General features: G+C 47.4%; 2 protein-coding genes across 6 annotated transcripts; both read left to right on the plus strand.

Annotated features, from left to right (window-relative positions):
* Positions 1 to 108460: 108460 nt before the first annotated feature.
* CLNK (cytokine dependent hematopoietic cell linker) lies at positions 108461 to 241460 on the plus strand. The gene is made up of 19 exons (XM_045182762.2): positions 108461 to 108569; positions 118778 to 118830; positions 164517 to 164588; positions 173340 to 173368; positions 182640 to 182677; positions 184284 to 184425; positions 185613 to 185704; positions 190720 to 190765; positions 201723 to 201748; positions 201959 to 201978; positions 202989 to 203108; positions 210180 to 210207; positions 213730 to 213748; positions 215504 to 215585; positions 219088 to 219128; positions 224994 to 225130; positions 226792 to 226869; positions 230412 to 230567; positions 237740 to 241460. The coding sequence occupies exons 2-19, from the start codon at positions 118820 to 118822 to the stop codon at positions 237884 to 237886; spliced, it is 1284 nt and encodes a 427-aa protein (XP_045038697.2). The 5' UTR covers positions 108461 to 108569; positions 118778 to 118819; the 3' UTR covers positions 237887 to 241460.
* A 13378-nt stretch (positions 241461 to 254838) lies between these two features.
* ZNF518B (zinc finger protein 518B) lies at positions 254839 to 271869 on the plus strand. Of its 5 annotated transcripts, none has more exons than XM_024573776.3 (4): positions 254849 to 254937; positions 255336 to 255539; positions 257345 to 257694; positions 265232 to 271869. In XM_024573776.3, exon 4 carries the CDS (start codon positions 265429 to 265431, stop codon positions 268648 to 268650), a length of 3222 nt encoding a protein of 1073 aa, XP_024429544.2. In that variant the 5' UTR covers positions 254849 to 254937; positions 255336 to 255539; positions 257345 to 257694; positions 265232 to 265428; the 3' UTR covers positions 268651 to 271869. The 5 variants fall into 5 exon arrangements, with proteins under 5 accessions (XP_053778848.1, XP_024429544.2, XP_053778846.1 ...); XM_053922871.1 differs by having other exon boundaries at positions 255369 to 255539; XM_045182845.2 differs by lacking the exon at positions 255336 to 255539 and adding an exon at positions 255568 to 255829.
* The last annotated feature ends 16489 nt before the right edge of the window (positions 271870 to 288358 follow it).

A 288358-nucleotide genomic window follows, 5' to 3' on the forward strand; every position in this document is an offset into this window, starting at 1 on the left:
AATAAGACAGAAATATTACCACTAAGGCAGAAAGAATCCCTTTCAACACCATCCTAGAGTCTTTTCTAACAAGTTCACTAAGGATCATCTAACTTAACCTTTGCTTAACTTACTACTTACTACTTATTAGGATCTGGAAATAGTGAACAAGAAAGCTCTGGAAAATATATGTTAACTCTTGGAGGTTGATAAGTTGCACGTGATTTCTATCCAGTAAAAGAGATAAACCCATAGTTTATAGTTTTATGGACCTGTAGGACATTAGAGGTTTTTTCTAACTTAGCTATTCTCTTTCATCCTTTTTTATTTGTTAACTTTATACTCTGGTCTCTCGCCCTGTTTTGAATCAGTTCTGTCATCTTACTACTTCCCTCACTTCTGAGTTAAACGCAGCGTGAACATGCTCTCACTACATAAATGCACAGAAGGGCATGGTTTTCACTTTTTTTAATTTATATTTTAACAAAATGTGTAAACAGGTAAAACTCAATTAAATCTTATTTTAAGGCTATTTCCATTTTTAGTAAAATTGTAAAGAAAAGCACAGGACTGACAAACAAATTCTGGAAAGCAGTGGCTTCTTGAAAAGATGGAGAAAGATGGGAAAGGTGGGGTCCAGGGGAAAACAGGATGCTGCTTAACCATGGTCTGTTGCTTGACCTGGGTTTGGGCACCTGGCTCATTTTATATTATTACTATAATTAATAAGATGTACTCATCCATGTTTTTATAAGTATAATATTTTAATATAAATATTTAAAATGCATATCAAAATATTTCATTTATTGTGACTATTTACCAGAAACCAATTTTTAAAATTTAAGTGTGTATCATGTGTTTATTGAGACATCAAAATTATTCCTGTCATTTTACATTTTCTTGTCAAATTATACATTGTCATAGTTGTAACTGTACATTTCAAAAGAGGTTCTATCCATGTAAACATAGAAAACACTGAAAGCTTTAACAGCCCCTGCTGCCTCTCGCCTTCAGTAATTGCTGTTGTGAGCCATCCATCCATCTCTTCATCCATCCATGTGTTCCTCAATCTACTCATTCTGTTCACCTACTAACCACTTAACCATCAACACTTCAGGCACATATCAAGTTCCTGATTTTTTAAAATATACTTTCACAAGGGAGGTAGGTGTTTACAAGTAATTAAACTGTGATAAATGTTAAGAAAGGGAAATGCAGCAGAAAGCCATAGAACATAAAATGGAAGTTTGGGGAACCAGAGAAAGCTAGTTAATGCCTAATTTTTAAGTCCTTCACTTCATAGTTTTTAGATGAATTGGCATCCCTCCCTTTATAAAGTTTCCTCTTACCTCCCACGTCTGACAACGTGCAATGTCCCTAAAATCACACAGTCGGAACACAGCAGCGATGTTGCTCAGCGCGTCTGGGCCTGCAACCCAGCTTCCTACCAAGTGCACTTTGGAAGCTTCCGATTTCTGCCGCAAAGAGCTGGAGTCATAGAAATGTTCGACAGACTTTTCCTGAAATCCCTGCACGGTCATTTGTAGAAACAACTATCTCGATATCATGTAGTAGATTGGTCAAAACTATTTACTACGATTCTACTTTGCAAACAAATAATTGGGTGCTACAGAGTATTGAAATTGAAAATAAAATTTTAAGAGATATGTGGGAACAATATTTGAGAGACTCCTTTGTGTAAGCCACTTCGAATTAGATTTCCACATCTCGTGGCCAGGAAAGGCAATCTACCGATGCAGGCAGCTGCAGATCTCAAGAGGGGGAAGCTGAGCTCCAGACGGGGAGGAGCCGGACCCTAAGATGGCACCCACCGTGTCTGCAGGCATGCACGCAAGTTCTCGCACTCAGAGCTTACGCAGGGCAGACACATGTAAGGAATTGTTTGTCGGCACTTTGAAATCATAGGCAGGGGTCAGTTTGTTAATTATTGATGGTGGGGTTTTTTTTGTTGTTTTTCTGAGAAAATAACAGAAGGTGAAACTTATCCTAGCTCTCAGTTGGTTACAGCAAGAGATGCCTGAGAGTTCAGATGTAAAATCTCACTACCTCGGGCACCAGGGTGGGGGCTCTGACGAAATCCCTGCCTCCTCCAAGTCCTCACAAAGGAGTGTTAACCGCAGGAGGGAGATAAGAGAAAAACTCTGCAAAGGAACTAAAGCAGTGAGAAGCCTTTTTTTTAAGAATCTATTTTCTTGCATAAAAGGTGACAGACTGAACCAGACAGCTTCATTTGCATCACCAACCACCAGCAGAAGTGAACTGGGCTGAGCAACTGTGTGGTGGGCCCTGCAATCAGCAGAGGTGCCCACACGCTTTAATGAGTTCCAGGTTCGAACCTGTGCCTGTGCCTGGGTACGTGGGAATCAGCATGAATGTGGCAGTCAAAGAAATGGAATCTCCGGCGGTGGGTCTCAGTGGTGTTGAGCCTCAGTCCCTCGCCTGCATGGTGGGAAAACCTACTCGTCTGGTCACCATAGCAAGGCAGTCTTCCTCTCTGTGCCTCCAATCCTGTCCGGTAAAGTGGAGGTGATAACACGCACCCCCGAGTTCTTGTGGAAATTAAGTGCAATGACAAATGCAGAGGGCTTTCTGAAGTGTAGGTTCTCAAGGTGAGCCTTTCTGCTCCATCCCAATGTTAAAAATTAAAAACTCATTTTTAACATTGGAACATTCAGCATGGACTCCTCAAGGATTATGAATTCTATTAATATTTGTCACTCAAATAAAAGAACAATTGGGGGGAAAATTGCATCCAGCCAAATCTATTTGAAATGGATGAGAGTTGAGCAGTAAATAATGAAGAAGAATGTAGACAGACACAGAAAGGGACTGAGACCATTTTGCCACTAATAGGTGCCACAGACAGTTCATTACTGATAAATTCAGAATAATGATGTCCTTAATGAGACTTTTCACACACAAATTCATCATAAAACTAGAGAATGAGGTAAAACAAAAAGTCTTTGAATAGCATTCTTTCCAAGCATGCAGCTTGGAAAGCAAGGAAAAATTCGTGTCTCAAGAAGAGCTAGATTTAATGCAGCCTCCTGAGATCTTCTTCATTGTGTTTATAGGCAACTTCCCACCTTAATAGCTTTTCTTTTAGTATCTTAGGGGTAAATTTCCACCTGCTGCTCAGTTTGGAGCCGTTGGAAGGGCTGGGAAGAGGAAGCTCTGTAGCCCCGTGCTGAAGTGCCTCTGTGTCCCTCATTACCCCCTTGGCCTTGAGCCATTTCCCTCTGCGCCCTAACTTCCTCACTAGCATCCAGAAAACAATGACTTCTCTTCTGTGTGCCTCACACTTGGTTGCTGTTATGGGTTGGATTTTATTTCCCGGCAAAATCTGTATGTTGAAGCCCTAAGCCCTTGGATCTCAGAATGTGACTGTATTTGAAGATCAGTTTTTAAAGGGGTAATTAAGTTAAAATGAAGTCATTGGGGCTGGCTATAATCCCATACAACCGGTGTGCTTCTAAGAAAAGGAGATTAGGACACAAACACACACACAGAGGGATGACCACATGAGGGCATGAGGAGAAAAAGGCTGTCTGCAAGCGAAAGAGAGAGATGTAGACAAAACTAACCCTGCCAACATCTTGATCTTGAACTTCTAGCTTCCAGAACTGTGAGAAAATACATGTTTCTTATTTAAGCCCCCAGTCTGTGGTACTTTGTTGTGGCACCCTTGGAAACCAATACAGTTGAAATGTTGAAAAAATTAGGTGATAATTCTTGTGTACCTACTCCTTGGTGAAGTGGCACTTCACCAAGCCAGTTCGGCAACTACAGATGAGGATGTCAGACGCAGACTTGGTGCAGAAAGGCTTTTGAATTAATAGTGCAAAGAGGATAACCACTGTACAGGTTCTGTCCACTACTTTGCCCCGCTTTCTGTGTGCATTTCATGTAAGATCTTTCTGGGCCATGTTCTAAATGGGGAGTTCTGTAAAAGTGATAGAACCAAGTCAGGTTGCCCTAATTTTAGATCAATACAACTTAATGTCCGTGGCAGGCGGAATTCTAAGCCTCTAACCACCCTAATTCCTGACCCTGTAAAATCTGACCACAGACTTCTCCTTTTTTATAGAGAATCAGAAAACCTGATGAAAGAAACGAAAATTCTCTCTGCTTCGCTCTGATAACGAGGGAAGGTTGAATTGTATATTGACAGTACAAGTCTGGGGACAGCTTACATAACAGGACAGGCTGGACTAGATTATCCTCAAAGAGCCTGACATTTATCACCAGCAGGCGTTCCTGGTCAAGTGATCAAATGCCACGTGGGTGGTCCATGGGAAACTTGGCTTTGTAAGTGGAAAAAAATAAAGATAAAGATGAATCCTCGCTCTACCCATTGCTATCTGAGCGTGACTAAAGTCTTTCATCCAAATCCAAGTTTTCTCATCTGTAAAATGGGGACAGTTAATGCCTGCTTCATGAGATTTGGGGCTTTTTATTGAAATATAATCTCATACCTAAAATTCACCATTTTAAAGTACATAAGTCAGTGTGTTTACAGAGAGTCATCAAGTTGCACAACCATCATCACTATCTACTTCCAGAACATTCCATCACTCCAAGGAGAATCTCTGTATCAATGAGCAATCATTCTTCACCCACGCCCTTCCATAGTCCTGGCAACAGCAAATCAACTTTCTATGGATTTGCCTATTTTTGACATTTTATATAAATAAAATCATATAATATATGGCCTTTTGTGTCTGTTTTTTCACTTTATGTTATCAAGGTTTACCCATGTTGCAACCTTATTAGATATTTGTAATTTTTTTAGTGTCTTAATTTAGAGCTTTGCTCACTGTGAGACATCACTAGGTATCAGTAATTATTGTCTTAAGACAAATATTATAGAATTACAGACAACTAGCTTTTGAAAACTATAGAGATCATTGCAACTGATCATCACATGGACTGCAGACATCCCTGCTCACAACATCCTTAGCTGAATATTCTTCAACTTTTTTTCAAAGCCCCTAAGCACTAGGAACTCACAGATGAGAAAGACAGACCAAATTCTGACTATTAAAAAATTAATTCTTACATCGAAACAAAATCTACCACCTATCAACTTCTACCACTTAGTCCTTGTTATGGGTTGAATTGTGTGTCTCCCTCAGAAAAGATATGGTGAATTCCCAACCCCCAGCACTTCAGACCTGGGCCTTATTTAAAAATAGTCTTTGCAGGTGGAGTCAACTTAAGATAAGACTATCAGAGTGAGCCATAATCTAAAATGACTGATCGCCTTTATAAAAGGGGAAGTTTGGAGACAGAGGTTGCCATGTGAAGATGAAGGGCAGAGTGATGTTTCTACAAGCCAAGGAACACCAAAGATTGCCAAGAAACTACCAAACTCTAGGATGGAGACCTGGAACAGACTCCCTCACAGCCCTCAAAAGGAACCAACCCCACCAACACCTTGATCTCAGAATTCTAGTTTCAAGAACTAGGAGAATAAATTTCTGTTGCTCAAGCCACCAAGTTGTGGCACTCTTACAGCAGCCCCAGGAAACTAATACAGTCCAGGGGTTTGCTCAGGTGCCAAGCAGGTTGCCTCTTCCTTCACTTGACATAACTTTTTGAACATATGACATCAGCTCACCTGTTCCATCCCAAGAACTCTTCTTCTCCAGTGCAAGAGTCATGTTCTTCCAGCCATGCGACTTCCACTGCTTCAATCGTCTGCTCTCCTCCAGTTAAGTAATGACTTACATGTAAACACGAGTTTTCAGAATGCTTATTGAGCCTTGAACAGTAAATGTTCTTATTATACCAAATATTCCCTTTGACATTTTGTTGGAATTTTGGAGTCTGCCCTCTGCAGAGGAAGGACCCATGTTGTTCACAATGTGCTGGAATTTGAGCAAATTCAATCAACGGGGTTGGCATGGGAACGATGGGGCTGGCCAGAGTGGGACTTTCTCAAAAAACATCCCAAATACTAGGATTCCACCATTCTTACTCTCTCATCCTAGTCAGGCAACCATCATTACACACCTAGATTCCTGCAACAAGTGCCTCAATTTGCTTCCTAACCCCACTCTTGTCCATCTTATGGTCCATCCTCCCCTACAGCCAGAGTGATCTTTGTAAAGCACAAATTTCATTGGAAATTAAGACCCCTCTGTGTTCATTCTCACTCCAATAATACTAAAATCCTTGCCGTGGTCTCCAGGGTCCTACGGAGTGCAGCCCCTGCCACCCTTTCCAATTGCATCTCCTGTCATTCTCCCCCATTCATTACCATATCGCCTCTATTCCTGAACACACAAGATTGTTGCCACTTCTAGATTCTTATCTCTGAGTTTCCCTCTTTGTGTAACATTTCTCCATTGTCTCCTCTTTGTAGCTGGCTTTCTCATCATTGAGGTCTCAACTCAAATGTCTCTTCCTCAGAGATGCCTCACCTGGCCTCCTAACTAAGGTAGTGACTCATCACATTACTCTAACCCAAGAGCCTGAGAAGTGGTGTGTGTGTGTACATGTGTGTGCCTTCCCATAATTTCCCATTTTCCAAAATTGTCTCATGTATTTATATGCATATTATCCATTACATTTATGACAGTATTCTCTGCATTTAGAAAAGTGTCTGTCATATAACAGTAGTTCATTAAATAGTTGTTGGGAGAAAGAATAGAATAAATATATGATTCAATGAGAGTTGGTGTAAGAAGGAATTGGGAGAAGAGATCAACCTTGGAGCAAAAACACCTCTAAATTAAACACAAAACTGTTGTATCTACCAAACAAGCCCCACAAATGTTCTTGGAGGGGAGCTGCATTGGGACACCAGGTCTGATGGGATAGATTCCTCTGTTGTGTGCCAAGATATCCTCCTCTCTACCCTTTCAACTTTTCATGTGACATCCAAGGGGTTAAGAATGAGGAATCTGGTATAGAGCAAGCAAGTTCAGGCACCCCAGTAGTCCAAATCCTCAAACACAGGGCATAAGCAGAAACACTTCCTTTACTCTAAACATTCCCCAAGGACCCAGGTGAGGTCTTAAACCTGTCACATGAGGAAGATGAGAAACATGACGTTATTCATTTTCAGCACTTCTCTGACCACAGCTTTCCAGGAACTCCTGAAGACCTGGCAATCTGGCTCCTTAACCATCAACAAAATGGCTGGGCTTCTTTGCAAGAAATCTTCTAGGCAGGGAGTATCTGTTAAAACAGACCCAGACAATCCCAGAACAGAGGGCCAGCAACCTGGCCCAGGGGCAGCCCAGCCTCAAACAAATCAGCTCCCAACGAGACCAGGCTGGGCGGGAAATGGCTCGCCGCAGACCACCTTATGCTCCACACCATCTGGCTCCCCGCACGCCCTCCTGGCTGAGTTTCAATTTCCAAACCAGATGCACTGCCACAATTATGCTTTACTTCCTTTTATGCATCCTGCTGGGTGAACACAGAAGCTTCTGGTAATTAAATGTCTACTTTGTGAACAAGGGTGAGGAAGTTTTCACACTTAACCATTGTTCCAGTTGCTAAAAATCCAGCTGGGGGAATCCAGGATTTTAACACCTTGGGTAGATCCCGGATCAGCAGGACACTGACTGGCCCATTAACCCTGCAAGCAAATCTACCGTGAGAGGAAGGGGCACTTGGAGTTTGATGAAGTTCTCACTTGGCCTCTTAGGAGCTGTGAGCGGTCCTGAGCCATCCTGTCTGTTCTGGCAGCCCATGTAAGACAGAAGGAAATTTCGGTAAGATAGAAAGTGCCAATGTGCTTTCTTGACATGCATTCCAAGCCTCACTCTGTCTCTTTAAGCATATATAGCCAACCAACCGCACTGGACCTATGAAGTCTACAGATGAGTTTTGGTACTCCCACCCTTAACAGAAATAAGTCCAGCATTTGCAAATCAAAGGATTATGTGTATGTTTTTGGTCATTTCCAATTTCTTCTGAAAAACTGAAAGATTTCATAATGTGCCCAACACATTTTTATCTAGCAACCATCAGCTGAAGCTGAGGCTCACTTTTAGCACAAGATCCTCTGGACCAGCAGTTTCTCCAAATTTTACGTGCATGTTAATCAGCTGGGCACCTTGTTCAAATCCAGATTCTTACTTAGTGGATCAGGAGTGGCACCCCAGAGTGTATTCCTAACAATTGTTGGAGATGTGGATGCAGAGGTGTATGGAGCTCTCCCTCCTACCTGCACCACATTGACTTTCAACCTGGTGCCCACCAACAGGTGCCATTTATCACTACACTTGCTCTAGTGTCTTTTTTATATGAGGGACATATTTTTCTACACATGTCCCACTTCACTCATTTGTCACTGGCCAACCTAAGAATATATGTGAATATTTCAACTTCAAAAACTGTTTGGTAACCCTCATCTGGCTGAATCACTCAAAGTTCCACCAGGAAGAATGGTATCATCAACTATTTTCAAAGGGGAGAAATTTTATTGCAGAGGTAATGGAGAAGCTGATGGAGAAGGTAGATGGAACTCTGGGTTATTTTTGCAACTTCTTACAAGACACACTATTTTAAAACAAAATGTTATAACATGAAGATTAGGTCTGGACAATAGAGAAATGATTTGGGTAAAATAGCTCACCCTGGCAAGAAGTCTTTGGTTCATTTATTTTAGGTAGGAGAGCAATACTGGTGATGGGTTTTAGGATGAGCACTCTTAAGGATTCAGAGACTTTAGTAATGATACTTCAAAAGCTTATTCTTATGTTGATACAGACAATTTCATAGAGGAGAGGCTGCCATCCTCAGAAAAGGAAACTACGGAGGTGTGGGTCTTTGGTACAACAGTGGTTTGAAACAAACTAGTAAAACGCAGAAGTGAGTAAGGTTTTTGGTGAGGGGTTTTTTTGGACACTCAATAATACCTCAATGCCCTGGGTGCTTTTTCAGTTACAATTTCTTCAACCTGTCCTTGTGGATGGATAAAGATTTCAAATATATGAGGGTTCGTTATTTACTTGGGGGGCTTTTTGCAGGTATCTGCAGAAGTTTTCTCCAGTTTCCCCACTTCACCCCAGGTTGTTAATGAGGTTTGGGAACACTTCTGGGCATGTTATGAGAGGGGCAATACAGGATTGCATCATCTTTTATAAGCATCATCTTCCTACAGACACCTTGTCCACACTGGACAAGAGAATGCTTTCCCTTAGTTTGCTTTTCCATGGTTCAGGGGCCATCAAGGGAAGACAGTCCTGTGGGGCCATCTATGGGGAGCTTCTTTCTCCGTTAGTGCATTTTATACATAGGGGACCATCACACTGTAACAAAAATTGAGCAGGTGTAAGGCTCCTTAATAACTCAAAGATTCAAAACAATCCATTTGTGTAAAAATCAATATGGAGCCCACATAAAGAAAAATACCCATTTTTGAAGAGGGGACGTGGGGTCAGACAGAAGATAGAAAGCCAGACGGCCAGACTCAGGCTATGCTTGCCACCTAGAAAAGCAAAAGTCTTCCAGAACTTGAAAAGGTTTCCTGGATAGCTCAGAGATGGAGTTTGACTTCAGCATCATTCCCTGGCTGGCAGAGCACAGGTAAAGAGAATGATTTACAAACAGGAACATCAAGGGACCTCACCACACGTACACTCAACTTGCACCTCCTAGTCCTTTTCCCATGTTCTCCAGATCTGGGATGCTCCACATCCTGCCAATGCGACAGCCAATTGTGAAAATAAGATGACAGCGCAGAAATGGTAAAAGGTGGCGTTGTCATTTACTAAGCTACCTGCATGTGGGAAGAGATGACAGGAGAATACACCAGCCACGAGTCAGGGTATGGCTTTGTCTCACTTCCTAACACTCCAGCTGTCTTCAGGTTTGTTTTCTTCATGAACAGTATCCTAGATTCCATGCCCCCCACTCTTGCTCCCCAAAATGAACATATTTTGTTTCTGCATTAGGGTGGAGACCCATTTCAGAGACATCCAAACTCAAAAGTCTTATAAAGATTCAAAACACAATTTTGAAAACAGGAAAAGATCAGTGAGTAAGGTGAAGTGTATATTGAGAAATAGATTTAAATATATGTCTTGGAAACTAGGGGAGTCACAATTAACAAGGTAAGGCACCCTTCTCAATTGATATGCAAATAGATTCTTAAAAAGGAGGACTCAGCAGTCACCAGGAGAAGCCAGGGGACGGCAGTGAGGGGCACACATTAGGGGCGGTTTTGGTTATTTGAGTTTTTAGGCTTTAGAATACGTGGCATAAAGTGTTCTGTCTGTTGTTGGGTTCTTCGTGGGGTTTTGGTTGTTTGAGAGTTTATTCTCCTTATCAAAGAAAAAGGTTGTAGGAATTACTCTAATCAATATCAAGGTGTGTAGTATTATAAACATACAGCAAATGAGACAGAATGGCATGGGCACAAAGGGAGATGAATTGGCATAGAGGCAGTTCCACACAGACATGAGCATTAAAGTTATGAATGAGATAGACCTGTACGATAGCACAGAAAGGCGTTTTTAATGAATTATGCTAGGTCAATTAAGTGTCCATATGGAAAAAATACATTTCATTCTTACCTCATTCTATGTACAAAAAATGAATTCCAGGTAAACATTGAATCCTCTAGAAAACAACACTTGATACTACTCCCATGACCTTGAAGTAGGCACAAGTACAGACAGAAAAAGTAATAGTCAAAAGAGAAAGACTGATGAACAAGATTACACTAAAAGTAAGAGCTTCGGGTTATCAATAAACACATCAAGGGCGCACACAGGTACGTCGGACGGAAGGAAGTGTCTGCAGTCCATAGAGCCAACAAGGAGTCACATATAGAATATGGATGCGTATGTGTTCAGATACATGTTGATATTATTATGTGTAAGTATGCACACCTTATTCAGATACACTATATATATATATATTAAAAGTATGGTTTAATATATATATATATATTAAAAGTATGATTACCCACCTGTGGAACATGGTTTTAGAGTTGCTTGGTTTAACTATTCACAGCTTATTTTGTTGTTTCTTTGTTTTCATTAGACTGATGGCAAAGATTTCAAATGTTTTTCCCTAAACATTCTAAAAAGTGCAATGTAAGAAGAGATTTAAAGACATTCACTGACTATTATTTCCCTGGCTTATTTACTTATGCACCTGTTTGAACTTACTAAGAAAACTTATGCCTCATTACAGTAAAAAGGAATTGTAGAGATCGATATGTTTTAAAGATATACAAACTGTTTAAATCAGCGCTTTAATCAAACAGTTTGGGCAAACTTTTGATAATGAATATTTTGCTTTTATACAGAAAGTGCTGTTGATTTACATTTAGTGCACAGGAAGTAGCTTTTGGTGTGTTTAACTTTCTGGTAAAACCCCTTACCTGCATTGTCTTCTTTTAAATATAGCTGGTATGCAAAGTTACCGTAGTTTCAGGTACACAATATAGTGACTCAGCGTTCGTATGCCTTACCATGTAATCACCGCACTGTCTAGCAATCCTGTGTCACCAGGTAGAGTTACCACAATATCGTAGGCTGGATTCTCCTGACCTTCTTCACTCCTCCCCCATGCACCCCTCTCCTTTGGCAACCCTCAGACTGAGGTTTCTAGGAGTCTGTTTTTGTTCAGTTTTGTTTGTTTGTTTGTTTTGTTTTTTAGATTCCACATGTAAGTGAAATCACACAGTATTTCTCTTTCTCTGTCTGACGTAGTTCACTTAGCATAAAATCTCTAGGTCCATCTATGTTGTAGCAAATGGCAAGATTCCAGTCTTTTTTATTGTTGCATAATATTCCACTGTCCATGTGCTACCACATTTCCTTGATCAGGTCGTCTATCTGTGGGCATCTGGGCTGCTTCCACATCTTAGCTATTGTAAACAACGTTGCAATGAACAAAGAGGGTGCATATATCTTTTCAAATTAGTGTTCTGAGTTTATTTAAATAAGGTGGAATTTCTAGGTCTTGTAGTTTTTTTTGAGGAATTTCCACAGTGCTTTGCATAGGGTCTGCACCAATTTACACTCCCACCAACACTGCATGAGGGCTCCGTTTTGCCCACGTCCTCAGCAACACATGTTGTTGGCTGACTTTTTGATAATAGCCACCCCAGCAGCTGTGAGGTTTTTAGGTTTGTTATTGTTGTTATTTGTTTTTTTGTTCTCAGATCCACAGACCGTGAGAATCCTTTTATGACATGCCTTGGGAAGCTGACACTATCTCTTTTCCCCTCCCTCTGTAGAAAGGATACATTTAAATGGATGCCAGTCTGTGAAACATTTTGTCAACTATGGATATCAGGTGCTTGACTGTCTATTATTGCCATTGAATGTTGTATATGACTTTTAAAGCTGATGTCGCTAAACGTTTTATCCTCATGTGGTGTTGTACAGACAGGCTTTGTAGAAAACTACAATAGCAGTAATTTTCATACAGGACTGAGGGTTGATTGCAGAATTTCTTTTCCTGTTCTCTGTTTTGTTTTGGTTTTTTTAGTAGAAGAGTTAGTATTAACAAATGACAAGAAATAGAGAAGTCAACATAATGATTTTAGGAGAACTTACAAGACACAAATTTGTGATTCTTGGGATGCATCACTATTGAATATGATTCTAAAGCTTTTATTGAGCATTGAGAGATATGTAAGCTTCATAGGGCGGACATCTATTCGTAAGGCCCTTCTCTATGTGCTGCTATACAAGTGAGATTCTTGACCTTAATGTCATCTTTGGAAGTGTTAGAAAATTCTATTAGCTTACATTTTATGAATTGGCATTTGAAAAAGTTCCCTCTAAGCATAGTGTCCACACCATGAAAAATAAGGTACCCCTTAAAAATGGGTAGATATTCCCCATCCCCACAGAGATGGCAATTTTTTTTAAAGGGAAGAAAATGAAAATAAGGGCTGCTGAGGATGCAGAGAAATTGGAACCCTTGTGCATTGTTGGTAGGAATAAAAAAATGGTGCAGCCACTATAGAAAGCAAGATGGTGATTTCTCAAAAAAAAAAATAAAAATAAAAAATAGAATTACCATATAATCCAACAATTCCACTTCCGGATATATACCTAAGGAATTGAAAATAGAGTCTCAAAGAGATGCTCATACACCCACGTTCACAGAGGCAGTATTCATAATGCCAAAAGGGGGAAGCAACCAAGTATTCATTGTTGGGTGAATGGATAAGCGAAGAGTAGTCTACGTACATACAAAGGAATATTATGGAGCCCTAAACAGGAATGAAATTGACACATGCTACAATGTGGATGGACCTTGAAGACATTATGCTAAATGAAATAAGCTTCTCACAAAAGGTCAAATACTGTATGATTCCACTCATATAAAGTACCTGTGGTCAAATTCATAAAAACAGAAAGCAGAAGGGTTGTTGCCAGGGGCTGGGAAAAGGGCAACATGCACTGTTGTTGTTTAATGGAGTTTCAGCTTTGCAAGATGAAAAAATTCTGCACAACAACGTGAATATATTTAAAACTACTGAATTGTGTCCTTAAAGTAATTAAGATGGTAAAGTTAATGTTATGTGGACCATATCACATTTTTTTAAATGGGTGGAAGTCGCCATTGTCATTTAATGGATGGGTGCGGTGGAATAATTCTGGGTTATTCGGTCTGAACACTGGCACTGCCCTGCAAACGTCTGCTCTGGGAATGAGCTCTGCGTTATCGTCCGTGGCCTCCTGCCACCTCCCCATCTTCTGCTCTAGGTCCGTGCGCTCCCATAGAAACTTCTGCAATGACGAGATTGTTCTCTATCTCGGCTGCCCAAGGCAGGAGCCACCAGAATCATGCAGTATTCAGCATTTGAAGTATAACCAATGAGACTGAGGACCTACATCTTGTATTTTATTTAATTATAATTATTTTTAATCTAAGCAGCCACATCTACCCACCAGTGGCTACTATATTAAAGCAGATCTAGATTTCTTACCACGGAATGAACTCATCCTGGGATGATTTTGAGAAGCAAAGCTCCAACCCCAATGGTTTACACATTTTGCTCTTTTGCCAGATTGCAATTATTCCAGGTGTTGAAATCACAGCCACTAAACAGTATGCATTCTCCACCTTTACTCCATGAAGGGCCTCCCTCCTCTGTGGTCTTCCTTTTTATCTGCTCTGCTCCAAACATTTGTCATTGTGAAATAGCTGAGAGGCAATTCCCAGGGTTTTCATTTGTTTATCAGATGACAGTGCTGTGGGGGACCACTAGTGAATCTCAAGCCAGGACAGTTTGAGTAATTTGGGGGTAACTCCAGCTGCTCAGGTCTAATTAGCTGCTGCTGGGGTGCCATTTCTTTGCCCAGAGAAGTCAGGCATTCAGAAAGATGGCTGGCCTGATTATGGAGTAGACCCCTCCCGGAAGGCAGCCAAGCGACATTTTGAGAAAGGCAAGGACAAACGAGCACTGGAATCAGAAGGCTCTAGGTTTAATTCCATTGATGGTGCATGCCATTGATCACCTTGAACATGGGGAAGACTGCTCTGATCCCACCATACTTCGCTTCTACGTGAGGATAATAATACATTGCAGATGATTAAGCCGGGTGGACTATGATCCATCAGTAACTGCCGTCTTAAAAGCAGCTCACTCCAGGTTCCTGGCTCTTGTTCTCACTCCCTCATCTTCATCTCTTCATCTATCTGTCTGTTGTGGAAGCAAAATTGTTACAACCCCACTTGCCTTAAGGAAAGTGTCCTTGTGAATTTGGCCCTTTATTTTGCTTGGAAATACAATGTTGTAGAAATAAATTACTGGGTAATTTATTTAGTTGGAAGGAAGCTGCAGTTTTTACTTGCTGTTTAATTTTATTTAGTTTTGTATTTTGGGCCTAGAGGTGGGTTGGGGTATAAGGGAGCCCAAGCAATTAGAGATGAGCCAGAAAAGTTGCACCTGCCTGAGGCAATGACCAGATGGGAGGACACCACCCTGGTACAACCAAGCAACAATGCTGAACACTAGAAAAATCTTAAGGAGTCAGAACTTGTTGGTTGACAAGCATGGGATGCAAATTTCCTGCTTTGACACCCCCATAAATTCTTTAGTAGAATTTGCTTTGCTTATCGGAAGTTTTTGCACGTATGGATGCTTGTTAGGAAATTCAATGAGAAGCTCGATTCTGCATCTATGTAAATGTGGGACGAAAACCAAGAGCGTGAGACGGTGCACATCTGGGCTGCCCGTTCACCCACCCATTCATCCACCCATTCATCTAGACTTTTAATCAACCAGAATTTATTGAAGTTACTTTCTTAAGCATCTCATGTGAAATATCACCAGGCCCAAAAGGAGTTATAATCTTTGCCCTAACGGATCGTATGGTATAAGAAGGACACGTATGATCACAAGAAGCCTGGAAGAAATGCTGCATATCCAGTACATCTGTCTCAAGGCTCAGAGGCTCAGAAAGATAACGTGATAATGACTTCATGTCAGAGCCGAGGCTCAGAGTTGTGATTTGGACACGTGGAAAAATGGTTGTGCTGGTGCACTGAGAACGTCGAATGAGGCATCAGAGAAAGGAGAGATGGATCTTCCCTAATCACCTCAACCAAGTGAAGGACACGGTGTAACCTGAGCTGGGCTGTGGCAGACACTGTCTGTAGCTGATTTCCAGTATCTCTTCTCTTCTTCCTCACACGAAAACAACAGCAGCAATGGAGCTAAGACGGCACTCTCCAGCTTCCCTTGTGCTTAACTGTGTGCCCTGTATGTGAGTTTTGGCTGGGGAGGGTGAGCTGTAAGTAGAAGTGCTCTGAGATCTCCATGAAGTCCCACTGAAGGGATGCAATGGACCCCCTTGGCCTCATTCCCCACCTCCCTAGGACAAGGTCAATTCAGAGTTTTATATACAGAATGGTGTAACTACCTCTATGCCTCCCAGATATGTGTTTATTTTTTTGTTCTAATTTTTGATGCCATGACCTCTCCTTTGAACTTGGAAATCCTATTCATCCTTGATGTCCCAGCACAAACCCAACCACTCTAAAAAAATCTTTGGCTAACAACACCAACCTTCAGTGATGACTGTGGCCTATGAACACCTAGAGCACTTGCTACCTGTGTCACTTTTGTTGAGGGTAAGGACCTGGAGCCCACTCACTCACTCGGATGTTTCAGCCCCCAAGGCTTCTCCATAGGACTTTTAAGCCTCTGCAGAGCACAGTCTGTGCATATGTGTGTGTGTCTGCCAGTGAGACGGAGGCGCATGGAAGGAGAAAACATACATTACTGTGGGTAATCGAAAGTGACCAGAGAAATGTCCTAAAGCCAACCAAAATTACCCATTTATAGGAAGACATTTGCACGGTGGTTGAGGGGAGAAAAACATATAAGTATTTGTGCAGTGGACCACTAGATCCTCCATGGAGACAAAAGAAGGAAAATATGAATATGCTCCCTACATTGTATACAAAGCCTGAACTAAATCTTGGTGGGAAACTAAATTTATTGGGTGAACCAGTATAAAATAAACATGTGTCAAAGACTTTATTTAATTCACTAGTTAATGAAGGAACTGAAAAAGATGTTACAACCTGTGCAGATGAAAAGTCAAAGAACCACAAATTTACATGGAGTAAAAAATGAATTTGCAAAAACTATTCAATTTATAGAGCAATAATCAACAGCATTCCACTGGACACAATTAATTTACTTTTATCTAGGCAAAATTATTTGCAGTGTTATCAATTTTCTATGAGTTAACCTCTATCTTCACAGAATGGTGCAACAGCCTAACACAGATGAAAGCTCACAGCCTGATGGAATCAGATGATCCCCAGAGGCTCCAGCATCTGTGAAAGGGTCTCCATTAGTTTCCTTAGCTCATTTCAAAGTCTCAACTTGTTCACTTCACTAGGTATTTCTCCAACAAACCTCAACTGCCTCTCACTCCATAATTTGTTCATAACCTTACCTCAAACAGGTAACTCTTCCTTGCCTCCTAGGCCTTGAACTGCTGCCCTCCCCCTCCGACCTTTGATATTCTTCCCTCTCCCCCAGCCCATCTTCAACTACCTACTTGCCTCTTTCCCTTCATAGTCTCATTTCCAATGTCTCTTTCTCAGATAAGCCCTCCTTCTTGACCTCCCAAATTAGAGAAACCTCTCTTTTTGGTTTTTTCCCACATTTTTAATGCTAACTAATGCTAGATGCTTGCTCATTTTACTTTGGTAAGCTCCAGGGGGACAGAGACAAGGTTGAGTGAGAAAAAAATGAAAGTAAAGAATAAAAGAATGAATGAACTGAACTCCACTTCCGTCCTCAGGTTTAAGGAGGGAAAAGATCCTTGCTCTGCCTACTCTCAAGAATGGGGTATCACATGAGACCTTTAGACAATGACAAATGAGCCTGACAAATAAAAGGGGTTTTCTGTTTTACTTTTTTATTAAAAAAATTCTTTGGCAATTTCCAGCTCTGACAGCCTTCTATGCTATGAAACAAACTCCCAAACAGTCAATGATAAGAATCAAGACAGAATGAATATTTAGAAGTTGACTTAAAATAAATGTGGTTCATAGGGGAAAAGCAGACATTCTAGGCATCATTGAAAAAATAAAAGTTAAAATAATAAATGCAAATATGAGGTTGGCATATATTGGTGAGCAAGACTCCATTAATTCGGTAAATATTTATTTCCTTCCGACACGTGCACTGTGTTATTTTGGGGGTATTTATGGAAGAGACTGTAATGAACTGTTTACTTTATCATGAGCTAAAAACAAACCGAGGCACATGTGAGATGCAGCGCCCTAATTAAGGAAGAATAAATAATACCTCATTGCCAAAGCCTCCCACCCACCTGAACTCCAGTCCCACCTCGGGCCTTTCCTTCCAAAGTCACTTAGAAGCTGTTTACTGCCTGCGCCATATGATGCTCACATGGGAGACAGATCTACTCACTCGTTAAAGTGCACTGATTATTCCACACTTTTGAAAGTGAGAACATATGGGAACTGTTTTCCTTGTGAGTGTTTCTGCTTCAAAAACAAAGTACATGAAACCGAACAAGAATTTTTTGTAATCTATGCCATTTGCAAATGGTATTCAAAGTTCACCAAATTCATTACGATTAAAAGTGCTTCACTTCCCCCAGGTCAAAGGCTGCCTGATATTTCATTCCTCTGCACCTGACGATTTACTTCCATTGTTCTTTCTCCCACTGAGCTGTATCGAATATGCCTGTCTTTCACAGAAGCACCCAAATCCCAAACTAACACTGAGTTACTTGAAAACTAAACCAGGTGATAGGAGTGTGAAGCTGAGATTAATTGTGATGTTTACCTAGATAGTCATCGTTACATTATTAATGGAATTTGTATTCTTCTGCTGTTCTGCATACATGACCTGTGTCCTTGCCAGCTTGCATTTGCCTGGGGCAGATATGAAAACTTGTTCCAGACAGAGACAGATCACAAAGAAAAGGAGCGAGGTAATACATGGCTTTTAGCATACAAAAACAGGATTGGACACTAAGACAAAGGCCCTCAAACCAGGTGATGGTCTTGAGAATAGGTTTTTAAGTCTTTATTTATCCTCCTTTGGCTCGTGAACAACTGCACCTGAAAAACCCATCATCATAGTGTTCTCCTGCAACTTCAAAGAGAGAACCTTCCACCTACAGAAGCAAGGAGAGGAAGCCAGTCATTCCTTGATAAAATGCATGCCATATGAGTACTGTTAATGGTTAAATTGTGTCCCAAACAATGAATGCTGAAGTTCTCACCACCACTAATGGTACATGAATGTGACTTCATTTTGAAATAGTCTTGCCCTGGCTAGCGTGATTCAGTGGACTGTGTGCTAGCCTGTGAACCAAAGGGTCACTGGTTCGATCCCCAATCAGGGCACATGCCTGGGTTGTGGGCCAGGTCCCCAGTAGGGGGTGCATAAGAGGCAACCACACATTGATGTTTCTCTCTCTCACACTCTCTCTCTCTCTCTCTTTTCCCTGTCCCTAAAAATAAATAAATAAAATTAAAAAGAAATAGTCTCTACAGAGTGAATCAAGTTAAGATAAGGTCATTAGGGTGGGCTCTGATCCAATATAATTAGGGTCCTAACAAGAAGACAACCATGTGATCACACAGAGACATGTGGGCACAGGGAGAGCACCATGCGACAACGGAGGCAGAGATTGCAATTAAGCATCTACCAGCCAAGGAACCAAGGATGGTCAACCAACACCAGAGGCTAGGAGAGGCAAGGAAGGGTTCTTCTCTTCAGGTTTCAGAGGGAACATGGCCCTGCTGACACCTTAATTTTGGACTTTTGGCTTCCAGAACTAGGAGATAATAAATTTCTGTTGCTTTAAGCAACCCAGTTTGTGGTGCTTTTTGAAGGGAGCCCTAGGAAACTAATACAGGGCTACAGGAAGACAAAAAGGGGAAGAAAACAAGAGGTCAATATCTGTGTCCTTATTTCTCCTCTGGGATTCTCCCTAGAAAATGCCACAACATCAAGAAAGTACAAGTGACCCTGAGGACTTGGGTGGTGGCAGGGAGTCTCTCTCTAGCCACGCTTCTCAGAAGACTGGGAAGAGGCTACCTCACAGAGGTCACAGAGGGCCTGCACCAACCTGGCAGAGGCCTTGCCAGGTAAAGCCACAAGGCCAATGGTGCAATGTCACATGTCTGATCATGGGATGCCCAGAGGGTTAGCTTTCCCAAGGCTCCCCTGGGGCCAGGAAATGCTGGAACCAGCAGTATTCTGTGTTAGAATTCCACATTTGTCTTAAAGTCCCAATTACTACTCTTGCTTATCTCTTCTTTTCTGTCTAATAGACTTCTTTGGAATGAGGTGGGAGTTCAACTCCTGATTTTCCCATGAAGAAACTATTGTACAAGTTACTTAAGCAATGATCATTTTCTTTGTCATCCCAACTTCCGTTAATGATGTGACCGTTCATCGAGTCACCCAGGCTTGATACATACATTCCGCTTCAGTGCCTGCCTCTTTCAACTGCAATGTTCTCTAGATCATTCCTCAATCTGTTAAACACCCTACAGGCCTTCTACGATCAGCCTCCTGCCTGCTTCCTTCATTCAAGAAACCAATAAAATTAATGCTTATTAAGCAAGAGTCATCATTTTAGGTATTTGACGTTTAACAATGAGCAAACTGAAAATGATGCATTCCTCCATACAGCTTATATAGTCTATTAACAAGGGTGGATATCGACTAATTAATAACCTAGTTAAGTACCTAATTAAAATGTTGAACTTGACTCCAATCCGCCCCACAGCACTACTTTCCACGTACAAAAAACATGGGGAGGATAAAAAATATGTTCAGCGACACCATCAGGAAGCAACCAGAGAAACCCAAAACATGAAATTGTCTCCAAAACATCTAAACCAGAATCTGGGACATAGTATAACCAAAAGAAAAATAATGAAAGTACATAAACGGTATTGTCCTAACGATGTGTTATTAATTAACTGACAATGTGTTATTTGTTCGAAGTTAGGCAAAAAGAGCAATGGAAGAGAAATTTCGGAAGTTGGTAGTTCATAACCTCAGGAGTCCTTCAGATGAAATCTGAAATGGGCCCCCATACAAGAGGGTGAGAGACGGAAGGAAGAGGCAGACCACTCCAGGGGGGTACGTGGCAGGTTTAACAAGCGAGGGGACTTACACATGAGGCGTGGGTGGCCCACAGTGAGCAGACCTCCGCACTGCCCACCAGAATCCTAAATTCTATACAGAGCTCTTCACTGGGGTCAGTCCTGTATTCACTCCAGATGGTGTCAACATCAACACACTGGCCTCTCAAGGCTGTGTCCTCGAGAACAGCGCCCACTTTGGGAGTGGGGGCAGAATGTGCATGCCAAGGAACACGGTAGGAGTGCATTGTGGCCAGGAGCCCCGACTGGCCAGGTCCAGCTCAAAGGTCAACGGGCAGTCATGTCCTCTTCATGACCTCCTCCAACAGACGTCCATGGTTTATCACATAATAAAGTTTGTGGGTTCAAGTCAGTGGGAATATCATAAAATAGCCAATAAATGCTTTTGTGAAAATTAGATAAATATTTAAGAAGTTACAATAATAAAGTTGTTCCTGCCATATCATAAAAAAATAATTACAGATGAAGTAAAACCTATGCATAAAAATAGTATTAAAAGTGTAACAAAAATAAAGGAATACTTTTATTATCCTGGAATTGGAAAGGCCTTCCTCATTAAAACACAAAATGCAAAATCCATAAGTGGAAATGCTGATCATTTAAGAAAAATATTATTAAAACTAAGGTTTGATTTTAAAAGTAAAAATCAAACAGTTAAATAGACAAAGCATTAGTTCATAGACTACATGAAGAACTACAAACCCAAAAAAGGGGGATACAAATAACTCTAAGGAAAAGTGGGCAAAGAATATATATAATAAATCAGTTCATACAAAAGGAAAAATGTGAGCATTTAACATGAAAATATATATGCAACTTCTCAAAAATATGCAAGTAAAAATAATAAGTATGTATAAATAATACTAGCAATAATAGAAATAAATGATTTAGGTTCAAGGGTGGGAGGCAAGGATGGGCAGAATTGGGGGGTGTGATGGGGTGAAAATGGAGACAACTGTACTTGAACAACAATAAAAAAACTTAAAAAAAAAAAAGAAATTGAGAATTCCAGCCAAGATGGAGGCCTAGGTAGATACACTGTGCCTCCTTGCACAACCAAAAGCAGGACAACAACAAATTTAAAAACAAAAACAACCAGAACTGACAGGAAATCGAACTGTATGGAAGTCTGACAACCAAGGAATTAAAGAAGAAACACTCACCCAGACCAGTAGGAGGGACAGAGACAGGCAGCCGGGTGAAGAAGACTAGTGGCAAGGCAGCAGCTAGAGGACTGGGGTGGGCAAGACAGCAGCTGGAATGGTCCCAGTGGTCCCACATTTGCATGAAGATAAACCAGGAGGAACAACTGGGGAACGAGGTAGACCGCACAGCCCAGGGTTCTAGTGCGGGGAAATAAAGCCTCAAAACCTCTGAGTGCAAAAACCTGTGTGGGTTACGGCAGCAGGAAAACTCCCAGCCTCACAGGCAAGCTTGTTGGAGAGAACCGTGGGGTCCTACAATGCACACAAACCCACCCACTCCCCTAGGGAATCAGCACCAGGAGGACCCAATTTGCTTGTGGGTAGCAGAAGTGATTGAAAGCCAGCAGAGAGCCAAATAAGCAGCATTGTTCCCTCTCAGACCCCTCCCCCACAGACAGTGACACAAAGCAGTGATGTGGGTTGTCCCACCCCGGGGGGAATACCTAAGGCTGTGCCCCTTACTACATTACGGGTGCTCCAAGTCAAAAACAAAAATGGCCCAAATGAAAGAACAGATCAAAAAAACAGAAGAAATACAACTAAGTGATGAAGAGATAGACAACCTGTCAGATGCACAGTTCAAAACACTGGTAATCAGGATGCTCACAGAATTGGTTGAGTATGGTGGCAAAATAGAGGGAAAAGTGAAGACTATGAAAAATGAATTAAAGGGAAAGGAACCAACAGTGACAGGAAGGGAACCGGGATTCAAATCAACAGTTTGTAGCAGAAGGAAGAAATAAACATTCAACCAGAACAGAATGAAGAAACAGGGATTCAAAAAAATAAGGAGAGGCTTAGGAACCTCCAGGACAACTTTAAACATTCCAACATCTGAATCATAGGGGTGCCAGAAGGAAAATAGGAAGAGCAAGAAATTGAAAACTTATTTGAACAAATAATGAAGGAGAACTTCCCCAATATAGCAAAGGAAATAGACTTCCAGGAAGTCCAGGAAGCTCGGAGAGCCCCAAAGAAGTTGGAACCAAGGAAGCACATACCAGGCACATCATAATTACATTACCCAAGATTAAACAGAAGGAGAGAATCTTAAAAGCAGCAAGAGAGAAGGAGACAGGTACCTACAAAGGAGTTCCCATGAGACTATCAGCTGATTTCTCAAAAGAAAGCTTGCAGGCAAGAAGGGGCTGGAAAGAAGTATTTAAAGTCATGAAAGGCAAGGACCAACATCCAAGATTACTCTATCCAGCAAAGCTATCATTTAGAATGGAAGGGCAGATAAAGTGCTTCCCAGATAAGGTCAAGTTAAAGGAGTTCGTCATCACCAAGCCCTTATTATATGAAATGTTAAAGGAACTTATCCAAGAAAAAGAAGAAGATAAAAAACTATGAACAGTAAAATGACAACAAACTCATAACTCTCAACAACCAAACCTAAAAACACAAAAACAAACTAAGCAAACAACTAGAAGAGGAACAGAATCACAGAAATGGAGATTACATGGAGGGTTATCAGCAGGGAAGGGGAGTGGGGTAATGGGGGAAAAGGTACAGAGAATAAGTAGCATAAATTGTAAGTAGAAAATAGACAGGGGGAGGTTAAGAATAGTATAGGAAATGTAAAAGCCAAAGAACTTACATGTATGACCCACGGACATGAACTAAGGGGGGGAATGCTGGTGGGAGGGGGTGAAAGTGAATGAAGAGGGGAAAACGGGACAACTCTAGTAGCATAATCAATAAAATATATTTAAAAATTTAAAAATAAAAGAAGAAATGATTAATAATAATATATATGATATATCATACAAATTACATATATATAACTGCAAGTAAAGATATATCATATAATAATATACAACTTTTCAGCCCACAGAATAGTTTTTCATAGTATTTCAGCTCTGTTCCCAGGGGTTACTTCCCAGGAGACAGGATTCCATGAGACCCAAGTAAAAGCTGCAAGTCCTTTTACAGCCTAGATTTGAAGTTCCCAAGCATCACTGGTGTTACATTCTTTTGCTCAAGGCTGCCCACCCCAGATTCCCCCCAGGTTCAAGGCAAGGAGACTTAGGCTCTACCTTTGGACGAGGAGAACAGCACGTGAGTGCAGGCAGGAACAAAGACGGTGGTGGCCGCCTTGGATTTCTGCCCCACACAACTTTTTTCTCATTATTCAGTCAGGTCAGAATCCAGACAGGGAAGAAGAAAAGCTTTTTACTGGGCTTCCACAAACCTGCAACAAAGCTGTTGATGGGAACCTAAATGCTTCTATGAAGGGCAAATTGGTTGATTCAATCCCAAAAAGAAGCAGCAGGTATACCAATCTAAATTGTAGGATCTGAAATGTTTGACTGCGAATATATAACCACAGAGCTTTGTACAAAAATGTCTTGTCTGCATCATTCTGTATGAGCAAGCAACAGGAAGGGTGGGAGCGATCACCACTGGGGTGATCCCTAAAAGCAATGGCACATCCATACAATGAAATACTGCACAGAAGTTCCAAAGAGTCAAGTAGATATATATGCAAATGATATAGAAACCTTTCCAAGACTTAACCTGTGACTTGCGTGTTACATACAATAATGGTATTAGTAATGCAAAGATGTTACTAAGTTATATGTACATGTGATCTGTAAGACTGACTAAGTAATTTTAACAATGTTCTTTTTCTTGGGAGAATAATAGGGGAGGGATATCAAGGAAGTCTTTAGCTTCATCTCTACTCAATGTTTCATAATAAGAACATATTCATATGTTACTTGTGTAATTATTAAATAAATTTTAAAATATTTAATGAACTGGAGAGTCAGAGATTTGAAGCAAGACACGGGTTTGCCGTGGTGCTGCTGGCTTGATGGAGAGGGGGGTGGTCCCTGTGGGAAGAGCTGACGCTGCCCCCTGGTGTTCACCCAGCAAGGAAATGGGAAACCTCAGTCCTAGAGTCACCAGGACCTGAATTCTGCCAACCACAGCTGTAAAAAGTGAGCCTGGAAGCAGGTGTTTCCCCCAGATCTTCCAGATGAGACAGCCCAGTCAATACCTTGATTGAGGTCTGTGATACCTAGCCAGGGCTAGTACCACACCTGACCTACAGAACTGTGAGCTAACACATGGGTGTTTTCAGTCCTTTGGCTTGTGGTAGTTTGATGTACAGCAGTAGAAAAAGAATACACAGAGGAAGAAGACAGGAAGAGGACGAATGCATCAAACAGAAAAGCAGAGGAGAGACTGAGGGGAGAGAGGCCCCCGCATCACTGCTGTGGAGGTTCCCCTGCATAGAAACGCGGGAGGGGAAGTACCTTTTGCCCACTAACGTAGAGGTGGGGACATTTGCCATCAGCTCCCAACTGAAGCTTCCCGATCGCTTAGCCCAGTGTTCTCAACAGAGGCCCCATGGGTACCTGCAGCGGGACGAGCCGCAATGCTGGACTCTCTTGTGCATTACAATAGACTCACTTTCCCCGGACCTCAGCCGCTGACTGCCAGGTGTGTCCCCGCATCATCGTGACACCCAGGGACACGCTCTAACACTTCCGCAGGTGCCCAATGGGGGTGACAGCACCATTGGTTGAGAACCGTTGAAGCTCAGCCCATTATTTTTCAGACAATGGGAGTGAATACTTGAGAAAGGGCTCTAAGAACGTCTTTCCAGCCCCTCTCAGCCAGCGTGGGATTCCAGTGCCCTGGCGGGTGCACACAGGTTGCGGACGGTAGTCTCTCAGCAAGTCACTTCGCATCGAGTCTATAAAACGATCTGAGCTCCCACGCCTCCCCCGCCACTTCCACTAAGTGTTTGAATGTCACCTGCTCAGAAAACTCTTGCTGGTGACCTTACTGTTTTAAACTGAGAACACCCATTAGCAGCACTCAGGACTCCTCATCTTCCTTCCCTGGTTTTGTTGTTGTTGTTGTAATTTACGTGCCACCTAAGACTGATTGTGGTAACTTGCCGTGGAATTCCTGGGGGTGGAGGGTAGGGATCATCTGGCACATACTAGACAATAAACTCGAAAGTGAAGGGTTTTAATGTTTTGTTCACTCTGATGGGTTCTGTTCTGGTGTTGTTGCCTGGCACCTACGTCTGGTAGGCACTCAGTGTTTGTTGAATAAATAAATGAGTAAAGCTATTATTCTAAGTATTTCATATGAGTATTTATTTTCTCTCCTGTTTGGGGGAGGGGAATAAATAAATCTTACAATGTCATTAAGTGACATTGTGTTTGCTAATAAATACTTCAGCAGAATGACTACAAAAAATATGGTGAAGCAATTTATGGAAACAAAATATATCCAGTAAGGAATTTTTGTGTAACATTTCATAAAATTAAAGTGTGTCGTGAAATTTGTTTTGTTTTTATTAATCAGAAATATTTTACTTTCATATAAAATTGAGTCATGAATTATGTATTTATTTTATACAAATTAAGTATTGATGAGCTCAGCAAGTAATAATATGTATTCTGATTCTTTTTAATTTTGCAGTAAATTATTAGTCTACATGTTTTTCTCCTTCCTGCCCCCTCTCTAGACTAACAAGGTCAACAGCTATGTTTTTTGTTAAAAAGCAATGCTGAATTCCAAATAAGCGGGGGTCTCATCAAATTAGTCTATTTTTTAAAACAATAAGTACTTAAGAGATGTCAGTATACTTTTTAGGGGGAGGGGAATATAAAGATAAATTTGATTTGGTACTTGACCTTGAACAGGTTGCTTTTTGTTGGCGGTAGGAAGACGTATGCATAGGAAATTTGGTTAACAATTGAGAGTATATATGATTTGCCCAACCAATAGACTGGTTATGTACTTTGAAATCTTAATTGTAACCATTTGAGAAGTGTTATATGTTCTTTAAATTGATTTTATTATTTTAATCTTTAACTAGATTCATTTTTTTACATAATAAACATTCTTACTTTAAAATAGAATATAAAGTTTTTGCAACATATTTTCTCTTCACTGGGTTTCAAGATTGTTTTGAATAATACATCTGATTTTGGTAACTTGCCATAATTCATTGGCATTAATGTTATGTTCATATCTATCTTTTTTCTTATAAATGCAATTTTTTCCTGAAAAACAAAAAGAATGCCAAGACATAAGTTTGCTGCCCTCCTGAATATTTTAATCTGAGAGTTCAGTATTAAATTGAATGAAATTGCACTAAAATGTCCTCCATAATTTATAAAAAGTAATTTGAACATACCAGGAACATTTTGTTCTTACATAAAGTCTGCTTTTTTTATACATTAAATCGATTTTCTATTACATAGGGTGGCTGGCAACTAACCAGTTATTTGAATTGTTATAATGACATTTTAATACAAAAGATCACGTTGTAATCAACCCCAGGAGCACTCGCTGTGTTTACCAGAAAGGAAGATGATTTTTCCAAGTAATTGAACTCAAAAACCTGGCGGTAGGTGTTCACAGGAGGGAAGGGGCTTGTATTTCATACGCTGACACCATCTCACAGTGGAGAATAGGAAGTCAGGGAGAATCTTTGTCTTCGTTCGACTAGGAATCACCTGCTATGTTTTGAGGTCCCGGTTCTTGAAATGGGCAAGGAGGTATTCTTGGTGCCTGAGGGAACATAGTTCATGAATTTATGGAATTAGGGGGATCCTGGTAGGCCCAGCAGATATGAGACACCTTAGAGGGGAAGCAGTCAGGAAAATAACAGAGCAAGACCAGATCTGGGTTAGCTATGGTCCTCAGGGCTGAGGAATTTCTGTATCGGAGAATCCAGCTCAGGACGGCTGCGTGTTGCAGGCCCAGGGATGATTTTACATCCCACATGGTGGGGACCCCGTGAGAGGTTACGCAGAGGGGAATTTTAGTGAAGTGAGTATCTGGGCCAGAAAGCAGTGGGAAAGTGAAAGGAAAGAATACATGCGGGCCCAAAAAACAGGGCTGGGGAAGCGACCCAACCCCCTAACGCAGTGAGATAAAAGGTTAGGGAGCCCAGATGAGTCCCCCTGAAGGGATGTAAGACCAGAAAAGGGAAATAGAGAAAATAGAAATGCTATTTTCAGCACAGCATATTTAGAAGCGAGCAAGAGACTGTTTCTTGAGGAACATGGGGCAGAGGTGTGAGAGCCCCGGGGGGCCCGAGGACCAGGGAAACATCAATGGTTTCCAGTCGGAATCTGCTGAGGGTGTTTGAGTCCCAGCTGAAGCAAGACCTTTCCCAGGAAACAGATTTCACAGCCCCAGGAGAACGGTGGCCGAGTTACAGCCACAGACTTCTCATCAGGACAAGGAACATTTGCTTAAGAGAGAACAGCCCCCGTTCCATTGGAGAAGTTCAAACGCAGCACAGCGGCTCTGGGTTTCAGAACCGAGAAGCTCAAAGGGAAAATGGAACTCGAGACGCTTTGGAGGCGTGGGAAGGAAATGAAAGGCGTTTCCATCAAACCCTGTGATCTGGTTGACACCACGTGGAATTCTACGCTTTGAAGAATAATCGCTAACATTTATTGCGTGAGGGCCGAGGGCTGCGCACTGTTCTGTTTTACACAGAGTAGCTTGTTTACTTCCCACAACACTCTGAAAAGGTGAGAACCACTTTCACTCCGTTTTACAGATAAAGAAATTTGGACGCCTAGCGCAAGTAGCTTGTCCAAAGTCGCACGGCTAATGAGAAGAGGAGCAGACATCCAAGCCCGGGCTCCTGGGTACAGAGTCTGGCTCCAAAGACCACAGTCAGAAGCACCACACTTTGAAACAAGGAAGGGATGAGCCTACAGGAGAGCAAGCAGTTTTCTGCCCTGCCTTGGGACAGGCATGGTGCCAGATGAAACTCTGTCAAGAGACATCTTCCCCTGAGATAAGTTACGTGTTCCAGAGAACGCACAGGCTGAGATCTTGGAAAACTGAAATGAGGATGCTCTCTTCTTGTTCTGGCAGATGCCATGGCTGACCAACCCCAGATCCAATTCCATCATCTCCCTACTCTCCTCCTAGCTGGAGATTGACCTGTGGCATCATTCCAGCCAATGAGATTCAAGTAGGACAACTCTGGTTGCACCTGAGGAGAGGAAATTTTCACTTGCGTAACACAAAGGGAAATGCAGCTGCTGTGGCCTTTCATACATTGCCCTGTGTTCTTCTTCCATCCTGGAATACAAGTGCAATGTCCGGAGGAGCAGCAGCTATCTGGAGGCCAGGAGGGAGCCACAACCTGAGACGGCACCACAAAAGTAGAGGATCCTGTGCCCTTCACAGCATCATCCAACATCTTCCCCAGCCCAGCACTAGCTGCCTCTAAACCTTTAGTCTGGGGGACAAATGAACTACAATTCTTCAAGAAAAAAACAAACAGAATGTTTAAGATTATTTAGAAGTTCCTATGCCTCATGCCTTCTGCCCACCTCCCCTGCCGAGATAATCACTACACAAAATGTTGTGATAACTATTCCCTTCTTTAACATGTCCCACCCAAGTATGGGTGCCTCAGCAGATGGCGTTTTACTGAGCCTGCCTTTGAATTATAGTGAATGGGTCCTTTGGAAGTTGCTCTCCTTCTGCATCTGACAACCATTCATACTGATGCATGCAACTGTAGCTCAGGCCCACTGCTGTATAGTTACATGGTGTGAATGGGCCATGTGCGGGGCGGGGCGCAGGGAGAGGTGGATTCATTCCACTGTGTATTGCTATTTGAGTCGTCTCCAGTTTTACTATTGCCCAGCTACAGCAACCACTACTCTCGGCCAAACTGAGCTATACATACTGCCCCGCCCCTCCAGCCACACACGATGATTTTGAAGCAATTCAAAGGTTCATACCATTTCATCTGTTACCTGTAAAGATCCTTTGGAGGGACAGAAATTCTTAAATTCAATGTGGTCACATTCACCAAGCCTATTTGGGGTGGGGTTTCTTTTAGACTAAGTTTTAAAGGAAAAAAAAAATATGTTCTACTTCAAGTGTATGAAGAAATTTTTCCCTGGTTTTTAAAACCATCTGTAATTGGTTTCTGTGTGGGGAAACTTAATTTCCTTTTTGTACAACGTGGTCCCCAAGTTGTCACAAAGACATTCGATGAAGACTTCCTCAGCTCACCACTGGTCTACCCTACCACATCTGCCCTGCTTAAAGCTTCCGTATCTATGGGGTTTGGTGTAGGAGCTTTCTGCTATGTCTACATGCTCACGTCTCAGCCCTTGCACCAATAACCCGGGGTCACATGCCTTAGCTTTACAATCTGGTAGAGCAAGTACTCAACTTCTTTTTTGTCTGAGGGCAATGGCTCTTCTTCGGCTTTACAATTCCCATCTAAATTGTAGAATCGGCGTCCCCTTACACGGTAATTGTGACATTTACTATGATTGGCATGCATAGTACTAAATCAACTTTGGGGGAATTGATCTCTACATGATATCGACTCTATGAATCCATGAACATAATGTATATCTTCATGTTTCAGTTCTTCTTTAGTATATTTGAATAGAGTTTTGTGATTGTCTCTTTAAAGAACTTACATGGCTTTTGTTGTATTTATTCTTGGGTTATTACATCTTCATGCTATGTAAACTTTTAAAGTTGGCTTGTGTTTGTTATTAGTATGTAGAAATATAATTGATTTGTATATTGATTTTGTATCCAGCAGTCATGCTAAATTCTTATTAATTCTAATATTGAATCTATAGTCTCTTTTAATATTTGTAGTATCTACTGGCGCATAATAAATTATCCCAAAATTGAGTGGCTGAAAGCAGGAATAATCATTTATCATTGCTCATGCTTTCTGTGGGTCAGAAGCTCAGACAGGGTACAGCGGAGATGGGGGTCTCTGCTTTGTAACACCTGAGCTGGACAGCTGGGGGCTGGAAGCATCTGATGTCTTGTTCGCTTTCTAGCAATTGATGCTATTAGCTAAGCCCCTCGCTGAGGCCGTCAGCTGGAACACCCCCAGGTGTCCTCGCCATGTGTCCTGGACTTTCTCCCGGCACGGTGGCTATGTTCCAAAAGCGGGTGTCCTGCGAGAGAGGCCTAGCATTTCTTCGCTGGATTCCCTTGGTCTGGGTGCTCACAAGTGCCCCTCGCATTCAAGGAGAGAGAACCCAGACACCACCTCTCTCTGGAAAGGTGCCGGTCGCAGTCGAGGCAGCACCATATGAGACGGCATCGTCAGGGCTGTACTGGAACATACAACTTGCCACAATGTTGTTTATACAGATAAACCATCCGTAAATAATGACAGTTTTATTTCTCCTCTCACAATCTATTTTTTCTTTCTTTCTTTCCTTCTCACCACTAGCAGGAACCACTAACACCATGTGGAATAGAAGGGCTAGGAGGGAGATCCCTATATTTCCTTCTCCTCATTGCAAAAGGACTGCTTTTAAACATCCCACCATCAAGAAGGACCTCCATTGTAGGTGTTCATCTTGGAGCACGTGATGATTTGAACCCGTGTCCCCCGGCCAGGAACCTTTGCCGCCCACCTGTAGGAATGAGATCAGCAGACAGTCTCCAGCTGTCGGCCCTCAGGGGGCCTGAGCGAGGTGGGGGCTGAAGGCGTGAGGAACAGCACCAGGTCCAGGGCTCGCCACTGTGTTTTCAGAAATGTTTCAGGCCGATGTGGTGTGAGGAAACCTGAGCATGACCCCTGGCTGCCACACCAATGAGACAGGAGCCCCAGAGGAGGCTGGTCTTCACTGTGACGACTGGAGGGACTCGTCCACATAATTTGACTTCCAAGCAGAAGCCATCAAAAAAGATGGTGTTTAATACTCTCTTTGACGCCCCCCAACTGGTCTGTTTCCTGCTTCCTAAGTCCTTGGGGAAGTTGCAGCTTGGCAAGAATTTCATTCAAGGAGGTGACGGCAAAGGACAATGTCAGGGTTTTACTCATTTGGATAAGGAAGATTCACACAGGCCAGTGCTCTTTGCTAAGGGAGTAGGGGAAGCTTCTGGGACAGGTGACAGGTGCCCGATGCCACACAGAGCTGGCCGTTATTTTCCTCAGAGCACTCTGGACATTGATATACTAAATCAGAAAATACCAGCATTCACGGGGACTTTGGTTACCAGTCACCTCTCCTAGTATAAGAAGTTGGTGGCCTTTTTCACAGATAAATACAGCTGGACACCAGTTAGAGTGACAAGAACAGATTTCAATAGTAGCACACTATTGTAATGGGGAAATGAGGCCAGCATGGCCCGAGCTCGTCTTGGATTTGAACAGAGGGGACTAACTTTTCACTGGAGAATGAGGGACCAGAGAGAGCGGTGAGAGTCAAAGAAGCAGAAAATGACAAAAAGTGGGCAGGAGGCACTGGTCTACATGAAATCACCCTGGGTTTGCTCCTACCCTCCCCCAGAGGCCAGGAGCCGGGACCCTGTCCTCAGGGGGTTGGTGGAATAGTCAAATCTCCCGGCAGCCCCGAGTTTGCTCAGGCAGACAGCTCCCATGGGGCCGGCGTCATCCTGGGGGTGTGGCGTCACGCGGTTAGAAAACATGTTAGCCTCTGTTCAAGTCCTTACAGACCAGGGAGGACGCGTTGTCAAGAACAGGGATGGGAGGGTCCTGGCTGGTGTCATTCAAGAGAGAGTCGTGGTCACCTCTAAGGATCCAACACCTGGTCCAAGGTCACCCCAAAAATACAAGGAAAGAGACTAGACCAGAACCCGCATTTCCCGACTGCCACTGGCTGGTAACATTTTATTGGCAGGAAGTGTCCACTTACAAAGATAAGATCCCCAGAATGCAGAAAGCCAGCTCCGTGAGCCATTCCAGCTGAAATAAAATAATAATATGACTCTTTCACTCACTCTGAAGAAAGTGACATTTGGGGTGGCCTCTTCTCAGCACACAATCCATAATTCAAACAGAAGTGCTACCTGCCTCCTCATTAGCTGAATCGTATTCATTGCAGAAAGCAGGCTTTGGTAGCAACATCGACCCACAGGAAGGAAGATGGAAAAATCGACACAGCTCGAAATCTCCAGTCTCAGGTGACTCGCCCCACATCTGGGAAGGACGTGCCAGGAAAGGAACGAGGAAGCCCTGCCCCTGTGTGACCTTCCCGTTGGACAGATGCGGTCAGTCCTTCTCAGTCCGAGCCGCCACCACGGACTGTGCGACGGTTCAGAAGTGACGTGTGCAGCCCGAGGGTTCCGAGTTAAGTAAGACGCTGAACTTGGGACGTTGGGTTCTAAGGCAAGCCAGGTGTGTTTCCCTCCACTTCTTTCATTGTTCTTATTTGTGATCCTGTCTATAGCACTCACAATGCATACACTGGGCAAAATAAATATATCAAATTGCTTATTTAAAAATTTCTCACGTTTCCGGGATTTCATCATTTTACGCCCATTTCCTATTTTTAAATTAATACCACTTTATATGATAAGAATAACTCCCTCTCTGTTGTGTGCTGTTTTATCTCAAAAACTTCTTTCACCTAAGTAACACAGAGGTATTTTTAAATAAATGGTCAAAGTAAAAATGCAATAAAGTGAACATCTTACTCACAGTACCCTCCTCTGACAAATTCACGGAAAAATACTACATAAAGCATTTGTTAGTGAAGATCCACATTTCTTCCCTTTCGTCTGTTCTAATAACTGAACAGTTAGCACTCTGAAAGTAAATTTTAAGAATTACTCCCTCCTCAATCCATTTTCCAAGTTATTTTCAATAATTTCCTGTTTACTTGCACCTCAAAATTGTTTGGCTTTCACCTTGTTTTTTTTTAAATCAGTTCACTCCTCCAGACGAAGCTTAAATGGGTTGACTAAAGATGCCACTGTTTCTAAAGAATATGAATTGACCCAAATAATTGAGCAGGAATTTGAAGCTAATGGAAGAGAGAATCCATCATGAGATTGGAACAATAGAGGGAGGTAAATAGCATATAATTATTCATTTCTCCCATTCACACTTCTTCTGGGTTTGCTATAAATTTCCAATTTCTTGTGAAGTGATTTCAAATTAAAGCTAATGACCAACGATATATCAGTGCTTTTATTGCAGCAAATATAAAATAAAAATAAATGTCTCCACGTCAGAACGCTATGTTAAGAGAAATCCAAAGAGAAACCAAAGAGAAATCCTGGCATCTGAAGGGTTTGTGTTCCAGTCAGGAGGGAAATGAATGCAGAAATAATGGATGACGGTGTATCAGTTTCCTGTGGCTGCTGTGACAGATGGCCCCAAAGAGGGTAGCTTACCACCACAGAAACTTACTCTCCCCTGGTTCTGAAGGGCAGGGGTCCAGCACCTCCAGAGATGCTAGGGGAGGACCCTTCCTGCCTCCCCCAGCGTCTGCTGGCTCCCAGCCACCCCTGGGATCATTGGTTTGTAGCTGCGTCTCTCCAGTCTCCACCCCCATCTGCACAGGGCGTCTTCTCTGCATCTCAGTACATCCTACCATCTTCTTTTGAGGACACCGAGTCATTAAATCTAGGGCCCACCCTCATCTAGTAGGAACTCAGCCTCATTTAATCATACTTGCAAAGACCTGAGTTCTCAGCAAGGTCACATTCTGAGGTTCTGTGTGGGCATGAATTTTAGCGGGACACTAGTCAACCTACTGCAGGTGGTAGAAACGGTGTCAGGGAAAGAGATATGGTGTCTGAGATGGACCAAGAAACCCCATGAGGTCAGAGCAAGGTGGAACAGAAGACATCATGCAAGGCATCATGGGAAACAGGACTGGTGGGCTTTTGTCACCTGGGCCCAGCCTGCCAGCCCAGCCCCACGCCTTGTCCCTTATGTGGCCAAAAGATGTTTACTCTGGCCACACAGGACTTCTCATTTTTCCTGGGACATACGGCCATCTTTTAAGCCTCTGCAAAATGATGCAAATGTATGTGTTTATTTGTCTCTGTAATTTCTGTCAGGATCCCAAAGCTCAGACACTAGAGGTCAGTTGCCTGTACATTCAGCTGGAAGAGTTAAGTCCATCTATGCTGGACCTGCTCAGAGACGGACGAAACACATCCTGAGACCTGTAGCTCAAAACTCACCATCCATCTGTCTATAAGGGAAGCCCAGAGACTCATTAAGTGGATTGACTGGAGAGCTGCTTTCAAGAAAGTTGCCATTCTGGAAGGATGGGTAGAGGCCTGTCGGTCCTCCTCTCTGTGGGGAGGTGAGAACAGGTGCGTGAGGGAGCCCTGAGACCCAGCCCTGACCTTGGCTCTGCAGATGGCAGTGAGAGAGCACCCTCATAAATTCACTTGTACCTTAACGAATGGAAGGGTGCAGGGATGGTGTTGGACACGCACCTGCGGGCAAGAGGCTGCCTGGGGCTGCCCCAGCAGCAGACGGAGGAGAGAAAGCTGAGGTGGGAACAGCACTTCACCCACGAGTGTTCAGGGTGCCCTTCCTAAGTGTCCAGGGAACTGCAGGGCAGCGGGACCCGGGCTGTCTCCAAGGGCCCTCCCCAAGACGTCTGCCTGCGCGGAAAGCGCACACCAGCAGGAATCCCAGCAGAGGTGGGAACTGAGGTGGAGTGAAAAACTGTCATTGCCCTTGTCATAAATGCTGCAGGGAAGGGACCCGCCATTCTGCTGTCAGGAATTCCCGAAACGCCCAACGAGGAAACACTCACTATGTCCAAGAGCCTTTAACCGCGAAGGGGGGACTGCAAGTCACCACGCACCTGCAACTCCCATTGTTTCCCCCCACCCACCCTCACGGCAAGTAAACCAGTCAGAGAGAGCGAATCTAACAGGCATGGGGACAGGGAGAGAATTATCAGTGAGGCTAAGCTAGGAGATATACAGGAGAGAACGAAAGAGGGAATGGGAGAGAAAGGAAAGAAGGAAGAGAGGAGAGAGGAGGAAGGGAGAGAGAGAGAGAGGAAAGTAGCTGGCCCTGTTGCACTAGAACGCTGTCCTCGACACCTACGCACACCGACGATGAAGCACACTCACATTAACGGAGACTTTGACCGCATCACTTCTACCAGTTAGCATGTGGCACACAGCAGTGTTGTTCAAATGCGAATTCCACACGATACCAGTTGGAAACTCAGAGGAGAAAGCCCAGATCACTGCCCTGTTCCCCTGAGGATCGCCCCCACCCCTCTGGAGGCAGCATGGGTGCCCCTAGATCCTTTGCGCATGAGGCGTTCCAAGTGCATGGCGCATAAGATAGGGGCTCACCTTTGCCGGGTGCAGAGAGGTGACAATGAAGTAGCCAGGACCCTGGGGCAGAACAAAATGGAACAAAACGGAAGCACAAGTGCCAATATCCAATTTCCCAGTTATGCAGAACAGACTCCTTCACCCTTCCCAGATTACCATGCCCCCCTCTGCTCCATGAGGACACGGTGCCATTCCCCAGAGGACTGCGGGGTGCACTGCCCATCAAGCACTGGCCATCCAAGCACACAGCTGGCTCTCGGTGTGCAGCCGCGAGAGCTGGAGATGGTGGAGCAAAGGCACCTGCAGAGGGGGGGTGTGCCCTCTTTGGACATGGTTGTGGGATCTGACAATAACAACACCCAGGTTATAGTTCGAACTGTGTCCCCCAAAAAGGGGTTGAAGCCCTAACCCCTGGAACCTGTGAGTGTGACCGTGTGTGGAAGTAGGGTCTTCGAAATGTAATCAAGTTAAGAGGAGGTCCTTAGGATGCAACCTCACCCCATGTACCTGGTGTCCTCATAAGCAGACGGCCACGGGAAGAAACAGAAAGACACAGGGAGAAGGCGCGTGAAGACAGGCCGGGACGGACACATCCACAAGCCAAGGAACACCAAGGACTGCTGGCAGCCCTAGAAGATAAGAAAAAGGCGGGCAGCCAATTGTCCCAGAGCCTTCAGAGGAAGCACAGCCCTGTTGACACCCTGGCCCCAGACTTCAGCCTCCAGAACTGAGAGGGAATAAATGTCTGTTGTGTAAAGCCCCAGTTTGTGGGGTTTTGACTTGGCAACCCTGACAAACACACAGTGTGTTAAGCATTTAACGTGGTTGGTATCCACAGCGTCTCCCTCCTTCTGCAACGTCCCACCCGCAGCACTGCTATTGCCAGGGGCCGACTCCTTCTGTGAGCCTTGCATCCCTGCCCCGCAGTGTCACTCCCTAAAGGTGTGACCACGGGCACAATGACAGTGCCACACCATGGCTCACCAACGGGTGTCCCCACGGCTTCTCTCCCCCAACCAGTCTCTTTGAAGTCTGGGTCACAGTTTCAAACCGTAAACAGGTTATCAATTCACCTTCCATCAAACCCTTCCCAGACTTATTCATGTTTGTAAAATAAAGACAAAAAGCTCCTCCTGGTCTGTGGGGACGACCCTGCCCACCTGCCCCATCTGGTTTCCCACCCCTCTCTGCTGCTGGGTCACAGTCCTGCAGCCACAGGGAAGGAACACGGTGCAGGCGAGGAATGGAAAAGCCAGGTTCAGGCCCCTCCCACGGGAGGACCTGCGGTCCAAGGTGGTCCTCACATCTCCCTTCTCCCAGTTAGGGCCCAACCCACTGAGACCAAACACCACTCCCCCGTGGGAGCCTCGTTTATAAGTTATTATTGCCGCAGGTATTTTTTTCTTCATAGCACTTACCACAATTCATACATATTACATATATGCACATATTAATATATGACTATTAGATTAATGATTTTTGAGATCCTCATAGATTATAAATTCCAAGAAGACAGGAACTGCGTCAGTGTGCATGGAACTGAACCCCCAGTACTTAGCATGGCAGCTGCCCTGTGAAAAGAGCTGGACACTGAAGGGTGGGTGGGTGTCCTAACCAAAAGCATAGAGTAAGTTTTTGGCCCGGGGGGTGGGGCACCTCATTACTAAGGATGGGGAGGTACAAAGTGCCCTGAACTAGGTCTGCCTTGCCCGCTCATGTTCCCCAGACATAGTGGCCTGGGACTCTCTACCCCACCCGCTGGCATTTCTGTCCTCATTTCTACCCCCTCGCCTGGCGGAAGAGCCCTCTACTCACTAATAATCTCCCTCACTCTCCTTTTGGGGGATAAATAGAGATTTGACGCTGGATCTGTCTGGGTCCAACACCCAGCTTTCCCAAGCAGTTGTTGTGCTGTTTGGGCTGGGCTGTTCGCACAGCTTCAATCCTCGTAATAACTAGGAAATTATATATTATGATCCTCTTTTTGTAGATTCCGAGAGATCACCAATGTGAAAAAAGAAGGAAACTCTCTTTCAGAGAACTTAAGTGACTTTCTCAAGGTTAAAAAGGAATGGCATTTAAAAGAACATTGGAATTTCTAACTCCAGTGTTTTTTCTCCTTCTTAATCATAGTTCCTGTGCTTTTTAAACCCCGGGCCATCTCCCATTGTTATCCAAGGATTATGTGGCCCACTCGGGCACGCACACATCTGTTCCCAGTCTGAATTTAAGCTTTTCTTCATTTCTGATGTTCAATTTAAATCCTCTGCTTTCACCAACTTAAAGAAGAAAAAAAAAGAGTAAAATAATGAGGAGATGTGGAACAAATGAAAAGAGACATCATATCACAAGAAATCTTGATTACTTTATTTTAAATGCTGTGTTATTGCAGAATGGGCATGGCGAGCTTTAGAGAGAAGTATTCAAAAAATTAGCCAAGGTTAAATAATGAGGGATGTGCTGAGCTCAAGAGAGTCTAACATTCGAAGAGAAGTGTTACACAGGATGGAGAAAAATGTTATAAAATTAAAGTTAAAATAAATAAGCTTGGCATTCCTGGGTTACCTCAGACCACCTTGGACCTGGAGACAACGGCATGTCCTGCGGGGAAAGGGAGGTGGAAGCGCCTTCCACACGTCTGGAGCCCTGTCGACCCTGCACGTAAACACTCACACTGTCTTGGTCAAGTCCAAGTTGCTCACACCTCCCGAGCTAGGTCCATTTCTTTTCCCCCTTTGTAGTCTTTCTGTTCTGTACTCAGAACCAGCCATACGACACTAGACCAGGACAGTGCATTTGAAAGGCAGAGACTGACAGCCGAGTGGACTAGCACTTGTATTCGGGAGTGGTCTGGCTGTGTGACGCTGTGTTTTTCAGGCTTAGTCTCCTTGATTCTATTATGATGATAAGAAGCCCCTACTGCAAACGTCTTGGGAAGATGCATGGCCATTTATTGCATTGTAACAATATTCCACACATAGCCGGCCCCTTAATTGGAGGTCTTGGCTGCAAGCAAGGGGGAGGACTCTGGACCCGGACACAGAGAAAAAGGTTTTTTTAAGATTTTGGCGCAGCTCCTTCATTTGCAGGAGGAGGGAGTTAAATTCACGATAGATTTCCCACAATGCCCTAAACAAAGCCTGGCGAGAAATCGTTGCTGCCCACAAAGAATGAGAGCCAACTGCCCCTGCTGCCTCCAGCCCTGCGACTTCTGCCCCCGAAACCCCACCTGGCCCCCTCCAGTGTGAGACGCAGCGCAGTCCCTGCCACTAAACAGCTGTGTGGCCTCGGCCACCCCACATGCCCTCTCCGCTCGGAGCTTCCATTCTCCCTCCATAAATAAACGCAGTGGCTGAGACCCTCTGCCGCCAGGGGCTGAGGACACACACCCGTGAGCAAGAGCCACACACACCAGGCCAGACCTCAAACCACGCCTGTGGTCTGCTTCCTTGTCTGTCACACAGGCTGAGTCAGGAGGAATGCCAGCTTCTCCCCTAGGAGAATCCCGATGGGTCCTTTCTCTGTCCATGAACACGACAGTGCATTCCCTTTTTATTTTTTTTTCTTGATTTCTCTTAAAATCTTCTCTATTGTATTCATCTTCTGCCTGTTTGCAAGGAGCACATCCAGCCTTGGACTGAATGGTTCTCTGCATCTGGGGAAAACGGAGCATTTAGACAGGCTGGATTTTCTTCACATGTTGGGGTGAGGAAAAGGAAGAGGCCTCCAAGCCTAAGCGAGGACATTAATGACGTAAACGGGACTTTAGCCCACCCCACCTTCGACTTGCTTTTTTGCATAGTCCCAAATCCTTGTAATAAATATGCTTCGCTTTTAAACAAAGAAGGAAAGAACATCACGCACAACACTCACGCTCCGGGACTCTTCTCTGGGATCCTTAAACTTGATTGAGAAAAGGCTGGGCCTGGGCAGTCCCTGTGGTTACATGGCTTCCCCGTGAGTGACAGCACCGGGCTTGGCAGAAAGCCCCACCCCGGCTGCCCAGCTCTTATAGCTCGGCCACACAGAGTGACCTCAGCTGATGGAAAGGGAGTAAGGACGCACGTTACAGACTGAGACTGGATTTCACCACTGACCAAAGCCTGGCCAGGCCCCTGACTTCCCTCTGATCTTACTTCCCAAGCAAATCGCTTAAGGCCTCTGAGCTTGTGTTAGTTCCCTGGGGACAGAGTAACAAAGTACTGCAAATTGGGTGGTTTGAAACAACAGAAATTTACTCCCTGAGTTCTCGATGTGAGACTTCTGAAGTCGAGATGTTAGTAACACTGTGTCCTTCTCCCCTTGCTCCTAGGTGTTGCCGGCAATCCTCGGCTGCTAGACCCCTCACTCCAGACCTTGCTTCCCTACGGTGCTCTCCCTGTGAGTCTTGGGTCTAAATTCCCCTCTTCTGTAAGGACACCAGTGGTTGCATTGTAGCCCATCCTACTTTAGTACCATTGTAGCCCATCCTACTTTAGTACAATTTCACTTTCACATGCTGACATTTCACGCGCAGGACACCCTATTTTCAAATAGAGTCACATTCCTGGACACCTACGGGTTAGGACTTCAAAGTACCTTTGGGGAGAACACAATTCTACCCCCCATAAAGTTCAAGTCCCCTTTCCTAGTTTACCTCACAGTATTTGTTGTGAGGGTAAATGACAGGAAGTCGTGGCTGTACAGGCTGTGCAATGTGGGTATTTATAGACCCAAACAATAACAATTTTTGTAGCACTCAGATTCCAAATTCACATGATGGAAACACGCGGGTCCTTTTATCACGTGAAGATATTTCAGTTCCTAGGATGTGATAAGCACAGTGCCTGCGGCCAGGGATCATGGATAGCAGGAGCCCCTGGCGCTTGGCTGGTGGGAGAATCCACAGTTCTCCCCATCCTGACCCAGATGAGGGGTTTGCTCAGAGGCTGGGATGGGCCCACACAGCCCTGTCTTCTGGCTGGAATCAGGAGTCCCGCCTTGTCAGCACTCGGGTCCAAGAATGCGGGCTAGGACTGCCTCCTTCCCTTTCCAATTGCAAGACGGCTGAGGACGAGGTTCAGAAAAGAGTGCAGAGGATCTGGTTTTGGATGGAAGGCTGAGGAAATGGGTGCAGAGCTGCTGTCTCAGCTGAGCACCATCCCCCTCAGAGCCCCCTTCCCACGTCCCACCTCTGCTTTCCCCATTGCTCCTCCCTCGGCCTCTCTCCATCTCCCTGCATTGGGCTGGAAAATCTTCCTCTGCCTGAGGATGCTTTAGTTTTCATCTCCTTCCCCCGGGGCTCTGCTGCCCAGGTTGCTTCCCTTCCCTCTTTCCAGGGGACCACCAGGAGCCAGGCAGCCCCTCCCCACCAGCAGTCAGCCATCTGACAGGCCTGACCTGGACTTGGGGAAGCTGTCCTTGGCTGGGGGAACTTCCTCCCTCCTTTCCCCTCCAACTTTGAGGCTTATCGAAAGAGTCACCAACTAAACAAGACAGTGGACTAAAATTCCATGAGCCCTTTCTAAGTGCCCAGCATTTTGCAACTTCCTGCAATAAAAAAATCTAAGTAACTTAGTCAAATTCAGACACAAGCAGGCAGTGGGTCCAGGCTCAGCCTCTCACACTCATCTTCTGCTAGATCCCAGACCAATGCCCAGCTGGTACCCAACAAGGCAGCTCTGAAAACACACATCATTCTCACACTGTCTGACCCTAGTCCAAGGGGACCCCTTCCAGCGGCAGTCAGCCACCCCTGCCCCTCCCCCACTGTACTCAGCGGCAAGAAAAACATGGGAGGAATCCATTCGCACAAAGTGTGTGGAGTCCAGCCAACATCTGCACTTAACCAGGGGAACTTCTGAAGCTGGATTGTTTTTGTTTCATTGAAGTTGTAAGAGGGGGGTTCAGCACCTGAGCAATTCCCCTGGAGGAGCTGGGTGCTGACCTCTTTGAGGTCCCTCTGTCTCAGAGGGGGGTGTCTCACTAGGGTACTGTCAAAGGTCCCCTCGACTTGAGATGAGTTTGCTATTTTATTTTTTTATTGTATTTTGTTGATTTTGCTATTACAGTTGTCCTGATTTTTCCCTTGCCCCCCTCCACCCAGTGCCCCCCACTCCCTCAGGCAATCCCCCCACCATTGTTCATGTCCATGGGTCATGCATGTAAGTTCATTGGCTACTCCATTTCCTGTACTGGACTTTACATCCTGTAGCTGCAGCGTAGAAAGCTTTCTGCTGGGTGCCATGCCTGGGGTGATACCTGGTTTATATCTGTATCCATAGCGCCCCTTCCCCCCACATCCAGATCACACCTGCCCCCAGAACCGTGGGGTCTCTGATTGTGTGTCACGGGGACTCCCTTCCTGCACTGCTCCTGCTAGCCTGGGCCTCCGGCAATTCCCACCAGCCCCTGGCTCAAGGCCACTGCCCCAGCCCAGCCCCTCACCCTTGAAATCCCTGTAATGAGATGTTGCCCTCGTTAGTGTTAATAAAGCCCAGCTCCAAGGCCCAGGACAGAGAGTAGCATCAAAGGGCCCTTCCTCCAGCTAAGAGTATGGACAAGCTGGCGTTAGCACCCTTGTAGCAATGTCTGTGGAAGTGAGAAAGGGCTGGGTTTCACATTCGTAAGCAACAGAAGTGAGGAGCCCGGATTGTCCAGACAAGGCAGCCCTTCGCAGCCTGGCATTTTGGGGAACCGCCCAGCCTGGTTTCAGAAGCTGTAAACCCCCATGGCTAAGGCTGAGTGAGAGACCTTGGGACCCTAAAATCTCTTGGCTGCTTTACTTGCCCTCCCTGACTTAAACCCAAAACAATGCCAGAGGTGGGTGTAGCCCTATGCTGGAAAGGGCGGGTTCCCTAGGGTGATCAGGCCTAAGAAAGAATGCATAAAATCCTATGAAACCTACTTTGCTAATACCCTCAGTTTTCTGATAAGGGTCCATGCAGGGAATCAGTTTGTTCCCCAAAGTTTTAGGGCCCTTTAGCTATCTGACCCTGACTCAGAATAAGCCCTGAGTTCTTTGAATGCTATCTATTATTTGATCATTTCTGCCTGACAATGATTGATGAGCTTTACATGTGTGTGTGTGTGTGTGTGTGTGTGTACGCCCTGTATTCCTATGCAAATTAAACCCAATAAAAGCCCATTGAGGAACAGGTTCCTGGCCCTTCTCCTTTGAGTGATTGGCCACCTTTCCTCCCCAAGCAGATCATGTCTTGGTAGACTTCTTCTCTTCCGTGGTGGCAGCCGGGGCGGGGGGGGGGCCTGCATTCGGAGCCCCCCCCACATGAGTGACCTTGAGCCACAGCCACCTGCCCCACCACCACCTGGGGCAAGTCCAGCCAGCCCTCTCTGGACCTCACAGGTCAGAGGACATGACTGACACCCGGTGACAGGTGAAATGCCTGGAGCCTAGGAGGGGCGCAGTCAGGGACACATGCCTCTTTGCAGACAGAGAAACTGCCTTCTATGAAAGGGTGCTCCTCGGGAGACATTCACACCCACCTGCCAGGTGTCTCTAAACAAGGCTGCTTAGAACTCACTTTCCTGCCCCACTCCCATCCCTATTGGCATAAGCAACTCCTTCCTTGAGCCACCCACTTTAGGGGACACTGCCACTCCAGTCCCCTTCCAGGCCACCAGGGGCTCTAAGCACAGAGGCACAGGCTATCAGCGGGAGCAGGAGAGCGGAGCAGGAAGCCGGCGGAGTGCTCACTCTAACCAATGGCCACGGGCATCTGCACACTCCCTGCTGGAGACCTCACCCCGCTCGCCGGACTCATACGCGCAGACGCCAAAATGCCAAGCGTGAAAATAAGAAAGAAAGAGAGGGGAAGAACAAAGGGAACAGCCCAGGATCATAATTTCACAGTGGGGCCCTCAACCCCAGCCCCACAAGGGGACTGGGAGAGAAGCACATGCAGGATGCCACTCCTTTTTTTTCTTTCCTAGGGTTGACACTATAACAGATGTTTCCCATCGCCCCCTCCCCTTTTCTTGAACACAGAAGAGGAAGCCAAGAGAGGGATGACCCAACGCAAAGGACCCAGAGCCAGTCACAGGGGCAGCCCCTGTTCTGGGGTGGACTATGAGTGTGCAAGAAATTATAAGAAAACATCCACATGTTTATACATAAGTAAACATTTACATGCCTATAGCTTGTAAACAAAAACCAAAAAAATAAGAATAATAAAACCCCTCAGTTTGGAGACAGAAAAAACAAGCCCCCAATTAAATACAATCTTTGCCACTTACTGAGTTTGAGACTTTGGGTGGAGTCTTCTCTCCCCACATCCTCCTACTTAAAGTGGAATTAGCAGAGCAGCGCCCAGAATCAGGTGGCCATTACTTGAGAAGTTTAGGTAAAGTCTCGGAAACATGCTAGCCCATAACAAATAGAACAACGGTAAACGCGAACATAAAAGGCATAAAGCCATGTCATTCGGTCAGCCACTCGTGTCTCAGAGCCCACCCGTCTACAGAAGAGTTCACTTAACCTCAACATGTCAGATGGCCTTTGCCCAAACCTAGGTAAGCATCAACCCTTAACAAGGTAAGCCTGGAGCTGAGCACAATATTAAATATTTAAAGTTGTTTTTTTAAAAAGTGAGTTCCAGTTCAGGAACCCACGTCTCCCTTTTTAGGAGATTTTGATAAGTTGGCCAAGTGCCCGTGTCCCCTTGCTGGTGTTAAGAGGTGACTCATACCTGACCTTATTCCTCATTATGTTGCAACATCTGTGGACGCCCCGCCACCCCTAAGTGATGTACTGAACTTGGAGACAAGACCCTGACTGGTCCCCCACGCACTTCTGGAACCTCACCACACAGAGTGCCTGGTGTTAGGATGAAATAGTGCACTTTTACCAGCCTATCAAGAAAATAAGTCAAATGTTTTTTAGAGTAGGTAGCACTGCTCAAATAAATTTGATTCATGGAAAGTTTTGAGGTTCCTTTTGATAATGTTTTTCTGAGCTTTTTTTTAAGAGTATTTTTTAAATGCCTCACATTCGTGAGAGGCTGACTGGCATGTTTGCCACACGAGACAGAGGCAAACGAGGGCACGGAGTCTTAGAACTGAGTTTCAATCCCAGCCTTTTAATTTAACCAAATTGCAGATATTGGAGAGGACATTACATTCTCCCAGTGGTTCAGAGGCCAGCCTCTGGTCCGAGCCAATGTGGCAGGCAGTGCTGGGATGGGACAACCTGGCGGGGCACCCTGATCACACCCCTCAGCCCAATACCTTGGACAAGTCACCTGACCTCTCTGAGTTACTCATTCTTTGCATTTCTGAACCAAAAAAACATATCTACTATGAGCATAAAGTGGCCCTTCAAATGTCAGCCCCATCCTCCCCATAACAGAACAAATCCAAAGAAAACAAACAAACACAGAAAAAAGCCCTCTCTGCTCTGCACCTGGCACTTGGGCTGGAAACAATGGTTCCCCAGCCCGGCCCCTCGCTGGCTGGCGCGGGTGAGACGCAACAGAGCGGAGTGTTTTTTCAGCTGAAATGGTGCTGCTTCAATTAGCCTCGCAGTTTGCTGAGAAGATTCATTCAAAACACTGAAGAGCAAACATTGGCAGAATGGAAAGTTATTTCCTAGCTTCTTCTGGAGCTATTTTGAACGCTGAAGCTCAACAGAAAAAAAAGAGCGACAAGGCGGCTTCTTGGTCCAAGCGAAGCAGAAATAGCCGCAGATCAGATGAATTCGTGGAGAAGTGAGAGTTTGGGCTTGGGCATTTTACTTAAGTTCCCGACTTGTGAGATGGTATTAGCATATTGAAATTAACTGTGCATACTCTAATCATTTCGCCTTCTGAGCCAGCTTACCAGGACCAATTTGATAAAATTATAGTGCCCCCTTGTGGGGTTACCTTTGTCCCTTACCAGGATGTTTCGTAATATTACATTTTCTGAAATCTACTTCCACCACGATCAGTGGCTATCTGACTAACCTTTTCTAAATTATAATAAAATCATGAGAAAATTTTTAAAAAATAAGATGCAGGGTTTCAGGGCCTGGTATCCCCTCATGTTTGCTCCTTCTATTTAACAGGTGTCTTCTTCCTTCCTTTATATTCAGTGGTTATCCTGATAGCCCCCCTTTACAAGACCAAGAGCCACTGAACATAGAATACCTTACTTCTAAATCAAAGTGTGTAGAGCACATTAGCAGTGATGAGAACAAAGCAGGAATTCAGGGCTCGTGGGTGAGTCAAGACTGATAACACACTCGTTAGAGGGGTGTGTCTGGGCTGCCATCGCCGACATCTGGGTTTCAGCCTCAGCTCCAACCCATGGAAGAGTCACCAGGTCCCCCTGAGCCTCAACTGTCCGCCCATGAAATGACAATTCTGTCTCCCCGCCAGGAAGCTCTGTGCAGACGTGAGGAGAGGTGCGGCATGCTCAGAGTTGAACACTTGATGACTTCTGGTTTTCCTTCCTCTCCAAGAAACAGGCAACAGATGAAGAAATGGAAGGGAGTCAATGACAAAAAGATCAAATCTTTTGGGGCACACCTGCTGACTACCTACTGTCTGCAGGGCCATTCATGCATCGAATCAGGCCAGGGCTCACTCTTGGGCCCCTGCAGTGGCCGGCCTTGTGGTTGTAAGAACCTGAGTGCATCTGGCTCCTTACCTGCTGGTGCTGCCTGCCTGTCGTTGTGACCCTAGTGCCTGCCCTGCCGACAGTCTCTTGGCTCCTGTACTTGTTTCCTCCAGCTGCCATAAGAAATGCCACAAACGGGGTGGCTTACAACACAGATTCGTTCTCTCACAGATTTGGAAGCTGAAAGTTCAAAATCTAGGTGTTAAAGGGCTTCTATCCCTCCAAAGGCTCAAGGGGAGAATCCACCCCCTTGCTTCTAGAGGCTCTGGGTGCTCATTGACCACAGCTGCCTTCTTCCAGTCTCTGCCTCTGTCTTCACATGGCCTTCCCCTCACTCTCTGTGCATCTCTCTTCTCCTGTCTCTTGTGAGGACATGTGTCATTAGATTTTGGGGTCACCAGAATAATCCAGGAGGATCTTATCTCAAGATCCTTAATTCCAACTTCAAGGACCCCTTTTCCAGTCAGTTTCTGGGGACCAGTACATATTCATATGTTTTCAGAGGCTGCCATTTAACTCACTGTGGTTCTCTTCTCCACTCCGTCCTTCTTCTCATGCTGCTTTTCTGAATCCTTTTTTCTGTAATAACAAAAAAATCTCACCGTCACCCATGTTTGTTAAGAGCTGACACAGGGAGTCCAGCTGAGATGGGGAACATTTATTTTGACAGGTGAGAATATTCACAGCACATCATAACTCATTTGCAATTACAGCACCCATCAAAAGTGTAATTAATTTTAGATTGTAAACTCAGTGAGCATAGGAACAGGGGCCCTTCCAAGCATTAGGTGTAGCGCCATGGCTGAGGAAATGCCTCTCAAGTCCATAGGTGGAGGAGGGCTGGGAAGGTCCTACAGCTTCTAAGGGCAAAGCCAAGGACTCACACTCACCCACCTGGTTTAGGCAGACAAGAGCATTCTAGAATGAGCTTTGGACTGGAACTCAGAAGAGCCAAGGTTTGATCATGTTTCCAAGTCCCAGCTTTTCCTCTGTAAAATGGGGAACTATTTCCTGTCCTACTATTCCCAAAGTTCTATTATTATTATTATTATTATTATTATTATTATTAATGCATCTGAAGTCATTGGTTCTGGCCAGAAATACACTGAGAGCAAGAGGAAGATCTTACACCTGTTTGGTGGACCTGAGCCAATTATTTTGTACAATATCCAGACAGCTGACTCCTCCCTCCTGCAACCTTTCACGGGGAAGTCTACCAGCAGGCTGTGGATGACAGGAGATGGGGAGCCCGGGCCACCATGCCCGGGAACCAGGCCAGGTGCCAAAGCTGCGTTTTTCTCTGCAGCCAGCTTCCTCGCTCCCGCCTTATTCGGCAATGGCGTGTGCAACATCAGCACGTGGTGAGATGTAGTTACAGTGCATGTCGTGGAGCATGAGTATCTTTACATTCTAACTACAGGTCAATGGAATGGACCAGAGAGATCGCCTAATTAACCTTGGGGGGAGATGCGTGTGTGCGATGATCCTTCCATAAAGGATCTATGTTCCCCCCATGAGGATTGTATTGAAAAGAAGTTAAATGCAGGTAGGGGATTCATTTCTGAACGCGTGTGTACCATCCACATGAAGCTCACCGAGAACTAGGGTCTACCAAGTGTGCATCCATCCCAGTTCACCCATGCCGGTACTGGGGAAGTCTGTATCCCCCCTGCCCCACATACACACACTCCACATTTGCTTATTGTAAAATATTGTTATGTTAATCTCGCTGCCACTTGCACCTCCCAGGAATGAGGCACATAATTGCTGAGTACATTCAGCTTATAACTATGGGCAGGAACGAATTTTTGGTATGTCAGAGTCCCCTGAATCTCTGTGACTCTTCTGATCTACTATGTCACATCCTAAACACGTGCCTCTTGCTCAAGTCTCTCCCAGTTTCAATCCCAACACAAAACGAGGGCCGTGAGCCTGTCCGTATGAGGAGAACATTTCCCCGATGGAACGGCACGGGGGTCCTCAGGGCCCACAAGCAGCTCACAACTCCTCAACCCGGCCTTCTAGAACTGTTGAAAGGTCTTGAAGTGCACCTTGAAAGGATCTTCTTAGATCTCCCACAATCTGACCCCCAGTGGTTTGCCCACAGCATCTCCTGTCTTCAGTCTCCTGCTTTCACCTCACAGGCAGTCTCCCAAACTGTGGGTGGCTGTGCACAGCTGCATCCGAATCTCTGAGCTGCTGGACTAAAAGGTACATCCTGGCCTCTCGGCCAGACAGGCAGACTCTGGACCTCCCCAGCTGGGTCTGTGAAGATGCCTTTTGATGAAGAATTCCAGGTAATTCTGATGCCACTAAATTCCGAGAGCCGGCGCTGAAGGAATGAACACTGAGTATTCATCCAGTTTCTGAAAGCCCCATTCATTCCACTCCTCCCCTCTACAAACCCACTTGTCCCAGTTTCTCTGCTGGGACTCGGCAGCCACTCTCCTTAATGAACTCCTCTCATCTTCCCAGGCCTCACACAGCAACAGTGTGGGGAAAACTTCCTGCTTCCTTCCATTCGGAGCTCACCTAAGTCTCCCTGTCCTTTGGGGTCCCTCCCCCACTGCTCTCCACCTCCACTTTTAGTACCCAGAGTGTTTCACTGAGGAGATTCATGTGCTTCACCATCTCTCCAGTTTCTTGCAGAGAAAAAAGATTTATTTGTCAACATTTTCAGCTTGAAGTGCAGAGCTTGTATTCTTGACCTACTAAGTATCAATGATCCTTAAAATTAAGATGTCGGTAAAATAAATGTGATGTGGATCTAGAGAGAGCTAGGTTTGAGACTCCACTCTACCACCATTTAGTTGGAGGGGGAGGTATATAAGCCTCAGTTTCCTCATAAAAGTTAGATTGGCTTTACCTACTTATTGTAGACTTATTTCACCAATGGTCATAATTCTTTATCTTCCAAGTAGCCACACCCTTCACTATGCAACTGAAGTTTCTCAACATAGATGTAGAATTGGTTCTTCCACTCCGCGAATCTGGACCAGTACCGTGATAGGCTTTGACCAATGAGATGTGAAAATGTGTAACGCAAACAGGGGCTTGGAGAGGCACCTGCACAGGTGAGATGGTGCTCTGACCCTTCTGCGCCCCTCACGAGAGCGTGTCCTGGCTAGCCTGCTGGGAGACACAAGGTCCAGGAGCAGACTCCCTTTTGGCAAAGAGTACAAGACCAGTCAATATCCAGCTGACCCGAGACATGAGTGAGCTGGCAGAACTCAGCAGAACTCATCCTTGTTCTCTCTCATCTGATCCTAGATGCATGAGCAATGATTAGCTCTTACTGAGGGTTTTGTAGCTTTCTGTCGTGCAGCTGTAGATAACCGAAAGGTAAAACCTCTGGGTTGTTGTAAAGACTAAACGGGCTGGATGTGAGCAGGTTTAGCTCAGCAGTTGGTATCCTTAGAGTACTCAGTAAATAGTAGTTATTGTTGCCATTATCGACACGGCCCCGGGTTGTTTTCCAGGATGGCGTCCTTGGAAATTTGGCTCACAGTGTCCCTTTCTCCTTGGTTCGGCTCCTGCCTTTTGGCCCATGACACAAAATAGACCCTCAACTTCCAGTAATTTACGGTCACAAAAGCAGGAGGCTACATTTAGACTTCTCACTGGGAACACTAGGAAGCTCTGCGTCCTGAAAGGACTCATGATTAACTCCACAAACGTTTGTGGAGTCAGCGTTACGTTCTAACACCTCATGGGTAGAGAGCCAAATGGGACAGAGCCCCCGCCCTCTCAGAGCAAAGAGAGTTTGATGTACTGGCGGCTCCACTCAGTCATTCATTTACTTCTTAATTCATTCCTCACACGATTGAGCACCACTTGGTCCTGGGCTGCAGTAGGTACCCCTATCGTATTTCAGTAAGACCTTACAGATAGCCACATTGTAATCTAAAACTTCCAGATTTGGAAATGGGGGCACCAAACTGAAAAAAATATGAAGGCTTTGTGTGAGTCAAGCAAAAAAAAAACAAAAAAACAAAAACGAAAAACCAAGGACTATGGTTTGAGACACTGCCCTGCAGGTCTTGTAGCTCTGCTGGAAATCATCTGTGTGCATCTCCTCTCCGCTTTTGGGGTGTGAATTCATCTGAGGTGAGACCAGTGGGTTCACCTTGGTGTCTCTCCGCTGTTCTGCTCTGTGATGTCAAGCAGCAAGTGTCTGTGACTCTGCATGAAACGAGTGGAGAGACACTGTCTCTGTAATCAGGGAATCACAGAGTGACCGCAGAGGGGAGACGGACAAGCTGTGCTCACAAACAATGATGACACGTTGACAGCTACACTATGGGAAAGGCAACAGCAGTAACGACTGCCAGTACTGAGCCCCTACGACGTATTCTGCATCATGCTAGGTCTGGAGATGGTCTCTCTAATGTACCCACCCCAGCACTTCTGCAAAAGGCCATAACCCAGATGACACTTGTCTCAGAATCCTCCCGTGCTCTTGTCTTCTGAGATCACCTGTCCTGAAATTTTAAATTTAAAATGGCTCCTACCTCATTCTTCGGAGAGCACAGACAGAACCTGCCACCCACCACTGGAGATGATGAGGACGCCACTTCGGATTCGATGCTTGTGGCCGTTTTCTGTCCCTAATGGACCCGGGCTCTCTCTTGTCCCGTCTCCCACAACTTATTCATTCTCACGCAACTCACACATCAAGACAGCCCCTCCTCCTGTGTTTCTCCAGAGCAACCACCAAACAAATACTTTTCAGGGCTCACCGAAGATTTAAGACTAATGGGTAAGGATTTTATTAAACACACTCTAGAACGAAGTTCCTAAAATAATATTTTGACATCCTTTTCTTAAAGTCTCTTTACCTTTCATAATACTGGGGAAATCTTACTGGCTTCTTCTTCTCCTCACTCCTGATTACTTTCTACCGAGGGGCACAGAGCCCCCCTTTCTCGAGATCGTCTCAAATATACCTACCGCATTTTTTTTACTGCTACTCCAAGTTTCTCACACTGCCCCCAGGGATTCCCACTTCCTATTAAATTCTTAGCAGAACAAACCACTTCTTGAGGCTGTGGTTAATTTTATGTGCCAACTTGTCCAGACTATGGTGCCTAATTCTTTGGTCAAGCCTCAGTCTAAATGTTGTTATGAAGGCACTTTTTATTCTACTTTTTCTCTCTCTCTCTTTTTCTTTATTGTTGTTCAAGTACAATTGTCTCTACTTTCCCCCTACCGCTCCCAACCTCTCACCCCCACAACTTTCCACCCTTGATCCTACCCGCTGATGACTTTGTCCATGAGTCCTTTATACATGTTCCTCCATGACCCTTTCCCCTTTTCCCCCATTATCCCCTCCCACCTCCACTCTGGTTACTGTCAGTTTGTTCTTTATTTCAGTGTCTCTGGTTATATTCTGCTTGCTTGTTTGTTTTGTTGATCAGGCTCCACTTATAGGTGAGATCATATGGTATTTGTCTTTCACCACCTGGCTCATTTCACTTAGCATAATGCCCTCCAGTTCCATCCACGCTGTCGCAAAGGGTAGGAGCTCAGAAGGCACTTTTTAGATGTGATTAACATGTAATTCAGTAGATTTTGAGTAAAGTAAATGACCATCCATATTGTAGGTGGGCCTCGTCCAATCAGTTGAAGACATTAAGAGGAAAGGCTGGCATCCCCGCAATGAGGAGGGAATTTTGCCCCCAGACTGCCTTTGGAACCAAGGCTGCAACATCAACTCTTGCTAAAATGTGCAGACTGTATGCCTGGAGGTCTCAGACTTCCCAAACCCAATAATCCCATTCACCAATTTTTAAAAGCAATCTCTTTGTATGTATTTTGTGTATGTGCATTTGTGCCTATGTCCTATTATTTCTGTTTCTCTGGAGAACCTTGACTAATACACCTCTTTGTCCTTGCTCTCCCCTCTTGGTTCTGCCTGGGGCAGCGAAGGCCATTATCACTCATAACCAGTCGGTCCTATCAAGGCGTATTGGCAAACAGCCAACTAACCCTAAAGATATTTTTCTAATCCCTAAGAAAGCAGAACAAACCGGAGGCAGAGGGTTGTTGAAGAGCATTTTCCCTCTTGAAGAGAGTTCAGTTTTGCTTTTGCTTGTTCATTTGTGAAGTGCAGAAGATGAAAATCAGAGGGGTTGGCCTAATCAGGGGTTCCCCTGAGCTGTTAAAAGGCCACCCTGGACTCATGAACGTCAAAGTTCTTGTCCCTCCACCACACATCGCTGCTCCAATAATGTCAAAAGAACTAAGAGAGAAATGCAGTATGCATCTTGGTTCACTCAGGGAAAGCTTCACTGAGAGACGCTGGTGCTGGGACCGCAAAGGATGAGTTGTCATTTCTAGGGATGGTGGGTGGGACAATGGCAGGAGAAAAGGCAGAAGATTTTTATGTGGGACTAGAGAATGAAGAAATCTGGCTGAAATACAGCATTCACTCTGCACCTGCTGCCTCCTGTCCTCACGCACACCCCGCACTGACCACTCCGCTGCCTCTCCTCTGGTCCCCTTACTTGGAGCCCCTGATATCATACACACTTGTTACAACAGTCTGGAGAGCGAGGATGACCACAGCTACGAACATCAATGTCCGGACAACAACTAGAGGGGGAAACTAACATGGGTAGCAACCGTATTCAAATCTTAAGTACCCTGTGTCTAGCGTCCCCAGCCCCCTAACTTTGGCACCACTTAGAAGAAATAAAATGAAGAGCCTTAATTGTGTAAAAATCAAGATAATGACAAAGACATAATTCATAATTTGCAGCCCCTCTCACATATTAAGTAACCTGCAAAGCATATCAACTTTGAAGGTCGTTGGTAGAATGTGAAAGACACTGAGCAAAGTTAAATCATTTTTCTCTCAAGATTCCAAAAAAGTCTTGTGCAGACATGTTACTGTTTATCATCATGAAGAAGTTACTGATGAAGAACTGTCTAGAAATGGGTGAGACTTCAACAGGCTCTGTTGACCTCAAATTGCTCCTTCCTGCAAGATGCCACCTGAAACCCCACAGCTGCAGTGACTTTCTCAGTTTAAGGCTTTGATCCCCGGGAATGTCCTCTTCTGCGCAGAGTCCTCTGTGGCTTCCCACTTCTCTTAGAAGATGAGACAAATGAAGCAGACAGGAGCCAGAAGGCACAGAGTCTCGAAGGCCATGACAAAGGCATTGTTGGTCTTCATCCTGATAGTTTCCCTTGAACTCTCTGTGCCTGAGCCTGGCCTCCAGGGTGCGCATCAACTTCCATAAGTACTGCGTGCCCTCCACACCCCCACCCCCACTGAACTTGGCACTCAGTCTTAGTTCTCTGCCCAAAATGCTCATCCCCCAGTCCCCTGTCCCATTTATTGCCTACTCATCAGTCAGATTCAGTTAGAAGGCTGCTTCCTTCTAACAACAAGACGATAACTTTCACTTGCATCAGTGATAAGAAACACGTGCAGACACAGCCTTGCTTCGAGGTACTGTGACTTCCTCCCCATCACAAGGCGAGGTCTTCTCAAGGAGAGGGAGCTCACCTCAGCCACTTCCATATTCTCAGTCCTGTCACGAGGTGAACACGTTTGGGGGGCGTTTTAAAATAACTGCATAAGTGAGCGAATTACTGAGTCTACTAAAGGTATTCTTATAGATTTTTTTCTTGCTTGTTTAACTTTTTCAGCAAATTGCATATTTTGTTACATGTAGGTAACACGCTTAGGGAGAAGTACACATATCATTGGTGCAGAGCTTGATGAATTTTCCCAAAATGGACACCCCTGGCTAAGCACCCCCAGCTCAAGAAACAGAACATTAACAGTGCCTCCAGAAGGTCCCCTCGTGCCCGCTTCTGCTCCCTACCCACACCCCAGGGGTCTCCAGCAATTTCCACCACAGTGTGCCTCTTTTTCAAATAATGCATTCATACAGTGAAGAATTCAAATGTTCAAAAATACATACAGTGAAAATTAAATGATTTTGACCTTGTTCTGTGCTGATCTTCCCCAGAGGCAACTGTTGTTAACAATCCATTGTGAATCCTCGCTGAAGCTTCCTTTGTGCACGTCAGTGTATACCTATTCGCTTTTGAATCGCTTTCTGCAGAAGGGCTGTCTTTGGGCTAACCGTTACCTTTAATTTTGGCTCTAAGCGGGCATGCTAAAGTTCAGCATTTTGCATGCTCGTGAGGGCAGTGCGCTTCTCGAGAAAAACAAGCCCACCCTAGCACCCAGGCTGCCACATTGCTTTGCTCGCCAGCCTAATGTCCATCTCCGGTCCATCCGTCTGCCTGGAGCACCTGCTGACGGACAGGATGTGAGCATGTCTGGAAAGAACGGAGCTCTTGAAAGCACATGAGTAATCGCTCCTTGGAGGTGGAGTTGGCACCCAGCTGCAAAAATCCACCTTCTGGTAAAGCCGAGATGACACAGGTGAAGGATTCACTGGCCGTGTAAGTGTGTGTGTCGGGTGTCAGATTCCAACTGCGTGTCCGAGGTCTCTGATCCCTGGAAAAGGCCAGGTGTTAAGTGAGCACCTCTTTGGAACTGCAGCCATTCAAATGCCGAGGCTCTGTGTCAGCTGACGGTCGATAAACCCAAGGCACTGCCGGGCCGTTGTCCTCACAGCCTGGGAAAACAGCCAGCCTCCCTCACCCTATATGCTGATGTGGTGCATTCCAAATCACCTGGCCCCAGAATGCACTCTGTACCCCAACAGGCAACCAAGGGTGATGGACAAAGCATGCTTTTTCAGGTTAGGGAATGTGGGTACAAATTATGCTCTACAACTTACAAGCCCTATGACCTTGAAGAGGTCACTTAGTCTCAGAATCTCATAATGTGTCCAGAGAAAGGGAAAGGATGACTCACCTTGCCAGGTAGTCAAGGCTGTTCAATGAGATAATGTGTACAAAACCACCCGGCACAGAAAGAAAATGGGAGTTCTACAGGTTTAATATATACATTACTTTACTCATTTTACCTTCCAAACAGGGCTATTGGAATTAAATTCAGGTGTCTGTGAGCTCAGGTATTAGGAGATGGTTTTCTTTAATTGAGCTTGGGGCACAGTGGGCACTCAGTAAGGATTTGTAGAGCAACTATAGCTAACCTCAAAACAACTGTTACCCTGGCTGCTGTGGCTCAGTGGATTGAGTGCCGGCCTGCCAACCAAAGGGTCACTGGTTTGATTCCCAGTCAGGGCACATGCCTGGGTTGCAGGCAAGGTCCCCAGTAGGGGGTGTGCAAGAGGCAACCACACATTAATGTTTGTCTCCCTCTTTCTCTTCTCCCCTCTTTCTAAAAATAAATGAATAAAATATTTTTTAAACCTTTTTGAAAAGGGGACCTGCTAATATTTGTTGAAGTTGTTACATTAAGTGTCTCACCTGTGATAATTCATTTTATCACCACAAATAAACATATATCCCTGTGATACATTAGAAAATGCAAGCGTTCATTCAACCTGGTAAGGGTTAGTCAGGTTCTCCTGGGGTTTAAGGACCGTGGGAGACATTCACGAAAACAAAACAAGGCCATTTTTTTTTGCTCTACTACAAGAGCGCATCTGTGGGGCCGAGAACTCTGGACTTAAATGCATGTTCCAGCTTTTCTTTCCCTCCACCTGGACTGAAAGGGAATATCAGTCTGCTGTCTACTGGAGCACATGCAGGGTCCCCGTTTTATTACAAGATCTTTTATTACAAAATCATAAGCATGTAATTCTGTAACGTAACAATATCACACTCAAGCACACCCTATGACAGATTAGGTGAAGTGGTCAACTTAACACTATAAATTACTACACACGTATTATTACCCTACCAACTCCACTCAAGCAGGCGTTACCTCTGCCCCACCCTGTGTATCTTATCAAGGTGTCCAATGCACTAGCCCCATCTTGCTCCTTTGGTCTAATTAGGATGACATGGTCAGCATTGTGGACTGGTGCGATGTTCTGCAGACTGTCCAGCTGGTCATGGACTCTTCATACTAAGACCGGATTTCACAACACAGGGTGGGAGAGTTTGCGCAGCCCTGGGGCAAGACGGCAAATACACACTGCTGTCCAGTCCAGCTGAATACATCTCTTCCTGATGGGAATAAGACTGGACTTGCCAAATTGATGGTTACACACCATGTTCCTGGAGACATAGTGACCTGCTGTCAGAAAGATCCCACGTCCAGCCCAACAGCTGTAATTGGGGTCACTATTTGGATGAGTTAGCAGCAGTCTACTGTCACCCGGCAAAACCTTTCTGGGTTTTGCAGGAGCCAGTCTGGGCAATTAAACTGTGAAAGTCTGGGAACCACCAGCCCTGCATGTTTTAAGTATTTAAAGGTGATGCTAATTTCTACCATTCCCTCAGTGTGTAAATTGTTTTATGTGGATTGTTTCACCTGCGGAGCAGGCAACTTCAGAGCCTTCTGCCATTCTTCCCCGTTACAACAGCTCTTTCCCCACAAGCCCAGGGGTCAGTGTGCAAGCTGTGGCAACTGTTTGTGCTGCGGTGACAAAGTACCACATGCTCTGTGGCTTATACAAGGGAAATTTATTTCCTCACAGTTCTGGAGGCTGGAAGTTAGAGATCAAGATGGGCAGGGTTATTTCTTCTGAGGCTTCTCTCTCCTTGGCTTGCAGATAACTGTCTCCTCCCCTCTGTGTGTCTCTGTGCATTTATCTCCTGTTCTTCTAAGGACGCTAGTCACATTGGAGTAGGATCCACCCTGACGACCTTATTTTACCTTAATTACTTCATTAGAGGAGCTATTTCCATGTACAGTTACATCTGAGGTGCTTGGCATTAGGACTCCAACACATAAATTTGGAGAGGGTATATTCAACTCATAGGAGAAGTTTATTCCAATGTGATCACTGGGGACCAGAAAAAGTGACCACCTGGTGTGTCCATGGATCAGTCATTGGATGCAGAACCACCTGAGAAAGAAGCATGACCTTGGCTAACAGGACTTTCTTCAGCTGAAGCCGTTTTCATAGGGGATTGGAAGCTGAGGGCTGTCTGTGTGCAGCACTTCTGTAACTGCAGGATTTCATTCTTTCTTAAGTGGCTCTTCTGTGTGACACATCACAGCATCCATCACACAATGCTTGGGCACTTCAATGACATTCACACTGACTAGTCAATGTATTTGTTGACAATTTTCTTGAACGTTGTACAAATTGAGACTCTAGTTAATGAAAAGGCATACCACTCCTCCCAAGGGATAAAGGGACCATCATCTCTCTAAGCTGTTGTGGTTTTCAGCAACAAGCGACAATCCAAGTGGTAAAATAAAACAATAAACACAGGATCAAAAACTCCTGACTTCTTTTGCCCCTTGTGGAATGTCCTTGCCACTCCCAGAGTGGCCCACAGCCCAGCAGCAGCTGCGTCCCCTGGAAGCTTATAGACATGCAGAATCTCAAGTCCCACCTTGGACCTGCTGAATCAGAATCTGCATTAAAACAAGGTCTCCTCTGGTTGATTCTTATTCTCATTCAGTTTGAGCAGCTCTGCTATAGATGACCTTGGGCAATTAATTAACCTCTCTGAGTCTGATGTTCATCTGTAAAAGAAGGCAATTATAGCTGGGAGACCCTTAGATTCCCTTCAAGTGCTCAAATGCCAACAAATCCGAGCAGAGTTTGATCTTTAAAAGTAACACTCTCATAGAAAATGCATTGAACTTTTAGCCCTCCTTATGCATGAACATTCTGCTTCCTGCAAACTTGACTTCCATCCGTAACTGGCCATTAAAGTTATGGTTGAAGGGAGACAACTGAGAGCCTAAATGTAAAAGGCATTCTTGTTAATATGTCAGCTCTGCACCTTAAGGCTAAAGCAATTTAGAGGTGCCTCGGGGTGATGTGTAAATGTGCTAGCCTGGTGAAGTTGGAGAAGTGATTTGGGTGAGACCTGCAAGGACTATTACCGGTTTTACCATTTAGAGAATTGCCCCTCAACAGAGGACGAAAAACTCCAGGTTAGCTGGTATCATTTATGGCAATATTTCATTTAGATCGAGCCATCAGCAAGCTAGTGAGGGTTTGGGGGGAAGAAGACCTGGGATTAATGGAAGATGGAAGTTTTAAGGTTGAACACCAAATTGTCATCCATTGTCTCTATAAGAATCATCTGACACCCCAGGCCCCCTTCTAAACTGAAATTTCCCAAATGATTACAAACCCCAAAGGCCTTGAGTGGTGACGGGCACATAGAGTTTGGTATAAAAAACTGTAAGTCTAAGTTTACCGTTGAAAGATGTGCCCATTCTTATCCCCTCAGGTCGGTGACCATCCGTGAGCACAGCCTCACTGCCACTCGCCAGCCTCCAGGCTCTCTCCCTGAAGGCCTGGTTGTTTTTGTTCTGTTTTGTTTCATTTTGGCAGAAAACGTCCCTCCACCTGCAGGCCAGGCATGTCAGCAATGTGGGGATGTACTCAGGGGCCAGATCTGGGAGAGACTTTTAATTACAACAAAGATTAAGACTTTATCCTCAGGGCTATGGTAATCTGTTGGAGGTTTTAAACAAGGCAGTGCAAAGAACACTCTGGCTAGAACATGGAGACTTGATAAAGAACAATTCCGCTGGAAGACCAGTTAAGAGATCTCTGTCTTCTAGTCCAGGCTTTGATGAGACGATTTGCTTCATTTTGATGACTGCACCCCCTAGGGGTTGAGTTTAGCATCACACAAAGAAAATCCATATTATCGTGGCTTTAACAAGTTTTTTTCTTGCATAACTAGAAATGCAAGAGCAAATGTTTTGGGGTTTGGTTAATTGGCTTGAGGATGTCAGGATGAAGTCGCTGTGGGTACCTTGCTATTGTCCTCCGGGCCACAAGGTATTCCAATCTGAAGCATCCTGTCTACAGGCCAGATAAGCAAATAAGTAAGGGAAAGTGGAGAAATAGATCCTGGGTAGCCACAGCCACTTCTAAAGGCTCATTCATAAGAGTCCAGCCAACAATTTCTGCTTGTATTAAAGTCATCCCAAATCGTGTCACGTGGCCATTCCCAGTCACTAGGGAAAACGGGGGATGCAGCTAATATTTGGAGGAAACCCCCAAAGTTCCATTAATAAGTAAGGAAGGGAAAATGGATGTTGGGGAAGCAATTAGCAGACTCCACCAAATCTTTGTCTACGATAAAATGGTCAGATTAGATGGAACAGCAAACCCACTAATTATAGTAAGAGAAAAACTCGTAACGGTGATAATAATTCTAATACTGCCTCTGTTTGCAGAGTGTACTTTTCAAAATACATTTTGTGGATTCAATTCCCCTGTTTAATATACTTAATAAAAGAGTGAAGCATAAAGATATTGATGTTTCACTAAGGAGAAATAAGCCAAGAAAAGCTGAAAACATGATAAATTGGAATGGCAGAGAAAACAACTCGTCACAGAGACTTAAATTGCTTCCTCACCACAAATTCTGTTTTTCTGGGCTTTGACTTACATTTGCAGTTGGTCATGTTTTCCTGAAGCGGAGGTATTTGGGGTCATTTAAAGAAATAACCAAAGAGGTAGTAAAGGGGAAAGGGGATCAAATATATGGTAACAGAAGATGATTTGACTTTGGGTGCTGGGCACGCAATGCGCTATACAGATCGTGTACGGTGGAAATGCACACTTGAGTCCTGGCCGGTGTGGCTAGGTTGGAGCATCACCCCATAGACCAAAAGGTTGTGGGTTCAATCCTTGGTCGGGGTGTATGTGGGAGGCAACCAATCGGTATTTCTCTCTCACACTGATTCCCTCTCACATCTCTCTCCCTCCCCCTTCCTCTCTGTCTAAAAGCAATGAAAAAATGTCCTCAGGTGAGGATTAAAAAAAAGAAATGTACCCTTGAAACCTATATAACCTTATTAACCAGCGTCACCCCAATAAACTTAATGAAATAAAAAACGAAAAAAGAAAGAAAGGACCGAAGGCTTTGTGGTGCGGGAGGGAAGGAGAGATCGGGGCAGGTTTGGATCTGACCTGTCATTCCGGACCTCTGGGAAATGGGCGAGCTAGTTCTCCTTTGAGCCTCAGTTTCCCCTTTTGCAAACCCTGGTAATGTGTACCTGCCTTCCAGGCTTCAGAACAGTTCCTGCCTCAGTATATATTAATGCTAGCGCTTGTGAATTCTCCCTCAGTGTGCTTCTGCTGCGGACTGGACCCCAGGGAGAATATTAGGGTAGCAGAGTCGCAGAGCAGCGAGGGGCAAATTCTAGGTGGCATGGGCGGACAGGGTGGTTATGTAACCTGAAGCCCAAGTGTGGCTGCTCGGGTGTGCAGTGAGGAGGTTGGAACTATACTCCACACTCGGCAGAGGGATTGGAGCACAGCGGGGGGCCAGAAAGAGAAGTCTCCTGACCCCAGCAGGTTCCTGGGCGCAGAAGCACCGACTGCGTGCAGGGAGAGGGAGCAGGATGGGAAAAAGCCTCCGAAAAGAAGGCCTCTGGTTTAATTTTCCCTTGGAATGGCATATTTGAAGCGTGACCAAAGTCTACATTAACTAAAATAGTCTCTTTCCCCGGAAAGGGCCTTTGGGACATGCGGTTGCCGCAGTGGCTCAGGGCTCCTGAGGAGACAGTCCCCAGGGCCTGAGGGATTGGCCGGGCAGGCAGCCCCTCTCTGTGCCTTCACGCTCTGGGTCCACGGCACTTTCTCTGAACCACTGGGGCCTTGCGGCCCCCATCACATGCCTGCAGGTCTTGAAAGAGAATTAGCTGGCCCTGGGCTCCTGCTGAGTTTGGGGGAGCTGCTCAGAGTTGCGGGGAGAAGACAGGGGAGGCCCGGGCATGTCTCTGACATTCGGGCCGGGCCGAGCCAGGGAAGGACAGTCATTTACCAAACTTCGGGCCAGGCTCTGAAGACGAGAAACAGCAGAACCCGGATCCTTTCTCACAGTCAAACGGGGCGGGGGTCCAGGGGTCACTTAGACTGGCGGAAAAAGGAGGTGGTATGTATAGTGAGAAATGCCAGACTGAAGTATCAGGCTGGTGGTATTGCCCAAAAGCACAGAGGAGGGACAGAGCTCAGCACGGTCTGGTGGCTAGAACAGCATGACCAGAAGCCAATTTTTGGAAAGGTCCGCAGGAAGTCGATGACACATGTTGACCAGGGATTGGGTAGGTACAGACATTCGTTCACGATGGTCGTTCAGCAGGGTGGAGACAGAATGAGAGTAGTGCTGCATGCTGTGCAGAGGGTGATGTAGGAAGTAAGGTCAGAGTCCCAGGGAATCCGGAGGGACTGTGAGGACCTCTGCCGGCCAGCACGGTGGGCATTGGATGGGAACCCGAGAACCTTTGACAAAGTGCTGCCTCAAGTAATGTCCACGACAAACCTATTTCCATTTCACAGATGGGAAGACGGAGGCACCCACTTCCCCCAGAGGCAGGCTCAAGACTCCTTGCACACAGCTCCGGTCTGCCAGTCCAGGGCAGCCTGTGGCCTCAAAGTCTGCAAGTGAGGCAGAACTTAATGGCAGAAGTCATAAGTTGTCCCTGGAATTCCTGCCAGGTTGGCGAATATTTTGAGTGCTTTTTAAAAAGGTATACCTGGGGCCGTGCATTTACTCTGTCTTAATTTTGGGGACCCTGGAAGATAGATTTTTTTAATAAAGTCCCCAGAATTTAAGAATCTTTACTTAGTCCCCTTCCTAAGTCACCTCTTGCTTCATCAACTCAAGTCTGAAGCAGATGTGTTTAGAAAGTATTAGTGACATTTACTGGAAAACCTAATCACTTCCTAACATTCGTATTCATTTCTCTGAGCTGTTGGTTTATTTCTGGATATTAATTTTAATCCGCTCCTAATTTTAATTAGAGGTAGGATTTAATAGTGTTGAGTTTTTCTACTTCTTCTTCTTCTCCAAGGAAAGAGTGTTAACTCCAGCGACCCAGGATTTAAAGTATCTATATTTACTCGGGGACGTAACAACCGTACGTGGGGGGGTTAATATTTGGAGAGGGAATCTAGGAGTGCGTTCCCTATGCCCTTTGAAATTAATTAAAAATGTTTTACGATTTTCTAGTAGTTTATTTAGTTAAACGACTCTGAAGTAATGGCGTAGTGTAAGCCAAGCTTCCATGTAAGTCTTAGGCGTTCAAGTGTGTCTTAGGGTCTGGTTCTGTCCCACTTTAATAGTCATTAACTCATTTCTCCTCTTCTCACCTTGCGTGTAGCCGCCCAGCACCCACCTTTCCTCCCAATGCACTTTGAACAGTGCTTCCCCCCTCACACCCCCCTACCCACCCACACTGCTCTCCCTCTGCTCGAAGCCCCTCCCCTTGCCCGCACACAACTGCAAAATCCCTGCAGGTTATTCGAAATACCTCTTCTTCTCAGCAACGCCTTCAATGAATCTCCCAGACAGAATTTATAACCCCCCTTTATCATTTCTACCCTTCAAACAACAATATTTACAGTAAGGCCTTGCACATTTGAGCATACGAGCCTGTCCCCTTTTCCAGACTAAAAGCTTTTCAAGGTATTGTTTGCTTCTGTGTCCATCCCCAGGCTTAGCACCGTGTTCAGAAATCGTGCTGACTCAAACACCTGAACTCAGCTCCCCCGTCTAGACAATGAAAGCTGACTCCTCCTAACTTGCCAAGTAGATTATACTTTCAATTTGTCAACAGTATGGGTTGAATTCAGTCTTATGTTGGGGATTGATTTAGTACAGTTATTAAACGCCGACAGAAAGAAAGGGCAGAAAACTCTATTGATTTATAGCTTGGAATGTACAATTTTCTGTTTTAAGGCACACCACTGATACCAAGAATTGAAATGAAATGACAATGAAAAGGTCTAATTAAACTCTGCAATGTTGCAGAGTATTTTCTGCACTAGGAGTGTTCCTACTTTTTGCTGTGATGGAAGCAAAAGTGGGAACTCGGATGCGGGCCAAGCCCCACCGTTTGCGTTCTTCTTTGGCTTCCGATTGCACCTGGGGACCAGCCCGTCATGCACAGCAAGGACAAGTGTGTTTTAGAGACGTGTAAAGAGAACTAGAACCAGTCACAGGCTAAGTGGGCTTTTTCAAGCTCAGAAATATAACAAACGTATCTAAAGTTTACTCCAACAGCAAAGTTCCAGCGAGAACCCTCATAATCATTTTTTGGGGGGGAACCTGGGATTTTATAAGACTTACTGTCAAAATTATTCTCTAGACTCAGAAGCATCTTTTTCACTTTCCCTATTCTCCATGGTATTGTCCTTTACAGCATCACAGGTCACACACCCCCACACACACACGAGTCAGGGTTCATGGCCCAGGTCGGTCCCATGTCATGGGATGGCTGGCCAGCAGCTCACCTCTCCCCGATTCTCCTCATGCAATAGCCCACAGCAAGCACCTTGTGTAGTACCTGCCAGGTAGAATGTGATACCTGCCAGGTAGAATGTGATTAAGAGAGGCAAGGTCCTTTCTCCTTCCAGCCTTCCCACCCTTTCCTCCCTCGAAAGGGAATCAAAGTAAACTTTCCTGCTGAAGCTCTCCATGCTAAGGAATGCTATATTCTGACCTATCTTTTCATCCCCTGTGAATTGAGAAGCCAGGTAACCAAATTTAAACTATATAGGAGAAAAGGGAAAATAAAGTTGATGAAAACAACAGAAGAAAATTACCAGAAATTTAAAGTCGTATACCCAGAATAAGGCCAGGAGTCAGTAGAGTAGCGATGAGGCCACATTTAACAGCTATCATCTTATATAAATCAAACATTCATTCAACAAACATTTTTGCTTGGCCTCCCAAACCCTGGCTAACACACTGGGCTCTGTGGATTCAAAGATGAATAAAGAGAGAGGTACCCTCTCTGCAGTGCAAGAACTAACATCTTGGTGTGGGGGCAGGGCCGCCAAGTTTAGTAATCCTGTACCTTCCCACTGCTGTAGTAAAGCAGTCATCAAGTGGGACAGGAAGACAGAGGAGCATCTAAGGTTCTGTGTCACTCAGCTCTGTTAAGGGAAAGTGGGTGAGCGTAATCAGAGAATGCTTTGCTGAGGAGCAAGTGGGAAGAGGCCTTGGGAGACAGCCTGGACCAGGACCTGAAGGGAGTGACCATTACAGGGAGGAATCCACAGGGTCCAGGCTAGGGCAGGGCTGCAGAGCAAGGCCCAGTCTGTGTTTCAGAAATGTGCTATGCAGAGTGCTGACCCTTGTGTTTTTATGAAATCTTTGTAAAATCTCTATAGACAGCTGTATTGCAATTTTCCATAACTTTAGTACACAGTATGTTCTCATTACCTAAAAATAACATCAGTGTAGTGAGAGATGTCATTCTTCAAAGTGACTGCCATCTAGCGCCCGTGAGTAAGGTTCTTGGGGAAAAAGATCTATCCTGGAAATGAGGGCAGAAGGCGTCAGAGGATGGGAGGAAACAAAAATCTGTGGGCAGCTGAAATAAATAAGAAAGGCCTGCTGCTTCTAGCTTTGTAATGGGAGAGATTTCAAACCTATTTGTCCTCGATGTTTTGTAGTTAAAATAAAACTTTCGGGAGATAATGTCTTTGTTATGATTTCTTGCTTTGCACATCCTCATTTGTCTGGTCATTCGTTTACTGGAAAGAAGACATCATTGATTAAGTGCCTACTAAGTACCAGGCACCGTGGGAAGACATTTTTACATGTTTCATTGTATTTAATTTTTCCCAAAGCCCTTTGAGATAAATGTTGCCTCCTCAGTGTTATAGATAATGAGACTGTGACTCGGAGTTCATGTTCTCTGTTGAAGTCACAGGATTGGTCAGTCTTGGTTTTCAATGACCATTCCTTCCTAGGCCGCCATGTTTGTTCAAATGGGTTGTGAGTGGCATCCTGCAGGGTTGAACAGTGTGGCAGCCCAATGACACCCCTGTGTGACAACCAAAGGCTGGTATGAAGTGCCACGCAGGATGCTTTTACACCAATGGTCATCATCACAACAATCAGTTGTGTTCATTTATGGCACTAAAGTATTGGCAAAGGAACTCCTATACTAAAAAGTCCACAGATCCACGGTAGTAATTCATTTGTTGTGAATATTTGTCTTGTTCTCATAAAAAACCATCTGTGTGCAAAAACAAAGCATAATAGCTATTTCAAGGCTTTAGTTAACAGCATCCAATCCTTTGGGGCTTCATTCTATAGTTCCATCTCATTTACCTTACCCAGAATAGCTAAAAACACAGGAAACGGCAAGTACACCCCCAAAGCCTCCAGAATACCCTTCCAAAAGTTCACGCTCGGAAGCAAACCATCTATAGGGCAGACTTACGTCTCCCCTTAGCCCCTTTACTCATTTCCCACTGACTCTTGACTCAGGAAGGGTTCTAGCAAGCTCGGTTATGGATTGACCAGCCCACAGCACAGAGGAGGTGTCAGGTTAAGGGGTCTCAGAGGTGCTGAAGCGGGAAATGATGGTGGAAACAAGAGCGATGAGAAGGCAGACAGACAAGACACCAGAAAGCCTGGCAGCTGGCTGGCTTTCTCCTGAGGGCAACATCCACCCAGACAATGGACCCCGAGGGATTCACTTAGAGGAGGAGTTGACCAAATCCAGCCAGAGCCTGTTTGTGCAGATAAATTTAGGTACTGGATTACGAACAAACCCCTTAATCACGGCTGCTTTCATGCTGCGGTGGAAAGGCTGAGTAGTTGTGAAAGAGACCCAGTGGCCTGTAAAGCCTCAACTATTTATTTTGTGGCTCTCGGCTGAAAACTCAGGCCCACTCTAGAATCATCAGTGTTACAGGGGTCCCCCAGCACCAGGTGAAACTCAGTTCTGTGAGTCCCCCTAAGGCTGTAACTGGGGCAGCAGAGGGGTCATCTCATAACCATGGTATTCAGAGCATCATTCACTGAGCAAAGATTCCCCCTGTACAGTTAAGTCCTTAAAAACATACCGATGCTTCAACTACTGATCTCTCCTCACAGGAAAATTGCCATAAGCAATGCTGATGGGTCTCCTCGCCTGGCAGGTTCTCTCGGAGGCCTGCATGGCACACGGTTGCATGTCCTCTGGGACTGTGCACAGATGACACTGCCTCAAGGGGCCCTCCCCTGCCCCTCACCTAAGTAGCCACACTGTCTCCTTGTTCCCCTTACTCTGCTTTATTTTCCTTCTAAGGACTGAACGCCAACTCCCCCGTGCTGTGGAAGCCTTTGTGTACTACCAGCTCCCACTCCCCAGAATCCAGGATCCCCAGGTCAGGGCCTTGTTCCCATTGTCCCTACTACACCCCAGGCCGTAGGGAACTACCCTGCGGGCTCAGGAAATACGGGTGATTGAGTGGATCAATGAATGGAGTCAGACAATGACACCGAGCAGATGAGATGTCACCTTCTTCTTACTAAGTCAGGAGATTTGGAAAGAAAAACATTTCCCAAATTAAAACATGAACTATACATTGAATTCTATGATACGCTAAGAAGTCCAATGAGACCATGAGGGGAAAATATTTCTTCTATTCTACGGTGGAACCCCGAGACAGAGTGGCTACTGCAGGGAGCGCCGGAGGCCCGGCTTCACACCCCAGGTCTGCTTCTGAGTAGTTGGCCTTTTATGTATAAAATATTTGAGTACATGTGTATGTATATATGTGTATTTTACATAATCTTATCATATATGCATATATTTATGTAATTATATACATATTATATGTCTGCTTTATATATACACCCATATAGATATGTTCAAATGTTTTATATGTAAATATATACAAATACAAGTATACTTACATATGTAATGTGATTACAATTAGTTAGCACAAGGGTTATTATGAGGAGGATTTGACATTTGTATGCATAAAATACTTGTCTACATATAAATATCTTACATGTAAAATGTCCACATGATGTATGTGTATAAAGGGTGGTTACAATCAGTTACCACGGGTGATCGTGATCAAGGATAACGAGTGGGAAGTTGCAGATGAGAGCTGGCCCTCGGAGCACCTGGTGCTGGCTTTGCTTCTGTGGCCGCGAGGTGGCTGCCTGTTGCAAGAGTGAGACGTTGCTGCTCAGACCTGCCTCTGTGGTCCCTCCTCAGTCCTCAGTTCCTCACTTTTCATTCTGAAAGTAAAAATGAGAACCGAGCACCGCCTGCTTGGCTAGCCCTCCTTGGGTCACTGTCCCCTGCGTCAGGTCGGGCACACTACTCTCCTCCACAGGAATTCCAGGACATCTTTGGACAAGAACTGTAGTCTGTTCACTGTTCCCCTCAGTCCCACCGGTTGCCAGAGCTGGACTGGAGGCCGCCCCGTACCAGGCGCCCCATTAAATAAAGCCGGCTCTGTGCCTTCAGTGTCCGGCAGTGGTGTCTGGAAGGGGCTGGTCACCCCCGACCCTGGGGACCGCGGCTGCAGCCAGAGGGCACCGACCTTCAAATCAAGGGTGGGTGTTTGTTTCCTGTTCTCAACCCCCTGCCAAATAGGACAGGCGGTCTCAAAGGTTTGGGGAAAACATATCTTTCAGCATAAAAGGCAAATCTTATGCTCCAATCAAGATAACTGCCAAGTCTTTCTTGTTTTGAAGGCCCCAGTTAAAAGGCGTTCTGTGAAGAGGGTGCTCTGGGAGAAGGAACAAGAAGTGGAGGAATGTTCTCACCCAGACACTACCTCACTGTGGTAAGAAAAACAGAGTCAAATCAAATCAAATGAAAGACTGGCTTCTCGCTGCACAGAGAGAGCAGCCAGCTCAGCAGACAAAGAGCCCTTCTGAAGTTTGGAGGACTTCTAATTACGACAAATAAGTGTGGCCTCAGACAAACGTCCATCCGTAAGATTTACAACCTCCAGCTGTTTGGAGAATTTTAGTTCTTCAGTAGGATCCTTCCGGTTGATCTAGTCAATTCTTGTTTGTCCCCAATGTTGAGAAAATGGGGAGTTTCTAGTCTATTAATTAATTCAGGTCAGTAGTGATGAATAAAACTAGACATGGTTTCAAATCCTGGGTCTGCCACTTCACAGCTGTGTGACCTCTCTAAGCTCAACTTCATCATTTGTAAAATGTGCAAGATGCTGCCTAGCTGTAAGGCTGGCAGGGAGAGCTACGTAAGAACCTATTTTCAAGGTGCCTCGGACAGCATGGCTTGGAGCAATTCCATTATATTCCGTGACCTGCACACATCACACCTTAAGACACACGTCGGGAAATGGGTCAGGACCATAGCTTGAGAACCAAAGACAAAAGTGATGCAAATTGAGACGCTGGATTAACGTGAGGAAGAGAAGACTTAAAAGGCATATGAAAACCAGGTAGGAGAAGGATTGGACCTGTGTAAGTAGCGTGAAGAAGAAGAAAAGATTATCAATTATAGGAGACATGCCTTAATTTATAATTGGGCTCATATGGAATACTAATGACAAGTACCTTGTGAAGTCAGCTTAACAGCTGTTGCTGTTACATGTAAGTCTCATCCGTCTTCAGTCGATGCTCGTGTGTGGTGTGAGGCAGGGAACCCAGCCCCATTCTTCCGCAGGTATACATTCGCGTGTCCCAGAACATTTCTTGGGAAGATTTATTCCTTATTCATTGAACTGCCTTGTCAAAATCAATTGGTAACAAATGCCAGGGTTTATTTTTATATTCTTGATTCGTTTTCATTATACTATATGTCTTTTCTTAGGCCAGTGCCTTGCTGTCTTGATTATTGTAGATTTGCAGGAAATTTTAAAATCAAAACATGTGGGTTCCTCAACTTTATTGCTCTTTTGCAGGACTGTTTTGGCTAACCTGGCTTTCTTGCATTTCCATATAGAGTTCATTATCAGTTCATCGATTTCGTTAAAGAATGCCTCTGGGGTTTTGACAGGGATTATTATTGAATCCATAAATCAATTTTGGAAGTATTGTCATCCTAACAGGATTGTCTTCTGATACATGACCGTAGACTTTTTTTTTTTTCCATTTATTTATACCCTTCATTTTTAAAATATTATTATATAGTTTTACAAGTCTTTTATTTCTTTTATTAAATTGACTCCTAATTATTTTGATTTTTGATGCTACTGTAATCGTTTGGTTTCTTAATTTAATTGGAATTTTCTTAAATATAAGAGGAATTGTTTCGTGATTTCATTTTCACATTGTTCCTTACTAGCGTATAGACACGCATTTCTCGTTTTGTGAGGCGAACGTGATAACCGCTACACTATGGCAACTCTTCAATTTCTAGTTTTGTATCTTCTGGATCTTGGAAAGACCTTGCCAGAGGAAACAGAAGTGTCAGTGATGGGTCAGAGGAGACAGGTGAGAGTGACAGCGTGCCCAAGGACTCGGAGACAAAAGCAAGTTTTGCTCGGCCTGCCTCCCAGTGAGTGTTACGCCGCCTTCCCAGTCTTCCCGTGAAAGACCATCGCACACAGAAGCGAATTACTTCCCTAACAATGGGCTGGAACAGTGAGGGGGAAACCCTGTGATCTCAGTCAACGTGTTGTCCTCAGGACAGTGTCTTTGGATTCTAGTAAAAACTACAGAAATCAATGATTTTTTGTTCAATCCGTGCTTCTTGTTTCGCTCAGTTTCAGTATTATTCTCCCCAAGCCACTTCTGCTGTTGTTCCCCAAGGATCTCATTCCATTTTCAATTTTAACACCACTCTCGTTTTCAAAATCATTCATGCAGCACAAAGAAAGAGAAATGTAGGCCGCCTGAGTCAGCCTGAAAACGTAATTACCCAGCACAACCCCACCTGTAAGTGACCCTGTGACACTCTAACACTTTGCACACCCCTCCCTTGCAGCCCTTTGCACACAAGTCACAGCTACCCATCCACATATCCATCCCAAAAAAGCCCTGGGGCAGAAGGAGCTTGCCGTTTACATTGCTGTACCCCTGGAGCATCCGGCGCATTGTCCGGCCCGTCATAAGTGCTTAGAAGATGTTTTCCAAGTGTGTCTGCAAGGGAAGTTCTTTTCGAGAGTCTCCTTTATCCTTTCTGAGTCTCCAAATGGCCTTACAAATATAACTGCTTGGGTATAAATTTTCTAGGCAGTTCTTCTGACATTTCTTTGGGGAAATAATTTTGCCAAAAGGCAACAGAGCACCTGCTGTGTGGAAGACTGCTTGCTATATGTTACATGGCACACAGAGAACAGAGCTTTCTCATCTCGCTGGGGGCATGATTTACTCAGGTGACAAAAATAAGTGCAAACGTTGACCAAGTACTTACTATGTGCCAGGCATGGTGCTTTGATGAATGTAACTCATTCAGTCCTTGCAACAAACTCCTGAGGCAGACACAGGCCTTGTCCTCTTTGACAGGTCAGGGGATGACACACAGCTGGACTGAGTAGCTTGCACAAGGTCTCCCAACTCATCAATGGCCCAGACAACCTGACTCCGGAACATACTCACTTAAAACCCAGTGCTTGCCTCTGCACGTCCAAGGCTGCCAGTCACCACTGACAGGTAAAATTTTCGTTTCTCCAGTGATTTAGGGGAGCAGGTGACCACTGTAGGCTGAGGTATTCATTGGAAGACTCACAGAGATGGCAGATTTGAATTGGCTGCAGCAATGTGAGCCAAAATTAGAGATGAAGGCAGGGAACTCTAGACAAGAGGGAAGAATGGGCAACACTATAGAGGCCGGGGAGGGCTGCAGCCATTCTGAATGGTAATGCTTAATAGTGCCCAGCACACTCTCTGAGCAATAAAGACCAAATAAGACAAAACCCCATGCTCTCATAGGCCTTATAGAATGAATAAATTCAAAAATAAATAAAGACTTATACAGTGGTGACACAGGCTATAAAAAATACTAAAGGGGACCAAAAATGACAAAGAAGATGTTGCTGTTTCATACAATGAATGAAAGAAAAAACCTCTCTGAGAAGGTGACATTTCACCAGACACCTAAAGGAAAAAGAAGCGGGGACACGTGGAAACCTAGGGGTGAGCTATTGACAGGAAAAAAGAAGCGAAAATCCAAGGGTCTTGAGATAGAATATTCTTACTGAGTTTGAGGAAAGTAAGGAGGCCAGTCCAGCTGGAGTGGAGCAAGTGAAGAGGAGAGAGGTGGGAAGTAAGACCCAACAGGTAGCCGGAACCAGGTAGACCAACACAAAGGCTTGGCATTTTCTTCTGCTCTAGACTTTCCAACAGCTTTCTGTCTGACTCATGAGGGCCACAAGACAGGTCTTCCATCTTACAAGGATCTCTCTGGCTGAAGTCTCCTTGGAACAAGGAGTAAATGAGCAAATAACAAGGAACCATGGGGGAGCAGTCATCTGAACATAAATGTTTATGGGCAGAAGCACTGAGACTTGAAGGTGGAGAAAGTAGGTGGGGGCTGGTCTTGGTTGCCACACTGGCCAATCTTGGCTTTGACCTTACAGTCATCAGACAGCACATCAAATACAGATTCACTGCTCGCACTTCCTGTCTCAAATGTCTCCTTGTTCTATGAATACCATGGGCACTGGCGATATCCAGAATATTTTTTGAAAGTATATGCAACAAGATGAGACGCAGGAAACCAGAGGAGCTCGGAACTAGCAAGGATATAGCCATCAGTGATCCTGGAGCAGGTCAGATGCGTTCCAGACAATGTTAGTGTAACGACAGCAGACATCTTCCGAGCGTTTTCCATAGATCAGGCTCGCTGAAGGTTGCTGGTGTTGTATTATCTCACCGAATCTGTGCAAGACCCCAGACAACCTTGACGTCACAGATGTGGAACCTGAGACGGGGAGGGGGCGGATAACTTAGCCACGGCCACACAGCTAAGAAGGGGAAAGTCTGGAAGTGTTTTCACTAATATTTTATGGTCTTTTTAAATCTCTCCATACACTAGTGTAAATACTTACATTCAAGTATTTAATCCAAGGGTTTTGAACGATTCCTGGCAATCCCTAAGAAATTGTGTGTAATGGACAAACTAATAGTTTCTCTGTGATGTGTAAACTGAAACTCTGTGTTAGGGGTTTGGAGAGCAAGTGTGGAGAGAAGGTGGGTTTATTGAGACACAGAGGAGACCTAAAAGAATGTAAGACCTGCATCCCCCAGTCCAGCCTTAGTGATAGTGAACCAAAATAATGATAATAAAAATTGGTCATAAAGTCAAATGTAGAGCTTTTTAAGATAAGACAAAAACTTCAAATGCACACTTTCCTTTACAGGAGCTTTAAAAACAAACAAATAATTACTCAGAAGGAAATCCAGTGAGGATTTAGTCTTCATTCCTCACTGTCCAGACGGGGACTAGGAATGACTTGCCCAAGGTCCCACACCTGGTGAGTCTTAAACTGGGTGAACCTCAGGCGCTCTTCCATCGTCCCGGGATTTACTTTATCACCGACTCTGAATTCCATCCCTGATCAGCAGCAAAGCCACTGTGAGAGGAAGAGCCAGACTTCCCACAGTAGCTTTCCTTCAAAAACCCACATTTCACTAAAGAACACAGGATTCCTCTGGCTGTTGTGTTTAGCTTTGTGGGCTGGAGATTTTTCCTATCAAACGTGGCTACCTCAGATTTCTGCATAGATATCAGACATAAGAGTGATGCATCCTTCACACTAATTACACAGTATATAAGCCAGGAACAAGGTGTCCGAAGGCTTTCTCTTGGTAACATATTTGATCCACCAGTTTAATGTTATTTAGCAACAGAGACATCAAGGCGAGGGGCCAGCCACCCCTTCCAATCCTTCTGTGACCAAAATGACTCCCACTGATGAAGCTCATCTTAAGCGGATAGCGATGAATTCCGACCACCTGGACATTTAGTGCGTAACCTAACAGATATAGTTCACAAAAGCACTTTGTTCTCTAAACTAGCTCAAAGGGGCGGAAATCAGTTGCAGATGACTTCGCAAAACCGAGTGCAGATTAAATTCAACAATAACAAAGACAGTTCTACCTTGTACCTTTTCAGGCAGGGAGTAGAGACAGAAACCAACTAATTCAATACAAATAAGAAGGAAGATTCTTAGAGCTTTCCTTCGGATTGAAGGGAAAGGTCATGAAGAATGAAATGGATGAGATAAGGGAGCAATGCTGGCCTTGCACCCTTGTATCACACCTCCTCTCACTCCATCTTTATCATCCCCTACGTATCCATCTGCCTGTCTACCCCTGGCCATTGTCCTAGCCATGCCCACCCATCACCTACCATCATTATCCGCTTATAAACTATGTTGCAGGTATCTACCCACCTATCTCTCCCTTCTTATTTTTAGTTTTTCTTTATTTTTCCCTGGGCACTATGGCATCTGTGAGTCCCTCTATTACAAGGGGTATCACAGCCAATGAAGTAAAGACCTGCCCTCAGCTAGTTTACAGTTTATATGGGGAGAGGCTGACAAGTGACTATAATGACCATTCATTGGGATTAATGCCACAAAGGAGGTTAGCACAGGTTCTCCGGGGACTTAGAGGGGGGGAGTCTGAACGAGCTCAGGGGATGGATAGGAGTCAAACCATCAAGCAAGGAGGAAGAGAACGCCCCGAGGTAGGGAGAGGTCTGTACAGAGAGGTCAGGCTCAGGTCAATCGGGGAAGGTGCATGTAGGACCAGCCTAAGTCTTTGGTTCCACTTGGAAGTTGTTCTTCAACACCGTCCAGGAATGCAATTGGAACTCTGCCCAGAGCACCTGCTGTCAAACACAAATACTGCGGTGTGGCTGAATCATATTCCCAGAAATCGGTGCATGCTGATGTCACGTAAAACACTGTCGGTTTACATTAGAAACAGTGTGCTGGGATGCCGTTCGACACTGTCTGGAAACCAAGTGCCTGTTCAGAGAGGAGCTGGTGGGGAGAAGAAGGAAAGACAAAAGGGGAGAGGAAACACGCCCCCACTCCCTGCTGCAGATGTGTGTATTCCTTATCACTGCTTGGATAGTTCGCTTTTCCACGGGCCCCGCTGTTATCCCAGGTGAAAACAGCTGAGCATCTCCGTTGTTATCCATGTAGGATTAGGAACCCGTTGTCCACACCGAAATGTCAGTATCACACACTTTCCTCTTTGGATTCAGTCTTTTAAACACAGCTTATTAAAAGTTGCTTTAATTGGCATTTTGTTAGAAAGTTAATGTAAACTTATGAAAAAGAGCTAGTGAGAGAAGCAGATAAGAACCAGGGAAAAAAGTGTTCTAATTGCACAAATTTTTCTTTCATCTAAGCTTCATGGCAAAGCAGTTTTACAAATGGCGGCTCCCTGACTAGCCTTGGGGGCCTTGTCTTTCCCGCCGTCTCCATTATTCCTTGAGGGATCTCCTTCGCTCCTGGTCTAGTCTTCTGTTCATGGATTGTTGGTGAGAAGGCTTTCCTAGTGTCCCACCTGGTTCTACTGATGATGCACTGTGTAATTCTCCTTGCCACACACAGCCTCAGCTGGTTTGGCTCTCTTCTATTTACCCCTTTGCCGAGAAGCTACGTTTTCCTGCGTGTCCTTTGAGAAATGCTCATAAATCCTACATTGGAGAGGTTTCACTACGGCAGACTTGCCTTCTTCTTACAGGGCAAAGGGTCACGTTGCCTATCTTATGGCAGCTGTCAAAGGTAAAATGTACACTGAGTTCTTACCTCCGGGAAGTTCATTGTCTGGCGGGCAAGATAAATAAAAGGAAATTACAATAAAATTCAGTATATGAAATGTTAAAGATCTCTATGGAGACAAAGAGAAAGTGACAGAACCCAGAGAGAACCAAAGGAAGTTTCCAGTTCCCCCATCCAAAACATGGAAGCTTCATACGTCACAAAATGATACTCATCGTGTGGGTCATACGTCACAAAATGATACTCATCGTGTGGGTTACTGGACTTGTCCAAGGTCTCTCTACTATTTCTTTTATTTGCATTCTCTTCATCTGTATACAATCTTTGCACAATAATGTGATTACCTTTTTCTTGAAGCCACTGAGAAGTCATTGAATATTTAGATAAAAATCTGCTTAATTTGGCTTTTTCTCTTGCGCTAGCTGGATTTCTCTTCCAGGTCTGCCTGTCACTGTTACTGACACGGCAGAACTGGAAGAGAGGACATGGGTCTATGTCCTTCACAAACCCACTCACCTGCTCTTCTCTCTCCGGGGGTAGTGGGCCAGTGAGGCCACCGATGCGTGACTCACAGACAGCAAGAGGCCCTCAAGCACCGTGACTCACAGCAGCCGCCACTGCAGACCACTTAGCAACGACTCATGCTCTTAAAATAGCCTCGTATCAACTCCTCCAAGTTGGGATTCTTCTCTTTGTTGTGCAGTTGAGAAGTAGGTGCTCAGAGAGTCCCCATCCCTTCATCACGGTCGCCCTGAGGATGAGAGCTGAGACCCAGGCTGGTTCCTCAAAACCGGAGCACAGAGTCTGGCTCACGAGACTGGTGAGTCCAGGAAGGGCCCTGAAATTGCTCCAGTCTCTCCTTCCCGGTACAACTGTGATAGTCCTGGCTGCGGGTGGCAGAGGGGAAGCAGAGGGCAGGAGGTGGGTGGAGCCCACAGAACACCCTGAGCCCGACCCTGCTGCCGGGAGAACTGGTCCATTGTCTTTGCTCCCCAGACTGCGCACTAACCTCATTGACACGCCAGGGCTGCTCAGCCTTTCGGGGAGCAGTCAGCTCTGCTCCACCTCTCAGAGACCCAAAGTGCCTCTGAAGCACTTTGCCCCTCCCTGTGCCCCTTTGCTCTGCAAGACCGCAGGCAACACGTTAGCTGAAAGCACTGCGGGTCAGGTCGGCTTGCCTCGTTGCATGGGACCTTCTGCCCGGGTTTGGGAAACAGTTTTCTTGTCATCTACAAGGCCAGCTAGCTGCCCACATGGTGGCCCAGCAGTGGTGCCAGCCAGCTTCAGCCTCTCTCCCTTCCCCTTTTCACCAGGACAGAGAGCTAGATGACTCTCCCCATCCCCAGGGCCCAAGGCCCTGTTAATTACCCTTCAACCTCATTATCCCAAATGTTTTCAACAACTCAGTTCCCAACTCTCCCTTCTATGTTTCCTTCCTGTCCTCAGACAGAAGGCAGTGGTGAAGCTTGGGCCCAGCTCCCTGACGTGTGACCCAGTTTATGCCATTATCTTACTCACCCCCTGCTCATTGCTAAGCGTTTCTTAGCTTCAGGTTCCTATCACTCTGTCTCTCTCTCGAGCTGGTTTAGTATCTTGCCCATGTCGGTCCTGCTGTTAACGAAAGACAGAAGCAGAACCGGACACCCCATAGCCTGTGAGTCAAGTCTGACTTAACACAGAGGGTGTCCATGGTGACCTGGACCCCAGCAACCTGCCCAGTCTCCTCTCTTACCATCACCTGCTACACCTGTGAGGAGCCGAGATCACCACGCTGCTGGGCCTTCCCTGAGCAGGGCATTCTGTCCATCCCACTCTCCAATGACACTTCTTGAAATGGTCTGTGTTCTACTTGGTAAATTCCTGTTCGTCCGTCAACTCTGGAGCTGACGTGACCTCCTCAAATGAGGTGAAATCTGCCCGCCGGGGGAGCGGGAGGATGTGTGCTGCCTTCTGTCCGCACAGAGTCTGTGCTATCCCTGCTCTTTTCAAGAATTCTTATCACTCCACTCACCTGTCCCCAGAGCACCCTCCCATTCTGCCAGCTTATTCCGGGACTATGAGTTGACAGCCCCGGGGGCCTCCTGGTTGTCAGGCACCCTTTATGGATCGCAGTGGTTTTCCTGCTGAGCCCGCCCAGGTCTCAGAACCCTTTGTAAAGTGGCGCTCCAGGCAACCACCGCTAATCAGCATGAAATGGAAGATGGACTGCTGATCATCAAAAGGTTCCAGGAGAACAGGAGAAGGCAAGCCTCGTCCTGAGAGAAGGCATTGGCAATGTACATAGCAAAGCTCAGCATCCAGATCTTAGACAGGGTGCTGGCAAAGAAAGAAAGAAAAGAAATTGCTCTAAGAAGGAAGATTCCTGCCTCGGGTGGAAGGAGACTGGAGCCCCCTGAGCTCAATGTTTAGGAGCCTGAGCAAAGAGCACCACGGGGACACGTAACTGTTTGATGTCAACAGCAGCTGTGAGTCGGGCTGTGGCCCCTCCTGGGTGTTGCTCAACTGCTTTGGCCCTGAGCCAGGGAGTTCAGGCTCCTGCTAACCACTTCACGTCCTTGCAGGTAGCTAGCAAGGACGTCAGCCCGGGTCAGCTCTCCTAGACCACTGTACCCGTGTATGGACAGACCAGGATGCTCGCAGGGAAGCCAGAAAGGGGGGAGCTGTCTGAATAATCACTCACACAAGACACCGTGACAGTGAAGACAATCTGATGGGTGTCTTCGTCGCGGCAGCTGGGACTTGGCCGTCACCTGGAAGATGCGTGGTGACCTCCCCGCGCCAGCCATTCAGCCGTATCTCCTGCTGAACTGCGGTGTTTTTAATGGTGAGTCCATCAAAGTTTTCTTTTGTTAAGCTGACCTCAGCTATGAAAGGGACAACATTATCAACGGAAGGGCCCCCATGTAAGGGGACCTGAACAGAGAGGAGGGAAAGAGTGGGCTGAGTGACACCAGGATTCCCTCTCCTGATGGCTCAACACTATCACTTTGCTATGAGGACCCAAGAGGGGACACTTTGGGCATCAACCCAGACGGTGGGGCTGAGGGACTGCTGGTAGACTGATAGCGTTGCATGCAGAAAGAAGGACAGGCCTCGGTGTCCTTGCAAGTCCTGGGCTTAGGGACAAGCTCCTTAACTTGTCTGACCTCTAGCTAACCCAGCTCCAAACCCAGGGGAAGGATGTCTCTTCCAGGGCTGGCGTAGGGCAGAAACAACACAGTGCCTCTAACCCCCCGCAGGGTGGGCACCAGGGACATGCCTATGACGTAGCAGTCTGTCTCCCCCCCTCGTCGGCACTCCTAAGAAAAAAAGGAGAAGAGTATGCTTATCTGGTGGGCCAGTCATAAGAGCCGCTGACTCACTTTAAGGATGCACTTTGAGGAAGTGAGCAGGGCCGATGCGCGTCCAGGAAGACCGCTTAGGAATACTGCACCGATGTATGGTGGACACGCAGAATGTCCTCTCTCTGGGGCCTGGGACACACTAGTCACTCTCTGTATGTGTGTAGCCCTGAGCTCCTCAACAACACAAAGCTAATTTACTCTGAAAAGTGAGGAAAGCATCTCTGAACAAATGTAGCAGACCTCGGGTAAAGAGCCCCCACGAATTTCAGGCCCAGCAAGAGAATGTAGATGACACGGTGCCTGGTACACAGCGGACACTCGGAATGAAGGAGGGAATTAACAGCTCTTTCAAAAGCACAGGGACGCAGGCCAGGTGGCAGAATAATAATCATAGACGTGAGATGTCATCATTATTGATTGTGCTGGGAACTTTGACATGCTCACTTCTTCCACAGTAACCTGGACAAAACGGGGTGTATTTGTATCCCCATTTTGCAGATAAGAAGACTGAGGCCCAGAGAGGTTCCCTAGGGTATGCAGTGTCACATAATGACGCAAGAATTTCACGTCTCCAAAGCCACTTTTCTTAAGGCTAGTCCCGACCAGAACTGACAGGGACTTCCTCAGAACAAGAGGGAGGGGACGAGGTGAGCTGTTGTCAGGAGTGTCCGGGGTGGAGGTGGCCTGAAGGATACAAAGCCGGGGGTGGTGGGTCGTGGCACAGGGTCCACAGGCAGACACGGGGCTCCTGCCGTGGGGGAAGTTCGAGCACCCCGAGACAGGCGGCTGTGGAGCCAGGCAGCGGTGGCTGCCACCTGGAGGGCAGAGGAGGCCGCAGAGACAAGGCCAGGGCCACAGCCACACATACAAGGGAGCCTCTGGCAGGTCGTGTTCCCTCCTCCGCCGGTTTTGGCGCCTTGGGTCGTGCTCTCAGAAACCTCCGGCCCAAGGAGTTTCCTAAAACAAAACGTGGCAGCTTTTGCCGTCTTAGTCACTCCTGTCAAGAGGGAGTGGCCTGGATGATTCACATTATCCTTTTTAGGGTCCTGTCGGCGAAAATGTATCAGCAGATATAATTGTCTGGCACTCTGAGGAAGTGATGTTTCAGAAATAGAAACCTATGAAGAGAGAGGGAGGGAGGAACACCTGACTTGCTTTGCTTCCTGTGGCTATTTACTTTAAAGATAAGCCTAATTTTAGGAGGGGGGGCTCAGGTTGCTGGTATATTTTTATATCTATTTCTAATGTGCAAGACATCCCTCCATGTTCTCAAATCACCAGTTGTCTCAAATCACCTCTTCCATCTGTCCTCAGAAACTTCCGTCTTTCTTTGACTTTCATGGAATTTCAGAATTGAGGGGAATTTCAAGGGCGTGTCGTCCCCATTCAGAGCTTGGATCCTTTCCCTGCATTTTACCCAAATCCAACCAAAGCCACTCAGCAGCCATGGAACCCCTGCCCTCGCTCCTCCCGCCACAGGCCTGTGCCAAGTTCGGCCGAGCACGTCACCTCTGCTTGGAAACCTGCAGGGCCTCACTTGGTATTAGCAGCCTCCGGGTCCTGGCCAGCACCCCCCCCCCAATCACAGGACCTTTGCACATGCTGCTGCCTCTCTCTACTTCCCTTTCCTGGTTGAATCCACCCAACCTTCTGTGCTGTGTTGGAAGAAGCCTGTATGGGTTCACAAGGGCTGCCTTAAATATTTTCAGAACTGTTGTTATTAAAAAGCGAAATTACATATACTCATGAGTAAATTCTATTGAAACGAAGGTAACAAATTCTCAAAATTCTTCATTTCCTGATTATTTTGCTACACTGTCCAACTTGCTACGTTCTTTTTCTCAACTTTATTGAGACATAACTGACACAGAACAAGATGTACATTGGATGTGTTCGGTGTGCTGATTTCATGCACTCACATACTGTGAAATGACCACCACCAGAGCGTGCATTGGTATCTCCACCCTGCCACAAAGTTACTGTTTCTTTTTTGTCCTGAGAACGTGTAAGATCTCGTCTCTTAGCAACCTTCAAGTATGTAATACAGTCTTGTTAACTATAATCCCTATGTTGGACTTTGATCCCCAAACGTATTCATGTCATACCTGGAAGTTCACACCTTCTGACCGGTATCTCCCCATTCCCTCCCTCCCTCCCTCAGCCCTGGTACCCACTATTCAACTCTATTTCTCTGAGTTCGGTTTTCATAGGCTTCACAAATGAGTGAGATCACTGGACTCTATGCATTTAAGGTCATGTCCACGTGGCAGAAATGCTATACAGTGACCGTTACTGCACTTGTCTTTCCAGCTCCACGTTCAGACACGCCGAGTTGAGAGCGGGAATCAGACACAGAGGGAACATTTACGCATCCGGGCTTGTTCCCTCCCCGACCCCTCCTGCCAGAGAGCCAGTTGTTAAGCCTTCAGCAGCACACCACAGCTTCCAAATCAGCCCCACCCTCACTTCCCAGGGATGCCTTTCGTGGGTCCCCGTCTAGGGCAGATGCTTAGGTGGTGGGATTTCATAGCACTGAATTCCTTTCCCGCAAAACCTTCTTTTTCGATTGCACACTCACAGTGAACGGCACTCCGAACTCCGCAGGACCCACCCTCGATGAGAGCGGAGTTCTTGCTGGGCTGGGCACACAGCAATGATCTCCCAACTACAAAACGGTGCCGAGCTCTGAAGAAGTTCTCAATAAGCGACTATAGGATGAATCTCAGACCCAGATGATTAGATGTGCTTAACCTCAGCTGAAATCTTCAGCCCCATTGAAGGGACGATAATAATGTATTATCTTAACACGTAAAGGAGAGTTCCTCTTAGGAAGAAATGACTTCTTGTCAAAGTAACACGGCTAAACTCAGTGAGGTTAAAAGGAACGTCAGAGGACGGGGCATTAGCAGGAAATAAGGTGCACAGGACGTGGCTAACCCCTGCGAGACAGGAGAGGACTGGATGGACAGGGCGGGAGGCTGGAGGACTGGGAGCTGAGAAGCCCCCGGTAGTTGGTGGCTGGAGAGTATTTAAGAAAAGAGATGTCTGGTATTTCATTTGGAGCTTTTGTAAATGTGAGGTAAATGGTTCTGGACGCTGGTCTTCCTCCCTAACCAACCCTCGGTAAAATCCCTGCCCACGGGTGCCATGAGCGCATAATGAGTGAAAGGAAGGGCTGCGTGGCATGTTTGAATCGGTGCCACAGTACGTGGGGGGCGGCAAGAGAATTTGTAAACCGAAACGACTGAACACATGCAGGAGATGGGAATGAAAGGCGACCACAATCCAGGAAGGGGGGATCTAGGAAGATCTTGCTGGTTCTAGACTTCCAGGTCATCAGGGTTATGAGACTCTGGGTTCTTTGTTGTTCTTATTGCGGCTTTTCCGCGGATCCTAAGGGGCTGGAAAACTGGGAACTATTTAGTTCAGAAGTGCTCCTATTTCTAAACCTAGAGACCAGAATATATTTCCTGTGTGGCTGAAAGTTCTCTTGAGCAAGAGGAAAAGAATAGGTTGGAACCAGACAAACCTGTATCCAAATACAAGGTTAATAGGAGGAAGCAAGGAAGGGAGGTGGGTTTGGCTGGGATGGGGGGGGTCGGAGGGGGGAGAAGATGCAGACAACTATAATTGAACAACAGTAAAGTAATTAAAAAATAATTTTTTAAAAAATACAAAGTTAAAAAGGCATCACCCCAGTTCAAGGTCATTACACCCCTCCAGCAAGAGCTAAGAAGGCTGAATTTAATGAGGGCGGTAGGGGCAGATTTTAGATATATTTTGAAAATCGTACCACTGATAGGACTTGTTGGTGGAGGATGAGGAGAACAGAGGAATCACAAAGTGGTGCTCAGACTTCTGGGTGTAGTGCCAGAGAGGATGGTGGGGTCACTTAGAAACGGGGGGAAACTGCAGGAGCACCCTGGTCCAGCAGAAATCAGACCCGGACGATACACACATGGACTGAAGCGTACGGCAAAAAGCGCGACTCCGCAGAATGATTCATCGCTGTGTGAGGAGCTCAAACTCGGACGTGCTTAGTGCACAATCAGTAGAGAATAATGTCGAGTATGCAGGTGGCAAGTGTGAGAAAGGGCACCAGGGGCTGAGGGTGAAAATCTGCAGCAATTAGTCGGAAGAAGTGCCTGCTAACCAAGGTGGATCCTGGACATCTTGCTCTGGGCCGTAGGGTCAAAATATTTCCCAGCACTAAGGTCAACTATACAGTGCATTTATATATTATATTAAAAGACACACGCATCAGGATAAAATTGTTTCACTGATGTTTCTTCTCACCACCGAACGCCTGATTTAAAACTAGTGGCACGCTTATGTTCTCTTACACACAAGTTGGCAAACACTGGTTTGCAGGAGACCAGATTGGTTTTGTGTGGGGGATGCATCAGGGTTTCTAACATCCTCACTCCTGACATTTGCAGCTGGGCGACTCTTCACTGTTCCGGGCTGTCCCGGGCATGGCAGGATGTTTAACAGCGTCCCGGTCCCTACCCACACGATGCCAGAGCCCTGCCCAGCTGTGACAACCCGTCACATCCCTAGACATTGTCAAATGTCCTGTGGGAGGCAAGCTCTGCTGGGAGCCACTGAGCTAAACCCACGAGATGAGAAGGGCGTGAGAGGTATCGCCACACGTTTCTAACCCTGTGCCCTGGGGCAGGGGTCCCAAGCTTTCCTGCTTCGGTGTCCGCCTTGCTGAAGCAGGGATGGCCTGAGTAGGTGTGCCATGGGGCTACGGGGAGGGCCCCGGGAGGCGGTCCACAGGAAAGGAGGAGAACCACTTCTCGCACAGGGTGAGAATGTGATCAGTTCTGGGCCTCTTGTCAGTTGTCTTTCCCGTGCTGTCTGTCTGTGTGTATGGAATCCTGGGTGCAGACAGTTGAGTGAAGCCCACTTCCCAGGTCTTGGTACAACATCAGCATTGGTTTAGAGGAGGCCCAAAGCTCCCTCCCTTCCTTGTACCCCTCACTCCTCCCCACCCCTCCCTCCTCCTATAGAAGAACTGCGGTATCTGTCATTAAGTATTTCTGCGCATGTGCGTGCTTTTCAGTTAAATAAATTCCGTTGAACCGTCAGCCTCGTTTTCTCTTATTTTTGAACCCGAGACTATGTTTGGATGCCTATCCGTGTGTAGCTCCACTTCAGGGGTCCTCAGAATCTCAAGGTGGGCTTATTAGAAAGGTTGCTGGGCCCCTCCCCCAGATTTTCTGGCTCATCAGGACTGGTGCGGGGCCTGGGAAGTTTCATTTTCTACAAGTTCACGAGTGGTGCTCAGCTTCCCGCCCTGTTAACGCAGTCTGAGAACCCCTGCAGCAGTGCTTCACTCCAGCTGCTTCCCAGCCTGTCCTTATTTGCACCCTCCATATTCAGCCCATTCATTCTCCTAACGGTGGACGACCTGGTGCTCTCCACTCCTCTGAGCCCACAAACAACGCGGCAGCACAGACGGACCTGGAGAGCATGCTGCAAAGTGAAACAAGCCAGGCAGTGAGAGACAAATACCCTGTGGTCTCACCTATAAGTGGAACCTAATCAGCAAAACAAATCAGAGAGTAAAACAGAACCAGAGACGTGAGATTAAGAACAAACTGACAGTGACCAGAGGGGAGGTGGGAGGGGATGAACGGGGGGGGAGTTTTCAGAAACATGTATGAAGGACACATGGACGAAACCAAAGGCGGGGTAGGGTCGAGGGTGGGGAGTGGGGATGGCTGGAGTGGCGGGAGTGGTGGTGGGGAAATGGAGACAACTGTACTTGAACAACAATAAAAAGTATAAATATAAATAAATAAATAAATAAAACAACACTGCCGTCGGCGTCCTCCTGCGCCTGTCCCCACACCCACGGGCTGTGACGTTCCCTAGGTCCAGGGAAATGGCATTGCTAGCCCATGGAGAGCATGATGCTTTATCGCCATGGGTACTGCAGGGTCACATGAGGAGTGGCTGAGCCTGGCTGCGCCTCCACCACCCCCATTTAACAGAGGAGGAGCTCTGAAACAGGACGCCGATTAAGTGGACTCTCCCCACCCCCACCATTACACAGCTAGTGAGTGAGGCCTCGGTGCAAACCCTGGTCTGGCTCCACTCCGCTGCCTACTCACCGAGCAGACTCGCAGCGGCTCTGGGCTCCACCACAGAACTTTCCACAACTCTCAGCCTGACCCTTGGTGTTCAGCTCACTCGTGAAGTGTGCCTTCTTACCCTCCCTACACCTCCCTGTCTGAACCTGGCAGAAAAAAGCAGTCATTGTATTGAGAATTTTGCCAGTCCCAGGGTAAAGGCACCTGGCCTTTGTGAGCTCCCCACAGGTTAGGTTGGACCCCTCGGCCTGGTCAGATTCCGATCTTTTCACAGCATGAAGGTCAGTAGCTGTGACATATTCCCCATCCCCGCTCAGGAGAGCCTCAGACTTCAGCCTTGACCTCCACAGACACAGGGGCTGGGACAGGGCTGTGTCTGAGGAACGAGCTCCAGACTGGACGTGGTGCTCCGGGGACACCTGCGGCAGGTTGGCCGGCCACTTGCATAGCACCTTACAGAAGTTACCCTCTACTCTTACACGGCTATGAGAGTCGTCAGTGAAGCATCTTCACGGAAGTGGGCCACTTGATCTTTGTCCGCCTCTGCTAGGCAATGCCACATAATGTCATTTCCAAGTGGAAAACAAGGCTCCCCGTGGGTGATTCGAGGTCACACAGCTTGGAAGAGACGGAACTAAAGTTCTGGGGTGGGTGAGTCTGTCCCCCCCTTCCTTCCTCTGCAATATCTCTGAGCTCCAGCTTTCTCCTGCACAAGGTGAGATGCTTGAACAACTTGGTTTTTCATCTTTAATGATTTACAATCGAAACTTAGTTACACCACATATAAATGGAATTGTGTCTCCCAAAACCCACACACCGAATTTCCTCAGACTGCGACCTTCCTTGGAGGTAAGATTTTTGCCGATGCAACTAGTTAGGATGAGGTCATACTGGAGCAGGTGTCCTTCTAAAAAGGGGAGACTGGCACATGGCACAACACAGCAGAAGGCACAAATGCCCACGGGTGCCAGAAAACCGCCAGGAGCTCTGGAGAGGCCTCCAAGCCACCGGCGCTGCCCACACCCTGAGGTCAGACTTCTGGTCTCCAGAACCATAACAGAAACACCTCTGTTGCTCTAAGTCCCCAGTTCATGCTACTTTGTTACGGCAGCCCCAGGAAACTAACACGTGCCCTAATACACGTTCACAGTACCCAGTTGGTAGGCCTCTTAATTTTAATTCTAGTTTCTACATGTTTCAGTGTCCCTTTAGCTAGCAGTGGGGGTGGGGGCAGTGGGGGAAGTGAGGGGAGAGCTTTCTCTTTCTACAGCTGCAGGCTAAGCCAGAGAGAGACATCTCTATGACCTCCATGAGAGATGCACATCTATAATATATAAACCTTTCTACAGTTTCCTTCCTAATTATGCTGACAGCAGCCCCCAGCCCCTTGATCTGCTGTTCTGAAATAACTCACAGAGCACCCTGCCCTATAATCCCAGGGTAAACATACCCTGTCCACACACAAAAATGACCAAAGCCACACCACCTCCCTCCTCCCTCTCTCTCTCCCTGGCCCCAGGCGCTTTCTCAGACCCCTCCATGAGCACTAGAATCTCAGCGAACATAAATTAATGCGGCGTAACTGGAAGAAACACAAGAAGCCCAGGAATCCCGTGATTTCCAAACAAGCTGTTCCGACAAACATTTATTATGTGCTGTGTACCAGGAAGTAATGTATTAATGACAGGCATGGTTTCTTATTAGCAACATTATTACTGTACAAGAGTCCCAAAGCTGGGAATACTAAAATGAACAAGAAATAGACCCTGCCTCGACTGAAAAAGGACGTGAACAGAAATGCAGAAAGGATTTCTCATAACACAGAAGGAGCCGGCGTGTCCTCGGTGCCACTGGGTCCCCGGTAGTTTTCTGGACACTTTCCATGTGTTATCTCCCTGAAACCCCAGCTCAGTTCTGAGACATGATCCTATTTGTGTCCATGAAGTCGTAAGGAGAAGGGGATTCTGAGAGGTTAGCAAGCTTCCCTGAGTTAAGACCGTCAGTAAGTGGGAAATGTGGCATTCAATCTGTTTGTTTGATCTCAGTCTCCGGATACACCCTCCCCGCATATGATCGGAGCTGTAACAATCACAGAACTAAGTGCTACGGGAACAGAGAGGGGTAGCCGTTCCTCCCCCACGGTGGACTGACGGGAAGACACCAAAGCCACAGATTAGTGGGGCTTTGGGTTTACACATGGGGAAAGGACATTCCCTCTCAGGAAACACAGGCGGAGAAAACGGAAAATGTAAGGAGCCTCGCCAGACTTGCAGGGGACCCGGTGCGGAAGGGGGTGGGGTCACGTTGTGAGAGCCCAGTGATCCCTGGTGGGGGCCTCGTCCTGGGGCTGCCTGAAGTCCGTCCTGCTGAGTATGTGATCTTAGTCAGCGCTCTACACAGAATTGGTGAATTCCTCCCCTTTCCCGTCCTGTGTCTCCCTTATTTCCTGGGCTATCAGAGGGCTCATAGTTTGGCACCCAGCTCTTTAAAAAGTGCTTTCTTTGTGTAGTTAATGAACAGGTATACATATCCATATGTTTATGCCAAGCAACAAGGCAGGCCTTGGGGACAGAAGAGGCCCTTACCAATACTGGATGGCCGGTGGGCTGTTTGGCTGGTTGGTTGGTTGGTCCGCTGTTTGGGTTGTTTGGGTTGTTTGGGTAGGTAGTGTGTTTGCTTGGTGAAGTGTATAATGAATTGCCGGAAGCTCTGAATGGCCATTCAGGGGCCATTTCACGCTCATTCTTCCATCCCCCGGTGCTTAGGACCATACCTCACACACAGTAATGACAGTTGGTCTCAGTAATTACTGTCGGAACGCAAGGTAAGATGGACAAGTGAACGGAATGTTCATAGAGGGATGAATGCATGAGAATGCAAGTGAGTGTGTGGACTGAGTGCACGCACAAATGAACGAATGAACAGATTTCCATCCCATCCTCGTCTTTCCCTTCAGGGCAGGGAGACTTTTCCTGCACATACCACCTTCTCTTTCCACTTCTTCCAACCTCTTTCCCCTAAAACACAATCCAGAAGGAGCCCGTACTTCCAGAGAGAGGAATATGTCTGTGGGTCCTTTTCATTTTTTTCATTGAACTTTATAAATTTGATATTATTGTAGAATCACACGCAGCTCTGAAAAACAAAGAACTGTAGTCTACTCAGCTGCTGCCAGTGGCAACACCTTCTAACACTATAGGAACTCATCACAGTCGGGGTGTGGACATTGACAGAGCCCAGACACCCCACACTGTCCTCACCGCTGCGGTCCCCCTCCCCGCCGCCCCCACCCTTCTAACCCCTGGCAGCCACTTACGGGTTCTCCATTTCTATAATTGGTTCATTTCACGAATGGTAAATAAATGGGGAAACATACAAAAAGTAAGCTTTCAGAATTGTGGGGATTTTTACTCACCATTGTTCCCTGGTGGCTCTTCCAAGTGGCTGTGCACATCGATAATTGATTCCTTTGCGTTGCTGAGGAACATCTGGTTGTGTGGATGCACCACAGGTGGTTGAATCGGTCACCCACTGAAGGACATCTGTGTTGTTTCCAGTTGTTTGGGGTTTGTTTGTTTGTTTAGTATTATTACAAATAGTAGCCTGTATTTGTGAACTCGTTTATATATAAACCTAAGTTTTTGTTTCTCTGGGATAAATGCACAGGAGTGCAATTGTTAGATGTCAGTGTTTTAAGAAACTGAAGAACTGTTTTCAAAACACCCGCACTGTTTGTGTTTTCCTGCGTGGGTGAGCCAGCAAGGATGAGGAGAAACACGATCACTTGTGCGTGGCTGGCGGGAATGTACGTCTTACAGGTACAGCATGCAGTCGCTGGGCTGCAGGGGCCCCTTTGCAACAGGCGTGTAGCGGTGTCTTATTGAGATTCTAATTTGCATTTTTCTACTAGCTAATGACGTCAAACATCCATCTTTTCACATGCTTGTTTGCCATCTGGGGCTCCTCATCTGTGAAACGCCTGTATTTGTCACTAGCCCATTTTCTAACTGGACGTTTTTCTGATCGAGTTCGCAGTTCTTTAAGCAGTCTGGGCGGTGGGTCTTTGTCAGGCATTCGGTTTGCAAATGCTTCCTTGCAGCCGGCACCTTGCCTTTCATCTTTTTCAGAGTCTGCCACAGAGCAAAAGTTCTCCATTTTGATGAAGTCCAATCCACCAATTTTTCTTCCTATTAATTATGCTTTGGGGTTTTTTTAAATATTTTTAATTTTTACTTTTTTTCGATTACAGTTACATTTAATATTAATTTGTATTGGTCTCAGATGCACAGCATGGTGGATGGACAGTCACATACTCTACAAATCGTTCCCCTGGGATTTCCAGTGCCCACCTGGCACCATGCAGAGTTATTACAACGGTATTGGCAGTAATGTTACAATAGTGTTTCTTATGTTGCAGTTTACATCCCTGTACCCATTTGTATTTCTTAATCCCCAACCTTCTTCACTCAGTCTCCCACCCCCCATCTTCTGGCAACTCTCAGTGTCCTCTGCATCTATGAGTCTGTCTCTGTTTTGATTGTTCATTGCGTTCTTTAGATTCCACATATGAGTGAGATCATACGGTGTCGGTCTTTCTCTGGCTGGCTTATTTCACTCAGCACAATACCCTCTAGGTCCATCCGTGCTGTCCCGAAAGGTAAGATTTCGTTCTTTTTTTATGGTCGAGTAACATTCCACTGTGTATATGTACCACAGTTTTTTTTTTTATCCACTCATGTGTTGATGGACATGTGGGTTGCTTCCATAACTTGGCTATTATAAATAATCCTTTGGTATAACTCTAAGAAAACATGTACAGAATTTGTGTGCTAAAAGCCATAATATGCTGATGAAAAAATCAAAAACTATCAAAATAAATGTAGAGACATATTTTGTTCATGGATTAGAAGATTCAGTTTAATGAAGATATCAATTCTCTTCAATTTCCTTAACGGGGCAATTCAAATGATCAATGATACCTCGAGTGAGTGGTGGTATTTTGTACTTTGTGAGAAATTGTTCCATTTTATCTAGGTCGTCAAATCCATGTGTATACAGTTGCACGTATTATCTCCTTATTATCCCCTGAAGGTCTTCAGAGGCCGTAGTGACATTCTTTCTCTCCTTCCTGATAGTGGTAATTTAGGTATTCTCTCTTTTGTCTTGGTCAGCGTTTCTAGAAGTTTGTAAATTTTATTGATCTCCTAAAAGGGGCAGTTCTTTATTTCATTGATTTTTCTCTAATATGCTTGTTTTTTGTTTCACTGATTTCTGCTTTTCTCTATTATTTCCTTCCTTCTGCTTCCATGTGGCTTAGTTTGTTTTTTGTTTGTTTGTTTAGATTCGTAAGGTCGGAGCTAGGTTAGCGATTTGGGACTTTCCCTTCTAACACCTGCAGTTATTGCTGTCAGCTTCCCTTTCGCCACTGTTTCAGCCCCGCCCACAAAGTCTAGACATCATGCTGCCATTTTCACTCCATTCAGTGCATTTCTTTCGTTTCCCTTGAGACTTTTTTTGATGCATAGATTATTTAGAAGTGTGTTGTTGAATTTGCAAGTGCTTAGAGATATTCCTGTTATCTGTGTTAATAACTTCCAGTTAAATTCACATTGATTGGAGAACACATGATATGTGATTTAAGCTCTTAACTGTTTAAGGTTTGTTTTAAGGCCCGGGAAGCAGTACGTCTATATACTCTTCATATACGTCTAATAGCACTTGAAGAGAAAGTGTGTTCTGCTACTGCTCGGTGGTGTTTTATAAATGCTGATCCAATCCTTTTCATTGATGGTGTTGTCAAGTTCTTCTGTGTCCTTGATGATTTTCTGTCTGGTTGTTCTTTTGGTTGTCCAAGAGGATGTTGAAGTTTCCAGCTATAAATATTGATTTGCCCATTTTCCCGTTCAGTTCCATCAGCTGGGTTCACATATTTGGTGGCTCTGTTTTGGGTACATACACATTTAGGGTTACTGTCTTCTTGGTGGGTTGGCCCTTTTATCTGTTCCTTTATGTCTGGTAACTTTATCTGATATTAATACAGTCACGCCTGCTTTTCTTTGATCAATATTTGCAAATTGATTAAACTTTAAAAATATTTTTTTCAACATGTCATGATGTTTGAAGTGAGTTTTTGTGGACAGTGTGTAGTTGAGCCTCACTCACGAAATGAGCTTTTTCATCTTCTCTGCTAATGTCCGTCTAGACCTGTTTGTTCTACTTGCATGTCTATCTTCTTTCTCCTACCTTCTTAGGGGTTCCTAGATCATTTTTTAGAATCACATTTGGATTTGGCCACAATATATGTGAGTGTACCCCTGTGAATAGCCTTGGCAGTGGCTGCCCCGGCAGTACCGTTCCCCGGGGAAAACTTCCTGTAGTCCGCGGGTGGCGCCATCCGGCCGGTGCAAGGAAAGGGGAGAGACCTTCGCTTCTTTCACGTGTCTCGGCCCAGCCTCAGGTGTAACTGTTTTAAATATTCCCTCCGCATATGTTTAGAACACAGTTACAGTTTTGCTTTAGCCATCCAGCATAATTTAGAAAACTTAGGAGAAAAGGGAAAGTCTGTTCTGTGTGTGTGCACTTCAGCTGACTGTGCTCTTTTGCCCTCCCTGGTGTTTCAAGGTTACTTCTATGCACATTTTTCCTTTCCGGTTAAAAAACTGTTTCAGCCATTTGCTATGGCAGGAAGGCTTGGGGAAAATTCTGTTTTTCTTCACCTAAATGTGTCTTGATTTCCCCTGCATTCCTAAAGGATCAGCACGTATGGCATTTAGGTATGGCAGTTCTTTTTACTTTTTTTCAGCAATTGAAGAACACGCCCACGCCTTCAGGGTCACCGTGATTTCTGACGGGTGATCCACTGACATTCAAATTGTTCTTCCCCTGTGAGTACCTAAGAAGTCCTTTCTTTCTTGCTATCTTTGATATACTTTCTCTCCTTTCAGTTTTCTGAAGTTTGAATGTGTTGTGTCTTGGCGTGTCTTTCTTTGGGTTTATTCTGTTTAGATTCACCCCGCTTCTTGAGTATGCAGGTTTATGTCTTTTACAGTATTTGGGAGGGTGTCAATAATTATTTCTTTGACTATTTTTTCAACCCTTCCCTCTTTCTCTTCTCTTTCTGGGAGCTCTCGTGATCAAAGTGTTACGTCTTTTGTCATAGGCCTCGGGGGCTCCCTTTGTTTGTTTTTTTATTTACTTTCTTCCCATTGTTCAATTGAGTAATTTCTATTGTTCTCCTTCCATTTCACTGATTCTTTGCTCTCCCCCTTCTGTTCTGCGATTGAGCTCATCCATTCAGGTTCTTATTACAGGTACTGTGTTTTCAGTTCTAAAATTTCCATTTGGTTCTTTGTACATCATCCATTTCTTTACCAAGACTTTTTTTTCTTTGCTAAGATTCTTACTGTTTTCATTTGTTTCAAGCATCTTCTTAATTGCTCACTGAAGCATTTTTATGTTGGCTCTTTAAAATCTTTGTCAGATAATTCTAATATCTCTGTTATCTTGCTGTTGGCATGTATTGATTGTCTTTTCCTCGTTAACAAGAACTTTCTGCTTCCTAGTATGATGAGTGGTATTCACATTGAAAATTTACATCCTGGGTATTAGAAAATTCTGGATCTTATTTAAACCTTGTGTTTCAACTGGCTTCCTCTGATACCATCTGACGAGGGAGAGGGAGATGTCACCTCAACATTCCCAGGGGTGGTGTGGGTAAGTATCTAGCTTCCTTACTTGACCTCGATGAACCAAGGCCGGGTGCTCCTTGTCCTTGTAGGTGAGGGTGGGTGTTCTCTTCCCCACTAAGCCTCATTCACACTTCTGTTTGGGGAGAGGGTAGGACTGTCTCATTACAACTCCCCAGGAAGCCTCCTTTCACTCCACCCTTATGTAGGGTAGAGAGAAACACCTCATTACTGTCCAGTGAGGTTGGAAATCAGGAATTAGTGTCCAGTGAGGTTAGAAGTCTGGGATTAGTGTCCAGTAAGGTTGGAAATCTCTTATGAGAAAGGATCCCATTACTGCCTGGCCTAGATAAACATTCCAGCTTCCCACTCCACCTTCTCTGACACCACCCAGCACGGGGTTTGAAGACCCTCGTTGTACCTGAGAAGGTGAATGTTTAGGCTGCCCGCTCAGCCTTTGCTGGTGTGGGTGGCCACAGTTGTTTCTGTGGTGTTCAGCTACAATAAAGCAGTTATTTTCCAGACATTTCTGTCCTGCCAGACTTCCCCTTTGCTGTTGCCCTGAGGGAAGAGGGCAGGCTTTGGTTGGGGCATTTTTATTTGTGCCTATTGGTGTTTCCGTGTGGCTGGCTTCCTCCGCTCCGGGTCTGGGATGTATGAAGCAGAAAAGCAAACTCAGGAAACTTACTGCTTTGCCATTCCTTGGGTCTAAAGGCCCCTAGACAGTCTGCCATCTTCTTCCCACATTTGGGTGTCCTTAATGTAAGGTCTAGGGTGTTCAGTTGGACATAGTGGAAAAAATAGATCACAGTAAATCTACGGTATCTTCCCTGAAGCAGAAGTCTCAAGGTGTTCTGTGTGATTCTCCTGTAGAAATATGGAACCGCTCACATTCTAGGCCTCAACTGAGATATGTCAGTATTTCTTATTAAACCAAGTACTTGACTTAACCAGAATTCTAAACCTCAAAGCCAAAAAAAGAGTGGGGGGAAGGGGCAGGGGGAACAAAATCATAAAAATTTGCCTGAGCCAGAGAGGGTTAATATTGTCACATAAAGAAGAAATCTCTTGAGAATTGATTCAGACAGAAACTGCTTATTTTTAATTTAATATTGCCAAAGCCTTGATTCAGCAGCGCTCACTCAAATCCCAATTTTAAAACTAATAATCTTGCATGCTCAACTTTTGGTTAGATATTATTTTTAAAAAACCCTCCCTACCTTTTCAAGCAATAGCAACTCAAAAAGAATTCACCTCTTCTTGATGACTCAGGTCCTACCTCTAAGCTGCTGGGCAGCTTCCCTACCAGTCACTCTCAGCTCTTCACCCCTGTTCCTGGGCAGCCTTCCCACATCCCTTATTCCTGCCCCTCAGGTCCGGGGACTGGAAATGAGATTGTGGCAGGAGAGGACATGGAGGTATGCCCCACCTCGCAACAAGCAGGGAATGTGACTCACAGTGGTTTTGATAATCTTTGTAGTGCCTCTAAAGTGGTATGAACTTAATTCAATATTCTTAGTTACACTCTGGGGGGGTGCTGAAATTGCCAAATAGAAGTTAAAAGGGGGGGGAGGAGGAAGAAGGAGGAAAAAAGAAGAGTAATCAAGTGTTATTTGGACAATGGCAGGTGTGCCGTGACCTGGTCGGAGGTCAGTTTGTGGAGAGAGCTGCTATGAGTCAGACAGGGCACACAGCCATTATTTCGAGTATGTCCCACTTTGCAGCATCAGGGGAAAGAATATTATCCACATTTTGGAAATGAGAGGACCAAGCCAGGAAGTGAAGTGCATCGCCGGAGGTCCCATGAGTTGCTGACAATGTCACTGAGTTAAACTTGGTTCTGCCCTTATCCTGTTCATTAGGATGGTGTGGGGAAGCAGGGCCACAGGGTCCCGTGAAGCAGACAGACGAGAAAATCCCATGCCAGATGTAACCTCACCACCTCAAAGCCTGCTTCCCCAGTCCTGCTGGGCATGGGGCTTCCAGTTTGGTGGGTCTGAGAAAGGGGCTCGCGGTTCTGTGTTTCTCAGAAGGCCCTAGGCCTGTCTGCTGTTGCTGGTCCTGGTCCGCCGACTACATTTCACATAGCAACGATCTAAAAGAGCCATTCTGATCACATGCAAAGAACAGGACTGTGGGTTTGCTTTTAAACTGAAGGTATTTCAGGCAATTCATTGTTGTTGTTTTTCTTTTTCAAAATGCAATGTGGTCCTAGTACACTTAGCTGTTTCACTAGTGATACTGAAACTGAATGGAAATGTCGCTTTAAGGAAGGGGAGAAAACCATTTAATTCATAAATGAATGAAAAGGAAGATGTCTGAATATAAAAAGAAAATCTAATTTCTTACTTATTACCAGTAGTTTTCAATACTCTTTAGCTACATGGACCATAATTCCTAAATCAAATGTCAGAATATATGATTTGATGGTTTGACAAAGAATTAAAAATAAAATTAGGATTTTTTAACTGGGCTGAGTTTTCCATTGAGATCTGGACCATCTCACTGTTAAAATCATGGAACAACTATGAAAATAAACCACATACACACTTGCAACTAAGAACATGTTATCTACAGTGCTTTAGAGTGAAAGGGGTCGAAGGACCTAAGGGTGTTGATTTATACACCAGCTGCTGTCCTGATTTTTGAATCTGTAATTGTATAAATCAGAACAACAGTCCCCTGCATACTGATCTAAAAGAAAATATTTAGCCATTTGAACAACATGTACATAATTATGCTCCAAACAATTCTATTTTCCTTGGTCCTACTTCTAGTCTCTCTTAAGTAACACAAAGTATGGCAGTTTAATTCACAATCTTGCTTTACTATTTAAAAAGTGTATATTTATTTAAAAAGCAAATTTGCAACCTTGATTTTGAGTCTCAGCACTTTCCCTCCCACCCCTGTGGGGGTCAAAGTTCGTGGAGCCTCCAGACCAGGATGGGCTCCAGTGACCTTTGGATCGTTCCCTTCCCTCAAACCTCCTCCTACCACCACCCCCGACTCCCCGCCGGCCCAGGTCCAGAGCTTGTGGGGAAGAAGAACAGGAGAGGGTTACAAGAAAGGTCTTGTTTGGCCTATAATGTTGTGAGCTGGGGGTCTGGGTTTGGCAGTTGTAGAAAGGGCCATGAAGCGTCCAAAAGAGGGCCCACCTCAGAGGTTCCCCGCACTGCCCCCCTGTTGGTGGTCTCTCCCTGCAGCTCTCTGATATGGGCAGTACCATCATCTTCCTCTGGCCCTTCTCCACCTCCTCCTTCACCCTCTGGGCGCCATCCTGGACAGGCACGAAGATGACTTCTCACCAGCTCTGCCTCACTCACGGCTCTCACTTTGTATGGAAAACACTTACCCACCCACCTTTCTCCCACAGACATTCTTAGAGTGAGGGACACCCGACACAGCTGATGCGCTCCCACCCCTTCCTCCGGGGGCCGCTGACCGGCTCATCCTTGTCAGGGGAGACTCGCAGCACGGCTGTGACAGGAGAAGCAGGAGCCTCCTCCCTCTCTGGGAGGAGTAAGGGTCTCAGAGCACTGCAAGATATTGTCCAAAATACACTTCAAAAAAAATACCTCTCCACTTTGCTGGCCTTTTTGATACCCTGATGTGGGGGAGACGTCTAACTAGCTCTTATCATCCACGTTGAACTTTCTGCATATGATCCAGCACCTCCTTTGAATCTGAATATCCAGGTCGCCTGGCGCCTGGGCCGACATTCTGTCAAATATGCCAACGGAGCTCCCAGAATCCCCAAGAGTGTTTCTGAAATCCCCTCCAGCTTCAAATCTGCCTTTCATGGAAATCACAGGATAATTTGGAAGGCTTCTCATCGATACAGAATGCTGGCGTTGGAAGGGGCTTCCAAAATCATCCCTTTCAATTCCCTTTTTTAGTCGAGAAGATGATGGGGGGCCAGAAAGTTTCCCAGTGAAGCCGCGTCACCCGGCCTGGGTGGCAGCGCTGGCCCAAGGCCAGTGGCCCCGACTGGCAGGCTCCTCTGCCGTTTGAGGGCCAAGAAAGAGTCAAAGGGTTCCACACTTATTTTTTTTTTAAATCAAATGAGAATAAAAATAGTTTGTCTTTTCTAAGTGAAACTAAACCAGTCTTTTGAAACAAAAAGTCTTGGTGGAGAAACTCCAAGCCCTCTGTGTTTCCGAGACTCTCTGTCCCAGTATTCTCTGGGACATCTTGTTTTATGGGTTAATATATACTTTTCTATTTCAAATGATTTGGCAACTATTCGTTGGGAAAGAATGCTCTGTGACTCAGCAGCCTTAGGCTGAACAGTCTGTGAGGTTAGAGGCCCGGGTCAGAGCTCACTCGCTTTGCTCAAAGACACCGATGGCTTACGCTTGCCATGGGTGCCAGGTCCCACAGTGTCTTAAAGAAGCAGCTCAGTGCCCTCTCTGCCCCTAAAGCCCACATCAGCATCACAAAGCAGTTAAGAGCAGGGATGCTTTAGTGTTTGAGAGTTGCCCACTAGTTCACACCTTTAGAGAGAGAAGAGTATATTGCTGACAAGTTCTGAATCTTCTCTTTAATGAAAGTCTAGGAACTTCACGCTTTGAGTGAGAAAACCACCCCTGAGGCCAAGCCAGACCCTTGGACTCTATCACTCATCTTACATTAATGGCCAAAGACCGCAAGCCCAGGGGAGACATTCTTCCCGCATCCAGTTTCACAGTCAAAGCCAGAGGCTCTCCCACCTGTCTGTTCTGTGCCGCTCTCTCGTGGAATCATTCATTTGGCTTTTATGGAGAAGGTGATATGTGAAGGAGCCCACACAGAAAGTCCATAAGACAGGTTTTGAGCTTAAAGTGTGACACAGACGTAACCAAGGGTAGCAGCTCATCCCGCTAAGTGTCTGGAGGGCACCGAGGAAGTTCAGGAGAGAGACAAAGGCTCTGGCTTTTGGGGTGAACACAACCCAGCTCCACTTCCAAGGATGCTGTGACTCGAATTCCTCAGTCAGGGTCCTTCACCTGTAAAGCCACAGTCTCCCAGACCATACAAAGGGGACAAGGGCAGCGACTGCACCCAGTTAATAGTTTCAGATTGGCGAGAACAGGGCTGGGCACACAATCGGTGCCTGACAATTGTGAGCCCTATGGATAGAAAGGACTATGGTAGGAAGCACGTGCCAAAGAGAAAACACACAGAAACAGCTGATGTCTGCTCATTCCTTGGTGAGTGTTCTCTCAGCTCACTTTCTCCCTCTGTGTTTTCACTGTGACCAGCCTCACTTTGCCCCTAAAGTGTTAGGTGGTGTGGCAAGGGACGCATAAGGCTGCCGATGGAATTTAGGAGGCTAAGCAGTTGGCCCTATAGAAAGGAGACTATCTGAGTGGGCCCCATGTTGTCACCAGGGTCCTTACATGTGGCAGAGGGGGGCGGGAAAGAGGGTCGGAGGGACCCAATGTTACTGGTTTTGAAGATGGAAGGAGGGGCCTCGGGCCAGGATATGTAGGCATCCCTAGAAGCCGAAAAGTCAAGGAGGTGAATTCTCACCTAGGGCCTCCAAAAGGATCCCAGCCCTGCCCACGCTTGAATCTGAGCCCAGTGAGACTCCAGGTGGACTTGTGACCCACAGAAATCCAAGGTAAAAAAGTGTGTTGTTTAAGCCACACATTTTCCAGCAGTTTGTTCCGGCATCAAGTAGAAAAGTGATGCCGTGTCTAAGGGTCACTAGTGTTTCCCGGAGTCACACCCGTTGGGGAAGGACAGATGGGCCCTACCAGAGTAAACACGTGTCCTGTCCATTCCTTCTCTCACCTGCTGTAGAAGGAGCTTCAGCCTCCTGACTCCTCGCCTGCCACCCACCAGTACGGGTGGTCCCCAGGGGCTGTTCCACACCAGCTCATCCGGAAATGCTTGTTATGAAACAAGGCCCAGGCACACTCTTCTGACTTTCTCCTGCCTTCGCTGACACCTACTCCAAAGGCCACCCCACCCTCTTCGCTCCAGGAGGGCACTTCCCCTGCGCCCACGCCCTGCGTGCCCTGCACACCCTGCACTTGGGCCAAACCATCCCGACCTCTCTGCCCGTAGATGTCACACAACCACATTAGTCCCACCGAGGCACTGCAGCCTGCGACGCACCCAAGGGGGATGTTGTTCTGTCCAGTTTTTCATCCAGCAGAGCCCAGCCCTTCCTCACTAAGCCACTCACCCAGCCCGCAATGGACTCAGGTCCAGAACAAATCTGCGTGGCAAATACCACCATCTGATTTAGGATGCCCCGCTTCCTGAAGAAACACGTCTATAGATCAAGTGTACATGCCTGATCCCCGCTCCCATCCAGAGCAGTTTACTAGACAAGCCCGCCATTCTTCATGGGACTAAGGGGTCTCGGGTGCAGGAAACATTTAGGGCTGAATTAAAGAAAAGCAAGAGACAAAGCCAGCAGGGACCAGGTTGGCTTGGATTGATATGGACCGTAATCCCACCATGCCCCCGGCATTTTAACAGACATTTTAGATAATAGTGTCATTTATTTTTCCCAGTGCAGGGCTCTGAGCGTCAGAGAGTCTACACTCTCCCGATGGCTCAGCCAAGAAGCAGCATCAGGCACCCGGAGGCTCCACCCGTTGGATATAGATGCTCCTCCTGCACCAGCCACGTGGGGCAGAGATGCCACACCCTAGAGCCAGGGGCCGCCGTGCTGCTCTGGCAGCCCCACCCAGCCCCACCTGGGGGCAGGCACACACCTCCTCTGGCATGTGGTTGATGAAGGGAGAGGAAGTGGGGTGTTTAGGGCAGCACCATCCGCAGGGGCTCAGGGTAGATAGCTGACATTAGCCAGCAAGGAAAAAATCATTTTTAAAATATCATAAGATAAGTTAAACTTGCAGTTCTATCATTTCATATAAAAAAATCATGCATGAAAATAAAAGTGATTCCAAGTTATTTTATTCTGAATTTATTTTTAGTGGCAATAACAACAAAATAGCTCTTTTGCATGAGTCATCTCACAAAACAGAAACAGGACTTCCTGACATGGCATTCTACAGAGCTTGAAGGAAACCACTGTTTGACGTGAGAAAGATGGGATACCACGCGCGGCGGGGCTTCCCTGCCACCCCCAGAACGCTCCCCCTCTCGCCTCTAGCTGTCTCCCTGTTCTCCCTGCACGTCCTATTCAAGCCGCCACTTCCTCAGGGAGGTTTTTGTCTGGCCACCCCTCACTGAAATGAGCCCCCTGTTAGGGGATCTCAAAGCACATTGTACTGTTTCTTCATCGCGCGTCCTGCAAGCGTGCTGATTACCCCACAGGTGTTCATGTGCCTGGCTCGTGGGACACAACGAAGCATAGACCCGGACACGACCCTCCTCCCTGGGAACTTACCCTCTAAGAGGGGGGAGCCGGAGAGTTTCTGTGTGCCCCTGTCAACCAATTGTTCTAAAAAACATAGAATTCCAGAAAACACATGGGCTTGAGGCAAGACCGATGGGCTCACACCGCAGAGGACAAACGCAAATGGTGCTGAGTCATTAGAAAAAACACCTGAACACCTGTCTCCCACCAGTCATTGTCTGTTCTGTTCACCCTGTTTTCACTCTATGTGCATCCCCCATTCGCTGACCCAGTTCTGGGCACATAGTAGGTGCTCAACAAGTGATGATTGAAACACTTAATGAAATGGAAGGTAGCCCCTTCGGACATGTGATTAGTGGTGTCATTAACGCCTGTGGCTGCTGGTTCAAAGCTACATGCAGCAGGTGACAACAGATGCGCATTTGGGCTGTTACCACTGACCACCCTGCAATACGCATGCCACGTCTGGTCCCAGAGGTGGAGTCCAAGTCTAACGGCTTATTCTCCCTCCTGGATCGGGCTCTGCTGACACCGCCTCTGCGGGGAATGGGCTTCCCTCTCCCTCTGGCTGGTTAACCACGCCCTGCCCCACTGACCACTGGCTAAGACGGTGTCAGAGCAGCAGAGCGAAGCATATGGACTGGACAGCCAGGCCCCTGGGTTCAAATCTCAGGTCGCTCATGCTTCTCACCTTCTGTGCCTTGGTTTCCTCATCTGTAAAACAGGGACAATAGGAATCCACCTCGCAGAGCTAATATTTATGAAGCCCTTATTACAATGGCCCCTGGCAAGTGGTACATGAAAGTTTATTATGACCCACTCCTGAAGATCGCCAGGTGCATGTCCCAGCCCTTACACACGTGTCAGCTTTCCACTCACCAAGCGTCTTGTCTGTTTACCAGCCTCCCACCTCACAGCCAGCTCCCTGAGAGCGGAGCTGGGACCTGTCTGTCCTTCTAGCATTTACCGGAGACTGGCACGAACCAGACGTTCAGCGAAGGTTTGCGGAAGTGGCAGAACGTTCTCACACAACCCGACCCTGAGTGTCAGGACAAACACACTTCATGTAGGACATCCGGTCACTCTGGTTAGGGGAGCAGCAGGGCGAAGAGTGGTGTTAAGGAGATTTTGGTTTCTAACCACAGGCAATAGATGCAACTGAAATACACCGCGTCTGCTTGCAACATCCCTGGCCTGCTGTTAAGCAATTCCTTGTCAAAGCGGTGACAAAGACACGAAACAGATGTATCTTTCTCATGGCCAAGGAAGCTGGACGGGGACAGCCCCGTGGATGGGACGCCTTTATAGAAGAAGTGAAGGACTGAATTGAGGCCTTGGAGGAAGTTTGGCTGGGCCGAGGGTAGAGCTGCTAAGATCTTTCAGACTGCAGAGAGGATCGCCAGGTCCCCAGAAGCTGAAATCATCCCGGTTTGCTGGGGCGTGTGAAGCAGCAAGAGAGCTGAAGGATTTAATTTCTAAACCTAAAGCCTCCGTGTAATTGTATATACATCATCGCAAATACTCTGAGAACGCACTGCGTCCTGTTTGCCCCGTTCACACAAAGCCCTGTTTCCTGTACTTCCTGAAAGATTTTCGTAGGTAAGTTTCCCCACCCGTGCTGGCTGCTTTACCTGCTCACATAAGAACCTGAAGTCCGTCAAGAGCCAAGGCCACCGGGTAAGGGGTGAGGCTCACAGCGCGGCATCAGGAGGCCTGAGCCCCAGCGTGACCCCAGCATTCAAGCTGCGTGGTTCACAGCCCTCTTCGCTCCTCTGAGTCTCCAGCTTCCCCACTTGTCAAATTAAACACAGTGGCTTCCTCACAAGTCAGGTTCCAAGGTTTGAATGAGGTAATGGGTGCTAAATTTTTACAGACTGAGAAGCACGGTGAACATATACTAGAAACCCACCTAAGTCTCCCGTGCAAAATAATGGGAAACCCCAGGGTCCCTGTAAACTCAGCACGGACACTTGTTGGGCTTGGAGTCCTCTTCAGGCCCCGCACACTGGAGACCTTCTAACCACAGTGACCGTCAGGGTCCTGGAGCCCAGTCGAGTCAACACCACGGCATGCACTGAATAGTGACGACGTTGGAGCTGTCACACAGACCTTCTCATGCCATTGCTGTCGGAATTCTCACTTTCCTCAGCCCCAAAGTCAGCCCCTTGCCTCTTTCTCATGCCTTAACTTTCATAACTAGACATCTTCTGTTTGCCAAACCTGTTTCTTCTCTAATCCTTATTGCAATGCAAACACTGTGTGCATGAGTGTATTAGGGTTCTTCAGAGATAGATGATGATGATGATGATGATAGATAGATAGATAGATAGATAGGGAATCAGCTCACATGATTAGGAAGGCTAAGAAAAGTCCCAAGACTGTCTGTCAGCAACAGGGAGACTCAGAGAGTCAGTGCGTCATTCCAGTCAAGTCCAAAGGCCTGAGGAACAGGACAGCATTTGAAGAATGGAAAACCCACTGGCCTGCACAGGTGACCTGGAGGGACGGACCCAGGCCGGTCCCTGTTCAGTGATCCACCAGCTGTGGATCCAGATGAGACTTGAAACTTGACTTGCTGGAGTCTCAAAATGACACCGAGGGGTTGGTACCTTACAGACTCAGAGCAAAGGAAGAAAAAGTTCAGGAAAAGAATCTGAAAATGGTTAAGTGACTGTACCTTCCCGTTTGCCTTAAAGAGAGGGAAGTCACTTTGGTTTCCTCCTCCTTCCTCCCATAAAAAACAAGACTGAAAAGAGACAGAGACAGGAAGAATGGAAGAGAGAGGTTAAAAGCCAGGGCCGTATGCCATGCCGGGTGTTAAACTTGGCTCCCTTCCTCTCATCCGCTATTCTGAGCCCTGCCGGTCCCACCGTCTCCCCGACAGAGTACTTGTTAATGAAAGGCTCCTTAGTGCTGTGGGTGCTGGGCTCTTTTTCCTCCCCCTGATCCTCACTGCAAGACCCACACTCAGCCGATGTCAGGACAAATGAGGCCCCTTGCCCCGCCAATTTAGCGGCCCTGGCAAGGACCCAGTCCCTGCGCAGAGAGGGAGAGATTCTGCCCACGGGGTTTAAAAATATTTCAGTGTTTTTAACCTCCGGGAAAAGGGTTTGGCAAACAACTGATAGCAGATTTGTGTGTGTGAATGATGTCACATTCCTGGCCAGATCTGTCTAAACAGGGCTCTGCTCCAGATAAACGGTTAGCGATGGCCGCCGTGGAGATGCAGGATCGGACCGGTCTGGAAGGGGACTTGCCTAGGAATCTGAGCTTGGGCCATTGACTTGGTTCTTCTCTCCTACCCCCGGGGTGGTTGCTCACTCTGCCTTGGTAGGGTTCCACATCCTCATTGGAAAATCAGAGGTGGAGGGCACCTCATGCTGGGTGGTACGCGCAGTATGTTCTTGGTATGGCCACGACTTCCAAGACGACAAACAACTCCAGACAGCCTCAGGGAATTTGTACTTTGGTAGATCTGTGTACCTCCAAGTTCATCCATCTCTTGGGACCCTGTCATGGGGTTACGTCTACTCAGAAATCTCTTCCCTCAAGGCCTACATCTGGCTGGGGCCTTTCCATCTATCACCAGCGTGGTAAGAAGTTGGTGACTCTGAGACTCTGCTTTTCCAAACGGGTGATAGTAATAATGGCACCAACAGGGAAGCATCATTGTGATGATTAAATCGTGCACTTACGCAAAATGCCTGGAATAATGTCTAGCATATACTGAGGCCCTTCTGGGGAAAAGCGTGAGCTGAGCAATGAACTCGTATTTAATGGATACTTATTCATTGGTTAGCCAGCTATCAGTTCTGTGAATAAAGAATTAAAGGGCATCAAGGAAGCAGAGCAGAAATTTTAGGGAAAAGCTCTCCCTGCATTTACCTATCACCTCTACCTCTGTGATTCCCAGAGAACTTGGTATGAATGCAACAAAACTCGGCCAGGACATATGTTCAACATCAGGAGTCACTCTCAGAAAGATGGCCCTGTCCCTCGGACCAGTGAGCTTTACACGGAGTCCTGGGCTTACCCACGTTGGGGTCTGGCTTGCTGTGGGAGGTGTTAGGGCCGTTGGTCCAGGAAGTAGAAGGCACCTGAAGATGCTTCCTAGAGAGAATGGGCCTCTACAGGAGCAACCCCACCTGCGATAGTTCCCGAGACAAGACCAGGTGCGTGTGAATGTCAGCTGGGTTTGTGTTAGCTCCTCCCCAGAAAGCTGCTTCCTGGCAGTCACAGAGCTGGCCAACTGATGGCACGCACCCTGTTGAAATTGAGCACAGCTGAAATCCAGCAGAGGGCACGACTTCAGCTCATGCCCAGCTTCGCCTCTCAGAAGGCAAGTGCTCGCGTGATGTGGGGGAGACCACAGCTGATGGGGGAGGCTCAGACAGGTTTCCTGAAGGAGCCACAGACAAGGTCAGAAGGAAAAGGCAATTAGTGTGAGGTGAGCCATCTCGGGGGCCTGGAGTCACACTGCCCGAGGTGCCACAGAACAGGTGCTCCACTACAATCAATCAGAAATGCAGGTGCTAATTAACCCTCGTTTCCATCCAGGAGCTCCGCTCTCACGCAACTGGTAAAGAAAAAATAAAATACATGGATTTCGGTCCATTGCAGGAGACAGTCCCCTCAACTAGGAATTTATAAAACAGACGACACGCCCTCAGAGGGGTGGGGGGCATGGTGGATGGTCCTGCTTCATTTTGGAGTGTAAGTATGTGAACTTGAACGCTGCAACCCCAGGCCTCGACTCCATCCCAAGATCAGCCGTGTGTTAGGACACTGACTTTGGGAGTCACACCCACCAAAAGGATGAAGCCAAGTGCCACATGGTGTCACAATGCTTCCTGAGGTCAGCAATTTTTTTATCACCTAAATTTGTTTTGTTCAAAAAAACTGCAAAAGAAAACTGAGAAAACAGCGAGAACAGCAGAAAAGTGGTAACGTTAGGTCAGGCTATGCCGTCTCTTCTTTTTCTCTTCCAACACATTGTCTCAGTTTTAAAGAGAGAGGAATCGAATTAAAAATTACATCTGTTTCTGTATAGAATGTTTGTTCATGAGAAATCAGTTCCTCTCGGGGGGGAGGGGGACAGGGTAATGGGTGGATACTCCTGGGATCTCTCTCTACTATTTCTGCCATCTCAGGTGAGTCTATAATTATTTCAAAACAAAAAGTTTTTAAGAATAAGAAAATAATGTTTAAAGTGTGGATAAAAATATTAGTTTCTCCTCCTGGGCATTAAATTCATAGAAGTTGAAAAAATATTTAGAGATCTGTTCGGATGGGTTCCAGGTAGTTGACACACAGTCACACCCATATCTCCTTGCCCACCTACACATGCAAGATAAGGCAGTCAATTCACGCGCTTGGAAAATGCTATGAGGTTGGTGGGGTCACACTTCTTTGTACAGGTGAGAAACGAGAGACTCGGTTACATCAGATGACCTGCAACCGTTCAGTCACGAGAGGGGCCAGGGGGATGTAGACAAAGCCAGTATAACTGAGAAACCTGACCCCCTCCCCACAGAGTCCTCAAGAGCTGCCCCAGGACCCCGGTCCTACTTCAGCATGAACCGGCCTTCACAGTCCTGCTCTTTATTTTTCTGGTGTTTTGTTTTTTCCTGTCATTCTTCACACAACCTACCTAAAGGCTTCATCTGAGTAGGCCAGACGGAAAGTGAAAACTCAGCAGACTCACTGTGTCAGGCGCTGACCCAGAAATATCCTGTCAAGGCCCAGGCAGCTTGGCACGCAGCTCTATTCACACACGTGGTGCATCACTGACCATCGGCTAGTACCTGGGGTCCCAGAGCATGCTGTATGGCCGGTGAGGGGGCCCCAGGGAACACCAAGGGAGCTGAGGTTAATTAGATGCCAGGAACAGTATAGACACTCTGCAGGAGGTAAGCGATTTAACCCTCACAGTCACTCCTCCAAGTAAGCATTCTCATTTCCATTTTACGGAGGAGACTCAGAACAAACAGTCAGGTCCTTTGCCCAAAGCCAGGCAGCCTTTCAGTGGTACTTCTGGGTAACTTCTGGCTGTCAAAACACCAACCCCTCCAAAATTTCCCAATACCCTCAAGTATGACTCAAGGTCTCTGGACCCCATAAACTGTGCAGGTGGGGCATGCAGTGTAGAGAGCAAGAGATAAGAACTCAGGAAGCAAGTAACACAAGATGAATTGTCACCCAAAGAGATGATTAAGAGACTGTGAAATGCAGGACAGACAGGAAGAGGGCAGCATGGGCTGGACTTGTAGGTGGCTGGGCTCAGACTAAGGGGGGGAGTAGTCTCTTTGTAGATGCTTCAGTGTCATGCTCTCCCTTGTTCTCTCCACATTCCAGTTGCCTTTCGCTCTGGTGGGCTTCGCTGTCTCTTCCACCCCGGCATCTAGACAGACGATGCCTTGAATGTTCTTCCTGACACTATCTTCAGTCCTCCCTCCTCTCTTCCTCCTCCTCCTCCTCCCTTCCCTCCTCCTTTCCCCCCCTCCTTCTTTTCCTCCCCCCTCCCTTCCCTCCTCCTTTCCCTCCCTCCTTCTTTCCCTCCCTCTCCCCTCCCCCTTTCCCCTCTTTCAGTCCAGCAAATGGCAACTTATCATAAAGGCCTCCCAAGGGAAGTCTTTCCTGAACCCTCAGAGCAAAACATACTGCCTCCCATGCACTGTGGTCCTCCTCCTTCCCGTCTTGGAGTACACATCATCCTGATCATCATTTCCTAGTCAATGCCTCTCTACTCCTCTACAGTCTGAGCTCTCTGAGGGTCAGGCCAAGGTTTTGCTTGCTTAACTCTGTATCCCCCCATCTAGACCAATGCCTAGAGGACAGCAGGTAGGAGACATCAATAACTGTTCCAGATGAGTGAATGTCTGATCAGGTCCTTGTCATTGCATTTATCCATATTGTAGTTTTGTTGACATTTGTGAAGTCCCTTCATTTATTTTTCTTCCTCTAGACTTTAAGCTCCATGAGGATAAGGATTAGGTGTCTTTCACCTAATTGTATTTTCAGCACCTAATAGAGTGTTTGGTACTTAATAAATATTCAATAGATTGAATGAATGAATGAATGAATGAATGAATTCCAGGAAAAAAGCTGTAAGCATTACCTACACTATTAACCACATTCTCACGATACCAAACTATCTGCATTTCTCCTTTGGTAAGATGCAGGGATTGTCATCCCTGAGGCCTGGGTCCCATTGCAGTCCAGCCACTAAGTAGATGCCAACTTAGCTATTACACCTCTTGCCAATAAAGGCCACCACAGTTCCCTTTCTGGAATCCACCCCTTGAGTGAGCTCCCACATTCACACTGGACTTGCCTGTGGGATTTCTTTTGGCTAGTGGGACCATAGCAAACCAGCTGCAAGCAGGGACTGGACAAGGCTAGTGCACCAGGGTTTTCCTCTCTGGCTGTGTCTGGAGCCCCCAGCCCATCACATGAATGAGCCCGGTCTAGCCTGCTGGATGATGAGCACCCATGCAGAGGAAAACCGAGGCATCTGGCTACCTTCCTGCCAATCAACAGACACATGAATGTGCCGCTCTCAGGTCACTCGGCTGCCTGTCAACCCACCAGCAGACACCAGATAACCAGGTCCCGTTATGGGTTGAACTGTGGCCCACCCACACCACCAAACCAAAACACCAGCACCTCAGAACGTCACCCTAGTGGAGATAGGGTCTTTAAAGGGGTGCTCACATTAAAATAAGGTCACTGGCAGGGGGCCCGACCCAAGGAGACTGCTTTCCTTCAAAGAGAAGAAATGTGGACACAGACACAGGAATGTGCCGCGTAAAGGTGGAGACTACCACGTACCAGCCAAGGAGAGACCTGGAACAGATCCTTCCTCAGAAGGAACCGATTCTGCCAACACCTGGATTCAGACTCCTACCCGCCAAAACTCTGAGACAGGCCACCACTCTGTACAACTTCACGGTGGGACCCAGGAAACCAACACAGGTCCAGAGCTATGAGTCACACAATAGTGAACCACACAGTTGTGAACTAAGTAAAATGGTGAGCGTTTTAAGCCCCTACTGCAGCCAAGGCTAATCGATAAAGTGGGTACATCACTGGAACCTCTCTGGGCGACCCACTGTTCCAAAATGGGGTCAAACACGTTTCCCTCTCGTGATCGTTGCCGAGCGTTAGTGAGATAAGGCCTGATGTGCCAACCGCTGGGCACAGGACCTGGCGCCACTCACGGGTAGTGAGTGCTGCACTGCTGTTACTGTTAGAGAGCGTGTTAGGTCAAAACCAGTTATTTACCCAGGGAGATAGGAACCTCTACCTTTGAGTTTAAGTGATGGTGGTGTTTATCGTGGAATTCAACATCAGTTGATGTAAAACCAGTGGCAAGTGGCAAGGTCCAGACGAGGACAGCAGGTGCCTGCGAGGACTTGGACCGGCTTAAGTGAATCGGGTGAAGGAAGACAGAAATCAAAATACACTGAGCTCCTGACAGATGCCCAAAACATCACAACACGTCTTTATTCACGTGACGTTCATTTCCTGGAATATCCCTAATACATATATATTATCCCTCCATCACAGAATGGAAGTTAGTTGAAAAAGAAACCAAAACTTGCCCAAGATCACATCACTAATAATTAATACAGCAGGAACGACAATCGGGCATGTCTCATCCCCGTCCCTACGTTCTCCTCGTAACACCTGACGGATCTGGTCCATGTGTCTTGGGTGAGCTCAGGAAGCCATTGGCAAGTCACAAGATAATTAGTCTTCCACGTGCCTGTGAAACAAGTCCAGCAAAGCCCACCTTTTGGGTGTGAGTGTTAGTCAGCAGTCTGTGTGAGTGTGTTCTGGAAATTGCAAAGTGCCCCACAAGGACACCGTGTGTCTTTAAGGACACCCCTCGGGTTGGGAGCCCTGGGCCTCCTGTGGCTTCATTAACTGCATTTTAACTCCCAAGGAGGAAGTCCCACCCGAACACAGGTCACACCAGCAAAGGTCTGTGGCTGCACTGCACAGGAAACCAAACCCACAGAAGACCTAGGAGGAGCCTCCTGCTGAAGGACACAGCTTCGCGCTGAGAATAACTCGGCCCACCAGCTGACGGGTGAGCAGTTCCCGGAGCCTCCGCGATGCCTCCACAGCCGCCCCGGCAGGAAACCAACACCTCGGCCCCGGGCCTCTTGCACTCACTGCGCTGTTCAGGTAAACTAGGTAGGCCAGCTCCATCTGCGTGGCCACCTCACTGTCATCAATGGTCATTAGGAAAGAGCTGCCCCCAAGTAAAATGGGGTTTTCTAGTGTGGAAGGTTATGCTTCTTATAAAGCCCCACCAGCATTAAAAAAGCCAGCTTCCCTAACTCGGTGTTTAGCGGTCCCATTGTTCCATTGGAAAAAAGACTCTAGGCATGTACGCATAAAACATGAAAAGACGAAGGGCTTTCAATTTCCTTTCTCTGGAGCTGGGGCCCCCTGATGGATTGCCACAAAAACCCAAAGGCCAGACTGTTTGCTGGCTTTCTCTCTGACCTTTATTGGGACAGCCCCCTAAAAAGGCAGCCTTGACTCAAAGTAGGTCACTGAAAGTAAACGTTAACTCCTGGAGTCCCTGTGGATATATACATTTTTTTTTAACTTTTCTGAATTGAGATGGTTTTCTTTATGCTTTGGTGTGATTTTCGAATCATGCAGACCAGGTGAGGAGCCTGAGGTGAGCAAAGTTGGGGTAAAATGCTCACCTCCAAGCGTGTCAGGAGGTGTCTCTGCCAGGTTGTTAGGGGCGAGAACAAACAAGTAATGAACTAGAGCGAGACAGGACAGAGAAGGAGTGTCATCGAAGTGACTGTACCTGATAGGCCTGCACTGACCATGGAATTGATGAATGCAGGTAAACGTAGGAAGATTTTATTTTAGTAATCTCGTTAGAGAACAGTAATATTCCCACGACCTTGTAGAATTGACAGAAACTTTGGATACAGCTTCTTATTCAATGATCTTAACAACTTAACGGTGTTGGCAGGGCAGTATTGGGTCATTTAAAAGATGTTGAAACTGAGGCTCAGACAAATAGAGGATAAACATCATGGAGAAATGGAAAGAGAGGAGGCTTTGTGGTCAGTCAAAACTGAATGCAAAAGTCGTGTGGGACTTCATGTGTGTCCTTGGCTCAGTAGCTGAAACCTCTCCGAGCTGCGGCTAGCTGTTGGCGGTGCGCTGTAATTTGAAACTGGTGGAACGGTCCTCCTTTCGGTGGCTTGCTGTGAGGATGAGAGTGAGTGCGGGGTCTGTATGCACTCGCAGTGTCCCACAAGGAAGGGGCCCTCGGGAAGTGGATCGACGGTGGCTGTGCAGGGTCGTTGCCAAGGTCACACAGTGAGCAGCACAGCTGGATCTAGAAGTGCGTCTGCCTGAACACTGCCGCATAAAGCAGTGCCACCCACCGTCCCAGGCAGCCGCCCAGGTCTGCCAAGACCTGAGTTCTGGAGGCGCTCCAGACCATGCTCCCCACCCTGGCATGAAAGGGATGGAATGGCCAAAGGGGTTCAATTGTTGAGTACAGGTAGGTCCTTGAATCTCAGTTAGGTTTAAGATCTTGAACAGATTGAGCCAAAATTTCTGGTAACTTTACCAAGAAAGTTATCAATAAGACTGAGACACACCAGGATATATTGGTCCAATATGAGCACTTCGTAAAGAAAAAGAACCATGAAGAACAAACTGTGGGGGGCAGGCACCAGGGAAATGCATATCACGTTCCACACCCCAGTGTCTAGCGATTTCTAAGTGCACTGGTAATGGTTGTATCTCTTATCATTTTTAGCGCAATTATTATTAGTTTATTTTGCCTTCAGACAGACCATCATGAGATCCTTTGGCCTTTTGTCCCTGTTAAAGAATTTTAATCTGAAGAAGTCGTATTTTGAGGTGATTCTACAGAAAGATAACCTCATCAGTTTTGTATTTATTTTAATCTTTTATCTCTCAAAGCCTTGGTAGTATCTTAAAACGCCCCAAATGTACCGATCCTCTGAAAACATTAAGATTTAAGGACAAATGATAAAAATTTCTTTAGAACACTCCGCGCCAATCCCACACCCTCAGCGTTCTTCGTGGCACTGGTGAGGAGAACCTGTTCAGCAAGCGCCTGGTGAACGGTACTTGTGTAACAGCTTAGAGTTCACACAATACCTTCCCTCCCATGATCTCATTTGGTGTCACAGGAGGAGCTGGTATCCCATTTTTCGGACTAGAGACACTGAGACTCAAGCTGTACAATTTATCATTCCTGGGCTAACAGACCTGCCTCCCACACATCTTGAGGGGGGGGGTGTTAAAAGAATAAAAGAAAGGACAAAGGAAGAGTTAATTATTTGGGGGAAGTTCAATTCAGGAACTAAGTTCTAAATGCACTGGAAGGTACAAATTAGGTGATGAGCTCATCCGAGCCCACACTGTGCATTTGTTCCCCAGACAGATTTGGCTCAGGAGGACTCGCACTGAACAAAATGATGAAATTATCTAATACTGAAAAATCTGAGTCACTTGGATCGCTGCCTAACAGTGGAACCTAAATTAAACAGGATGTCCTACATAGGCTCCCGGCATCATTCAGTAAATGGCATTATTAGTAGTAGTATTAATTAGTAGAATTCTTAGCCCAGTCTTAGTCCAGTCTTGGTTAGATTACCTGGCTTTTTACTCCCTGTCTTTGGATTTGAAGTTTGTCTCAACCTTTTTTGAGACCCTTTTTGATCCTGAAAGAGCTCCTGAGAAAATGACTAGTCTACAACAGGCGCCTAGTAAATGTTTAAGGAAGGACAGTGCTTCCCCCCCTGGGCCTGCCCTGTTGGCCTTGCCCACGGAGGCAGGGCTGGCCTGTGAGTCGTGGCACCTGCATATCTCAATGCCTGAGTCAGACTTTGCTTCCTCCTATCTTTCTTTTACTAAACGGTGGCTCAGTATTGCCCCCAGGCATGAGTGAGTCCATGGAACGCCCATCACAGTGGGGGGGATGTTGGGATTCTGGGCTGGCAGTGCCGGCCCTGCAACTGAAAGGAGGGGTGAGGTAAAGAGGTAAACTTTATAATAAAGGAAACGTATAATGAGGCTCTGATAATCTCTTTTTTTTGTTACAGTCTCACTTTATCTGAACAGTAAAGCAAATGTAATGATAGGAGAACAAAAAAAAAAGCAAGAAAGGAAAGAGAGGGAGGAAAATTAGGGAAGAAAGGAGGAAGGGCAGAGGGAAGAAAGGAAGATGAGGAAGCAGAAAGAGCAAATGAGAAAAGTTGAGGAAAAAGAAACTATTTACTACAAAATGGAATTAAAGGATAGAGAAAAAAGTCTTACCCCAGAAGGAAGGGAACCCTTTCTGCAAACAGAAACAGAGATAGCTTTTGAAAACGAGAAGCAGCAGGAGTAATAAATTCTGAAACTATCTATGCATCAGTTCATTAGCGTCTTTGCAAAATAATTTAAAAATAAGTGAACACACTTTGCTTTGAGATACTTAAGGGAATTTACTTGTTACCAAGACAGTTGAAACATTTTTTTATTTAAAAAAAATATATGCCCATATATAATAGCAGAAAAATGAGAGCAATCTCCCTTATTCCTCAGAAAAAAAAAAAATCTATAATAACAATCCATTTGACTTTAAATGCCTCCACTTATTGGAAATCCAATAAAATTAAGTGTTATATTTAATTTAATTTAGCTGATTGCCCTGACCAGGGTATAGAATTAGAAATCCAATTGGCATACATCTTTTTCTAAGTAGGAGCATCTCTAAAATGTAACTTTCTCATTTTTATATGAAAACAGAAGAAAATTACATAAAATTGTGAGTGAATTAATTAACAGCTGCATCTGAGAAATCTTGGTTTCAACATGTTTACTCAAGGTTCGCGCATGCTATTCTCTCTCTCTCTCTCCCTCTCTCTCTTTCTCCACATCCCCCAAACCCTCTTCCCCAAATATGCATACATTACTCCCTCCCTTGACTCCAAATCACATCCATCACTTTGGATACACTGGATGTGAGGGTGCAGAGAGAATCAGATGTATGCTGTAAGTGTTTTATATTCAGTCCTTTTCTTGTTTTCCTGCTTTAATGAGGAAAAGCATCAAGCCCTAATTTGGACCTTCTCCTCCAGCCTTGACCCAGTTTGAGCAGCACAGCTGCATCTGACCTTCCCGGCTGATTTTCATATTCTCTCCAGCAATCCGCACCCGTCTCTATTCAGGCACATCATCATTATTAAAAGAACAGTGCTTAAACTTTGACACAGACAGAGGCTAGCATTTTTATAAGCCTTATCTTCAAGGAATACGTGAGAAATGTTTGGGAAAAAATATTTCTTTACTGTAAAAGCATTGTTTTTCTTCATGAAATATTAATTTCAGATCAGGTGAAATGCAGCAGAAATATGGATGAACAAATGTCTCTTTGCGAGCTCACTCGGTAGCGCCGGTGGGCCCCCACTGGAGAACCCGACTTCCCCAGGACAGCGGCAACCATGCTGCGTTGCCCTACGTCATCCCAATTGTTTAACATACTTATCCCATAAGGGTACTAATTATCTCCAGATTAAGATCCACACCCAAATGCAATCTATTTATAAAACACATCTTTTCCTCCAAGCACATTTGCTGAGACCCCGGGCAGATTTTGAGCTCAGAAGCAGGCATCCTGGCTTCATGCCCAAGTTTAATGCACATTCTTTGGAAATCTGAAGGATGGCTCCCAATCTGAAAAGCCTTGTTTCCTTTATTTTAGTTTTCTGAAATATTTATGCGTTTTAACCATCAAATCCATTGTCTTTACAAAATGCCTTTCCACCCCCAAAGTACTCAGGGAACTAATCAAATATAATCAATGGGACCATCCCTTCCAAATGGTGGAATTATTTGGCTAAAATGGGTGATTGAGGCAGGAACCCCTTTACTGTCGGGGCCCCAGCTGTGCTGTGCCCCTCTTTCCCATGGCCCCCTTTCTCCCTGGAGGGGAGTGGTGAGGCTTACAGGGAGGCAACATAGGACAGAGAGGTGTTTCTCAAACTGGGGTTCATTTTGGATGCTCAACACACTCCAGCTCCTTAGGGGTGTAGAAATCTCATGGGAACTCGATTACTAAAATGAGAGCACAGATTTCTAAATCAAACAAAGCTAATTATGAGCACCCTCTGGCTCTCTGGCCTGAGCTATAGAACCCGGTACACAGTCAGGCAGCTTGTGCCCCGGTTGGCGTTCATGATTCGATTTGCGGGTGGTGTCTAAGTTGTAACCCAGTTGGCATTTTCCCTCGCCGGAGAAATAAACAGGAGTCTCAAAAAAAGGCGGCCTCCCCCTGTGGACTCGCAAGGCCCCAGGGGCTCCTCTGGCTGGGTCCCTCTCTGACCTCGGGCCCCTGCAGGCAGGGCTCCGTCTCTTCTTGAGGCCCCCAAGGGCTTGTACCTTTGTCCCCAGGGCAGAGCCAGTGCTGGACAGATGGGCACCGTTCGTACCAAGGGCCCTGCTGTGACCTACAGATGGCACCTGAGCATCACTTCAACAGCAAAAGCCATGCTTACACTAGATTTCTGTGGCGAATTAGGAAGAGAAGCTGCAATGAACCCCCTGGTTCCTCCAGACAGGGAACATGCAAACCATGGCCAGATCATCCCCGTGACTGGGGCACCGCAGCCTCTCGGGGTCCCCGAGCCAAGGCCATGACAGGAAACGCCCCACAAAGCCCTTTGATTGTAGACATCTCGACCCCAAAGCCCCTGGGGGAAAGGCCTGCAGGCCCAGGGGCTCCTTGGCCTGGAATCCCGACCCCTCCCAGGACCGTGGCCCAGCTACAGGCCAAGTTACTTCCAAGGAGCTTGGTAGAGGAGCTGGGAGGAATTTCCTCCACTGGCCCCACAGGGAGATGCGTGGGTCCCCTCCAGGTGTGACTTAGGAAGCTCTCGATGAGACTGCATGCCAACAACACCTTTTGTCCCACTGTTATTTACAGATACATATTTAAGCTCACTCCTCCCAATTTTACAGCACCACAGAGGAGACATTCAAGGGCTATGAGGGCAGAGCATTGCTCTCTGGTCTCCACACCCGACATCTGGGCAGTGCCCTGCACGCAGCGAATCCTCAGTGTTTGCAGAATATGTGAACAAATAATTCTACCACGGACGACAGGCACGCAAGCCGGGTCTCACTCACTGGCCGCCTGTAGACTTGATCGACAGGAGTGGCTGCGTGGTGAGATTAGAAGGTGTTCGCGCTCTCATGTAGGAGAAATGTCTGGATGTCGTGGGTTTTCTTTAAAAGTTTCACTGAAAATTCACTCAGAAGTAACTGTACATGCATGGAGCAACGTTCTTTATGAGCAATGGCAGTCCCTGGATTCCCATTTAGGATGAGCTTCGTGGTTACTTGGTACTTTCCCCAGGAATGAGAAAACATCACCCATGACGAGTGGAACCATCCGTGAGTGGAACCACACAGACGGGGATGACAAGGGCTGACGCTCTCCTGGCCCCTCCCTTCTGCCTTCCTGCCGGTTAAAATACCTGGGGCGTTACAAAAGAATCAGGGCTCTGCCCCAGAACAACGGGGTCAAACTTTCTGGGACGTCAGAGCTTTTCAAAGCCCCCCAGGGAATTCTGGAGGGCAGACAGGTGTGAGAATCCATGCTTCCCCTGCTGGTGGCTTATTGTTTCTGCAAACTAAAACCCAAGAGCCAATATAGGGCCCTTCACTAATCTTAAAGGTCGAGTCCCTGTTAATCACTATCTCTCCTAGCCTCACATTACTTAGGTCCTCAGGTCATCCTCACGAGAGCCCTGCAGGTAGTTGCTGTGTTGCCCCCATTTTGCAGATAAGCAAACTGAGGCTCAGGGCAGGTAGATAGTTGCCGGAACACATGGCAGAAGTGTGTCCAGGCCAGTGGTTTGCAGTACTGGCTTATTCTACACGCGATGTCACGTCGGTTTGGTTTTGTAGAAAATGAGAATGACAGCAGGGATCCTATGGGGTTGCTGTGGCAGGGGCCAGGGGACACATAACAGGCACTCAACGTTCATTCCATTCTCTGGGAAAACAGCACAGGTCAGGAAGGGAAGGGCCTTGTCTGTCCCGTAGCATATGACCCGAGTAAAACCTATGGACGTGGAATTCTGCCTGACTCAGCACACCTCCTTCTCACCGCAAGCTCTACCAAATGACGGAGATCAGATAAGGGGGACCACAGGGCTCTCAGAAGCGTCATAGACATTCGGTGCTGAGCAGAGGGCCGTGGGCTTGGGCAGTCTCGTGCATTCTCTCATGCCGGCGACACCGCTGGGCTGACTCACACTCTGACGTGGGTCCCTAAGACTCCCAGCTCTGCGTTTTAGATGCCAGAGAACTTTGGGCTCTCTAGAGATGTTTTAAAATTCTTTTTGTATAATGGATTGCTCCCATCTCTCAAAAGCTATTGCTAAAATATCTTTTTAGAACTTTTATTAAAATTTCAAAATACAAGCTGCTTAAGCACTCATGTTCCAGATTAAATAATTCACAAAGGTGTCAGTTAGAGACTCCCTCCCACCACGCACCCCACACCCCCACCCCCGTCCATCCCCCTGTCCTATGTGCCAGTGCTTGGCAAGCTTCCCGCAACTGTGCTCTGTAAGGAAATTAGAGAAAACAATAAAATGTAAGAAACATAACACATTTCCAACTTCTTAAGATCATTTTTGTCACCAAATATGAATAGATTGTGGTTTTCTTAAATGGAAGCTTTCTATGGAATCTTTGAGCTGGAAGAGGCCTATTGGGACCAACTAGCTCATTTTCCAGGTGAAAAGCTGAGGCCCAGAGCATTCCAACGCCTTGCCCAAGGCCACCCTGTGGCTGGGAGGGCCAGGGCTGGAAAGCAGCTGCCCTGGCCCCTCCCCGGGCCTCTGACCCAAGGCAGTAAGCCTTGGAGGGGACTGTGCTACCCCTGTGGTTCCTCCACTCTGGACATGATAGCCGGCCGGGAGCCAAGCACATGGGGGGCCCTTCATGAGCACAGACTTACTTCCCCCCAGTTGAAGCTGCTCCCGCACTGCCGGTTAATGCTGTCGAAGGAAGGGCGGGACTATGGGACATTTAAGTGGCAGAGGCTCCTAAAGTGAGGGAGGGAAATGCAAATTTGTCCCATGTCCCCATAAGCTAGTAATGGAACCCCTCTAAATATTGATATCCAGAGACTAGTACCAATAACCCTAGATGCCCAAATATGCCAGGACTGGTGTTGAAACTGCAAACTTTACTTTGTCATTCACGGAATTATATATCCCTATTTCCGTAACACTTCATAGTCTGTAAGACATATTCACATGCGTCTGCTTACTTCACACTTAATACCGTAAAAGAAAGATGGATGCTACCATTTATAAGTGAGGAGAGACCCAGTGTTCCTACAAAGTCACACAGCTAGTCAGTGACGGCAGCGGCATTGACGATGTGCTTTGTTTGTGGTATACTGACTGAGGCTCAGGGCCTCTTCTCCACCACCGTGGAGGGACGGCTTCCAAAGGAAGCCGTGAACTGTGCACGCCATCCAGAGAACCCCACAGCCGCCTCCCCTTTTCTGCGTCATTCACGGACCTAGCAGCACACAACAGAGGATGTGGCTGTGGGGTAATGCGCAGGATGTCTGAGGACCTAGAGCTTAGTCCTAGTTCTTTTACAACTTTCCTGCAGTTACTGGCCCAAGATCACAGGGCTCAAGTCCAAACCCCACCCCTCAGCATGCACGGTCTTTGACAAGGGGAATCCAATGGACCTTCCCAAATTCCATTCCCTTTGCTACCAACACCCAAGCTGCAATCCTCTGTGGTCCCACCAAGCTGTGCAAGGCCCCTCAGGCACACTGTGCTTTCAAACACCTTCACACCTTTGTGTGTGGTGTTCCATTTGTCCAGACGCCTTCCTTAATTCTGAGCCTAGAACACACAGACTTACTGTGCAAGAACCGACTCAAGTACTATTTCCTCTAGAAAGACTCCCCTGGCTCTCTGAGGCAGAGCTGGGATTCATCTTGTCTTGTTTTACACACATCGGTTTTTACAAAGAACTTTGAGTGCAGCCATCGTGGGGGATGCAGAAACTGTGTTACATGAGTTTTAGGAGTGCCGTAAGGGCAGGGACTGTGTTTTATTGGGCACAAAGCAAGTGTTCAGTAGGCGGCATTTGGATGAATGGATGCGTGGACAGACGGATGGCAGAGTAAACTGGAAATGCCTGAGGCTCAGTGGAGTGCAATACAGTGACTGGCTAAGAAATGGAGTTTCTGAATCCGGTGACTCTGGCTTCCTGTTGCAGATGGGTGCTCTTAGGCGCATAGTTTAACCTCCACGGGCTTCATTCTCTTTAACTGTGAGGTCCGATCTGTGCCCCACTGCCCTCGGCTGGGAGCCCAAGAGGCTGAAAGATAGAAACCATGTCCATGGCTTCCTACCTCTGGCTGCCTGTGAATCTGGCCAGCAGGGGACAGCAGCAGGAGACTCAGGGCAGGGCAAGCGTGAGAAGGGATTTTTATCTCACCCACTGCCCACCGCAGCTCCTTCCCTGTGGGTCCCTCAGCTGAAGCCACAGCTCTCTTCCCACCAGCTCCACACGCCCCTCCAGGCCCAGGCACAGTAGCACCACTACCAGGCCCTTCAACTGTCCTTTGGGATTCCCTTTACCGTGTCCACACCTTTTACATGGCCTCATTAAACTTCTCAAATTATCTAATTTCAGGGTGTCATCTGTGTTTTGCCTGAACCCCAACTGATACAGTGGGCAATATCCTTTATACCTCCCAGGGTGTTTGTGTCAATAAAATATGATCCAGGATGTAATGCCCTTACTGACTACTCCCGGGGTCTCTGCAGCTGATGTACCAATACACGGGAAATGGGGCTAACGACCTCTCCTATGCGGGTGAATACAAGCCCCAAATAAAATGCAGCATCCTATGGGAAACAGTGTATAAATGTAACTCCCAATAAATATTTCATGGCCAAGTTACACTGTAAAAGGTAAAGCATTCCTTCTCCCACACGCTCACAGATGCCCCAGAGCAGAGCCAGCCAAGCCAAGGCTAACGTGCCCGGGGTACCCAGGGGAGGCGCGTGATTGCACGCCAGGGGCCACCGGGCCCAGGACGCGCTCGCTCCACTCCCCGGGGCAGACGGGATGACTGCTGACAGAAAGAGGACAGCCTGTCAGGGAAGAAGTCCCCACCCCCACCCCGCTCCAGAAATAAACCAATTACCAACCTGGATTGATTCACTTTCTGTCATCTCCTCTGAGCCGACACCTGTATCCCATTTTAACGAGAAGCAACAGTAGCATGTTCACCAGAATTAAAACGTGATGTGTGAGGCCCACTAACAGGTCTGCTGTTGTTTCCACAGGCTGAGTTCAAGATCCCTCTCGTGTGCCCAGTGCCAAGAGCTATGAACAAGCAGTAAGTACCTCTGTGTGGCTGTGAGCCCAAACCTCCTCCTATCCCGGAATAGGACCTAAGGAATGATGCCAAGGCATCCACTGGCCCATGAGAAGGTCATGTCCAGTGTCAAGGCCGAGCCTGACAGGTGGGGTCGAGAATGTGTGCGTCAGGGGTCAGTGAACTCCTTTCCCAGTCACTTGTTGCCCAGCACAGGTGTGTGGTTGGGGCAGAGACAAGGTGCCCCAGAATCACAGTGCCCAAAGGACACCAGAAATATCCTCTGTCGCTTCACCCCCCACCGCATGGGAAGGTAGAACTAAAAGAAGAGAGGCTCGCACACTTGTTCCCACAGAGAGAACCTGAAATCGGCTTCCTCCTTGGGGACCCTCAGAGCAGTGACGAGGTCAGTGTAGGATTTCCACGTGTGTATGCGATCCGGCCAAAAATCCATCCATTCCTGATGTCTATGAATATAGTAATATACCTACATTATACATATATACGTGTATATATGTATACATATTATATACACGCATACACACGTATATCCAGGCCTCCAAGTTGTGAGAAATATTTATAACGAAAAGAAGACCTTTCAATTGAGAAAAGCTGGTGTCCTAATTTTATTTTAAAATCAATCTACTTACCTATTGATTTGCTTTATTTTGCCAACTGGAAGGATAGCTCTGTTACTTGCCTCTGTGCGAGAGGAGAAGCAGAGGGCTGTGTGAGACAGAACAGGAGTTCAGCAGACCTGGGGTCATCCCCACCCCATCACTTTAGAGCTGGATGATATTCAGAAGTTACCTAACTAACCCTCTGGATACTGAGAGGTTGCTCTACCCTCCCTCTGGAAGGCAGGATCCGGCCTGGGGGCAGCCGGCTGCCTGCTGTCTGGGGGCATCCCAGGCCCAGAGGGAGCTGAGGGGCAGCACAGGGCACCCAGGCAATGCCTGGGTCTTACAGGCAGGTGCAGGGCACAGAGGCGGTGTCCAGCGTGACAAGGAGGCAGCAGCCCCAGCATCAGGGCTGTGTCAGCACGGAACTTGGCACCTCCATTATAAAGAGGAATGAGACCCAGCCCTGGCCTCCAAGAGCATGAGCTGTATGTGAAGCAAGTCTGTTAAGTATTCTGTAAAGAGAGGAGAAAGCTCCCCAAATGCTGAGTCCAATGTCGTCAGTGCTCAACGGCCTCTGAAATTAGCAGGCCCTTTCACATTACCTCTCCCTGAAGATCCACCAACTCCCGGAAGCCTCGCTCAGCTCCTCCAGTGCATCGGGTGTAAGAGCCAGCAGAAGGAGCTGTGCTTGGCCCATTCACCCTCAGGGCTGGGCAAGGGGGTGGGGCTTGGTTTCCGGCATCTCTTCATCACCGGGGACAGACCTGATAAGAGCCACGGTGGTGCAGTTCTGAGGGTTCTGGAAAAGACCGCTTCTGGGCCTTTCCAGGAAGCAGGTGCCCTGCACCAGCCAAGCTGCTTCCTGCCTGGGGACCGATGGCAGAGCAAGGGCCCCCTAAAGCGTCCGCTGAGAAATGCGCCGGAAAGGTCTAACAGGAAACCATGCAGGCTTTAAGTCACTTGTTTCTTATCTTTGTGTAATCTTTTAAAATTGCAGGACTTTTAAAACTCCTACTGTTTCCAGTCACTTATTCAGTAATACTCTTATATTATGAGCATCTCCCCATATTATTAAGTCGCCTTCAAAATCCCCAGGTTTGAAGGCTAGTCCTTAAATAAGGTTCATGATCCCTTATCCATAATTCTAACGTCAAAAGGCTACAAAATACTGAAAGATTTTTACAACTAATTTGCAGCAAAACTTGACCCGTAATGAGGTGAAGTTATGTATGCTCTTTATTCATCCCACGAATGTGAATGCCCACGTGTTTCACTGCACAAGTGTTAGTATGTTTGGTGACCGGGTATCGCTCCAGACCACACAGGGGGTATTACACAGTATTCCATATATGCATGATATTACTCTTCTAAGACCCAGAATGTTCTGAATCCCTGGCCCTGTGGAATTTGGATAAAGAATGGCGGACCTGCATTTCATCCAGTGGTTTATTTTATCTTGACCTTGGTGTTGGACAATGCAGTTGTGACCTATAAAGTTTTATGACGCAGTTTTATCACGAAGATTAAACTTAATACTCTCTACCCTAAAAGTAGTGGAGGACTCTCTGTCACCAGGGTGCCCCGTGGGCGATGCCACATGCCCCATGTAGCACGATCACGCTGTGATGGTCTATTAGTACCTAGGAGCACGGGTTCAGTCCAGGTATCTGAAAATAACCTAGCATTTCTTTTCTTGCATCAGGGAACTTGTCTTTCATATTCGGTTGTTGTGGAATGAGTTTTGGTGGTAAACAGAACATAATAAAATAGCATTTGGGAGCTGGGAGAGCTTCAGCGGCATGGAGTTCATGCTTCCCCGCCTGCTTGTAACCCTCTCAGCAACAGCTGTGGGAGACAGAACTGAGACCCTCCTTGTCGACCCCGACCAAGGGCTCACAACTCTCTGAGACAGAGAGTTAGGACAGTGTAAGTTCCCCTCTCAGTTTCAAGTCAGCGTTAACCATGGACCCCAGGCATTTTGCTAAGCAAACAATAACGAGACTTCCCTGAAACACTTTCGTGCTTGAAGTCAGGGTTTAGTGATGAGAACGGAAGAGTAAAGACAACAAGACAGTCTCCAGGCCAGGCACTCTGCCTGGGAATCGGTGCCACACTGTCTCCCTACTCAGCGCTCACACTCCCTTCCCGTGTCACCACATGAGACCCCACCTTGGGATGACACTGTCCCACATTCAGAGCCACGTCCCTTCAACTCCCAAAGCCATGCATGGTCTGGCGCCATTGTGAACTGCTTCACGGTGGCTAAGAACATCATCCATGTGTATTTCTCATCAGAGGCATCCCCAAACTGAATGTTTTACTCATGTGAGGCCTATTTCCTCTTCGAAGTCTTGCATGATAAAATCCACTTGGTCACTGGATGGGGTGGGTGTCAGCCCTCCTCAGAAGGGCCCAGCTCCATGCCTGTCACAGAGGAGATGCCCAGTAACACCTCCCTCAGTACGTCTGCATGACCAGACTCCTCGTAAACTTGGGTCATTATTTTCCTTCGTGATATTTGTGAACCACCGCCGCCTCGGACTCAGGGAGTGTGACTTCAGTTTGATTTGCAACAATTAAAAAGTATAAATACCATGGAATCTTGGGGAAACAAGAAACACAGATTTTGGCATCCTGAGATCAGAGGCTTGCTCCCAGCAGAGTCGTCCCTGTGGCTGCCTCCCAAGTTACCCAGAAGTCATTACAAACCAGCTCTGAGTGAGTCCAAGCAGGCCTGTCCTCGGGTGCTATCAAAGTCCCATCGCTAGGATGCAGCTTCATGGTTGGCTGGTCATTAAAAAGCAACAAGCTGAGAGAGAACATAACCTAGACACAGAGCGAGCATGTCGGGGGCTGCAGGCATGGCCAGGACACCTCTGCCGCAGCAGCAGCTATGCTCAGCCCCAGGACTCAGGCAGGGGGGAGGCCGTGAAGGAGGGGGCAGTTTTAAAATAGCCCTCCTTCTCTCTCCGAAGCAGAACTGCCCACTGGGGGAGCCACTAGCTGACTTCACTCACCCGCTCCTTGGGAAACTTCCCACTGCAAACCTCGTCCGCTGCTGACTGTCCACGAGGTTGGACTTTTCATACTTATGGCCTTTCACAATGTCACAAAGAATGAGGAAGACTGTGACTTCCTTTAGTATTTGAGTTTGTTACCGCACGTGTAATTCATTATAGAGATTTAAAACATAGAAAAAAATAGAATGAAAAACTACCACTAATCAAAGCACTGAAAAGCGGTCAGCATCACAGGATGTTTCCTCTTAGAATTTCTTATGCAACTATGCATCCTGTTTTGTCTTTGGACTTTAATACATCATCAGTAGTTTCCAGTGGTACTCAAGTCATTTTTCTAGCCGTGCAATCTCCCATCACTTCGGCATCTCTTACTTTATGTTCGTCCACTGCTAGGACGCAACACAACTCCTGAAATAATGTGACAAGTTCTATTAAGGCAACCATGCCTAAATGTTAGGATGCTGCATTTTATTACCTGGTAAGCAGTAAAACTAAGCACCCAGGAAATCTTTCTTACAAGCCAGACCACTGTTTGGAGAACCTGACCCACGAGGATAGTTCACGAGGATGGCAGAGTGTTTGATGATGCAAATGTGCAGATAAATTGGAAATGAGGTCTAGCATGTGTGGTTGGGGGACTCCATGGAGGCTGCTCTACCTCCCATGTACCCCACTCTCTCCCACAATACGATATAGGAAGAGAGAAAAGTTGATGTCATGAAGACCTTTGGTCATGTCCAAATATACCTGAGACCAAAAGGTGAAAAGATGCCAAATGTTTTGGACGGATATGATTTGGGACCAAAGTCAGGAAGTCCTGGACAACGTAGCCATTGGGAAGAGAACAAGAAATTTCCTGGAGGCCTATCTGCCTGGAATCTCAGAATTCCTGCTGTAGGAGACAAGGGTACAAACAGGAGCCAAGGAGATGTGGTCCCAGGCTAAATATCCCAGCAAACTCACAAGCCTCTCCTGTACAGTTCTCCATCCTAGCCTTCCATTCTTCTCCACTATTTGAGGGGAGGGCACTTTTTTAAAGATACATATTTCAAGAACTCAAAAAAAATTGTGATAATTACCCTAAAAAAGGAGGTATTAAAGTCAAACATTTGTGTGGCTCCCTGGGCAAGGAGGCCGAATCCCCGGTGGTGAAGGCTGTGAGCTCGGAGTTACCTAATGAGAATCACAGCCCGGCCGCTTACCAGCTGCGACATCTCAGCCACTTATTTAGCCTCTCTGGGCTTCATTCTCTGTCCCTATAACATGGAAATAATAATAGCAATTATCTCAGAGAGGTGCTGAGAAGATGCAGTGACGACGAGAGCAGCGTCTCTAGCTCTGGGTCTGCACCTAGGTAGCTCTGCACACATGTTGTAGCAGAGCTCACTCTCCGAAGATGGGACAGTGATACCCCCCATCCCAACACTCAGTGCAATGGGACCTGGACGTTCCCCATTCGGAGGAGAACCTATTTCTCCACCTCCATGAACTTGACCAATAGAACACAATAGAAGGGACACTATGCCAAGTCTGGGCAGAGGCTGTAGCAGCCAAGCAGCTCTGCTTCCTGCCTTTGGAAGCCAGTTTCCACCAGTCTTATGTTGTGACCGCCATGCTGCGAGAAGCCCAGGAGACTTTCTCCGAATGGGGAGACAGGGAAGCTGAGGGGTACCAGGCACCAGGCAGGCAGGTCAAGAGCCATCTGGGCATTCATCCTGGTCCAGCTCAGAGACAACCATCAGAATGCACTAGCGCTGGAGAATGTAAGAGGGGCCTGTCCAGCTGAGAACCGGCAGAGATCAAAACAAACGGTTGTTCCCAAACCGGTGCTTTGGAGTAGTATGTTTTCCAGCAAGAGACAACTAAAGCCAATACTGTCTGTGAGTTTTATCATCATCTCAGTTATTATTTCTTACAGGACCTTTTCCATGGGGTAGTCAGGATACAAGTTAGAGATTCCTATGACTTGATATCCCACCTTGAAGAACACTCATTGTGGATGAGAATGGCAACAAAGAAAGAACTAAGAGTGGGCAAGCAGGGTGCTGATCAGGGCTTCTTTGTTTCAAGTGTGAGCAAAGCGCTAAGGGGAACCAGAGGAGTGAGTGTTTATTCTCCCTGGGGACAAATCCTGGGGAGGAGCGTGGTGGTCTTAAAAAAGACAACTTCATCAGGGAGGCGACAGCTGAGCTGAGCTGAGCTTGGGGAACGATGACATGTTCCCGAGGAGCAAGTGGGGGAGAGAGCAGGGACAGACTTCCTTAAGGAATCACCGCAGCTGGAAAGACTGTCAGGACTCATGGGAAGGGTAACACCAAATTGACTGATAACTTGAATTTTGTTGCTTAAAAACTGACTCTAAGTCATTGAAGACATCATTCCTTGACAACTGCTGATGGATGATGGAATTTAATTACCCAAATCTCGTCGTGGCTGGGGAAGAGAAGGAGCTGCAATCCGTAGTCAGAAGGAGGATGAAGGCCTGAACTGGGTGGCAATGTTTCAAATCCATTGTGTCGTTGGGGCGGCTCATGCTGCCCTGTAATGCTGCCGTTTGGATCAGTGGCAGTTAGCAGCGTTTGTTGCCATTGTTTGTCTGAACAAAAGTTCCCCGAATCCCACATCGAGGTCAGCTTCTGTGGCATTGTCTCAGGATTCTATCAGCAAAGACCCAAGAAACTTTATGAGAAAAAAACAGGAAGCCTTTCTCTGCCATCTTCGGCAATGTTTTCTTTTCTCCCTTTGGTGCCTTCAATTGCTGTAAATATTGATTAGAAACTAAAGAGTCCTCATAAAATATGCATAAGGTGTACAGAACAACGAAACAGTTCAGGTTTTGAGAATGACCGTTAGTGTTGAAGTTCTCACCCATCCTGTCTGTGGTCACAACTCCTCATCCACCACAGGGACACCTGTGCCAAATCATGTGTTCGTCGTTCACTCGCTTTTGCTTTTCACTTTACCACGTATGTTCATATCGCTAAATATAATTTGTTTGGTTTTGCTTGGTTTAGTACTTGGGGCCAAAAGAATCATGCTGCAGGGGTAGATTCTGCACCCAGACAACCTGGGTTGGACGACTGGTTCCACCAGTTACGAGCTGGGACATCTTCACAACCCCACGGAGCCTGTTTCCTCGGCTGCAAAGCAGGAATAATAACAATGCCTGCCCCATGTCAGCAGTTATCATCCTGCAATCTGTTCAAAAATAGCCCATGCTATTGTGGGACTGCCATAACCCCTTCAACTTCATGGCTAACTACTGTTTCCTTATGTGCCTATAATACAATCTCTCTCTCCACGGTCCAGTCAATAGACATTCGGGCTGTTTTCCAGGTTTTGCTTACCTCTGTGCTGCTAAGAAAATTCTAGCTTGTGATTTGGAGCATGTATTCAAGAGCATCCGAATATGCGGGTATATTCTCAGGATTGAAATTTCTGGGGCAGAGTGTGCATACCTTCGACTTTGCTAGGCAGCGTCACGGTTTCCAGGGCTGCCAGCTCCCTCCACACTTCCATGGTATGTGGAAGTGACCCAGTTGCTTTGCGACCTCGTCCACCCTCGATACTGGCAGTTTCCGTTCTTACCCAACTGACGGGCAGTTTCCATTTACTTTTTCTTGACTATGGGTGTGCATGAGCATCTTTCCGGGTTTTATTAGCCATTATACTTTTTTCATCTAAACACAGTGCTTGTCGATATCTTTTGCCCACTTTTCTGTCAGGTTTTGTGTCTTCTTCACAGTGATTTACATAAGGTATTTATTTATTCTGTACACTTTTCCGTTTGTGACTTGGGTTTTCATTCTCTTTTGATGTTTTCTTGGGTGATCATAATTTTGAGGCTGCCAAACGTATCCAACTTTTCTTTATGATTTGTTGATTTTGTGTATTGTTGAAAGAAATGTTCCTTCTTACCCTGAGATTGTTAAGATAGCTTCCTATATTGAATTCCAAACACCATAAAATTTGCCTTTGACTTGTAGGCCTTTAATCAGCCTGGAGTTGATTAATTTGTGTATTGGTATGAAGTAGGGAGGATCAATTTTTTTAATACAGATAAACAATTTACTTGGTGTCATATATCAAAAATTCTATCCCTTCTACACAGATCTGCAGGGTCAGCTTGGTCGTAAACCGAGTTTTCCTACCTGGGAGGATCATTTCTGGGCTTTCTGCTCTGCGGCAGGCTTGCAGCATCTAGCCCACGTTAATTACACAAAACCTAATTAGTATAAAGAGTAAATCATGATATCTGGAAATTTACATCCCCCAGCTTGCACTTCATCAATGAATTGGCTTTTAAATGTTTGTTCTTTATTGTAAATATTAGGATCAGCTTGTCAATATATACAACATACCACTTTTGGGGGATTTTATTGGAATGACTTTGAATCTATGGATAACTTTGTACAGAATTGGCATCTTTTTGATATTGAGTTTTTCAGTTCCTGAAAATATGCGAGAGAGAGAGACAGAGAGGGAAAACTTCAACGTAATTCTGTAATGTTTTATCACTTCCTTCCCGAAGGCCTGGAACCTGACATATTTTGAGAGATTTGTTTTGGGGCACTTTACATATTTTAAAGGCATTGTGTATGTTATATCAAAATTTTATTTTTTCATGTTTGTTGTTGGTGTATATGTTTTTATACATGATATATGCAGATCTGCTAAAAGTTTTATTAGTTCTGATGATTTGTCAGTTTATTCTTTGGGGTTTGCTATGCAGACAAGAATGTCATCTGTAAATAATTGAATTTTATTTCTTCCTTTCCATTTTCTATACTTTTTTTTCTTGCCTAATGGCACTGGTTAGTGTCCCCCAGACATGGATGAATTAAGGTGGTGATAGCAAGCAGCCCAGCTCCTTATCCTGAAGGGCCGGGTTTTGGTGTCTCAGCACAAAGCACGAGGCTTGTTCTCTGACTTCGGTAGGCTTCGAATATCTTGGTAACGCTAGGTTACCAAGAGCCTCTTTTGTATTACAAATATGCATTAAATGTAATCCATATTTTCTCTGTATTTATTGAGATAATTACATATACATTTTCCTTCCCTGTCTGCTAATGCAATGACATATCAATGGATTTTCTTTTTTTATGAACAATAATTCTTGAATATTTATTATTTAATACTAAGTCCATATTCAAACTTCTCTTAACATTTCTTCATTGTCTTTTTTATGCATTTTTATTGTATTTTTTCCATCAGTATTTAGTCCTCTTATACCATCTCCCCGCCATCCCCATTACCACACTGTTGTCCATGTCTGATAATTTATATCAACAGATTTTCTAGTGCTCAACAAAATTGGCATTTCGACAACAGTTACAACAACTTGGTCATGACATACTCATTTTTAGCATATTGGTACAATGACTCATTAAGGAACATTAGTGAGAACTACAATTTCTTTTCTTCTGCTCTCCTGGCTCGATGTTGGCGTCAGGAATGTGCTGGCCTCATCAGATGAGCCAGAGAGCATTTCCCAGTTTTCTACTCTCAGCGCGCAGTTGTGTGATGGGGATAGTTTGCTCCTTTACCAATAATGCTGCCTTGGACCCGTATCTCCTCCGGGGGAGATTTTCAATTACTGATTCAATATTATTGCTGCGTACAGAAAGACATTCAGTTTTACTACTCCTTCACGAGTAATTTTTGTTGTGTATTTTTTCTAAGCATTTGTTTATTCACTAATATTCTCTTATTATTTTAACCTCTGTTGCGCTTCTAGTTGTCTCCTTTTATTAATTTCTAATTTTGCCTGTTTGTGCCTTCCCTTTTATGCTTGATCAAGCTTGCCAAAGGTTATAGATGCTATTAGTCCTCTCTACTACAAATTCACATTGTAGTTTAGTCACTTTTGCTTTTATCTTGATTATTTCCTTCTATCTATGTTCTTGACATTATGCTTTTATTATTTCACTGATCTGTGATTAGATGCTTTAGTAATTTTTAGCTTTTCTCCTTTTCTATTATAGACATTTCAGTTATGTATCTCTATATTATTCTTTATATGTAAATATTTTATTCCCATTATCACTTATTTTTTGATTCATGATATAATTTCCAATAAATTTGTATTTTTAATTACTTTTTTGTCACTGATTTCTAACCTAACTGAATGGTAGCCATAGAAAATACATATACTGCCATTTATGTAAGAGATATAAATATGCTGAAAATGCACACAATTTCTGTGGAAAGATTAAAAACCACATACAAAAAATAAAAAACTACATTGATACAGAAAAAAAAACAAACTGAATAAACTTGAATGCTATTCTAAAAAAAAAAGAAAATAGTCTACACGATATTATTTTGTGAAATTTTTGAGAAGTTGCTTTATGTTCAAATATCAGGCAATCTTTCTTGCAACGTTCCATGTGTGTTTGAAAGGTATATACCACCATTACTGAATGCAGTGTTTTAAAAAATCCATAAGGATTATTTTGTTAATTATGTTATTTCTATCTTCTTTATCCTAATGGATCTTTTATATTTTTATCTTATCAGTTATAAGACTGGTGTTAAAAATATTTTGTATGATGGTGATTTTATCTTGCTCCTAATAGTTATTTGCAAATACATTTGCTGTTAGGAACCTAGAATTTTCCAATTATTATACTTCCTGGTGAACTAATTCTTTTGTCATTATATAGTTACCTTCTTAAGAAAAATGCTTTTGCCTAAAAGCTTATAGTCAAGGCAGCTTTCTTTTCGTTAGTAATTTAATGGTATATCCTACCTCATGTTATGTTCTAACTTTTCTATCCTTATGTTTGAGGCGTGTCTCTTGTAAAAGGTGGAAAACTGGATTATGAATTGTTCGATTCAGTAAAATGGTCTTTGAATTTAAGAACTGACTCCATTTAAAATTACTCTAAGTACTAAAATATGTAAATTTACCTCTCCAGTTTACTTTGTGCTACTTGCCCATCCTTTTTGGTTTCATTCTCTTGATCTGTTTTTCTTCTTTTCGTTTGATGCACACATGTTTACGCATCTTTTCTCATCTCACTAAACTCATCTCTGAGTTTATCTGTTATGCCTTCTAATTCTATCTTTGTGATTTCCTTAGATATTTTTTACACAAATGATCACTATCTAATGTTATTTCCCCTCTTTTAGAACAATACATGGACATTTAACCCTTGTTTTCCAATCACCACTCCCAATTTATACACTCCTGCAGTCAAATATTTTAATTCTGTGCTATGTGTTAAACCCCTAAGACTTTACTATTTTTGTTTTAAAGTCAATTTTTAAAAATATTTACCAAAATATTTAACATAATCTTCAGTCATCTTTTCTTTTTATATCTCAGACCTATTAAAGATCACTTCCTGCCAGCATAAAGAACACAGTTTGAAATTTTCTCTAGAGCTGAGGCTTATTGGAAGAAGACATTTCTAAGCACCAGAAAGAGTCCTTTATTTTGCACTTAGGTTGAGAGTCATTTTTTCTCTGAACCGTAAAGTGATTTTTCTACACTCTCCTGCCAACCACTATTGTTGAAAAATCAATTGCCAATCTACCTGTCATTCTTCTGAAGGTAATATTTCTTTTTCCTCTGGATGTTTTTGGCAGCTTCTCTTTGTCTTTGGTTTTCTGCAATTTCATTACGTCGTGCCAGGGTATGGGCTTCTTCTTATTTATCCTGCGTTGAAAACCATGATTCTCTGTTTTGATGTTTTCTGAAAAACTTCCTATCTTAATGCCCTTTTTTCATTTTAAACATAATATACACCCTTGGTTTGTCTACTTCGTTTGATAAATTTAACACCTAAAGACAGAGCCGCTAATTCTGTTGTCATTGTTTCTCCCATCTCTTACTTTGGTGCTTGTTTTCTTAATGGTGTTCTGATGTTATCAGTATGCTCATTTTTCTCAGAAATTACCCTGTGGAATTCTTTGTGGCCTGGGTTGAAAGTGAGCCCCTCCAGACAGGATCAAGTATGCTCTTATTGGGGGCTGGAATGAAAAACAGGATTCATTTACTCCAAAATCTCCAGTTGAAGGTTTTTGGATAATCTAGGATAATAAAAAAAAAAAAAAACGCATATTTGTAAATTCTCAGAGAAAAAAACTGCTCTCAGTGTTTGAGAGCGGGGAAGGTAGGCTGAGCTCTAGTTCCCTCACACTGAGAGCAGAGCACTTCCAGCCCAGTGTTACGCAGGGCCAGGTCTCCTACCAGACTCCAGACTTCAGAATATTTGAGCCTGATATGCAAGTCCACCACGTTCTATGAGACCAAAAAAAGCAAAGACTGGTTTTCCCTGTGTTACCAGTGCCACCAAGAAGAGAGCTGACCTCAGTGGCCTACTTTTGTCTCTGGGTTCTCACCTTTACTTAAATTTTGGGCTCTCTCTGAGCAGTCCTTACTTTGGCCAGCAATGGATGGCAAAATAAGTTGATATTTTAAAACTGTTTTCTATAGAAGTTGCAGCCAGGATATGTAGTTCATTTAGCTGCAAGAAATGGAATTCAATTTTTTTATATATTTTGAAAAGACTTTAATTAAAAATAGGATAAAAATTTTTCCACATTGCCAGTTTCATGAATGATGTTCTTATTTTTACATTAAGGAAAGTAACACTTCCCTAGGACTGGTGCATGCTTTGCCAACGTGACTCACTGAAGTTTTGCAAACACTCATTCAAGGAACATGAGTTAAGCTCTTACCATACGCTGACCATGTGCTCTTTATACTTATTTATATTATCTTATTAGATTTAATCTTCAGAGATAAAGGGTTCAAGGGCTAGCCTATACATTAACGTGGAAAAACCGTATCAGTCAGCAGTCTGTGCAAAGCTATTATCGCTTGTCACATGTCCCCGCAATATTAATAGATCCATATATGTGCCGCCAATTAATCTTTTCATGCATGAGTGAGCACACAAATAAACACATCAATAAATAAATGTACAATACACCAACAGCCTCCTGTGCTGTTATGGAGTGATTATGGAGTTCGGGCCCCCATCTGGGTTATGCCAGCTATTATGATCTAAAGCTGGATGACTAATCATTTCTCTGTGCCAGTGTCTCAGATCTGTAGGAGAAAATAAAACTCTACCTCAAGTAATAAAAAGAGGCATTACATGAGATAATGTATGTGAAAACACCTCTGTGGACCTCTCCTCCCTCTTAGTCAGTCAAGTTATCTTTGGCGATTTATCAGCTGCGTGGCCTTAGGTTACAGAACTTAGAAGCACCTCTGCTTCTTCATCTACACAGCGTAGATCCTAGCAATACTGATCTTACCAAGTTGTCCGCTGCTGAATGACTCAATGTCACATGAAGCTTAGAACATCATCTTTGACGTAGAGGTCCTTCATAGGTTTTAGCTATTCACAGCCATTATTATCTCAGTTTAAGAGAGAACCTTTAAAAAGGTACTAACTATCCTTTTCAGTATAAGAAAAAAGTTCTTTTTTAATTTTGTTTTCTCTGATGGTAAAATAGAGAGATATTCCTATAAAATACAAAGTTAAAAGTAGAGGAAAAAGCAAGCCCAAATGGCATTCGTATTAAAGATCACTGTATCATTTTAGGTACAGAAAATTCTAGAAGGGTATACACTAAAATTTTAGCAGTGATCTCTGCATGTGGGATCAGGGTGATTTTTAACTTTATGTAGGTATATAATGTTGATATAAGCAAATATAGTTATAAGTATAGGTATATTCAAGCTATAATATGCATCTGTGTATATATCTAATTGTCTACTTATAATTCAGTCACTGAAATAGGCCCAGTTAGCAGTGTCTAAATTAAAATTTTAGTCAATTCAATCCTTTATTATCTCTTTCATCCATATGTTAATTCAATTCAACTCTATTTAAGTTTATTCATTTGTGCATCCACTCATCCATTTATTTCTTAAGAGGAAGGCCCTATGCTGGCTGCTAGGGCCCGGACTTAATAACCCAGTGGAGCAAGCAGAGTAATGCACCAGTAAGCAAGGAGTTTCTCACCAGTGAGACATGCTAAGGGCTGGCGGAACATACAAGGAAACACAGAAGCCTGGAAGCAAGGGCACCTACGTCCCTCCCAGTAGAAATTACAGGTTGGGGGTGGGAAGACTTAGGTGAGAAGCACAGAAAGTTGTCTTGAGAGCTTAGAAGTTCCTCACTGCTGGTGGTCCTGGCTGTTGAAGACAAGTAGGCATTTTCCATTTTACATGGAAGGACAATTCCCTCCTAGCGTGAAAAGGGTTCGTGAGCTCTGAAAAGCAGGCTTCTCTGTGTCCCAGTGAAGGTCACCGGCTCCGTCCTCCCAGAACGACCAGACCTATCTTGTTGAGGGGTGAACAGGAGGTTAGTAAGCATAACCCATTACACCTCTGACCTTAAGGAAACATATCTCCCTGAGCCTGCGATGTGGAAGGTCTTAAAGGAGACGTGAGGTGTGAGATGTCTGAGCTGTGTTTGGGGGGATGAGTGCCAGTACTGAGCTGCTTTGTTTTCTCAAACTGTGACGAGAGGGCCCAGGAGGCCAGAACAAAGGGACAGAGACAGATGCAGACCCAGGAAGCTGGAGACTCATCCTCTGTCTGCCTCTCACAGGCTCTTTGAACCCAGGCAAAGCCTTCACTCTTTGAGTCTTGGACTCCTTATCGAAGAAAGGAAGGTGATAGCAACAATTTTCTGCACCACCTTTCATATGCCAGGTGCTTGAAATGGCAGCACTTTTTGATTAGAAAGAGGACAGTGGCCACTGTGAAGAGAGAGGGAGACTAAGCCTTGAAATGAACCTCAGTTCCCATCTCTCCCCCATCACTTGCTAGATAAGAGTTAGATGCTATAATGTATGTAAAGTACATGGGAAGTGCCTGGCATCAGGGACCTCGTAATTGTTAGCTCTTTGAACTTGGAGACATAAGACAGCAAGAGCACCAGCATGTAGTGACACTTGATCCATTGCTCAGTGTCCTCATCTGTAAAGCAGAGATGTCTCACAAGATGGGGTCCCACGATGCCCCTTGTGATAACGTGCAGGCAGTCTGTATCGGTGCAGTGAGACTGACAGGATGGAACATGTCATCACATGGTAATTCACAGGATGACATGGACCGCTGAGAGACCGGGAGCAAGGTGAGGAGCGAGTGAGATGCAGGACTCGGTGATGCCCAGAGAGCGGTCACCGCAGAACAAGTGCATTCGGCACAACGGGTGTAGCGAGATGAGGACCGGTGTAGGATCTGGAGCCCCAGGTATCCATTTGGAACCTGACCATGCCGGCCTTCTGAGGGTCACAGCGGGGACACCTGTGGGCTTTGGGGCAGCTAAGGGGTCTGTGCTCCTCAACCTTGCCTGCATTGCCAGCATCTAGAATGTGTCTCATGTGAGTTGGCTGAATGCATACATGAAATCCTTTTTTACAGTTAACCACCTGCTCTGTGAATGGTGACTATGGTAACTATCTTTCAGAATTCGTGGGACTGACAGGAAAGGCCTCACCTAGGACACAGTAGGTGCTTGATAGAGAGTACTCGTCTCCCCGCACAGCTGATAAGAGTCTCACCTGTGCATTGTAGGCGACTTTAGTATGGCCTTTCCTAGGAGTCCCACCACAAACCAAGTGGCCTTCCAACTTTGGAAAGGTCCTGTCTTAAATTGCCATCTCCTTCTCTTGCTCCTCCCCCTCTTCCTCCTCTTGCCCCTCCCCCTCCTCCCCTTCATCTTCCCCTTCCTCCTCCTCTTCTTTCTCACTGGAATTAATAATAACAAACAAAAGAAGAACAAATAGTGTCTGCTAATAACACTCAAGTTACAAAAGAGACAGCTATCTAGCGATTCCCCAGCCCTAAAAAATTTCCAACTCATAATCCACCAGCTCAGATGCCTTCTATAAAATAAAAGAATGGGAGAAAGGAATGGAAGACTTGGGAGGTTTTTCTGCAAACTTGAGACTGTAACTGTAGTTGCTGAGTTTCCACTTTCACCAAAGGGTCACAGAGAGAAATGGTTGAGAAAAGAATGATCTCTTGATGGACTGGAAGTTTTCTGTGGTAAATTCAAGGTCAGCCTAGGGTAAGCCATGTCCCCCGTGCATCACACAGAACCTGGGCCAACCCCGTGGGTGCCGAGGAAGTAAGACTCAGCCAGCCCCGGCCCAAAGTTAAGATGCTCTATGGCAAGCCTTCAAGGTGCACAAATGGCAATTCCACCTGAGAAGTGCTGGCATGGACAGTGTTCAGTGATGCAACAAAAGTAGTGTAGAAAAATCTGCCTGAGGATGGGGAGAAAGGTCCAGGAAGACCCTGTTCTTCAGTGTGCTGTTGAAACAAGAACCTTAGCTCAGCAATTTCTTCCTGTTGCCAAACCCCTGGCCCTGAAAGTGATGCTGGGATTTACCCTGTTCCTCCAGACATATCTTCATAAAGTTGATCCTAGGGGGAAATAAATAGAAATAATGGTTTGACTGTTGGCTGTTTGGGCTCCTGTGAGTCATAGAGAGTTTCATTTGCCCATGAAATTACTCAGAGTTTTACATTCGGGAAACAGGAAGAAGCAGGGGAGAGGAGGCAGCCTTCCTCCATCTCTACCATGGCTGAGGGGGGACAGACCCTCTCCAGCTTGTCCATCAGAGGGCAGATGGGAGTCATGCTCCCACCCAGAAGCACTCAGAGGCACCCGGCACCCCACCCCGACTTCCATCACCTGGGTTCACTGCCAGGGAAGAACTTCTTGACAAAATGACTTGTTTGGGCACATCTGCTATAAAGCTGATGACGTGTCCTGAAAACCCATCATTGGGACGTGTCGCGTTGCACCTCAAGTCTGGGACTATTTCCCAGTCCGACACATAGGTGCACAGAGACCAAGCTCCCTGGTTATAAAAATAAACCTTGCAGAGCTCAACCTCTAATTCTCTTTGGGCTGTGTTTTACTTTAAGAAAGCGTTAAAGTTAGCAGAAATGCAACTAGAATTCGAAAGCTTCAAAATGGATTTCTATACTTGGACCTGTAATGTGGGGAGGGAGCTGTGCATGGGAGGGTGTCCACAGGTGTGCCATTTTATTTTATTATTTTTAATCCCCACCCGAGGATATGTTTATTGATTTTAGAGAGAAAGGAAGGGCGAGAAAGAGAGAACCATCGATCTGTTGCCTCCCCTACATGCCCTAACCAGATATAGAACCCACCATCCTTTTGGTGCACCAGACAACACTCCAACCAACTTAGCCACCCAGCCAGGGCCTGTGTGCCACTTTTAAACCACCCGCTATTCCCCTAGTACAACCATTCTGTGAGAGGATCATCCTAAGGATTAAATGAGGCTTAAATATATTAGTGTCTCCAAAGTTAGACTGTTAAATATGAACTCAGTTACATCCGACTTAAATACTTGTGTCACTTGCACTTCATCATGCTGATTTACAAGGTTCTCACCCTCAGAAAGGAGGGAAATTGGTATTTCAAGAGGCATGTGGAATCTTAGAACAATAGAGTTCAAGGTCCTCTGTAGGCATGTTATTCATTTGCAGGCATTTAGTGAACTCTCTGTTCTAGGCTGGGCACCAGCTAGACGCTGGAGACAGTGATGTGAGCACACTGCCATCACCCCTTCGGTGTGTCCCCATGCAGCATTGTTGGCTGTCAGAGGAAGCAGGTGCCATGACAGAGGATAGCCCAGGGCACCTGGCATCGGGAAGGAGACCACCCACCTCAGTCTGGAGCCGGAGAGGAGAGGAGGGGAGCAGGGCAGGGGCATGTCTGGAAGAAAGTTTTTGTTTCACCATTCACCCACTCCCTTTCATGACCAAAGTCTTGCAGCACTAGTCACAATAGTCAAGATGTGGGGGCAGCCTAAATGTCCATTGACAGACAGATGGATGGACGGATAGATGGATGAGGGAAACGTGGTAAATACATACCACAGAATTCACTCATCACATCCTCTATCCTCTTGCCTGAGTTTGGCCATGGGGACCTCCTGGAGGGAGGATGGCATCTGCAGTCGGTTCACCCTCCATCCATGGAAACTCTTGTTGACACCATGCTGAGCCCTTGGGGAAGACCCAGATTCAATCAGCAGTCTCAACGTGGGGACCCATCTGGCCGTCTGTGCCTGCCTAGGTCTTCTGTTCCAATCTCCATGATGTCACTAATGCATTGCAACTGCTCAAGTCCTCATGTCTGTCCTCCACGTGCAGGGGGCCTCTGGAACCCCACTGTGAGCTCGGCCACGTGCCCCCAGCAAAGCTCCCGGGTTTCCCCCACCCAGCTGTGCCTCAGAAGCCAATTACTCTTTATTTATGAATCTAAATCAGGCTTGAAAGCAGTATCTTATTCCCCTATAGCTTTAAGACACCCAAGGCAAAAACCATACATTTTGATCTCCTACTTGATTTTATTTTCCACATGAAAAATAGCCCTGACATGCTCAGAGGTTGGGGGGAGAAGGGGTGGGCAAGCTTCCAGAGGCAGCTGCCACGTCCTCCTCTCCGCTGTAGCAAAGGTCTGCCTCTGAAGCTACAATCACAGGCTCCCAGTCGAGCGCTTCCTGCTGGCTTCAAGCATCTGCTTTTCATCTGCCTGTAAGTAGGTTTCACGTTGCTGTTTATAGTTCTTGCTACAAGGACAGTTCTTGGGGAAGCAGAAGCCTGCAGCGCTGGGGAGAGGTAGAGGTATGAGGATGGAAGAAGAGGAACAATAGTAACGGCTCACGCTTGTAGCACACTCTGCGTAGTCAGCATCGCGGGTCTCCTGACATGAACTAATAGCCGAGCAACAGGGTTCCTGTTTCATGAAGGGAGTGGAAGTGAATGATGTTTATGCAGCTTGTTTAAGGGACCCCAGCAGTTAGCAATAGGGGAAGAATTATGATGCATGAGGCCGGTGAGTGTGTATGTAACAGAAAGACACAGACACAGAGAGAGACAGGGAGGTAGAGAGAGACCTCTAAGAACTCTTCTAAAAACTTCTGTCCAGCCTCCTGCCCATGCCAGCATCCTGGATCACTGCCTTGAGAGAGGTTCTAGAAGCCAGAAGCTTACTCATGACCTTGTGGATTCCAGCATTGCTGATGCTGACAAATGAAGGAAAGACTCCATCAAGCTGTGAATGGGAGGTGGTGTGTGAATAGGAGGTGGTGAAACAGAATCCAGAATCCAGCTGTGTAATTGGGCAGTTCTGGAGTTGGGCCTCAGTTATTCCACTTTCAATGTGACATCGCTGCTCCTCCCATGCCTCACCTGTGCAGTGATTGTGACCTTCAGTAGAGACGATACAGAAAGGCCCCGAGTCGCACCATCCAGCGGAGCTCTCTGCCATGGTGGAAATGTTCTCCATCAGGACCATCCAGTATGGCAGCCATTGGCCACCTGCAATACTGGACACTTAAAACATTCCCGGTGCAACTGAGAAACTGAGTTTTTTGTTTTCAATTAACTTTAATTTTAATTTAAGGAGTCCCATGAGTATGTGGCTGCTGGTGGATGGAGAAGACCCAGAACCTTCCAATTCATGGTCTCGTGTGTTCTCCATGACAATGTTGAGTTACAGGATGCAGAAAGCCTTTTCTCATTTTATTGATGAGTAAACTGAGTCTCACAGAGGATCCTAGTAGCTCTAGCAGGGGCGCTCACACCATCAGCTGGCTCCTAAGCTGGGAAGCCACAAACATGTAGGGAGCGAGAGACAGCCCCACTCACCCAGGCCGGCAGGGCCCAGCAAGCCTCAAGGCAAGTCGAGCACTGGCTGAGCAGAAAAAGTGCTTTGCACAATGAGCCAAAGCTACTGACACAGAATTACTCATTGTGTCAGCACCAGGGCATTCTGTCCAAACCATTTCCCATCAGCAACGGTGAGGGCTGGCTGGGTAAGAGGCTCAGAGTCCCTCAATCAGTTTCAAGTAGCCTCACTTGGCAGTGCAAGAAGGAGCCTGCATGGTGCATGTGTGTGTGTGCGTGCACGTGTGTGTGTGTGTGTGTGTGGCTCACGGGTGCTCAGGAAATGCCTCTTTTATAAAAATCTGTCTATCTTCCAATTACAGTTGACATACAATGTTAAATTCATTTCAGAGGTACAGTTGGCAGTTAGAGCCTGAAATTTGATGTTAGACTGTTTTACATTGGCCAGAATTGACTCGAACCAGAGCAAGAGTGTTCTGGAAATTTCTTCAATGCAATGGAGTTTGGCCTTGAAATATACCAGCAAGTCCATGGGTGGGGAAGGCATCTATTATGGACTGAACTGTGTCCCTTCACCCCCAAATTCATATGTTGAAGTCCTAACCCCCCAGCACCTCAAAATGTCACCGCATTTAGAGGGTAGGTCATTGAAGAGGTCGGGCAGGTAAAATGAGGTCGTTGGAGGGGGCCCAACTCCAACAGGACTGGTGTCCTTACGTAAGGGGTAATATGGACACAGATGTTAGGGACAGCCGTGTGAAGGCCAAGAGGGAGATGACCATCTGTCGGCCAAGGAAAGGGGTCTCAGAAGAAAGAACCCTGCCGACACCTTGATCTCAAACTTCCAGCCTCTGAGACAACAAGAAAAGAAACTTCTGTTGTTTCAGTCCCTCGATTTGTAGTTCTCTGTTATAGCAGTCCACGAAAACCAACCCAGCGTTTATCTGATAAATCTCCCCAGATGATTCTAGCAAGCAGCACAGGTGGAGAACCCCAGCTTTAATTCACCGGGGAACCACAATCAATACCAACACCAATGTCAACAGCAAGGATGATAATAATGAGTTAGAGCATTATAGTTTTAAATAATCAATATGCTCCTTCCTCATACATTTGTACACAGTCATTGTGAGGAGTCATCCTTCTTCCCACAGTACAGATGAACCACCGGAACTTCAGGACGTGAAGGAGTTTGTTCAAGTTCACAGAGCCTATAATTAACACAGCCAGCACACAGACACGAGCTCCGGGATGCCTCAGTCCTCAATGTCACCTCATCGTATCACTTGCTTTTCACCAAAACCACCTCTGAGCTGGGTCGCCGTGTGTCCCAATCGGCCTAAGACAATCCAAGTCCACACTCTTCCCAGAGTAATTATGAACCATGCCCCCTTTCACTCCCCAAAGCATCTGGATTTATACACCTCATTACACGGCCCCCCAGATGGAAGCCACACTTGACAGAGAAGGTGTTCCCGGCGTGGTTACATGAATCCTCAGGAGAGCACAGCAGCTGTTGGCATGGTGAGGGGCTGTCTTTGTGGGATTGGTGGTGGTCTCACGGGCAGCACAAGAGCAATAACTGGTATGCTCCAGGCCTTTCAGAGAGCTGGGACCTCTGTGCCATTCTCATGTTTCACCCCCAAACATCTGAAATATGCATTGGCTAGTCTATTACAGCAATAACCAAACCCAAGGAAGGTCAGTTGCCTCCTAGAGGTTCATTATTTTGTTCACACGCAGTGATTTGTGAGTGAGTCTGTCTGCAAGGCACATCCCTGTCATGCTGTGGTCCAGGGACCCAGGCTCACACCTGGAGCCAGCCTCTGAGACAAGGAGACAGAGGTAGGGGATGACAATGCCCTCCCCTTTAGCTCACACCACGTTGTCCAGACCAATTGCACAGCCCAACCAGCTGCAAGCTTACCTGACCAACCCCACCCTTCAAAATTCAGTCCCTACCCAGCACCTTGACCTCATGGCCTACCTTCTCCTGCCTGCACACCCTGTGCGTGATAAGGAAGCCACCTCCATGCCTTTGAGTGCTGCCGTCCCCTCCTGCCACACCCGCTCCCCTGCCCTCCACCCATTGCCGCTCAGGACCCAATGTCCATTTGGGTGGCAACTGCTTATATCAGTGTCCTAGGGCTGATGGAACACAGACCACTAATTTGGACAACTTAACGCAACAGAAATTGATTCTCTCACAGTTCTGGAGGCTGGAAATCTGAAATCAAAGGTGTCAAAGGGGCCAGTTGCTGGCAATTCTTGGCATTCCTGGACTTGCAGCTATATCGTCCCAGTCTCTGCCTCCACCATCTGATGGCCATCTCCTCACTATGTGTCTGTCCCTGCATTCCGTCTCCTCTTCTTGGAAGGACACTACTCAAAGTAGATTAAGGGCCAACCCTCCTTCAGTATGAACTCAATTTACACCTTAATAACATCTTTTAAGACTCCACATATCTTCTTGGAGGACACAATTCAACCCATATCACTGCTTGAGAAGTCTCCCTAGAGGTTTTCTGTGCTCTCCTGGACCACATGCCACGTACCATGAGGATGGCCTTCATTCCAGCATGGGAGTTAGTGGTTCACACGCCTCTCTCTCCACTCTGTGAGCAGGAACAATGTCTTTCGTACCCTTTGCCTTCCCCTAGCAGCGTCTCCCAACCCCTGATGCTGTTCAGAGCAGCCTGGTCTGGAAGAAAGAACTTGGGCTTCAGAGAGAGGTACTCCTTTGAACTCCAATCCTGCTGTAACGGTGGGAAATTGTAAACCCCCCTCCCATGATTCTTCTGACATTGTTTCTGTAAGTGCGGACTCTGACTAATATGCAGCTTGTAGATGAACAGCCTGTTTGTATAAGAATATTAGGAACTAACTTCAAAAGGTACAGATCCCAACCTTCAGCCATCCCAGCTGTGGGACATTTGCTGACCTTCGACCATGGAGCCAGGATGACATGAAGTCAGGATGACATGGAGCCAGGATGACATGAAGTCAGGATGACACAAAGCCAGGATGACACGAAGCCAGGGTGATGTGAAGCTGGGATGACGTGGAGCCAGGATGACTAAGCCAGGATAACACACACCAGACCATCACTGGCCTTATCAGAAGGAACTGCGCTCATCTGCACATAGAGAGCTCTTCAACTCCCTCCCTTGATCTCTTTGTTCTCTTCCCTCTCCCTCCCTATGAAAACCTCTGCCACCATTGAGAGGGGGAGATGGGTTTTGAGACATGAGTCCCCCCTCTTCCATGGTGGCCAGCACCTGAAAGTAAACCACCTTCCTTTACATCAGCACCCACCTCTCAAGTACTGGCTTTCATAGCAGCAGGCAGCTGGACCTGTGTTCGGTTGCACTGCCACCTCCTAGCCATGTGACTTTGGGCAAGGTAGTTAGCCTATAAGATTTCCAGTTTCTTCATCTTTAGGATGGTTATGATAACCCAAGAAAACCACCTTTAAGCCATAAAAGGAATGCATTCCCCTCTAAAGAATGTTCAGTCCAACTGTGCATTTTATCCAAGTCCCTTCCAGCGATTATATTCTCGGAGCTTCCCTCATCTCTAAAGACTTGCACTACCTTGAGCGAACCTGAAGGAAAGGTCACATTGTTCTCCAGAGCTCTGGATGGGAATGGGAGGGCTGTAGAAGGCTGAGCAGTGACAGGTATTTCACAGAAGCAGGTTGGATCGGGAAGGCTGGAAATGCAGAGGTGCCTCTGAGCAGCAGTGGGGCAGCTAAACACACTTAAAGTAATTGGCTCTAAAAAATGCCCGGCAGAGCGGCGCGGCCCAGCAGGCAGAATCCGGGCTGCGCATGTCTCCTCTTCCATTCCATCAGAGGTGGAGAGGCAGGAGCGTCAAGCTTGAGTGACTGGGGAAATGACAGGCATACGCAGTAAATAGAACTAATTAAGTTCAGCTTCACTCCCCTGGTTACACAGGGCTGGGTGTGCACAGCGAGCTGGCAGGGAAACCGGGGGGTCTCTGGGCCTGCCCACTGACCCGGGGACAACTTGTGAGACATCCCCCACAGTGACCACCCGCCGTTTCCTTCTCTGGAGAAAGCCTCCTGTGAGCTACTTTTTCAGGACAAATATGTAGTCTTCCTCCCTTAGTCTCTCCTCACGTCCCCTCTTTGCATAGAGGCCTTCCCTGAAGATTCTAGTGGCTTCTATTCCCCTTTATCTGAAGTCTGGCACCTTCAAGAAACCAGTGCCACACAGCAGTTAGGGCAGGACTCAGGCCGAGACCATCAGCCTGGATCCAGCTCCAACCGTGTCACCGGGGAAGATGGCTTGACCACTCTGGGTCTTATTTTCCTCATCTGTTATGTAGTTTCAATTCTAACCTCGCTGGTCATCTAAGTATTAATGGAAACACGTACACACAACACAGGGCCATCATCTTTATGTGACAGAGCACCCAACATCGCTTAACCTGTCCCATTACAACCAACGTCAAAGGGCCGGTACGGGGAGCGGATGAAACACTGTGCGTGGAAGTCCATAACATGGTCCAGCCCTTCTTCTGTGAGCCCGCCGGTCCCATTACCATTATGTCGGGGGATTCTCTCTGCTCCTCATCTGTGCATCTTCCCACCCAGTCCCAGTCCCAGCACTCAGTGTGGTGTGGAGCTGCTGCCACAGCAGGGAGTAGAAAGTGATAGAATCTTAGTCCTTGAGCCCTGGCAGATACCCAAGAGGGCATCATGGTCCAGAGGAAAGAGAACTGTCTGTAGGGTCAGATATTCCTGGACTCCTTGCACCCTCTCTGTCAAATTGCTGATCTCACTTCCCCGCCATGACAGTCGAAATGTCCATGTAGGAATGAGAATTAAAGAGAGAATGCAGACAAAGTGTTAACATATCACCCGACACATAACAAGCCCTCAGTAAAAGCCAGTGTCCATCAGACCTCTGAGGAAACCACAACCCCCTAACAAAGGTGATGAGGCCGGTAACCGTACTTAACAGCACAAATGATAACGCCCTCGCTCCAAGAGAACGCCCGTGCCTCAACTTCGGAACGAAGCTTTAACTCAGCTTTAACTCTGTGAATGAAAAGGCGTTCCAGATGTAAACGCTTCCATTGTCAGTGGCCTCGCTGTACTTGCTGATCTGGACCTAAGGGGAGGTATTGTTAAAATATCATTTACTCCCTGATGTGTGATGAGTACAGAAACAGTGCAGCCCCAAAAGTGGTGGGAATAAAGATGGATAGTTTTTATGTGCAGAGTGAATAAAAATGACAAATGTCGCCGGGTGTACGTGGCATGACTTTTCCAATGGTGGCAACATTTCAGAAGACGGACAGTAAAGCTGTTGTGTTTGAAAGGAGTGGCCAGCGTGAATCAATAGCATTTACCATAAGGGGAGGAACGTGGTTGTCAAGCGCGGGGCCAGACCCAGGGATACGGGACACACCGAGAGCCCATGTTGTGGTGGCATCACGGACCGGTGGAGGGAACAGAGAGTCCACAGTGGTCATCAAAGGTTAGACATGCCACATCAAAGTCGTATGTTGTGATGGGCGTGAAACACTTTGCATATTGCCAGGGCAAAATCGGAAGTCCCTAATCTTCTTTTATATGCCTTCACATGGAGCTCTGCTAAGGTTAAGGGTACCGCCAGGCCCTTCTGGGACTGGAGGACAGACACAGGTGATGGTGGGTGTGGCGGAGGTCAGGTGGAGGGAAAGTGGACAGACCCAACAGGTAGTTTGGAGGGACACCTCCGAGGTTGGTGATGGCTTTTCCTGGGGGGATTGGGTGGTCAAGGATGACTTCTGGAGTCCTCTATTGCACAAATGAGTGAAAGAAGGTGCCACTTACTGAACCGAGGAAGCCTGGGGAGATGGAGATGTGAATATTTTGATTTTTAGCTGCTAGACAGCCATTCGGTTGGAGACGTCAGGCGGCCACCCTATACAAGGCCAGGACAAGCCTTCAACCACCATTATTAATATGGCAACTCATCTGTGACTCGGGTGACATGCATAGTTAGCTCTCTCTTCACAAAAGGAAGCTAAGGGCTCCAGTGAAAAGACCTCAGAAGCAGACACAGTGGACTCCTCACTCTACTGTCCACTTGCTGTGTGACATCTAAAGGACAGTTGGAAAAATCCTTTTGTGGTCTGAGCTTCACTGAAAAGTAGAAATAATTTTGATGTCACTGAGTGACTTTGAGAAGAATGAAAAGAGATAGAAAACTTTCTAACTGCCTGACACTATAGTTCAACTCTGTCGCTTTTCCGTGTTCCATTCCCCTTCCTCTCCTCGGACCGGGGTGGGCTGGCAGCTCCAGAAGCACCAGGTGGGGTTATTTTATTTACAATGTCTTTGTGAAATATTTCTAAGGCTTTGGGAAAAAATGGGTCCCTGGGCCTCCCTTATGGAGGCTCTAACTCTAAAGTCTTGACAGAGCCTGCGACTATTCACAAAAAGCCCTCCCAACGAGCAGCCAAGGCGAGAACCACTGCCCCCCTCACCAAGTTGCCTCACCCCCCGGAAGCTCCACAGTTTGGAAGATGTTGCCTCAAAACCTACTTGGGCTTATGAGACGCTGGCCTGGCAGAGGGCCAGGGTCAGGGGTCTTCACAGTAAAGGGTAAACGTAAAAACCCTCTGAGGTTGGCTGAAACTCTCAAGCTTGTGGTGAGGTTTTCTAGCTCTGAGTATTAGCACCACCTCCCCACCCCACCCTTACACCCCACTGGGTCTGTGTTCACTTCCCAGGGGCTGAAACATCAGGGGCCTCCCAGATGGACGCTCTATTGCTTTGGAGCTCAGATTGTTGGTCTGTCTTGGGAAGGTGAGTCTACCTCCTCCCTCTTCCTTAAAGCGCAGGCCAGGCTAGAGCGTTGCACAAGCCCAAGAGGGAGGCGGGCGCCGCTGTCTTCCCTGAAGGGTGGGGAGGCAGAGGCCCAGTCCACACCGTCTGTCCTAGGGAGCTAGGAGTTGAGCCCATCCTCACCTGCCTCCAGAGCCCCTCCACCCCTCCAGGTCCATCTCTGCAATGCCCCAGCATCTTCCAGGGGCTGTCACGTCCTGGGGAGCAATTGAGAAACAGGCCCCGCCTTTTAGAAACTTACCATTGATTGAACGAGAAAATACAGTGAACGAGCTCACAAACACCTATTTGCGAGCTGTGACAGATCCCTGGAGAGCTGCGAGAGGAGGCGCTGAGGCCATTGTAGTTAGGCTGTAGCCTTGAGCTGAAATCTGAAGGGCGATTGAAAAACTAGGCAAAGAATAAAAAATAAATGAACTTCTGAGAGAACCACATGGAGAAAGACCTTGAATTTGAAGAGACAGAGGCCCTTTTGCAGAACTGTAATGCCGGTATGGCCTGAGAGAGAGAGCGAGAGTGGGTAAAGCAGCAAAGACTGCCCAAAGCTATGTAGGTGTGTGCGGCCTTTGCTCTGAGAACAAGGAGGCTGAAAGTTTTCACAAGTAAGATAAACATAAACATGTATTCATCTGAGAAGTTTCCATAAGCTGCTGTCTGGAAACATGGGGTGGGGTGACAAGGAGGGGGTGTAGGGCTGCCAGCCCCGAGGCCGTTGCCCAGGTCAGAGACAGTGGCTGCTCACTCCACCTCACCGTCTGAGACTCAGGCCGCACGTCATTGCTCAGAAGCAGAGCCTGAGAGGCGGTTCTGGAGCCAGAGGCTCGGGGAGGAGTGTTGGCAGGAGAACAGGATCGGGGAGGAGCCTTCTGGGGTGGTCTGTCCTGACCCCCAAGGAGCGCCAGAGTCTGAGTTTCATCATAGGGGTTGTTCAACCCAGACCTGGGGACAGAGTCAGTCAGGGACTCAGGATGCCTGTCATGGGGAAGCAGGGGACCCAGCCTTTCAGGTATCTCCAGGCCAGATGGCTCCTATTGGTCCAAGGCCATCCTCCTGGAAAAGGTGCAGGTGTGGGCCGTTAGCAGTCACCAACAGCACCTGCTCCAACACCAACCATGGACACAAGTGGTAACATTGTTTGAATAAATGAATCAAGCCCAACTCCATACTGCATGCTAGTAAACAGCAAATTAGGTAGATGCTGGGCAATAGGGAAGTACATGGAGTACCAGGAGTAAACAGGACATCAGCAGGTCTGGGTCTTAGCACTAGTTCTATAGAAGGAACTCAGTGCAAAGCTGTCCCTGCCGTGCAGGTGAGGACACAGCACAGAGAGGTCAAGTACATGGGTGGTGAGCGGTAAAGCCCTCAAGCCCAAACATGTCATTAAAGCATACACCCACAGCCATGAATTTGGGAAACTTAAAATAAAGTGTACGAGCCAGAATGTAAAATGTTATGCAGCTGTCAAATATGATTTCATGGAGGTATATTTAATGATGCACATATTTTTACCAAAAAAAGTATCATTTATGTGTGTGCTTTAAACCAGACTATGTCAAAATTTGTATTGCATAATTTTGTTGTTTCTCATATTTATTTCTCAATTTTCTAAAATGTCCACTTATTATTTTTGTCCAATTAATGTCCAATTATTATTATTATTAATGTCTACTTGTTATTAATGTCCAATTAATATTATATAAGTAAAACTTAAAAAAACACACACATTTTAAAGGAAGAGGGAAGGAGAAGAAGGACCTGACTCTCCAGTTGTTGGGGAGAAAAGAATTTTGTGCAAATAAATTAAGGACCATTCAAGAGAATCAGAGGAAATAAAGGTGGGCTGGTTCGGGTCAGTGAAACCTAAAAAGAAGAAGAAAGGAGGAGGGGGAGGAGGAGGGGTGGAGGAGAAGGAGGGAGGTAATGAGTGAGAAACAGAGACATGAAGGCAGGAACTACCTGTCCATAATCTATGCCTCTTAGACATTAAAAAATAATTAGTTATGCCCTTGCCCTCAGAGAAATCTGCATTTTATAGGTATGAGCCCCAAAGCTCTGTGGCCACTTCCCTGAGACAGCAGGAAATGAGGCAGCACTGACCCGAGGGGACCTGCAATGGCACAGGCGAGCTGTGAGCAGGCTGAGTTTGAATATGGCACTGCTACCTACCAGGAAGCTTACACGCACCGCTCAATGATGTGCCCCCAATTCAGTCACTACAGTTGGAGGATGAGAACGCCCATGCGCATGCCCAGGTATTCTCCTGAATGTGCGATCAAGTGAGCCAGGGAAGTGAATGCGCCAGGTGCAGAAACATTGCAGGTCACAAACATTGATTTCTTTCCTAATAGATGACCCCCTCCCCTGGGCCAGGTCAGCCCTCAGATACATCACAGGAGTTTAAATAGTGACAAACCTGCTGTAGAGTTAACAAAAGAGACAGCTTGATTTGGGTGCCTCTCTCTGTGTCTCTGCCCCTCTCTCTGTGACATAGACACAGACACACACACACACACAACCCTTAGTACAATCCACGCCAGCACTCTTCATTTCCAAGTTCACAAGCGATCTCACTGGGTCTGCAGGGAACAGTCTGTTGGGAAGAAAGAGGTGAGCCCAGAAGAGCAGAGCTCAGGGTAGAAGCAGTGAGAGAAGCAAACACAAAATGTTAGAATAACCTTGCGTGGTGTCAGCCAGCCAGCTTTGCCTGCATGCCCTCCCTTTCTACCTCCCCGCCCCCATACCTCCCCCTGCACAGTACAGGGCAGTGCTGCTTCCAATTATGCAGGTTAGGGTTTCCCTGTAAAGCAATCCTCACATGCTGGATGGCTTTACAGCTCCGCATGCAGGAGATCTGCGCATCCAAAGCATCTTGGAGCTGGGTTCTTGGTGTAGCTGGAGCTCTTGGGATGAAAGGCTTATTCACATTCACAAAATTGTGATGGTTACAATCCTACTACCCAGTAAAACCTAGGGCAACGCGTTCTTCTGAAAACAGCCGAGACAGACATGGTGGGCTCTCAGCCCCTTAATCAGTGCAGTGGGGCCAGGGAGGTTCGAGTCCAGCCTGGAGTTGCCACCAGCTGGTTGGAGATGTTGGGATGGTCACTTCCTGTCCCCATCGTTAGAGCAGTTTCCTCAACCCTAACGCAAGGAGTTCGGGCCGTGTCACCATTTTGCAGTGTGTTTTCCTTTGAACTACAGTCACCAAGATTCTGCAGAAGAATAATAGGTTGTCTCATAACCAAATAATACAGGAAGTGGGACAAACTCTCTGTTTCAAGTTGCATCATGCTGATTAGAACATTAAAGGTGCAGAGAAGTCCTCTAGGAAGTATAACTACTGAGTTTAATATTCAATGGGTTGAACAAGGCCACTGGACACTAGGTCACTTCTCTTTATGGAGCACCTGTTTTTAAACATGTCCTGAAATTAGGGTCCAGCATGGCACATGAGTGCTTACCTGTTCCAGCATTCACTGATGCGCCGACAGTGCTAAGGCTCTGAATTGCTTCAATGATGTAAACCTAACCCTGTCAGGCTGTTTACTCTTCCCCCTAGGGATGGGGAAGAGACAGCCCTCCAAAAGGCTGGGTGGCTGCAATCGCTGTGACTTCACGTCTCACAAGAACTCACATCTTAGGCGCGTCTCAGGGCTTCCGCTCAAACACCTACCTTGCTAAGTGTGACTTTCAACCCTTCCTCCCCTCGTCACCGTCCACCTTGTCCTTTCAGTCTAGACATCGCCATCCTGACTTGGGGTTCCACGGAAGGTTTGCTAGGACTGGCTTCCCCCTGGAGCAGCTGTGGATTCCACATCACAGCCCGCCACGCACACCTGAGAGACCCTAGAGGTCAGGGCACAAATTTTTTATGTATTACATCACTGTGTGCCTGACTCTTAAAAATAATAATATCTCAAATTCACCGGGCACTTGTAATGTGTGAGGTACCGTCTGACATAGTCTCTTCAAGTGTGCAATGAAGGAGACATGATGCTACATGTGATTTATAGGCAAGGAAACCGGGGCTTAGAAATGGGCACTGAGCTTTCCGAAGTCCACACAACTACAAGGTTAGGGGCTGAAACGCGAACCCAGGCAGCCGGACCCCAGAACTCTTACTCTAACCACCACATTACACAGCCCAAGGGCACTGGGCAGTCGCTCAACAAGGATTTGTTGAAAGAAGGCATGAGTGAAGCTTTATTAACGGACCTCTCTGTCAGGGGGCCACTGCTCTGAGTTCGCATTCTCTGAGTCTGGAAGCTAATGCTCCTTTACCCTCTCCAACCTGGGTATCCATTGAAAACCCCTTAAAGTGATTTGTTAAGTCAGGAACTCATTAAATCAACCAATGAGTTAATGGAGTTAAGGAGGATTCATTCTCAGGAATGAGACATCTATAGAGTATAGATTTTTTTTAAACATTTTAATCGAGGTATTATTGATAGAGAGTGGAGCTACACATAGGGCAAGACACATCAAATGGTGCCCTTTAACATATGAATACACCCTTGACACCACCACCACAATTGTGGTAACAAACACATCATTCCCCCAGATTTCCTAGCACTCTTTGTCACCCTACCCCCAACACCCATTCCCAGGCAATCACTGATTTGCTTTCTGTCATTATAAATTAATTTGCAATTTTCTAAAATTTTATACAAATGGAATCAGACAGTATGTATGCTTTTCTGTCCTTTTTTCTTTCTTTAAAGATATTTTAAATAATATTTTAACAACTTTATTGAGGTATAATGTACCTAAAAAAAATCATTAAGGTGTATGCTTAAAATAGGTAAATTTTGTGGTATAGATTTTTTATGCATTTGTACTACGGTTTCCTCCACCACAGTGGGAAGAGGGGTTTTGCCAGTGAAGTCACGTGGTTTCTCAGTAAAGAGCTGGTGAAAGCCTCCGGCCCCTGCAGAGCAGCCATCTCAGCTGTTCTCTGAGGGCCCCTGTTTTGTCCCCGCATTATCTCGACCGAGGGTTGTGCCGAGACCTGCTTTTGTCGGGTCAGGGCCCCTATGCTGTGGTCGCAGTTAGCCATGATCCGGAGTGGCTGCCACATCACATCAGGTGACCCAGGTTTGCTTTCCAGCATCACCTCTTTTAAGCCAGGTGAACCCCAGCCTCGATTTCCCCAGCAGTACAATGGGAATATCCATTACAAGCCAGGGTTCCAGACTTGGCTGTGCCCCCAACAGTCTACAGGGCATTTATCGAATAAAGGAGTAAAGCTCAAAGACATTCAAGGATTTTTTACTCGTCAGAATCTTTCCATGCCTGGAATTGAAGGATTCAAATCTCCAAACAGAAACTTTCTTTTTCTTGATCTCTAAGCAGCTGTTGTTCCCAAACCACTTGCTTTTTGACCTAGACTCCAAATTCCAAGCCCTGTTTTGCCCAGATGACAGTGATTTGAGAGGCATTTAAGGTTGTAAATTTTCTCAGCATCGCAATCACAGAAACACCCAGGCTCAGCGGCTCAGGGCTGATCCTCCGTGAATGCCGACAGAGTGTTCAATTACCCCTAGAATTGGTCGTCTCTCACCTGCGGAGCCTCAGCATCTCATCCCCAGACAACAGGCTCAAGTTGGGACTTTTTTTGCTGCACACAAAGAAAGTTCACTGAGATGCCTCGAGCTCCAGGCCTCAAGCAGAAAGTGACTTTTCCTTCACTTTTCGATACATGCATCTTCCTGTTCTTAATATTTTGTTCTTCGCATCTTCCTGGTGAAGACAGAATCCTAACAACTAATCTGACATTGGCTTGGAGAATCTAAGGACAGAATGATTTTGAGGGCTAGAGACTCCAATGGTCAGTGTGCATGGGTCTTCCCTGGATGTGCTTGGTCCACTTCTGACATGTGGCCATTTCTGGGAGCAGCCCTGTATAGCGCAGATTATGCCCCGGACTCAAAGGACCTGAGAGGGAAAGGTCCCAAGGACTCAGCTTTCTCGGGTTAAGTTGTAGACTTATTCATCCATTCCTTATCCCACAGATGTCTAATAAACATCAATTATGTGCCAGGAACTGTGCTTGGGACAAGAATTAGAAGCCAAATGACACGCAGTCCCTGCCCTCATGCCCCCTGACTCAAGACACATCGCTACTCCTTGGCCCTCCCCAGCAAGTGTCTCCACTTTCTCTCAAGGGACAGACACGCAAGCAGGCTGGCAGTCATGGTTGCATATGGTCAACATGATGAGCAGGGTGAACTCTGAGACCACCACCTGAGGAGACGGCCGCCTGGGCGGGGGGCGGGGGGGGGGGGGGGAAGCAAGGTGCATTCCAGAAGGCAGAGCCAAACCCCGGTTTTGAAAGATCAGTACTAATTAACTGGCTGAGGATGTGTGGGGAGCCCTGCAGCCTGAGCAGAAGAAACTCCATGGGTCTGATATGTGTAGTAGCCCATGCGTGCAGTGGGTGGGGCGCCTTTATGGGAGAACGAAAGGGATCAGACATCGAGGTTAGGGAGAGCCTCGCGGGCAGCTCCCGAGGAGATCAATGACCGTTCTGAGACAGTTAAGTCAGTGCCTGAGTGAGTGACCTCATGGCATCAATGTTAACATGGACATTCTGGGTACAAAACAACTCGCTGAAAAGGATAAAGCCATTGCCGCCCCCCCCCAAAAAATGCAGACTTCTAGCAACATGGGGCCACCTAGATATCTCTGTCTCCTGCCCATGGAGTGACTTGGGGCTAGAGCTTCCCATTTCTGCACTGCAGGCTCTGGCTTCCGTGATGATGCCTTGTGAGCTTGAAGGCTCTGAGAAAGGGGGATGCATGGGAGAAGACAGGAGCCATGCCTGGTCCCTTCCCCCTGTCCTGATACGCACAATGCCCTGCCTGTCCCTGAAGGCCAAGGAGGAAGGAGAGTTCAGGCTGCAGATGTCTCACATTCTTGTGTGAAAAGGAAACCAGGGCTCGTGATTGAAGCCCCCTCTTTTCATACCACTTGGAACCCCTTAGTGGCTGTTCAGACCGGGCTTTGTGGAAAGCATCTCGGGCTTGGTCCAAGCAGGAATAGTCTCAGCCTGCAACTTCTGCTTATCACGGTGGAAGGTTGCCTCACGCCCCTTAGCCTTGGCTCCGTCGTCTGCACAATGGGGATAAGAACACCTGCAGTCTGGGAGGATTACCTGAGACTATATGTAAAGTACACAGCACACTGCGGTCGAATATCTTATTTGTTTGTGTTTTGATTTTTTTTTGATTTGTGTTTTGTGTTTTGTGAGGATCATAGCATTCAATTTTAACCCATTCGTAATGCTGAAGACATTACGCTCTTTCCTTTTGTTTTTATTTGCTTTCCTTTTTCCTCTGGTTACACTCCACCTCCCACCTCGCACACACCTGTGTTTCCTGCACAAGTGCAGCTAATCCTAAAAACCAGCTAGAGCTCATTGTCACACAGAGAGCTCTGAGAGGGATGGGAGTCGTAACATTGAATTCTATTTCCAACAAGGCAGTGACCACGTCATTATTACCCAAACCCGGTGCCACTGATGTCTACTCCTGGCTTGCTGGCCGCAGCTCATGCATCTGATCAGTTTAAAATCACCAAACTCCTAACACCCGAGGGAGTTTCTCTTCCTAACAGGTGATTACTACACTTAACTCTAATTTCCCGTGAAAAGGCTCCAGCAAGTACCTTCCGTGATAGCTGGGCGCTGTTGGGATGAATTACAGCGCTCGGTCTGCAGGGGTGGGCGACCCTGCAGGTTCCCCTGGCAGACGGATCCATTACGGGCTTTGAACCAAGGGGAGGGCTGGTGCAGAGCACGGCCAGCTGCTCTGGGGGCAAGGACAGAGCCTGGGACCCACACTGATGATCTATCCAAGCTAAGAGACACTGGCAATGTATCGTTTTCTCCTGGATCTTTTTGAAAAACAAATGTATTTAAGAATTCTTTACATGTAATAAAAGTCGCCCATTTCAAGAATACAATCACTTTTTAGTAAATTTACCAGGTTGTGTAACTATCACCATAAATCCCTTTGGAACAACTCCATCCTCTCAGTAAGATTTCTCGCAGCCGTTTACCGTGAACGGCAGGCCCCCAACCTCCTCCCTCCGACCCCGGCACCACAAACCTACTCTGCGTCTCTACCCCCTTGCCTTTTCTGGACACTTTGTGTCAATGGAATCATGCAGTCTGTAGTCTCTTGTGTCTGGCTAGCACCCCATTACACGACTACACCCCACGATGTGAACCCATTCCCCTGTCTGCAGACGTTCAGGTCGTGTTACGCTGTGGGCTCGCATGACTAGTACATGGATGCAAAGAACATCCGTGTGCCAGTCTGCGTGGACATTCGTCTTCGTTTCTGCTGGGTGCACAGCTGACTGTGGGCTGCTGGGTCGTGTGGTGAATCTGTGTTTAAGAAACTGCCTCCAGAATCTTGACTCTTTTGCATAAGCTCATTGGCTCTTTCCTTCACGACTAAAACGCTAGTGATTCCAACACAAGGAACACAGCCTGCTCACCCTCCATCCCTGTTCACCCCTCTCCTTGCCGCCTGGGATTGGAAGCACAGAAACTATTGCCCACATACGGAAGAGATGTGCAGGGTGTTCAAACCACAGGGGGAGCCTGCTGAGAAGTAATGAAGTCTTTTCTCTTCCTCTCTTCCTCTCCTTTCTGGCTCTATGGTTCAGGGTAAACAAAACAACATAGGACGGGTTACTGGGGAATCAGATCCTAAGCTTCAGACAGTTGGCTCAGCTCATGAATCATTTGCTAAAGTCTTTCTTTTTAATACTCTGAGCAAATGCCAACTATTACCTATCTAATTATCCTCTAAATTGCAGGAGAGTTTGGGGCACCTACTAAGTGCCTAGCACAGAAAACAAGGAGCGTAGAAAGGTCATGGTCAATGAGTGCCCCTGCTGGTCAGCAGCTCACAGTCCCCTGGATGAAGCCAGACCTTAGCATTTCAGCTCATAGGGGGATTCCGGATATGTTTCTCTTCTGCTCACATCAATCCTATTAACAAAGATTTCTTTAAAAGGGAAAAAAGAAAAGGGTACTTGAACGTGGATCTGCCCTGTGTTTACACTCCTCCAGTGATGAACAATACATGCTGGGTGCTGGTCTGGGAGAACTGCGAACACAAAACACACTGAAGTTACTAGTACCGAAGGGAGGCTGGCGAGGCATGGCAGGGGGCAAGGCAGCCTCCTTCTAGGGGCTGTGCTCCTTGTGTGCTCCTGTCCTTGAAACGTGAACACAGTTAACTTTCACTGGGCACACCCCCTCAGAGCACACCGACTGAGACATGTCTAAGTGTCCCCGCTTCAGAGAGGAGAAACACGTGACTCGGGGCAGTGAGATCTTTGCCCCGGGTCAGGGACCCAGAGTCTGACCACTCACGCGTCATATACCAGCGGTTTCGGGCACCTAAGCTGAGTTCATTCTGGGCTCCATAAATGGCGATGGTTCCGGGTAGGTTAGCTGGAGGTGTTCTGGTTAATTTTACAAATGTTTAGCAAACAGCTCTCTGGGAGAAAACTGTATATATGCATATATGAGTGTATGTACACAAGTTTGTGATAAATTTTACAGATATAAAGGACATATAGTATGTAATTTATAAATAATAATGAGATATACCTTTTTATTGTTCTTTTTTTTAAGATTTTATTTATTCATTTTTAGAGAGAGGGGATGAGAAGGAGAAAGAGAAAGAGAGAAACATCAGTGTGTGGTTGCCTCTTGAGTACCCTGTACTGGGGACCTGGCCCACCACACAGGCATGTGCCCTGACTGGGAATCGAACTGGCAACCCTTTGGTTCACAGCCCGCACTCAGTCCACTGAGCCACACCAGTCAGGGCTATTGTTGTTCTATTACAGTTGTCCCAACCTTCCCCCGTGGCTCTCCCCTGCCCCGCCCCCGCCCCACAGCCAATCCCCACCCTGTTGTCCATGTCCGTGGGTCATTCATACCTGTGCATTGACTACACCTTTCCCCTTCTTTCCCCCCTTCCCCCTCCCCGCTCCCCTCTAGTCACTGTCAGTCTGTTCCTTGTTTCCATGCCTCTGGTTTTATTTTGCTCATTTGTTTTGTTCATTAGGTCCCTCTTAGAGGTGAGATCATATGAAATATATCATATTTTTATTGTATGTTTCCCTATAGCTCCTTGATTCAGGCAAAATTATTTCACTGATTTTTGCGGAACTCTTACATCCCTAGCCAACCTCTGGCCGACAGTGACAGATGAGTGCAGTTCTGACATCAACAGTGACTGATATTTTCCTTCACATTAGTGAGCAAATCAGAAGCGAAACAACAAAGAAGTGTGCCAGACCTCATGGTTTGTCACTGATACGAGCAGCGTCTTTGCTGGTCAGAAAAAACTCAGAGTCCTGGAAAAATGTTTCCTCGGTATCTGTGCTATTCACAACATTACAGCTATAGACATAATACAGTGTTAAAATAAATCTGCTTTATTAACATCCTCCCCATCACTTTCAGTTAGTCTATCAACAAAGCAGAAATCACACCCTGATCCAGGTATCTGCCAGGGAGAAAGCTTCATCACTGAACCCACCGAAATTTGAGCCGGAAGAACCTCAGCGCTCAACTAATCTGAATTCTTTTTTTATGGCTGGAGGAACTAGTCTGGAGATAGCCAGCAGAGTGTGAGGTAGAGGCTGCCTGAGAGCCGGAGGGGACCTGGGCATTCAAGCCACCTGGTCAACCCCTGGCTCTCAGCCTCTTCTGGAACCCTGAGTACAACCTGGTCTGTGCTCCGGTAGAGCACCCCATCGGAGACAGAGCCAAGCAGCCAGATAAACAATGCAAGAGGGAACAGGGGAAACAGAAAATGTTGGGAAACTTGCTTCTCTATTACTAGTAAAGTATAGCTGACATACAATGTTATATTCACTTCAGGTGAACAACATAGCAATTCTACATTTACATAACTTATGAAGTGATCGCTATGACGTCTAGTAACCATCTGTCCCTGTACAAACTTATTACAGTATTATGGACTATATTCACTGTGCTGCACACGACCTCCCTCTGACGTACTGATTTGATAACTGGAAGTTTGTGCCTCTTATTCTCCTTTAGCCTTGTTGCCCATCCCCCCACTCCCCTCTCCGCAGGCAACTGTCAGTCTCTTTTCTGTAGCTATGATTCTGTTCCTGGTTCATTTGTTCATTTGTTTTCTTTTTTGGATTCAACATATACGTGAATCATACTGCATTTGTCTTTTCCTGTCTGACTTACTTCACTCAGCATAATACCCTCTAGGTCCATCTATGCTGTCGCAAATGACAAGATTTCCATCTTTTTATGGCTGAGTCATATCTCATTGTGGATATGGGCCACGTTTTCTTTATCTTTTAATGATTTCCAAGGGAACCCACATTAAAGAGAGATTAATTCTGTGAGTGGATTTGGTAGAGGAAACTGCCAGAGTCTCAGCCATTGTTACTAGGAGAATAACACCTCCCCTGGGGGCCCTCTCCCTCCCCACCCCAAGGTCCCTGGTCCCGGCTAGCATCATTTTGTCATACCTTCCTGAGGTATGACAAAACTTCCCACCAGGTCTCCCTGCTTCTACCTGATCCCCAGAGGTCCCCCTCTTCTCTGCCCGGCAGTCAGAGAGAGATGGTGGGAACACCAGTGATGCCTCCGGCTGAGACCCTGCCATGGCTTCACTTTCCTTGGAGCCTGAGGCCTCCCAGGGACTACAAGACCTCACCCCACTTGTCCTCACTCCCCCACAAGGTCCTGGGTCATCTTCCCAATCCATCCCTCCACTCACCACTGTTCAGCCACGCCTGCCTCCTCCCCTGCTTCAACTCCCCAGGTGTACTCCTGCTTCTCAGCTTTGCCCAGCCCCCTCCCACCACCCGCCATTCTCCCTCCTCTTGCCCCGGGCCTGCGTGCTCCTGCAGATGCCCCGTAGCTGGCCCAGCAGTGCCTCCTGCCCTCTACCACCAGCTCAGTGAGGCCCACCTTGACCACCCCTTACAACAGTCACCTGCCCTGCTCCTTTCTGCTGATTGTGATTGTCGGCCTTCTCCTTCCCAAAGACCAGGATCCTTTTCTGCTTTGTTCCAGGCAAGAATCTCTGTGATGTTCACTGAAATGCCCCAACCACTGAACTAATTGTGATTAAGATTTCCAGCCCAAATATTCATTGAGGACTCAGTAAATTCCAAGCACTGTTCTTAGCATTTTGCACATGGTATCTCATTTAATTCTCACCATGCTCTCAAAACACAGCAAAATCTGAATGCCCCCAGGGTCAGGTGATGCTGCTACAGAGTCCCTGGGAAGCACAGAGGAGAGGATGTGGTTATAAGGATTAGCTCTCCAGGGTTGATTAATTTTTGGTAACTGCTTTCAAAACCAGGCAATATGTTCAGATTGTTGTGCTGTGGCTCACAGCTCATCACAGTGGGAAAGCGACTGGGTACCAGAGACAACATCTAAGCCCTGGGGTTAGTCTGGGACCCTGGCCACTCTGCTTCCATGACACCCAGCATGATGCAGTAAAAAGAGATGGTCTGAAGAAGACGGGCCTGATATTGAATACTCGCTCCAGCACTAAGCTGTGTGGCCACAGGCAATGCATTTGGCCTCTCTGGCTTCTTTGCCTCCTTCTGTTAAGTATAATGTATCAGCGGAAATAATTGAGAAGACTGTTGGCAGTAAGTAGGAGCATAGTTTGATTAGTCCATTACCCCTGAGTCTTAGGGACTGATTTCAAACTTGTGCTTCTTCCTCAGACCATGATATTGGACAGATCTGGTGTTAAATCTCAGCTCTACCTCGTCACATCTGTGTTGAGCCCTTCCTGTGGGCACGGCCCTGTACGAGAGCCGGAAATGCAGAAATGCACTAACGTTACTTTTTTCAATGAGGGACGTAGGCAGGGTGCTTGAGCTCCCTCAGCTCAGTTGCTCAGAAGGAAAAACAAGACGCTCTGGAACAAGAAAGCTTGCGTTCCGCGTTAACCTGTGGACCTCTTCAACGCAGAAATTTGGGAACATGGTGGGGGTGGGGGTGGTATTATTATGCTGCCTTCTCTGCTTACACACAGAGATCTGAGGGACCAGGTCCTTCCCAGGACAGGCCAAGTGCTCATGACAGCTGTCACTGGAGTGCCGATCAGGGCCGTGGAGAGAGCACCATGGGGAGGCAGTGGGAAAGTCAGATTTTAGAGTGCAGACCATGGCTGCTACGCAGTGGACGGACTGCAGACAGTGAGACAGGATGGGACTGAAGTGAAGAGAGTCCTACAGACGGTGCTCGACGTTCCCAGAGGGCAGACGGTGCTCAAGCCCAGCAGCTGGCACACTGCAGACCTGCCCCTTCTCCCCTCACTTCCTTCCCCTGCCTTGGCCTCCCTCCCTGTTTCTGCACGCTCTGCAGGCAGAAGGTGTTGGGCCTGGAGATGGAGGAAAGGATATGGCCTTGGGGCTCATCCTCTGGAAGCCCCTCCTTCATAGAAGCAGGACGCCCCTCCCAGGCCACTGCAGAGCACAAAGCAGACCCACTCCGTTCCTTTGACTCTTGCATTTCCATCGCGTGCGTGCTAACCAGGCACAGATCAAGTTTTCATCTTGAGAGTTTTCTTAAAAATACAAATACTGCTTTCTCACGTCATTTTCTATCAGTCTTCCAGAGTCTTTCAGGCATGACCATCGATAAATTAAATTCCACTATGAACACAACTTCGGACCCATAACAAGGGTAATTCACTGTTGGTACTGCGTTTGCTCTTTATGTACACTGATGGTCTCCTAGGGGCCACATCCCCGACAGTCCCGACAAGGAAAGGAAGGGAAAAGCATTGGAAAAGGTGACACAAGGCTTCTTTGCTTGTTTCTTTTTTTTTTTTTTTTTGGTTCATTTTCTTTTGCTGAATCAAAATTTAAACAAAAAAAAAAGGAAAAAAAAAGAGGGGAGAGTAACTAGACTTTTGGGGGTTATCACTTTGTAGTGTATATAGGTATCGAATGATACTGTCGTCTGCCTGAAACATATAATAAAAAAGAAATTAAAAAAAGAAAGAGGAAAGAAGTCTTATGGGGCTTCTTGAAACCCAGACAGAAAGGATTCAGGATTGCTTTCTTGTTTTCTAAATTAGATTATCTTTGTCTTTCTTTCTCTCCTCGAGAAGATGAAGAAGGAAGAGGAGAATTTATTTGGAAGGCACATAGAAAGGCCTAATTAGAAGACAGGCACTGGGGAGGCAAGGCTAAGTGACAGGGACCTTGGGCCCCACGCAGAGCCATATCGCCACGCAGAGTTGCCCCGGAACCTTCTCTGTCAGCATCTGCTTAGCATGAGCAGCTCATTGCACTTCTCTGGGCCCAAGTTGTCTCATCTATAAAATTAACAGGTTCAAGCAGGTGATAGCTCTCTTGCCATTGAGCCCCGAGCTCTGAGAATCTTTGAAGCTACAACTCTGGTGAAGGAAGGAGCTAAATTCAGACACCACCCTCCACTCTGCAGCAGCAACCCGTAGGCAGAGCTGGTCTATTCTAGCACATTCTGGATCCATTTTCTGCCTTCATGAACAAGAATTAGCAATTCCCTCAAGAGATTCTAGACCCCATCTATGAATCCTCCTGAGCACAGATGTTTCCTCAGCTGTTCTACATGAAGGGAACAACAGGACCTCAGAGTTTGGGTGGGACAGGTGCCCACCAAGAATGACAATGTGGGTGGAAAGCCCTAAAAATGGAAGACTTCCCATTTCAGTAGAGAAGCTAGAGCCTCTTCCTGAGTCCAGAAAAGCTGAAGGAGGGAGCCAAGTGGCCTGAGGGAGGGTCAATGAAGGGCTACCTCCTGGCCACGTGTCAACCCAACAGGCACCTGTCAGAACTGAGCCCAAGGGAATCAGGCCAGGGCCAGGTGGACGGTCCTAAAACCAGGAAGCCATTCACATCGGCAGTGAACAAAGGTAGGAAGCTGTGAGAGAGGGTGAGCTCCTTGCTTACTGGCTTGGTTCCCTCTCACGTGGCTGCTGGCTTCATCAGGGTGGGACCTTTTGTGTCTTGTCCTCCTGTGTCCCCAGTCCTAATACAATACCCAGCACATGCGCTACTCAACAGCTATTTGATCTGAGGATGGCACCAGGGTCTGCTTCCCAATGTCGACTCAGTTCAACAAAGGACTCGAACCAGAGGGCCTTGTTGCCACACCCAGAGACAGCCTTTCAGGAGGAGCTGATGGGAAGGAAGGGGTCCAGGATGGGGCTGGGGGCTCAGGAAATGAGCTATCACCCAAAACATCCAGGTACTGTAGCCTCTCCAAGATGCCACATAAAATTAACCAGCCCGAAGACGTGGCTAGGGGAGGGATAGTAATCAAAACATCTCACGTGGTCAACTCATTGTTGAGTAGATATTCCTCTCAAGTTTCTCTGGAAAGAATCACCAGCTCAAATCTGCAGGGGCCAGTTAGCTAACAAAAAATGTAAGATGACAGGGAGTGAATGGCGGAGCTGTACGCGCTTGAGAGAATAAGCCATAGGTGAATATATTCAAATTCAAACTCTTTTTAAAATCTGCGAGGCAAGAAGGCTGTGTGCACTCTTCAGTTTTTCTGGGTTCAGCAGTGAAATCATGTAAAACGTGTCCAGCATCCAGGCTGTGAGGCGTCAAATCCCCAAGAAACCGAGCTTTGCTCAGGTGCTCAGGGGGAGGGCTGTGTGCAGGCGCACAGCTGCCCACACAGCTAAGGGGCCAAATGAAGTGAGCAAAGCGGGCGTCAATCACTTGGAGAAGCCATTTGTGACAATTGATGTGGTGACTATTTTAAGGGGGTTGGAAGTATGGCGTTCTGCTGTAGGAAATTATTATAAGGGCCTCTCACAGGCAAGAGTTGGAGAACCAGTTTATTCTGGTATTTGCTGGAGTCTTCTAGAATTAGCTGAAAAGCTTTTGAAAATTGGCCTGACATTTTCAGGAGTCATAGAAGGTTTTTAAAAAATAGGCTGCAGAAAGACGCTAGCTGATTTGGTTTGTAAATTTGCACGCAAAAAAAAAAAAAAAAAAAAACCTTCTGGATGTTATAAAAGGGTCATCTCTACTCATACTGCCACACTGAGTGTGTGGCAATGTGTTTGGACCCCAACTGTCTCATGTCCTGGTGCTCATGTCCCTCCCTGTGTACTCTCCTCCCCTCATCGTGAGCAAGCCTGAGGCAGCTTCTAAACAATAGGGTGTGTCAAAATTGACGGGACATCACTTCTGTGACTGCATTCCATGAGATTGTAACTTTCCTCTTGTCTCCTTGCTGTGCACATTTCAATGAAGCAAGTGGCCATGTGAGTGACAAGGAACTGGGGACTGCCTCCCGCCCAGAGTTCTTTGGGGACACCAAAGAACTGAGGCTCCCAGTCCAACAGGCCCTGAGAATCTGAGCCCTACCAACAGTCGAGTATTCTTAGACTCAGTCCTTCCCCAGGTGAACATTCAGATGACACCCCAACCTTGGCTGACACCTTGATGGCAGCCTCAACAGAAACTCTGAAACAGAGGACCCAGGAAATCCTTCCCTAGATTCCTGACCCACAAAATCTGTGAGATAATAATCTGCGTGGTTTATGTTTGTGGTAACATTGATACACAGTGATGGGTGGTTAATAGAGTATGGCACCATATTTAAGGAAGAAACAAGAGATAATGTGATGATTCTGAAGATGCTAACATAGCCGTGTATTCTTGTCCTTCTGAGGGCATGATAACAGAAACTAAGAAAAGCGACAATCATAGAAGAATTGATAAATCACATCAGGGAGAAAAAAATCCCATGGATTTATAAGGAAGAAAAAAAAATCCATGAACTTTAAGTCTCCTGGATTGTATAAAGGAAAAGGAAATCTTCTGGACGCCCAAGTTAAAGTTCATGGTGATGCTAACACAGAGTAACAGGTGGCAAAACAGAGGTCATGGTCTTGGAGGACCCTGCAAATGAGTACGGTGTCATGGTGGCTAGGCTGGACTCCAACCAGCGTCTCAGGAGAGCCTTTAACACAGCTGGGGCCACCACACTTCTCCAACTGACTGCGCCTATTGTTCAGGACCCTGGCCACCGGACGGGGCTCCTCCCCGAGAGGCCGAGAAAAGGAAGACGGTGTTGTTTCTACAGAAGTGCTTCAGGGCTCTGCAGTCACCTGGTCATCATACAGGAAACGCAGCAGGGGACAGTGTCAGTGTTTTCCAAGTTCTCACGAGGGACCCCATCGGGCGCTTGGAGGAGGGGCCATCATCGACTGGGTGGAAGAGATCAAAGCGCACGGGAAGACAGGGCCCGCTCCTCAGCTGGATGTTACACAGAAGTACTCTGCAGTGCTCAGCCATTCACCAGGCACGGGAAGGGCACTCTGGCATTCAGGCCAAAGGCATAACTCAGAGGCTTAGGGAGTATTGGATTAGGTAACGCGGTTGAAGCTCCTGAAGTGGCCGAGGATTTTCAAGCGGGAGGTGATTGATAGCATTCTGCTCACGAAAAAGGGGTTCTTGCTGCAGTTTGGTGGATGGAGTGGAGGCCAAGAGGCCAGGAGGCCAGAGAAGCAGGCAGGGGGCTGACGCCCGAGGCCAGCCTGGAAAAAATGAGAACTCAGACTGCGCGTTGTTCATGGGAGCGAAGGCGGAGGACAGAACGAGAGACATTTGGGGATGGACCGTTAGGACCTGGCGGTGATGCCGGGGAAGACGCCCAGGGTGCTGGTTTGGAAACTCACTGGGCGATGGAGCCGCCCGCTGGTGGAAGGGCCTCGGTCCGCTGGAGGACGAGCAGCTAGAAAGGCCCAGAAGCCAGTTACACATTCACGTCTAGAACTTAGAAGGGAAATCAGAGTGAAGATATAGATTTATAAACCAAGTTCTCCCCAGGTATAACAACAACAGGTACACAATGAACTACATGAAGTAACGCAAATAATGCTGAAATCATAAAATAATGGAAAAGTAAAGTGAGAAATAATGAAATAGCACAATTATTTACAATGGCAAAATATATTCAAACAGCCCTGGCTGGTGTGGCTCAGTTGGTTGGACATCATCCCACAAAGCGAAAGGTCACCAGTTCAATCCCCAATCAGGGCACATGCCTGGGTTGCAGGTTCGTTCCCCGGTTGGGGCGCATATGAAAGGCAATGGATTGATGTTTCTCTCTCGCATCAATGTTTCTCTCCCTCTGTCCCTCCCTGTCTCTCGTAGATAGATGATAGATAGGTAAACAGATGGATAGAGATACATAGATGTAGAGAGAGAGCTACAGGTAGATACACACACAACTCACTCAATTTTCTACTCATCACCTTGTAGCCAATAGGCCACACACAAAGTCCGGATGGAAAGAGAGGCTTCGTCATGGTCAGGCAGTTCCTGGAGCCCTTTCTTCAGGTGTACAGTCACACGTGTCCACTGAGAGCCCACTGCGGGCCAGGCACTGACCCAGGTCCCCGGGGACCAAGCTCTGCAAATCCCTCCTCATCGACAGGTAGACCAGTAGGCTTATCGGACATGATTACAGCTTTGAGTTATAACAAAAGTTTAATTTCAATTCAGATGAGTGCTATGAGGAGCCCGTCTCCCATCAGGAGGTTTCTCTGAGGAAGTGGCGTGACTGGACTCCGCACGAATCAGTGCGAAGGCAAAGACGACAGTGGGTGTCTGGGAAAGAGAAAGGGGCCTGAGAGTCCCGGGGGAGGAAGTAGAGAAAGTCCAGGGTGCCAGAAGAGGAAGTGTGGCCCGAGGGGAGAACACCTGGAGGACAGTGAGTCACAGGTGCTCACCAGGTGGAAGGGCACAGGGGACGAGAGTATGTCAGTAAACGGATGGCAAAGCTCACAAAGCACCTGCAAGAGAAAAGAAAGTATATTCTGCGTGGCTCCTCAAATCAGGTAAAACATAGTGGTAGTTATGATAACGTAGGCCTTAATGAATTTCAACAGGTCGACTCCACTTAAAGTAATGTAACCTCTTCATAGAAAATGCCTCAGCAAAGTGCCTAAATTCCATAGGAGTCCAATCAATATTATTTGCATCCAAGTTGTTGTTAAATCAATAGTCTGCCTTCCTACGCTGGTGGTGTTGGCTAGTTTGGGGTAGAACTCAGCTGACGTAGAAAAACATCTAGAATATTCGTTGGCCCGTGGGCACTGTCCTTGTTTGACCATGTGCTGAGGGTGTGACGCCCTTCATCTCCCAGAGCAATGTCACGGAGACTCGTAGAGTTTAGGCAGGTCCCACAGTGACCCTGCGGACGAAGGGCGGCGAACCGCGAGCTCTTCTCGACTGGGGCACTTCTCCCCATCCCCACTGCCACCCCTTGTAATATAAACTCTTCTATTAAAAAAAAAATAACAATAACCCAAAGTAATTGAGTTATTTAAAACACGGGGGTTTTTTTAACCCTAATGGAACCACGCAAAGACAAATTTGGAAAATGTGTAAGACTGGGCGGTTGTTTCTATGAATGAAGGCCCTTACTTAATTGCCTCGCACTGGCTCCTTGCTCTTTCCCAACTATACTCTCCTTTCTTTCCTCCCAGGGGCAACGGAAGGGCGATGAAAGAAGGGTCCGGAGACTTGAAATTCCAGAGCACCACTCTGCCAGAAACCAGGTGAGAACATTTTCTTGTTGATTAATAGAGAAGTGAGACATTTGATTCTATGGGAAATGAGCTGACCGGCTCACACACGCGAGTGCACAGTCCGTGTGACAGAACTGCACTGCCGATCAGGCCGTGAATCCACAGCCTGGGCTCACAAGCACGGGGACTTCCAGGAGCCACCTGCCTGTCCACTGAGCAAGACGTTGACTGACCAATTGTGACAGCAAGACTTGCAGAGGTTACTGGGAGTGCAGAGATGAAGGACCAAGTCCTGGCTGCAAGGAGCTCACAGCCGAGTGTGCAAGCTGGAATGGGGGCTGACGTGATAAAATCCCTGGCGAGAGGCCGATCCCGAGTCAGGTCCAGCTGGGTCATGGACCAGCAGTCTGCTCCTGGGCAACACCCCGATGCCCAGAGTGGGTGGGGGTCTCCCTGTACCCAGACAGAACCCTCTCACCAGCGCCTGCAGGAGCAGTCTCTGTGCCCGAGGGGCTCCGGGTGCTGCACCAGTCCTTGAATCCCAATCTACTTCAAGTCAAACCAATCACCAAACACTCGTTCAGTTCCCACTGTGGGCCGGGCACAAGGAGCGTTCTTGGGACCCTGAGATCTGCCTGAAGAAATATTTTCCCCAAGCAGAGCGAATGAATGCCTCCAAAATGGAATACCTGAAATATTTCCAAGACCACATTTAAGCAAAGGAAAATTTGTGGCTGTTCTCAGACTTCTTCAATGTTTACATTAAATCCATTTAAATAATGCATTTTAAATCCATTTTTCTTATTTCTTGACAATAGCGAGAGAGAGGAGACGGAAGGGTTAGAAGCCTTCCTTCAAATGGAGATGGTTGCAGCAATTACATACATCAAAGTAATATTTACACTTGCATTTGGGGGAGCGAGAGAGAGCAGGCTTTTTTTTCTGAAGCGAATTATTTCCGGATGTGTCATAGCACGCTCAAGATATATTAAAAAAGAGCAACAGACGATGTTTCTGCAACCTGCTCCAAACCATTTATAAACTCAAGTTAAAAAAAATCCCCATATACATACAAATCTCTCTACTGCTGCATTTTTATAATGAAAGTATCATATGAATATAAATTAGTATTTGAGATATATAAATCAAATCAAAGTGTCTGAAAACTATAGATTCAGGTCTACTGTCCTACTTCAATAACCATTAAACCGATGTTCTCGTTACTCATACAAATTAGAATTATCAGCGTTTGATGACGATGAAGGTCAGGGGCAGAGGGTGCTACAGAGAGGCAGAGCGCTGAGTCCATCAGGGCCGGGCTGAAATCTCTGCTGACCGCTCCTGAGCAGGGCGACCCTCCCGGACAAACCCATCTCCGCTACAGCACCTCGTGTATTTCGGAAACACTGAGAACGAATGAGCAGGCTGTCTTGTCCACCTCCGACTCCCTGCACCTGAAGCGTTGCTGTACAGGGGGAACAGGGCAGGGACCTCTGTCCTGCGCCTAGAACGCAGTAGGTTCTCAACAAATAACAAAAACTAACAGGCACCGAGCGCGCACCACCCCCCAGGCGCTGTTGCACGTGCTCACAGGTAGTATCTCACCGGGTCCTAATGATTGAATGATTCGATCCCCCTTAGGGGAGAAGGATGCAGGCTGGAGAGGGCAAACAACCTCCCCGGGGCTGAGTAGCGGGTTGGCGTGTGGTAAGCGGGAGGCATTCAGATCTTATCACGAATACCTAACGCTGCCCTGGCTGCTGTCATCCCTCCCTTGGGTGCAGGCACCGGCTCTCCCCATAGGCACAGAGGGCCGTCCACTCCCACCCAGCCCCAAACTCAAACAGATAAAGCAAATGCTGAGCTGAGTGCTTGGGCCCCGCCCAGATGCTATGGCCCTAAAGATTATCCAAGAAAATTACGGGGTCACACCTGCATCCCTTACCCTCGACCTGTGCACAGCCATGTGATGAACGTGTCCTCGAATGTCCCGTGGAATTCATCTGCCCACATCCCAGCACCCGGTTTCCCCGCGCAGGTGGAAACAGACACAGGCTGATGGCTGTGTTCCAATCAAGTTCAAACTCAAATCAGCAGTCGAACGCCTAACGTGCACCAGACACCACAAGAGGAACATCGACGTTTACTCCTCACGATGGGGCTCCGGAGAAGGTGTTACTGTTCCCATTTTACAGATGAGGAAAGAGAGCCTGAGACAGGTGACAACCCCAGAACAACAAACTGGCCAGAGCAGGATGGGCATTTGGAATCTAAAACTTGGATTGGGTGCCCTTCCAGGGTCCTAAGCTCTCTCAGCCCTCTTCCCTGTCAGGACACACGTGGGAATTGTGTTTGTACTCAGTCCTCTGCATCCCCAGGGTGCCCATACCCAGACTTTCCACTGTGAGGAGGGGCAAGTGTGTTACCCTCCGGAGAAGACCTTCTGCATCCACGACCAGGAGCCTCACAGTGCCGGTTCCTAGGGTGGGCCCTGAACCAGCAGTACCAGCATCCCCTGGGAACTTCCTAAAATTCACGTTCTCAGGCCCCACCTGCCAATCAGAAACTCACTGTTGGGGCCCAGGAACCTGTGCTTAAATAAGCCCTTCCATTCAAGCTGGAGAACCTTGGCTTTGAGCATCATTACTAAGAGTGCAAGCTTTGGAGCTGGAGTAGGAGGCCTCTGGAGCCAGCACTCACTCTATCCCTCCCCACTAGCCACTGTAAATGGGATGTAGAGAAGAAGGGAGGAGATGGGGACCAGGTGGGAGAGGGGAGGAAGGAGGTCGGGGAGAACGTCCTCCCCACCTGGGAAAGACCACTGCACTGGGGACAGAAAATTGGAGAGGAAGCAACTCAGTCTACGGTGGGGGAGGGGACAAGCAAAGAGTATGTGACAGATCCTAAGATGCCGTGCGGTGAGTGGAGACAAACTCAGACACAGGCCCTTTAGGAGCACGGGTCAGGCTAAGGGCTCGCTCAAGGTCGCAGTCTAGCGAGTAGCTGAGCCAAGGTTCCAGGGCACGTCCTCACATTCCAAGTGCAAGTCTCTTTCCTTTCCTGTTCTCGGTCATTCTGTTACTAACAGTGTCACTCGAACCTTGCACACGCAGACTCTTCCCCACGCATCCTCACTGACTATCAGCTTTTTCCTTCTGCCACTAACACCTGCAGCAGAGGTAATTCCTGGGGGACAAGGTGCAGGTGGTGTAATTTCACAGGGCCCATGAGGGCCAGGCCTCGTCCTTCGGGAGCCAGCTGCCCTGTTCTATTCTTTGCACTAGGAGGCCCCCTGCCGGGTCTTCCTGGAGACAAGACAGGCATCCATGGCTGCTTGTCTGCTCTTGACCTCTCTGGTTCTGTCCCCCTGTTCTCCGGCTGCCCTGGGAATCCGCGGCACTGAGGCACCCATGAGAACCACTTCTGCCCCTCCGGCCCCCTCGCTGGGCAGGAAGTAGAGCATCTCCTGAGGCTCTCTTGAGCTGGCAGCTATATGGAGGGTCCAAGGGCTTTCACCGAGGGTGCGTCGAGTATTGCATGGGGTCCCATCAGCTTCCCTGTATTTGTCACTAGGGGCTGTGACACAGCTGATGCTCAATAAACCTGCTGAAGGGGCGGGGGAAGGAGCGGGGTCGAGTCAGGACCCACTAGAGCACTCACTCCAGGAGGCTGTTAGCTTGTACTAACCCCATGCCTGGCACGCACTAGACTTAAATAAGTGACAAAAGGAGCTCACAAGAGAGGGAGAGAGTGGAGGACAGAAGAGAGGAGACAGGACGCGTGGGGAAGGGTCAGAGAGGGCGGAGGGGCTGCGGGCTCCGGAGTGGCTCTGCCGCTGAGCCAGGCCAGGCCTGGCATGCTGCCTCTCTCTCATCTGCTGGGCAACCCAGCAAAACGCTAGCTTTGCTTTTATATTCCATGTTTGTGAGGGTCAGAGATAGCTTATATGAAAGGGACTCTAGGTCACAAAAGGTGCTTTATGACCTGAGGAATTAAAAATCTAGTTGAGGAGAGAAAAAATACAAGATTTAAAACTACAGATTTGAATAAGAAATGAATAATTACACACCACGCCTTTTAGGTACACTGGTGTGTCGTTACAGCAAGAGCCAACAGGAGGGGCGGCCGCTGGGCCCCCCGCCCGGTGGGATCCTGAGGAGGTGGGCAGGGCCTCCCCCCCCCCAGTGGGGTTTAAGGGGAATGAGCTTTTCACAGTTGTGCGTGGTACCAAACACTTCCAGCATTTTCCCCAGGACCCCTTCGGAGAGTTGTGTACAGCCAAATATTTTTTTAATTAAACAGGAAAAAGGGAGCTTGTTGAAACTAATGAGGGATTCCTTTGACAAAGCATGAAGCCGTTATTCACTTATGAAAACCGAGCCTTGATCTGACTTCGCCTTGGTGTGAGTTTCGTCCGCTTCAAAGGATGCCGGGGCTGGGAGGTGCCCTCATCTTGCGTCTGTCGTGAAAAACGATGTAGAACCGATTTCAGGGGTCTTTACGTGGGATGTGTGCACGGGGGTGGAGCAGGTTCCTTCTGCGCAAGGGCACCGCAGGCCGTGCTGGGAAAGAACAGGTCCGTGTTAGTCCCAGACTTGGTGTGCAGCGCGTGTCTAAGCTGTCCGACTCTTGAGATGCCTCTCTTATCTTTGCTTCCCTGGACGTGTATGCATACACTCATTTGACTCATTCCTTCATTCATTCATTCTCATTCAACAACCTGTTTTTATGTACAGACCATGTTCCAGGCACTGTGTCGGGTCCATGGTCTCCCTTTTAGGAGCTGGGGACCCAGTGCAGGAATTTGCGAATATGTGAGGGTGCGCTCCTTTGGAGACGGCGGACAGTCAGGGGAGGGGTCCGGTGGCCATGCCCACTGACTGTGGCGGGTCTTACTCAGACTGTCCCATCCCAGCCCTTCCCTCCCCAGCGCGGCAACTCTGGCTGCGTTGTTTTCTGAGCAGCAGCTGTGAGCATCCCCGCCCGCGGCCTTGGCACGTCTCCGCACGTGTGCAGGTTGAGCTCCCCCCTTCACGTCCCCTCTGAGCACACTGTGCAGTTCCAAACCTGGGCTCCCACAGCCCCCGATGCAAACCCCCCATCTCCCTCCCGGCGGTGCAGAGGAAGGAGGGCGGTCCCTGCCATCACACGGCCAGGTATAAAGAGACACCATGAAAAATTCCTCCGAGGACGAACCTGGGCCTCCTTCCCTCCATCTGCAAAGTCACAGGTTCAATTCCTGGTCCCAGTTGGGGCCAACGTTCCATAATGTCTTAAAATTGACATAAAGCTACTGCCCACTAAGAGTCACCAGCAGATGTGGGTGAAGTCACTTAGTGCGGACATTCAAAGACAGGGAAGAAGGGAATGAAATCATATGAATACTGCGTTTAGCAGCTCTCCGAAGTAGCAGTTGTCTTCCAAACAAGAGGGACCTTTATTCTGAAGCAGTCTTTCTAGTCGAGGGGCAGGACTCCAGGTGAGATGTGGAGCTGAGCCCATTCATCAGGGAGGTTTGGGAGAGGGTGAAGTCACCCTGACCATTTCCCAAGGGCTTTGCTGGCGCATTCTGGACCAGCCTGGGGAGACCCAGAGGGGCCCACACTCACCACGCACAAGGGGGTGACAAGGAATTAGTCTCTATGCCAGGAGAAGGACCCTGGAGACAGGAGCGAGTCCCCTGCCCGTGGGACTGGAATAACACACCTTCCAAACTTTGTTCCCATGGATAAGTAGAACACAAGGGCACCTGGCCTGCTTCCTGGGAGTCAGTTCTCCTAGGGAGCAATGGGGGAGGGAGAGTTTAATTTAGGACCCTTTAAAAATTAAAAATGATTAAACATATTAAATTATTAAGAAATATTAAAAATTTAAAATAATTCAGAAATTAAAAAGCCTTTATTTGTAAGGAGCCTTAAATATTGAAAACCGCCAGCCTCTGGAGCTCAGCCTTGTCATTTCACACGCGGTGAACTGCCCCCACAAGGTGGACACCCGCCTCTACCAGCCAGGAATGGAGAGGAGGACCGGCCTCCCTCAGGCCCACCTGTGGGGGCGGGGTGGAGAGCAGAGGGGCGGCTGCCAAGCTTTAACACGGTCCGGCAGCGGACCGTGTGCACATTGCCGAGTACGGGTGCTGTTGGCGACGGAAACCAGGGTGCCTCCCTGTAATTCCTGTGCAGGAGGCAGCTCGCTCACACGTGGGCCTTGCTTGAACCCAGAGAAAACACATCAAATCTCCATGAAGTTTGCAAGCAGCCTCTTTCATTAATCATCCTGGACTGTCAAGCTCAAAGAGTGTTAACACAGGAGCCTTTTCAGAGAGCTTGTCAGCTGCTCTCCAGCCAGACAAGACTGTGGAGTCCGGGACGCCTCCCGGACCGTCCTTCCCAGGCCCTGGGCAGCAGGCTCGGCCCTTCCTCTCCCTCCCCCTTTGCCGGCCCAGCTGCGACAACACCGCTGTCCCTGCTTTGCTGACACTCACTCCGCTAGCTCCCTGGGCCTGCACTGACTCGCACAGAGCCCTGCGGTGCAGGATCCCCCAGGACGGGACCTGGGCGTGCGCACCTTCGCCGTGGGGCCCCGCCGAGTGGCACAGCGGATCTGACAAGCCGCTTCCAGGCAGCCCTGTCAGCATCTTCCAGATGCAGGGCTTGCAGTCTAAATGGCTGCTCTAGGCTTGTGAATAATAAGGGGTTTGGAGTTAGACAAATCCAGCCGTGCCCAGAGCTCACTGTGCCGCCTTAGGGAAGTCACTTCCTTTGTCTAAGCATCGGCTGCCCTGCAGCATGGGGGCAGCCGCCTGCCCGGGGGTCCAGCCTCGCCTTGTGCCCGAGGGCACCCTCCCCTCAGAGCCACTCTGCTCAGGTGTCAAAAGACCCCACTTCCGGCTCCAGGAGTTGCAAAAGTTGGAGCAATGAATTGGGCATTATCTCCAAGGCACTTTCTAGCATAAAGATCTTTGATTCTAAAAACCAGGTGAGGCCAAGATCCCGATTTAAAGGCGGAAGTTCTCTCTAGGCGACAGAGAAAGCTGTGCCTGGCATTCCGGAGCCTGGGCGCAGGCTTGCTTGCCCACCACACCCGGCCCACTACCTCCTGTCCGCAGCCACACTCAAGTGAAGCTCACTGTACAGCCTCAAACACACCCTTTGCATTTCATGTGCCATGAGATGCAGCGCGGGGAGCCTCTGAGGCCTTCGTCAAAGACCAAGATGTCGCAGGAGGGGCTGTGTGTTGAAAGTGTCAGAAAGAGCTCCCAGGCCCCAGAGAAATAATCGGCTCCTTGCTGGCTGATTTACTGTTAATTTCTGCAGAATCTCAGGCAACTTGAAAGGGTGCCAAGAGCTAACCACAAGGGTTTTGAGAGTGTGCAAGGTTCCTGCAAAGCCTGACTCACCGCTGCCTCCAGGCCCGGTGGAGTGGGGGGTGGATTGGTAGCCTGGATTCTGGGGCAGGCAGGCTGGTGTCAAATCCCTCACTTTCTGTGGGACTGGGCAGGTGTCGGGTCCTCTGAGTCACCTGTTCCTTGCCAGTAAAACTTGGGACGGGAGTAGCTGCCCCACAGGGTCACTTTGAGTCCAGACCAGCAAACGGAGGGCAACAGCGTGAGCTGGAAGCTGGACTCCCAGGCTGAGGTCTCCTGGTTACCAGCATCTCCCAGCTTCTCAGTTCTGCACCAAAGTCCTCGCCACCAACCGAGCCTCATAAATATTTACATCTGGCGTGTGTTGCGATGCTCAATTAATTGCTCCTGTGACGCACTTAGAGAGCCTCGGAGGAAGGCTGAACAGCCAGGGCCTGGGTTATTAACGGCACAAACAAGGCAAGCTCACAGAAGCGACGTCCTTCGGAGCTTCCCATCACCCCGGGGCTTTCCAGATCATCGCCCCAAGTCAGGGAAAAGGTGCTTCCAAGGCACACTGTCGGAGGGTGGCCGTTCTGGCCAGTCACGGGTCTCCCTGGGCAATGGCAAAGACGTGTACACATAACTTTTCGCAGGAGAAATGCAAATGACCCCAAACCATTTGAAAATAATAATGACAATAATACAAATAATTCAATCTCAGTAGTCATCAAGGACATGAGGCAGGAATAGAGAGCCAAGTAGGCAAAGTTGTTTTCAAGGACGGTCTCTCAGTGGGGAGAGGCAGGGAGACGGCCACCTCTCGCCTGCAGGGGGAACGAGGAGTGGATGCAGCCCGTGCGGAAGGCACCCGGTGATTGACACGAGCAAGGAGTTAGAAGGCCCAGGTTACTTGACCCCTTCACTGCACTTGATGGAGTGTCTCCGCAGAGCGATTCAGCAACGAGGTTGAAAACACAGGCATGGATACACAGTGGAACCCTGTTCCCCACAGGAACAACTAGCCAGACCCTAACTTCCCCCCAGAAATCATACAGCCCATAAATGCGTATTTGAATACCAGTTAAAGACAGATAAATGCATTTCTAACACGGGATCCTACACATTCCCTTTGTTATGTGTATACAGCTACATATTCAAGTGTCTGCATGCACCCTGATACACAGGCACCGATGAGGAGGTTTGCCCGAATATGACCTGTGGGGCTCACTGTTACTTTCTTCTACACGCACTTTTCTATTTTCTATGGTCTCTGGCACGAGCAGTTACTCTGGGTCTAGAACAACACAAGTATCAAGCCATGGTTCCAGAGGTTGACCCGCCAAACGGCCTTTGGTGGGCGGCCGCCCCTTTGGGGAAGGCGTGTGAAGGACACGGTGGACTGATGCTCACCTTGTTTCTTTGTTCTGCCCTAGGTTGTGGCCTCGAGCCTGCGGTGCCCACGGTGAGTCAGGGGCCCTCCGGCACCGGAGCGGTGGGAACGGCAGCGCTGGTCTGTTAGACTCTTCCTTTCGTTCTTTTCCTTTTTTTTCCCTTTGATAAAACCATTGGCCTGTTCAAAATGACAGGAGCACCTTATAGCCTTTCCCTCTGGTGGCTCCCGGGGATGGGGGGCAGGGTGGCCTGGCCTGGGACGCGCTCGGGTGCTGGGACCTAGCCAAGCCTGGGGGAACCGACCTACCACCAGGGAACCACCAGGTAGCCATGTAGCCTTGGGTGGGGCACAGATCCCTCCGGCCTGAGTTCCTTCCTCTGCAGAGTGGGTAGAGTGGCTACTCCTGAGTGTTCGCTCCACTCAATTCAGTGTAATGGGTTTCCCCAAAGCACATGTGGAGTGGGTGAATGGATCAGAAACCACAGTTTATGCTTCGCCCACATCTCTTCTCAGAGCCTAGGCCCGGGTACCCGGCACTCACTGGGGGCCCCTCAAGTGTGACTAAGAGGATGTGCTGTTCATCTTGGAGCATTAAAATTTCAAGGAGAGTTCCACAGAATTTCCCTAGAACGCTAGTGGTTAGGGACCACGACTGGAATGAGAGGCAAAGGAGAAGCAGACGAGAGGAAGGGTGCCGGCCGCAAGGGGAATCATGGGGAGCGATGTGATCCAGCAGGGAAGGCGAAAAGTGGCAGACGGTGCCCGCTGCCCATCGGAGCATTGAGCCAGCAAGTGTCATGGCCCATGCGGCAGTGAGGAGAGTAGGGGAAAGTCAAAAGAAAACTGTAAGTGTGCACCTACATTAAAAAAGCACCCAGCTCTAAGCCCACCTACAGAACACACTTTTATCAAGCTTCCCAGACGGTCCTAACAGAGGTTGTGGTCCCTCAAGGTCAGTTCCCTCCAAATGGTCTCAAATACACCCCCTCCCACCGTGCACTCAGAGTCCTGGGGGGGCTGTAGGAAATGCTGAAGGGGGTCGTGGCTGGGCATGAGGTTGCTGCTTTGTTGCTGTGGCTGGTGAGTTATAAACCATGGGACCTGCACCCCTCTCCTGTGACTTAGCTGTTCCCCTGCCTTAAGGTGGAGAGAAACCAACAGGTGGGTTCCCTTCCATCAACAACATTCTAGAGACACAAGCGAGGAAAAGGAAACAAATCAAAACCCCAAGAGTGTCCGTTGAGATACAGCTGCCCAGGCCTGCCCTCACCCACTCAAGTCCAAACCCTGCCAAAATACTCAGCAGCGAAGCACTCCACCCCACCTTCGCAGGCACGCAGATCCCCACAACCCCCGACCCTGCCCCCTGCAGAACCTCATAACTGAGGACGCACTACCGGTGGACATAGGATTCTGCTCGTCCCAGGGATGTTTATAACATTCCTAGGTACTTTAAATTGTCTGGATTTGTTTTTTTTATTTTTGCCATGGGATGAGTTGAAAATATGGTGGGGCACCCGTAGGAGAGAATACTATGTAGCCCTTAAAAACGATGGTGTTGAAGTGGACTCCCTGCCAGGGCTCTGTTGCAGCGTGTGACTCCGCGAGAGCGCAGACAGGGAAACAGTGCACACAGCGAGCCCATGGGTACACAGACGGTATCTCGTGTGTGCGTGTGTGTGTGTGTGTTTACGGTGGCTGCCTTGGTATGGGAAACTATGGTGACTTTCTTTCTTTCCTTTTTTTTTTTGCTTATCTGTATCTTAATTTTTCTACAGAATATATTTTTATATACTAAAAACAATCTAGCTAGCATATTTTTTTAAAGATTTTATTTATTTATTTTTTAGAGAGTGGGGAAGGGAGGGAGAAAGACAGGGAAACAGTGTGTGGTTGCCTCTCGCATGCCCCCTACTGGGGACCTGGCCCACAGCCCAGGCATGTGCCCTGACTAGGAATTGAACTGGCAACCCTGTGGTTTGCAGTCTGGTGCTCAATCCACTGAGCCACACCAGCCAAGGCAAACATAAATTTTTATATACTAAAAACTATCCAGAAATAAAGAATACTCCAGGTCTAGAGAAAACAGCAGGTAATTCAAATATGACAATCTTGTCAATACCAATATCGCCGTGAGGCTGATATATAGAGAACGATTCCATGTGTTTCTGTAAAATAAACTCAGGAGTTTTTCTCCTTCCACTGAATAAAGACTGACATTGGAGAAGGTAGGTCTAATTAGAAAGTGGGTCCTTCTGTCTTAGGTCACCATACACAATAAAAACCCTGACATTGATTCAATTAAACAGAGGAAAAATTTCATTCTGTCCAGAAACTCTTGTTCTGTTTTGCTTTTTAGTTTCCTAAAGAAAGCAGTCCTACAGGTTGTCTGGGTTTTTCTTTTTTTCTTTTTCATTTCTAAAAGAAAAATTAACAAGGATTTTAAAACTAGAGGGAGACCCTGAGGTATGGAATATGTGGGCAGCTAATGCCCCCTGCTGGCTCTTTCTGGATATTGCAATGCCTGCATTAATTTAGCAGAGGCCCATTCTCTCCAAGACAAAGACAAACGGAGAAAAGTTGGCAGTTGAAGTCCTAGGAAAGGGTGTTTACCCAATTCTGGCAGGCACAGGCAAAGATTGCAAATCATCTAAGATTGGTAAACCCAAGCATTAAGAATTGTCTTCAAAATTCAGCGTGTATCAGAATCACACAGTTAAAAACACATGTTCTCAAGCCCAAGCCGTGGCAGGCTTGTTCTGAGACCAGGTGTCTGTAATTTAACAAGACAATTTCCACGCAGGTAGTTCAAATGTAGTCTTTTAAGAATCACGGTTTGAAGCCAAAAGAAACGATCAACATCTTTCCCACCAAGAAGCTGTGGTCAAGCCTCTGGATAAAAATGGTCTCAGAGTATTTCATTTGAATTCCTGGAAATTAAAAAAAAAAAAACAGAATGAAAAGCAGCTGCCGTAGCTCTCGCCACTCATTCATTCATCTGTCCATTCACCCCAGCAGTCCACGGTAGTTCTCCATGTGACTGGCACCATAACTAGCTTTGGGTACAGCTGCTTAGACACAATGAAGGGGAAAGGTCCCAAGGACTCAGCAATCCCAGATGCTCAGACCACACTTCACAGGTGAGGAGATGAGGAACTAGAGAAGGGAACTGAATTTCCAAGGGCCACCCTGGGAAAACATCAAGCCTGTTCTCCCAACTCGCCAAGAAATGTTTCCCACGTAGCTATTTCTGTGAGTTCGGACCATTTGTGTTTAAAATTTACAACTCACAGTGTTCAGACCAGGAGACTGGGGTTCGGTGAGAAAAACTGAAATGCCCAAAAGGGCTGGATGGCTCAGCTGGCTCGTGGCTAGATAAGTAGACAGACAGACAGACAGACAAATAGACAAAATATATACAGGGGTTGGCAAAAGTAGCTTTACAGTTGTGAGTACCCAAAACAGAGTTTATTTTTGTATTATTATTTATTATTGTATCATTTTCTATATGAACAACTGTAGCCCTACTTTTGCCCTCCCCTATATATGCATATATGTCATAGTACATATAACAAACATATTATACATATGTGTATATCTATCTATATTTCTATCTCTTCTCTCCCCCTCCTTCCCTCTTTTCCTCGCTCTTGTTTCTCTTCTTCCCACGTGGAAGTCACACAGCCAAGGGTCACCGGATATCACCCTGCTTTAGTCAGAGGCAATGAGACTGAATGTGAAGAAGCCCATTCCCGCCCTTCCCTACAGCCTCACATCGATGGCCCGAAGTTGGGGGCCGGCCGGGGTGCAGGGTGCGGACTGTCCTGTTCCTCACCATGGGGGGCGCCTCTGTCCTCAAACACCTTCAAGTGTCTACAAGTCAGAAATGAAGAAAGGCAGCACAGTGAGAAGGAAAGGACCCGAGCCTGTGAGTCTGGAGCCCAGAATGTGAAGGCCGTTCTCTCATGCCATCAGCAAGTTCTAGGACCTGAGAATGAGAGAGAATGGAGAGGAACTAACGTGTATCCAGTCAAGTCCCCGGTCGGACCAGGCCTTTGATAAACGTGTGTAATTTAGCGGCAGGGAGGGGGCTTCACCGTACTCACTGTACAGATTAGGTAAACAGAGCCCAAGAGGAGGTCGAGAGCGGCAACCAGTAGAGGAGAACGAACCTAAACCCATCACCGGGCACTTGGTGCTGTACGCCAAACACTCGGCCTCAGGGTTTTTGTTTTGTTTTCCGTCTTTAAAATGAGAAGGTCAAGCAGATGGTGACGGTCCCCATGTCCCTGAGCCTCACAGCTGGAAGGGACTCCAGTTTGAGGAACCCTCATGATGAGGTGACAGGTGCCTGTCAGCAAAGGTGAATGTTGAAAAAGACATGTTTTGTTTTTAAAACAAGCACTAAATCACGAAGTTTCCTACTGCAGATATGAGAGCAGAGTGTACTAAGGATCTGCATTGAGTGAAAAAGATTTGGTCATGACCTTGAACTTGAAAAGACATGAAACACAGAACACAGCCATTCATGAGTGGGGCACTGAGCCCGGGAGTTACATTTTTTCACTTCTCAACAGCTCTTTGGGGCAGATACTATCATTCTTCTTCTACAAGTTCATCTCCATTAACCCAGGCTTACAGGCTTGCCCGAGATCCCCGGGCCAGAGAGGGACAAGGCCAGGATTTGAACCTAGAACTTCTCACTAGTGTCCATGAAGTACAGGCTCACGCCTTTGACCAGAGGCTCTGCTGTGGTAATTGGTGAACTCGAAAACAAGGAAAGGCTGCAGACGCTTTTAAAGAGAAATCCTGAGCCCTAAACATGATGGAGGTCGATTTTTCCCTATGGTGGTCAAGTCCAGAGGCTCCTGCTCCTCCTGTCTCGCTCCCTCGCCTACCTTGTCCTCACATGGGATTTTGACCCATCACCTAAAGAGTGACACCTGTGACCTGGCCAGCAGACAGGCAAAGGGAAGAAAAAGAAGTAAACAACACACAGCTGTGCCACTTAAGGAACTTGAGAGTTGACTTTTCACTTCTTTCATCGACCAAACGGACTCGCGGCCCGAGCCGCTGCCAGGACGATGAGGAGGTGTAATGAGTACTTCCCCTCTCGGCCCTGTGCCCAGCTGACCATCGGGGGTTCCAGTGCTGAGAAGAAAGGGGAAATGCGCGGGGGAGGCACACAGCTGTCTCTGCCACCCAGCACTGGGGCGCTTGGAGCTCACCGGCCTCTCGATTTTCACCACAAACTACTGAGTGGGTCCAGCTGGTCGCCTCGGGAGTTGGAGGCGACTTGAACCCTCTCCGTTACCTCTCTCCCCACCCCTCCCTCTGAAACTTGTGAAGAGAGGAAAACAAAAGTTGGTGTTGCTTGGAGAGTTTTTTTTCCAAATGTGACTATCCCCTGGCAACAGAGCTTGGGGCCTGGCCAGGTCCCCCATCCCTGTAAGGGCAGCAAACAGGCAGAGACCAGGCACCAGTCCTGTGCCTCGGGGGGCTTCAGTTCAAGGAGCGTTTACAAGTGAAAGTAGCCGGAAAGTGTCTCTGCCTCCACGGCCCACCTTCTGATGGAAGGGAGCCGGAGCTGCCATGTAGCAGCTCCCAAACGGTGTGAGCAAAGAGCCCCGCAGGAGCCTGTGAAGGCAGCAATTAGTTTATACTGGGGGCTGCTTTTTCTTATCTCCTTCTTTCTCCGCACCCAAGATGAACACAGCCAGGGGACCTTAACTGGGTGGGCACCGGCCACAGGCCTTTGTCATGCCTCTGTGGGCACGAGAAGAAGTGTCCAAGGTGATGGCGGAAGTCTGGGCTAATTTCTTTCTGCCCGCCCGTCAGGAAAGCCCCTGAGCTTCTACAGGGCACACATCTCCTTCCCTCCCCTCTTAAAAAGAACACTCAGGGGACCACTGTCTCTCGCAAAAGACGCGGCCTCGAGCAGCGCGAAGTCGGCGTTCTCTGGAGCTCCCCGGGGTTGGTGCTGCTGGATGACCTGCCACTGTCCCCTGAGCAGAACTCTTGCAGGACAGCGGTGTGAAGAGCAGCTTCGGACATCCTCTCAGACAATGGCTCTCTCTGGGAAAGCGACCTGTCCTACAGTTCCGGAGGACTCAGACTTGCAAGCGTTGAGGGTGCCCAGTTGGTGGGGATCAGGAGTCCAGCAAGAGGAGGGTCCGTCTCCTGCTCACTCAGCAAGGCATGGGGCCAGGAGTTCCCCGTTCCGGGGCGTTCCTGCTGCACCCCTCACTGGGATTCACAGCCGACGGGTCATTGTGTACTTCTGATGCACAAGGGCCTGAAATCTCACCACTGCGGGGCGAGGCCGGCACCCTGGTCTGCAGTGAGGTACTTAGTGGCTTGCTTTCCTCCTACATGCTACAGAGAAACTAAAAGACTCTATTAATCAGGGAAGGCTCACATGTGTCCTGCGTAAACTACAAACGTCAGTAGTTTTAGTAAATTAAAGGCTGTTTCTCGCCCACATCACAATCCAAAGTGGATCAGAAGAGGTCCTTTTCCAAACAGCCTCCTTTTGCCCACTGCCTTCCGTTATTCCTGAGCACTTTGGGCTCCTCTCTCTCTAGCCGGCCCCTGAGAAAAGAACAAGAGCGTGGAGGGTCCAGCGGGCCGGCCTGGAGGGGACTCCGTCACATGCGCCTCATCCCAGCAGCCGCAGCACCCACCACAGACACCCATTGCAAGGCCACTGGGACGAGCATGCCCGCTTGGGGACAGTGAGAATAAGCCTCCTCACTGCCATGGCAGGAACTTGAGGTGGTGAGGACTGGGCCAGAGAGATGCTCCTCCTTAATTGTCACCTGAGACTGGTGGCCAGGGGCAGTCCCCTGGGGGAGACAACATATAAGATACACTCTGACAGCAAGGGCGAGCTCGGGGATGCACAGGCCAGGCTGAGCAACAGCACAGGCAAAGTCTCTGAGATGCAAGGAGCTTGATGTCCCCGAGGGACTGGGAGAGGCTGGCTGGCTCCCGCTCTGTGAGGAAGGGACTGGAAAGACAGGAGACTGGGGAGGGGACAGAGGCCGGGCCGGGCTGGGTTCAGGGCCACCGCAGGGAATCTGGACTGTACTTCGTGGGCCGAGAGGGATGTGAACTGATTAGCAGGTTTAAAGCAGGCCTTTTACAACTCCACTTCCCGAACGCAGCTTTGTTACGCACACAGAGAGGTGCTTCGGGAGAGAGAGGCAAAGACACCCCGTGCCCCCGAGACGGACGCATTCGCTCACAACAAAGAAGTAACCGGATGCTCCCTGGTTTTTATAACATTCCTGTGTCATGGTGAGCAAGACCGGAAAGGAGAATTCCGTCATGTCACAGAAGCTGGCAGTGGTCTGGGGAAGTCCCAGGGGGCTGGGGGAGGGCGAGGGGGCGAGGGCTCCAGGTGGGGTGAGGCGAAGACCCAGAAGTGGCATGAAGCACATCAGGGGACCCCAGGAAAGTCTCAGGCAGCGGTGCTGGCTTTGGCTGGGAGAAGAGACCCCGGCTTTCCGTGGGGGTGTCCATCTAATGACCACGTTTCACGAGGACAATCCCCTGAGCTGACATTCTGTTACAGCCCGAATTCGACAGGGGAGCTGCTGTCGAGTTCACCAGGGCCAGAGCAGGTAACGGGGGACCTTTCGCTCCTTCCTGACCAGCTGGTGTCCAACAGGCGATCTTATTGCTTCAACCCAGTTCATGCGCTAGTACAAACCATTGCTCTGGAGGGCCTGGGAAACGTGGGTTTCTTTTCCAGGGATCTCAGGGCCCCTGCAATTGTGCCCGGACACAGAGATGTCCTTTAGTCCCCAGGGTGGTGACAGCTGCTAGTCCCACCACCAGGGGGCGCTGGGACTGCTGGAGATGAGCCTGGCTACAGAACACTCACTCCTCCAGGCACAGGTCGGGCAAATGCCAGAGCGCTGTCTCCTCGGAGTCAAACTCGTTCATTTACACTCTACACCCTCCAGGAGACTTGGAAGTGCTGGCACACGTTCACAGATAGGAACTTCATGTTTCTGTATGGTGAGAGAATTGCGGGTGAAAGGACAAAAGCTTTAAAAAATGAGGAAGCCAGACCAAGATGTAGAAACACCCATCGTGATCCCCTGACACTCCCTTGCCGCAGGCTGACTTGTGTGCGAGACTCTTAGCAGCCACCGGAGGAGGGGGATATGATTTCTCAGGGGACTGGTGTCTTCCATCAAATCAAAGCACACCAATTGCAGCAAAGAAGCAGCGCACAGCTTCTGGTCGGGAAACCTGCTGGAAACTTCTCACGTGTGCTAATGAAGAGAATGTGATAAGAACATTTTCCGCTTATAATGGTGCTAATGCAGACTAACAGCATGAAACTGCAGGGCAATTAAAGAAAATGAAGTCTACGCAGAAGAAGAAAAAAAGCCCTGCAGGCTACGGGAGCGGTCCGCTGCTGGTCTGCGCAACCTGGGGGTAAAATGCAGAACAGAACACGGACTCACTGGACCACCTTCGGGCCGCCTTTCACAAAACAAGTCCAAGTGACGGAGTGGAGTGTTCAGAAGCTTTAACTGAACTATCTCCATTCAACAAACGCCTATGAAGAACTCATCTGGCCCTGGCTGGTGTGGCTCAGTTGGTTGGAGCGAAGCCCCATGGACCACAAGGTCACAGGTTCAATACCCAAGGGTGCATTTCCAGGTTGCGGGAGTTGGTCCCCGGTCGGGGGGTGTACAAGAAGGCAACCAAACATAGATGTGGTCCACACACACACCCCTACAATCCTCTCTCTCTAAAGCAATGACAAAAAATGTTCTCAGGCACATGAGGATTTAAAAAATAATAAAAATAAAGGAATAAAAGTACACCTCTAGTCAATATTGAGCCTTGTGCCTGGAGATGGGGATAGAAGGATGACCAGATAGGACCCCGCCCTCAGTGTGTTCAAGGAGACAGATGTGTGGGCAGAAATAGTTGCAAATGCAGCATGCGTGCCATCAGGGAAGGGGGTGGGGCGAGGAAATAAGCCTCCTCATTGGCTGAGATGCTGCTGGGTCGTGGCTTTGGGTTCACTTAATTCCAGGGTGGGGGTGGGGAAGTCTTCCTCTTCCCGTGAGAATGTTAACCTGCTGTGGAAAGAGTGAGGCTTCTTAGTTTGGGTTTGATTTTCTTTCTTTCTTTCCCATCACCCCGTTTTGCAAGAGCGGCAGAGAGAGTGACAAGTATAGAAATACACACTTCATTTTCAGCAGTTACAGTCAAGAAAAATTAAGTGAAATGAGCACAAGATTTCTGGAGAGAAACAAGGGCTCAGTCTTTTCAGTGTTTTGCATTAACATTTTGGTCTATTTTTTGTTGGCAGGCCAGTTCCAGACTATTGATGAGTCTCTCCTCAATTACGTAAGTCCGCCGCCTCCCTGACCTATTTTCTCAGTCTTGGATATTTACAAAAAGACTGGCTTTTTGTCAAGGGGCTTGGTGGATTCAAAACAAAGAAAAAAATTTTTTCAAAATGTATAATTTCCCGGCAGGGCAAATTGTATTTCAAGTCTTGGGTATAAAATGGTGCGTCAACTCCTCAGCTATCAAGGGGAGATACAAATTAATTCCCACGGCATTGCGAAGATTGGGCAAGGCGAAAACGCCAGCACGTGGTGCTGGGAAGAGCATGTTAAGCCAGCACTCAGGGTGGCAGACTTTCTGGAAAGCAACTTCCTAATATGAACAAAGCAACAGAAAGATGTCCATTTTCTCCGGCCCGATAATACTATGGTTGGGAATTTAAACTACGGAACGAACCTAAAATTTGGATTAATATTTAAACACACTCATTTATATTTTAGAATACTGTATCTTAAATGGCAGCACACTGGAATCATAATAAATACTCAATAATACAAAAATAGTTTGAATATGTTATATTCACATTATGAAGCCATTGACAATATTGACAAGGGAATTTTAATGACTTTTAATGAGAAATTTTATAACAGAATTATCCAATATTTATAAATAATTTTGTTAAACTGTATATGTATATTATTTAAATAGTTTCAACTAGAATATCTGTAGATGATAGATGGATAGAATAGATTGGATGGAGGGATGGATGGATGGACAGAATCTGCCTATAAAGTAATTGGATCTTTCCTGTTTGAAAGTCTTCCTTCCCCTTTCACTTGGAGACGACTCGATCTGCTCCGTCTGAGCTCTTGACATCACAGGACGCTCTGCTTAGCTCTCCCAGACCTCAGCATGTTTGGCCAGCCTGACGCTTGGTCGTTGCTATACACAAGGCAAGAGGTTAGCACTCTGAGACCCAGGAGGGGAAAGCACCGCTGGATGGCTGCATGAGACACACAGAATGTCACAGAAAGTAGATTTCCTGCCTGACCGTGGCGCAGGGCTGGCTCCTGCTCCGGACACGTGGGTGCAGATTCCAGAGTCTCTATGACGACCACACGTCTGTGGCGGACTGGTACCCACGAGTCCTGCTGTTCCGGGATTCCGGCTCAGAGCTCATTACCAGATACAGAAATGCAACTGAAACTGCGCAGTGATTGTGGGCCTCACCACCTCGCTAAATTGTTTGTTAGTTCTAACACTTCCTAGGGGGTTCTTCGGGATTTCTTCCGTAGAGGATCACGTCACCTGCAAACAGATCCCCTTCCTGCCTTGAGAGCTCCTGTGATTACCTTGGGCCCAAGCAGATAATCCAGGATGATCTCTCTGTTCCAAAGACGGTTAACTAATCATCTTAATGACATCTGCAGTGTCCCCTCACAGCCTCACCTAGATAATTATTTGACTGAACGACAAAGCATGGGACTCTTTGGTGACATCATTAGAATTCTGCCTACTGCAAGAATTTTACCACCCCAGACCCCAGACTCTTACCTCCCACCTAAAAGGACCCTATGCCTCTCCCCGAGCTAGCACCCAGGCCTGGAATCTTTCTGGTCGTGGCACCTTCCCTTGACTCACCTGAATGTTCTCTCCTGCGTAGGAAAGGAGCCTCCCCGAAGTCCTGGATGCAGCCAGAGGTCCCAGGGATGATGACTATGAAGCCCCCAGGCTTCCCGTGGCAGGGGCGTGGCAACTGATGAAAATTCTACCTGCCAGGCCTCTGGAGGAATCTGAATATGCAGGTAACAGCTGGGGGCTGAAATCCGCAAACTCACAAGCTGTCACACTGCAAGCAATTAAAGCTGCAGGTTCTGAGCTCAATAACTGTAGGTTACCATCCTGCCTCCGGGACTTTCTGGAGATGTTGGTGACCTAGAGCAAGTTCTCCCTGTTTGAAACGCAGGGTTCATAGTCATTGACCTGAATCCAGAGTTCTTCCGAGGGCGCCTTGTATGAGGAGCGGCAAGCTCCCACGAGGGGATTTGGGGCGGCAGAGCTGTATGACAACTGGTTATTACTGTCCTAATGATGTCCTAATGATGTCCGTGAGCCCTAGGAACAAGTGCTGAGCACGGCGGAGGGCAGGCAGGCTGGGGGGTGGGCGACACGGAAGATGCTCAGACAGTTTGTGCCGGGGCGGAGAGTGAAAGGAAGACCTTCCACTTGGCCAATCCATTTTGCAGGCAGGAGGGCAGGGCCGAAAAGCCCAGCTTCTCACGAGGAAGGAGAGCTAAGTCCACACCCACTTTGCCTCTCTCTGGTGGGGGCACATCGGGCAGCGAGTTCCCAGACCCTGAGATGGAGCACACTTCTGAGAGGGAGGGAGGGAGGTCTGGGTGCCCGAGGGCCTGACCCGCTGAAATGAATCCATGGGAGTCTCTTGAAGAGAACCACCTTGTCAGTGGGACGATATTCCTCAGTGCGTTCACTCGACAGGCGTTTCCTGAGTGTCTGCTGTGTGCCGGCCTTGGTGTTGGGACTGCCCGAGGGGCCCGAAGATACACGAAGCCTAATTCCTTTCCCCAGGGAGGTTGCAGTCTTGTGGCCGGGAGAGAGATCCATAGATAAACAGGACAGCATGTGTTCGGTGTATAAAGTAGAAAGGAGAGCCGCAGCTGGGTGTGAGAGCGTGAGGACATAGAAGGGCTTCCCAGAGGTGAGATGCAGCCCGGGCCTCGCAGGAGGAGAAGAACCCCCCAGGGGCTGAAGATGAGGGTTTCAAGTCCAGACTTCGGCATTTACGGGTACAGACGAAGAGGAGGGACTTCTCTCTGAGCCTCAGTCTCCTCACTGTGAAGCAGAAGTACAATCACACACTCCATGCGTTCGTCCTGGTGACTCAGCGAGTTTGCACAGGGGCAGAAACGTCATAAATGGCAATGTGCTGAGTCCTTGTAAGGTGTGACTTTAATTTTTGCCCTTTTCCCAGACACGCGCTGTTTCGAGGATGTGGTGGACACTCCCCTTTCCTTAGATGCCACGAGGTCGCTCCTTACAGAGGGGCAAACCTGGAACACGCAGGTGAGGCTGGACGACGTGAGTAAGGGCTAGACTGTGAGCCAAACACGCAGAGGGCGCTGCCTGGCAGCCAGGAGGCCCCACCTCTCATTCTGAGGCATCTGGTCCGGGAATGAACGGTGGAGCTCGTGTGGCTGGTGGGACCAGGTCCCGTGGAGGGGAGGGGAGGGGAGGATTTTCTGTGAGCCGGCATCAGGCTTCCACATGCCTCTCGTCCACAGCTCATCCCGTTCTCCACAGCAGAACTGAACTCAGGTCGTTGTGAAAATAAATAACACATGGTTTGGCCCAGATTCTAGGCCCAACACTGATTGGCCACGGCCAACTGTGACCACACCCACAAAGCAGAAATAAAAGTCCCTGCCTTGCTAATCTCCCAGGCTGATTGGAGGCCACAAAGATCATCTCACGGAAATATCTCGCGAACGCAAATGCTGTAAACACATACACAGAACTTTATTTTTCACATCACTTTTGCTAATGCTTGATTGTCTTAATGCATAAACGCGTAAACTGCAGACTGATAACCCCGGGGTTGCAGGGTTCTCGGTCCTGACGTTTGGCGTTATTTCCCACCAGTATTTTCTGTGCAGACCTATTTTACGAAAGGGACTCTTGGTGTATAGTATACACCTGATTGTCTTTTCCTTTCACATTATATTCCGGTTAGAAAACAATTTCCCATGTGATAAACATTAATAAGCAGAATCTTTACAGACAGACCCCATTATGGAATTTTTCATTCTTTTCCTTAACCACGGAGTGAAAACACTGTAAAGGCCTTTGGTGCGTGTTGTAAAATTTCTGTCCTCACACTGATTTGATTTTCCCACGCGGAAGCCCTGAGTGGGAAAGTCCGCCGCATGCAGCCCAGACTGGCCATTACTTTCGAAGCCGTTTTTAACGGATTCCACTGTTCCTTTTTCTGAACCTGTCCCACATTTGCTGGTGAAGGTGAACCCGCCGTCGCATATAGCGCATTCTTCCTTGTGCGTTCTTTTTTCACATTCTCTGTTACCTGGAGGCCTTCTGTTAATGTTGACGAGGAAAGGAAGTTACAGATTTTACCAATGTCACCGACACGGAACACACCCAGGAGGGACTGGGAGAGCGAGACGGGGGTGAAATGGTGACCGCCTCTCCTTCCCCCGGGCGCCACGCTCAGCTCTGCAGCCATTCACTCCACAAATTCACTCCAGAAACGCGTGTCGAGGGCCGGCCGTGGACCGGACACAGCGATGGGCTTTGGTGCGCGTGTCCCGGCTCTCGTCAACTTCCATTCTAGCGGAGGGGACCCGTCCCAAACACAGGCAAATAACCAACAGATAGTTCAACAATGTATCAGGTGGTATGTGCTTTGAAAAATGATTGAAGCCAGGGAAGGGAGTTAAGGAAGGGCTTTCTGAGTAGAGATTGGAGTGAAGGAATGACATTTAACCCTCAAAATAACTTTGCAAGATGAACATTGTCGTCCGCATTTTCAGAGCTCCAGCTTTTACGAGCTCTGTCCGTTTGGACCAGGAGCCCTCGGCTGTAAGGTCTCACAGCTGGTACGGTGACACGGATGGAACACAGTGCCTGTCACAAAGCAGTCACCAACAGCGGACATCTCCTCAGGGACAGCGACCATTTAGCCCCGCACCTGGAACAGCGCCCTCACAGAAGAGGTTTCCAATAGCAACTGGGTCGAGGGGTGGCAGCGAACCAAGTCTCAATTACTGGCACAGAATCTTGAAGTGTGAACAGCTGTCTTTCCCCATTCTGACCTCCCTTTGCATGCAACCCCCTCCCCGTCTGTCCTTCCGCATCCTCCCGGGGAGACTTTCAGTCCCTGAGACCTGCAGCAGGGTCAGCCCACAGGGCTGTGTGACAGGGATGAGGGAGCGCAGGACACCATCACTAGCGCACAAAGCATATTCAGGGAACGAGATGAATTTTGGAGCAATTGGATCAGAGGCTCAAGACCCAAGTCCCGGCCTGGTATGAAGGAGCAGAGAACGCTGACCCAGAAAGACGAGCTTTCCTTTCCCTAAAAATCATGGACTAATCAACCCTTGACATGTGAATGAAACTTCGTAAGAAGAAGTTTTTAAAGATAACTCTCATTTGATTTTTTAAAATAACTATGCCAGAATTTAAGCCTCCACTCTGATTATTTTCTATTGCTTTGTGTTCTCTTTGTCGCTTTTGTTACAAAACACATTTTCTTTATCTAAACCACTCAGCAAGTGGAACTACAATCTCGACACTGCAAGTCAGGAGAAAGCCCGTGAGAAAAAGGAGGTGAGAGACAGGGGCCCAGTTTGGACCAGGAGGGGGATCCCCGTAGAAGTTAAATAAGGACTGGGCCTCCGTGCAGGTACCGAGGGAGTTTTACTTTTTATAGTCAATGTTTGGATAATCAACTTTATATGGTAAGCAGGTTATATTTTTCACTATAACCTCATTCTCTATATGAGGAGCTAACTCTTCTTAGCTCTGCACATTTGCGTGGAGACAAAACAATCTGTGAAATGGCTCCTCAGCCGTCCTCGCAGAGGCCAGAGTTTATCTAGACTCCCTGGTCGGTTGAAGCGTCCTAAACCACGAAACCGCGGCCCTGCTCCTGTTCATTGAATGCTCTCTGTGTGCCGGCCCTGTGCTCAGCATGGGGGACAAGGTGGGCGCGGGGTGCAGAGAGAGCACCAGCTGCGGCACTGAGCCCAGCCAGGGGCCTTGGAGAAGCCATGGGGGAAGGCCGTCCTTGACACTAATAGCAAACACTTCGCATTTAATCCGTGGTTCCCATCCAGGACGACTGTGCCCCCAGGGGGCATCTGGCAATGTCTGGAGACAGTTTTGGTTGTCAGGACTGGGGGCAGTGCTGATACCTGGTGGGTGGAGGTCAAGGATCCCACAGAGCATGCTACCATGCAGCACGCCCCCCACCGCTAAGAATTATCCAGCCCCAACTCCCAACGGCGCCGAGACTGAGGAACCCGTGTAACCATTACACCCGTGTTATAATGTGGATAATATGTTGGAAGCTCAGACCTGTACACACGTCTGAATCCTCTTTCAGATTCCAGTATTCCTCTGTATTTCCTCGTAATCTAGCATTGTCACAGGTAGATAGTAGGTGCTAATAGGTATTTGTTTGATGGAAGATGGGAGGAGCCCTGGAGGAGGAGCAGGAAATATCCCTGAGCCCTGGGATCCAATGCTAATCCCATCAGATGGCGCCCTCTGCTGGGGGAAGTCAAAGAAACACCCTCATGTAAAAGATCCAGCAAAGACATGAAATGTAAGCAGGGCAGGAACCTAAGGCAGCCCCATCCCTGAGGCCCTGAGACGACAGAGCCCACCTAAGGCAGAGACCACGGAGCGCTCTCCTGCTCCCATCACCACACCGGCAAGGGGACGTGGGCAAGAGCCTGGAGAGAGACCCTGTCCCTGGGGCAGGCACACAGGGAGGGCTGCGAGCTGAGGGCGCAACAAGAATGTGGGAATAAGCCTCCAGCACCCCCGCTGCCACAGGGGGCCCTGCGGGGATTGGAAGCTGAGGGTGCAGCAGAAGAAGCCATAGCAATCACAAAACCCAGACCACACTCAACTAACTCCCAGTTAGACTGACCGGCTGAGGAGCCACACCCTCTCCAGGCGTAAATGTCGGGGTTCAGTGTTCCACAGAGGGGCAGAGGTGGACACTGGACATCAAAGATAAGAGGTAACAGGGGATTCGATGACCATCCTTCTCATCCGCCTCGTCCACCTCGTCCACCTCGACTTGGTGCCAACGGAGAGTAACTCTTAGACCCAGTATCAGTCAAGGTTCTCTAGAAACAGAAAGAGCGCTACAGACCTTAGATACATACACAAATACATATGTAAATAAAACAGTGTTTATGGAGACTTAAGGTCTATGGTCTGAAGGCAGGAGATTCGGAACATTCGTTGATGGAAGTTCCGGTCTGAGTCCAAAGGTCCAAGAACCGAGAGAGCCGACAGCGCGATCCGCAGTCAGAGGCAGGAGAAAACCAATGTCCCAGCTCCAGCAGGCTGAGAAATCCAACTGTTCCCTCCTCTGCCTTTGACTTCTACCCAGCCCCTCAGCGGGCTGAATGTTGCCCACCCACACTGGGGCGGGCCGTCTGCTTTACTCAGTCCACCGATTCAAATGCCCATCTCATCTGCAACCACCCTCCCAGACACACCCAGAAATGACAGCCAATCACATACCGGAGGCTTTGTGAAGACACATAAAATTAACCATCATAGGCCCCAATATCGACCGAGGCTTAAAGGCTTTCAGAGGCTTGGGGTACCATTCGCTATTTTCGTCATCTCCTACACCCTCATGTCTAGCAATTGTACAGCCTCGATAGTTCATTAACATCGTTAATAATATTAATAGTGACAGCTAACCATTATTAAGCTTATGTGATGCCAATCCACTCCCTCTTCTAGGCACTTTGCCTGGTGCGTCTCATGTAACCCTCCCTCCCTCATGAGGCATCACAGATGAGGAAACTGAGGCTCACAAGGTTCAGGTGACTTGTCACATCTCCTAGCTGGCACGTGATGGAGGCGAAATCCCCGCCCAGGCATGCAAGAGCGACCACACACTGATCTGCCTGCTCGGTTGCTTTCAGTGGGCTTGATCCTGTACATTCATCTTCATAATAACTCAACAACATGAATTGACTAGGTATTTTCCTTATTGTAAAGATGAAAAATCTAAGGCTCGTAGTAGGCTAAATGCCTTTCCAAAGTTTCACAGCAACGAGAGACAGGGGTGGATCTCAAATCCAAGTATTTTTGTGACGACTACCACCCAAGGCCACCGTACTCATCACCGCCAAGTGGTACACATATCTGCACATGCCGACTGACCGCCCACCGTGCACACGCAGTGGTCTCTACAAATGATGAGTCCACATGCCTTTATCCCTGGGGACCTGACCACACAGAGCAGTGGGACATCGGACCGTGCCACAGTCACAATTTCAGAGATAATGGTGCCCTGTGTTCTTCTACAGGTGGACAGAGCCAGTTCCAAGGACATCAGGAGCCAGCACGCTAAAGGTAAAGTCAGTCACAAGCTTTGACACAGAAGTATGGTTCTTTGCTTCCGAAATCTTCCTGCATTTTTGTTTCTGGCCATGGAGTTTCTTAAGCAAGGTGATCTACTGAACTTTCATCTTTCATGAAATAACTAATTTCAGAAAGATTGCCACACATCTTAGGTTTTTTATCACCTCACTGTGTGGATGAAGAAATTGTGAAAACTCATATTCCATGTTGTGCGATTCCAGAAAGAAATGGTTTGAAAACATACGGATTGTGTGAGACACATAACTGAGTTTTCTAAGCATACTGCCAATAAAATCACGGCAAGATAAAACTCTAATTTTAAATTGTTGATTAATTAATATGAAAACATATTAAAGCTTTAGGCAAAGCAACTCAATTTAGAGACAAAGAAACAGGTAGGAGGCAAAAGGGAAATAATCAATTTCAGTATTGCCAGAAGCACAAATAGAAGACAGTGAAGAAATTCAATAGGATTACATCCATTGTAGCTCCCCCCCTGGTTTTCCACCCGCCCCATCTTCTCTGACGACGTCCAATTGGAAAAGATGGCAATCCCATAATTTACATTTCCTGACCATTGAAATGTGTCAAAGTCACCGTTTGCGTGTCTCTGCTACATTCTATAACTTGTTACTCACACCACATCTTCTTTCATGGGCAAGGGTAAGGGTCAGGATCTTAAAAGGAAACAGATGGCACACTCCAATTAGGGCAATTTAAGGAGCTTTATTTACGAAGGTCCGATTCCCCGAGGTGTGTGGGTGTCGGGGGAGGGGCTCAGAGCAGGGGCACCGCCGCCACCCCAGGCCCAGGGCACGTCTGTTTTTACCCTTTGCTGTAGAGGTCCCTCGGTGCTGCGATCACAGAGCCTTCTTTGACCATTAATCTGCCCATCCATACGTCTGTTTAACGACCAAGACAGTTCTGAGCCCGATTTCAACGTGTGGTTTGGGGGTTTTGCCCCCGACACCACCAAGCTCTGTCGGCCACCAGCTGGGTGAACTGCATGTCAGCTCAGTTATGACCCTACCTCCCCAGACATGAACGCCACCTCCACCCGCTCCAGTCTCACGTCCAGGTTGTCACCCACGCTTCTGACCACCTGGCTATAGATTGGAGGTTCCCACGCCCCACCTCCTTGGGTTTGATTAATTTTCTAGAATGGTTCACAGAGCTTAGAGAAATATTTTACTTACTAGATTACTGGTTTATGATAAAGGGATACAACACAGGAACAGCCAGATGGAAGAGATGCCCAAGGCAAGGTATGAGGGAAGGGCAAAGAGACTCCATGCTTCCTGAATTTCCACATGTTCACCAAACCGGAAGCTCTCCCAACCCAATCCTTGGGTGCTTTTATGGAGGTTTCATTACAAGGGAAGAATACCATATTTTGCCATGTATAATGGATCGGGTACATAATGTACACCCATGTTTTTGGCTCAAGCCTTCTGGAAAAAAATCTCATTTTAATTTTTTAATTCATTTTATTTATTTATACTGAAAAATAAAACCAATTACCATATTCCAAGCTATTATTTTGCATACAGATATCATTATTGCTTTCTATAGTTACACTTTTAATGCATAAGCATAAATAAAAGAATTTAAAATGTTTATATAGATACAGAATTAGTACTACCCATGTATAATGTGCATCCTTATTTTTCCGCCAAAAATTTGGGCAAAAATGCTCATTATACACAGCAAAACACAGTAATTCAATTATTGGCCTCTGGTGACTGACCTTTACCTCCAACCCCTCTCCCCTTCCCAGCTTTCAGTTGGGTTGAAATTTCCAGCCCTCCAATCACATGGCTCCACAGACAGCCAGCCCCCATCCTTAGGTGCAGTCTAAAAACTTGCCTCATTAGCATAACAATAGACACCTCTTAGCCCTCATCACTCAGGAAATTTCAAGGGATTTAGGAGCACTTTCCCAGATACAGAAACAAAGACCAAATGTATACTTCTTATAAATCACAATATCACATATATCCATTCATCTGTTTATCTACACCTCGCCTCTTCACACAAAGACTTTGGAGTAGTTAACAAAAACTTGCATAGTAAACTAGAAGAAAATTAAAATAAAAATCATAGAAAAATCTAGATGGACTATATGACAAAGATAAAATTCAGGACCCTCAGGCACGCATCTCTCCATTCTATTAAGGTAAAATATTAATTTGCCTCCAAGCCTCTCGGTAGTCTTAGCAAAAAAGGGACCATGCTTCTTTATGTATATTAATTGCCCACAACACCAAAAGCAAACCCAGTCTTCAGGGAGAGCAACAAGGACCTCACTTCCAGAGTTAAGGTAGTGCTGTCCATTTTGTAGGGGTTGTTGGCTGGTATATGGGGGCCACGGCTACAGAAACAGGACAGATTTTGAAAATAGATCCCAGTGTAAACTGAGGCCATAACCGCAGACAGGACCTCCGTGAAAACAAGGCTTCCAGCCGTGGAGGCTCGCAGGGAGTGGGGGGGTTGCGTGGAACCCTCAGCAGGCATAGTTCTCTTTACCTCTTCCTGTACTTCCATAACTGGTGGCTCTTCATTACCACCCAGAGTTCTGAAGTACTACAGAGAGAAGGAAGCTGGGAGGGGGAATTCACATGAGTTCCCTCCGTTTTTAAGATCAGGCATCTTCCTAGGAAATGCTTCAATGATTTATGTGTTTATTACAAACTTCTGTGTTTTTGATGCAAACACATTCTCCGATAATTTATTCATTCTCAGAAAATGTTATAGAAAAAACATATCGCATGGTTCGGTAATGGCAGAACTTTATGGTGATATTTTTCATCAAGTTGAGCAGTTATAGACTTATGTGAAGGTATATTTCATGTCATTTTTCTTATAATCATATTCTGACATTATCTGGAAACCATCAGATTTCAAGAACTTATCTTCCCTGAAGCTTGACTTTATTTTCATCTCCAAAAATGGATAAAAGTTTTCTTTGAGGGCAAAGTATATACATAGTATAAGTTGTTTGTGATGAGCCATTAGCATTAACCACAGATTCAAAAGAAACCGTCTTCTTTCAGATGAGGAGAGCGGTCATATGCAAATGTGGTGTGGTTTTGCTTCTTAATGCCGCGAACAGAGGAGGCTAAAATGAATTTCTCTTTGCCTTAGATGTGAACCAAGCACAAACTCTAAACCAATTTCTTTTGAAGGAGGCGACAAGCATACCGTATACAAGAATGGATTTAGAACAAAATGCAATAAACCACCCAAGAAAAGACAGAGAATAATACAGAGGTGACTGAACAGTGTTGATGTATATCCAGAAACACAAGCTTGGCTGAAAAGAAGCAAAATGGAATTCCACAGAATGCCACCAGAAGGCCTTTCTGCTAGTTGGCTTTTAGGAGAATTTTGATGCCGAAGGAATTAGAGTCAGAGATGACGTTAAGGTCAATGCAGTTCGACTCCACGCTACGCAAGGAGGTCTAGCAAGACCAGTGACTTGCTCAAGGTCACCAGGCAAGTGGTTACAGCCAAGACCAGAGCCCAGTGTCTTGTCAGTCACACCAATGATTCCAGAGTCTTACTGTATGTGCTAGGGCCCAGATTTTTTCTGCAAAGTCCTCCTCCTGCTTCCTAGCTAATAGATGATAGTCCACTGACGCGCACAGTGCAAGGTTCAATGCCAAAGACACGAATTGATGGCTGATGCTGCCCCCTAGTGACAGAACACAGCAACACAAAACACCGCAAAAATGATGGAATTTGGCATTTGATATATCATGTCGTTTAACAGATTGAAATATATTTCAGACACAACCCATGTCTCAAAAGCAACAAAGGCATTAATACAATATTCAATTCAAAGTTAATGCTATAAACTTTGTAAAACCACTCATTAATGAGGCCACAGGGCAGGGTTCGGTCAAACTTCCACACGGACAAAATTATAAGGCTCCAAGAAAAGGAAAGCCTGTGATAGCTGCTTGGTGTAGTAAATGTGCTTTCTGATAGAGAAATATAAAGCAACCACAAATAGAAGGATTAAAGAAATAAGCAGTTACAGCACTCCGTGATAATCACTAGGGTAAAGGTCACTTTGTCCAAAATCTCTTCGTGCCAGGGCGTTGAGTCACGTAAGACCATAGACCATGAGGAGCCCACAGTCTGGCCGGTTCTGTATTAGGTATCGTGGGAACTCAAAAAAAAAAAAAGGTGCAGAACAAGGGACATGGGACTGAGGAGTGAGATCGTGACCTCAGGAGACGTTCAGCAGGACTTCTCATGCCCAGAAGCAGCTAAGATGTGTGTGTGTGTGAATGGTGGACTTAGGTTCAAATCCCAGCTGTACCACTCTCCAAACACGAAATCTACATCTCCCCTCTCCAAGGTTAGGTTTCCATACCTACAAAATGGAGAAAATAGCACCCACATCCTAAGGTGTCTGTCTGTTTTCAAGGTGACAACCAGTGTCACGCACTGTCTACAGCACAGTCCCCAGGACACAGTGGACTGTTGACAAAGGGACATTGAACCGGTGATTCCCAGGACCCTCCCCTCCCTCTTCACCCTCTGCCCTTCGCCCAGCACTGGGCGGTCTCCCCGGCTCTCTCTGTAGACTGAGAGAGTCTGTCTCAACGTTTAGCATACAAAGTAAATCTGTTGCAGACAAATACTAAAACAAGCTGACTCTGTGCTCACAAAGGCCACAGTTTATTAGACACCGTTTCCCCTACAGTAAGCGCACAGCACCGTGTCGGGCACATGGGGATGCACAGTAAATACTTAGTAAGCTGACTCTAAAATATATCCCATTTTGATCATGTATTAGGTGAGTACTGCCAGGTGTCACTGGGCCAGGAGAGACAAGCCTGGGGCCCTCAGTCACACAGGTCCATGAGGTGGGGGCCTCCAGAGGGGCAGGTCCAATAGCCTGGGCTGCTTCTGGCCCCGTCTCAGCTCCGGTTGTAAACCTAGCAAATCACATTCCCTCACTGGGCCTTCCCAGCGCCCCTGTGGAAATACAGGGGACACAGCAGCGCTGGGTTTTGCGAATCCGCGGAGGCGGTTCATGCGCACAAAGCCTCCCCTTCCGTAGCCCATGCCATTGCCCTTCGGTCTCAGCCCTTCACTGCGCCCTGACTGCCCAGCCTTCCTCCAGTTCCCGAGATGCCCCGGTCAGCAAGGAAGACAGCTCCCCGGCTCATTTCGGAAAGGTGTTTTTATCCCACGTTCCTGCCTAAGCCCGGCATAAAGCTGTTCAAGTACATGATCCTAAAAATTGTACTGTCTGGCCTTCTTTGAGGAGTTGTCAAAGCAGGTAGGTCCCTCCCACATCCTTGACTTTGCCTAGCTTAATTGTTCCCCCGCAGCCCAATGACCGGCTGCCGCAGCTTACTGCTGGAACTAACTTCTAAAAGTTCAACAGAACCGGAGAGTTTTCTCAAGTGGGCCTTGTCAGATACCCATTAACTACTTGGGTCCTAAGTTGCCTCCTCTTACTCTTCCATGATCAGTCATTGGGACATCAAGGTCCAGTGTTTCCCCTCACAGGTCATGGAACTCTTGGATGTGGCAAATCCTGTGACCAAGGCCAAGTTCTACACCATCTTGTCCTGACTCTATTTCTCTACTTATTCTGATGGTCTATTTCTAAAAGTGTTGTTCTTCACGATCATATTTCACAGGTAAAGGGTATTGCATAGATTTCACACAAATGGAATGGCAGCTAAGTGAAAAACAAGTATTATTTTATTTGACCTTAACCATCCAAGGAACTACACTTTGTCATCTGCATTTGACAGACTGAAATAGAAACTGAAGCCCACACATTTAAGTAACTTGCCCAGAGTTACTCAGTAAGGGGCAGAGGTGAGATCAGAACCCACTTGAATGACTTCAAGGACCCTATTTGTGACCGTTCTACTGCGTCATTGTCCCTTTTGTCAAGAAACAAATTCTTTGATCTTATGTGTCTTCTTTTGCAACTGTTTAAATCACAGATAAGGATACCAGGGCTCAGAGAGGCCTGACGACTTGTATTAAGTCACCCAGCTCATTAGTAGTAGCACCACACAGGTCGAAAGCAGGTAAATGCTTCATGACCGGATCTCTGAAAATGTTTAAAAACAGAGTTGGAGCACTGACATTTCCCAATGTCAAGGCTTACTACAGAGCTGCAGTAATCAAGACCATAACCGCGAAAGAACAGACAAATAGACCGAAGACACAGAACAGAGACCAGAAATAGGCCAACATATATATAGTCAATTGATGTTTGACAAAGAAGCAAAGACAATACAATGTGTCAAAGATATATTTTTCAACAAACAGCACTTGGAACAACTGGCTAATCACATGCAGGGAAAAAAATTCTACATACAGACCTTACACCCTTTACGAAAATTAACTCAAAGGGGAACATAGCCTTAAGTGAAAAATCAAAACCACAGAACTCCTAGTAGACAACATGGGAGGAATCCTAGACGGCTCTGGGCCTGGTTCTTAGACATAACACCAGGGACACGATCCGTGAAAGAAATAATTGATAAGCTGGACTTCACTAAAATAAAAACTGTTCTGTGAAAGAATGAGCCAAGAGAATTAGAAGACAAACCTCAGGCTGGGAGAAAATATTTTCAAAAGACACATCTAATAAAGGACTATAATCCAAAATCTACAAAGAATTCTCAAAATTCAACAATAAGAAAACATGCATCCTGTTAAAAAAAAAAATGGGTCAAAGATCTTAACAGATGGCGAATAAGCACATGAGAACAGGCTCCATAGCACCGGGCGTCAGGAAAATGCTAGTAAAACAAGGAGGTACCACCTCAGACCTAAGAGAAGGGCCAAATCCAGAGCGCTGGCAACGGCGAGGGCGGGCAGTGTGGGGGGCGATAGGACCTCTGGTCGCCCCGATTTTCCTCTTGTCGCCATGGCTATATACACACAGCACACTTGGAGATTTCATTTGCTGTATTGACTCTTTCTCCACCACTTTCTTCAGTCCAGACAAGCAGCAAACAATACATCAAACCCTGCCTTGGACCATCTGCCAGTTTTCGTGGTGTAAATACCTACTTCCACGATGGCGAATTTCAAGCTCCCCACGTGATCTCTGAAGCAGGCGTTGGGAAGAAACGCCCTTTTGTAGCACTTCCAGTACAGACGCAGCAGCGGTAAACGACTTCAACAACAACGATAACAGTAAAATGTAGTCGGATGATTAGGAAGTCATGACTTTTGACCATGAGTTACCTTTATTTTTGATATAGCTCCAGTGTATGTTTATATAATTTACTTTTCAATAACGACTGTGTTCAACGACTGCACTGCAAAATCCCCTGAAAATGTAACAACCAGCCTTTGTTGTTTCAAGCTGCTCCAGACAGGCCACAAAAAGTCTCGCGCTACTTGCTTCTTCCCCGGGAGGTTTTGCTTTAACTTCACAGACCCCTCTGAGGTTGAAAATTTCTCCATGGCTTCACCCTAATAAGTTACAGAGGTAATGGTCAGACTGGCTCCAGCAGGTTCTACAGCCATGTGGGGCTTAGCTCGGCACATCATCTCCCCAAAAGCAATAAATTTGGCAGCTGGAATGAAATCTATCTCGTCTCGGGCGCAAGAGCCAATAAGGACAGGGTAGGAGGGTGCTAGTTACACACTTGGCCGCCAGGTGGCGCGCATGCCAGCCTCGTCGCAGTGAAACTGCTTTACTCAATTTCAAGAGGGGAAAGACCTGGAAGGATAAATATTTGAGTCTTCTTGTGTGGCAGACGTGAAACTTTTCATAGAACTTGAGAATATTTGTGTACTTCTTCGGAAGGCAAAACTGCCACATTTCCTCTCGTTTTCCATTCCACAACAACTAGTAACAGTGGGTGTGCAATAGAGACCACGCCCTTGAAGTGCCTTTGGTCATGCATTCCACACACGAATGCCCGCGAAGTGTAACCATCCCTCGCTTTTCCACATGAGAGGACTCCGCAGTTCCTCCGTCCATCCGTTCACTTCACGAGCACTTATTGAGCACTTGCTGTGAGTCTGCCCATAGGAAGCAGCAGCAACAAGATTCAAATTCAAGAAACTCAACTCTGATCTCAATCTTCTGTTGTCCCAAATGCCTGAGGTGTTATCACTTTACTTAAAAAGACCCCTCAAAAAAAAACGCTCTGTATTTTATCTGGATTCCCTTCAAAGCTGTATGACAATATGACCCATTGCCCCACCCGTGTGGCCTGCCTTTCTTACCAGTGGAGTCCCTGAAGTCCATCGCTAATCCTTAGTTTGCAGGATTTCATCTATCTAAGCGGCGAATAAGAGAAGCATGATGGTGTAAATCACTGCGAGGAGGCATGACGCTGAAGCCTCAGGGCGTCACTGTTGCTGATGATGGCGTACACAGATTTTTTGAGTGAAAGGAACACTACATGGTGCCAGAGAAAACCTTATGTTACAATGAAGACACAGAACACTCTATGTATCCAAATAATGAACGGTGGCTGAGTTCTTACACAGCCCGTGAGACCCGTGTTCAGGGCACCCCACCTCCACGGCCAACCCCCGACCCCCAACCCCACCCCTCACACCTTTACCACCAACCCCCCGCCCCATGCTCACCTCACCTCAGGGCCTTTGCACTTGCTGTTCCCTCTGCCAGGAATACTCTCGCCCAGATAGTCACCTGGTGTGCTCCCTCACATTCCTCAGGCCTCTGTGCTCCTCACCCGTCCAGGAGGCCTTCTGGAGTCTGCCGGAAAGACTGCAGCCCCACCCGCTCTCCCCCTGCAGGCCTCACTGTGCCCGTCATCCTGCTTCATCTTCGTAGCGCTGATCATCACCTGTCTTCGTGTGTGTGCATGTGTGTGTTTTCTATCTCTTGCCACTGAAATGTAGCTTATGTGGGAAGAGCAGCTTTCTTCTCCTTCTCCTCCTTCTCCTTCTTCCTTTGGTATTACATTCCCCAACAGCTGCATCAATATATGTATCGAAAATGAATCCCTGCTGACACATGCTACGTGCTCAATAACAAGTCAGTGACTGAAAGGAAGATAGATGTCCTTTTCTCAATTCCCAGTCACCAAAGCGAACGAGACAGGTGTCTCCGAAACAATAAATGGGATGTTCCTATTGAATTCCGGATACTCTGTCTCCCTATTGACTTTTCCCAGTGAATTGAATTAATCCCCCACAGATAGATACAGTGGCAGCTATGAAAAGAGGCCTCCTGGAAAGCCAGCATCTACTCCAGCAGGGAGCTACCATGAGCAGCCAGGTAGCTCCCCCAGGTGCTCAGTTGCTCGGAAGGTGAGGCCAAAAGCCAGTAAAACAAGGGCAAGTTAATCTTACATTTTCTGATTTTGTGCCTTAAGAAAACAGCATGGGGTGTAAGCTTTTTGGTAATACCATTAAAATAGCCAAAGATCCAGATTAACTAGGTTGCTGCTATTGCTGAAATACGTCCTGGGTCATATTTTGTGTTTCTACAATGCCAAGAACATTTATGATTCCCGGTTGCCATCTGTGTTTGAAGTCATGCAGAGAAGTCCATCATAGTTATCTAAGAAGTTTTTCCAAAACAAAAACAAAACAGGGGGAATGGAGATTTTGTCCAATGAGGAAGTTCTTTCAGACCTGGAAGACCCCCAGACCAGTATGCGTTGCGTCTTGCTGGGTTCGGTTGAATAGGGTTGCATGGTGCTGTTTGGGCAGCTGGATCTTTACCCAAACGAAATCTTAGGAGGAGATCCAATGGGAAGTAGATGAAGTGGAGACCCCCCGATGGCATGGGTGATGAGCCAGAAGCTGCCCCAGCTGCCCACGCTTCTCAGGAGTCCCAGGGGGAGCCCAGGGAGCTCTGCAGAGCACAGCTAAAGCCCACAGGCTTAGCCCAACCTTGTCTCACGAGCAAGGAGGCAAGGCTCAGGGTGCGGCCACCCAGGCCGTCCTGGGTTGAGGCATGAATCTCATGTAATAGGAGACACACTCTCTCCCTGCCTCCTCCCACAGCCCCCAAACAACACCGCGTCACGTCCACATTCATAGAGAAGTGAACACCGCCTCCTCCGGGCGCCCCAGACAAACTTAAGCCCCCCATATCTTCCATCCACACCACGCCCTTCCCTCCTTACAATTCCCAGCACATTTTTAACAACATTCCCAGTGCCTGTCCACCCACTTCGGTGTAAAAGCCGCAGCCACAGGAGCGGGGCTTTCCCCTTCCCCGTCACATCCCCAGGGCCTAGACCTTGGTCTGGAAACAGAACTGTGACCCCCTTGAGGGGAACGATTATGACCTACTTGTCTTGTCACCCCCCATGCCTGGTAGGTACTAGGCTTAGCTCGGAGCAGCAGCTCAATAATTGTCCTTGAGTTGAATGGAATTACGGAAATAAGACTAACTACAAATCGGGAAAATCTTCCCCTGCCCGCATTCAGGCATCTCGAGGGTCGGGTGACCTTGAGCACTTGCCCTACCTGGTTTGCCCTTAGCGTCACCACCCGTAAAATAAAGCTGTTAGATTCTGAGGTCTTTGAAGCCCTTCTTTCTGGAAAATTCTACGATGCAACTTTCCTTTGCTCAGGAATGTCCAGTGAAGGTGGTAGGCCAGAACTTGAATTAATGAGACTACTATGTATAAAAGAATGTTAATTCTAATCAGGAATTAGTGGTTAAGAGGGGACCTGAAGTCTTGTTCTACCATTTACTAACTTTAGGGGTGGCTGGAAGCAACATACTTAACTGCCCCATGCCTCCGTTTCTTCGTCGGCAACAGAAAGGTGAGGACCGAGTGACGTTACACGACCAAAGTAGTTAGCTTGGTGCTGGGTACCTGATTAGCTGTCAACAAATGTTCATTTACATTTTCATCGAGACTGTTCACATAGGGATGATTTCCATTTAAACAGGCATAAAAATAGCTTGACGATATTTTCTGTCCACTCACTGCTGGTCCCTCTTATGTTTCAGGAGACACACCCACCAAGAGAAACAAGGTAAGAAGAGCCACCAAAAAGCATTTGGTCCCTCTCCTCCTCCTAGCAGCACAGGAGTGTGGCACCGTGAAGGCTTAGAAGTCCCTTGAAAGCTAACTCCTGGCAGTCAGTTGGGATTTGTCATTTCTGTTCATAAATCAACCAATTCATAGCCATCAGCTCAGTTCATGCAACAGTAAATTTGATTTCTGATTCTCTTTCTTTTTGCAGACTCCTCTACCACCTCCTCGGTAAGACACTGAAAATAGTATTTTTTTCTGCTATATACTAAATAATAACTTCCAGAACTTGCAAAGCTTCAGAATTTAAAAAGGGGAAACAGTAATTTAATATTGAAAAGTTAATATGAGTTGGCCAATGACCAAGGTTAAACAAGCCTTCACTCATCCATTTACTCATTCATTCATTCACAGCCAACTGCTCAGGATGCCCTTCCCTCACCGTTGCTCCCCTGTTCCTTCCTGTTCTCCCCCTTCTCCTAGTCCAGAAACCCGCCAGATGGGACTGGCCCTGGGAAATGCCTTCGAGAGAGGGACTCTGACCACATCAGCATACAGATATATAAGCACAGATGGCATCACATTCATACACAGATGTGGAGGAGAAAGAGACAGACAATCTCTTCGGCTTTGAGGGGCAGCCACTTCTGTTCCCCGTGGGCCCTGTGGGCACCTCCATCTTTACCCTTGCTGGGCCTCTGCTCGGTCGCTTCGCTCTCTGCCCTCCTAGAGGGAGTGTTTGAGCCAGCAATGGAGGCTTCTCCCTCTCTGCATTTCCAGCCTCCACCAATAGCGCCCTCCACACTTGACAGTGAGTGAGTGGGGAAGAAGCGGGTGAGTGAGGCGTTCCGTGACTTTCTCCCCATTTCTTTGGGGAGTTTCCACAGCTCAGGCCCGCCGGTCTGAGATAAAGGGGAGGCTACCATGGTGATGTGTCACCGGGCCTCCTACCACTCAAACCGGTGGCGGTCCAAAGAACCAAAGATGCCCCGTAGAACATTCCATCAGAAAACAGAACCAGACCGAAGAGCACATGGCAGGCAGGCAGGCAGGCAGATGTAGGCTCCTTAGAAGAATGACTGTTCTCGTGTCCCAAGCCGCCCGAAGTGGGTCAGGCAGAGCTGTCGAGTCTGGATACCCAGACGCTTCCCACCCAATGCTGGGGATGCTGTGGGCAGGGCCGTCTGAGGGGCCACCTGTGCAGCAAAGCATCTCAGTTTTCCCCGTGACTCTTCACACAGGCTGCCTGTGCTCCCGCTTCCCAAGAAGTACCAGCCCTTGCCGCCCGAGCCCGAGCCAGAGAGCGGCAGGTCGCCCCTGCCTCAGAGGCACACCTCCCCCAAAGCCCAGAGAAGGCCCAGGTGAGAGATGGGTCACGCGGCTGGGGGATGGCCAGGGAGATGGGGGGACTGGGGTGTGACCAGAACAGCACAACCAACAGTCACTGCTCACAACAGACTCCCTGACGGGGTGGGGGTGGGGGTGGGGGGAATAATCTTAGAAACTTGCAATTTCATTCTTTAATGGAAAACACAGCTTTTTTTTTTTTTTTGTAATGAAATGAGTTATTGAAAGAATAGCTCACTTGAGACCTTAATTAGTTATTAGAGAAAATGCTAAATGCCAGAACGGCATCAGAACCTTTTATGTAAAAACCAAAAGGTGGTTCGGGCTATTTGAGGGGCAACATCAGTCCCCCGCTTCCCATCACCCAGGCTGGGCGAACACACCCGCGTGTGAAAACCGCTTGTCAGAAGCTTCATTACCTCGGTGACGGCGAGGAACAAACTTCACCGAACCATCCTTGTGGCACTGAGTGCTGATGGGGGACACTCCCTCCCAAACGCGCGGGGCACTTGGCAGCCAGCTCTAATCACAAAATGTGACAAACCCAAAAGGGCACATGTTTTTCCCCCAAGACAACATGAATGTCCAAAATTACCTCACTCTAGAAGCCGGAGCAGAGATTAGCGTTTCCCTCATGTTCCTGCCCAGAGTGAGTAATGCTTTCTCGTTGCCAGCTGGGACCAGCAGGTGGGGACGCCAGGCATTACTCACAAGTGGGCATCATTTCTCATGGGTGCAGACATTCAAAATATCAGGCCTGCTTGGAGCTTCTGTGGAAAACCCATTTATCACTGGTTCTGACAGGGGCCGTTAAAGAGCCTAAAATGTCATCTCTCCTCTTAATTTTGTGGAGAATGTCTCTTCATCTGTTCGTCCTTCACAGCTTCACACAAACATACCTCTTCCAGGCCACAACCCCCTGTCCCTCCCCAGGCCATTTCTTGGCCCCTCTGTGCCCTGCTCCATGGGCACAGCACGTGGGAAGGGAGGCAAGTGCCCAAGCCCAATTCCAACCACCCAAGCTGAAGTTTAGGTTCTCCTTCCCACGAACTGGCAGATGTGGGGACTTCTACTGGGGTGACTGTGTCTCCAAGAGTTAGCAGTGTCTGGGGACACTCTGGTTGTGACAAGGTGGATGCTTTGGGCACCCAGTGGGCAGAAGGCCAGGGATGCTGTTGGGCCTCCCGGAGCGCACAGGTGGGCCCCAGAGCAGAGCCTAATGGGATTGGCGAGGTCAACAGTACAAGGCTGAGGAACTCTGCCTTCGGGCAAAGGCCTAACCTTCTCCAGGATGAGGTTTTTCTCAGCAGCGAGGTGGGAATGCTACTGCTACCAGCTGCCTCCTGGGCTAGGTGACAGTTAGATTCCTGACCAGCCCTTAATGCCGCCATGGAGTGCACGGTTATAACCGTGAGACCTTCGCACTGGTACCTTTGCCTTCTCATGGAACCTACCTGGCTACACGCCTGCCTCTTCCAGCCCTCTCAGGGGGACCGTCTCAGCCTGGTGCGTATGCCAGAGCCCGGCCCAGAGTACATGGCTGATAAACATGTATTTCCTTCTGCCGCTTCCAAAGGGCCGGAGGCAGACGAGGAGTCATCCAATGCGCTCTGTGTCGGTTTCTGTTCTCAAAGACAGAGACCAGGAGGCAACAGCAACAAGAGGCCCTCAAATCCACGAAGTGTGTCATCAGATTGGAAATGTGAAATTAACGCCCCTGACACTCCCAAGCAAATAGGCTAAGAGGGCACTGAGGGACCTGGCCGAACTCAGAGAGGGAGGGCGGCAGAAGACAGGAGGAATAAAACACCAAAGGTGATGAGCATGATCAGCGTGGAGAAAAGAGGGTGTTACCGTATTTTGCCGTGTATAATGCGCATGGTTTTTGCCCAAATTTTTGAGGGAAAATAAGGATGTACGTTTTATACATGGGCAGTACTAATTCCATATGTATATAAATCTCTTTAAGTTTTTTTATTTATGCTTATGCATTAAAAGTGTAACTCTAGAAAGCAATAACGATATCTGTATGCAAAATAATACCCTGGAATATGATAATCAATTTTATATGTAAATTAAAAGTTGAATTAAAAAATTAAAACAAAAGATTTTTTCCCCTGAAAGCTTGGGTCAAAAAATGTGGGTGCGTGTTATACATGGCAAAATACGGTATCTTCTTGGGGGGGGGGGGCGGGATTTCCCTGCTGGGAAGACGGGGCACTGGGACCCAGCTGATGCCGGTCAGGATCCCAGTCCAGCCACTTCTGGCCGGACAATTTCAGGAAGCTCTGAAACAGCTCTGAGTACTGCTTTCCTTAATCGTACAAAGAAAATAGCCATCCCACGTGACAGAATGTGGTGGTGAGGGACATGATTTTTCTAAAGTGCCAAGGACAGAATCTGTCAGCACACAGGGAAAAAGAAAAACATGTAAACAACATCTCCTACTGTCCCCAAAGAATTAGGCCCCCAGAACCCTATTTTCCTGAAAACAGAGCCTAGATTTATTTTTTAATTTTACTCACTTATTTTAGAAAGGGGAAGGGAGGGAGAAAGAGAGGGAGAGAAATATCAGTGTGTGGTCGCCTCTCAAGCGCCCCTACTGGGAACCTGGCCCACAACCCAGGCATGTGCCCCAACTGGGAATTGAACTAGCAGCCCTCTGGTTTGCATGCTGGCACTCAACCCACTGAGCCATACCAGCCAGGGCCAGAGCCTAAATATACTAGTGCAAAGTTTCTCTTCCAGCTTCACATTAAAATGATCAGGAATGCTTTTTGAAAAGTACTAGTCCCCAGTATCAGCTTTAATTGCTGTGAGAGGTGAGAGCCAGTCCCTATTTTTTAAAGCTTCCCCAGGTGAACCTGATGGGCAGCCAGGGTCAAGCAGGCCCCCTGAACTGTGCCTGCCTGCGCCCTGGCTTCTAGTGTCTGCCACAGCAGTCCCTTGAACTCCGAGCGAGCCCCACTCCTGTCTGGTCTCACCGTCGGTGGCGCAGCCCGCTGGTGGCACCGGAATCTTTAGAGGCTTGCATCTGGCATCGCCGGTATTTCTACCATTCTAGTTGACACGTGTTCAATCCGTTTTAGGCGTGGTAGCAACAGGGCTGGGTCTCTCCATCACAGACAGCCCCAGAGGGCAATGACATTTCATCTCATGGAACCCTCCCAGTGGCCAGAAAAGCACGGTTCTCTAGGGCTCAGAAGGGCAAAGGGCCCTGCCCCAGTGGGTGCCCTGTCAAATATCTCTCTCCTACCCACTGTACTCACACACACTCGGGGTCAGCCAGATTCAGAGAAGCCGGGTGAACTGGTCGAAGCTCCAGGGCTGGTCTGTGACTACTGAGCGGGCAAAAACGTGGCTGGGGAGCCCCGTGAGGGACCCTGGGAATGACACTACAAACAAGAAAGGGCTGGGCCTCGTGTGGGTCGTCAGGTGGCCGTGACTGTGGACTCAGGTCCCATGTCAACAACCACAGGAGGCAGCTGCTCGGTTCGCTTTCTCTGAACAGAAGGGACATGGGCGATGGAGCTACTTCCACCAAAACAGGAGGAAGAGCCCAACTCCTTCCTAACAGCAGCTCCAGGCCCCAGAGATGACTTGCCCCTGCCCCACCCCATCCCCACAACAGGAGGCTGCGATTTACCTCTGGCAATCCACCAGCGGGCAGCTGGTCCCCTGGACAGCGGTGGTGGCTCCAGCTATTGTGTTCAGCTCTGTCATTCTCTCTTCTAAAGCTGAGTCACCGCTTCCCAGAACAATTGCTGCATGGAAGCCCTTCAGATAAGGAAATGCCATTGAAATCATTCCCTGACGACTTAAAACTAGAAGGGAACTTTGAAATGGGGTGACGGTTGGCTAGACGTTCTCAACCATTACAGACCATTGTCACGACTTGTACAATATCCATGTACTTCATGCTTTTCACTCAGCTCGTTTTTGGGTTTTTTTTACTGAAGTAAATTGATGTGAAAAGGAAACATATCACCATTAGTAACGGCCACACAGACAGTTTCGGACCAAAACTGAGCCTGGGGAGTTCCCTCTCTGTTCACAGGGAAGTCCATGTGGGGGGCTGGGGGGTGGGAGGCACTGCCTGCCACACTGAGACTCCCCTGGACAAAGTTAGAAAGGAATTTAAAAGGGAATGACTGTCTAACTAGTATCCATTGGAATTTCAAGACCACGGCACACGCACCAAACAAAACCATCCTGGGCAACTGTAGAATGATGGACGTCTGCTGAGCTCTCGCCATACCTGGGGCTCACTTCAGAGTCTTTGGGGTGCGTTAACGCCGTCACAGTCCCTGGCTTGCTGAGACAGACACAAAAAAGGCACAGACGTCACTGAGTCATGGTCTCCTTTCTGCTTCAGCAAACTCAGTGGCCCACGGTGCGGCTTCTGCCGCAGTATAATTTAAATGAAGCGCCTGATTTTAACAACAAAACACCCACTGGCCCAACCATGGTCTCCCTCCCCCACTAGCTGCACCAGCACACGCCAGTCAAAGCAATTTCAGCAGCAAAAACAAATGTGCATTTTGATGATTTGAGAAATGGAAAAAGAATATAGATGCCGGGAAACCATTGGGCCTTTAAAAGAGAGAATGCATGGATTATGAAGAAGAGAAACACATTCTTATTTTTGAATGGGACCGACCTGCTGGTTTTAGAGTGTGACCTTTATTAGTACGAGAGTTTCACACAATGTCGTCACTGGGGGAAACTGGGGGAAGGACACCCGGGGCCTCTCTGATCTGTCATTTCTTACAGCTGCCTGAGACCTATGCTTATCTCGGAATAAAAAGCTTAATTTAAAAGAAAGCTTGACTGTTAAAAGTGTTCCGCAGATATAAAGTGGTATTTATTTTATTCCAAGTAGCTCCCATATATATTATTTCTGAGAATGTTAATCAACTTTCTTTGTTACCATCTGGATTTACCCATTTTACAGATGGGAAAACTGAGCTTCAGAGAGGACGTTTCACTTGGCCAGGGTGACGAAGCTCAGGGACAGCAGAGCGGGGATTCAGATCTAACTTATCTAAAACTGAACCAAAAACTAAGGGAGGCTCAAGAAGGGCTATTTTTATAGTAAAAGGTATTTTCCTCAGATACATACTGAGTACCCACTACGCATCTGTGGGAAGAATGTGGCAAAGCTTATTCAATGTAGTCGATGACCACATTTTATTAGCCGTCTCCAGCTGCGAACAGGAGTTAAAGATGCTCCCTGAGAGGCAATGCAGCGCCTCGGGGAGGAGGCCAGACCTTGCTCCGCCCTTCCGGGACTTTGCGTAGTTCCCTGTCATCATAAATCTAGTTTAAGAGAGAGCCCAGCCCCCAAAGGCAGTTGCCTTTGTTCTATCCGGGAGGGAAGCAACTCAGTCGGGAGTCTGGTCAACAAGAGCATTTCAATATCCAGTGACGGCTGTTGGGCACAGAGGGGATTTCTTGCAATTACTTGGGTTCTCACTTAATAATCCAATATTTAAAGTGACCGGTTCCAAAGCCTCGCTTTCCTGAAGCCTCAAATTCCATCTATCAAGTAGTTGCTCTGTGTATAAATCAGGTGGTTTTTACTTAAACAGAGAGACCGTCACTCAGCTTGTCACCTTAGAGAGGTTAAGGAAGCTTAGACAATAAGACTCATTGACAAACAAAAGGAGTCAAATCTCCTTAAACATGTGAAATACCCTGACATGTTTCACTGACCTGATTTTTAAGTACTTCCATGCTGTCCTGGCAGGTTTAAACCCTCACAAGCAAACTGTAACAATTAATTTTTTATAAATCTAATAAAGTCAATGTAAAAATATAGAAAAATTCAAGTTCTCATAAACTGTTCGGACGTTTCACAGATGATGTCAAGCATAGGTTGATTCTTGAAACTCAAAATCACAAGACTAAACTCAATCACACACTTTAACTTGAAGCCACATGGCTGATCTGTTGGAGATTAGCCTCGGTTTAACCAAAAAGCAATCAATACCTTGGGTATTTGTCTACTTTATGAGTCCTAATCCCATTTCTTTTGTCTCCTCATCTGCCCCATTAAAGGGGAGATGCACGGTGTTGCTGTCCTCTCTCCCAGCAGCTGATGAAGCAGGTTAAAAAATGTGGGGCTTTGAGATCTGAGACCAGGACACAGCATCTGAGCGCTGGATGCTTCTGAGATTATCTTATCTGCTGCAGACAAACTTTGTAACTCAGGCCAACAACGCCCTCCACTGAGGGTGGTGTCGCAGCCTCAACCCCCTGGAGTCTCTCCAGGCCCAGCCTCTCCACCCACAGACCCGGGTGAGCAGAGCGCACCGGCCTCCGTTCCCGGCCAAGTCTCCTCCGCTGACAGGCAGCGCATCCTGACCACAGAGACCACTGAGGTCCAACACGTCCATTTTTATCTCTGCCAGCGCTCACAGTCACCCTCCGCAGACGGACGCCCTCGCAGCCATTTTGCAGATGAGAAAAAGGAGGGTGAGGGCCGGTCACTGGCTTGTTGACAACAGTGAAAGACTTGGAGTTTCTTCTGAGACTTGTCTGATGTCCACGTTAGCAGGCCCCAGACCAAATCATTCCCCTCTCGTTCAGTTTCGTGGTTTTCCCGTCTCTGGGCTCCATTCGTTATCGGCATCCTCTCTCTCACACTTGCTTCCCAGGATCCCACCGTCCCTGGCAATTTCATGTTTAAAACCCTCTACGTGTCCTCAGAGTGAAAAAACTAAGAGCTTTAGAATCAAGGTAATAATAGCAGGTCTGACCGTGGTAATGAACTTAACACGGAAAACCAAGCATCAGGAGGAATGCCCATGTTATTTAAATCCTCCTAAAACAAGCAGCCAGTTCATTCATGCCCTTTCTGTCACCACCTCTTCTACTGGCTCGTCACTTCTTCTTTTGCTTAGAAAATTATGAGAAAAATAACCTGGCTTTTGTTTTAGAGCACAGTGATAAAGATCGCACTGGACTATGGGCTGTTGCTTTGGCAATAAAATGTAATCAAAGGTTTGTAAGGGCTCAGCATGATTTTATTTTGATCACCATGCACTGTATCTTATGTAACACTGTATTTCTTTTCCCTGCAGACAGATAAGCTTAAAGAACTTAAGTGAGGTAAGTAGCAACTTTGTCCTTGGAAACAAGGGGAATTTTGGCGTGTTAAGTGTCTGCAGTGGGCAAGATACCATTGGCTTTAAATGCTCTGCTACACTTAATCAGCGTAACAGCCATGCTGTGGATTTAAATCAGGGATAACAGGTACTACTATTCCTGTTCTAAAGGTGGGAAAACTAAAACAAAACAAGTTGAGATCCAGCTTTTAAACCAAGACCCTACTTGCCACCACGTTCAGAGTTCAGGGGACAATGATGAGAATAGGCCTCGTTCCCATGGAAGACTTAGAGTCTCCACCCATGGCTTCCAGGCTCCGAGTTACAGAAATAAGGTGTTGGAAATTGTATCATGCCTTGGCATGTGTTCTTCACAAGAAAGACAGGGCTACAAAGTAGCAGAAATGCAGGACACAGAGTCACACAGACTTGGGCTTGAAACCCGCTCTGCCACCTACCACTTCTGTGAACTTGGGCCGATCTCCCGACCCCCCACCCCACACACCCCCTCCCCCACTTCTGTTTTCCTGGCCATAAAAGAGAGATCAGTGCTCCCAGCTTCGCAGAGCTGTGATAAAGTCAAAGCAAGCACATAAATGACCAGGTGAGCTGCCCAGGCTCAATAAACAGCAGGAAAGTCAGGGAGGATGGAGCTATCTTGGACTCCCCTCGGATGTTCGCGTCCTTAGGTCCCCAAAGAGGAAGTTCCTTAACAGGTTGATGGTGAGTCCAGTGTGACTGATGGAAAGTCTCTGTCCAGCAACAGGAGTGTCCTCACGTCCCTGCCCTGGCCTCCTAAGCGACTTGTTCTTGTCTTAATATGGGCCGAGGCTCTTATATCTAGACAGCAGAGGTTGGCTTTCCTTCCTTCCTTCCTTCTTGCTTTATTGGCATTAGAAGAAGGTTAAAACCAAGTCACATTTCCAGTGTGTGGCTCCAACAAGGCATTTCTTACCTCTAATCCGTAAGATAATCGAGTCGAGGGGGACAACATAGAACTGCTGAAGGAGAGGCCGGCCCTGGTTCTATTCAGGACTTCATCCGCTCACCCTCTTCTGGGAGGTGAACCTCCAGGTGCTACCAGGAAGGAGGGAGTTAGGGGTGGTACCCACACACCCAGAGGGACTCCACCCCTTTCTTCCTCGAGTCGGATCTGTGTGTCACAATGGCTGCCACTCACAGTGACCTACATCACACACTGGTCGGTCTGAAAGAACAACAGGCCCGGTTGCGAACAAACAAGGACGTAAGAAAGTCAGCCTTGGAAAGCAGGACTGCATTCTCCTTGCCACTCGGTTGACATTTTGCTAGCCGTTGATATCATCTAAAGAACAACACAGCCTGGTAGAAAAACACATTCTTCCGCCCTATCTGCCTTATCTTTTGCCAAGATACTTCCCCATTGTTTGTGTGGGGCCAGCATCTTGGTCCTTTCTTCCTCACAAAAGCTCATTTCATAGGACAAATGTCACTCTTGTGTGTGTATGTGTGGGACCAGAACCTCAGGCACCAGAAACGATGGGCTACCCACCCCCGCTCAGATTCACACAGCACTGTTTGGTTTTCGAATGAAGTAGAGGTGCATGGTCCCATTTAATTCTCACAAAACCCTGAAAAAAAGAAGCCCCAGCGAGGTGGAGAGACTCAGGGGAGCCCCCACAGCTGGCAGGAGCCTAAGCCCAGGGTTCTCCCAGCCTGAGACTCTGCACTAGGAAGCACAGACACCTCTGAGCTAAAATGGGAGGGGGGAAAAAGGAAGAAGGGAAGGGAGGGAAGAGGGAGGGACATATTTGAATATGTTTATTTTGAATATGCTTATTTTCTAACAACAAAAAGTTAACAGAGAAAGAGAGAAATTTCACTCCACCCTTCTAATCTCATTAAACTTAATTCAGGGCCCTCAAGCTCACAGTGGACTGGGTCTCAGTTAGATTAGACATCTGCTCCCCCAGGCTTCTCAGGGAGGCGGTGCTCACAGCTCAGCGCCCCTCTCCTTTGACAAGCCGAGAACCACAGCTGCATCTGACTGAGCACTTTGAACTGCCAGGTTCAAAGTCCTGGGGAAGACTCGGTGGGGAGACTTGCAAACCACTCATTAGAATGGATTCATTACCCTTTTTGCTTAGCCTCTAGATTGGCCCAGATTTGCTGTTCCTGATGAAATGCACGTCCCCTTTCCAGAGCCCTGGGGGCCCCGTGGTCTTTGAAACAAAAGAGCAGCTCTGTGGGCCACTGTGCCTCTCTAAGCTATTTGTTGCTGAAGGTTCCTTGTCTGTGAAGCAAATGTGAGTCGGGAGGCCTGGCTCTGGGGTCAGCTCAGCCACAAGGAAATGGGGACTCTGCGTCCAGGGCCCCGCTCTCTGGGCCTCCTCTGCAGACCCTGGCTTTAACTTTTCATGGACCTCAGTGCCTTTTGAAAATGTGATATAAGGTGTAAGAAACCTTCCTAACTCTCTGGGGGAAAAATATGCAAGTTTGTGGAGGAAAAACAGCTTTTAATTTCAGAAGGTTCATGGACCCTGCAGGTCATACAGGGACCTCTTCCGTCCCCCAAGTTATGACTGTCTTGTCTAAACGGTCGTAAGAGCTCCTCAGGAGGCCCTGAGCTCCTCCCCAGCTGCAGGAAACAGACAATGCAAAAGTCTTCGCTCAAACCCTGTGCCTCTTGTGTAAGGCGTTCTGCTTCTTTAGGAGGAGAGCAGAGCCCAGGGATGCGAGTCCACTAAGCACGTAGATTTTAATAATGAAGGATGATCAGGAATTCCACTACTACTAAGGGAAGAAAGAGAAAGGAAATGTTTGGGAAGATAAATGGCTATATTAAAAAAAAATGTGAATGTGTTCATGTGCAGTTTTTAAATATAAAGAAAATTAACTATAGCCTCAGCACTTAGTCACTTAAACACAACCTCTGTTAATATTTTGTCATCTCTCTTCAAATGCCTTTTTATATACACACACGCACACGCACGCCCCCTACGTGGAATATGCCACGAGTGCAGTTTTCATTCTGGGCTTTTTACGTGACGTGGAGGCATGTCTGGAGCAGGATCTGGTTCTACACTCTGCGTAGACAAGCGAACACGTAACAGTCCCCACTTAGACGGGCTCATAAATCGTTTCCAGGGTTTTGACACTTCGACTAATGACATGCTGAACATCTCTGTACGTGGAACTGGGTCCGGATTTTAGGTTGTTTTCTTAGAAAGAGCGTCATCAATGGAATTACTGGGATAAGAATAATGGTATCTCTAAGGCTCTTGATAGCTATGGTGAAATTGCTTTCCAAAGAGTCAAAGCAATTTACAGCCCCATCGGCCGACTGTGTGCTTGGCTGTGACATCGCGCAGGGTGTGAAATTGACTTTTGCCTAGTTTTTTGGAGCAGTCGCTGCAGATTTTTTAAATCTGCATATTAACAAAAATTTTGCCCACTTTTACTAACCAGTTGCTCTAAAACACATAGCATGAAGTTTTCTATCACCAAGAGTCATTCAACATCTTTTTTTTTTTTCCATTTAACACAGGTCCTTGGAACAGAGAAAGGTAAACTGTTTACCTTTGTTTTCATACCCTAATACCGTCAGGTTGAGTTCTGTTTCCACGTCTAGTCCTCTGTTAAAAGGATTGGTCGTTTAAGAGCCTGGGATGCATGAGTGTATCAGCACAGTACGGGGGCGGGGAGCGGGGGACATGATCCATGGCTTCCGAATCTGGCTGCTCAAGAACCCCCTGGTCCAACAGGGCGGTTCAAGTTGGGGCTGGGCTCCTGGTCTTTCTGCAGCCACAGGCTACTGACAAGGAGGCACAAGGTCACCCCCCTGGCACTGGGGGAAGACATTGTTGTCCAGAGAAGCCCTTAGTCTCCCCATCTTTGATGTCACCTGTGCACACACACCCCCCACTGGTGTCACTGCTGTGGACGCACGCAACCCACGCTCCCTCGGTAGCTGGCAGGGTGCTGCTAGGCAGAGACTTCTTGTTCACCTTTGAAACACTGTTCACATTCACTTGGAATGATGACTTACGCCCAGAGGCAAGGACCTGAGCCTCAGCCCAAAGAGTTAACACAGGCAGCTTGTCAACAAAGCAACAGGGGCCTCCCCCACACGGTGGTTTTGCCCCCACGGGGCTCTATGTTCTTCACACTGAGGACCTTAGCCTGGGGCGAAGCCTAATCTGGGTTTGAAGACTCCCATGGGCCCCTGGCGGAGGAGTGGGGTCTGCTGGCAATCTACAAAAAGGCAAACCCTAAAGGAAGCCGAAGCTCAGCACCCTCACTGATACGTTCCGGCGTTGCCGCCTCGGGCCACAGTGATTGTCGTTGCAACAGTGTGACATCGTTCAGCTCACGAGGGGCAGATGCTCTGAGTGGCTGTTGACATGAGACACATTTATACCATGTGTGATTTGTGGACTAGGCACTGAGTCCACATTTCAAGTAATCACAGTCCCTCAATCAATGGTGTCCATTTGGTGCTCAACCTGGGACAAAGCACAGAGCGACAACCCAGATTAACACACGTCCGTGTCTCTAAGCTTCCTTAACTTTAGTCCTTCAAGCTGAAACTGAGAGCGTTTTATGGGATGTCTCATCACGGTAGTACCCTGCGCCCTGGGTAATTCTGGATGGCAGGTTAAAATCTGTTCGTGGTGGGAAGGAAATAAAAAGTGGTAGCAGCAGTGGCTTAGGCAATTACTAAATAACTCCAGTTTGTGTGCTTGGCAGAACTTTTCAAAACTTGAAGGTCAAAGGAGAAATGCTGAGAAATGCGTGCCTGGTAAGCCAGGTGGGAACTGCTGGTCTACCTCAGACTCCCGGGGGCCCTCCCACCCTGTCTCAGGCGGGTACGAGGATTCGGGTTGGGGGGCCGGCTCTGGGCATCTCCGTGCCCTGTGCTGCTCAGAACAGTTTTGGGATTTAACTTTTTGTTTATGTTTCTACGTAAGTTTCCATTTGAATGCAGAATTCCAGTTCAGTTCTCACATCCACACCAAATACCGCCAATGTAATGTTCTGTATTTTGGGAAGTTCAATGATGAGTTCCAGCTTCAATATGCTCAATAATAGTATTGGAGTTTCAATATTCGAAGCAATTTTTATAGCCTCGAGGAGAAGCCACTCCCAGAAGCCTGCATTGGTGTAGAATACGTGGGTTCCAGTTTCTGCTGACTACCCACAGCCCGCTCCCAATCATCATAGATTGTGGGGTGAAATCACAGCGGTTCCCACAGGCCTCTGATGGTCTCAAGTCATTTTCCTTTTGCATCCTGACCACATTACACGACTTCTTTACCCAGTGCCTTATCACCAGATGAAGCCTCAAGCATCTCACCTGTCACAGAATGAAAGCTCTCCAGAGCTCCCTCATGCCATCGCCAGGTAAGGAGCCGGGAACCCCTAGTTGGGTCTCAGTTGGGGGCGTCGGGCCATGTGTTGTATGGGATGTGACTTGCCAAGGCTTCCTCAGAAACGGGAAGTCTTTGGCCTGTGATAAGGAAGCCTAGAACCACAGCTATTATTGATGCTAATAGCATCGTCATTCTCCCTGCACTTTGTACTTGACTGAGTGAGGCTGGAGAAGTGTGAGAGATTCAAAGACCTGAATATTAACTCGGTCGAATTAACTGGAACAGATGCTAATTGGTCCGGGAAGAGAAGCTGGCCTTTCTAACTAGATTCAGTTGATAACCACACAGAAGCTTACAGTTACCTTTGAATTTCACTTTATAGATGGCCGGGGCTTAAAAATACCATTATCTGATGAAATACTTTCCTGACCAGGTTACTGTGGCAAGTGTCGTCCCAACTACAGAGTCGCGGAAGCTAAGGCTAAGCTGTACAGCACTGTAAATTAGTGCTGGCTTCCTTCAAACCACATCCAGGGCCCCCAAAATAGTGCTGTGAGGCCCACATGACCCCAGTCTGACCACCAGCTTCAGCCTCAGTTAGTGCCACTCACCCACATTCCCCCTCACCACCGTCACCCACCTCGGGACATTTGCGCCTGCTGGTTCTCTGCCTACCACACTTCCCTCCGCAGCTCCTCGGCCCCACTCTCTCCACACTGGGAAAACTTCTCTGCATGCATCAGACTCCAGCTTAAAGCCACTGAATCCATTCCCCAGAGGGAATAAATGAGGCCCTTACCACCGAGGTCAAGTCCAATGTCACTTCGCAGCAGCGGGTGATGTCTATCCTGACTTGGTTCTAAAAATGCAGCCCATGAATCCTGACTTTCCCATGCACCTGCCCAGGGTGAAGATGCTTTCGTCTTTATCTAATAAACAGTCACAGGGAGCATATACCCTGTTTGTGGTGCACAGTAGTGGTTAGGAGGGATTCCCTGGGGTCAGACTGCCTGGCTTCACCATTAGCAAACCACGTGATGTTGGGCGACATCCCTCGTCTCCTGCACACAGCTGAGAGCAGAGCCAGGCCTGTAGCAGGCGTCCAGGACACGAGTGCTCATCGTCACGGCCACGCCCTGTCCACCCGGGTGTCGTCCACTCCCACACTTGCCTGCCTTGTCCTGCTTCACACCTTCAGTAACTTCGCTCTCAGTCTTTGGCCTATGGGTTTTAGGACTCCAGCTTCATGATTCTTGTGAGGCTGTTTCCCGTTTAAGGCCCACTCTGACACAAAATTCTTGCCCAGAGCACAACAGAATAGCCTTTCATAATGTAGTTTTCTAAAAGGAAAGCAAGAACCACCATATTGCTGTGGAGAGAGAATGAGCTCGCAGCCGCGCCTGCACGCACGCTAGCAGTTGTTTGGTGAGGTTGGGCTTCTTTTCTTGTTTGTTTAGTTTACTGAGCAGCCTTCTGATTTTCCTTCCTCTATTAACCGGCTGCTTCTTCTCAGCCCCTTTTTGGGGCTTTTTCCCAAGCCAGCTTCTGAATGGTGGTATCCCTCAGGGTCCGTTTCAGGTCCGGCTTTCTGTCTCTGAGAGCCGAGGCACTTCCACCCATCCACAGTGCTGAGTGTCAACCCTGCGCTGAGGATCCCTACCTCTGTCTTCGGCGGCAGCAGCCGCCCTTCTCAGCCCCAGCCCCGATGGGCAGCTCTCCTTGTACACGTGACAGGCATCTTGAACAATAATGTCGATACCAAACTCCTCATTTCTCTTTTCCTCCCCAAACCGACACCACCCTCCCGCAAACCTTCTCACCCTGGTAAATGGCGCCTTCTCTTTCCCATCTGCACTCTCCCCGTCCCATCCATTTCCACCTCCCCAAATTCCATCTCCAAAATAAGTCTTAAATCTCCCATTTCTCTTCATGTCCCCAGCTCCCAACAGGGCCGGCCACTGTGTGTCTTGCCTGGATGGGTACAGCAGCCATTTAATGCAATGACACTTATCATAGGCACGCCTTCCCTTCTATCCAGAAGGAACCGCTCTCTGGTCTGTTGCAGAATGAGCCCTGCTCTCCTGCCTCTGAGCCTTTGCACCTGCTGTTCCCTCTGCCAGGAACCCACCCTCACTGGTCACCCCTCTCCTATTCATCTTTCAGAAGTCAGCTTGGTTAGCACGCCTCCCAGGAAGTCTTTCCTGAGATGCAAAGCGATTGTGTCTGGGTTAAGTGGCCATCTGCCACAGCAGGAACGTCCGCCATGCACACGTCTGTGGTAGCTCTGAGACCGTGTTGTGGTGATGACGCAGTGTCTGCCCTCCCGAAAGGCAGCTGCTTCCGGGCAGAGGCCACGTCTCACTCATTTTCATTCCTGACACCTCCCTCGTGCCCCAGAAGTTCTCAACACACGTTGGCAAAATGAAAGAATCATTATTTTGCTTTATGTTTCTTTGTTTCATTTATTTTTTGCTTCAATCCTCATTAAAAAACTCCTAAAATATTAAGGCAGGGACATGTTGCTATAGAAGATTTCTTTTCCCCAGATGCTTATCAAAACCGGACGCTGGCTTCTGGTAAAGGAACCCTGGTGTTAACAGCCCAAGTCTGGGTGTGGGCAGGGGTCTGACCGGGTCACCGCGCTGCACGGTGGTTAAGCAGCCCGCCCGCATCTTATTGACAGAGCAAACCTTAAGACCCCAGGCTCTGGTGAGATAACAAAAACCAGGCGTGCGCTCGGGTGATTTCGGCAGTGCTATAACAGGGCTGCATTTCACCGAACCCACCCAAGGCTTGGAGCCGTGGCACAATCTCTGGTGCAGAGCATGGCCCTTGTAACTAGGTTTCACTGCAGTAGCACCTAGCACTTACAATGGTGATGCTACCACATTGCAAGGGAACCAGAAAATGGGAGCTAGGTGGTAAGTAAAGCTACACATTAAGTACAGTGCTAACCAGAGCCTTTGGTAAACAGTCTTGATAACATCATTGTTATTGTGCTTAGAAATGCATATTGGTTTTTTGATTGTTTTTTATTATATTTTGTATAATCCCTTTCCCTTTATGAATTTCCTTACAATAATCCACATGGTTTCCTCATCTCGCTCACATTTCAAGAAGGAATAAATCATTTCCTATCCTCTCCTTCAGTTGGTAACTAATGATTATGGAATAGGAGCCCCTACCGGCCGCGTAGCATTTTCTATAGTGTCTGCAGTGAGAAGGCAGGTCCAAATGCATGGCCTCTAAAAGTAAAGAATCGTGACATGTGCTCAATGAAATGCCATGAAAGGAACTCGTGTGGGTTCCTGTGTTCCAGATGGAATGTTCGCCTGCCTTGGGAAAGGAGAGAAGGGATCAACCTCCTACTGCCTTACAAAGCAGACCCTTCTTCCTGCTCAGCCAGGAAAATGCAAAGTGCTTTGCTTTGCAAACATGACTTAACTTAGGCCATCGGCATTGCCCTTGCCTTTGAGCGGATCTAGAGCCAGCCTGGGAAATACTTATTCTTTCCTCTCTAACACTTCCTTTAGCTCTTCATTCATGATGAGCAGTCACAGCATGCAAAACCGAGGTAAGAACGCTTACCCAAGAATCTTGAGGCACCCAGGTAAGCCTTCACACCACGCTGTCCCTTGCACTGTGACTCGGTTTTTGTGAGCCTCAGAGTCGCCGAGCTGGTGTTCCCAGTGACAGAGAGCAGTCCAGGGTGGTAACATAATGACTTTTCCCCGTGATTAAATAAGACCAGTTACGTGGTTTCCATTTCCCCTCTCTCATGAGCATTATAATGCTATGAATAATAACATTGATGTCTTCTCACATACACTAATACACACGTTTTCCCACGTGCAAACTCTAAGGTCTCCCAGAGTGAAATGTATAGATCTTAGGGTCTTGTATGACCTGGGTTTCCAAAGCCGGTATTGTGTATCCGCTGGTCTCACCTCCGGCTCAGGGGTCCCCTGGGTGCCCCCTCAACAGTCGTTTTAGACAAAACTCTTAAGTTTTTGCCAATTCATTGGGTGTAAAATAGATTTCTCTTAAGAAAATCTGACAAATGGAGAAAATAAAACCGACCCCTCTTCCTAATTGCTCACAAAGAAAAAAACCCAAAGGGTGCCTGTCTGTGGGGAGGGCGGACACGGCACACACAGGGATGACCGCAGATGATGGGTTTTGCCATTATTAGCATTATTTTGTCCAGACTAGATCTGTCCCATTCTTTTGTCTCTTTCTTCTTCCTAAATGCTAGGGAGATTCTGTGTTTAAGTCTAATCTCTCTCTCTGTCGCTCTCTCTGTCTCTCTCTCTCTCTCTCTGTTGAGCCAGAGACGGGGCTTAGGGCTGGATACTGTGGAAAGGCTGAGGTGGCCCTCATTCTGCCCCTCTCCCTACAGGAGGGTCAGGCTCATCAAGTTCCTTCTGGGGACTCCACCCTCGCCCCTCCACACAGCTCAAGTAGAATGTTAACTCACAGCCCTCTGCTAGACACATAATAGACAACTGACACATTTTAACAGTTCTCCTTTTTTTCTATATTCCCCTTCCTTCTCCAGGGATTCCCTGCCCAATGAATCCCCTTCCCCCCAACCTGCATCCTGTCCTTGTTTCTCCTCTGCCCTCCCCCTCGAGGCCTTAGGTTGGAAAACTCATCTCTCCCGAGGTGGAGGTGTGCACTGCTAACCAGAGGTCCCCGACAGAAGGCTGCTTTTTTTAAGGAAGTTGGCTACAGGAGGCAGTGACTTACCGCATGGACTCAATGCCTTGGAATTCAAGGGCGGGAGTCCCGGAGGCAGAATGCAGGGTATGAAGATAAGGCTCGGTAACCAGGTGGAAGGTCCAGGCCTGAACAGGCCCAGGAAGGGCCTTACTTAAGGGGTTTTGAGAATATAGTGCAAAGATGCAGAAGCAGAATCTTAGCTTAAAGAGGAATGCAGAGTCCTGCCTTGAAAGACAGAATCTTGCACAAATGAGAAATAGAGAGTGATTGAAGAATGGAACAGTAGTTAGGGAAGTGGGTGGTAGCCTGAGCAGACGTGAGTCCCTTCAAGCCCCCCCCACCCCCAGGGCTGGGCGTGGATCATTTGTACTGGGCTCTAGGAGAGGCTTCTCTGTGCGTCTCTAGGAAACAAGGTCGCTTAAAGGAACAGCAGGGGAAATGGTTTGTTCTTCAGGACCTTCAAACACAACTCACTCTTCTTTCTGTCAGCACAGACACACCAAGCATATGATTCGTACCTAAAATTGGGCTGGGCCCTAAGTATACAAAAGAGAGATGGACCACCTTTTCGCTAACCAGCACTTAAGCGGTTAGTTAAAACTAACCTGCCCTGCCCCTCCCTCTGCTTACTGAGCCGTGGTGGTTCTACTGAGTCAGGAGTCACCTCTGGGCTGGATGACAGCGCTCAGGAGAAACTAGGTGCACAGAAACAGCACGAAATGGCTCGCACGGCGTCCTCGGTCTCGGGCTCCCTGCAGCTGACCAGTTTACTTTGCATGCCTCAGGGGAGGGAGGCGGCCCTCTTCAAGTCCAGTAGTGAAATCCACCTCTCTATCCCTGTAGACATTTTCATCTTTTTTTTTTTTTTTACAAGTGAGAAAAGGTTTGGGAAATGTTCAGTTAGTCTTGATAGTTCAGGTACTACCTGATAAATGGCCTTCGCTCAATTCTCTGATAAATGAATTCAAGCTAAGCTCTTAGGAGCCTAAGCAGATGAATCTCAGGACAAAAAACATACATTATTTTGAGGTGTCAGAAGGGGATCCAGATGGGTTTGTTTGCACTGCACAACGGTAACCTTACTCTCTAAGTTTGCGACTGAGGATGGTTTGTTTTCTTTTTCGTTTTTGCTCACTAATGTTTTCTTTTTCTATCTGCCTTTTGTTTTATAAACTACGTGGCTTTTTTTCATATAAGATTATTTTTTAAATTGTCGTAATAGTGAAAATTTGCTAATAAGTATATATAGATCCTCGGTTAAACTAAAATGCTTTTATTGTAAGTTAGGAAAGAAAGGCCTCGCTACAGCTGCGGTCCCCCAAACTGCTGACATTGGCAGCACATTGGCTGGGTCAGGTGCTGTCCTAAGAGCTTCATACGCATAAGAACACTGAAATAGTAGTGATGATTGGGAACAGTATGATTCTGCAACCCATACCATTTTATTAGGCTACCCTGCCTCAAATTTCACTGACTGCCTATACAGTGTCCACCCCAATGTTCCTCCACCCACCCTGAGTCCGTCTCTTCGTCCCTGTGGCCCTCCATCCCCCACGTAGGAGAGTCCTATGTCCTATGTCACGGGGGTATAAAACTGAAAGGCAATGTTTTATGTGGAGGAAGTTTTCCAAAGATCAGGCGTCATGATTTGAGAACAAAATCAGTTCAACAGTTGCAGGGGATTATCAGCTCTGAATTTTATTCATTCATTAAGCAAAGACCCACCCAGGCCATCGGGGAGATCGCACTGCTAAGTTGTTTTTCTGCCTGTTTTGTTTTATTTAACTCATTCTCTGAATAGGCCACAAATGCATACAGCCGTTTCCCAGCGCTCTTTTCAAGTAGGACTTTTTAAATATTCAAGCAAGGCACTCAGAGTTGAAATATAATAAATCAGTTGCCACAATATAATGAAAAATTCATAATCACCGAAGACTATTATGTACACTACACAACGAATAGGAAATGCTGATAATGGTTATTTTCCTCTCTCAAGTATGTTCTTATTGTTTCAATCCATGTTGGAGAGAGAGCTGTGGCCATTTCAATAATAGGTGTCTATGTCTTGCTTTACTATATTTTCAATAAATTTTTTAAGTCTTTTTTTAATAGTACCATAGCTCTGTGAGCTTTCTTGTGGTTAGAATTCGCCCGGTACACCCGTCTCCATTCTCTCATTAGTGATCTGTGTCATTACACTGTAGATGTACAATTAGCGCATAACGGAACTGTTTAAACCATTTGCATCTAATTTTGTTTTCTGGGGGTTTTTACATTAAATTTTTTTTCAATTACAATTCACTTTTATTATTTTTTTTATTCCTTATTTTAATATTATTTTGTATTAGTTTCAGGCATACAGCATAGTGGTTTGCAGCTAATTTTTAAAAGCTGTTTATATCTTTGATATTTATTGCAATTATTAATATTTTTTTTATTTTTACATCTCTTTGTGCCTCCTATTTGCCCTGCTTTTCACTGGCTTTTTGTTTCTTTTCCTGCCAGATATTGAATTCATCTCTTCTTTATTCCCCTTTCCCTCTCTTGGAAATTATACTATTCTTCCATTAGTTTTAACATTTTAAATAAAAGCATGATTGCATTTTAAAACTCTAGAGTTTACATCCTCTTTCCAAACAAGACAGAAAACTTTTAAAATAAAATTAAAAGGAGAAATATCTTTAGCATTATTCCTATTTTCAGGGCCTTAAATGGGTGAGAGAAATGAACGCACTGTGACGAATGCACTTTAAACCTTAAGTGATCCAACAGTTCTCTACGACAAATATTTTAATACCTGTAATTCCCTCTAACAGGCATTCTGGGGCTCAATCTTAACAGCCACAGTCCTTGGAAGCATTAAAGCAGAATTTTCCATGTTTCAGGAGAAATCTTTGTTCTTCTTAGTAACTCTAGGGAGAATTTGGCCTTTTGATGAATAAGAGTAGAATAAATGCATATATAACCTAACTTATGGTGACTGGCTTATAAGTATTTGCTAATGTTTTATTTAATATTTAGCCTCAAAAATGTGCTGTGTCAGACGGACCCTATTCTTAAATGGTGATGGAAGGAGACTTAACTCGGGGTGGTAAACACACAATACAACATACAGATGATGGTGTAATATAGAATGGTACACCTGAAATCTATATAATTTTATTAACCAATGTCACCCCAATAAATTCAAGTAAAATTTAATTTAAAAAAATATCCTATTCTTTCAAAGTACTTGTCAAGCCATTCACCAAGACTATAACTTTGTTATATTTTCTAGACTGAATGAAGACTATATAGTTTATAATTCTTGTCTAGTATCTTATTTTCATATTGTTTTTATGCCCTCAGGTCTTTATGAAATTTTTAGTTATTTCTTGCTTGAAATTACTAATTTATAAATATTTGCTTAGTATTCTTCATAACACCTCACTCCTTCCTTATAGCCTTAATTTCCTGAAATTAATCTTTTATTATTAGTCACTGAAGTGAAATTAGATGCCATGAAAATGTTATTTTCATTGAAGTATGTTAAGAAAATACCACATCAAAACTTGACAAGCGGTAGTGTCATAGAACTTAGGTACCAGGTGAAATCAAAACCCTTTCAATGATTTTTTAAATACTTTAAAATCTATTGTTCTGCCTTCTCTTTTGAAGAGTCTTTCACCCAGGCACGACTTTGTAGCTTCTTCATACATTTGTCACTTGGAAAATAATGATTCACAGGCCTGAGCAGATCTTTTCAATGTCGACATGTTTCAGTGTAAAGCAGTTTTTAAAATCGCATCCCTAAGTACCACTGCCAATCTCAGGACAAAAGTCTGTTAAGATGCTGTTGTGTCAAGACGGCAGATGCCAGGTTTTTTCCAATCTGCATTCAAAACTCTCACTTTTTAATTGGCAACAAATGCTGCAGTTGTTTTCTGTGACTTAACGGGCTCACTTTGTTCATTTCTAACAAAATATCTGCTAAACGGCCGAGTCTGAATAACCATAATTTGTCAGTCTTTCAGATTTAAAAAAGTGAGATTCCATTAAGACAAAATGTCATTCTTCAAGTTTTTTGTTTTTTTTTTAAATAGTGTTTCCTGAGTTGGGAACAAGCTTGGCTCAAGAAACTGAACAAAATTCACTACAGACGGAACGGAGCAGGCGGTGGGGGATGGGGGATGGGTGGAACCCTGGATGGGGCGTGGAAGGATGGATGGGGGAATGGATGGGGGAATGGATGGATATGTGGGGTGGGGGGAATGGATGGATATGTGGGGGGGGGGAATGGGTGGGGGGGTGGGGGAATGGGTGGGTGGGGGGATGGATGGGTGGGGGGGTGGATGGGTGGGGGGTGGAAGGAAGGGAGGATGGGGGGAGAGGGAAATCAGAAGAGAAAGGTTATTGAGGGCCTTACTGACAGAGGTAAAACACCTGGGTTTTCTTCCATTTGCAAAGGAAATCACGGAAGGCTTTTCACCACGGGGACTAGCAAAGTCAGAATTGCATTTTTGAAAGATTATTCTGGCTGCCTTAGAGAGGAAGGGGCAAAAGCTGAGGCAAGAGAAGGGTCCGCAGGAGACTGCATCCAGAGTGAGAAAACGGTGGCGTGGACCAAGGGCGCCACAGACGCAGAGAGGGGTGACCGGCTCCATCCGGCCCCTAGTTGGAGGAAGGCAATTGGACACAGTAACAAAAGCTCATCTAAATGTGAATTTACTCTTCCCAGATCGTAAAGGCAGCACACAGTCCCACCACCCTCCTCAGAGATGCCAGTCTCCAGCCAGCTTTGGCCCTTGGGAACATTCTCTTCCCCCTGGCCCCACGAGCAGGAGAAAACGTCTCCCCACAAGGCCCGATGAAAAGGTAGGCTCGTCTTTCTAGACACACTTAGCATCTTCGCTGAGCTGTGCTAGACAGTGCTTCAAAGGGGTATCATGACTGACTTTCATTTTTCCTCAATATCATTGGCTTTTAGACCTTCAAAGTGCTTTGCTATATAACCAAAAGAGCAATTTTACATTGCTCTTTCACCAGATTCATTAATTTGCAAACCATCACTGCTCCCCCATTCACAGGGGACTTGTTCCAAGACCCCAGTGGATGCCTAACACCACAGAGAGTATCACACCCTATACTTACTGTTTTTCATACATACAAACCTGTGATAAAGCTTAATTAAATTAGGCAGTCAAGGATTAACCACAGCAACTAATAATAAAATAGAACAATTATAACAATATACTGTAATAAAAGGTAAAGGACCACATTCCAAGGGATGCCTCCAATAAGAGATGAGTTTGAGCCCTGGCTGATGTGGCTCAGTGTATTGAGTGCCAGCCTGTGAACCAAAGGGTCGATGGTTCATTCCCAGTCTGGGTGCATGCCTGGGTTTAGGGCCAGATCCCCAGTAGGGGGTGCACAAGAGGCAGCCACATATTGATGTTTCTCTCCTTCTTTCTCCCTTCCCTTCTATCTAAAAATAAATAAAATCTTTAAAGAGAGAGAGAGAGAGAGAGAGAGAGAGAGAGAGAGAGAGAGAGAGAGAGAGAGAGAGAGGAGTTTGATCCCAATCCTGAGAGGAGAGAATGACAGCAGGGTAGGAGGGCAGGTGAGGAGCAGGAGGGATTCCAGGCCACAGTGCCCACTCATGCCGAGTCCTGAAGCCATGTGCCCACAGAATGGCAAGCACTTCTGGCTGGCCAGACCCGTGTGCTCAGGCTGGGGGTGGCAGCAAGTGAGGACACAAGGTTATCGGGGAGCTGGCTCACACATGCCCATCATTGGCAAGATCAGGTTTGTGCTGAGAGGACCAGAGGCTCAGACCGAGAGACCAAAGACCGGATGTCACATCCCTAGAATTTGCCAACCAGGTGACAGTTGTTGACTTCCTGAGCCCCCCTGTCCTGACGTGCCCCCTTACAGGGTTGTCGCAGGGATGGACTGGGACACGGATGAGGAGGGGGCTTCGACATGCTGGCTTCATGCAGGGGGTTAATACTAGGACCCTGGGGAACTACAGGTCCGCGGTGCGTCTCTCTGACTGCCCCTTCTTCTCTCTGTTATGCTGGATTTTATAATCCATAGAAGTCAATTGGTATAAATAATGGAGCATAGCACAGGGCAAAAGCCAGGCAGACGAGGGTTCGAATGCCAGTTCCACCGCATGTGACTTTAGGCGAGGAGCCTAAAAACGCTCTCGATCTGCACCTGTCTTGCCCTCCCCGTGTTTTCATGGTGACTAGGGCTCCACAAACAATGCACTTCCCTGCTCCGTTCGCTCAGCACGGTGGCCGGAGGGCCCCTTGTCCATCCTGAGCACGGTGCCGAAGGCCGGCTCAGCGCACGCAGTGAAACTCTGGTTACTCTGCCAAGCTGCAGCGACTTCTGCGGCGCCCAGGCCCGGGGACAGGATGTTCCTGCCGCATCTCGACCATCCGCCAAACCGCGATGTGGCGCTGCTAGAGCAAAAGTACATTTCCATTAATTCCTGAATCATTAGTGATGCCCTGTGACCCATCTTGCAGGCTGCCCAGCTCCACGGATGGTACGTCGGAGAGTGCAGTCGCCAGGAGGTCGAGGAGGCCTTGCTAAAGGAGAACAAGGTAAGGCCCATCAGCTGATGGCTTCCTGCCCCCAGGTCAGGGCACAGAACAAGCAGTGTGATTCCGCGGGGATGGGGGCGGTTCCTGCATCACCTCGTATCTCTCAGCGCTGGGGAGGTTGTGACAGAACGGAGGATCTCAACCAGAGTTTTAGATCGGAGACTTACGAGCCATGCAACTTTCTCAAGCTTATAAATATCTTTAAGTGTAGGTTTCTTTATTAAGTGAAAATAGTAAAACCTACCCTAAGGAATGATTTTGGAGACCAACTGTGGAGGCTGGGGTGTAAACAGGGTGTAAGTGGAGGTCAAAGAGCAGGAGAAAGCACCTTCCTTTTGCTTCCTTCAAGTCTCATCTCCTTACTGAGGACACAGTTGGGTCTCTGTCTCACTTCTTCGGGGAAGGAGCAGAGGTTGTGAATGCTGTAGTAGTCAGGATACGCTAGGTTGTGCTACAGTAACAAACACCCCCAAGACCTCAGTGACTTAGAAGAACAAAACTGCATTTCTTGCTTTCGCCCCATATTCAAGATGGGTCTGGGGGGCTGGAGCAGACTGCTGGAGGTTACATCTCAATGTGTGGTTACACCAGTCACATGCTGGCTCTTAACCGAGCCTCTCAAAAGTAGCACGTTCCATATCTGCTCACATGGCACTGGCCAAAGTCACACGGCCAGGCCCAACTTCCGGGGGTGTGGGGAAGTACAAAGCGGCCAGCTGACCAAAAGGAGAGGAAAACTGAAATATTTTGCAATCAGCTCAAATGATTACTATAACCATCACCACAAAGAGCAAGCAGTTATTATGCAACTGTTCTACTGTGTGCAGAAAACAATACAAGATTGTTCAGAAGTGAGAGAAAGGCTCCCAAGACCCATGCAACATCAAAATCTGTCTTTAGTTCACTAGTACAGTGGTCACTGTTGAGTGGGGACACAGGAAATGAATGAATTCATTCGTGAGTGGATGGATGAGTAAATGATAGGACCCAGCAAATTTTAATAAAACCTACCTCTCAGAACTGATATTATTAGATTAAATAAGATAAATTACACATAAGTTGCTATGGAAAACAGAATAATGCCCCCACCCCAAGATGGCCATGTCCCAATACCCAGAACCTGTGAGTATGTCACCTCACATGGAAAAGGGAATTTGCAGATGTGCCTAAGAATCCTGAGATGGGATAATTATCCTGGATTATCTGGGTGGATTCAATGTGACCAGAAGAATCCCTGTAAGAGGCAGGCAGGGGTATCAGAGTCAGATGTGGAGGTGGGGGGCCTCCAGTCAAGGACAGCTGGTGGCCTCTGGAAGCTGGAAAAGGCCAGGGAAGGGGTTCTCCCCCAGACCCTCCGGAGGGAACACAGCCCTGCCCACACCTTGGTTCCATCCCAGAGAGACCCATGTCGGAATTCACGCTCCAAAGCTATAAGAGAATAAACTTGTGTTTTAGTCTACTAAGTTTATGGTTAATGTGTTATAGCCACAAATAGAAAATTAATACAGTCGTTAACAAAGTATCTTGAACATATCAGGCATAAATGGAAGTATCTTATTTCTAGATGAGAAACATGAAGCGAAGTCAAGGTCTCGGCCACAAATGGAGAAAGTGGCAGAACCTGTAATCCAGATCCGCTCTCTTTCCTCAAATTCTGCCTGGGTCCGTGCTCCCTCCCCTCCCCTCTCCCTTCCCCTCAGTGCCTGTCTCTGCCTTCTCTCCCCGCAAACATTGAGAAAACAAAGTTTCACTTGAATGGCTTCACATTGTCCTTCTCTGTTAGTCTCGGTGTTGCCAAACTGTGTTTCCCACTTGTCACCGATAATTTAAATTGCAGGGTTACTCAGACTCATTGTGACACACTCACCGCAGAGTTTAAGGGGATAGACCCCAAAGTTGGTCACAGATCTTGGCTCCTCCCCTTTCTGACCTTTGGCAAGGTTCTGTTCTTGAGTCTTAAGGCTTCAATAACAGCTGAAGGTTTAGGCAAAAGAAGTTCCAGAAAATTTCTCAGTCCCCCTTGGTGTGCTCGGAGGCCGGCATATTTAGAGAGCAAGGAATCAGCTTGACTTTTAGGTATTCCCCTGACCAGTTAGGATGCTTTAGGAAATTCACTTAAACTCTTGGATCCTGACTTCCTCACATGTAAAATGGGGATAAAACACCTCCTCAAATTCAATGTGAAGATCAGCTGGAATGATGTGTGTGAAGAGCTTTACACCTTGAGGGCAATTCTCAATGAACCTTAGCTGCCAGCACATCAGAACATCACTGCAGTTTATAGTATTATTCATGAAGTAACATGTTTAAAGTATTACTACACAGTATTATAGGCATGATATAAATCTATATCATAAATATGAATTACACATAGGCTGGAGGTCCATATAAATACAGATACTAAACGTCACTGAGAGAGATGAGTGCACATGATGGTTATTATAAATATTACCCTATTTTCGTAGAGCATTAGAATGATCCGTGCAATCACAGTCAGAGTTTTCATCGCGTAAAGGACACGCTGGAGCCACAGAACTAAGCCTCGCAGGCAGGTGCGCTCACCTTCGGGAGGCTTGCTCCATTCCTAGGCCTTCTACTGGGGCCTCCATCCGGAGCCCCTCCCCAGGGAGTGCCAGGCTGGCTCTGCTCCGCATCAGGTGCCTGTTCAGGGCCTGCAGACCAATCCACACTGTTGACCTTTGGGACCCTTGCTCGCTCGCTGTCCCTGGCCTTGGCTTCTGGAATACACGCTTCTGGGTTTCATTCTCCCTCCAGGACTCTTCCCTCAGTCCCTTCGGGACATCGTCATAGGGCCCTTTCCTGTCTCCCCCCTCACCCCCCACTGTTTGCCCTACACCTGCGCCCACCTCACGCCTGGCTGTAATTTCTCCCCCCTCTACACTCACTCTGACCTCAGTGACCTTGAAGCACTGCATCTTTCTTGGGGACCCTAGTCCTCTGGTGACATCTCCCCACACAGAGGCCCACATTATCTTGCTAAAGGCCTCTTCTGCTTAACGCCTGCAGTGGCTGCCACCAGCTCTGGAATAAAAACGGAGTATCAGGCAGAACCGGAAATCCCTGAACACCAGCAAGTGAAGGGCAGCGGGGGGCCAGGGGAGGGCTACTCCATGTAGCCTGAGAGCAAGTTGGGGCCTTTGGGAAATGGTGGCTTGCCTGGAGACGGGGTCCAGACGGAGACTGCAGGAGTGACAGGAGATGAACCCACAGACTGGCTGGTGCCTTCAGCCTTCATCCACGAAGGTCACGCTGAGGTTGTAGGCATGATGCTGAGGATCGCAGGGGAGGTTGAAAGATCTAGAAGGGGTGTCGTGACCTGACTGGTTGACATCTCAGAAAATAAAGAGGACCCTAATACATACTGTCACTCAATAAATACTTACTGAGTTATATTGACTAAAGAACTAGTTTGCCAAAAACGAAAGCCATTGGGGAATCTCACATAAGCAGCACTGTTTCCACGCTGGGAGGGTGGGACGCTGGGTTGCCTGAGAAGATCGCCATTCTTCCTTTTCCTTCAGGATGGCACTTTCTTGGTCCGAGACTGCTCCGTGAAATCCCAGACAGAACCCTACGTTTTGGTGGTGTTTTATGGGAGCAGAGTCTACAACGTGAAAATCCGCTTCCTGGAGAGGAATCGGCAGTTTGTTCTGGGGACGGGACTCAGAGGAGGCGAAGTGGGTATAATTTCATGCCTTTCCTTTTTCCACGCTAAAGCAAAATGAGAGGAGAATGTGGGGGATGCAGGATGGGGAGAAAGAGCGCCACCCTAGAGGTAGAGGATGTAATTAATCTTTCCAGCCCCTTCCACAGGCAACCCTGCACAAGGCTTACCCACACTGGCAGTGCTGACCATTCCACACACCCTCTGTCCTGCTTTGCCCATTAAAGAAAACTCATTCTGCCAGACCTCTAGTTTCTGCCTCCCAGGGTCCTCCACTGAAGCCTCCGTTAGTGCCACGTGCCTTCCCTGCCCCAGCACTAACTCCCACTGCAGGCATTTCTGACAACATCTGGTAGCAGTAGGAATTGGTAGGTTTGTGTCCCCAAACCGAAGGTGAGCTTAACCACAGCGCCCAGTGGTGCCCATCCTCAGCACTGATCGGCAGTTAGGTGGCCAGGTGAAAGTGGGTCAACACATCAAAGGGAGAAGGAGATTGATTCTCCCGGAATATGTCTGTGATAGGCCTGGTCTGTCTGCATTATCTCATGTTATCTTTCAACAACTCTTTGACATAACAATTGTTTCTATGTTAGATGGAGGGAAACCGAGGCTCAGAGAACTAAGTCAATGGCTAGAAACATACAGGTAGTGAGTGAGAGGACAAGGAGAGACTGCCCTTTCACCTCTTGTTGTGGGGGAGGGGAAGGGAGAAAGGGAGGGAGGGAGGGAGGGACGAGTAGGGTTCAATTTCCCAGTCACCATTTACGAGGTGTGTGAGCTCAGGCCAGTCACTCAGCTTCTCTGGGCTTTAGGTTCTTCAAGTGTAAATGATCTTTCTAAGTCTAGGTTTCTATAGTTCAGTGATTCCCATGTGGCATCATCAGACCTCAATTTTATTGGTTGGTATATATTACAGATTGAATTGTATTATTCAATACAATTCCCAAATTCATATGCAGAAGCCCTCAGCAACTCCCAAGGACTTCAGAATGTGACAGTATTTGGAAATAAGGATTTTCAAAGAGCTGATTAAGGTACAGTGAGGTCATTAAGGCAAATCCCAATCCAATCTGACTGGTGTCACTGTTATAAGAAGAGATTAGGACAGACACACTCAGAGGGATGACCACGTGAGGGTGCCATGGGAAGAGGCCTCAGAAAAAACCAGCCTGCTGACAGCTGGCCCTGGGACTCCAGCCTCCAGAATGGTGAGAAAACAGGTGACTGTGGTTTAAGCCACCAGCGTCCTCAACCTGTGGCGCAGTGTTATGAGGCCCAAGCAAACTAACACAGTAATAAGCCAGAATTTTCACAAATATCTACTATTCTTCAATGGCTATCAAAGTAAGGAGCACTGCCGGGGTTGCCAAAATGCTCCAGGTGGGCACATGTGGGAAACTCCTCGCAGCAGAGCCTGGAGAGTCCAGTGTGCACCGCGTCTGACCCAGAGCCCTTGTCTGGGGGTCACACGTGGGCTAGAGAAGCTGGCCAGCACCGGATGGGGCCCGAATGGGGCCCGTTCACCAGCCTTTGCTACAGCCCGGGACAGCTCTGGCATTAAAGAGAGCACAAAGAACAAGTAGATGAATACACAAACCTGCCACATACAGCCAGATCCAGAGAGTGTTACGTCCAAACTGAAGTAGCCAGTGTTCCCTTTCGTGCTGAGGATTAGTGAGTGAGTGGAAAACGCTCGGAACACCGCCTGGAACGTGGTGGGCCCACGATAAACATGAGTTATTCCACGTTCACAACCACGACTGAGTCACTATAATGACCAGACTATCATTCCCGCAGCTAGACACCCAGGGTTAGTGGACTGGCCAGCTCAGTACCCCTTTATCCTCCTAGTATCTTCTTTCAGCTCGTAACATTTCTCATTTAAATACATTTAATGATTTATACATGCTTGGGATTAAGGATTCCTTTTCCTTAGAGAATACAGAACAACGGAAACCACACGCCCTAACATGAACCGCAGAGCCCTCTGCTGGGTGCTGTTTAAGTCGCTCTCTCGTGCAGCCCTCAAAACCCTCTGGGAAAAACCCATCTCTAGGTATTGAACCCCTTGTACCAGTGAGGGGACTGAGACCTGAAGAGGTTATAGCATCCCCCCACCCCCTAAAGCTACACTGCTAACGAGACAGCGGAAACAGACATGCGGGGGCATCTGTGGGGGCGTCTGTGGGGGCGTCTAAGAGCGCTACGCCAGGTTGCCCGCGGCGCCTGACTGCCTCGGCTGTGCACAGGCTGGCTTCCAGGTGAGGACCCCTGGAATTAGCCAGCCCAGGCCCCTGAAGGAGTCCATGCCTACGTCAATTAGACCCTTTTTATGTGAATACGGGATTTTCTCCTCTATGCCTCTTCCAAGCAAGAGTTTCCTTTCCACATCTTTACCTAACACTTCTATTCGTTTCTACGCACAGGCGTCGTTCTGTGCGGTTAACAGTTAGGAAGTCATTGATCAGTACAGTTCTCACAGCAACCCTGCGAGGGGGGTGCTGCCAATATCTCCATTCAACAGACGGTGAAACCGAGGCACAGGAATGTTCAGCAACTGGCCCACGGGCACAGCGAGTGCCTGGCAAAGCTGGAGTCCCATGTAGTCTGCAAAAAGATCGACGTCCTTCTGCAATCTAAGCCAACATCACAACCAAACACAAACAATCCCCAGCCCGCTTGGAAACAGCCCAGAACGTTGGCTGAAGAATAGGTCACACTTACGTGTGCCAGGCACTGGGTAAAAAATAAGCATTTCTAGGTCTAGGACTGGGACAGCTAGAGACCACACTCACTTCCCTCTCTGCGGACACAGCGTGAGCCCTTCGCCCTGCTGAGGAAGAATCACCCATGCGTAGAACACGGGAAAAGTCTCGCATACGCCAAGGCTCTGCTAAATGCCAGCCAGCCACCAGCTACCAGCTACTTCATCCAGTGCTTGAGGGAACATGCCGTGCGGCACAGGGTTTGCAAAGACCGTTTTGATTTTGTGTGGCTTTTTGGAGCTCTTGCACACTTTACAATTTAACCACACATACAGTGCGGCAACACCTGTCTCAAGGGACTTATTTTGAGTAAGGAGAGACAATGTAACTAGAGTGCCAAACACATAGAGGCTGGTATGTGTAACTACTAGATTCCATCTTAAATGAGCCCCGAAGGCCCCTTCATTAGCTCTGTGCACCCCGGGCAGGCCAGGCACCAGGCCCCCCAGGCGATGCCCGCGCATCGACACCTCCCACAGCACCAGAGGCCGGCATCCAGTGTGTTCTTGCAAACAGTAAGTTGGTGAGGTCCATGTCCCAGCACATTAAGTATGTGGGTTGTTCTGTTAGCCATGTGGCCGGAAAGTCACACCCAACTTCCGAGTTAGGGAGTAGCTAGTGTATTCGTTTCCTGGGGTGCTGGGGCAAAGCCCCACAAACTTGGTGGCTTAAAACAACAGAATTGTATTTTCTCCCAGTTCTGAAGGCCAGAAAACTGAAGTCAAGGTGTGCGCCAGGCCACACCCCTTCTGGAGGCTCTCGGGAGGGACCCTCCCTGCCTCAGAGCTTCCGGGCGCTGTCAGCGATACACCATTCCCTCGGCCTGTGGCCACGTCACTCTAACCTCCGCCTCTGAGGCCACACTGCCTCCTCCCCTCCTCTGAATGCTTCTCTCTTCACCTCTGCCTTATTAGGAGACACAAAATTACTTTCAGGGATAACTCGAGATAAGCTCTTCTCCCAAGATCCTCAACTTAATCCCAACTTTTGTGATGTGAATTTGCAGTCACTCTTTGCTATATAAGGTAATATTCAGATTTCAGGGATTAGGACATATTTTGGCCTATTTGGGGGGACCACCCTTCAGTCCACTATACCCACTTGCTCAGTCACTGGCCGAGTAGTAACTTTCTGCCTGCACTACGTGAGAGCCAGCGCTCTGGCCTGGGGACACAGAGCAGAGTCAGGAGGAGTCCCTGCCACCCAGGTGAGTCTGCGACTCTCTACACATGCACTCCAGCCGGGGTGAGAGTGGAGACACTGAGCAACGAACAGGCAGGACAGACACCTGCCATCCCTAACCTTCAGAGCTTCACCTGCTGCAGACGTCAACGCTGCATCCGAGTTTAGAAGTCACAGGGCAGCGTTCCTGGGATAGCTCATGGGAGAGAGCAGTTTCGATCCTCAGACCTTACATTCCTGATCAGTGGCTGAAAATTAGGACAGCTGTCTACTTGATAAACATGGAGGACCAGAAGACACGGACAGTTAACCCGTGGATTGATGTCTCCCCTCCCCTGGCTGCTTCTCTCCTCCCTCCCTTTTTGCTTCTGTCTCTCTTTTTCTCTTTTCTGCTTTCACTTGCTCATGTCTGCCCAGACAGACTGACTTACCTGTCTGGCAGTGAAACATCACCTATGGCTGGTATGCTGGGCAAACCCAAAAGGTTTAAACAAATTTTAAGATCCAATGTTAGGATGACATTTGCTGTTCTCCTGAAAAAAAAAAAAATCATTTAATATAAAAACAAGAGCTTAATTATAATCTTTTAAAAGTCTCTTTAGGGTAATACATCAGTTGCAGGCTTATCACTAGAAGGCAGTAATAAGAAGAAACAACAGTACGATTTATAGCCCCTGCCTTGCCTGCTTCCTATTACTTGTTGAAATAGCAATTTCATTTCAAATGTCATCCATGTAGATTATTAAACAATTAATATTGAATTCATCATTTCAGGACGCTCCCGAAAAAAACAGGAATGAGAATGCGAAGCAAGCATTTCCCCTCTGGAGATTAATACCAGGACAGGGAACTTCTGTTGTGCCGGGTGGGGAAGCCAATTTTGTAGAAAAGTTCTACGAGAAAAGTTTGTTCTCGTAAATCTCCTTTTGTTTTGTCAGGTATGAAGAAAGAGAGGAAAAACTCTGTCCTTAATTTATAAAGGGGAGTGAAATAGACACATTTCCATCCTTTCTAAAGGCTTAGGGGGGAAGTCTAGAAGCGCCTCTGGGGATTTCACTGCCCTCACTCCAGTCCCCCTGCTCTCCTTGGCGGACTGGAGGGAGGAGCTCAGAGTGAGGACTGATCTTTATCGAGCACTCCTTGTCTGTGGAGTTCTCTTCTGAACGCTGTGTCAGTCAGTCTGTCCTCGCAATGGCCCCCAGAGGTAGGTCCTAATATCACCATCCCTGCTCCTAGAGAAACCGAGACGGAGAGTGTAAGAAGCTTGCCCAGGACACACAGCCAGTGGGTGGGGAAACCCTGGGTGGAACTGCCCGGGCCCTTCACGTATGACCGCTTTAGCCAACCAATTATTATCTCGTTGGACAACTGGGAAAGCCCCTTACCTTAGCATCAGGCAGGAACTAAAATTGTTGGTACACCCACTGGGGGTGGACAGATGGCTTATCTCACCGCAAACTCTGCGACAGATGCAGTAACAGGCCGGGAGGGGCAAGCCATGTACAAATTTCAGCAGTAATCTTTTAGCGAAGAAAGACAAAACCCAACTCGAATGAGCTTGGGGGAGAAGGGGCAGGTTTGTCGTGGGCTCGGTCACCAGGAAGAACAGGATGAAGGGAGTCTGGGGGCTGGGCACTATCAGGAGACTCATCACTCCATATCTCTGTCCCCAAGTCCCCCTCCTTCCAGTGACGCCCTCCTCACACCCTCCCTAGCAGTAGGAGGGAGGACAGAGCCCCAGCAGTACAGGTCTCTACATTCCAACTAGTGCTCCCCTGGGGAAAAGCAAGGTCCCTCCCAACAGCCCCACGCAGCCCCCAAAGGCAGTCCCCTGCGTGGCCTGGGGAGGGTCTGAGCCCAGAGCAGGTTGTTTTCACAGTACGTTACCCTAAATGCAAGGATCAGGAGTTTACGTTGTCCCCACCACGTGTAATCTCCGAGGGCAGTGACCTTGACGATCTCATTCCCTGTTGACTGTCCCTAAGGTCTGCGAACATTTCTGATATATGGGGAGGGGAGGAGGCACAGAACTAAAGCAGAATCAGATCGTCCCCGCTGGGACACACCTTCCTCCAGGCGGTGTCCCTCTCTGCCCCGTCTGTTGGAATGCCAGGGACACAGCTACAGGCAATGCTGTACCAGGAAAGAACTGACAGGCATCCAGAAAAACCAGGTTCCATTCCTGGTCCTGGCCCTGCAGCGGCGTGACCTCTGAGCCAGTCGACCCACTTCTCTGAGCTGCAGTTTCTCTGGCTCTTCAAGGAAGGTCATTGCTCACCTCACAGTGCCGTGGAGGAGGATCAGTGCAGCGTTCAAGTTTAGGTGGCCAATGGGGCACACTTTTCCTGATCATCTCCCAACATTCCGAGAACTTATCCAAACCCAGCAAATCAGATGCTCGTGTGCTCACAACTCCGGCCCTGCTTCTTCCCTGCCTTTACCGTCTCCAGACCCTCCTTGTCCCTTACCTGGGATCACCCAGAATGCACGCCCACTTCAAGTCTGTGTCTTTGACAAAGCACATCCTGATTCCCCTGAACTTGAAATAGTCTTACTTCCCATCAAATCACCTCAGGACTCCATATGGACGTCTCTAGAAACACCACGTGACACGCTCTGCTGCTTTTGCACAAGAAGCCCAGGGTAGGAAGCGAGACTGGCTGAGAACTGTGGGCAGCCCCCTGGTCAGCAGAGGGTTTCTGATGACAGCAGAAGTTAAAATAATGGGGTGACAGGAGAGGAGTGTGCTGCAGGCCTTTCCCACCAATTTCCTAAGTAGAGGTCGATCCTTGATCCGCCACATTTTGGTTGGTCACGGGTAGCGGGGAGGTAAGGGAGGCCCGCAAATTCCGAAGACTCCCCGGGGCTGGCTGCTGTGTAACTAGCTCATCTCTCAGTAACTCACCTGAATGCTTACAACAGGAACCTGTGACAGCAGAGAAGCTTGACCAGGTGATCTGATTCTAGTAGATCAGAGTCAGGAAATGCCTTAGTTCACCTTCGGTCTCCCCAAGCGCCTTTATTCTCCACGTTACAGCATTCTTATCACTCATCCTCCAGAGAACTGGATTGCCACACCCAATGTTTTAAATGGCTTTCTGACACACTCTTCCAACCCCCCCCACCCCGAAATGTTAATGAGTCCATCTCTTTTCCAAGGAAAACTTAACATCTGTACTTTAACCTGCAGGCACAAAAGATACGGAAATTTCCATTCACTTTCTTGTCTGTGTTTCAGAAGTTCGACTCGGTGGAAGACATCGTGGAACACTACAAGTATTTTCCCATTGTGCTCATTGACGGGAAAGACAAAACCGGCACCCGCAGGGAGCAGTGCCGCCTGACTCGGCCACTCCCTCTCAGCAGGCTGTCCTCACCTTGGTAGCCCCGTCTGTTTCACCTGCGGGCCCTGCACCCAAGGCCTCTATTACCTGGCACTTCCTTCCAAAGCTTATTTTCTGGGGCTTTAAGGAATGACATTTTTGACATTGTAGAAAAGAAAAGCATTCCATGGTGGAAATTGGAAACTCAATCATGGCTTTGAAAGCTCAAATCACAGAAGAGATACGTAAAAGAGGCAAAAGTCAAACCTGACTTAAAAAAAATATCTTGAAAAGAAGCAACTATAAAGACGGCCATTACGCTCCCGTTACGGAGGAGCCACAGAAGTTACGAAACTCTTGCTTAAGTTTGCAGCTGGCACAGGGCAAGTCTGGGTGCGACTCCCAAATCTTTGCTCTTTATGGGTCCTCACGCGGCCTTTCTTTGTTTCAGAAATGCCTGGACTTGTGAATTTACAATGTTTTCGTGATTGCTTGTGCCGAAGGTGTTGGGGAATGCTCGCTCTATGCTATTGGTCATCCTGGGAATTCAGTTCTGGGGAGAAGTGTGTTAGGAAAATAAGAGCACTCGTGAATATCCCTTGAAAGACAGGAATTAGAAATACATTTACATGGCTGTGAAGAGGCCAGTCTCCGGAATATACTGTTTAGAGTCCCTTAAAGACAAGTGGAATCAGCAGATTCATAACAAGGGAGTAAGCTTAAGTCTGAATGAAAGTATCATTATTTTAAAAACTCCAACTGTGGACTTCCATTCAAAGGAAGAGCCATCCCCAAGTTAGTGCGATGTTGCAGAACGTGGTACACGTCCCCGCTCAGGTCTAAGAGGGTGTCATTTTATTCTTGTTTCACAGTACGGGGGAGGAAACAGAGGCTCCAGGGGGGTGTTGATCTGCCTTAGCATAAGAGGTGAGCCCAGATTTTTATCCACTTTTGCCTGGCTCCCTCCAAGCACACCTCCCCAGGTACGTTTCCTGCCCAGTGGAAGAGAAACAACTTGAAAAGAGAGACTGACCCACCTTTCAATATATAAATAAATAAACTGTTATAGTGAAGTTTAAAAAAAAAAAAAGAAGAGTTCTGGTTGAAATTATTAGTACACAATGACTTCAAATGTGACCGAAGCCTACATGTGAAAATTACAGAGTATTTATGTCATTGTAGCTATAATGCAGAAGTAAAACCAAAATAGAATTAAAAGGCAAGAGATATCAAGGAAAATAATACACACAATGCCCAGGCTCACCTCTTGTCCAAAACTGCCAACAATGAGCACCAAACAGAGTTCTTAGCCGTCTGCCAACCGCCCCCCCCCCCACCCCCAGGCACGAGGGCCCCTCCTTTCTCAAGGTCAGCGCAACATAATGCCTCTAGGGTAGCGCAGCAGTAAAGCTGGAACCGCTGACACCCCGAGCCTGCCCTGCAGTGCGCCTGGCACAGGATAACGCTGGACCCAAGAGACCAGAGGGTTTAAACTGGAGCTTGGCTACCAAGGCGCAGACCCACCCCAGCTAAAGGCAGTATGGAAGCTGGTCACGCTCACCTGGGCTTCAGCAAACCCAGGCCCACGCGGAAACGGACTTGGCAGAGAGACCACAGGCATGTGCGGGAAGAATCTACTCCTCACTCTAAAAAGCTTTGGGGAGATTTTACCGAGAACTCCCTCACTCACTCACTGGGGCTATGCCATTCCAGGCTGTGTTCTCAAGAAATTTCTACATCTCCTCGAGCCTTGTTCTCGTTAAAACAGGTGAACATCAGGGAGTGGCTAGCACTTTTATGAGGCTTCTGTTTTTGAAATGTTTTAGCAGCTCCTATTCATAAACACATGATAGGAGGCTATGAGGAAAAAGTAGACATTAACCATCTTAAATTAAAGTGCCCACAATGCCTGTACATATGAAAATCTCCAAAGGAAGTAGAAAGCTCAAGATTCTGACAGGGGTGGCTTGGATGGCTGGGATTTGAGGGGCCCTGTTAGTTAGGTCTTCTGGAACTCAGACGTCAAGACAGGAGCTAGAAGAAGTGCAAACGTTTATTGGAAGTAGAGCCTGCAACGTAAAGGGGAGAAGGAACGGGAGAAGGCAGGCCTTAGCCCGCCCATCCGGAAGATCCGGAGCAAAGACTGCCCTGGAGGAGGGAGTCCTATGGGGGCAGAAATGGGCAGCCATGAGGACACCACGCATGCTAACTCACCGCCAGGGCTGTCCAGGAAAACCCCAACCTTTAAACACTGAGGGCCATCCAGAAGGCACTGTGGTTGGAGGATGTCTGAGAACTTGGTGATCAGCAAGTTCTTCTTTCAAGGAACACCCAAGTGGCCCATCTCCAGGGCCGCCAAAGGGGCATCCTGGTTCTCAGCACTGACCGTAGCGACACTGTACTTCTAACAAATCAGATGTGTCCATTTTAATCGTACTACACCATCACAACAGTTCCGCAAAGAGGGCAGGGTGGGTACTCTGAACCCATTTCACGGTTGAGGCAACGGGCCTCCTTGTCCCCACTGCTACAGTGCCAGTCACAGCTGGAACGGAGGTTTTCCTACCCGAAGTTCCGCCCAGGGTCCAGCTTCTCGCTGGAGCTGTAGTTAGAAGTTCGATGATCTGCACGTGGAGTGCCCAAATTCTTAAGAGTTTTCATTCCTCTTCAACTATCATTTCCCTTTCAGTTGAGAAGTGTCTCTTCACACCTCACCTCAGGAGAGCAGTGGAATTTTAGCTTTATCTGATTATAGCACCTACGCATTCATGAATACTTTTTGACCAAATCATTGCTATTTGGCTCAATTTATCTCTTCCTCATCTTTAGTAATACCTTGTTATAAGCGCTTGTTTGTATGAATATGTATTTGTTGCTAGGCAATCTTGCATATATTGGAATTATAGCAGTGAATTAAGTAGGAGAAACAGACAACAAATAAGTATACGATAGTAAGATCGTGTAATTGGCTTCCCATTACTTTGCTGTGTTTCCATTTTAACACTTATGACTGAGTGCTTGTAGTGAAGCCTATATATTCTTGCTGAAGCCTATTTAAAATGGCTTTTAAAAGTTTTCAAATTTACTTAATGGACCTCCTTTTGGGTATATGTGTGTATATGTGGGGGTGGGGGGGGTGAGTAACCACAGCATACCTGAAATCAATGAAATATTCCATTCTGACAACTATAGAGAAATCCAATGTCACCCCATTGGGACCCCGATAATAGCTCATTGCTTTTGGCATGTTCAAACATGCACTTTTTAGATGATAGTCTATGTTATATATGATTAGCACTATATATTTGGCTGTCTGTTTTGTCATCTTGAGTAATATTCGTTCTAGCTAAGCACATTTACTTTTTTTAACATTCATGATTTACAGCTATACTAACTTAAATGAAACAGATATGTAATTAAATGCCCTACTATCTCTGTAATTGAATATTAGAAAAAAGAATTCAAAATATAGTTTAATTGTTTTTTTTCATGCCCTATTGTTCCTAAAGCCCTTTTGAAATCACACGGAGGATACATTTATGACGAAATTTCTAGAATGATTTTTGACCTACGAGCATTAACACTGGACTTGGGGACACAAAGATGAAGACCTAACCCCAGTGGCCACGCGTAATTAAAAGCAGGAAGTGCAGAGTAATAGGCTTGGTGGTGTGTCCCCGCCCCCCCCCCCCCCCCCCAGCCACTGCCATTGTCTTGGCAGGCAGAAGTGGGTGTGTGGGGGAGGGTGCAGTTCCAGAAAGCTGCCTGGGGGCGGGGGCGGGGGCAGGGGCGGGGGGGGGGGGGGGGGGGAGGGGCTATATTCAAGCAGAGAGCTGAAGAATGCTCCTAGAATAGAATACATGCTTTAGAAATGAAAACACTTTGTCAGACTACTTTTCAGCGCTCTCATTGTAAAGGGCACTATTCTAGGCGGTTCTAGTCACTAGTCAAGCAGTGGCCACATATTAAGTGGACAGTGAACCCAATAGAGACAGCCTCCATGGGGAAAGGACAGGTGATTTATGGCCCGGTTCTGGGGAAATTGGCTCACTGTATAGGAGGGAAAAAATACAATTATGTTGTGCTTCAAATCACACCCCAAAATAAACTCTCCGTGGATCAAATAGCTAAACGTGAAAAGCAAACGTGAAATTGAGTCTCATGTTTTCTTCTAATAATTTTTATGACTTTGGGGTAGGCAGAGTTCTTAAAACTACAACATGAATCAAAAGGGAAAGATTGATAGATTCATTACACCAGAATTTAAAATGTTTGCAGAAGTCAAAGTCGAAAGGCATTGAAACAATCTAATATGAGTTTGACCAAAGGATATAAACAAGCAGTTCAAATATATATATATATACACATATATATATGTGTGTATATATATATATATATTTGAAAACCCTCTTGTAATATATTTATAACATTTTAAAAGCCTCTTGGTCCTGTTAAGATGTTCAGACGTGCAGCTTGCCGTCATAACTGGGGGGCGGTGGGGGGCTGCCACGACACAGATGCTGTAATGGAAAGGAGCTATCTTTAAGGACAGAGAACATGGAGCAGAGCAGGAGATGGAAGTGCCTGTCTACTCTGATCCCCAGCAGCCCTACCGAGCTCGACAATGGACCCACATAGAGGGAGATTTTAGCCAGAAAACTTCCAAAGAGGCCAGAAGAGCGAGCAACCCCCCATGAGAATGGCAAATGGGCTTCCTTTCCGCCTTCAAGAAGAAAGCAAAACGGGCAGATGACCTCCAAGCTACTCCCCAGAGCTGCTGAGAGGCTTGCTGGAGCACAGAGCCCCCCTCCCCGCCCCCCACACACACCCAGGCTCCAGGCTTACCTGACAGCTGCCTCCACCACCTGGCCAGAGAAGCACTAATTAAAATGACAACTGTCCAGCACTTTTCACCCATCCAATTGGTCAAAATTAGGCATTCAGAGTATATCGACAACTGGTGAGGATGTGTAGAGGCCGACAGTTCGCTTTTCCATTGTAATGTAAATACCTGACTTTAAGCTTGTTGCTGCTGAGGCATCCATTTCAAAGACATGCCTTGCCAACTACAAAACAAGATAAAGATCCGCTACCACACCCATGAAGTTCCCCCTTCAGGAAGCCCCGGTGACCTAGGAGACTGACACCTCCCTGACCCTGCTTCTCCCCTCTCCTGCTGCAACCGCCAATCCTAGGTTTTAAGTTCATCAATAAGGAATGACCCCAAAAAAGCCTAGCCTCCCCACCCTCGACCCCAGAAAAGGCAAAACCCCGGGTCTCCCCGCCCCCACCCCCCTCCAGGACGTCTGTGCTGCGTTGCACACTCTCCGGATCTCTAACAAACCTTGTTTTCCCAAAGTTCGCCAACGGTGGGTGTGGAGGCGCGTCCAACAGGAAAGGCAGACAAAACCGCATTGGCAGCTGGGAATTTTCATACGTAGCTCCCAGAAATAACAAAGTGAGCAGACAACGATGAATGAAACTATAGAAAATTTTAACATCAACCAACAAGAACTAATAGTTATTTGCAGACTAGTTCACACAATAAACACAGAATGCACATTTTTCCTAGTCCAGATAGAACACTCACCAAGAAGGACCACCTTTCGGGACTTAAAACAAGTCTTGATAAATTTTGAAGTATTAGAAAATATGTAGATTATATTCTCTGAGCAAAATAACAAACAATATGATGTCTAGAAAAATATCTCCAAATATTTGGAAATTAAGCAACACATTTTTAAATTACTCATAGTCAAAGGAAAAAAGAACAAGAAGAGTCTATAAGTGTTTCAAAATGAATAACGAAACACTGAAATTTGAGGGATACGGCTATGCTTTCAATACGATTTAGTATAAGCATTTATCGCTTAAAATTAGGTAGTTTCATAATCAAGTACTAAGTTTCCATGTGAAGATATAAAGAAAGTAGAAATTAAGCGCAAAGTAAGTAGAAAGAAGAAAACATTAAGGGTAAGAGCAGAAATCAAGGAAACAAACAAAAAGCAAACCAACAAAGCCAAAACCCGGTTCTTTGAATTGTCACGGGAGAAACTCCCAGACACTCGGTTCTTCTCAATGCAATAAATAGAGATCGGCAAGTCTATTAGCATGCAAGCAGGGTTTATGGGTGATCCATTCTCATGGAAGGAACAGGCCTAGTTAAGGTGGGGGTGGGGGTGCTGAAAGGCATGGGTTCAGGGTGAAGCAGGGTGAGAGAAGCCAAAGTCCAGGGTAGTGAACGCAGGAGAGGTGAGGGCCCGGTGGCAGTGGCCAGAGGCCAGGTGGCCTGGCCTTAGTGCCAGAGAGCCAAGCCCGCCAAGCCCCTGAGTCCTTTGTCCTGAGGATGGACAGAGTTGCCGGGAGGTGGAGTGAGGGAGTTACATATTGACTGACAGGTAAAGGTGGTGCCAGTTTTCCAGGATAGGGGCGTGAATACCCAAAGGTATTAATGGGCTTCTTCCTTTAGGTACAATGGGCTCTTTTCAGCCTTTCAGGCCTTGGGATGAAGCAGTTTCAAAGGCTTTCTTTCCCAGATCATGGAAAGATACAAAGAATTTCAAGGACTGCTGAGTCAGTGGGTGGGACATGTATCTCTTCTCCTCCCTGCCTTTGTTTCCCCTCTGACCCCTCGTTCTACTGTAACATTCCCCCTCAAGTAATAGGAACCCAAATCTTTGGGGGCTGTGGGCTCAGGACGGCTGGGTTAGTGGGTATAACATGCCTGCCTCCTCCTCACCTTGGTTTGCTATCTATCCTACCTAAGAGAATGATTAAAATTAATAAACAGCTAACTAGTCAAAAACATAAGCAAAAGAAAACAAGATACTAAGAAGAAAGGAAAGGAAAACACAACAGATCCTACAGACATTGAACGGCTATTAAAGGAATATCATAAGCACCCTTTTTCCAGTTAGGATGAAAAATATAATTCCACATATACAACACTAACGTCAGAAGAAACAGAATCTGAACAGCGCTTGGTTTTTAAAACAAATTAGAAACTTTCCCATACACATAAAAGAGCTCTAGATCATGATGGATCTTTCAAAATTTCAAAGTTATACTTCCAGCCCTGGCTGGTGTGGCTCAGTGAATTAAGTGCCAGCCTGCAAACCAAAAGGTCACTGGTTTGATTCCTGCCTGGTCAGGGCACATGCCTGGGTTGCAGGCCAGGTCCCCAGCTGGGGGTGTGTGAGAGGCAACCATCAATGTATCTCGCACACATTGGTGTTTCTCTCCCTCTCTTCCTCTCCCCCTTCCTCTCTCTCTAAAAATAAATAAAAGCTTTAAAAAATAGAATATAAAGTTATAATACCAAAATTACAAACTTTTTAAGAAAATCAAGAAAGGGGGAACACTCCCAAACTCTATATAAGGCTGGCATAAACTCAATCACAAATACACAAATAAATACGTCAACCTGACAGACAATACAAAGGAAGAAAATTCTAGATTATGTGCCACAAGCATAGCTCCAAAACCCTTAAGAAAATATTAGCGAATCAGTGAGGAGAAACGACGCCCGATCTAAGTAACTCTGGAACTGGGTGGAGGCTGTACGACGACAGAGAAAAAGAACTGTGTACAGTAACCTTACACTCCGGTTGGTAACGTTTTCTCTGACACAGGAACATGTATACACTATGCCCTGGGACTGAAGAAATAAGACAATGGATGGAGGGCAGGTGAGCCAGCTTCTCTCTGCTCGAGTGGGAGGTTCCTGACAAGCGAAGAGGCCAGGCCACAATGAGCTCTAACACTGCACAGGGTATGGACATGTTTCACTTACTATACCCATACATGGTTAAGCCCAGAACTCATCGCAGGTATGTACGTGTATACACGTTAGCATGCACACATCCGGTTCCAAGCTCTGTTCCCTCAGGGGGCCTAGAGGCAATGACACTCTGGGAGGGAAAAAAAAAAATAGTGGGAGGAGGTGAGGAGGCAATCTTGCCTTACTAGTTTTAAAACATAAAGCCACAGAAACATACTGGAAATTCACAAACAGGAAAGTGAAGGTGTGATAAGGCTGGTATTACAAGTCAGTGGGCAAAGGGCGGTTTCTTTAAGTTTTGCTGAAACACAATTGCCTGTCACATGAGGAGGGAAAAATAGACATACATTTAAAAAATTCATGGCTATTAAATAGTTAAAAATAAAAACATATAAAATAAATATATAACAATAACTACTTAGAAGAAAATCTACGGAAATATTCGCACGGCAGCCTTCTGTGTATTGGGGATACTTCTTAAGCAACACAGGAAACCAAACAAAGAAGTGGGGAAAAGAAGAAACATTTGACTATGTAAATATTTTAAATACAACAACAAAGACAAAGCAGAATCAGAAAGCAAAGAATAGGCTGCAAAAAACCTCTGAAGCACATACGTCAGAGAAATGATTCCTACATATACTACATCAGTAACTCCCATAAGTTAGTAATATAAGGACAAATAGTCCAATAGAAAAACACCCAAAGGATAAAAATAGCCATTTTATCGGAGGGGAAACCCTGCTTCACAGTTGTCAGGGAAACGCCAATTAAAGTAACAGTGATTTGACACGTTTTTCACCCAACCAGTGGCAAAAAGTTCGAAGGACTGTTACACCCAGTGCTGGCTGAGGGCTGGGCAAGCCAGGTTTCTATAAATTGTTAGTGACAATGGGCCCTAGAATCCCTGCAAGTCTTTGGAGATTGATCTGGCAAACTCTGTGAAAATGAAAAAAAAAATAGGTGTCCTTCTCATCAATTCTAGTTCTGGAAGTTTATCCCATAGAATTAAATATATCCTTACTGAAAAATATATATAATGTATAAAGGGGTGTTTATTGAAGGCTGGTCTGCCAAGTAACACAAAACAACTAAAATTCAGTAATAAAAAGATGGTGAATTATGTGTACCCCTGATGTGAAATGTTAAGCAACTGTCTAAAAGAATGCTCTAGCATTGCATCAATTTTCCTGTGGAATTGTTCATTATAGGCTGTAGGAGATGAACCACCTTGCAGAGAAATAAATGCATATAGAATTGGTGTACATTTATAAAAACAACCACACCCCAACACACATCTTACTATTTTTTATATTATAGTTCTAGAAGAATATGCTAGGTGTTTAAATTTTGTTCCGGTGGGACGAGGACCTGTTGGAGAAAGGAGCGAGGGTCTGGAGACAGCGGAGAGGGAAGGAACTGAGCAGCATGAAAACCACTCAGCATCGGGGAAGAGAAGGAGGAGACCAGAGCATTCTGTTACTACACCAGCAAATGTGTAACACCAAACGTGTGTGCGGACATGATGAGAGAGCAGCATGGGAAAATGAAAACATCTTAATTGGCTGTACAAAAGAAAAACTACATACCATCTTTTGGTACCAAACCGCACAACGCATCCCTCTAAAACGATGTCACCTGTAAAGCACAATTCATTAAGTCAGCCGCTCTGTGCAGCTTCTCACTGGGTTTGCAAGCAACATTCTTCACATCTTGAGTCCCTTCCCAAATATAAACACAATCAAGTGCCCCATTTTATCTTCTCTTTAGAAACACGGCCTTTTTCTCTAGGGAAGGATGGGAGATCGCGTGCCCAGGGGACGGGCAGAGGTGGCTTCGGGGGTGTCTGCCACACTTATGTTCTTTTCTGGAGGAGGCAGAAAAAGACTTTTCTGAAGTAAATATAGTAAAACATCAGGATTCCCTAAAGCTGGGTGAAGAGTATGTGGGTATTTGCTAAATACTCTGACAATATTTTTAAATACCCCATAATCCAAAAAGAGGCAGAACACCCCAAGAAGAAAGAAATCAGCATTCTGGCTCGGAGGAGTCTCCCACCGTGAACGAGGGCACCTACCAACTGACCCAAAGTCATCAGGCCTGCCGTGCACCCTAGGCCGCACCTTGGAGATTTAGATGGTCCCCAAGAAAAGAAAAAAACTCCCAAAGAGATTACAGAATACATAAAATTCCAGAGAAAAAATTATACATCTCTTGGAATATGAAATCAAGGAAACCTTCCAGAAAATAAGGAGAACAGAGAAAAAGGTAGACAATGAGAGAAGAGATTGAGAAGCCAAGAAGATCAATCAAGGTTTCATTATTGGAATAATAATATAATGATGATGATGATCGATAAAACATGTACTATAATAAGAAACAAAAAAATCCAGAATCGAAGGACAATAGTTTCATTACTGAAAGGCTGCATTAACTGTACAGAATGATAGATGATTGATAGATAGATAGATAGATGATAGATAGATAAGATAGAAGGTAAAGAGATCGATAGGTAGATACACCACCACAAAGGATAAAGAGGAAAATCTAAGGGATCCAGAGAGACGGGTGTAGGCGGGATGGGGGTGGGGGGGCTTTACAGTAAAAGAAAGAGAAGCAGTACCACACCAGCATTCTCACCCACATTGAAACCAGAAAAATGGTAGACCACCACATGCAAAGGTTTGAGAAAACGCTGTTTTCAACCTTGAATAACCCATCCATGTAAGGGATGAAAAAGATATTGTAAGACATTGAAGGCTTCCAATAACTTACCTCTATCACTTGTCCTTAATAAGTTATTTGAGATAGTCTCTGGCAAAAAAAAGAAAAAAGCATATAAATAAGCAAGCAAGCAACAAACAAATCTAAGGGACTCCAGTATCCAGGGGATTTAACACAGACAAGAAAAGCGCAGCCAGTCCAGTGGGGGCAGGTAAGACACCAGCACAGGTGAGAACTTGAGGTCCAAGCATATCATGGAAGAGATATGAGAGTTGGGAGAGGGGAAGGGAATTTTTAGAACATCCCATTGAATAGAGAGGTTGCTAAAGTTTAAAGATATAGTCATTCCCCGGTATCTGCTGGGGATTGTTTCCAGGTCCCCTGCAGAGACCAAAATCTGTGGATGCTGAAGTCCCTTATAAACAATGGTGCAGCCCTGGCTGGTATGGTTCAGCAGATTGAGCGCCAGCCTGCAAACCAAAGGGTCACCGGTTCGATTCCCAGTCAAGGCACATGCCCGGTTTGCGGCCCAGGTCCCTGGTGGGGAATGTGAAGGGCAGCCACACATTGATGTTTCTCTCCCTCTCTTTCTCTGTTCCTTCCCCTCTCTCTAAAAATAAATTAAAATCTTTTTTAAAAAAGCAATGGTGCAGTGTTTACATATATGAGCTTTGCAAAACCTCCTGCACACTTTAAATCTCTAGGTTACTTATGATATCTAATACAGTGTAAGTGCTGTGTAAATAGCTGTTATACTATATTGTTTAGGGAATAATAACAATAAAATGTTTAACATAATATCTACAAATCTGGATCATATATACCTGCAACTCAGGTCATTAGGAAATCTCACTGTGAGACTCAAAGATACTGCAAAAATTAGAAATCTTAACTCCCATTTTCCTGTATTTCAACATCGGCACTCTTTTTGCCTTCTCAGTTTGCCTATCACTCATTATAGGTATTCATTAAATAATATACAATTATGAAGACGTTGTTCAAAACTTCACACCAATCACCATCCTGCTGGGGAGCGTTGCTCAGCCGGGGGAATGCCGTGCGCCTCACTGTTAATGTGCTCATCCAGGCTCCACGAACCATGATATGCACTCAGCTCTGTTCATCTTGAAGGAGCAAGAAGATACATGACCCTTCACTCAGAGTCTAATAAAAATGGTGAGAGCCTTCCATTTGTAGAACAGGAGATGCAATGGTCCTGGCTTTATATCTGGGGGTTTCTGCAGGGGGCAGGGTGGGAAGAGAAAAAACACGTCTATTTTTCCTGCAGACTTCTTAGATTTTGCTTCTGCTGAATTACATGAGTTCGTAAATCATTCAACACAAACTGTTAATTTTTTATATCACGTTGGCTCGCGCTTTGCCCATTCCCACTCTCCACTTTCCCAAACAAGACTGGATCAGTTCCTGTGAGATTTTGCAGCAACAGGAAATCCAAAATAGCTTATTTCTCTTAAGTAAATTAAGTCAGGGGATGAACAGTGGATGTCAGTTATTCTTAGGGGCTCCGTGATTATTAGGGACTCAGGCTTTTTCCACCTTGTTTCACCACCATCCTCAGCAAGTCATATTCACTTAATGGACTATGGGGCTGCTCAAGCTCCAGCCATCTCCTCTTCATCCCTTTATTCAAGCCAACAGAATGAGGAAAGTGTCAAAATTTGCATGTCCCTTCCTTTAAGGACACTTCTGGATTTTATGTATACTCACTCTAGCTCCACTTACTTCCCATCGACTAGACCTTAGTAATATAATCACACCTAGCTACAAGCAAGACTTGAAAGTTTAGTCTTTCTGAGCAGCAAGAAATTGGAGAAGGGTTGTTACTAAGAGGAAAAAAAGGAGAAACAGGTTTAGGGAAGCAACTAGAACACTCTGCTAGCACTGTCATCTTAAACTGATGGTAAGTACTGGTGGGCCCTCTTATCAAGGATATTAGTACAGGAGAAGTCTAGTGACCGGCGGTGGGCATTAAACAGGGGCCGCGCGAGTCAGAGAGCACAGGCTGAGGAGGAGGCAGTGCAGGGCAGAAGGGACTCTGAGTTAACGGACTAGGTCTTCCCCCTCCCCTATCCCTTTTCAACCTACACGCGGCTACTTCTGGCAGCGAGGTCACTGACTGAGCCAGGAGAGACCACCCCGAGAGGCAGTACACCCCACCCATATTCCTCTACTTGCTCTGAGGATCCCGCGGTCCTAATTGCTATGAACGTTTCTAAACGATCATTTCCCCTTCTGTGCCCCTTTCCTCCCTGGGGAACCGATGCGGGGACCAGTCCCTGTCCCCCACACTTTGCCTAGCCCTGGTCTAGGCAAGGGACGCTGACGACTCGGACCAGCTTGGACCTGGAAGCCAGCGGGCCTGTTCTGTGCCTGGCACTGTGCGATCCTCCAGGGTGACAATTGCACTTGATTAAACGCAAGCGTTGCAAACGTTAGTCAGGATTGCGCAAGGGGAGGCTTAAGTCGGGTGCCCAGCACGGAGTCCTCGGTAATCTCGCCAGCGCTGGATGTCCAGCCCCACACCGCTCCTGCTCCGGTCCGCAGCATAAGCGAAACAAAAGCAAAGCAGCCCATCGAGATTCTCCCAGGAGCGAGGGCAGCGGGCCACGGGATAGGGGAGCCCAGGCTGCAGCCCGGACACCCAGAGGAGCTCAGTGCTAGCAGCAGGCAGTGCCGGCTGACTCCTGGTAGAGCTCTACGAGGGAGCGCAGGAGGGGCGGCTGCGCAGCGACACCACACGCCATAGGCGGTACTGCAGCGCTACACTTGAGGGTGGGGCCTGCGTCCTGGAGACCTCCGGGAGGTTCCATTGGTTGCGCATGCCCAGTGCGCTCCGCTCCCTGCCGGCGCCCAGAGGTGGTGGAGCGAGGGAGCCTAGCGAAGAGCCGTGGAAGGGCGCAGAGCCGCTGGAACCGGAGCCGAGTCGAGTCTCAGATGCTCTGCTTTACCCGACAACCTTCACTGACGGTTCCTCCACTTGACTCCCTTTTGCTATTGAGAAAGGCATTCCAGAGACTGGCAGTTATTTGCCCTAGGTCACACAGCTGGTACCGATAAGTAATTGAATCAGGATTGGACTCTGCAGCCCCCATTCCCTGCACCACAGGGCTGGGAGAACTGAATTTTAGTATGAGGGCTTATATGAGCTCAGGGACCCCGGGCAAAGAGGCATTTATCCTTTCACAGAGGAGCAAACCAAGGTCAAAGAAATGACTGGAAATTTCTGAAATGTTTTAAACAATAACAAAAATGCCACGTCCTTGGGTGTCCTGTTTATGCTTTGTCTTGAAGTGCCTAAGATTTACATGTCTGCCTCCCCCCACCCCCGCCCCCCCAACGCATGCCCAAAGTTCCGGACCCCGCTGTTAGAGACCCGGCCCTTAGAGATCTGGTCCTTTTCCAAGGCGCCAGGTCCTCACTGGCAGAATCTGGATAAATGATCCTAAGATCACACACTTTGTAAGTGGCTAGGATAACCAAAACTGCCCTTCCTTCTCTTTCTCAGACATGCCCAGCTGGGTCCATCTCAGGGCCTTTGCATATGCTCTTCTCCCGGTGTATCAAGTTCTTTTTCATCTTCCTGTGCTGGTTCCTACTCACAATTTAGAGTTTATCTTCAAAGTCCCCTTCACCGAGCCTTTCAGTTCATTCTTTCTCTTGCTTTGCACTACTGTCCACGACACACTACCCAGTTTTATTTTCTCCCCTGCCTCTAGCACTCCCTAAGTATACACTCCATTAATTGTTCAAGCTCTGCAACCCCCAACAAAATGAATGCTCCCAGAGGGCAGAGCCTCATTTTGTTGTTCACCCTGTCCTCAGCACCTAACCTGTGCCTGCAAGAAAATAGCACCCAAATGTTTGTTGAATGAATAACTGAAATAACATCAACTCCCAGCCCTTACACTCAATGACTGGTTTTGTTCATATATCTTTCCTCTTTTCTCCTGTATGTTAGGGCAATCATATCTGGGACTTGGATCAGTTTCTTAGGGTTGCTATACCAAACAAATTTATTACTTTACAGTTCCAGAAATCTAAAAACTGCAGCAGGTCCTTGCTCCCTCCAAAACCTACAGGGAAGTCTCCTTGCTTGACTTTTCCAGCTTCCCATCGCCCTGGGCGCTCCTGGATTGTGGCAGTTGTCACTCCAATCTTGACCTTTGTCTTCACCGTGGCCCCTTTCTCTGAGTCTTCACAAGGCATTCTCCTCCCCTAATCTTGTTTCTTCTTTAAGGACGTCAATCATAGGATTAGGACCCCACCCAACGATCTTATCTCAAGTACTTCTGCAAGACCCTACTTCCAAATAAGTGCACATTCTCAGGTGTGAATTTGCATGCCCATTCACTGGGGATTTAGGGCTCTAACATATCCTTTGAGGGGGACATAATTCAACTTGTAACAGAGGTAATCCATGGAACGCTAAGAAAAGATTCAGCCAAACTAAGCTGGAAGATGGATAGGCACGAAGGGCTGTCCGGAAGTGTAGGAAAGGTCACTGGTTGAATGTCCAGAGATAACATTTCTGGGTGAAGCCTCCTTGCACCAAGACTTTTAGGGAATACTTCGACTTTAAGGGTTTCTAAAGGAGTGGTTTATATCCCACCTCGGCCCTTTTGCGGGCTGTAAACACCCCATTTCCCGATCCTTCATGAAACAGTTTATGTCACTAAACTCAGGCTTCTAGGAACCATAAAAGAGTAACAGCTATTGGGCACTTATCTGCCAGGGACTGTGCTGAGCCCTGACCTGCTTTCCCTTGTTTAATGCTAAGGACTCATCTGTGAGGCTGGTCCTATTATTCACTGAACTTCACATGAGAAATGAGGTTCAGACAGGTTAGGGAGCAGGCTCCCAGCTTCTTGCCCTGCTGGGGTTTACAACGAGTTCTAAGTGCAGAGAAACTTCCAGGAAACCCAGAGGGACTTTCATCAGTTCTACTTGACTTAAGAGGGCAGAGCTCTCTGTGATGCGTGGGTGGCAGTCACAAGGCAATAGTTTAGGAAAACAAAACAAAACCTAATACTCAGACTTGGGATTCTCCAACACTTAAAATTAACAGTTTTTCCTGATGTGGCTGGCTCCTTTTGCCAGTAGAAATTGCCAGGCAGCGGCCAGTTTAAATTCTCAGTGCCCTTCCCCAGCCCACCCCACTCTGGAGGGTGACTCTGAACTGTCTGCCCTATTCTTTCTGATATGAACTCTGTGTTTCTGAGGAGATCCACCTGCTGACGTGAGCCCCAGGAGACAGAAAACCAGGAGGCCCCTTCGCAGCAATGAGGTCAATTTTTTGCGGCATAGAGTGAGGGAAGAACGTGCTATTGGTGAGCCATCTCCGGATTGACATTCTCTGTGCCCAGCTTTTACTATTTCAGTCCAGGACATTTTTATCCTGGTGCTGACATTTCATCCTGTTGCTGACATTGTGTCCCAAATTCCATTTCTCTGTTGAAGAATTGCCCCAGCCCTGCATCTGCTCCCTGCTTCTGGCCTGATGTCAGTGCTCCCTGACCTCTGGCCTCCAACAAGAAAGTGTTGGAAGCCAGTCTTGCTGGTTCCGGAGCTTTGAAACAAACTTTCAGCTGTAACTGCTGGAGAAACTGTGCTTCCCAGTTGACGCTGCTTCCCTGCTACCACCTGCCCTTACTAAGGAGCAATTTTATTTTGTAAGAAGATGCACCTGTGGCATTGGTTGTGGGGACTCTAGCAATACGGTCGCATTCTTCCATCTGGGAGGGGTCTATTCTAATTACACCTTCCTTCGTGAAGGACATAAGTGAGCGCATGCCTGGGTGGGGGTGGAGGGAGGTTCCCACAAATGGTCAGGAATCCAAGAAGCAGGAAAAACAAAACGCTGGCATCTTCGGATTCGCCCACAATTTTTGTCTTGTATGGCCCTCACAACTACCTTCGTAACAGATGAGGCTTCCGGTTTGAGACTCAGAGAGGTCAGGGGACTTCTTCGCCCAAGGCTCCGGAACTAGGATATAAAGCAGTTGGGATTCGAACCTGAGCCTTCTGGACCATCTCATTCACTGTTGCTCTAAAGAGAGAACGAATTGGGAGAATGAAGACCTGACTTCTCTCGCCTTTACTCACCGGCTGCTGGGCTTCAGGCTCCACGAGGGCAGGGGACAAAGGCACCCTCGGCTTAGACCCAACATGGCACAGAGCGGGTGACCACGAATGGTCCACTGGGCCGACACTGGGAGCAGAATCAGCTCTGCTTTCGCAGGGAGGCTCCTGGAGCGTGTGGACATCCAGGCTAAGCAGGGGCACTGCACGTAGTGGATGTGGACACATTGGGTCGAGCTCTCAGCCCGGGAACAGGGCTGAGTTATGTCCTCGCCTTTGCACAGCGAGGAAACCAGGCAGGGAGCAGCATAGCCCCAGGGACAGCCGGGGGCGCCCGCTCCAGCCGAGCTTCTCTCCGCACTGCGCAGGCGCTGCGTGGACCCGGGCTCCGCCCCCGAGTAGGGATCTACAGCGGACCGGACCTACCGCGGGTGTGGGGCGCGGCAGCGGCGGTAGCAGCAGCGGCCTGTGGCCTGGTTATAAACGCCCTCTCTGGACCCAGACCCGCTGGTGAGTAGCTGGGCAGGAGGACCCGGGCTCCAGGTTCGAATGCGGGGGGCAGGTGGGGCCTGGGTGCAGAGGAGGGCTGCGGGGGCCGCGCTGAGCGGGGGTGGGACGGGTGGTGCAGGCCGGCTCCTACTTGTCCCCCCAAGTCTCTGCGGCTTTCTGGCCTGGTGGTCCCCAGGGCAGGCTGGCTGCAGGCTTAGAACTGGGGGAGGGGCGAATGGCAAGGGGGATTAGTACGGGGGAGGGGAGGAGGGACAGGAGGGGACAGGAGGGTTTTCTTTGGGAGGGGGCACAGACGGACAGAGGGACGGAAGGTGCGGGGAGAGCACAAACCCAGGGGGGCTGGATGGCGGTGGGTTGAGAGTCCAGCGTCCCCTGCCTGCCCGCCTGCCTTTGTGCAGCGGAGACCCGCAGGCTCTCCCCAAACGCGCCAGGTCGCGACCCTGAGAGGCTGCGGCGTCCGGCCTGCGGTTGCTGGTGTGGAGCCTCTGAGCTGGCCTCCGGTGCCGCCCCCTGTGTTTTAAATGATGCATCTCCTGGGAGAATTTCTACCGGTTGGCCGGAGCAGGAAGTGTCGTCAGGAGGCCATTTTTAAAGCCTCGGAGGTAAGCGCTGACGTGTTTTGATTTTCAGTAGTTAGAAGCAACCCCCGCGATCTCTCAAGGAGGGGCAGACTGCCCCCAGAGACCACGGTGTAACCGCTTGGTACTGCGCCGTCCCTCCCCAGCACCGTGCTGTTAGATGGACTTGCTTCGGATAATGTGGACCGTCGGTGTGAGTGTGCCAACAATAAACTTGAAAACCAGACTGGCATCGTCTTTCCTTGGGCGTACTGGGGCATGTCCAGGGGCCGGCTTGACCGTTGAGGACCTGTGTGCACCTTTGGCTGGGGAAGGTCTGTCTTGTTCCAGGTGCTATGTCACTCTCTGTGGGACCGCCCCCATCCCAGCCTGCCCTTTTATCTCGTTGCCTTAGGGTTGTTGGGCAGTTTCAGGCCTGGGAAACAATACAAAAGAATGAGCATTTCTAAACCAAAAAGGAAAAGCCAAAGGAGAGAATGAAAGAAAACGTTTAAGTTACTCATGTATGTTGGGTATTTAACGTCTCCCCATTAAAATACCCCCTTAAAACTGGGATAATGAACAATTTCTCAACCTACCATTATAAAATGAAGTGCGAAATGCTGAGCACTTTGCCCTGTTTAAAATTACAAGCCTACATGGCTAAACTGTAATGTTGTATTAGAACCCTTAAACATTGTCCCCCAAGTTTAGAATTAGAGTCACCTAAAATAAGACAGAACTTGCTCTCCAGAAGGTCAGAGGACTTTCCTACAGAAGAGCAGAGAGGGTGGGAGGAGTGTCTCTCTCTGAGTCACACATGCAGAGTCACCCCTGCCTGTGATGTGTGTACACACGACAGGAAATTCTGGCCGGGGGTCTTGAAGCCCAGCAAATGGTGGTTTAGGAACCAGCATCGAATTGGCTTTCGGAAGAATGCAAGTAGAATGTTCGCCTTTTTAAATTGCTTGGTATCGATGGATGTGATCTTGAGGATGCATTTTTTTAAAATTATTTTTACCTTGGATCTAAACAAAGTCTTGAAAAGTAACACTTTTGTGTGTATCCAGCTTTGTTATGCTGATGACAATCGTTGCAAGTGCATTTTGAAAACAAAGGAGGAGGGCATTATTTTCTTTATTGGGCTTCTTCCCTAAGTGTTATGCTAAACCAATGTAGATTTTTTAAATCCAGTAATAGTAATTAGAAAATAAAAGCATGTCTGTTTGCTTCTAAGGAAGAGGATCTGGGCCAGTTTTTGTGCAGAGGAAGAACAAAGGACATTTTTGTTATTGTTGCCAGCCAAGCCAACAGCTCCTTCTCTCATTGACTCATTCGTTCATTCATTCATTCATCCAGTATGTATTAAGTGCCTTCTATGGCCAAGTGCTGTGCTGCTGACTGGGACAAATAAGCCCCTTGCGAGTGAGGTTTTCCCAGTCTCGGTTGTTATCCAGCTGCCTTGCATAGATGGCATTTTCTAGGATCGCACCTGCAGCCAACTGCAGTTTCCAAGATCCATTCTTGGAGTTGAAGGTGGCTAGAGACCATCTAACCCAGACATTGGCGTCATGAGGTGGTGTGGGGTGGGGAGGCATCAGACTCACAGGGAAGAATTTTAAACCACATGCCTGAGGCCTCCCCAGGCAAAGGACAGTGATTCATTGGGTCTTGGGGGTCCTTGGAAGCCTCCCCCCCTCAATTTAAGCTCCTTGTGTGACTTTGCCCTACACCCTGCTTGAGAAGCACTTTGGGGTACTCTTCCCCTTTTTTCCTGGGAGAAAAGTGCCTGGGCAACCAAGGCTGCACAAGCCTGGGACTTCAGCCCCTGCGTCTGGCTTCTGTTGCAGGGTTGGTGGAGCCGTGCTCACTGACTGCCCCCAGGGTTCTGAGTGTGGAAGCCAAGGCCTGGAGCAGAGGCTGCACGGGCCTGGGTCTCTAAGAAGACAAGGAGGAGCCCCTTCCACCTGCTTTTGACTCACATCTGTGGCTGGACAGCTCCAGGCCAGAAGTTAGAACCGCCCAGCACAGCAGAACCTGTGACTGCAGCTCTCAGCCTCACACTGCTAGCAGAACACAAGGATTCAGATTAGACACCAGCTGACTCAACTCCCTGATCTTAGAAAAGCCAAGCAGCTGCTCCAGATCTGTTTTCTTACAAGAAGCAGGTGATTGAAGGTGAACCTGGAGGAGTACTGAGGTAATGTATTAATCTGCCTCTGCAGACACCTTTCTGCCTGACTTAGTCCAAGGTGCTCTAAGGTTGGCAGATGCAGCCAGCCACTCACTGGGTATCCTGATCGGATCGCTAGGATAGCAGTTACTTCCGCCCCCTCCTGTTATTACACTTCTTAAAGACAGCAGCCCCCGTCAGGTGTGGGGGTAAAACAGTCCTGGCCTGTGCTCACTGTGTTCACACCAGTCTACAAAGTCGTTACTGTCATTACGCACTTTACAGAGAGCATCAGTGATAATATTTCCAAGGTCACAAAGCTGAGCAAGGGTAGGACCCAGAGTCCAGTTGCCTAATCACCTCATTACAGTCCAAAACAGTGGCTTTGACCTGCGTCCAGGCACCCACATGTGGGTTAGGCATCTTAAAGACTGCCCACGATCTTGATACTCTTGCCACTCCTGCACGCTCCTCCACACCTGTCCTGTCAGGTGGCGGTTCTCAGCCTTGGCTGCACCTCAGAAGCACACAGCAGGGCCCGGGCAGCCTTAGTTTTCAAGCCTTCCAGGTAATTTCTGGCATCAGCAGAGTAACCAGCCAACCCAGGGACCTGTAAAAAAGAAGGTTAACAGCCTGGACATAGAAGTGGGCACCGTAATGCAGGCAAGGTTAATGATCACTGGTTTTCTGGGAGGGATTTCTGCTATGCATGGTTATACTTTATTATACTTTCAATCTATTTCTTTTGTGAAGTTTTGATTTGTCCTAAAGGCAAGAAAAGGAAATACCAAAATGTATCACCTTTAGAAATGTGAAGTCACTAGGTATATTTAATAACAGAATTTTGTGATACTGCTTGGAATACTACCTTGTTTTTTACATTCTTTTTTAGTGCCGGCAAGAGCATACTTGCTTAACATTCATTTTTCCACCCATAGAACACTAAGTTTTAGACTTTAAGAACTCCAACATTGGTCATCTTCTTTCCTTTGAAAGGTTTTCTCTTCACCTTTTTTAACTATAGAGCAACTTACTCTGTTTTCTGAAGTCTCAGTTGATGTGCTGCACAGAGTCAGGTGGAGCCCAGAGTACCTCCTCTGGAGGCTGGGCGGCGGGGGTCCTCACCGCCAGCCGCAGAGCTTGGTGTCATCGGGCCCCTTTGTTAAGCTAAGAGCTTTCTGCTTCTTTGGAGATTACTAGACTCTTCTGTGTTCCAAGGAGTCTTCCAAAAATATGTTGACTTATTTCTTGACAAAACATGTCCCGATTGCCAAGTGTAAGTTACCTGCTCTTTAAATATTTACCTTTTCAGGCTCAGGCGAGTTAACGCATCCAGCATCGCATAGCCATGGCGCCCAAAACCCAGGTTTTGGACCTTGTTCCTGCTGTCCCAAGGTCATTGCTCTGTCCATGGTCACACTCCTCACATGGACAGCAGAGGCATCAGAACAGGGACTCTCTCGTCTCTTGCCCCCATCTGTGCTCCAAGGGAACCAACCACCTAATTCCAGAAGGAAAGCTAGGGTCCCAGGGGGTACGTTTGTCAGCAGCATTCAAAAATATTTGTCATCAGATGGTCACCAATTGGCACTTAAGTCATTTCCAGGTGGAAGGTAGTTTTGCAAAACGAGTAAGATAATTTCATTGCTGTTTTTCCTCCTTTAGGTCCATGCACCATTCAGTTCAATTCTGATTCTTTGTAATAGTCTGAAAAGGGTTTTGCTGAGAGAGGCAAGTTTCTTCCTGAACATCATGCTTCTAGGGAAATACTAAGAGTTTATATACCTAATTTGGATTCCCTGTGGGTCCCCCCACCCCCCTGCCAGTCAGGTATACCTGTCCACACGCTTCTGAGCACTTTGGGGTAGAATGTTTTGTAAACAGACTAGCCTTTGCGAAGGCTCAGTATGCAAGAGAGCAGAGCCCTCTTGCAAGAGCCCTGTTTGCAAGCCCCTCTGCCACCAGGCGGGTGCTTTGCCTACGTTATCCAGTTGGTTTTTCCTAATTACCCTTGAAGTTTGAAGGCATCGTAGCCTGTTTCCTTCCCTGGCAGTGAACGTAAAGAAATCACTTGCCTAAGGAAGCAGCAAAGGGACAGGCTCAGAGTTTCGACTACAAACCTTCAACTCCATCCCCTTTGCCCTTCATGGGCACACACAGCTGCAGCCCCGCCCCTGCCACAGATGAGGCCAGGGCCACAGTGAAAGGCTTTCTGGGAAGAGCTTCCTAAATTTGCTTCTCTGTCCAAAAAGGATACAGTCGGCCAACTCATACTGATGTTGGTGGGCATCTGTCACGAACAGAAATGTATTGTGATGCACGTAGCGGGCACGGGATGCTATTGGCCAGCTGCTTTTCACATGAACTTGGAGTATGGAAGCCCATTGGTTTGCTACAGGGGCATTGCCCAATCATTGGGCTTGGAGAGGAAAAGGTAATTTAGTAACGGTCGTCTGTAAACCCAAGTTGTGGTCACAGCGTCTTCCCCGTGTCATTCTGAGCACCTGCCAGCCACAGTGCCAGGCAGGCAGGCGGGCGGTTTTGCCCCAGAGGTGAATTACCTTGTAGGCTGCACAACCGAGCGAACAGAATTAAAATTATAAAATGAGATTCACTGTATGTCCTGGAGAGAGCAATTGCCAGGCAGCTAAGAAGCCTGTTAGTTCACCCCTTTGATTCTTTTTGTGATTGGCATCATTCCTTCTATTTTTTATTTTAAAAATGGAAGATATTTTGAACAATTTATGGCGTGTGGGTAACTTAGATCTAAGCACTTTCAGTCACATCATCGCAGATAATCCTCAGGACAACCCTGCGAGGTGCAGGCGCTGCCTTTGACAGAGGAGGAAGGGGACGGTTTGCCCGGTTCCCTAGGGAGCGATGGGGCTGGGATTTAAAGCCCTGTAGTCTGACTCCAGACTCTGTCGCTGCAAACACTGTTGGACTAATTTTCCTCCAGTTCTGTTGAACATTTGACATTTTCAGTGTGGAGAAGGCAGATGCTTCTGTTTTAAAAGAACTTACACATCCAGTCCCTTATGGCGTTTACAGCCCTCAGCATCGCTGAACGGGTTCTCACAGTTGGTATTCTTCCCCACGTGTTCCCATAGTAAGTCGTTAAGAGACCAGGGGAAGCGAGCACAGAGTCAGAAGGAAAAGCCACCAGCAGCAGTCGCCGCGCTCGGGCCTTTCCCCAGGAAGATGGGCAGCCGGGGGCGGCGCGTTTGGGATGCACACTGTGTGTGGCGGCTGTCGGGCTGAGGACGCAGGTGACTGCACTGAAGACTGCCATTCAGGAACAGGCAGCTTACGTGCACAGCCGTCTTCACGTGTTAAAAGTTAATAACACTGGGTGTTTGAGAGCCTCCTGCCTTATTTAAAAGAATGTCGGATTCTAGTCCTGGGAGGTAGAGTGCAGGGGCTGTGTGTCCGTGGAGCTGTGAGTTTAGAGGGCAGGTGGAGAGTGACGGCGACAGTCATACACTAGGTGCCTTCTCAGTGTCAGGCACGCGTGGGCACAGCCCTTCCTCTTCCGTATGTCATGGAGTCCCGGGCCTTCAGCCCGTGGAGCAGGTTTGCCAGGAAGACCCAGCTGGTTGTACTTGCGTGTGAACCAGATAGAAGAGGTGGGAGGAGGGACCAGGGGACAAGGGGGACATTGCTCGGGTCTGCTGCCTCGGCCTCAGGTGCTGTCCACCAGTAAGTAGCAACATCAAAGCCGTCCACTTGGCCCGTTCACCTTTGAGTTGGGGTGTTACATCTGAGACCTCACCTCCCCTTGACTAGCCACAGGACTTACAAAGGCCAAAGAGAACGTGTCTTCTTGTTTTAAAGAAGCCTGACGTCTTTTTCAGCTGGACTAAGGGAAACGACAGTGTAGAAACATGGGATTATTTTGAGAATGGTTCGGCAGCCAAGAAGCTACTTTCTCCCAGGTGATGTAATGCAGTTGTGACCTAGATGTCTGGCCTTCCCCATAAACTGTGTTGGCTGGTCACAGCCGCATGCTGCACACTGGCCCTTGTCCCCGTGGACTTTTAATTCCACATCGCTGCTGAGGTGATTTTGCAGAAGTGCCTCCAAGGGGACTCTGCGTTCCTGGGGCTCCCTGGGTGGCGTGGTTCACTCTCCAGGGGCCTTCCACCCTCGGCACGTTCTGCCCGCCTTGCTCGTGTACACGGCCCTATCATCCAGTAGCTCAGGGTGTTAGATCTTCGGTTTTAGGAGGAATGGCACCCCCATGTTCTAAAAGGCCCTGGAGGGGAAGATGGCAGAACTGCTGTCTCTGACTTTTGAAGGCTTGGAGGCCAGAAACAGCGCCGGGAAGCCGGATGTGCACAAGTGGAGTCCTGGTTCAGACAATGCTTCCAGCACAGTGCCTCGCGACGTGATTACTTGAGGATTTTCTAGGGTTAATGTGTCAGGTGTTAGTTGGAAGAGTCGGGGAGCAAGCTGTGTCGGTCAGGCCTGTTACTGTTCTCTTTCCTGTTCCTCTCTCTTCCTCCCCCTCCCTCCTCTCTGGAACTGGTAGCAGCATGAGGCTGGCCCACGAGAGAGGAGCAGGTCTGGAAAGAACTGGGAGCTGAGGACTGGGTGACAGGAGACCTACACTTAGCAGCCAGTCTGTCAGGAGGGAGGGAGTTAGCAGCTCCAGAGGCGGGATGTAAGAGTTACAAGGAGGCTGGTTTCACTTTCCGTGAAGGGTCAGCTCCTCACCGTGAGAACTGTGTGATAAAATGCGCTGCCCGGAGAGGAAGGAAGTTTTATTTGTGACTGCATGGTCAGCTGGTGCAGATGTTTAAAGGATTTAGATGTTGCTGGAAGTTCCAACCAGTGACTTCTAATACTCTCATCAGACTTACATAGTGTGTGCTTTTACTGCCCACAGATGTCCCCTCCCTTCCATCTCCACCCCCGCCCCCCAGACTGATGTTCAGTAGCTAAGGGGTGGAGCCCAGGAATGGCTATTTTAGCTGTGTTCCTGAGGCTCATCCAGATTCAGGAATCCCTGGACCAGTCCCCTTTCAGCCCTTCCATTCTTGGGACCTGTGGTTCTCTTAGGTTCTGGCTGCAGCCGTGGTGTTCCCTGTTGGAACAGGATGAAAATGCTGATGGGAACTGTTGACATTGGTGGGATTCTTAGATGACAAGAAGTGTGTGATTTCAGGGACCGGCAACGCCAGACTGGGCTTGGAAGTAACCTAGGTCAGCGTAGACAAGCAGGTGGGTGAAACGGTCAGCCGGCTGGAGTGAAAGTCCCTGCGCGCATCGCTCTGGCTCCCTGCACTTTGTCAGCTGACAGATCTGGACGATTAAATTGTGTCACCTTCTAGGGACTCCTCCAAAAGTTCTACCTGTTGTGTGTAACAGGAGTGCAGAGGAAAGTGAAGTCCTGGTCTTTGCCTGTGCTTACCAGTTTGCCAGTAAGTGTGTCCTGTGCTACTCAGGTGTGTTGGAGCTCGGAGGGGACAGGCAGCAGCTGGCGGCCCCCAGGCCGCTGCACACTTGATCGGTGCCTGTTATGTACACACTTACGGTAGTGCTCTTGTGACGGAGTCCCTGGATGCCGCCAGGTCTCTGTGGCAGGCTGAGAACTGCTTCTCAGAGGAGATAACTATCCCTTGCAAAAGCAGCAGAGGGAAGATAACACTCCAAGAGAAAATCAAGCTTTGTGTCCCATGTGGTACGTTCTTAGGAAGTTTTCCAAAAATGCTTGTGATGGGCAGGTTTTATGCGAGACCTGGACATGCCGTGACTGATTCTCTTGACCCTGCAGAGTGACCTGCTCCCACAGACCAGCCTTCCAGACTGATCTATGGCTCCTGGCCGGCCAGCGTGCCCAAAGGATGCTGCCAGCCCTCCCACAGCGCTGCCCGCAGAGCCGACACCGCGTGCCTCGGAGTGCCTCTGTGCACTTAGACGAGCCCGCAGAACTTCCAAGGTGTCCCTGCATGCTCCGCGCTGTGGAGGAGTTGGGTGACTCTCCTCAGTTCTAGAGGCCAGATGAAAAAACGGAAGCTCAAAAGGTTTAAGTGGATTTTTAAGGTCATAAAAGAAAGGCTTTGAACAGATCCTATATTACACTGGTTTGTGCATAGTGCTAGTTGTGACTTCTGGGGGAAGAAAGTGTACTTAACTATAATTAACTACTGTATTTTGCTGTGTGTAATGTGCACCCACATTTTTGTGCACATTATGCATGGATTATACCCATTATTATACCCATGGCATGTAATCATTATACCCATGTATAATGCACATCCTTATTTTTCCCTCAAAAATTTGGGCAAAAAAGTATGTATTATACACAGCAAACTACAGCATTTTTATGTGACGTCACTGTGTTACTTGTGGCACTTCCCCCTAGAAACAGCTCTGCGTCCACTGCCACCATCTGGGTCACTTGGCATCCCGGCAGGTCTCCCTGCTGCCGGCATTTCTCCCACAGCCGCTGGAATCTGGCACCATCATCGCTGGCCCGATCACATCCCGTCACTGCTGCAGCCTCTCCCTGGCTCTTTCTCTCGGAGAGGAAAGGCCAAGTCCTAGGACCCTGTGTCATAGATCCTGCCTTGGCCAGCCTCATCCCCCTGGCTCTCTGCCCTTCACTCCTCCCTCCCCCGCCTGGCTCATTCCCACCTCTTCTCAGCTCCTCCCTGTCCCTCTGCTGCTCTAGACCCACATTCCACAGACCTTTGCTTCTCTGCCTGAAATGCCTTCCCCCAAACAGCCACATGCTTGCCCCCTGACTGCTCTGGGGTCTCTGGCTCAGAGTTCCACCTATCTGGAGGCCTTTGCTGACTCTCCTCACCTCCACGCCCAGCCCTACAGCTTCATCAGATAGTTACTCCCCACCCTCTGCCATCCATTGTGGTATTTTGTTCCCAGTTACTGTCTGACAGATATATAACCTCCCCCCCATATACCCTCATGAGGGCAGGGAGGAATTTGCTTTGCTCACTGCCCTGCATACTTAGATCAGTGCCTGGCATACGACAGAGGCTCAGTGAGATGTCAAGGAGGGAATATGGGTCCACCTAACACTGTTGGTGTTGACTCACCACTGTGAGAGCAAGTGGAGTGTGTGTGTGAGGCCGGGGGCCCACGCTGGGCATTAGCTGTGACGTAGAAACAACTAGACTCCTGATCCGGAGCCCTGGCTGCACTGCTTGGCGACTCGCATGCGTAAGAGCTGCAATGACAACGTGCCGCACTCGCTGTCAGTGAGGCGAATGTGAAAGTTTACCTGCGACTCTGCTGGGATGCACTCGGCGACATTTAAAAACAACTGTCCCTGACAGAGGCTATTTGAACGACGGCTGCGATTTCCCTACTCCTTGTTGATGTTCAAAGCTGGTCTAAATCGACAAGTTTGAAGCTAGTTTCAGTTTATGTTTCTTATTTGCCAGCTCGGTTGTGTTATGTGTTACCCACATGTGTCTAAGATACTGTGTTGAGATTTAGCATAAATCCCCAAGGTCATTTACAGGTAAGTGTGGAAATAGCTCATCTAACCCTTCTGTTCACATGTTCATCACACTCTCTGATCTTTTTTCCCCTTTAGTGTTGCCTGGAGCGTCAGAGATTCGGACACAGCCATGCTTTGGGACCACACGCCTGCGTGGTGGGGCTTATAAACAGATAACTAAGTATGCTCCCAGGAAGGAACTGCATGTCCGCTAACCACCATTTGCTGAAGGCTGCCTCTGAAGGATTCTATCATGCCAAGTCTTTCTGGACCCCAGTGGACTCTGTTAGGAAATGCAAATAAAGAAGATGAAGGATATTGGACAGCAGTTGTTCAGTTCACAAGTGAATGATGGACACAGTTCTTTGACCATGTCGCCCAGGCAGCCTAACGCTAATAGAGCCACTCGGCCAGACAGACAGGAGGCCCAGACGCCCCTGTACCAGGGCTCGGAGGCGGAGGCCGCCCTGCTGGCCACGGCCACGTGTGCCAAGTGCAAGAGCGTTTATCAGATCCCTCCCCAGGATCTGAGGAAGGGGCCTGGGCAAGGCCAAAAGGAAGACAGATATGTGTGCTTCCAGTGCAGCCTTGGGGTGGCTTCGCCCCATCTGCCTTTCGGGGACAGTAACCCCAGTGCTGCGCACGTTGGAAATAAAGCCGAAACCATCGCAAGCCCCAGCAATAACAAGTTCAAGGTAAGGAACTTTAAACCAGGCAAGTACTATTGTGATAAATGTCGCTTTTCCACGAAGGATCCTCTGCAGTACAGGAAGCACACGCTTCAACACGAAGAGATCAAGTTCATTTGCTCTCACTGCAGCCACATCTCCTACACGAAGGGGGAGTTTCAGAGGCACTTGGTGAAACACACAGGCATCTTCCCTTACCGGTGTGAGTACTGTGACTACGGCGCCATTCGGAACGATTACATCGTCAAACACCGAAAGAGGGTTCACGAGAAGGCTGGCGGGAAACGGCCACCCAAAGTTGTCACCAAGCCGGAGCTGAAAAGGACCAGCGCTTTGAAACAAAGTGCAGAGCTTTCAAGAGCCTCCGATCCAGGCTCCACGCTGCAGAGCAAGTTGTCAGATCAACTTTCAAGGTTCTCCCTACAGACAAGCAAAGACAAAATGCACAACATCACGCTGGTACCCGAGTCGAAGGAATACCAAAAAGACGTGGTGTGTGTTCCCAATAAGGGGCCCCTGTCGGAGCCCAGTGAAGTCAGTGTGTTTGAGAACAAAAGCGTGGAGGTGGAAGTGCTCTCCCCGGCCACAGAGCCCGTTCAGCCTGGAATGCCACTGACCGTGGTGGCACCAGCGGAACTCGTCGTCCCTGCAAACTGTTTAGCCCAGTTGATAGATGTGAAGGTTGTCAATGGAACACAGCAGCTTGTTCTGAAACTATTTCCTCTGGAAGAAAATAATCGCCTAGAAGCTGGTGCGGGTGACAGAGTTCATTCTGGGCGTATGAGTAAAGAGAAGGGTTCAAATGGACAAGAAAAAACGGTTTCCGCAGAACAAACCAAGTCCCTAACGATTGAAGGGAATGTTGGAGAACTCGGAGGCCTGGATAACCTTCAGTCAGTTCAGAAGCAAGTTAAAAATGTGAAATGGATAAGGTCTTATGATATGTTCATGTCAAATTCTAGTGTGTACAGCTGTGCGGAATCCCTTCTCAACTCGGCTAGAGCGGAGGATTTGCAGAAAAGAAGTCCCGTGTATCCACATAGAACTGCCCTTCCTCCCGCTGCCCTGAAAGATCACTGTCCATTGTCTGTAGTGAAAAACAGTGTTTTACGTAGTCTTGGCGCCGCATCGCATCCTTTCCCGTGTAGAGCCGCTGTTCCTTTTACAGATGGCAGGACCCGTTTGCACAGCGACCCGAAGCAGTGTTTTCCTCTCGGGGCATCACCCGCTACCATCTCCTTCTCTGGGGAAAGGGGCTTTTTGCCCATCAGTAAAAATGACTTGGAATCTAGAAGTGAGATCAGTATTCCCGTAAGAATGGTTCCGTCTGCTAGGAAGCTGAAAGGCAGCCAGATGGAGGAATACAAAGCAGTTTCAAACATAGGCCAGGTTTCCTCTCAATACAGAAGCGAGTATTTACACATAAACATAACAGGAGAAGATAGAGCCAGGTCTCCACAGCCTGGGGAGGGGCCTCTGGCGTTACAGACTTCTGAAAGGACTAGCGACTCTTTCGACGGCCCAGTCATCTCATCAGTGTTTTCTCTGAGCTCTGGATCTGAAGACGTCCCAGAGAGTGTCAAGTGGAATAGTTCGACTTCCAAAATAAAGTCAATTGAACTCTTGCGCAGAAAGATCGCTCAGTTGATTGAATCCTGTGGCAAGCCTTCATCTCTGGCTGCAAGTAATGCACAACGTCGTTCTGTAGGGCAGGCATCGAAGGGAACTTCGAAAGCTACCCCTGAAGAAATCAATGTGCCATTCACTGGCAGTGGCTATTCCCCAGGTACTCTCTCAAAACCTCAGGATGGTGGTGGTATTAGTGGGCGGCAAATATATCCACCATTTGTAGAAGGCAGCAATGGGAAATCCGAAAGCCGAATAACCAGGAAGGCTCCTGTTGCTACTCCAGTGTTGATCCCCAAAGGGGCAGTGTTGAGGGTTCTTAATTCCTCCAAGGATGCCCACATTATAGAGGCTACATGTGAAGCGCCTGTCAGTATCCCTTGCAGTGAGACCCAGTTAATAAAACCCATTCCACTCTGCCCTGTGAAACCGACAGACTCAGACTTACAGGCTTCGACAAGTGAGAGTGGGCCAATAGACACGTCCCATAACCTCGACACATCTCTTCGACCTAAACCAAGAAAAGAGGGTGCTGTTTATAGCACCACCCTGAAAAAAACTGGCTCCCTGCACAGTCAGCAAGGAAGCAGTGAATTGAGTAAGCAAGGGAAAGTGGTTTCCAGACGTCTTCCTATAAATAAAAATAAAGCCAAGCATGTCAGTTCATCCAAGAAGAAAAGCAAAATTCAGGCTGATCCCAGCCACTGTCTCAAGGAGCCTTCGATTTTTCAGGTTGCGAGACAGCTTCGACTGATAGCAGCTAAGCCAGACCAGTTGATTAAATGCCCCCGTCGGAACCAGCCTGTCATCGTGTTAAACCATCCTGATGTCGACTCACCAGAAGTGACCAATGTGATGAAGGTAATAAACAAGTACAAAGGCAACGTCCTCAAAGTTGTCCTATCAGAGAGGACCAGGTGTCAGTTAGGCATCAGGCGGCATCATGTTCGGCTGACCTACCAGAATATGGAGGAAGCTAATCAAATAAAAAGGCAAATGATGTTGAAAATGAAATTGAAAAAAGTCCATAAGAACAACTACCAGGTGGTGGATTCCTTGCCCGATGACTCACAGTGTACATTCAAGTGCTGGTTTTGCGGACGGCTCTACGAAGACCAGGAGGAGTGGATGAGTCACGGCCAACGGCATTTGATAGAAGCAACTAGAGATTGGGATGTTCTTTATTCCAAGGGCAAATAAGGGGAAAATTGATGTTTGAAGCAGATTGGTTTTTTTTAGCTTCTTCTGGTTAGGGTTGGGTTTTGTTCTGTTTCGTTTTGTTTTTTCTCCTGTCCTTGACTCACTAGGAGAAATGCAGGTTGTGGGAATGCGAGCATCGCTAGTTCTTCAGATCCCTTGTAGGGTGTTGAGAGCCAGGAGTCTGGCTTAACTGGATATGTGACCGGAACTTGGAAGGTATTTGAAGCCTCTGCGGGTGTACGCACAAATTTGTGGACATGATTTTTTTCTGGAGAAAAGGGAAACGTTCAGTAGATTTCAGAGGGATCTGAGATTTCTTTGTTTAGCACCCCTTTTCCTGAGTAGATGGCAAAGCTCTCGTAACCCATTCAGGGCTGAGTTGAGAGTGTTTTACACATGCCCATGTAACAGAACACTACTGATGAGTTAAACCCACATCTGGTGTACACACACCTCCCCCCCAACTTTTTTTTTTTTTTTGCCATAACTTGTCTCCTGAATATTTGGTACCTAGTAGAAATTATATTTTCTACAGTTGTTTTAAATTTGGTGACAGAAAAGTGGCCATTTTTAAAAATCCCTCACCCCTTCCAGGACCCTTATAAAGTGTTCTTTACAGCACAGAACTGTGCATTTTCAAAAAAAAAAAAAAAAAAAAAAAGTTTGAGTGATTGTAAGGGTTTGCCTGAATTTGCTACTTCAACAGCAGGTGTTAGGGAAGAAAAAACATTTTCAAGCTTTTGCATTCTTTTTAAGTACAATTTTTCAATTTGTGATGATTGGGGAGGGAACGTGCCTTTTTGCAAAATAGGAAAGAAAGGGTCACAGCGGGAAAATATCTGAAGTTAAGTCTCCTGTTCGCCCTTAGCCCTCTCACAAAGCAGCCAGTTGGAAATGTGAATGAACAGGCTTCGTACAGCACAGATGAAGCCTGGGACAGTAACACAAGGTTGGTGTGCAGAGACCGTTGTGACTTCAGTGCAGCGGAGTTGTCCTTTGGAAACCTGTCCACAGGCGGGTGTGAAGACTGCATGTGGCCGGCACTGCTGGCTCACAGACAGTGCCCCTAGGCTGTGCCACCTTTCTGAACAGGCCCACCTGTGGGATGACATCACTCCCCTCTCACCTCCGGTCCCTTTCCCTTTGTGCCTTTGAGGCCCATAAAGTTTTCCCTTGGGAAAATACGAAAAACTGGCAGGAATCCACTAAATGGAAACGTGTCACCACCTTTGCTAAGGTTATAGGAACACTGTCCCGGGTTTTCATTGACAATGACAATCCCCTTCTGATTGACCTTAGCCAAAGTCATGCCATCCCCATTGCTCACTTCCCTAGGAAGCAACTCCAAGAACATTCCTGCTCCCTCTCTCCTGTCAGATGTCGGGACCCATGCTGAGCTGCACGCACAGCACCTTCGTGTGTGTCGGGGAAAGCCTGCCCTCTGCACCGTGGGGCCTCTGGGGCAGACAGTGGGTTGGCAGGCGGGGCCTGGACTGCAGCTTGGTCCTCCCTGGCCCACTCAGCGGGGCTCTGACCACGCTGCAGACACCAATGGCTGAGCCAGAAGGAGCCCAGCACCTGAATGTTCTCGCTGTGGGCGCCTCCTTAAGGGCTGAGCTGGTACAGTGAGTGCAGCTGCGGACTCTAACGTCTGAGCGACCTTTCTGTCGAGTTGGGGAGTCGGAGACTAGCTGTGTTTTTCCCCACGTGGGAAAGTCTTCGATTACCCTCTCATAGGTGGGATTGCAGTTGTTCTTGGTGGTCGTTTCTCATTACAGGCAATTAGCGTGTCTCGTGTGATTCAGGACATAATCATTGGTTGATTTTTGTTGAAATTGAAACTTTGAATTTTTATATGTGTATATGTGTATGTGATATGTACACATATCAATATTTTTTACCATATGAAAACTGTAGTAGCTAATTTTCTGATTTCCTATTTTATAATGAAATTAGATGGGTTAGAAAATATAAAATGTTTTGTATTCTAGAAATAATTTATTTTGGAAGTACCTTTTTATAATAGTCTGGTCTCACTTTTAGAAAATGAAAGCACAGTTAGTGTGGGTCTGACCCGTAGGAACAAACGGGAGTGGACACCCCACGGACCCGGCCCTGGCAGTATTCGGTCCCCGGCATTTCCAGTTGGTGCTCTTCGGGAAATGGAGCCGTGGGCGACTCCACTACACAAAGGAGGCCATTCTGTACCCCTCTAGCATGAGAGGGGCCTCCAGAGATTGTACAAGGAGGAGAAGAAAGGCTGTGACTTTTGTTTTTCCCCTCCTATACCTCACTACTTAGTAGCATCTCTCCTGAAAGCTTCCGCCACGGCCCGTCAGGAGAGAGGACCACGACAGGGCAGAGTGTTCAGTGTCAACATGAAAGTCACACTTCACAGCATCAACTCTTTTCCAAGTGTTACCCAAAACAGTGTACTTGTACAGAGTAACTTCTGTGGGTAGGATATGTAGCTCAGCTTTGGGGGATTTTCCGAGTCACAGTACTTGTTAAGGAAGTGAGAGGGCTCCTGGGAAGCATGAAAAGTGAGAGCGCCAACAGCGGCCGCCTTCCCCGGGTGATGGACGTTAGGGAGTGGCTTGTTAGTGTGTAGGTGAGTGTCCTGAAGTGAGCCACGGCGTCATCTCTGACAGTTGGAGAAGGTGGCAGAACTGTGTTGAGTATTTGTGTACTGGTCGCAATGATTTCGAAGGACCTGTGTTCACTAAATTGTATTAATTGCACTTAACTAAGGAAAACATTTTACATTTCTTTTTTAAAGTAAGATTTTCTTTTGGGGAGCAGAAATGAGATGCTCTTGTTATATTTATGATATGGCAAGGAGTGAAAGTGTTTAAGAAATAACTAGTAGGTTATACTTCACTCACATTTGGTTCCCCAGCCCCAGACAGTGTTGTGAAGCCCTCTGCGGAGCCGAGTGCTGGTGAACGAAACACAGTGTGTGAGCCCTCGACAGCCCCGCCCCCCTGCTCTGGGACCTGCCCTCCCAGAGGATGAGCGTGTAATGATGCTTGGCCTTTCAGATGATATTCGAATCTGTCCGTGTCAACGTGAGCAAAAAATAAAACATTTCATAGCTTGTTCTAAGCGTTATTAGAGGTCCTGTGTTAACAGTTCGTGTGCCTGCTGCTCTGTTTTTGAAACACATTTATATAGAGAAGTTGGGAGTAAATTTTGTTAAATAAAGTGACTGTAAAATGGTCTCTACCTTTTCGTTTCTAACATCAAGCATGTGGCTGTTTATGGCACAGCCTGCTATGCGTGGTACGTTTGGGAACCACGCAAAGTCAAGCCAGCGTTGCCGGACACCCTGGGGCCTTGCCTCCCCCAGGGCCTGTTGAACGCGTGCCCTGCCGGTTAACCCTGAGCCGAGGCCAGATTCCTCTGTCGGTTTGCTCTTGCTGAACCCCACGGGGGGCTGGTTCGAGCAGCAGTGGCAGTTTGCCCACCACGGTCTGGCCTCATCACGCTACTCTAGGGCACTTAGCCTGTGCAGCTCTCTGGCAGGAGGAGCCTGCTGGGCCACGTGAGTGTAGCTGCACTGTGGATGCCATATATCCAAACGTAGCCAGTCCCACGTGTGTGGGAAGACGGGCGTGAGGGAGTTTGGAGAGGGCTTAATTCCCTCCTCTCATTCCTGGCATCCAAGGAGTCGGAAACGGGAAAGAGACTTGAACTTGAGGTGACCATGGACTTGAGGCAGGCCCCTGAGGAAAACAAGAGATGGGAGTTGCTTAAACGCAGCAGTTTGGCTGATTGTCGTCTGAGTCGAAATGAGTCACCCTCTGATCTATGTAAGTTGTCGCCTCTAGTTATTTAGGTAGGAGTAGCGGTCCCATATGGCAAGAAAAGCCTGAAGGGGGTTTGTGTCAGGCACGGACCACCAAGGTGGCTACAATGGGACTAGGGGAGAGGACCAGGGCAGAAACTAACTTCAAGGCCATAAAGGTAGGAAGGGGCAGCCACTGATCCACCCTTCGTCACTAAGAAAACATCAATGGCATCCGATTGACCTGGTGCGTGCAGAAGCTCTGTGGTGCTCCCTTGCACCTGCAATGCCCATTGTTCTGCAACACACAGAGCCTTCTGTGGCCACAGGCTGCAGTCAGCAGGGACTGACCGCCTTAAGGTGCCAGCTTGTATCAGACACGCTGGTCGGTAGGAGAGCTGGGCAAGGGGTGTGGACCGAGTCTGGAGCAGAGCTGTTCAATGGAAATGCAGTGTGGGCCACGTGTGGGATGTCTTTTGAGCAGCCACATGTGAAAGTGAAGAGAGCAGCTGAAATTAAACGTATTTGACCCTGTACATCTAAAGTGTTATTTAAACATAAATTTATTAAAATATTTTCTGTACACAAGTCACTATAGTATTTATTAAAAATACTCTAAATTTTTTTCAAGTCTTTAGAAACCAGCAAGATGACAACTAGGGGAGAGGGGAGAGTGGAGGGATTAAGGAAAAAGGACTCATGGACAAGTGCAGTGATTGGGGGCAGGCGGGTATAAGGGGACAAAAATGGTAACAAAGTACAATAAAGATTAAGTTAAAGTCAGTTTTTCAGTAACCCTACCCTCATTTCAAGGGTCTAAGTGGCTACCTGTGAAACAGCTATTACAGGGGAAACATACTGAGTTGTGAATGTCCCTGTCCGAGCTTCTCCGTGGGAAGAGTCCGTTTTGATTTGTAAACTCTAAAACTGGGGTAGGCTGGGTCCCACTAGCTCCCGCTTGGGGACTGCCAGTTCTGTGCCAGGCTCTGTTGTTCGTGTCCAGCAGTCCTATTTCTAGGTCCGTACCTTAGAGGGTTGTTACACGGGGGACTTTGAGGTTAGTTATTTCCCAACCCTAGTTGGCCAGTCCAGCAAATGTTTACTTGTCATTCACACCGGAAGTCGCAGTCTGGCAGGGACCTCCTCGCCTGACGGTGGGGGGTGGGTCTCATCTTGTAGCTGAACCATCTGAACCACCTGGGCTTGTCACCATAGCAGGCAGGGAAGGAGCGAGAGGTGAGGGAGAGGTAGAGAAGGACACGGAGCGCTTCCACTGACAGCCACTGCTGAGAAGAGGTTACAGACTCCCCAAGGGGCTCTGCAGCCCCGCCTGTGTGCGCAGGAGAAAAGGGCAGTGAATCAGCCACCAGTGACCTCGGACCCACTGGACCTGCCCCTGGTCCTGCCCGTATTTCGTCCATTTTACTATTGAAGTATTTTCTTTAAACTTTAAAAAGAATATAGCCATTTTTTAAAATCCATAAGGAAAAAAGTTTTCCTTTAGGTGTGGGGCTTATGCTTTATTTTTTTTTTAATTTTATTTATTTTTAGAGAGAGGGGAAGGGAGGGAGAGAAACATCAATATGTGGTTGCCTCTCAGGCTCCCCCACTGGGATCCTGGCCAGCAGCCCAGGCATGTGCCCTGACTGGGAATCGAACCAGCGACCCTGTGGTTCACAGGCTGGTGCTCAATCCACTGAGCCTCACCAGCCAGGGCAGCTGTACTTCATTTTAGAAGTCCTTTCCTACCTTTGGGTCACAGAGAGAGTCTTTATTAAAAAATGAACTTCCGTAGATGAGTGGACACCATAATAAGTTACAAGCTGTCAGTTACAGGCTTTGTCAGAATCTCAAAAGGATCTGAGACCAAATTTTTTAATATGAAAAATGCCTAAAGCAGATTAGGTTCATATCCTCACAAAAGTCAGTCCCAGGTGGATTAGCCACTCAGCTGTCCTAACACCCATTTTGGGGAGTCCCATGCTTTGCTCCCCGGTTCCAGGTTGCAGGTTTGTGTGGATTTATGGCTGAGTCTCGGTGCTGCTGCATTACGCCGCCTATTGGGATTCTCCTTCAAAGTGGATTCTATGAGGCAGTTTGCCATTGGCAGAGGTGTCTATGAAGTGGGGAGACTTTCCCTAGCAGGTATTTTAAAGCTACAGTAATGCGCTTGGCTCTTCACTCTTCCAGATGCGTCTTTAAATCAGCCTGTCAATCCCTGCTGAGATTTTGATTGCAAGAGCATTTAACTCACAGATGCATTTGAAGAACACTGGCCTCAAGGGGAACATGTTAGTACCGTTTAGGCCAGTAATTGTTTTGGAAACAGAACAGAAATAAAGTTGTGTTAGACCACTCATGTTTTATAGTTTATCCCCTTTCTGGGGTGAGGGGGAGATCTCATTCATAGTAACAAACACTGTAGGTTGCATCATCAATCAACACCGTGAGTGAAGAAGAAAAAGAACTTTAGACCATTTGCAAATGTTTAGCAAACTGCCAAGTGCAAATTCAATATTTTAAAAATCAATTGAATCCCGAAACATTGGCAATGGAAATAGCTTAAGAAGAATGCTCCTATCACCTCTTTAACAGTTTGGTGAAAGTCTTAACCAATGAAATATGAAATTTAAAACAAAAAAAAAAAGGGCATTCTTGTATTTTCTATGTAAGAAAAGATGAGTGCTTACAAGAAATCAGTATTGGAAGAGACAGATTTTCTTGGAGTTTCACCATTTTATTGGAGCATCTTTTCTGCCATAGATTTTGTGAAGGTAGATTTTATCACCTTAAGGCAATTCCTTTGCGTCCATAAGCTGCTTAGATTTTTTTATAACCACATTTATTAAATTTACATAACAGTTACTTTTAAAAAACTAATGTAGCGTATTACTCAAATAGATTTCTCATGTTAAATCTCACATGCTAGGATAAACCTTACTTTGCCATGATCTGTTCATATGTATATATGAGAGAGTTTGCAGACCTATTAGACTCTTTACTTTATGTAAGTGACATCGCTCTGTAGTTCTCTCTTTAGTCCTGATACTGTTTCGTTACCAGGACATACTCCTCCCCCAGAACGGGTTGGGTCACTCTCCGGTGCAAAGTGTCTTCACTTGATGCAGGCTGTCTCAGAAACTGGCTCACTGGTCGGTGACGTTTTCAGCCATTGCACCAGTAAGATGGTGTTGGGTTTGCACCTTTAGCAGAGAAGGAGAAACACGGGTCAGGGAGGAGGAAGCTGGAGTCTCAAATACCAGTTTGATTCCCATGATTTTTTCAGGTTTTTAAAAATCTCCGTCCGTTGTGCTCCATCATCTATTCTGTTCAACCCCACCGCCCCGAAAAAATGTGGTCACGTCCTTTTGATGTTTACTGCAGGTAGGACGATGCCGATGGTTACTTTGTGGGGGACACAGGTCCACACGCCACTGGGTGCATAGGCAACGTCCACATCCCCCTTGAACCAGTCAATCAACAGAGGTGGCAGAGTGGTCACTTGAGTGGGGGTGACTAATAAGGTCCAAAACATAAGATTTCACTCAGTTCACGAATAGAGCCCAGAAAACCTCCAAAAGCACAGTGTTTGTCCTCTCAGCCACGCTTGAAGACATGCCTCTGTGTGGGTCAGGGATAGACCTAGAAAGCAGGTGGTGCTTGTCAGAGAATGAACCTGGACCATCCCAGCGGCTGGTCCTGTGCCAGGCCCCCAGGTATGTCTCAGGACACCGGCATTTTTCATTGCCCTGGTGCTGTGTGTCACCGGGACTCGGCCCGTGGGCAGGACTGTGGCATGCCTGATCTGGACCACCCTGGGGGTGTGCTCCCCTTTGGGGGGCCCAGGGGCACAGATAAAAAGCCCACTGCATGAAGAGCTGTCTGATAGCCACAGCGAGCCCGTACTAGTCAGAACAGTCTGCTAACAAAACTCAAACATGTAGTAGTTCAAGTTCGGTGACGATTCCGTACCCTCGTGTACCAGGCACTGGGGTTTGGGCGGCGTTCCTACTAACCTTACTTTGGGGGCCACATTTCAGGTGGCAGCGTACATAACAGAAAAGAAGCCTGGAGAAGGGTAGGCTGGCTCTTAAGTGGCCTCAGCAAGGAGGTGATACCTGCTATGTCCCCAGCAGCCCCTTGGCTGGAATTACGAAGCTGATGAGTTAGGAAATGGAGGGGAAGCACATGGAATATTTGGGAATCAACAATTTGCCAAAATAACTGCATGACTCTGAGCAAGAATCTCACCCTCCCTGTGGCCCCGGTGCTCGGAGGATGAGCCTCAATTTTACAGCATCAGCATCACTGGGGATTCTGTAGGACTACAGAATCTCAGGTCTGATTGCTGACCTGCCTTGGGTGCACCCAGCAGCTTGAGAGGCACTGGCTAAAACGCCACTTCATCAGTCCCTTCCTCTGCCCAATTGTTTCCTTTCTCAGAACACCTGCTCTGATTCTCTCCCCCACCCCCACCCCGAGGTGAGGGATTACACGTTGCCATGGCGCTGCTCTTACACTTAGCAAGTGAAAGGGATGAAAGCGCACTCAGGGTCCAGGGGGGAAGCAGCATACTGTTACCAGGGAAAGCAGCAGATGCAGAGCCATGGGCTATAATTACCGGCAACACCGAGCAGGGTGAAGTGGGGGAGGGGCAAGCAGGAAGGGAGAGAGCGAGGAATGAAGGAGCATCCTCTGGCTGGACAAGCTGGCCCCAGCCAGAGAGAAACCCAGCTGGAAAAGACAGGAGCCAGCATGCTGTTGCGGTGCCATGGGTGAGGAACTCGCCCTGACCGCACCTCTGGAAAGCGGGGCACCTGTTTCACTCACGGCCAGTTTCCAGGTAGCTGGCATGAGGGCCAGGCGTCCCAGGGCCTGGTGCACAGGGCACTGGTGACTTGAACTTGGAAGCTTGAGAAGCACTGGTTTCCTGGGCACACAAATCACTGAGGGTCTCCCTGAAACAGCTTCGGATTCAGGATGTCGGAGGACGCCGCCAGCGAGGTTCCAGGGACCACCCTTTGAAGTCTTGATGTTCCCTTTCCTAAAAACAGATCAAGCAACAGCTCTTGGGTCAAGTCCCCTAGAGCCTTCTATTCGAACTTCAGTTACTTCGTGAACTGACAGGGAAAGCAATGCATTTTGCGGTTTACCCTTCGAGCACAAAGCATCCAGCCGTCCGTTCCTCAGGCTGGCCTCAAAAGCTAAAGGGCAAAGAGCGAGTCATGCAGTGCAGCAGCCAGCTCTCCGGCATCTCTGCACCTCAGACAAGGCTGATCCTAACAGAGGGGCACCCCACTCCTCCGAACCCCCCGCAACGTCATCCCTGAGGATTTTGGTCCTTGAGGTTCTAATAAGTCATTTGAAGCATGGGAAGAAATATCACAAAGGAGTCTAGTGTAATAGTTCATAATGAACTTCTGGAACTGGCCATTGCGTGGGTGGCCCCTGCAGAGCCCCACGCTGGTCTCATGGGATCAGCAATCACTAGGGAATCTGGCAGGTTCCAGGGCAAGCAGGTGGCACTGAGGTCCCCCATCCCCCCATTCCACACTCCTGCCACAACCTGCTTGTTGCTATTGTTCTTAGCTTGTCTTGAAACCTTTTTGAGGAACAGAAGCAATCTGAGCCTTTGGGAAACTCCTGGTCTAGCCTTTCTCCTTTGTTTTAGAAATCAGACCCCCGCGGGGCCTCCATACCATATATGCAGACCCGTCTTCTAAAGCCTTGTGCACTGACAGAGGGGAGGGGTCCTTTCCTGTTTTTGTTCATTTTGGTGGAAACTTCAAGAAATCCATCAAGGGAAATCGTCGTTTGGAACTCAGAGGTTTCTACAATGAAAGAGGATCACTGTTGGTAGTTACATTCGCTGGGCACTCACACAAATGTTCTCTAGAACTGGAAGATATCCGCTGGATAAAATGCAGTTAGAGTTGAAATTTGTAAAAGAGCTAAAATTATAAAAAGCTCAGCCATGATAAATATTTTAATGGGATGTTTGTTTTAAGAGCAAAATACATACTTAACCTGTAAAATGGGGGGTTGGACTAGATAAAAACGATGCTATTTGTTATTATTGGCACCAGGCAGCGTGGGAAGGGACCTTACTTTTGTATGTCTAAGCCAGCCCTTCAAATGTGCTTCCTACCTTCTAGAAGAGAGAAAGGTACCAGGAGCCAGGAAACCCAGGCAACCCCGAACAGTTTGAGGAGGAGCTGAATTTTCAGCAGTTGTAGAGCTAATTTCACGTGACTCACATAAAGCCTACAGGAATGCTCTCAGCCCCACGTGAATTGTAGTGCCTTTTCAGCTTAAAATTCTGGCCTGCAGATTTGGCTAAGAACGAGTAGAAACAGGGATGTCCATCAACATATGCTCTGTTACACGCAGGAAAGATTTGCCTATTTGGGAAGGAGCCTTAACCAAAGCTCAAAGACAATCTTCCCATAATCTTTGCATCAGCCATACTTCACGGAGGCTCCAGCCCCAGCCGGGGAAAGGTCTGCCCCAGAGCATCACTGAGCTCCTGCTTACGAGTCTTCATCTGCCCGATCAGGTACAGACAGCTGTGCTCACTGGTGAGCAGTGAAGAAATAAAGCTCTTCGGCCCACCTGCTGCTCTTGTAGTCAAGTCCAACGTCTGCCCCTTTCCCCAACTAAGCCCAAAGCCTTAATCTTGCACCTTATTCATTTCATTCCCAGCCAGCAGAAATTGTCTCAAAGTCCCTGTCCAGTCAAGATTAGTGTTATCCATTGCCCTTCCTAAAACCCTTTTATCCATCCCCAAATTCGGAATCAGTCGAGAGATGATGCAGAAGTCAGCGGACAGTGAAACATGTCTACTTGGTCCCCGCCACAAGTGGACTGGAGAGCCTGGGTCATATGTGTGGTCACAATGGGCCTCCTGGTGGTTTTTGTCCATGGAGACCTGACACCCAAGCCACTGACCGGATGGGACGACTGTCCCTGTAAGTGCCCCACGAGAGGAAAGAGGAGACAGCACACATCCCGGGAGCCAGGGGAATCCAGAAGAGGATGAGAAGCAAGGTGGCCACCCAGGTGCTCAGGTGACTAAGCTGAACACAACAGGACTGCCCTTGTCCTCCTCTGTCTACTGGAAAGGTCGTGGGGCAGAGGGCTGGAAGTCTCCTCCTATAGGTCTGGGGAAGGGAGCGGAAAATTCCTTCCACTGGTGCAAAGGGAGGAGTGAGGCAGGAGTGACAGGACATCCGTCATAGGGGAGACATGTGACATCCAGAAAGGGTACTTACTGTTCGGGACATTTTAGGACCAGTTTTTCCAGGAACCAGGCTTGCAAAGGGTGGTAGGCACTCCTGGGTGCCAGCACCCTGCTGGGTGTTACACATGTTTTTTTCCTCGCAACAGCACTCATGGAAGATAAATATTCACATTTACTACTTGGGTGATGCTGGGAAGATCAGCCTGCTTGAGTCCCGATTTCTTCACCTATAAAATAGGTAGACATTCAGAATCACTTCCAAACCCTCTGCTTTCCTCATTACAAAACCCAGGCAGCTTCTACAGGTCTGATTCATGAAATATACCAGCATACAAGCCTTTCACCCTGGCCGTCCTAGCTCCAGCTCGAACTCCTGGACACTGTAATTTACTGGGACCCGAGTGTAGACCAAGCGTTCAATGGGCACTAGAGTGGGGGGCGAGGGGCAGGGGGGCTGCCAGGGGCCAGTCTGCAACATTCCCCTGGACTCGCTGTTCTTGCTAAAGGTGTCAGGGTCCTTGGCCGGACCTAGCAAATGCGCCGTAACAAAAGGTGTTGATTCAATGTTCACAATCCATCATTCGAAGGTCAATGAACAATGGAAGAAGAGCTGCTCTTTTTGGAGGGAGAAGAGAATGTCAAGTTATTTCTAGCCATTCATATTCATCAGCCCTGCCTCTCCCAATGCATCACCTGTCGAGCCCGAAAGGATAGAAACAAAGTATAATACCTCAAAATGACGTGGATTGGGAAAATAAGTGAAAAGTAGCAAGTGAGAGGGTCCAGGGAAATGAACAGGGTTGCTGCTGGGTTCTCACACTCCCTGTCACAGGCTGAGGAGGAAGATAACTCCCACGTCCATTCGACGCAGCCCAGAAACTGTTAGCAGCTGGAGATGCAAGATGAAACACCACCTCAGCCCCCCAGGGGCTCGGATGAGGAGTCTGTTAATGCAGCACCAAGAGAGCAGGACAGAGATGGTCCCAGGAGCACAGAGGCAGCCTGCCTCTGACCCCAAGTCCAAGGGGTCCTTAGAGGCCCTTCTGAAAGAAGCACCGAGGCTGCATCAAAGGTGAGGAAGGAGCGTGCCCAGCAGAAGGAGCAGGAGAGTCAGGGGTGAGAGTTCCAGGCAGAGGGAAACAATGCCTGGCACCTGCCAAATCTTACCGCCTTCCCGGCTGGCACTACCCGCTTTTCATGAAGTCCCTGCGGTAATATGAGTTTTAATGAGAATTATATATATTTGGTCTTCGTCTATTTTTGGCAGAGCTCCTAAAACCTGGAGACTGTCCTAAGTGATGTGAGTGTCTTATGTCACGTTAATGAAGCAGCTTTTGGACCTCACCTAAGGATGGAGGCCGGTTGCCAGCAGAACCCATCACGGCCCAGTTCCACCCAGACCTCCAGGAAGGGGGAGAGCCCATAGGCTGAATTCAACAGCCAACAGCCAAGGATGTCATCAATCATGCCTGGGTAATAAGGTCTTCACAAAATCTCCGAAGGACTGAGTTCGGAGAGCTCCTGGATTAGTGAACACGGAGGGTGCTGCGAGAGAGGCTCACTTGGAGAGGGCATAGGACCCCCACACCCTTGCCCCAGCCCTCGCCCTCGGCATCTCTTCCATGTGGCATTCCTGAGTCCTAGCCTTTTATAATAAATCAGTGATCTAGTAAGTTACATCTGTCTGAGTTCTGCGAGCCAGTCCAGCAAATTAATGGAGCCCAAAGAGGGGTTGTTGGTACCTCCAATCTATAGCCAGTGAGTCAGAAGCAGGTGACAACATAGGCTTGGGAGTGGCTGGGGGAGGGGCAGTTTTGTAGGACTAAGCCCGTGGAATCTGATGTTACCTCTGCGTACACAGCGTAAAAACTGGATTGAATTGTAGGACACCCATTGGTGTCAGAACCGTTGTTGGTATGAAAACACCCCCTACCACATGCATGCGCGCGCGCACACACACACACACACACACACACACACACACACACACACACACACATATACACAGGAACTCAGTGCAGAACTTTTAAACTCTCACCGCGGCATGCTCATGGAAAGCTACTGTTAGCATCTCTGCTGTTCAAACAGGACAGCTGAGGCTGGACAAGCAGCTAACCCACGGAGTGGTCAGTACGCAAGGACTCCAACCTGGGCGGGTGTCATCCCAGAGCCTGGTGTTTAATAGAGACAAACTCTGCTGCCTTCCCAACGTGATGAGCAAAGGCCCCCAGGCAGGGGGCGGTGTCCTGTCCCCAGGGACCTACAAAGACGGTGTTTTCTGGATAGTAATGTGGGGAGCAGAGAAGAGCAACACATTAATGGGAAGATTTTAGGTACCATGGTGACGGGGTTGGGTGTTATCCTGGGGTCTGAGGATCTCAAGAGGGTTTTAAGCAGAGGAATGTCATGGGCAGATGTGTTTTAAATAAATCCTTTGTTTTGGTCCCACCAAAGTAACACAGATAAGCCCAGAGACAAAAAGACTAGTCAGGAAACGCTCCTGAGGACCCAGAGCGAAGGTGCTGGTGCCCGAGCCAGGTGGGAGCTGAGATGAAGAGAAGAGGGACAGTGGAAGCAGGACAATCGGAGCGGCCACGGAGAGAGAAGGCTGGTGGGCCTGCTCGAACTAACGGACGCGTGAGTGACACGGCAGCAGTAGAGACGACACCAGGCCTTTGGTTGGAGGGACTGGTGGGGTTAGTGTCTCCAACTGAAACGAACACAAGGAGGACTGTCTGGGAGCAGCCAACCTATTGGCCTCGGTGGCTTGAGACCATGAGCCCTGTCTAATGCAGTGGATTCCCAGGGGCTTTTTGGTGTCTCCGGCCACACTGGAAGAGGCAGAGTTGTCTTGGGCTACACAGTAAATACACACACACTAATGAAAACCGATGAGCGGGGGGGGGGGGGGAGTTTTTAAGTAAATGTATGATTCTGTGTCAGGCCGCATTTGTAGCCATCCTGGGCTGCATATGGCATTCCGGAGCTATTTAACATTTTTGCGTAAGCTCATCTGAATTGGCTTTGAAATGCCTCACAGTTATATCTGTCACAGCTCAACCGAAGTCACAAGCAATCTGTCTTTCAATCTCTTGGCTCAAATGTCCCATTAGCTCCCTCTTGGGCCCTTTCTTTACAGTGGTGATAACGGTCCACGCTCCAGGCTGTACTGTCTGCTCATCACCCCACTGGAGAGGCCCCTGTCTTTTAACAACTGTGTCAGCTCTTGGAAAGGAGCTCTAAGCAGCCCCCGCTCGGGTTACGTGTCGGCCCTAGCAAAGCACGGAGTGGAGGAGATACGTTGAACACCAATTGTGGATTCTGTGTCCTTCCCTCTGGTGGGAGGAGAGAGGGTCGGGGAACCCCTCAAAGGAAAAGGGGGCCCAGGAGCAAAAGAGAAGGGCTGCCTGGTGGGTAGGTCAAAGCAACAGAAACCCACTCCATGGGAAAGTAGCCGTCCCAGGGTCGACGGCGAGACTGAACTGTGGAGGGAGAGGTCGGTTTGGGGTGAGCTGCTGGGCAGTTATTGGCAACACATGCGGTTACAGCTCCAGGAGAGTGCAGATTGTTAGTTAGGCCCAGGACGAAAGAGCCCGGGGAACATCGCCCTTTAAGATGGAAGAGGAAGAACACAAAGTCGAGATGAAACAGAAGAATTATGTACCCATGAACCCATTGTTCTCTTTTCATTTTCACTACAACACTATATGAAGGTTGAAGCCTTTTCCATTTTAACAGGAAGAATTTGCATCTGAGCTATTTGTCTTGCCTGTGGCCAAACACAAACCGGACAAGTTACGGAGCTGGGAACTGGAAGCTTTGATCGTGCAGCTCCAAACTTCGTTCTTCTGGGGAAGAGTACGGTGGTCCCCACTGAGGACCAGGGCGTGTGCTCTAAACACACTCTTCTGGGCAGTAAATAACATCTCCGCTACACACACACACACACACACACACTAAAAGCAGTCTGACCACTCTTGCTTCAGAAGAGTGCCAGTCTGTCTGTCCTTGGTTAAGTGGATCTGTTCCAGGCTTGAAAAGGTTGTAAACATAGAACATGTGGGTCAATACGATCATTAGAAATCGCCCTGTAAGGGAGCTGGTGATGGGTTTTTGCAGAATCAAATCCTGACCTAGGCTACAAAATCACATTCGGGCAGAGCCGGCCCTATCCTCTGGGAAGCGGATCTGCAGCTTTCCCTTGCAATGGGAAAGGGCAGCCCCGGCCATAGATGGTGCTGGGAGAAGGGGACAGCCACAGGCAAGAGTGAACAGGTCTGCTGTCTCCTGCTGCGCACAAAAATTAACTCAAAATGGATTAGGGGCGTGAGCACGAGACCTGAGACTCCTAGAAGAAAACACAGGGAAGAGCTCCTTGATCTTGGCCCTGGCACGCATTTCTGTATGTGACACCAAAGCACAGACAAAAGAAGATGAAAGCAGAAGTAAACAATGGGACTGCAAACTAAAGGCATCAGCACGGCAAAGGAATCATCACCAAAATTAAAAGGAAACGTACAGAAAAGGTAGAAAATACAGGGTCTGGCAGAAGGCCTGCTGGAGTGTGGTTGGCCGGGTAATGATACGGGTGCAATAACTTATAGTTTTAATTCGAACACTTCACCTAAAATGTCATGGGGTGTGCTTGAGTGTGATAGTGTTGTGTTACAGAATTACATGCCTATGATTTTGTAGTAAGAGATTTTATAATAAAACAGGGATGTTATCTGTGCCAGACCCGGTATTTGAAAACCATATATCTGATACGGGTTAATATTCAGAATATATAAGGAACTCTACAATGGCAAAGGAAAAAAAAACACCCAAGGGGCAAAGGACTGAAGAGATGTTTTTCCAAAGAAGACACAAAAATTAACAACAGGTCCATGAAAGGCGCTCCCCATACTAATCACCAGGGAAACGCAAGTCCAAACCACCGTGAGACCTCACGCCGGTCGGGATGGCTGTTTATCAAAAAGACGGAACTGAAGTGTTCCTGAAGTGTTACTGAAGGCGTGGAGGAGTGAGAGCCACTGTGCACCGCTGGTGGGAAAGTAGGTTCGTTTCGCCGTAACTTTCGTTGTTGTAACAGACTTTCCTTCTGGGACCGAATCCCTGCTATGGCCGGCTCACGTACACCAGATGGCAGTGTTCAATTGCACAGAAGAAAAATCCCAGGCCATGGTCTGAGGTACAGAAAAAAGCGTTTACCTAATCCTAAATTGCTCTTAACCCCTCACTGCTTCTTGGAGGTACAGCAGTCCCCACTTACCTGCAGGGGATACCTTCCAAGGTACCCCCCGCGGAGGCCCGAAACCACAGAGTCCTGACCCCCGGGCTTCTTCTTACACACTTGCTTCAGGGCCTTCCCCCGGCCGTGCCCATGTTGCCCGCATCACCACTCTCGCCCTCCGGGGCCACCGTGAAACGGTGCGATGCCAGGACAGCAGACAGCCTGGGTACACGGGACAGAGCCGTTTGGAGGGCAGACTGCTGATGCTAGGTGGACTCCAGGGGAGGAACAAATGAACCAGAATCAGAGAGAAGTCCAGTCTGGTGATGCTGCTGACTTTCAAGGGTTATTTTTGAGAGTCTGAGGGCTCCCTTTGGGAAGTGGATTTTATCTATTGGCCTTTTTGCTTTTTTACATTTTTAAATTTTTGCTCTAGGATCACCATATCCATCCTTGCCTTTTCATACTCTAGAGTTGATATTATGCCACTTCGCAAAATATACATCATGCTTTTTTCTGTTTATTCCCTGTAGCACGACACACTGTTAGCCCCAGACACCACGGCCTAACGTTTGCGTGGAGCAGCCCTATGTCCTTCAGAAAAAACTAAGGAAAACCAGTCGGAGGATTTGCCTGCACATTCACCATCGCTGGCGGCGCGCTTCCGTGCTCCCTGGAGAGCCCGCCTCTGATCGCTGTCCTAAGGGGCCAGTTCACCGCGGCATTTCTTGCGCCATGGTAGTGTGGAAATGCTGACAAGTCTCTTAATTTCCTTTTACCTGAAAATATCTTTTGTTATTCCTCCTTGAAGGACAATGTTTCTCAATATGGAATTCTATTTGTTCCTCGCGATACTTTTAAGTGTTGTTCCCCGGCCTTTTGGTCTCTAGTTTCTGATCAGTGAGTGATCACTTGAATCATTGTTCCCTGTGTATATTTTTCTCTATATGCCTGCGACCCCTTTTTGCTCTTTGTGGCTCAGTAGTCTAAGATGTACTCGGCATGGCCCACATGGGGCCTGTCCCTGAGCGGTAAGTGGGCTTCCCAGATCCAGGGGGACTCCTCAGACCTCGCTGCCCGAGGAGCAGAGAGCTGAGGGGTGCTTCTGCCCGGAGCTGGCCAGTGAGGTCTCCGCCGCACACTCACTGATGGCCAGCGGGCAGCAGCACACAGCAAGCCTGTCTGACACATCCTGGAAATCAGCTCTCTTCTCCCACGGCGTTCACCCTCTAGGACCTCAGAAGCATGTTCCCCGGAAACAATGTCACCAAGCACAACCAGGAAAGACTTATGTCTGGGAAGGCAGAAGCATAGCACCTACCCCGACCCAGAAAACACACCAGCCTGACGTTTCCCAATGTGGGACTTTTTGAAGGCATCGGCAGACTGCCTTCAACGTGGCTGAGACAGTACAGAAACACTGGACATGGGGTGGAGCTGGGGGGAAGGCTGGGTGGGGTGTGGGCCAACGGGCAGGATTTCTTGTCTGAGAAGAAGATCGGAAGAAGAAAACCCATCTTTAATATTCCTTCGACTCGCATCAGTATAACGTTATGAACATTGAACAATAAGCCAGAAGGCCTGGGTTCGAGTCCTGAGCCAGCCTCTTACATGCCCACCACTTTCCCGTTGCACTTGCCCCGGCTGAGTCTCCCGTCACTCTTGTGAGTCTCCCCCGGACGGACACTCAAAGCCCGGGCAGGGAGTCACTGCGGTGACTGGACAGTTTCAGAACCCTGCTCCTGCCCCCGTTCCCCGCCTGGGCCCAGGCCGCCCAGAGCAGAAAGTGCTGCGGCTGACCAGGGGAGTCGGACCACCGCAGTCGGACCACCGCCCAGTCGGGTCAGTCACGTGGCAGGTGGTGGCAAGAGCAGGAAGGTGAAGGGACATCTGGCTGCAGCCTTCTCGCACTCAGCTGGCACTTCCTGCATGCACTTCCCAGCAGACAGACCTGCTCTCCACAGTCTAAGAACAGCCACCAGCTTGGCAAAGGGTCACACTCGATCGGGGGCCCCGTCCCCGTCAATAGCACAGGGAGCCGCACCTGTGCTGGGAGATCTCTGCCCGTCCCCTCCCCCCGCCAGATATATTTTTGGACAGAGTAACTAAAACCAACGGAAAAGGAACCCACGGGTCACAGAGGGCCATCACCCGAAGGTCCCACCGAAGCCCACCCCAGGGCAGGCATGGTTGGGAGTGCCCAGGGCAGTGTGAAGGTCACAGTGAGTTGGGGAAGACCTCAGGACCCAGGCCACATCAAGCCAGTTGGGGTGCATCTCATTTCATGTCCTGAACCCATCCATTCTCATCATTTGTATTTGTGATAGAAAAGATGGTTTTTAAAACATGGCTCATCCTTTGAATACAACTAAATTAATCTTTCATTTTTGGTAACTTGAAGGAATACAACTAAGTTAATCCTTCATTTTTGGTAACTGAAGGGACCCCAGAAAGCACTGCAGAAGATAGGTGGGTACGATGCTGAGTGGGACTCAGGGCCTGTGTTGTGAGGCTGTTCCTGGAGAGGGGGAAGAGTCTCCATCATGGAAAGGTGGACAGGGAGCACCTTGCTTCAGACACACTGGGCCTGCCCCCACCCCGCCACCAGCAGAGAAACCCCGCAGGCTGGGCGCTTTGCTTCAGGGAAGGGCTGCCTCCCGCTGCCACTCCGTCTTGGTCTGCTCTTGGTCTGCTTGTCTATGCAAAGCCATGTCTCAGCTGCTCAGGAAAAAAGGTGCCTTTGCGGAGGAAGGTGCCTGCAAGCAATGTGGCAGCCTGAGTTGGTAGGTAAATGCCAGACTTGGTCCTTCAGTGGAGCCAGCCTGAGATGCACTGTACCTGTTCCTGGAGGGTCCCCCTGTGGGCCCGAGCCCTGTCACCTCCACTGGGGGCCAGGTCATTAACACCCAATGTGGAGGCTGCTCCCGCCACCCCATCTCTGGCCCACCGCTTCCACATAAAATACCAGACAGTTACAAGAACGGCCAAAGATGTTCACATCCTAGTCCTCGGACTCTCAAACTGTTTTTGTGATGAGGAATTAAGGCACAGGTGGAGTGGAGATTGTTGTTAATCAGCCAACCTTGAATTAAGGAGATTATCCTGCATTGTGCACAAGGGTGAGTAAAAAGATAAATGCAAGAGGGACTCAGAAGTGAGGCAGAGGTTTCAGAACACCAGGGCTCCCTTGAAGAGGGGAGAAGTCTGACTGCGAAGGTCAAAGTCAGCACCCTCAACCAGGAGTGCAGGGGCCTCTAGAAGTGGAGATGCACTGACACAGGACACACGGTCATTTAGGAAACCAGAAAGGAGCAAAACCTGCGAACACCTGGCTTAATCCGAGTGACACCCACTTCACACTGATCTCCAAAACTGAGATAGAACAGTTTGATTAAATCCGAAATTTAGTGGATGTTATAGCAGCAGTAGGCAATAGATACAAATACAT

Source organism: Desmodus rotundus, chromosome 4 (assembly GCF_022682495.2).
Source record: "Desmodus rotundus isolate HL8 chromosome 4, HLdesRot8A.1, whole genome shotgun sequence".
In the NCBI taxonomy this organism is placed as follows: Eukaryota; Metazoa; Chordata; class Mammalia; order Chiroptera; family Phyllostomidae; genus Desmodus; species Desmodus rotundus.

Excerpts from the sequence above, each read along its gene's own strand:
- CLNK (XM_045182762.2), top strand. Across the intron at positions 185,705-190,719 it reads GGCAAACCTGGAACACGCAG|GTGGACAGAGCCAGTTCCAA; the intron begins GTGAGGCTGGAC and ends GTTCTTCTACAG. Across the intron at positions 201,749-201,958 it reads CACCCACCAAGAGAAACAAG|ACTCCTCTACCACCTCCTCG; the intron begins GTAAGAAGAGCC and ends TTCTTTTTGCAG.
- ZNF518B (XM_053922873.1), top strand. The coding sequence starts at position 265,429 with ATGCAAATAAAGAAGATGAAGGATATTGGACAGCAGTTGTTCAGTTCA.